We start from the raw sequence: 288,358 nt of genomic DNA, 5'->3' as shown, positions 1-288,358 counted from the left end.
GTTATTATATAGATATAGTATATATATAATATATATATTATATATAGCCAACAATTCCAGCCATCTTCTCATGTTTTATCTCTATTCTACCTTATTTCATACTTCAAAAATGCATAATGAAACAAATGTGCAAGGTATTACTACTACTACTAATATGAACCCTTATGGATTTACCACTCTGCTCATGAAAGAGAATGTTACCAGTTCTGTTGGAGTCCTCTTCGCACCCCACCTTCATGCCATTCTCCTGATCTTCCTTCTCCCAAAGTAAGCACAAGTCTAAAGTCTGTGTATATGATTCCATCACTCAGAACAGAAAAATAGATTTCCACACATGCCTTAGCAACCTGCAGTTCCATTTTGCCTGTTTCTGGACTCTCCATAATTGTTATCACATTGCATATATTCTGCAATGTGAGCTTTTTCACTTGACATTTTTTTTGAAAGATGCATTCCTGTTGACACATGCAGCTAAAGTTCATTCCTCTTCATTATGGTAAGGTATTGTGTAAGTATGGCAGAAATGGTCCATTCTTCTCTTGGTAAATTGTTTCTTATTGTTTTGTGACTACAAAGAAGATGCTATCATGAACATTTTTGTATATGTCTCATGTTGTACACACATTAGAGTTGATCTGAGGCTAAGTGTGTATGTGGTGTGTTTACACATCTCTGGGATTGCTAGGTAACAGAACATTTTATGTGTGTGTTCAACTTTACTAGATAATGCCAAATTATTTTCAAAATGTTTGGAATAATTTATATTCCCATCAACAGTATATAAGGATATAATTTGTGTGTATATATCTCACAGTTGCCTCACCAACATGTTCTAAAATGCTTTATCAATTTGGGGGCTGGAAAATGGTATCTCTTCCAGGCTTAATTTCCACATTCCTAATTATAAATGAGATTGAGGGTGTTTACGTGTTTATCGGGCATTATGCTTTCTCTTCTGTCAAATGCCTTTCCGTGCCTTTTGTTTGTTTTTTCACCTAGCTTTAGTCTTTCTGAAAATTAATTTCTAAGATATGTGTGTTATACATATGTTTGCTATCAAGTGCATATATGTGTTTTATACATACAATATGTATATTATAAAACATATTTTTTTCTGGATAAATTTGTTTGTTGGTTATATGTTCTGCATGTTTCTTTTCCCAGACTGTAGCTTTCTTTCACATTCATTTTGCCCCTTTTGATAAATAGAATTTTTTAATTTTAATGGCGCTGAGTTTGACAATACTTTCCTTCATGACTTGCACTTTTTATTCTTGTTTAGAAAATTCTTTCCTGCATTGAGATCAGATTGATATTCTCCTGTGTTTTCTGCTATAAGTTTTGAAGCTTTCCTTTGCATACTTAACTGGTTGCTGTGTGTGGTGTGAGGTAGGGATCCAGTTATTTTCCTTACACCAACTGCTGAATGGTCTACACTTTCTCCAACAATATGCAATGCCAGCTCTGTTGTAAAGTTTCCACTCATGCTTGGGGCATCTTCTGGGGTCAATTGTTTTCCATGGGTTTCATTTCTCAAAATCCCTCTCTTCTATAGCTTCCTTCCAACTGTGCCTCAATCAATGTAGGGAAGTCATGCCTTTATCTTTGCCTTGTCTAAGGATTCTTGGAGATATTTGCTTACTCTGTACCTGCATCACAGCATTGGTGCAAAGAAATCAAATAGGCGTACAGTCGGGATGGAGGAGTAAAAGACATGTGCTCTTCTTCTCCTGTGAGAACACCAAAATCAATAGAATGGGAAAGACTGGAGATCTCCTCAAGAAAATCAGAGATACCAAGGGAACGTTTCATGCAAAGATGGGCTCAATACATGACAGAAATGGTAAGGACCTAACAGAAGCAGAAGAGATTAAAAAGAGGTGGCAAGAATACACAGAAAAATTGTACAAAAAAGGTCTTAATGACCTGGATAACCACGATGGTGTGGTCACTCACCTAGAGCCAGACATCCTGGAGTGTAAAGTCAAGTGGGCCTTAGGAAGCATTACCATGAACAAAGTTAGTGGAGGTGATGGAATTCTGGTTGAGCTATTTCAAATCCTAAAAGATGATGCTGTGAAAGTGCTGCACCCAATATGCCAGCAAATTTGGAAAATTCAGCAGTGGCCACAGGACTGGAAAAGGTCAGTTTTTATTCCAATCTTAAACAAGGGCAATGCCAAAGAATGTTCAAACTACTGTGCAATTGTGCTCATTTCACATGCTAGCAAGGTAATGCTCAAAACCCTTCAAGCTGGGCTTCAACAGTACATGAACCAAGAACTTCCAGATGTACAAGCTGGATTTAGAAAAGGCAGAGGAGCCAGAGATCAAATTGCCAACATTCATTGGATCATAGAAAAAGAGAATTCCAGAAAAACATCTACTTCTGCTTCATTGACTATATGAATCACAATAAATTGTGGAAAATTCTTAAAGAGAATTTTCCAGACCACCTTATCTGCCTCCTGAGAAACCTGTATGCAGGTCAAGAAGCAATAGTTAGAACTGGACATGGAACAACAGACTGGTTCCAAATTGGGAAAGGAGTACATAAACACTTGTATATTGTCACCTGTCTTACTTAACTTACATGCAGAGTACATCATGCAGAATGCCAGGCTGGATGAATCACAAGCTGGAATCAAGAGTTCTGGGAGAAATATCAACAACCTCAGATATGCAGATGATACCACTTTAATGGCAGAAAGTGAAGAGGAACTAAAGAGCCTTTCAATGAAGGTAAAAGAGGAAAGTGAAAACGCTGGCTAAAATGCAACATTAAAAAACTAAGATCATGACATTCAGTCCTATCTCTTCATGGCAAATAGATGTGGAAAAAGTGGGAACAGTGAGAGACTTTATTTTCTTGGTCTCCAAAATCACAGAAGACAGTGATTGCAGCCATGAAATTAAAAGAGGCTTGCTCCTTGGCAGAAAAGCTATGACAAACCTAGACAGTGTATTAAAAAGCAAAGATATCACTTTGCCAACAAAGATCCGTCTAGTCAACCTATGGTTTTTCCAGTAGTCATGTATGGATGTGAGAGCTGTACCATAAAGAGGGCTGAGCACCAAAGAATTAATTGATGCTTTTGAACTGTGGTGCTGAAAGACTCTTGAGAGTCCCTTGGATGGCAAGGAGATCAAACCAGTCAATCCCAAAGGAAATCAACTCTGAATACTCAAAGGAAAGTGATGCTGAAGCTGAAGTTTCATACTTTGGCTACCTGATGGGGAGAACCAACTCATTGGAAAAGACCCTGAGGCTGGGAGAAATTGAAGGCAGGTGGACAGGGGACAGCAAAGGATGAGATGGTTGAATGGCATGACCGACTCAGTGCACATGAGTCTGAGCAAACTCCAGGAGATGGTCAACAACAGGGAAGCCTAGTGTGCTGCAGTTCAAACGAGTTGGTGACTGAACAACAATAATCAAATAGGATATTACACATAATGTGCTTAGTCAGATACCTGCCACAGAGTTAGCCCTTCAGTTCAGTTCAGTCCAACTTTTTGCAACCCCATAAATCACAGCACACCAGTAAACTGTAATTATCATCATGAGAAACGCTGGACTGGAAGAAACACAAACTGGAATCAAGATTGCCGGGAGAAATATCAATAACCTCAGATATGCAGATGACACCACCCTTATGGCAGAAAGTGAAGAGGAATTCAAAAGCCTCTTGATGAAAGTGAAAGTGGAGAGTGAAAAAGTTGGCTTAAAGCTCAACATTCAGAAAACTCAGATCATGGCATCCGGTCCCACCACTTCATGGCAAATAGATGGGGAAACAGTGAAAACAGTGTCAGACTTTATTTTTCTGGGCTCCAAAATCACTACAGATGGTGACTGCAGCCGTGAAATTAAAAGACGCTTACTCCTTGGTAGGAAAGTTATGACCAACCTAGATACCATATTCAAAAGCAGAGACATTACTTTGCCAACAAAGGTTCATCTAGTCAAGGCTATGGCTTTTCCTGTGGTCATATATGGATGTGAGAGTTGGACTGTGAAGAAGGCTGAGTGCGGAAGAATTGATGCTTTTGAACTGTGGTGTTGGAGAAGACTCTTGAGAGTCCCTTGGACTGCAAGGAGATCCAACCAGTCCATTCTAAAGGAGATCAGCCCTGGGATTTCTTTGGAAGGAATGATGCTAAAGCTGAAACTCCAGTACTTTGGCCACCTCATGCGAAGAGTTGACTCATTGGAAAAGACTCTGATGCTGGGACGGATTGGGGGCAGGAGGAGAAGGGGATGACAGAGAATGAGATGGCTGGATGGCATCACTGACTCGATGGACGTGAGTCTGAGTGAACTCCGGGAGTTGGTGATGGACAGGGAGGCCTGGCGTGCTGCAGTTGATGGGGTTGCAAAGAGTTGGACACGACTGAGCAACTGATCTGATCTGATCATCATCATGGTATCTTGTAATCCTTAATTTATTTCTTTAGCATCACTGTAGCTAGATTGTCAAAAATAAATTATTTTAACATCTTCTAAGAGGGGCCAGACCATGTAGCATAAACTGCCTGCCTTATGCCACCCAAACAAACTAATGGAAAAGAGAAATTAAGTTATGAAAATCTATGTGCATATATCATCAAGACCCTGATGCTGAGAAAGATTGAAGATGCGAAGAGAAGGGAATGACATAGGATTAGATGGGGTTGGATGGCATCACCAACTCAGTGGGCATGATTCTGAGCAAGCTCCAGGAGATGGTGAATGGCAGGGAAGCCTGGTGTGCTGCAGTCCAAAGAGTTGCAAAGAGTCAGACACGACTGGGTGACTGAACAACAACAACATCATGACCACAGTGCCAGGCACAAAATGTTCATTCAATACAAGTTTATTGTAACTGGAAGATAGATTCTCAACGTAGTAACGCGTGGACTTTGGAGCCAAATGAAACCCGAACTTGAATCTGGTCGCTTCGATTTACTAGGTATGGTACCTTGAGTGAGTTACTTCATATCTCTGCACCTCAATTTCTTCATAGGTTTGCTGTAAGAGTTAAATGCACTCCAAATGCTTAGCACAGTTCCTGACACATGGTAAGCAACTAATGATCATTTTGGTTGTGTTGACTGTTGCCATGTCCCACGTTTAACTCTCCTTGGAGCAGCTGCCTGCTGTGTAACCTGCTGTTGGTGCCTCTGCATTTCAGGGAGTCACCCAAGCACCACGGAGGTTGCCCCACTTATTTGGCCATGGGACTGACCTTGTCTTCTTTCAGAATGTCTCCTGACAATATGAATTATTTATTTCTCCTGGAATTCTTAACTTGTGATAATTATTTACCAAATGAAGGGGAAAAAAATGATTTCCAGTTAGCATGACAGAAAATTTTTAATCGCAGAAAGGGGGAACGTTGATAAATTTAATAATGTGATATTTCTAGTGAAGAAGAAGGCTGAAGCAAGAGAAACCTGACCATATCCTAGCATGTGTGCTTGGGGATATTAACCAACTTCTCTGACCATCTGCTTCTTCATGGGTAAAATGCAAAGTTTGCTAGACTGTGAGGACGATTTGGATGTATGTAAGTCACCTGGAACGGCTTCTTATGCATAGTAGGTCCTCAATCCATGGCAAATAAACATGTTTGCTGATTTAAAGAGACTCAGACCCTAAGTTGGATAGCAAAACAACCACAGAAGGAACGTCTCCTTCTGCATCGTGGCTTCTGGAGCGTGGATCACAAACTAGCAGTTTCATTTGGATCGTGCAGGGTATTGAAGCACTTTGAATCTGTGGTCGATATTTCTAAAATTGGCAGACGTATTGACACTGTTGGGTGACTTCCACCCTCTTCAAGGTAAGCTTTCACAAGATGTATCAGAAGAGGCAGTAGATATTGTCTTCTAGAAGTTAAACATCATTGTAATAATTCTCTAATTTATGATGAAAAACACTAACAGCTTCAGGAATCAGGACTCAAGTCTCTTATCAGCACTTTCTCGTCTAGGAGAAAATGCACATGGATGGCCGGATTGTAAACAGAGAATCTCCTGGTGAAGAAGAAATCAGAACAAGCGGGATGTTGAGCAATCCCAGTGGCCAATGACATCAGTCTAGATGAACTCAACCACCCATGCCCTCCACTCGGCAAGAGGCCACAGAGACATCTGCGTCTGCACCTCCCTCGAGCAGACAGCCCTGGACAATGCCATCAACTTTCATGCTCCTTGACTCTTTTTCTTTATTTAGGCTCCGTGAAGATACAGTTCAGTACAAGCCCTCTTATCTAACCAAACTGAGAAATGCTGTTGGGAAGATGCGTTTTAAAAGTTCATTGAAAAAAAATGAGAAAATCAAAAAAGAATGCACTTAGCATTTATTCTAAAACATTTAAAAGTACCTTTCTTTGTGTGCCAATGTTTTGATATAGGACAAATACCTTTTCTTTAAAACTGACCTTCTTTCCTTTGTGTAAAACCTACTCGTAAGGCATCATCTATAATTTCTAGTCTAAGTTTCCTTAAAGTAGAGAAACAACATAAAGACAGCTACAAAGTAATTTGAGATTTTTTACAATTTTCATCACAGTTTTCCCTTTATGTGTTATTCAATAGCAACTTTATATTTTTTAACTGGAGGATAGTTGTTTTACAATATCGTGTTGGTTTCTGCCATACTTCAACATGTCCATCAACAGACGAATGGATACAGCAACTGTGATACATATACACAATGGAATATTACTTGGCTATAAAAAAGAACGCATTTGAATCAGTCCTAATGAGGTGGATGAATCTAGAGCCTGTTATGCACAGTGAAGTAAGTCGGAAAGAGAAAGACAAATATTGTACATTAACACATATACATAGAATCTAGAAGGATGGTACTATTATACACAGTGAAGTAAGTCAGAAAGAGAAAGACAAATATTGTACATTAACACATGTACATGGAGTCTAGACGGATGGTACTATTATACACAGTGAAGTAAGTCAGAAAGAGAAAGACAAATATTGTACATTAACACATGTACATGGAGTCTAGACGGATGGTACTATTATACACAGTGAAGTAAGCCAGAAAGAGAAAGACAAATATTGTACATTAACACATGTACATGGAGTCTAGACGGATGGTACTATTATACACAGTGAAGTAAGTCAGAAAGAGAAAGACAAATATTGTACATTAACACATGTACATGGAGTCTAGACGACAGTACTATATACAACAGTGAAGTTCGAGTCAGAAAGAGAAAGACAAATATTGTACATTACACACTGTACATGGAGTCTAGACGGATTGGTACTATTAACACAGTGAGTAAGTCAGAAGAGAAAGACAAATATTGTACATTAACACATGTACATGGAGTCTAGACGATGGTACTATTATACACAGTGAAGTACTATTCATATACACAGGTAGAGGACATAGTACTTACATTATCAGCCACCAGTGAAGTAAGTCAGAAAGAGAAAGACAAATATTGTACATTAACACATGTACATGGAGTCTAGACGATGGTACTTATACACAGTGAAGTAAGTCAGAAAGAGAAGACAAATATGTACATTAACACATGTACATGGAGTCTAGACGGATGGTACTATTATACACAGTGAAGTAAGTCAGAAAGAGAAAGACAATATTGTACATTAACACATGTACATGGAGTCTAGACGGATGGTACTATTATACACAGTGAAGTAAGTCAGAAAGAGAAAGACAAATATTGTACATTAACACATGTACATGGAGTCTAGACGGATGGTACTATTATACACAGTGAAGTAAGTCAGAAAGAGAAAGACAAATATTGTACATTAACACATGTACATGGAGTCTAGACGGATGGTACTATTATACACAGTGAAGTAAGTCAGAAAGAGAAAGACAAATATTGTACATTAACACATGTACATGGAGTCTAGACGGACGGTACTATTATACACAGTGAAGTAAGTCAGAAAGAGAAAGACAAATATTGTACATTAACACATGTACATGGAGTCTAGACGGATGGTACTATTATACACAGTGAAGTAAGTCAGAAAGAGAAAGACAAATATTGTACATTAACACATGTACATGGAGTCTAGACGGATGGTACTATTATACACAGTGAAGTAAGTCAGAAAGAGAAAGACAAATATTGTACATTAACACATGTACATGGAGTCTAGACGGATGGTACTATTATACACAGTGAAGTAAGTCAGAAAGAGAAAGACAAATATTGTACATTAACACATGTACATGGAGTCTAGACGGATGGTACTATTACACACAGTGAAGTAAGTCAGAAAGAGAAAGACAAATATTGTACATTAACACATGTACATGGAGTCTAGACGGATGGTACTATTACACACAGTGAAGTAAGTCAGAAAGAGAAAGACAAATATTGTACATTAACACATGTACATGGAGTCTAGACGGATGGTACTATTACACACAGTGAAGTAAGTCAGAAAGAGAAAGACAAATATTGTACATTAACACATGTACATGGAGTCTAGACGGATGGTACTATTACACACAGTGAAGTAAGTCAGAAAGAGAAAGACAAATATTGTACATTAACACATGTACATGGAGTCTAGACGGATGGTACTATTACACACAGTGAAGTAAGTCAGAAAGAGAAAGACAAATATTGTACATTAACACATGTACATGGAATCTAGGCGGATGGCACTGATGAACCCACCTGCAGGGCAACAGGGGAGACACAACATTATTTTAATAAAAACCTGCTATGTTCTTCCGTAGCACCCAAATGAATCTTCATAAAAACAATAACCCATTATTTTTTGTACTCATTATTTCATGGGTTAACACATATTTTAATGGAACTGCATAATTACAAGGTAGCACAACTGGCACAAACAGGTTTGGAAACAAGCTCAACTGATTGACTCTAGGAAAGCCTACAGTATAACCAGTGGGCATATACGAGACCAGACCACCAGCCAGAAGTACCCTTTGAGATCAGTATGTCTCACAGAGAAAACAATACATATTAAGTGGGGGTCAGTTAAAAAAAAAACATATTTTATAAACATTTTTTTCATGTTATGTCTTGTCTACCTGGTTGGAGTTAAGCTCTTCTAAATATGGTCATAATCCTCTCTTGCCTGCCTTGATAACACCCATCTTCTCTTGGCATTCAATGAATGATTGTAAGTCAGGGAGATGTGGTATATGTACAATGGAATAGTATTTAGCCATCAAAAAGAAGGAAATATTGCCATTTGCAGCAACATGGATGAACCTAGAGATTATATCAAAGGAAGTAAGTCAGACAGAGGAGAAATGTTATACAACATCTCTTACATGTGGAATCTATAAAAGTGATAAAAATGAACTTATCTGTGAAACAGAAACAGACCCACAGGCATAGAAAACAAGCTTCTGGTCATCAAAGGGGAGAGTGGGGAGGAGGGGTAAATAAAGGGCTTGGGATTAACAGGTAACACTTCTTACATATACATACGGGCTTTCAGGTGGCACAGTGGTAAAGAACCCGCCTGCCAACGCAGGAGTTACAAAAGAGGCTGGCTCGATCCCTGAGTTAGGAAAATCCCCTGGAGAAGGAAATGGCAACCCACTCCAGTATTCTTGCCTGAAAAATTCCGGAGACAGAGGAGCCATACACAGAGACAGTCCTTAGGGTGGTAAAGAATCAGACATGACAGAGCACATACACACACACACACACACACGTGTGTGTGTGTGTGTGTGTGTGTGTGTGTATATCCGAATCACTTTGGTGTTGGAGAAGACTCTTGAGAGTCCCTTGGACTGCAAGAAGATCCAACCAGTCCATCCTAAAGGAGATCAGTCCTGGGTGTTCATTGGAAGGACTGATGTTGAAGCTGAAACTCCAATACTTTGGCCACCTGATGTGAAGAGCTGACTCATTTGAAAAGACCCTGGTGCTCGGAAAGATTGAAGGTGGGAGGAAAAGGGGACGACAGAGGATGAGATGGTTGGATGGCATCACCAACTCAACGGACATGGGTTTGGGTGAACTCCGGGAGTTGGTGATGGACAGGGAGGCCTGGCGTGCTGCAGTTCATGGGCTCGCAAAGAGTCAGACACGACTGAGTGACTGAACTGAACTCAATCACTTTGGTGTCCACCAGAAATTAATACAACATTATAAATCAACTATACTTAAAAAAAGTCAGGGAGAGTTCCTTCTAGTTTATCACAAACTCACTTTGTAGCTCCAAGTTTGGAATTTGTTTTGCTATAGTCACTCTGTGCTGCTTCCAGGATCTGTTATAAGGATCAAATGAAACCGTACCTGTGAAAACACTTGGTAAGCCCAAAAGCCCTAATCTACTGGCTAAGTCATTAATTCTGTTTGTATTCATCACACCATCCTACTAGATCGTGGGTTCCTTGAGGATAGGAATAAAACCACAACTGCACTGCATACAAAGCCAGCACAATGTGAAGCTCACAGTGAGAACCACTGTGGGGACTGATTATGTTTGTACACGTGCAGATCTTCCTTGCTGTTTTTATCTGCCAGGTTCAAGCACAGACTGGACACAACATCCAACTGATTCTGCCTGTCCCCTAAGTCCTGGGACACTGGTGGCAATTGAGAACAGAACAAATATTGCTGCATCTTCCTGGAGGAACCCACTGGTGGCACCTCCTGGAAGTGACCTGGGATGACAACGGAGATTGACAAGGGAGTTTCCCTCACAGGTGGTTTTGTCTGGAAGGAGTGGCAGTTTCACATAAAACCACAGCCCAGTTTGGGGGCCATTTTTTCTTTCCTCTCTTCCTATTCTATAAGAATTCTCTTTTTTAAATCATTAAACACTTTTTTTTCAGGAAAAATTCCTGTTTTTTGAGGAAGGATACAACCTGCCATGACTAACTTTTTCCCTGGTCGCTGGTAATACCTGGTGACCAGCACTGGTGAAACAGCACTGGTGATGCTGTTTTCTCTTCTCTTCCTTTCCTTCTTTCTTGATTGCTCGCTTGCAAAGGGGGAGGGTGAAGATAGAGAGGTATAAAGATATGTTGGTTATAGATTAAAAAGTATCTGAGTTCTTGACAATTTCAAACATACATACAAAATAGAGAAAACAGTATAATGCAACTGTACAAATCCATAAGCAACTTTAACAATTAATGACTTATAGCTGGTCTTGTTTCATTTATCACCTATGTGTTCACTCACTTATGTCAGACTCTTTGCGACCCCATGGACTGTAGCCCTCCAGGCCCCTCTGCCTGTGGAATTCTTCAGGCAAGAATACTGGAGTGGGTTGCCGTGCCCTCCTCCAGGGCATCTTCCCGACCCAGGTATCAAATGCACATCTCCTGCGTCTCCTGCATTACAGGTGGATTCTTTACCAGTGAGCCACCGGAGAAGCCCATTTTGCCAGCTGCTACCCCGCATAGTATTTTGAAATAAATCCTAGATATCAATTCATTTCATCTGTAAATATTTCAGCACGTATCTGGATATATACTTCTTTTTTTAACAAAAAGCCCAAACCTGAATAATTTCATCATGCTTCAAACAATAAAAATTTCTTAATATCATAAAATATCCAGTGTTCAAATTTCCAGTTGTCCCATAAATGTCATAAATAATATAATTATCTCTTTTTCCTCCTCTCCTTCGTTTTTTTTTTTTTTTGCTAGCAACTAAAATACACAGAGTGCTTCCTAGACTCTTGATACTATTCTAAGCATGTTACATGTTTATTTTCTACAATGATCTTAGGCAAAATTGCTTAGCTTCAACAAGTGCATGTATTCTCATTTACAAATGATGTTAATACCTCATATACAAGGAGACGATGAAATCTGAGAGATAATGGAGCTTAATTTATCTCTTTTTCTTTTTTCCAGTTTGTTTGCAAACTGTATTCAAAGAAGGCCCCGGCAAATGACTGGTGTCTTTTTTTTTGGTGGGGGGAGAGTTGAGCAGGTTTTAGCTGTGACATGAGAACTCTCAGTTGTGGCATGTGGGATCCAGTGGGCTCCAGTTCCCTGACCAGGGATAGAACCTGGGACCCCTGCATTGGGAGCGTGGAGTCTTGGCCACTGGACCACCAGGGAAGTCCTGATTGGTGTCTGTTAAATCTTTTGAATTTGAGAATCCAGCTCCATGTAGTACGTGCCCTTTCTCTGTCTCTCTTTCCCTCTCTTTCTTTCTCTCTCTCTCTCCTTGTTGAAATCATTCATTGAAGAAACCAGGTTGCTTGTCCTGTAGAGTTTTCTACCATATTAATCTGCGTGCGCTGCCATAACAAAGTATTCCAGACTGGGTGGCTTAAACAACAGAGATTTATTTTTCCAGTCCTGGGGACCAGAAGTTTCAGATCATGTTGCCAGCAGGGTTGGCTTCTGGTGAGAACTCTTCCAGACTTGTGGACAGCTACCTTATCGTGGGTCATCATATGGCCTTTCCTCTGTGTGTACACGCCAGAAGCAAGGGAGAGCACTGGTGTCTTTTCCTCTTATAAGGATACCAGTCCTAATGGAGTAGGGCTCCACTCTTATGATGTCATTTAGCCTGAATCACCTCCTTATGGTCCTGCCTTCAAATGCAGCCACATTGGGGTTTAGGGCTTCAATATGATAACAGAGGGAGAAGGGAAGGAGAGGACTCAGTTCAATCCATTTCACACACGGTCTGGATTTTGTTCATTGCATCCCCATGATGTCATTTAACCTATTCTTCTGTCTTCTGCATGTTTGGTAGCTTTGTAACTAGGTCTAGATGCTTGATCAGATAAAGATTTAGTTTTTGATAAAAGATAATTTCATAATAGAACTTTGTATCTCCATCTATATTACTTTATATACACGAATTTCACATTTACTGAAAGTCTTATAGTTTAATTATCCAAACACAGAACTCAATTCCTCAAAGTAGCCAAAATACAGAGTATATTTTCTTGTATAACCCTGTCACATTTTTCAACGGTAAAATCACAAAATACGATACTGAGAGCTCGTGTTTAATGAGCGTCATGCACCAGACCTGTTTGTTCTTCAGAACAAGCCTGTCATGCAGGACTGTTGTTTCCTAATTTTGTCAATGGATAAAATAAGATGGTAGGAAATCTTATTAAACTGACTTTTAAAAACATCTCCTCAAATATTTCGTCAAGTGTTAAGTGAAGTCAATTCTCTTTGGGAAGAGCTTCGATGGGAATTGGGTGGGGCATTAAATCAGGAGACAATCTCCGTAGGAGAGAGAGAGCAGGTCGTCAATAAATATTCACCCAACCTAGTGACATGAAGTCTCACCACAGCAGTTTGGTTCCTGGTGAGACTGAAATACAAAATACGTGCGGAGAGATACTTTCCCCACACCCTTTTATATGTTTGAGTTCCTACTACCTGCCTATGTCTCCTTTTACTTTTAAGTATTTTCACCGATTTTTAGCAAAAATCCTTATTTGATTGGACTTATTAAACTGACTTTTAAAAATATCTCCTCAAATATTTCGTCAAATGCTAAGTGAAGCCCTTCGTGGTTATAAGTTTAGTTTTTAGACAGTGATTACTGTATATGGGATTCTAAAATCCACTTTGTGGATTAACTCCATTAATTCTCACAACATCCCTCACAGGTGGGTACTATTATTCTCCCCATTTTGTAGATGAGAAAAATGAGGTCAGAGAAGGGGATGAACTTGCCCAAGGTCAGCCAGCCAGTGAGTGCTGGCATCTAGATTTGGCTTCAAGCCGACTGACTCCAGAGTCTGCTCTCACAACCTCAGGGGCCTCACGCGCCGTTCGCACCCAGGGGCCTGACGTGCGGAGCCCACAGCCCACTGCTCCTCAGGAGGCCCTGCGGCCACGAGGCCGCATCTGGCTCCCACGGCCCCCTCAGTCTGTAACTTCTCATGCTCGTCACCCAGCATGGTTCCCGGCCGGCTCCACACCAGAGCCACGCACATTCACACATCCAGACGGCTGGCCTCTCAGACATACCAGGACCCTGCCATTCGCCAGTCTTCCGTGTTCCTCACAGCAGGGAAGCCTCTTTGGAAAAAGTCCTTTGGGTCGGAAAACTCAGAGCCAAGGACATGAATGACGCGGGATCGGAGAATGCAGCCCGGCTGGTGGACTGGAGGGCGGGGAGGGCGGGGAGGGCGGGGGCGGGAGAACCAGCTAGTGATCCGCGCCGGTCCTTCGGTGTCCGGCCCCCTCTCCTGCACACGCTCCCCGCCTTCCTCTGCCCGGCTCTGCGCTCAGGAGGCTGATCCCAGGGCACCGCATCAGCCTGCTCCCTGGCCAGCTGGCTTCGTAGCAGACCCAGCCATGAGAGGCGCTGACGCGAGAACGAAGGGCGGGAGGAGAGCGGGAACAGCGGCTCTTCCTCTCTGTCTTCTTCCCTGCTCCTTCACACCACAGTCCCTCCAGGCCTGCCGCTCATCAGGCTCTGCTCAGCCTCCCTTCCCCTGCCCCCTCGGAGCCTGGAAGGGTGGGGACAGCTCTGGGTGCCTTAAGCCCTCACCTGTTTCCTTGACCCCATTCATCCCTCGACAAGCAATTCCTTCATCAAAGTCTTTTCGTTGTACCTCTGGGTGAACCTGGTTTCGTGCTGGAACTCTGATTCGCGTACCAAAGTGATGCATGTGTCCTGGCTATAATAAACAGTGCTGCGATGAACATTGGGGTACACGTGTCTCTTTCCCTTCTGGTTTCCTCGGTGTGTATGCCCAGCAGTGGGATTGCTGGATCATAAGGCAGTTCTATTTCCAGTTTTTTAAGGAATCTACACACTGTTCTCCATAGTGGCTGTACTAGTTTGCATTCCCACCAACAGTGTAAGAGAGTTCCCTTTTCTCCACACCCTCTCCAGCATTTATTGCTTGTAGACTTTTGGATCGCAGCCATTCTGACTGGCGTGAAATGGTACCTCATAGTGGTTTTGATTTGCATTTCTCTGCCAGGACATGGAAGCAACCTAGATGTCCATCAGCAGATGAATGGATAAGAAAGCTGTGGTACATATACACAATGGAGTATTATTCAGCCATTAAAAAGAATATATTTGAATCAGTTCTAATGAGGTGGACGAAACTGGAGCCTATTATACAGAGTGAAGTAAGCCAGAAAGAAAAACACCAATACAGTATACTAACGCATATATATGGAATTTAGAAAGATGGTAACAATAACCCTGTGTACGAGACAGCAAAAGAGACACTGATGTATAGAACAGTCTTATGGACTCTGTGGGAGAGGGAGAGGGTGGGAAGATTTGGGAGAATGGCATTGAAACATGTATAATATCATGTATGAAACGAGTCGCCAGTCCAGGTTCAATGCATGATACTGGATGCTTGGGGCTGGTGCACTGGGACGACCCAGAGGGATGGTATGGGGAGGCAGGAGGGAGGAGGGTTCAGGATGGGGAACACATGTATACCTGTGGCGGATTCATTTCAATATTTGGCAAAACTAATACAATATTGTAAAGTTTAAAAATAAAATTTAAAAAAAAAAAAAAAAAGTGATGCATGTGGGCTGAGCAAAGGCGGAGTCAAAAGACCTATGGACAGGCCGACTGGGGTGGGTTGGCTTGGCCACTGGCCCTGAATCGAAGTGTCAGCCTCAGATGCCCTCCAGACGTGGTGCTGCCTGGGCCCCACAGATGACTTTAAGAGGCTTTATTTACCATCTACCCATTTTGGTAGCCTGGCAAATCCCTCCTCCTGTTTGAGAGTGATGTTTCCAAGCCTCTAAAGGTCTTCCCTGTGGCTGCCCAGGTTGCCGTTTATTCTAGGACAGGGGTGGAGAACACCCCCAAAATGTGTTTTGCTTCTGTTATGGCCCCAAACATTGCAATAGGTCCTTTCTAGTGTAGCAGTTAGATGCCCCAATGGCTCAGCTCTGACCCTGGTTCTTCCTCTTGCTAGCCATGTAGCCTTGAATACATAGGTAATACCTCGAGGCCTCAGCCATTCTCATCTATAAAATGGGGGTAATAATGGAGTTAGAGCAAGAACTAAGTGACCTACTACATATAAGGCTTAGACCAGTGCCTGACAGCAGCGAATACTCAAAACACATTAGTATCTCTACCCTTATGCAGCCACAGGACCCTAACAGCTTGCTTCACCTTTCTGTGCTTCCACTCATTTCTCCATAAACTGGGAAAACAATAGTGACCTCCTGGGTCAGTGATCTCCTTTGTGGAGATAAGGAAGAAAACGTCAATGAAAGCATTCTAGAAACTGTCGCACATCATACGAACGCAAGATCTTTTAAAAAATACATAACAAAAATTATCACAACTTAAAAACTAGCAGAAGGCCCTAAGTAATGTTTCAAAAAGTTTTGTACCAATATTCACAATGATAACAGAGGAGGAAATTTAATAATAAGGCCCATGAGAAAGTCTTAGATAAACAACAAACCATTTTTTCAAAAAAGATCAAGAGAAGTTCTGAGAAATGGATTCTGTTTCCTTCTGAGGCTAGCAACTTGAAAGTTGCTGCTGAAAAGTAATTTCTACCATATTATCTAATCCAAATTAACTGATCATTAAACCAGCCATGAGCAGTGTCTAAAGGACACCGGATCAGATGCACTGAAATGAGTAAGTCATCTCCGAGAACTGTCAGGGCCCCCTCCTCCAAGCATCCAGAGAAGGCCACTCCCCTCTTCAGGGCAGCACACCTCCCTGCCCACGCCTGCCCACACCCAGGAGGGCGGACAGCCATAGTCCAGAGTCCATGGCCATGACTCTGTTTGGAAGACTAGACTCAAACTAGAATGCTTTTGTTTTCCTGCCATTCATTCCTTACCTTCCCTTCATAATAATAAAGGCATGGACTTTGTGGTGAGGGTGTTAATCTCGTGAAACTCAAAGGATGGGCTGTGGGCCAGCAGGACCAGCATTACCTGGAGCTGGTTAGAAATGCAGAACCTTGGGTCCACCCCAGACACACTGAAGCAGAATCTGTATTTTAGCACAATCCCAGGTGATTCATATGCTCATTAAAATTTGAGAAGCACTGTTTTCATCTTTCTGAGCCTCACATTGGGTTGGCCAAAAAGTTCGTCTGGGTTTTCCCAAGAACGTCTTATGGAAAATCCAAATGAACTTTTTGGCCAATCCATGCCTATCCCACAAGGTTATTGTGAGGATTAAAAGTGAAAGTCGTGTCCAACTCTTTGCGACCCCATGGACTGTAGCCTACCAGGCTCCTCTGTCCATGGGATTTTCCAGGCAAGAGTACTGGGGTGGATTGCCATTTCCTTCTCCAGGGGATCTTCCCAACCCAGGGATCGAACCCAGGTCTCCCGCATTGTAGACAGACGCTTTCCCGTCTGAGCCAATGTACTCAAAGTGCCTGAAAGTGGTAGGTGCTAACTATGTTATCATCTTCCTTCACCCAGCGCCTGGCCCTGCTGTGCCTCTGTGCCCACTCCCTCTCCTTGGCCCAGGCTCTGAACACTGACCTTAACTTGCTTCCTTAGACACTGGCACCTGGCTGGTGCCCCAAACTGACCTCAGCTCTTTCCTTGGAGTCCCTGGTAGGCTCACTGGGGGCTATCGCTATACTTCTCAGCACTCCCCACTGACCCAGACTCTCCGCAAGTCCCACCTCTCTTGGCCCGTCCTTGCTTGTGGACACCAAATACCCTACAGCAGCGTTTATTTTTAGTCACAATGGCCTTGGAACTGCTCCTTGGTATTTGCCTTCACGGTGCTGGGCCCAGCATAAGCACTTAACTAAATCTGCCTTAGGAGAGTGAAGGAAGAACAGGGCTTTGCTGAACTGAACTGAACTGAAGCCACAGTATCAGGGTTTATATCTTTGGGCGGATTTGGTCTCTTTGCTTTTCCTTTTTCTCACTTTTCTTAATCATCCAAAAGTGTGATGCACAAGGCTGAGACTGCATGTCGGCCCAGGAAGAAAGGGCCAATGAGAATGCCCAAACTATTAGGATTCTAGACTCTGAGCCTCTTTGCATGGGAGCCCCTGTGGCTTCTCAGGGTCCAGCCCTGGTCACTGTGATTCCATACTGATGCTTGAGGCCAAAATACCAGACGGCGATAAAGTGCTCTGGTCCTGGCCTGGTCTTCTCTACTTGGGTCTTCGTAGGCTGATGGTGTCCAACCGTCTCCACCAGGCAGTGCTTCCTGCCTGCTGCAAGTCCTGTGGATGAAAACATCTGCCTGTGGCCTTCTCTGGGTACCCTCTTTGGACAATTGCTGTTGGATGAGCTGTCCCACCCAGACAGTTTTGAGATGCATCACCCCCACATTCTCACCCCAAGCAGCCAATGACTGATGGATGCAGGGGCACAAACCCTGGTCCCCTAGTTTCAAGGCAGAACAACTCTGTAGTGCAACTTACATTTTAGAGTGCCCATGGATCAGGCCAAGGCTGGAAGTCACCTGAGATCACGGCCTGCTCCCCTTACTCCCTCACAGGCTTCTTTCCAGGGAACCCCTCAATAACCTGTACGCATCTAAAACTGTCTCAGGTTCTGCTTCCAGGAAGTTTGGCCTAAGACAATGTTCTTGGGAAGCCCAATATATAAAACAAATAAAAGAACTGTTTCATTTATATCTGGGTGGAGGGCAAGTAATGGTTACTGGCTGGTTCTCCTGAATTTATGGTGACCAGCGATGAAACTCTCCAGAGAACAGTCTAGAAATCATACAACAAATTGAAAGTGAAAGTCGCTCAGTCATGTACGACTCTTTGTGACCCCATGGACTATACCATCCATGGAATTCTCCAGGCCAGAATACTGGAATGGGTAGCCTTTCCCTTCTCCAGGGGATCTTCCCAACCCAGGGATTGAACCCAGGTCTCCTGCATTGCAGGCAGATTCTCTGGTCTGAGCCACCAGGGAAGCCCAAGAAAACTGGAGTGGGTAGCCTATTCCTTCTCCAGGGGATCTTCCCAACCCAGGAACTGAACAGGGGTCTCCTGCATTGCAGGCAGATTCTTTACCAACTGAGCTATCAGGGAAGCCCACAACAAATTGAGGAGAGAACATAAGATTACTGGTCCAGATACACTCCTCAGGGAAGATTTATGTCATATTTTAGATTCCACATATAAGTGATATCATATGGTATTTGTCTTTGTCTGACTCATCTCATTCAGTATGATAATCTCTAGGCCCATACACGTTCTTGCAAATGGCATTACTTCATTTTTTTATGGCTGAGTAATATATATATATATACACACACACACACCACATCTTATTTATTCATTCATCTGTCAGTGAACATTTAGGTTGTTTCCATGTCATGGCTGTAGCAAATCATGCCCCTGTTGGCAGACTGGACTGCATGAAACCTTTTAAATTATAGTTTTCTCAAAATATATGCCCAGAAATGAGACTAGTGGATCATATGGCAACTCCATTTTTAGTTTTTTGAGGAACCTTCAAACTGTTTTCCATAATGGCTGCACCAATTTACATTCCCATCAACAGTGTAGGAAGGTTCCATTTTCTCTATAGTCTCACCAGCATTTGTTATTTGTAAACTTGTTAATGATGGCCATACTGACCAGTGTGAGGTAGGAGCTCATTGTAGTTTTGATTTGCATTTCTCTCATAATTAGCAATGTTGAACATCTTTTCATGTGCCTTTTGGCCATCTGTATGCCTTCTTTGGAGAAGGCAATGGCACCCCACTCCAGTACTCTTGCCTGGAAAATCCCACGGACAGAGGAGCCTGGTGGGCTGCAGTCCATGGGGTTGCTAAGAGTCGGACATGACTGAGCGACTTCACTTTCACTTTTCACTTTCATGCATTGGAGAAGGAAATGGCAACCTACTCCAGTGTTCTTGCCTGGAGAATCCCAGGGACAGGGGAGCCTGGTGGGCTGCTGTCTATGGGGTCCTACAGAGTCGGACACGACTGAAGTGACTTAGCAGCAGTAGCATGCCTTCTTTGGAGAAATATATATTTAGGTATTCTGCCCATTTTTTGATTGGCTTGTTTGTTTTTTTGTCGTGTTTGAATACTTTGTAAATTCAGCTCTTGTCAGTTGCATCATTTGCAAATATCTTCTCCCATTCTGTAAGCTGTCCTTTTTCTTTGTTATGGTTTCCTTTGCTGTAGAAAAGCTTGTAAGTGTGATTAGGTCCCATTTGTTTATTTTTGCTTTTATTTCTATTGCCTTGGGAGACTGGCCTAAGAAAACATTGTTGTTGCTATTCAGTTGCTAAGTCATGTCTGACTCTGCAACTCCATGGACTGCAGCACACCAGGCTTCTCTGCCCTTCACTATTTCCCTGAGCTTGTTCAAACTCATGCCCACTGACTCAGTGATGCCATCCAACCATCGCATCCTCTGTCATCCCCTTTTCCTCTTGTCCTCAGTCTTTCCCAGCATCAGGGTCTTTTCCAGTGAATCAGCTCTTCTCATCAGGTGGCCAAAGTATTGGAGCTTCAGCTTCAGCATCAGTCCTTCCAATGAATGTTCAGGGTTGATTTCCTTTAGGATCAACTGGTTTGATCTCCTTGCAGTCAAGGAACTCTCAAGAGTCTTCTCCAACACAACAGTTTGAAAGCATAAATTCTTTGGCACTCAGACTTCATTATGATCCAACTCTCACATCCATACGTGACTACTGGAAAAACCATAGCTTTGACTATACTGGCCTTTGTTGGCAAACTGATGTCTCAGCTTTTTAATATGCTGTCCAGGTTTGTCATAGCTTTTCTTCCAAAGAGCAAGTATCTTTTAATTTTGTGGCTACAGTCACCATCCCCATTGATTTTGGAGCCCAAGAATATGAAATCTGACAGTTTCCACTTTCCCACATCTATTTGCTGTGAAGTGATAGGACCAGAGGCCATGATCTTTTTTTGAATGTTGAGTTTTAAGCCAGCTTTTTTCACTCTCCTCTTTCACCTTCATCAAGAGGCTCCTTATTTCTTCTTCATTTTCTGCCATTAAAGTGGTGTCATCTGTATATCTGAGGTTGTTGATATTTCTCCTGGCAATCTGATCACAGCTTGTGAGTCATCCAACCCAGCATTTTGTATGATGTACTCTGCATATAAGTTAAGTAAGCAGGGTGACAATATATAGCCTTGATGTACTCCCTTCCCAATTTTGAACCAGTCTGTTGTTCCATGTCTGGCTCTAACTGTGGCTTCTTGTCCTGCATACAAGTTTCTCACAGACAGGTAATGTGGTCTGGTATTCCCATCTCTTTAAGAACAGTCTACAGTTTGTTGTGAACTCCTGGGTGGCGAATCAGCTCCAGGCTGGCCAGCAGCAGCAGTGAAGCCAGGGTGCCCTCCACTCCCAGGGGCCTCCAGTATTGGCTCCAGCCTTCCTCGGACCCCGTTCCCAGCCACTCAGACAGGGCTTTTGCCTCAACCCCCAGCCACAGGTCAACCAACATCTGATGGCCAGTGAAGGTTTACATGTTTAAAGAGGATCAGCAGTGGGACAACCAGGGCACCAGGCATGTCATCCAGCTACAATGAATGGCTGAAAGGCATGTCTCTGCTAGTTAGGGCCTGACAAAACATGTCCCACTGGACAAAGAATGGCAGATCACTTCAGTATTCTTGCTTTGAAAGTCCCATGAGCAGCATGGAAGGCAAAAAATATTACACTGAAAGATGAACCCCCCTAGATAGGTAGGTGTCCAGTATACAACTGGGGAAGAGTGGAGAAATAGCTACAGGAAGAAGGAAGAGGATGAGCCATAGTGGCAACGATGCCCAGTTTTGGTTGTATCTAGTGTTGAAAGTAAAGTTCAAGGTTATAAAGAACAATATTGCATAGGAACCTGGAATGCTAGGTCCACGAATCGAGGTAAATTGGGTGCAGTCAAACAGGAGATGGCAAGAGTGAACATCGACATTTTAGGAATCAGTGAACTAAAATGGACAGGAATGGGCAAATTTAAGTCAAATGACCGTTATATCTACTATTGTGGGCAAGAATCCCTTAGAAGGAATAGAGGAGCCTTCACAGTCAACAAAAGAAAACACTGGTATGATCTGTATCAGAGAATGTTCTGCCTATGTTCTCTTCTAGGAGCTTTATGTTGTCATGTCTTATATTTAAGTCTTTAAGCCATTTTGAGTTTCTTTTTGAGTATGGTGTGAGGGTATGTTCTAACTTCACTGGTTCACATGTTGCTGTCCAACTTTCCCAACACCACTTGCTGAAGAGATTGTCTTTTCTCCATTGTATATTCTTGCCTCCTTTGTTGAAGATTAATTGTTCATAGTTGTGTGGGTTTATTTCTGGGCTCGCTGTTTTGTTCCATTGATCTATATGTCTGTGTTTGTGCCAAGACCATACTGTTTTGATTACTGTAGCTTTGAGTATTGTCTAAAGTCTGATAGGGTTATGCCTTCTGCTTTGTTCTTTTTCCAAAAGATTGCTTTGGCAGTTCTGGTCTTTTTAAATTGTTTTATAATATATAAACTTTAGGATTATTTATCCTAATTCTATGAAAAATGTCATGGGCAATTTGATAGGGATCACATTAAATCTGTTGACGGCTTTGGGTAGTATGGTCATTTTAATGATATTAATTAATCCAATCCAAGAGCATGGGATATCTTTCCATTTCTTTGAATCAGCTTCAGTTTGCTTTAGTAATGTTTTTTAGTTCTCAGCATGTAAGTCTTTCACCTCCTTGGTGAGGTTTACTCCTAAATATTTTATTTATTTATTGCTGCAATTTTAAAAGGGATTGTTTGTTTACATTCTCTTTCTGATATTTCATTGTTAGTGTAAATAAATGCAAGTCATTTCTGTGTGTTAATCTTATATCCTGCTACCTTGATGAATTTGCTTACCAGTTCTAGTATTTTTTGTGTGGCATCTTTAAAGTTTTATATTTACAGCATAACACCATCTGCATTAATGAGAATTTTACCTCTTTTCTTCCAATTTGGATACCTTTTATTTCCTTTTCTTGTGTGATTGCTGCAGCTAGGTCTTCCAATACTATGTTGAATAGAAGTGGTGAGAGTGAGTATCCTTAGTTTGTTCCAGATTTTAGCATGAAGGCTTTCAGCTTTTCACTATTGAATATTATATTGGCTGTGGGTTTGTCCCATATTATGCTGAGATATGGCCCCTCTATACTCACTTTGGTAAGAGATTTTTATCATGAAAGGATGCTTAATTTTACCAGACGCTTTCTCTGCATCTATTGAGATGGTCTTGTGGTTTTTGTCTTTTGTTAATGTGGTGTATCATATTGATTAATTTACATATGCTGAACCATCCTTATGACCCTGGAATGAATTCTACTTGATTATGGTGTGTGATCTTTTTTATATGTTGTTGGATTCAGTTTGCTAATACTTTGTTGAGAACTTTCAGATCTATATTCATCAAAGACATGGGCCTGTAATTTCCTTTTTGGTAGTGTTTTTGTCTGGGTTTGGTATCAGAGTGATGGTGGCTACATAATGTGACTTAAAAAAAACACATAAGATACAAATTTTAGGGAATTTGACTGGCATTGATAAAAATTCAATCAGTTCAATCACTCAGTTGTGTCTGACTCTTTCCAACCCCATGGACAGCAGCATGCCCGCTTCCCTGTCCCTCACTATCTCCTGGAGCTTGCTCAAATTCATGTCTATTGAGTTGGTGATGCCATCCAACCACCTCATCCTCTGTTGTCCCCTTCTCCTCCTGCCTTCAATCTTTCCCAGCATCAGGGTCTTTTCCAATGAGTTGGCTCTTCTCATCAGGTGGCCAAAGTATTGGAGCTTCAGCATCAGTACTTCCAATGAATAATCAGCATTTATTTCCTCTAGGATGGATTGGTTTGATCTCCTTGGGGGACTGTCAAGAGTCTCCTCCAACCACACAGTTTGAAAGCATAAATTCTTCAGTGCTCAGCCTTCTTTATAGTCCAGTTATCACGTCCATACATGACTAAGAGAAAAGCCACAGCTTTCTCTATACAGACCTTTGTTGGCAAAGTAATGTCTCTGCTTTTTAATACACAAACCTTTCTAAAGCTTTGTAATAGCTTTTTGTTTGTCTAGGTTTGCCTTAGCTTTTCTTCCAAGGAGCAAGTGTCTTTTAATTTCATGGCTGCAGTCACCATCTGCTGTGATTTTGGAGCCCCCCCCCCCCCCCGCCGCCAAATAAAGCCTCTTACTATTTCCATTGTTTCCCCATCTATTTGCCATGAAGTGATGGGACTGAATGCCATGATCTTAGTTTTCTGAATGTTGAGTTTTAAACCAACTTTTTTATTCTCCTCTTTCACTTTCATCAAGAGGCTCTTTATTTCTTTTTCACTTTCTGCCATAAGGGTGGTGTCATCTGTGTACCTGAGGTTATTGGTATTTCTCCTAGCAATCTTGATTCCAGCTTGTGTTGCATCTAGCCCAACATTTTGCATGATGTACTCACATAAGTTAAATAAGCCGGGTGACAATACGCAGCATTGACGTACTCCTTTCCCAATTTTGAACCAGTCTGTTGTTCCATGTCTGATTCTAACTGTTGCTTGTTAACCTGAATATAGGTTTCTCAGGAGGCAGGTAAGGTGGTCTGGTATTCCCATCTCTTTAAGAATGTTCCACCATTTGTTGTGATCCACACAGTCCAAGGCTTTAGTATAGTCAATGAAGCAGAAGTAGATGTTTTTCTAAATCCAATAAAAGTTTGCTAAAATTTTATTGGATTTAGAGCTCACATTTTATGTAAAGCTTGGAGACTTTGATGCTTAATAGCTCCAATTTATTATTTCTCTAAGGTAGTAAAGTGTCATTAAACTTTATTTCACCAATGGAAACAGTTAACAGAAAACATAAGGATGTGAAGCAAAAATATGCTGTTCATCCAGCGTTATCAGAAGAAAAATCCATAAGTATTCATCAGAGAAACAAAAAGAATTTGAGAGCTGAAGAGCTTTCCAGAAATTAGCTCATCAGAGTTGGCCAATATTTAGCACAGATGCTTCCACTTCCCCAATCCATACCCATGGCAGACATCGTCAATCAATCACTACATTATTCTTTTGTGTCTGAATAGAGCTTTAGAGTTCTTCTCAATTCTCAGAAACAACTCTTGGTTTAGATAGTAGATTCTTCAGTTACAGGTAATGGAAACCAACTTGAGCCACCCTGGAGCCAAAAAGAGAGGAATTTCATACAAACATACAAAGATATCTCCCCAAACTCAACTGCAAGAATGCAGCTGGGCCTGAGCAACCAGGAACTTGAAAGTCCTTGATGTCTGGGTTTTTGCATGCTTCCCTCACTATTTTATGTCTGCAGTCAGGCTTTCTCTGCATTTCTAGCTGCTTGAGATCATGTGGTCACTCAGACTCAACGTAGTCATGTTTAGAGGCTATATCTGAATCTTAGCACCAAATTCCCATGAGAGAGGGTCCAAGGGACTGTACTTGGATCAGGTGACCACTGCTGGCCCGGTCAGCCATAGTCTAAAAGAAGTGACGGCTTTCAAAGCATCTATGCCGTGCCCAGTCCAGTGGACCAGGGAGCAGTTCTCAGAGCCAAGATGGCTCACAACCTGAGCAGATAGCCTGGGACATTTTCCATCATCATTATCCATCAACACGCAGGGGCACAAGATGTGAAACATATTTTACCTTCAGGATCTAAAGCAGGGCAGACCAATAGAATTTTCAGTGATGATGGAAATGTTCTACATCTGCACTCTCCAATATCAGGGCCACCCAACTCGTGTAATAGGATAGAAAATTAAAAAGAGGAGTCCCAGCTTTTATTTCCAGTTGTGCTATTAACTAGCTATGTGGTCTGGGAGCTCGGTTTTCATACCTTTAAACTAGAAAGTCCCTTGGACTGCAAGGAGATCAAACCAGTCCATCCTAAAGGAAATCAGTTCTGAATATTCATTGGAAGGACTGATGCTGAAGCTGAAACTCCAATACTTTGGCCACCTGATGCAAAAAACTGACTCATTTGAAAAGACCCTGATGCTGGGAAAGATTGAAGGCAGGAGGAGAAGGGGCGACAGAGGATGAGATGGTTGGATGGCATCACCGACTTAATGGACATGAGTTTGAGCAAGCTCTGGGAGATAGTGAGGGACAGGGAGCCTGGCGTGCTGCAGTCCATTGCAAAGAGTTAGACACGACTGAGCTACTGAACTGAACTGAAACTGGAAAGGCCTAGATTTGCACTGTCTAGTATGGTGCACTTTTAATGTGTCTGGGGTACTCAATTTTTTTTAACGTTTTATTTATTTGGTTGCACTGGGTCTTAGTTGTAACCTGTGGAATCTTTAGTTGTGGCATGTGGGATCTTCCAGTTCCAGCATGCAAACTCTTAATCGTGGCATACGAACTCTTGGTTGTGGCATGTGGGATCCAGTTTCTTGACTAGGGATCGAACCTGGGCCCCCTGCACTGGGAGCAGAGTCTTCACCACTGGACCACCAGGGAAGTCCCAAGGGGAACTGAATTTTAAATCTTATTTATTTTTAATTAACTTAAATTTAAATAATTGTATGTAGCACTATACTAGAGAGTGTAAATCTAGGCCTTTCCAGTTTAAAGATATGAAAACCGGGCTCCCAGACCACATAGCTAATTAGTAACACAACTGGAAATAAAAGCTGGGACTCTTCTTTTTAATTTTCTATCCTATTAGTTGGAATTGGGAAACCTAGATTAGTGGTCTTACCAGATAATTCAAATTTGTCATTTTAAATGTCTAGACCTAACCATTCTTTAATGTAAGGCTTCCTGAAATGTATTAAGCACTTTCCTGCCTTGGGAGAAAAAAAAAAGCCATGTGGCCATAATTGTAGACTTTTCTAATGACACAAAGCTGTAATTGTGAAGCGCGTGTGTCACTCTGGGTAATATAATGGGGCCCTGAGAACAGGGCCCAGTGAGGCTGCCAGGGCTGGCGTCTTCCCCACACGGCACATCTCTGCCACCGGAGTGAGTGGCAGCTTCTTCCCTCCTTGTCACATCCTGATGTGACAGCTTCTGACAGCATCCCACCTCCCTTCACCAACTCGGCAATGAACCAAGTGTAGGCACTTAATCCATCAGTGGGTTTAATTTCACCCACAATTCTCAACCATGAGGCCTGGGGGAACTTCACAACTGAGTCAGGTACACAGAGTTTTGTACAAAATTTTCCACAGACACACATTTTGTTTTTTTTCCCTTAAGAGTCTATGACAATGCAAGTCTCATAAAAGCTGATTGTGGGATAAATGGTATGATGTTTTATTTTACTTTAATTGTGCATCAGTAACATCAGTTGTCATGGCTAAGGTCCCAAGGCAGAATAAGACCTTGCACAAAATAGTTTGAGAAATGAGCCTGAAATTGGGTATGGATTATTTTAGATCCCTTTCCTGAGCTGTTTCTCCATTGTGTATGCTTAAGTCATGGGATAGGAACAGCTTTATGAGTCTTTTGAAGATGTTCAAAAAACCAAAGTAAATGTTAAGAACGCTAAAAGAAATAACAGTACATTCATCTCAGTATTCTGTACTTATACAAAGGCCAGATTTGCAGTCATTGTATCTATTCAAAACATACCTGAGTGTTTGGAAGCCAGAAAGGGCTCAAAACAAGGAGAATAATTGTCATAAGGCCTGTGCACTAGAGTCCCTGGCCGGCACCCAGGGGAAACGAGCCACTCTGATGGCCTTCAGCCTGGGTTCCATGCTCCATTCCTGGGCCCCAGCATGAGACCAGGTGAAAAGGGCGATTGTAGGGAAATCTGGGTTCTGCTTCCCAGACCCCCAAAAGCCAGTGAATGATTATGCACTCTGTTGATCTCCTCTCGGGAGAAGATAATCCCTTTGAGAAAAAGTCCCCTTACACAATTAAAAGTTCACGTTTCTTGGCATCAAATGAGGGTAGCTTTCAGTTGTCTGGAAAAATCAGTTGTCTGGTGTTCATAAAGGCGCCAAAATTGTTCATAAAGGCACCACCAGCAGATAGGCATTCTGGATTTTTCCTTGGCCTTCTGGAACCGCTTGAGGTTTTGCTCATGAGAAGCACTCCTTTTGCCTATGCACTGCTTTAGAAAATAACTTCACCAACATGTTCATCGTTCCATTATTATTTATAGGCAAGTTCTGATTATCCACCAGGCAGGTTCCTGGCATGGTTTTCAGCTCTCTGTTTGTCGTTCTCACCTCCCACTGACACACGCTTGCTGCAGCTTGTAGCAACTTAGAATTTCCCCTGAGTCACGGCTCAGCCGTCCCCTACTCTGAAGAGGGCTACAAACCAAAACAACCCTGATCTACCTTTCCCCAGCCTTCCCCAGGAGAGTGAGGAGGGCCCCAGAGAGACCTGGGGTAGGGGCGAGCTGTGATTAGGGACTGTAGCTGCCAGGCAGCAGGCAGAGCCCCAAGCACACACGTGCCGGCGGCCAGGAGGCTGGAGAGTAGGGCACTAACTTGGGCATTGTTTTGTTGTTTCAAGTATTCCCTATTCCTGAGACATGGGACATGCCCTCCCTGCCTCAGATTCTAAAGATGTACAAATTGCTAAGTCCCATCATAAGTCCTTCCTTCCTGTCTGCACTATCAGCCCCCAGGGAATGCAGCACTGCAAGCGTTTCACAGTAAAGGACCTCTCGAGGATATCTGACTGCAAGTGCAAAGGATAAAATACTGGAAGCTGAGCTAAACTTAGAAAGGTTTTGGCTGAGGGGTGTCTTCTGGGTCCCCCAGCCTCCACGCCCTCGTGGACCCATGGTTCTCACTGGCCGGGTTCCGATGCCTTGGTCTTGGCTCTGGAGATTTCTGATTTCGGCTGGTCTGAGGTTCGAATGTGAGCACTGGGATTTCCAAACATCGCCAAATGAGGCTCATGTGCAGCCTAGATGGAGAGTCGCTGGCTTAGAGCCTCCTCGCTTGGCTGACTGTGTTTGCGAGTGAGGCTTTTCAATGGCACAGCTGTGGCTCTGCTGATTTAGAATAAACGTTTGGCTAGGAAGGGGAGGAGTACACACACAGAGAGGACAATTCAGGAGCCACAGCGCATCTGTAGGTCAACACCTCATTCACTCATTCCCTCAACAAACATTTGCGGAAGGCTGCTGCGTGTGTACGCGCTCAGTCTTGTCAACTCTCTGTGACCCCGTAGATGGTAGCCCACCATGCTGCCCAGGCCGTGGAATTTTCCGGACCAGGCAAGAATGCTGGAGCAGGCTGCTACTAGGATGCAAAAATTCACGATGACTTCACTGACCTCAAGGCCAAGCCAGCTCTCTGGAAGAAGCATTTGGACACATTCTGCAGGCCCCCCAGGGCCCCCCATAGGAGCCGAGCTTTCTCTTCCTTGTTTGTGCCCAGTTAGTGACTCATAAGGCACCTATACTTGCACACGGTTTGACAGAACATACATTATCCTGCTGCCTAGAGTCTCTGGTTGCTATACAGAGTGCAGTTGCTTGAATTATGACAGTTATCTCTGCTAATAAAGTTCAGTTTTTTCACTGCAGAGTTATAAATACATATGCAGCTTGCACACCCAAGGAGGCCCGTGGGAGGAAACGCTGAGGCCCTTCTAGAACAGAAACCACTCCCTAGCACCTGCACATACATAATTTTCCTGATTCCTCTACCAAAAAGGTTCGTTTTCTGGGCTTACTGATGGCAAGGATTTACTGTAAAGAGCCCTGGTAAGAAAATCAGCAGTCAGCATCCTTGACACGTGCATTTTTTCCCCTGGGGCCTTCAAAGGGACTCACAGCCATCCACGTTCCTTTTCTCAGGGGAAAACTGATCCCACAGTCTCTGAGGAAACTGGGATGGCATCAACTGGGATGTTAGAAAAACAGTCAAATGTTGATCAGGAAGAGGCGCACAGGAAGGGGCACGGCCAATCTTGTAAATTTGAGCTGTACAAATAAGTTCATTAAATCAAGGATGTGCTCAGGGTGCTGGCAAGGCATTTAAAGCAGCAGCAGACAAATAAATCTGGCCGGTGATCTGGAGAAGAAAAGCTAGTGGAGAAATTTTCTAAGAGGAGCTTTAACTTTTTACTGAATGCAGTAATACTATAAATTATCAATCAGCTGGCTATAATTTTACCATTTAGCACAGGATTTGAGCAGCTTGCAAGAGAGTGTACCGTGTGGGTAATAACAGGTAAGGTGGTGAATGTTACAGAGCACATTTCTTTAAAATATATAGCTAGCTATTTGGGTAATAAATATGCTTATTTGCAAAGAAAATTACGATTATGGTGTGAACAGCATGTAGCAGGCACGGCTGGTTGTCTCACCAACAGCTTTTTCCTCCCGGTTTCCTTTTCAGTTGAGCACTGGTTCGGGAGGGGGGATGGGTGTTAGCCTCCCCCATGTGACACAGTGGAGAGTGACTTTTCCCTACTCCGGATCAAAGGGAAATCCTGCCTTCCTAAGCCAATCTCAAGGACCGTTCCCTCATGCTGGGGCTGGTGCAGGGACGGGTGTGCTGGATGGTCTGAGTTCCCTTCTAAGTCTTGGAAGCAAGCTTCCCTGGAGTCACTGTCTCTGTCTGTTCCAGAGGATTGCTCACAAGAGGAATTCGGGGCAAAAGGATGGTGTTATTCCTCTAGGGCTGGCTGGAGCTATGCATGTGAGCAGGTGAGAGATTGTCAGCAGCTTCCTGGTACAGACTTGAGGAATCACACACTCAGGTGGTGTTTCAGGCTAAGACTGGTCAGGCTCAAACTGCCTGGTCATCAAGGATAGTTCCTGAACTCTGCTTCCCAGCTCTCCCAGCAGTCATGTGTACCCCTAACTCTGTATTAAGTCTTTTATATCCAGAATGCATAGAATGGCATTAGTTGTCCACCTGAACCCTGACTGATACAGCAGCCACGTGGTCCAGTTTTGGCCAATAGGCTGGACAGCTTCTCCTTACTCCTGAGAAGGAGACACTGGAAGAGACATCCTCTCTCTGCCTCTGTGATGATGTGGCATTTGGATGTGATGCCTGGGACAGCTGTCCTGACTTGCCGCCAGCCTGAAACAGAGCCAACATGCAAGTAGAAGGCAGAAATGCCCAGCAAGAGGAGCTGGAGCCCTGAGAACTCGCAGCCACTGGCCTTGTAATTAACTGGTGCAGACTCATTCCTTAGGAAGCAAATGTAAAGATGGCTTGACGTGGACCGCCATATTTTCTGGGGATGAGACATTATACAGTGATTCACACTTGCTCTCCATCTTTTCCTTTTCATATTCCCACCCTTTTGGCAAGGAATATCCAGATCACCTGTGTCTCAGATGCATCACACACCTTTGAAATAGCTGTGTGAGTTATAGGTTTGCACTGGCAGATGTGTCTACAATATCACTGCATCTTTATCTTTTTTTCTAACCCCAATTAGACTTTAAAATATACTTACACTGCCAAAGCATTAGCACAGTTCTATGATTTTGAATTTCTTCTTGTTTTATCAACATACAGGCAGTCCTCACATTGCATGGTAGTTCAGGAGCATAAAAATGACCATGCAAGCTGAAACAGAGCAAAGTAATCTTAATAATAATAGGACAAATGACAATTGTTTCATTACAATTTTTGCCAAAATATTAAAACATTTTTACTTTTATTTGTAAATGTACAGGGATAGTTTAAAAACAGCAACACTGTAAATCAATGAAATTAGAACACACCCTCACACCATTCACAAAAATAAACTCAAGATGGCTTAAAGACTTGAATATAAGACATGACAACATAAAACTTCTAGAAGAGAACATAGGCAAAACATTCTCTGACATAAATCATACCAATGTTTTCCTAGGTCAGTCTCCCAAGGCAATAGGGAAAAAAAAAGCAAAAATAAATAAATGTGACCTTATTAAACTTAAAAGCTTTTGCATAGCAAAGGGAACCATAAACAAATAAAAGACAACTTATGGACTGGGAAAAAATATTGCAAATGATGCAACTGACAAGGGCTGAGCTTATAAAATGTACAAACAGCTTATACAACCAACTACAAAACAACAAACACCACCATCAAAAAATGGGCAGAATACCTAAATAGACATTTCTCCAAAGAAGACAGATGGCCAGTAGGCACATGAAAAGATTGTCAACATTGCTAATTGCTAATTATTAGAGAAATGCAAATCAAAGCTACTATGAGGTAGCACCTCACCCCAGTCAAGACATTAAAATGTCCACAAATAACAAGTGCTGAAGAGGGTGTGGATAAAAGGAAACCCTCTTATACTTTTGATGGGAATGGTGCAGCCATTATGCAAGACAGTATGGAGGGTCCTTAGAAAAACTAAAAATAGAGTTGCCATATGATCCAGCAATCCCCCATGGAGGGCAGTGGGGGAAGGGAGTGTGGACTGGGAGTGGGCGTATATCCAAACAAAACTACAATTCAAAAATACACATGCTAAAATAATAAAAAAATTTAAGAATAGGATAAAATAAAAACTTTAAATTTAATTTTGAAAATTTAAAAATAAATAAGAAAAGACACATCACGTCTATGTTCACAGCAGCACTATTTACAACAGCCAAGACATTTCCTAAATGTCCATTTAGGTACAACACCTAAATGTTCATCAACAAATGAGTGGACGCAATAGAATATTACTCAGTCATAAAGAAGAATGAGATAATGCCATTTGCAGTAACATGGATGGACCTGGAGATGATCATACCAAGTGAAGTAAGTCAGAAAGAGAAAGACAAACACCGTATGATATCACTTATATGGAGAATCTAAAATACAAAGCAAATGAATATATCTTACGAAACAGATATGACTCACAGACATAGAGGGGAAGAGGTGTGGGGGAGGGATGGATTGGGAGATTGGGATTACCAGATGCAACCCTATTGAGCTGGCCAAAACGTTCATTTTATGTAACATCTTATGGGAAAACTCGAATGAACATTTAGGCCAACCCAATATTTTATATAGAATGGACAAATAACAAGGTCCTACTGTATAATGAGAGGAACTATTGAATATACTGTAATAAACCATGATGGAAAAGAACATAAGAAAGAGTATATATAAAACTGAATCTATACAATGGATTAAAGACAATCTCTTTAACAAGTGGTGCTGGGAAATCTGGTCAACCACTTGTAAAAGAATGAAACTAGACCACTTTCTAACACCATACACAAAAATAAACTCAAAATGGATTAAAGATCTAAACATAAGACCAGAAACTATAAAACTCCTAGAGGAGAACATAGGCAAAACACTCTCTGACATACATCACAGCAGGATCCTCTATGACCCACCTCCCAGAATATTGGAAATAAAAGCAAAAATAAACAAATGGGACCTAATTAACCTTAAAAGCTTCTGCACATCAAAGGAAACTATTAGCAAGGTGAAAAGACAGCCTTCAGAATGGGAGAAAATAATAGCAAATGAAGCAACTGACAAACAACTAATCTCAAAAATATACAAGCAACTCCTACAGCTCAACTCCAGAAAAATAAATGACCCAATCAAAAAATGGGCCAAAGAACTAAACAGACATTTCTCCAAAGAAGACATACAGATGGCTAACAAACACATGAAAAGATGCTCAACATCACTCATTATCAGAGAAATGCAAATCAAAACCACTATGAGGTACCATTTCACACCAGTCAGAATGGCTGCGATCCAAAAGTCTACATGCAATAAATGCTGGAGAGGGTGTGGAGAAAAGGGAACCCTCTTACACTGTTGGTGGGAATGCAAACTAGTACAGCCACTATGGAGAACAGTGTGGAGATTCCTTAAAAAACTGGAAATAGAACTGCCTTATGATCCAGCAATCCCACTGCTGGGCATACACACCGAGGAAACCAGAAGGGAAAGAGACACGTGTACCCCAATGTTCATCGCAGCACTGTTTATAATAGCCAGGACATGGAAGCAACCTAGATGTCCATCAGCAGATGAATGGATAAGAAAGCTTTGGTACATATACACAATGGAGTATTACTCAGCCATTAAAAAGAATACATTTGAATCAGTTCTAATGAGGTGGATGAAACTGGAGCCTATTATACAGAGTGAAGTAAGCCAGAAGGAAAAACATCAATACAGTATACTAACACATATATATGGAATTTAGAAAGATAGTAACAATAACCCTGTGTACGAGACAGCAAAAGAGACACTGATGTATAGAACAGTCTTATGGACTCTGTAGGAGAGGGAGAGGGTGGGAAGATTTGGGAGAATGACATTGAAACATGTAAAATATCATGTAAGAAACAAGTTGCCAGTCCAGGTTCGATGCACGATACTGGATGCTTGGGGCTGGTGCACTGGGACGACCCAGAGGGATGGTATGGGGAGGGAGGAGGGAGGAGGGTTCAGGATGGGGAACACATGTATACCTGCGGCGGATTAATTTTGATATTTGGCAAAACTAATTATGTAAAGTTTAAAAATAAAATAAAATTAAAAAAAAAACTGAATCACTTTTCTGTACAGCAGAAATTAACACAACATTGTAAATCAATTATACTTCAATACAATAATTTTTTTAAATGGCAAAACTAACATTTATTTAAAAGATTGTTATTCAAAACAGAAATACTGATAAAATGTTTTATCTCTTTGTAAAAACTGTATTAAATAGTTTGAATAGTGCCCCCCTTCAGGGAATCTTTTCTATGCTTTAGCAAATGTCACACCCTTTCTAACTTTAGATCAGCTTTCAATATGTTATCCTTTGCACTTTCAGTTGAATATCCTTGAGAGTTCCTTTAATGTGAAATTTTTACAGTGTACTTCTTCTGGGACACCACCTTTTGGCCACACCCTTTATTTATACTTATAAATTTGCCTTCTAGCTGTGGACACTTTCTTTCTTTCTTTTTATTGGGTGCACCACATGGAATGTGGGATTTTAGTTCCCCATCCAGGGATAGAATCCATGCCCCCTGCAATGGAAGTTCCAAGTCTTAACCACTAGACTGCCAGAGAAGTCCAGCGTACACTTTCCTGAATAGCAGCAATGTCAACATTCTGAATATAGAAATATGTTAGGTATATTTCAGATATATTAGATACTACATTAGATAATATCAGAATAATCCTAATACAGTAACAACTGTTACTATCTTTGCTGTAAATTTCATTCCAAAACTCCCTGGCGGGTTCTAGACCAGACACAGTAGGACTTCCCTGGTGGTCAGTGGTTAAGACTGAGCTTCCAACACAGGGGGCGTGGGTTTGATCCCTGGTCGGGGAACTAGGATCCCAAATGCTGCGGTCCAAAAAGTAAAAGCAGTGACTTCATGGAGCCCAGCATTGAAGAGGACTGTGAGGCTACTGTTTAGGGTTGACAGAAAAGAGTGCTTCAATTGATGGGCAAGGTCTGTCAAACTGCAGGGAAAAGAGAGTACCCATGCTCTGCACAGGCCATTCCTGGGCTAGAGCCGGCTTTTAGTTGCCAGCACATCAAAAGATATGTGATCTCTCAAGGGTGGACTTGTGCCAACCAACCAAATTTATAAGACATTGATTTATTGACTTTAACTAGAAATATAAGTGTGCCCCAGTTATGAAGTGGGACTCTGTGTGGCATAAAGAAGAGATTCAGTCTTTGGAGTCAGCTTGACCTAACTTTGTACCATGGCTGCATCTCTCACCAGCTGCATGGCTCCTCAGACCACTCAGTTGATAAGGACATTGACACTGTGTTTGAGACTGGAAGGAAAAACATGTCCTGATTAATGACCCATGTCTGAAGCAGTCAAGGGGAGGAGTAGGGGTGGCTATTTTGCTATATATTGAGGTATGTCCTAGTTTTTACAAAGTGATGCATTCTCTTCCAATGGGAAGTCTATTTTCTAGAATTTAAAAACTGCTTTTGAGTATGGATATAAAAGATGTTTGCTGCAGGATTTTATGTCTGGTATCATCAAGCTATCTTCATGATACCAGTACAAATGACACGTGAATAAGAAATGATCACTTGTGGCTCACCCACTCTCCTGCCCAGAGCTGGAGAAAAAAAGTCAGATTTTGTATCCTGCCCATCCTCCATTTCATATATACCTTACATACCACCTGTGCTAAGAGGAATATTATACAAGCCACAAAGGGGAGCTACACAGACTATTTAACATTTTCTAGTAGTCATGTGAAAAAAGTAAAATGTTTCTACATGTTTTCACAAAAATTTTATCATACAATTTTATTACTCATTATCCTTTGTCCTACATACTCTCCCTCTCCGAGAATAATCTTCTTATCTGGCATTTGGCCTCAGGACTGCTATCTCAGAGGAGGAGACTGGCAGTCTGGTCCTCTCACGTCTCTGACCTCCCTGGTGTGCAGGTGCTCCTGGGTGGCTGACAGCGGCTGCCCAGCCTGGAACTTGGGGCTCTCTCTGTGGAACACTGGGGACTCCACAAGCCCTCCTTGGGCAGGCTCTCAGCCATGCTAAATTATTTTTCTATCTTGGATTCACTCAAAATTTCCCCTATAATCATGTATTTTTAAAAACTTGGACAAAAGGACAGGTTTCTTTCTTAACTTCTTCAAGCTGCCTTTATGGAAGTGAATCTATGGTTCTCAGATTCAGCAGGTCTGGGATGGGGCTCAAAGTTTGCATGACTCAAAGTTCCCAAGGGATGGCAATGCTCCTGGTCCAGGGACCACACTTTGAGGATGACTCATACATACTGGGTTAACCAAAAAGTTCATTTGGATCCTGAACAGATCTTTTGGCCAACGTTATTTGTTTAATTGGAGGAAGGAGATGAGGACAATTTGGTATTTGAAAGTAAAAGAATTTTGTAAAGTGGAAAGCTTCAGGTTACATTTGCCTCCAAAAGAAGCTAATTCCAATTCTTCTCCAGTGAAGCGAAGTGAAAGTCGCTCAGTCGTGTCCATCTTTTCGACCCCATGGACTATACAGTCCATGGAATTCTTCAGGACAGAATACTGGAGTGGGTAGCCTTTCCCTTCTCCAGGGGATCTTCCCAACCCAGGGATGGAACCCAGGTTTCCTTCATTGCAGGCGGATTCTTTACCAGTTGAGCCACAAGGGAAGCCCATTCTCCAGAACCATGCCCCAGACACTGCCTCTTCTGAAACTTCTACCCCACCCCTACTAGAGCACCCAGGCTCTCCCTCTGTGCTTGCACAGGCCTCCGCCACAGCCCTCTTCTGTCCCACGGTGCAGTAAGCATCCGGCACACATGCTGACAGCCTTCTGGGTGGCAGCACCCTGTCCCCAACACCAGAACCTCTCACACAGTCCCTCGACCAAGGAGTGCTGAATGACTGAGTGAACGAAAGACACGTGTTTGGAAGAGAAGAAGGGGACTATTTACATGTTATTTAAACCTTCTCCTAAGTGTAAGGAATAACATGACACAGGAAATTCTTTTTTAATTAAATTAAAATTGTTTACTGTAGCTGATTTAAAATGTCATGCTGGTTTCAGGTGTACCGCAGTTATTCATACATGTGAATATGTGCATACATTTTTTTCAGATTCTTTTCCCTTATACGCTATTACAAAACATTGTCTCATTTTCCCATTGTCTCATAAACTTTGGGTTTAATTATTCAAATCGGAATACAAATAGGTTCATAAATTATAATTGGTTCATATGTTCTTAAGTCCCTCTTTTTAATCACCAGGTTCCCATTCTATCACCCTTTAAAAAAAATCTTTAATTATTGAAGAAACTGGGTCGGCTGTTTCATAATGCTTCCCACAGTCTGGAGTTTGCAGATTATATTCCTGTGGTATCATTTACCCTATCTCCTCTCTCCCCTTATAGGCAGTAATTTCTTTTGAAAATGTTATATTTTATCCTTCCATTAAAAAAATAATTAAACAGCACAACATACCACACACACGTTTCTGCACAGTGTTTCAGAGGTGGTCAGTGTCCTTTTTTACAGTTGCCTAGATGGAGAAGCCTGGTAGGCTGCAGTCCATGGGGTCACTAGGAGTTGGACACGACTGAGTGACTTCCCTTTCACTTTTCACTTTCATGCATCGGAGAAGGAAATGGCAACCCACTCCAGTGTTCTTGCCTGGAGAATCCCAGGGACGGGGGAGCCTGGTGGGCTGCCGTCTATGGGGTCGCACAGAATCGGACACGACTGAAGTGACTTAGCAGCAGTAGCAGCAGCGGTACTCCATCGCATGGATGCTACATAGCTTATGCATCCAGTCCCCTACTGATAGATATTTGAGGTGTTTGAAGTTTGATGCTATTGTAAATAGTGCTGAAATTAATAGCCAATATATCTCTCTGTATTTTTGCCAGGATACCTTTGGAACTGATTCCTAGAATGGACACAGCTGAGACAAGAGATAATTGCATCTGTAGTTTTGCTAGAAATTGAAGGCACTCTGCTTTTAAATACAGTGTGTTTCTAGAAGTTGTGCCATAAAATGGATCCTGGAACAGATTCTAGTTTAGCTATCTGTTGCTAAATAACAAATAACTCCCCAAAGCAGTGGCCTAAAACAGCCCCATTTATTATCTCTCATGATTGTGCGATTTGAGCGGGGTTCCTTTGTCTGCTGCATTTGGCTGGCTGGCACACCTTGTCTGGGCTGGAGAATCCAAGACGGCTTGATTCACGTTTCACACCTCAGCTGCAGAGGCTGGGATGGCTGGACGCTGGCTGAGCTTCTCTCTCTCCCTGTGGTTTCACATCATTTAGAATTACAAGCTTCTTAAACCTGGTGGTCTAGATCCCAAGGCATTAGAACTGAAAGTTGCAAGGGCTCTTAAGTCCCAGGCCCAAAGTCATAGGACGTTATTTTAACTTCTATTGAGCGTGTCTCAAGGCCACCAGATTCAAGGGGATGGGGAACAAACTCTGTCTGTTGTTGGGATGGGCAACATATGCACAGACATGAAAAAAAGCTGTTTTTTTAATGAACTGATTTGGCTGTGTGGACCTTAGTTGTAGCACACAGGAACTTCCTTGTGTCATGCAGGACCTTTCATTGTGGCGCACAGACTCTCTAGTTGTGGCTCGTAGGCTTCGTTGCTCCATAGCACGTGGGATCTTAGTTCCCTGACCAGGGATTGAACCTGCTTCCTTTGCATTGCAAAGCAGTTTCTTAACCACTGGACTACGAGGGAAGTCCCAGCCATCTTTGCAGACAATTTACCACAGGTCGTAACAGGGTTATATGCCCTATACAGATCACAGACACATGCCCTGTTCTGACCTACTTCAGCATCAGCTGACTCTGTGGAAAGGGTCCATTTAGGGTGCTGAAAAGTGAAATACCGTTTTATATTGCAGTTCAGTGTGTATAGTGGTAAAATCCCAGCGGGCCCCAAGTGGAGAAGACATCTGTCAGGCAAAAGGGAGAAAGCCCTCCTTTGAGGCAGGGCACTTGATCTAGGCCTAGACCCTAACCCTATCAACAGCTATGGTATTCATTCATTCTACCAGTGCTTAGTGAAGAACACAGTTCCAGGCTCCAGGAGCACAGTGCTGGGGTCCAGCGGTTAGGACTCTGTGCACCCAATGCAGGGGCTTTTGTCCTTCGACTCCTCTCTTTCTAACACCCCACATGCCATCAGTCAGCTTGCCCTGTTGTCCTGCCTTCAGAACAGGTCTCAAATTCAACTTCTCCATATTCCTCCCCCGCACCAGGCCTCCATAACCTCTCAGCTTTTAACAGAGCTCCCGCTTCCCCTCACGCGTCCCTGGGTCTATTCCCTACACAACTGCCAGAGTAAACTTCTAAAATGAAAAGTAAAGTCACAGAATGTCCCTCCTCAAAACCCTCCAATGGCTTACCACAGTAAAGAAATAAGAAGTCAAACGTTCACCCTCTGATCTGACTTACAAGGCCCGGATTGTTCTAAGCCCCTGGCTCAGGCTTCAGCCTCACCTTCTGCTACGCTCTCCTGTCCTTGAGGCATCCCAGCCCCAGCAGCCTTCTTTATATGTCTTGAACATGCTGCCTCCTTGGAACATTGCTCTTTCCACTCCATCTCTGCGTGACTGAAAATTCATTTTTGAGGTCTCACTTTCCAGACAACCAACCCCAGCTAAAGGAGCCCATGGTTAAAATTTACAAACTAGGGCAAGAGGCTTTTATTCATCATTGTACCCTTTGGCTTTAGTTATCAGAACCTAGTAAGGCATAAACATATGCTTACAGGCTTCACAGTATTGATCATTCCCTGAAAAATACCTTATCCATTTTCCTATTATGTCCCTCTCCCCCATTCAGTATACACTGGCAAAGGGAGAAAGGCCAGGGCTCTTAGCTATTTTGCTCTCTACACTACTTCTCGCCCTTACAATGGAGCCTAGCATACAACTGGATCTCAATGAACATCTGTTAACTGTATGAGTGAATGTGCTGGCATGCATTAAAAAATACAGGAGTCACATTGAAGTTACAAAGGAAGAATCTGTTCCAGAAGAAAAGCTGTTCTATCCCCCTCACCTCAATTATATCCTTCTAAACCTTGACCTCCAATCCCACCTCAACGTTATCCTGATGTCAAGGGTTATGGTACCCGTTCATTATGTTTTCCATCAGGGAAATGCATGTCAGCCTAATCACCCTAAAGTGACATACAGTTCCTACAGGGCGACATACCTCTTTGCTTCCTATAAAAACGTATCCTTTCAGGGTTGTGTGAAATGTAGATGTTCTGGTGATGGGTTCTAATGGTATTTTCTTTGGTCTTTGAGATAAGCAATCATGACCTAGCCAGAACCAAATAGACATAATGGAAAGAAAAACACAGCTCTGCGTAAGTGGAGGCAAACAAGTGTGGATGAGGGTACCTTCTCTGCACCGTGTGTGTGTGTGTGTGTGTGTGTGTGTGTGTGTGTGTGTGTGTGTGGCGCGCGCGCGCACTTAATCAGTCAGTCATATCTGACTCTTTGTAACCCCATGGACTGTAGCCCACCAGGCTTCCCTGTCCATTGGATTTTCCAGGCAAGAATACCGGAGTGGGTTGCCATTGCGTCCTCCAAGGGATCTTCCCAACCCAGGAACTGAATCTAAATCTTCTGTGTCTCCTGCACTGCAGGTGGATTCTTTACTCGCTGAACCATCCAGGAAGCCCCCTCTACGCTCCAAATGGACTAACAAACAATGAACCTGATTTAGCCTGCTGCCGGGCAAATTCTTCATGCTTCTATTTCCTCTTCCTGTAACATCTAAACAATTATGCTTATTCCTCTAACTTCCTTTGGATAGATGTATTACTTTATATCACAGAATGTTAGACCCTGAGGTCGCCTGGGAATAATTTAATCCATATCCAAATGTAGAAACCAAGGCCAGGTGAGATCAAGTGATTGGCCCCAGCTCACAGCTAATTGGGCTTCCCTGGTGGCTCAGACGATAAAGAATCTGCCTGCAATGCAGGAGACCTGGGTTCAATCTTTGGATCAGGAAGATCCCCTGGAGAAGGGAATGGCTACCCACTCCAGTATTCTTGTCTGGAGAATTGTACGGACAGAGGAGCCTGCCGGGCTACAGTTCATGAGGTCACAAAGTCGAACATGACTGAGTGACAAACACTTTCGCTTTCACAGCTCATTATTGGCAGGGCTGGAACTAGAGCTCCAATCTCCAGAACCTCGAGTCACTGTTCTTTCTGACTCTACATATTGCAATGCTTGCCCTGTTGTTTAGCTTCTTACAGGTATATGCATTATCTTTGTGTTAGTTCATACAGTTCTTGAGAACAGTGATAATAATTAGTCTCTCCCACAATGTTAGTCGTATATAAAGAAATACTTATTAAATGAATGAGTAGTCTGCCACCAGTCCAGAGCAGCTGCCACCCTCCCTGTCGTAATCCTTAGTAACTTCCCGGTTACCCCTCCCCCATCATTCCCTGAACAGTTTAGCACCTGCCTGTCTTTCTCTCCACCTGATTCCAGCTTTGTTTGGTGACTCCAACAAGCTCATAAATGACCCATCCGACACTCTGGCCACTCAGTTTCCTGAACACCTCTCCTCCAGTGATCTTTTCCTCCACCCTCAGCTACCCATCCCATGTTTGCATAGCTCTAAATGTCGACTTTAAGCACTTCACTACTTGACCGCCACCTCCTGTCTCCTAGTTCACATACTGCAATACCTGCACTCCGACCACCGTCCACCCACATCAGCAGCTCTGGTCCTTTAGCCCCATTCATTTTTCACTGTCCTTCCTCTCCCCACTCTCTTCTTCATCCAGCCTCCACTCCCTGGGCCACCAATGTCTTCTCCTGTCTGGGTGCAACTACTTTTTGTCTGTCGAGCTTGCCCAGAAAAACTACAATCCTGGTTAAAGCCAGTCCTCTGCCTACTTTGGCCTTGCACCCAAGAAGTGGGACAAACCTGGTTAAAACTGTCATAACTGTGACTTTATTTAAACTTGTGATCATCAACTGCAGGAGGGCCCTGGGCATGGCCCAGTACCTCTGCTTCCTTTGTCTACCCTCTCAGTCTTCCAGATGCCCTATGCCCAGTGCTCCCTCTTATTTGAAACTCTCATCTATTGAGACACTGCGAAGAAAACAAAAAACTAAAAAGAGAGGTAATAGCATCTTGTCCACTTATCTCATCTTCTCTACTCTCCCAACCTCCACACTGTGAGATGGATGACGTATCTGTGCTCTTAATTATGGATACATTTTCTGTTTAGCCGATTCTCCATGTGTCTCACATTGCTTTTGTTTCAGGCCATCTTATTAAGGATGTTTTGTAGAGTGGACAGCTTTGGGGATAGGAACAGTATCTTCCTTTGGAACCAACATCAGGGAAGCTTACTGAGCACTGTAATGAAGGTAACGTCTCTCTCTGGAGCAAAGGACAGGCATGTTTGTGCATGCATGCTCAGTCACTTCAGTCATGACCTACTCTTTCAGACCTTATGGACTGTAGCCTGTCAGGGTCCTCTGTCCATGGGATCCTCCAGGAAGAAATACTGGAGTGAGTTGCCATGGCCTCCTCCAGGGGATCTTCTTGATCCAGGGATAGAACCTGGGTCTCCTGCATTGCAGGCAGATTCTTTACTGCTGACCCATCAAGAAAGCTCACAGGCATGTTTATTGTCCCAAATAAAAGATTCAGGTTCACTGAGTTCATATGCCTCACTTGCAGTGCATGTGCATGCAATTTTTGTCCTATATTCTATTAATATAGTATATTACATTAATTGATTTTCAGATGTTAAACTAACTGCATTCCTGAAATAAGTCCAACAGACTCATGGTGTGTGTGTGTGTGTAAAGTATATTTCAATGTTAATGTTGAACTCTTTTTGATATTATCAAAATAATTTGATATTTTCAGATGTTAAATTGTTTGGTAATTTGATATTTCCAGATGTTAAACTAATCTTGATTCCTGAAATAAACCCAACTTGGCCACAGTGTATATATCCCCTTCATGGACCACTGCCTTGTTGTGGTGAAGGGGCTTATGAATGAAGCTATGAGCCATGCTCTGCAGGGCCACCCAAGACGGATGGGTCATAGCAGAGAGTTCTGACAAAACGTGATCCACTGGAGGAGGGAATGGCAAACCACCCCAGTGTACTCGTATGAGAACACAGTGAACTGTATGAGAGGTCAAAAAGACAAGACACTGAAAGACGAGGTCTGAAGGTGTCCAGTATGCTACTCGGGAAGAGCAGAGGAGAGTTCATGTAAGAATAAACACTGACATCATAGGAATCAGCACACGAAAATGGACGGGGACGGGTGAATTTAATAAAGAGGACCATTACATCTACTACTGCAGGCAAAAATCCCTTAGAAGAAACAGAGTAGCCCTCGTGACCAACAGTCTGAAATACAGGACTTGGGTACAACCTCAAAAAGTACAGAATGATCTTGGTTCATTTCCAAGGCAAGCCATTCAACATTACAGTAATCCAAGTCTAGGACACTGCCACCGATGCCGAAGAAACTGAACTCGATCAATTCTAGGAAGACCTAGAAGACCTCCTAGAACTAACACCAAAAAGAGATGTTCTACTCATCATCTGGGATTGGAATGCAAAAGTAGGAAATCAAGATATCTCTGGAGTAACAGGCAAGTCTGGCCTTGGATAACAAAATGAAGCAGGGCAAAGGATAACTGAATTCTGCCAAGAGAATGCACTAGTCATAGCAAATACTATTTTTCAACAACACAAGAGACAATTTTACACATGGACATCACCAAATGGTCAATACCAAAGTCAAATCGATTACATTCTTTGTAGCTGAAAATGGAGAATTTGTATACACTCAGCAAAAACAAGACCTGGAGTTGACTGTGGCCCAGATCATCAGCTTCTTATAGCAAAATGCAGGCTTAAACTAGCCAGGTATGACTTCAATCAAATCCTGTATGAATTCACAGTAGAGGTAATGAATAGATTCAAGGGACTAGATCTAGATAACAGTGTGCCTGAAGAACTATGGACAGATGCCTGTAATACTGTACAGGAGGTGGTGAACAAAACCATACCAAAGAAAAAGAAAAGCAAGAAGGCAAAGTGGTTATCTGAGGAGGTTTTACGAATAGTGGAAGAACAAAGAGAAGCGAAAAGCAAGGGAGAGAGGGAATCCAATTAAACGCAGAGTTTCAAAGAACAGCTAGAAGAAACAAGAAGGCCTTCTTCAATGAACAGTGTTTAATATTAGAAGAAAATAACAAAGGGGGAAAGACCGGAGATCTCTTCAGGAAAATTGGAAACGTCAAGGGAGCATTCTACCCAAAGATGGGCACAATAAAGGATAAATACGGTAGAGACCTAGTATATGCTGAAGAGATCAAGAAGAGATGGAAAGAATACAAGGAAGAACTGGATAAAAAAGATTGTAATGAACTGGATTACTCCAATGGTGTGTTTAGTCACCCAGAGCCAAATATTCTGGAGTGCGAAGTCACGTGGGCCTTAGAAAGCACTGTTGTTAATAAAGCTAGTGGATGTGATGAAATTCCAGCAGGACTATTCAAATCCCTAAAGGATGATGCCATCAAGGTTTTGCATTCATTATGTCAGCAAATCTGGAAGACCCAGCAGTGGCCACAGGACTGGAAAAGGTCAATCCTCATCCCAATTCCCAAGAAGGGTAGTACCAAAGAATGTGCTAACCATCAGACAGTTGCACTCATCTCCCATGCTAGTAAGGTCATGCTTAAAATCTTGCATGCTAGGCTTCAGCATTATGCAAATCAAGAACTTGTCCAAGTTGGGTTCAGAAAAGTAAGAGGAACTAGACAGCAAATTGCCAGCATTCGCTAGATGATAGAGAAAGTTAAGGGAATCTCAGAAAGACATCTACTTCTGTTTCATTGACTACGCTAAAGCCTTTGAGTGAGATCATGACAAACTGTGGAAAGCTCTTAGAGAGATGGGAATACCAGACCATCTTACCTATCTCCTGAGAAACCTGTATATGGGTCTAGAAGCAACAGTTAGAACCCTGTATGGAACAACTGATCGGTTCGAGATCAAGAAAGGGGTATGGCAGGGCTGTCTGCTGTCACCCTATTTGTTTAATCTAAATGCTGAGCACATCATGAGGAATGCCAGACAGGATGAGTTACAAGCTGGAATCAAGATAGGTAGGAGAAACATCAATAACCTCAGATATGTAGATGATACCACTCTAATGGCAAAAAGCAAAAAGGATCTGAAGAGGCTATTGATGAGGGTTGAGGAGGAGAGTGAAAGAGCCAGCTTAAGACTAAATATTAAAAAACGAAGATCATGGCATCCAGCCCCATTACTACATGGCAAATAGAAGGGGAAAAGGTGGAAGCAGTGACAGATTTACTCTCCTTGGGCTCCAAAATCACTGCGAACGGTGACTGCAGCCATGACACCAGAAGATGATTGCTTCTTGGCAGGAAAGCAATGACAAACCTAGACAGTGTGTTGAAAAGCAGAGACATTACTCTGCTGACAAAGGTCTGTATAGTCAAGGCAATGGTCTTCCCAGTGGTCATGTATGGTTGTGAGAGCTGGACAGTAAAGAAGGTAGAACGCCAAAGAATTGATGCCTTCGAACTGTAGTGCTGGAGAAGATTCCTAAAAGTCCCTTGGACAGCAAGAAGATCAAACCAGTCAATCTTAAGGGAGATCAACCCTGAATATTCACTGGAAGGACTGATGCTGAAGCAGAAGCTCAGTATTTTGGTCATCTGATGCAAACAGATGACTCATTGGAAAAGTCCCTGATGCTGGGAAATACCTGCTTCTGTTACGTGCATAGTGTTTCTATCCTTTATTGTGTCCATCTTTGCATGAAATATTTCCTTGTATCTCTAATTTTCTTGAAGAGATCTCTAGTCTTTCCCATTATATTGTTTTTCTTTATTTCTTTGCACTGATCACTGAGGAAGGCTTTCTTATCTCTCTTTGAAGATATTCTTTGGAACTCTGCATTCAAGTAGGTATATCTTTCCTTTCCTCCTTTGCCTTTTGCTTCTCTTTTTTTCTCAGCTATTTGTAAGGCCTCCTCAGACAACCACTTTGCTTTTTTGCATTTATTTTTCTTGGGAATGGTCTTGATCACTGCCTCTTGTATAATATCGTGAACTGCTGTCCGTAGTTCATCAGGCACTCTGTCTGTCAGATCTAATCCCTTGAATCTGTTTGTCTCTTCCACTGAATAATTATAAGGGATTTGATTAGGTCATACCTGAAAGGCCTTGTGGTTTTCCCTACTTTGTTAAACTTAAGTCTGAATTTGGCAATAAGAAGTTCATGATCTGAGCCACAGTCATCTCTTGGTTTTGTTTTTGCTGACTGTATAGAGCTTCTCCATCTTTGGCTGCAAAGAATATAATCAATCTGATTTTGGTATTGACCATCCGGTGATGTCCATGTGTAGAGTCATCTCTTGTGTTGTTGGAAGAGGGTGTTTGCTATGACCAGTGTGTTCTCTTGGCAAAACTCTGTTGGCTTGTGCCCTGTTTCATTTTGTACTCCAAGGCCAAATTTGCCTGTTGCTCCTGGTATTTCTTAACTTCCTACTTTTGCATTCCAGTCCCCTACAATGAAAAGGATATCTTTTTTGAGTGTTAGTTCTAGAAGGTCTTGTAGGTCTTCATAGAACTGTTGAACTTCAGCTTCTTCAGCACTACTGGTTGGGGTGTAGACTTGGATTGCTGTAATATTGAATGGTTTGCCTTGGAAACAAACAGATCATTCTGTCATTTTTGAGATTGCACCCAAGTACTACATTTCGGACTCTTTTGTTGACTATGAGGGCTACTCTGTTTCTTCTAAGGAATTCTTGCCCACGCTAGTAGATATAATGGTCATCTGAATTAAATTCACCCATTCCTGTCCATTTTTGTTCACTGATTCCTAAAACATCAATGTTCACTCTTGCCATCTCCTGTTTGACCACATTCAATTTGCCTTGATTCATGGACCTAACATTCTGGGTTCATATGCAGTATTGTTCTTTACAGGATCAGACTTTACTTCCATCACCAGTCACATCCACAACTGGGCAATGTTTCTGCTTTGGCTTAGCCTCTTCATTCCTTCTGGAGCTTTCTCCGCTCTTCTGTGGTAGCATATTGGGCATCTACTGGCCTAAGGAGTTTATCTTTCAGTGTCGTATCTTTTTGCCTTTTCATATTGTTTGTGGGGTTCTCAACACAAGAATACTGAAGTGGTTTGCCATTCCCTTCTCCAGTGGGCCACATTTTGTCAGAACTCTCCACCATGACCCGTCCGTCTTGGGCGGTTCATGGTCCACAGGGTTGCTAAGAGTTGGACACAACTGGGTGAATGAACAACATATATATATACACCGTGCTTAGTTGCTCAGTCATGTCTGACTGTTTGGGACCCTTTGGACTGTAGCCCACCAGGCTTCCCTGTCCATGGGATTTTCTAGGCAAGAATACTGGAGTGGGTTGCCATTTCCTCCTCCAGGCGATCTTCCTGACTCAGGGATCGAACCTGCATCTCCTGTGTCTCCTGAATTTCAGGTGGATTCTTTACCCACTGAGCCATCAGGGAAACTATATATAAAATTATATATTATATATACTTTTTATGTATTATACATACATATATATTTTATTTTTTTTATTTTATTTTTTTTTTTATGCTGTATTTTCTGTTTTCTCTAGATTTTTTTTTTCTCTGTCTCTGGTTTTCAACAGTTTATTATGTGCCTAAAGTATCATTTAGGGATTCCCAGGTGGCTCAGGGGTAATGAATCTGCATGCTAATACAGGAGACATGGGAGATATGAGTTCTACCCCTGGGTTGGGAAGATTCCCTGGAGAAGGAAATGGCAACCCACTCCAGTAGTTTTCTTGCTGGGAGAATCCCATGGACAGAGGAGCCTGGGAGACTACAGTCCATAGGGTTCGCAAAGAATTAGACATGACTGAGTGACTGAACATGCATGCTAAATGTCATTTGCTTTATATTTATCCTCTTCCCGGTTTAAAAATATGCAATTTGATGGCTTTTGTCAGATTTGGGGAAATTCTGAGACAAAACTGCTTCAAATATTGCTCGATCCCATTGTTTCTCTTTTTCTGACATTCCAATTACATGTGTGTTAAATTTTGTTCTTCATGTCTCATATATGAATTTTGTTCTTTTCTGTATTTTTTGTTCTCCTCCACCCTCATATCTTCAATGAGGTGCTTCAATCTGGGTGGGTTTTTTTTTTTTTTTCCTCTTACTGAACCTATCTTCTGGAGTTCACTAATTCTATGTTTTGCAATGTCTAATCTGCTATTAAACTCATACATTGAAGTCTTAAGTATTTTTTTTTTTCAATTTTAGGCTTTCCATTTTTTATTCTTTTTTTTTTAATTTTTCAGCACTTTATTATTTTTTTTTATTTGATAAATTTAACGCCTTTTATTGCCATACCTCATTTTACTGTGCTTTGCTTTAGTGAGCTTTATAGATACATGTTTGTTTGTTTGTTTGTTTTTTCCTTGTTAATTTTCTGTTTAGTTGATCTATCCATAAGTGTGAGTGGGGTATTAAAGTCTCCCACTATTATTGTGTTATTGTTAATTTCTCCTTTCATACTTGTTAGGATTTGTCTTACATACTGCGGTGCTCCCATGTTGGGTGGATATATATTTATAATTGTTATATCTTCTTCTTGGATTGATCCTTTGATCATTATGTAGTGACCTTCTTTGTCTCTTTTCACAGCCTTTGTTTTAAAGTCTAGTTTATCTGATACGAGTATTGTGACTCCTGCTTTCTTTTGGTCCCAATTTGCATGGAAAATCTTTTTCCAGCCCTTCACTTTCAGTCTGTATGTGTCCCCTGTTTTGAGGTGGGTCTCTTGTAGACAACATATGTAGGGGTCTTGTTTTTGTATCCATTCAGCCAGTCTTTGTCTTTTGGTTGGGGCATTCAACCCATTTACGTTTAAGGTAATTACTAATAAGTATGATCCCGTTGCCATTTACTTTATTGTTTTGGGTTCGAGTTTATACACCATTTTTGTGTTTCCTGTCTAGAGAATATCCTTTAGTATTTGTTGGAGAGCTGGTTTGGTGGTGCAGAATTCTCTCAGCTTTTGCTTGTCTAAAAAGCTTTTGATTTCTCCTTCATACTTGAATGAGATCCTTGCTGGGTACAATAATCTGGGCTGTAGGTTATTTTCTTTCATCATTTTAAGTATGTCTTGCCATTCCCTCCTGGCTTGAAGAGTTTCTGTTGAAAGATCAGCTGTTATCCTTATGGGAATTCCCTTGTGTGTTATTTGTTGTTTTTCCCTTGCTGCTTTTAATATTTGTTCTTTGTGTTTGATCTTTGTTAATTTGATTAATATGTGTCTTGGGGTGTTTCTCCTTGGGTTTATCCTGTTTGGGACTCTCTGGGTTTCTTGGACTTGGGTGATTATTTCCTTCCCCATTTTAGGGAAATTTTCAACTATTATCTCCTCAAGTATTTTCTCATGGTCTTTCTTTTTGTCTTCTTCTTCTGGAACCCCTATGATTCGAATGTTGTAGCATTTAATATTATCCTGGAGGTCTCTGAGATTGTCCTCATTTCTTTTAATTCGTTTTTCTTTTATCCTCTCTGATTCATTTATTTCTACCATTCTATCTTCTAATTCACTAATCCTATCTTCTGCCTCTGTTATTCTACTATTTTTTGGCTCCAGAGTGTTTTTAATTTCATTTATTGCATTATTCATTATATATTGACTCTTTTTTATTTCTTCTAGGTCCTTGTTAAACCTTTCTTGCATCTTCTCAATCCTTGTCTCCAGGCTATTTATCTGTGATTCCATTTTAATTTCAAGATTTTGGATCAATTTCACTATCATTATTTGGAATTCTTTATCAGGTAGATTCCCTATCTCTTCCTCTTTTGTTTGGTTTGGTGGGCATTTATCCTGTTCCTTTATCTGCTGGGTATTCCTCTGTCTCTTCATCTTGTTTAAATTGCTGAGTTTGGGAGTCCTTTCTGTATTCTGGCAGTTTGTGGAGTTCTCTTTATTGTGGCGTTTCCTCGCTGTGTGTGGGTATGTAGAGGTGGCTTGTCAAGGTTTTCCCTAACCAGGAAACCTTGACAAGCCACCTCTACATACATATATATTTTAATGTTGAACTTGATATTTTGCTAAGAATTTTTAAATATTTGTCCATGAAGAACTGTTCTGTAGCTTTTTTTTTTTTTTTCTTCTTGTGAGGTCTTTGGCTATGGTATTGGGGGTAACACTGGCCTCATAAATTGGAAAGTGTTCTCTTTTTTGTCTTCTGAAAGAGTTTATTAAAGGCTAGTACTATTCCTTCTTTAAACATTTGATAGAATTCATCTGTAAAGCCATCTGGGGGAGATTCTGTTTGTGAGATTTTAAATCACTAATTCAATATATTATTTTTGTTCAGTTGCTTAGTCTTGTCTGATTCTGTGACCCCAAGGACTGCAGCATGCCAGTCCTCTTTATCCTTCACTATCTCTTAAAACTCGCTTAAACCCAAATCCCCTGAGTTGGTGATGCCATCCAAGCATCTCATCCTCTGTTGCCCGCTTCTCTTCCTGCCTCAATCTTTCCTAGCACAGGGTCTTTTCCAGTGAGTCGGCTCTTCCCATCAGGTGGGCAAAGTATTGGAGCTTCAGCATCAGCCCTTCCAAAGAATAGTCAGGTCTGATTTCCTTTAGGACTGACTGGTTTGATCTCCTTGCCATCCAAGGGACTTCAAAAGTCTTCTCCAGCACCACATTCAAAAGCAATTAAAATTCTTTACTTGTAGGTTTAATCAAATATTCTATTTCTTCTTGAGTTGGTTTTGTGTACTTCTAGAAATTTGTTCACTTAATCCAAGTTTTTTAATTTGTTGGCATCGAGTTGTCAATAATATTCCCTTGTTTAATTGCTCAGTCATGTCTGACTCTTCTGTGACCCCCATGGACTATAGCTCTCCAGACTCCTCTGTCCATGGGATTTCCCAGGCAAGAATACAAGAATGAGTTGCCATTTTCTTCTCCAGATATTCCCTTAGAATACTTTTAATTTCTGTAGGGTTGGTAGCAATACCCTTTGTTTATTTCTGATGTTGATAATTAGTGCCTTTTCTCTTGTTTCTTTAGTCAGTCTAGTTAAGTATTTGCCAATTTTGTTGATCTTTTCTAAGAACCAAATTAAAAATTTTTGTCTATTGTTTTTCTTTTATAACACTTATCATTTCACTCCTTCTTGCTTTGGGTTTCTTTTGTTCATTGTTTTCTAGTTTTTTTAGGGGGAAGCTTAGATTTTTGATTTTAGACCTTTTTTCTTTTCTGATATAAGAAACTAAAGCTATATACTTCACTCTAAGGACTGTTATAGATCCATCCCATAACTTTTGATATGTTGTGTTTTTGTTTTCATTCAGTCCAACTTATTCAATTTCCCTTACAATTTCTTCTTTAATTCATTGGTTATCTAGCAGGGTGTTGCTTCCAAATTTGTGGTATTTTTCCAGATTTATTTGTTATGGATCTCTAATTTCATTGTGATCAAAGGCTGTACTTTGTATAAATTCAATATTCTTTACTTTATTGGAACTTATTTTGGACTCCAGTATATGGTCTATCCTAGAAAGTGTTCCACATGCACTTGAAAAAAAAATGTGTATGTTGCAATTATTGAGTGGAGTGTTCTATAAATACTAGTTAATGCAAGTTGATTGATAGTGTTGTCTTCTAAAGGTGTACTATCAATTATTTAAAGTAAGTTGCTGAAATTTCTGTTATTGATTGTCTATTTCTTCTTTCATTTCTGCTGGGTTTTGTTTCATACATTTTGGGAGTTGGTTCTTAGATGTATATATAATTGTTACATTCTCTAGATATTTCAATCTTTTATCAAAATGTCTTCAGTTAGACCATATTGTTTATCCATTCTATAAATAACAGCTTACATAGCTAAACTCAACCTCCCACTCCAACCATCCTCCAAAACCCTCCTCCTAGCAACCATAAGTCTGTTTTCCATGTCTATGAGTCTGTTTTTGTTTTGTAAATAGGTTCATGTGTGTTATATATTAGTTTCCACATATAAGTGATATCACATGGTATTTGTCTCTTTCTGACTTATTTCACTTGGTATGATAATCTCTAGGTCTATCCATGTTACTGCAGATGGTATTACTTATTCTTTTTTATAGCTGAGTAGTACTCCATTGTGTATATGTACCACATCTTCTTTATCCATTCATCTGTCGATGGACATTTAGATTGCTTCCATGTCTTGGCTATTGTGAATAGTGCTTCTATGAACATAGGGGTGCATGTATCTTTTTGAATTACTTTTTTGTCTGGATAAACACCCAGGAGTGGGATTGCTGATCATACCATAATTCTATCTTCAGTGTTCTAAGGAACCTCCTTACTGCTTTTTGTAGTGGTTGTACCCACTTACATTCTCTTGTGTCTCTTTTTTACACATTGTATCTTTTCCATCCTTTACTTTATATCTACTTATATCTTTGAATTTCAGTGTGTCTCTTGCTGACCTGTGACACAGAGTCAGATCTTACTATTTTATTCAGCCTGATAAAATCTGCCTTTTCAGTAGCGTGTTCAGTCCAATCACATTTAATGTGCTTATTGATACAGTCACACTTTCTTTTGCCATTTTCTACATCTCATGCCTTTTTTATTCCAATAAAGTAATGAAATCATGAAGCGCCAATACATCTGTAAACTACTCAAACAATTCTCACCAAATAAAATATGCACAATACAGAAAAACAGAAGAAAGGATTCATATTTCTTTCACTCAAAACTTTATTTAATGTTGCAGTGTATTTTCTTGTATGGTCTTCCCTGGTGGCTCAGTGGTAAAGAAACCCCCTGACAATGCAGGAGATGCAGGCTTGATCCCTGGGTCAGGAAGATCCCCTGGAGAAGAAATGGCAACACACTCTAGTATTCTTGCCTGGGAAATCCAATGGACAGAGAGCCTGGTGAGCTACAGTTCATGGGGTCACAAAAAGTCAGATATGACTAAGTGACTAAGCAACAAATATTTTCTTTGAGAGTTAAAACAAATTTTTTGGGGGGGTTCAGATATTTGCTTGCTTGGTTTTTAAGAATTTATATCAAACTCTGTATACAACTGTATATTTTTACCTCAGGCAGTCTATTATATGCATTTTCCATGTATTTCAACCACAGTGGAGCAATTACCAGCAGACAGATAATTAAAGCAGTTAAGCAGAGACCCCCTCAGAAGAGCTTTTGACTCAGTGAAATGGTTCCAAGGGCCCTGTTGTTGAAATAATTGCTCTTGTCAAAGAACTGGACAGGTCCAGGGTTGGTTTGGAAGACAAGATGACTGAGCAGCATTTGGTCATCACCAGTCTTGGTTATACTTGGTTCTCAGTTTCTTTGTGAAACATAACAAACAAAAGGCATTTTTTCCTGTACGTTGGTAAAGTCTACATGTAAAATGGCTGTATTTAGTGTCTTGGAGAAGTAGCATGAACTATTTTTTTCCTGTAGATTATGGTATCTCACATGGTATGAAGCTTATTGATTTAATGATAGTTTAATGTTTTGTCTGCTTGTCTATTAGTTTTTAAATGGTACATCTGCCAATTTCTCTATAGAGTCCCATTAACTTTTGCTTTATGTGGTTAAGTGCACACAAGTTTATGAATATATCATGGGGGATAGTTCCTTTTATGATTCTTACAAATCATCTCTTTATCTCAATTAATCCTTCTTGCTTAAATTATATCTGGTATTAATGTTATTAGAGGAACAATTTTTTGGTTAGTATTTTCTTGGTATATAGTTTTCTTTAATTGCCTTTCCTCAAACTTCTTCTATGTTCTAACCATTATCTTGCAAACAGCATATAGTTGGGTTTCTTTATGACCTGGGTTTGATCCCTGGATCGGGAAGATCCTCTGGAGAAGGGAATGGCAATCCTCTTCAGTATTCCTGTCTGGAAAATACCATGGACCGAGAAGCCTGGTGAGTTATAGTCCATGGGCTCGCAAAGAGTTGGACACAACTGAGCAACTTTTTCTTTTTGATGTTGTTACTTTTTAAAAGACAGGCCTAAACCATATATATTTTTTGTGATTAATAATATCACCAACTCAATGGACATGAGTTTGGGTGAACTCCGGGAGTTGGTGATGGACAGGGAGGACTGGCATGCTGCAATTCATGGGGTTGCAAAGAGTCAGACACGACTGAGCGACTGAACTGAACTGAATATACTTGGACTTCTTTCTACAATCTAATTGGAGTTTCCTATTTATCATAACTTTAGTTTGCTTTTTTTTTCTTTTTTGTCTGCTAACCTGGACTTTTCTCTAGGTCATTTTATTTTTCTCTGTCTATAGGTTTAGAAGGTATACATTCTATTTCTCTTATTTTGGTGAATCTCCTTCTAGGTTTAGTAAGTATATCACTAGTGGATCCTGTCATATTCAAGGCTGCCATAACCTTTTAAAAAACCTTTTATATTTGGGATGATTCCCTGGTTATAGATACCTATTCCCTAGTATAAAATTGAGAACTCAAATTCCCTGCCTCCCTTGCAGCTAGGATGCAGGCCAATACCACTGGCCCTGCTAACCAGAAGCACAAGTGGAAATGTGAGGATGTAAGGATATAAGGTCTGCATGTGGCTCCCACTGTCCTTGTGTAGGAAGAGGCCAACATCCAGTTTGTGGAGGTGGCCGTGACTGCAAGACTAAGTTTCTGACACATAACTGGCATTGATGCTGATGGCAGGAGCAGATAAAGAGAGGTTGAGCTCCTAGCATTTGGTGCTTGTTGGGAACAGCAGCACTGTCTTTATCACACCAGCTCTATCACATGGTTTAGAGCACTTTTTCTAGAAGCTCAGCCCAAGCTTGTTTTTTTTCAGCTCTCCCAGTGAGTGAAACAAAAAAATTTTACTAATGTAGTAGCTTGTCAAAGTCTAAAATTTAAAACTACCTCACTCCTTCTGAATTAAAAAAAAGTCATGTTTAACTCAGAAGTCCTTTCTGCCATCATCTATCACATTTTGGCTTCCCTAGTGGTTCAGTTGGGAAAGAATCTGCTTGCAACACAGGAGACCCAGGTTCGATCCCTGGGTTAGGAAGATCTCCTGGAGAAGGGAATGGCAACCCACTCTAGTATTCTTGCTTGGAGAATTCCATGGACAAAGGAGCTAGGCTGGTTATAGTACATGGGATCACAAAGAGTCAGACAGTCACACAGTGCGACTTTTTTCATCTCATTTTGAAGGGCTAATAACTTAATTTCACAGGGTTTTAACATTCCCAAATACTAGTCTTTTTTAAAAATACTGCTGATTTAGATTAACCAAGATATTCACTGATTTGTTTGTTTATTCTTCCTTCTCCCACTCACTTACTTATTCCTTTTGGGTTCAGCTTTTTTCATGTTGGAGTGTATTCTTTTGTATTTTTTTCAATGACCATCTGTAAGTCCTAAATTTTAAAAATGTGTTTATTCTGTTCTTCCTCTTGAGAAAAATGGTTTAGCTAGGAATAGAGTTCTAGCTTCTCAGTTATGGACTCCAATACACTGAAGATGTTTTGAATGTCTTCTGTAGCCAATTGTTGCCAATAAATTTACTAATAGGATGGCTGTAATTCCCTTTAAATAAATTCACTTTTCTCAGTGGTATCTTTGAACATTTCTTACTTGGTAAGAAAGACCAAGTCTTTGGTATTCTCTAATTTCACTATTATGTATGGGTCTCAATTTTAAAAAAATTATGCCACTTGAGCCTAAGCATCTCCCTTTGATCTGATAACTCATTTCTCATCAAGTCTGACAAATTCTCACATATTATTGCTATGGAGACTGCTTCTCCTTCATACTTTATTTCCTCATCTCCAGAAACTCTTTCATATGTATATGAGGTCTTCCAATTCTATGCTCTAGGTCCCTGAACATACCTTTGCTGCTTTGGCAGTTTCTTTTATGCATTTTCCATATATTTCAGGTTCATCATAAAAATCATTTTATAATATAAGAATTATCTGCTCAAAAGTTATCAGTAGTTGTCTATCTCCTACATCATAAACTAGGAAGCTTTTGGCTTTCCAGGTCCTTGTATATTCAGGTCCTACTAAGGGCACACCTATCTTTGGACCCCAGTTTCCTAACCCTAAAAGGTTACTGAAAAATTTAAAGGACATAACCCATGTAAAGTGCTGGTAAATACCCACCACACTGTAGCACAACAAGTAAACTTGGGTGTGGTTGCTTAGCTCACAGTCATTACCCAGGTGATCACATCTACATGATATCTTTCCTTCCATCATTTTAGACATGAATTCTGGATGTGGTCCACTGGAGAAGAGAATGGCAAACCACTTCAGTATTTTTGCCTTGAGAATCCCATAAACAATATGAAAACTCAAAAAGATATGACATGGAAAGATAAAATCCTTAGGCCGGTAGGTGCCCAATGTGCTACTGCAGAAGAGCGGAGAAAGCTCCAGAAGGAATGAAGAGGCTAAGCCAAAGCAGAAACAACACCCAGTTGTGGAGGTGACTGGTAATGGAAGTAAAGTCCAATGCTGTACAGAACAATACTGCATATGAACCCAGAATGTTAGGTCCATGAATCAAGGCAAATTGGAAGTGGCCAAATAGGTGACCAAGAGTGAACATTGACATATTAGGAATCAGTGAACAAAAATGGACAGGAATGGGTGAATTTAATTCAGATGACCATTATATCTACTACTGTGGGAAAGAAACCATTAGAAGAAATGGAGTAGCCCTCACAGTCAACAAAAGAGTCTGAAATGCAGTACTTGGGTGCAATCTAAAAAATGACAGAATGATCTGTTTGTTTCTAAGGGGCAAACCATTCCATATTACAGCAATCCAAGTCTACGCCCCGACCAGTAATGCTGAAGAAGCTGAAGTTCAACAGTTCTATGAAGACCTACAAGACCTTCTAGAACTAACACTCAAAAAAGATATCCTTTTCATCGTAGGGGACTGGAATGCAAAAGTAGGAAGTCAAGAGATACCTGGAGTAACAGGCAAGTTTGGCCTTGGAGTACAAAATGAAGCAGAGCACAGGCTAACAAGAGTTTTGCCAAAAGAACGCACTGGTCATAGCAAACACCCTCTTCAAAGAACAAAAGAGACAACTCTACACATGGACATCACCGGATGGTCAATACCGAAATCAGATTGATTATATTCTTTGCAGCCAAAGATGGAGAAGCTCTATACAATCAACAAAAACAAGACTAGGAGCTGACTATGGCACAGATCATGAACTCCTTATTGCCAAATTCAGACTTAAATTTAAGAAAGTAGGGAAAACCACAAGGCCTTTCAGGTATGACCTATCAAATCCCTTATGATTATTCAGTGGAAGAGACAAATAGATTCAAGGGATTAGATCTGATAGAGTACCTGAAGAACTATGGGCAGAGGTTTGTAGCATTGTAAAAGAGGCAGTGATCAAGAGCATCACCAAGAAAAAGAAATGCAAAAAGGCAAAATGGCTGTCCAAGGAGGCCTCACAAATAGCTGAGAAAAGAAAAGAAGCTAAAGGCAAAGGAGAAAAGGTTAAGATATACCCATCTGAATGCAGAGTTCCAAAGAATAGCAAGGAGAGATAAGAAAGACTTCCTCAGTATAAGAAAGAGGAATAAAAAAAAAAAAAAGAAAGAAAGAGGAAGAGAGGAAAGTATAGAGGAAAACAATAGAATAGGAAAGACTAGAGATCTCTTCAAGAAAATTAGAGGTACAAGGAAATATTTCATGCAAAGATGGGCACAATAAAGGACAGAAATGGTATGGACCTAACAGAAGCAGAAGATACTAAGAAAAGGTGGCAAGAATACACAAAAGAACTATACAAACAAGATCTTAATGAGCCAGATAACCATGATGGTGTGATCACTCACCTAGAGCCAGACATCCTGGAATGTGAAGTCAAGGGGGCCTTAGGAAGCATCACTATGAACAAAGCTAGTAGAGGTGATGGAATTCCAGTTGAGCTATTTCAAATCCTAAAAGATGATGTTGTGAAAGTGCTGCACTCAATATGCCAGCAAATTTGGAAAACTCAGCAGTGGCCACAGGACTGGAAAAGGTCAGTTTTCATTCCAATCCCAAAGAAAGGCAATGCCAAAGAATGCTCAAACTATGGCACAATTGCACTCATCTCACATGCTAGCAAAGTAATGCTCAAAATTCTCCAAGCCAGGCTTCAACAGTACGTGAACTGTGAGCTTCCAGATGTTCAAGCTGGATTTCGAAAAAGCAGAGGAACCAGAGATCAAATTGCCAACATCCACTGGATCATCGATAAAGCAAGAGAGTTCCAGAAAGACAACTACCTCTACTTTATTGACTACGCCAAAGCCTTTCACTGTGTGGATCACAACAAACTGTGGGAAATCCTTAAAGAGATGGGAATACCAGACTATCTTACATGCCTCCTGCAAAATCTGTATGCAGGTCAAGAAGCAACAGTTAGACTTGGACATGAACAATGGACTGGTTCCACATTGGGAAAGGGGTCCATCAAGGCTGTACATTGTTACATTGCTTATTTAACTTATATGCAGGGTACATCATGCGAAATGCCAGGCTGGATGAAACACAAACTGGAATCAAGATTTCCTGGAGAAATATCAATAACCTCACATATGCAGATGATACCACAGAAAGCGAAGAGGAACTAAAGAGCCTCTAAATGAAAGTGAAAGAGGAGAGTGAAAAAGCTGGCTTAAAACTCAACATTCAAAAACCTAAAATCATGGCATCTGGTCCCATCACTTCATGGCAAATAGATGGGGAAACACTGGAAACAGTGACAGAGTTGATTTTCTTGGGCTCCAAACCATGACTGCAGCCATGAAATTAGGAGACACTTGCTTCTTGGAAGAAAAGCTATGACAAATCTAGACAGCATATTCAAGAACACAGAAGTTACTTTGCCAACAAAGGTCCATACAGTCAAAGCTATAGTTTTTCTAGTAGTCATGTATGGATATGAAAGTTGGACCATAAACAAGGCTGAGCACCAAAGAAATGATGCTTTGAACTGTGGTGTTGGAAAAAACTCTTGAGAGTCCCTTGGACTGCAAGGAGATCCAACCAGTTAATCCTAAAGGAAATCAGTCCTGAATATTCATTGGAAGGATTGATGCTGAAGCTGAAGCTCCAATACTTTGGCCACCTGACAGGAAGAACCAATTCACTGGAAAAGATCCTTACGCTGGGAAAGATTGAAGGCAAGAGGAGAAGGGGATGATAGAGGATGAGATGGTTGGGTGGCATTACTGACTCAATGAACATGAATTTGAGCAAACTCTGGGAGACAGTGAAGGACAGGGAAGCCTGGTGTGCTGCAGTCCATGGGGTTGCAAAGAGTTGGTCACAACTCAGCAACTGAACAACAACTGTACCAAAGCTATCATTAATTCTCAGATCCTGCTTGTTGTAGTAACTGGTTGAAGCATGGGCACAGGAGTCTTGCCTAACTTATTAGTTATTTCTTGATACTTTTAAAATTTGAGGTTTCCTTTATGACTGCAGAGTACTTAAGATGTGAGTTCAGAGCCTGGGTGCAGTAAAGAAGGATGAAAGTGACAGAAAAGGATGGGGTGACAAGAGTTGGAGAGAGGTTACTGATACCATTCTAGCTCTTGGCCTCATCAGCTTTGATTACAGAAGACTTTTCAATACTATAGATTTAATATTCAAATATTTTATATATATATAAGCTGGAATAACCTTATAATAAAGATATAAAAATTACTGTCAGAATTTGAATATAACCCTTATTTAATCCTATTGCTAAATTACATAGATTTCTTATTCCTATTTTTCAGAATGACTGTTATCCTCTGTCCTGATAATGGAAATGTAGTTGCTACAATAATAACATTAAATTTGAACGGTTCTGCAGAGTTCCTACAGCCTTTCATATCATTATCTTATTTGGTTGTATGAGAGGTGTAGGCCAGATAATGTTATGCTTAGTTTTTACAAATGGTGAAATTAAGACACAAATTAAATTGTGGTTAGGGTGGAGGAGGGTTTGATCTGACTTGGATATTAACCATTATCTATCAGGAGAGTTTGGAGCATTCTATTTGCAAGGTTGTTGGGGATGGTAACTTATAAAATACTTTCATTAACTATAATTAATTAGAAAACTTCAGAAGAGCCCTCAAAAGTTTCACTAGCTCAAGCCTAAAATCTGTTAAAATGCATCTTTGGCCCATGATTTTTGTTCACATTCTCAAAGGCATTTGTTTTCCCAAAAGTGAATCTTTGCCTTGTTCCTAATCAAGTTCCTGTTGTGCTTTTCAATTCTAGAACTTAAACTTAGAAGAGAGATCATTGGGAGTGGGTTGCCGGGATAGGGTGATGTATTAATGTAATGGCATCACCGACTAGATGGACATGAGTTTGAGTGAACTCCGGGAGTTGGTGATGGACAGGGAGGCCTGGCGTGCTGCGATTCATGGGGTCGCAAAGAGTCAGACACGACTGAGTGACTGAACTGAACTGAACTGAGACAAACAGAGGGCTTAAAAGGCTTGTGTATGAATAAGAATAAATTCTTACATTCTTGGACTAAGAACTCTGTAGTGAACACAACACATGGGTAACTGTTTATAAAGGCAACTTGTGATCAAAAATACTCCGGTAATATTACCACAGCATCTCTGTTTTGGAGAACTCAAGTGTTTCCACAATGTTAACTCCTTCACCTTCTCTGAACTGAAAGGAGAGACTGGGTGGCAAACAGTATCCCTATTTAATGTGCAGGAGTTGATGAAGGGGCGAGAGGTACTGAGGATGCAAAGCAAGAGCTGTTTGGTTTCATCACGAGTGTTACCTCGCAGTGGCGCAAATCCCTCCATTTTAAGTAGGAAATATGATGCGAAATGTCATTATATAAGAAACTGTATAGAATCGAAGCTTTGGTATGTCAAAGAATAGTGGAAGGATCAGGCTATCAATCAGCGGTGCTTTTCGTTTTGCACTCTGATACTTTCCTTTTATTATGGGGCTAAAAGAAGCTTTTTGTAATAAGCATAGGACTACAAGACACTGACATTCTTGGCATAGGTTCCCTTTTCTCCTGCTTGCCATTAGACCAAAATCGATCCTCTAAATAAGTCTGTCCCAGGAGACACAATTGATGCAGGGAACAGAGAACTTTCTAAAACCAAGCCTGACGTCACACATTTGTGTTCTAACCATCTGTACCTTTCATTAACCGAGGGCTGGAGTCGCCCGGGCGGACAGACACAGGCGCACAGCAGTCTTCTCCCACACAAGCCTGGAATGGCAACAGAGCGCGGCTGCCGAAGAAAGAAAAGCCGTTTCAGAGCTGTGGGGTGGCGTGGGGGCGTGTGTAGCAGGGTGAGGGAGTCATTCCTCTCCTCCTCCATCCAAGGATGCATCCAGCACATCTTTTTTTTTTTAATTGATTTCTCTCGAGTGGGAGGCAAAACCCCTCAGATGAGAAAGAAGAAAGAGGGCGGAAAAAAAAAAAAAAAAATGCAAGCCAGGCAGGAGGCTTTGCGGGGAGAGAACCATCATCGCTTTGCTTCGGATTGGAACTATGGGGTAGAGAGAAAGACTCGGGCGTCCACAGCCCGTTTGGCTGCAGAGATACTGCCGTTCCGCCCGGAAGGCCGGCGTCGTCTTCCCCTCCCCCGCCCACGGGTGCTGCGCCCCCCGGAGGAGGGCAGCCATCCCCGGACGCCCCCCTTTTCTAACCTCCTCAGGTGCGGAGGGCCGAGGGTCGGAGAGAAGAGAGCTCCTTCTCCTTCGACGTGTCAGACTCGGCCAGTTGGCTCGGCCCCTTCCCTCCGGCCTCTGCCCTCCTGCGCGGCCCCCCGAGGGGGGACAGCCGCCTCCCGGGGACCACGTCTCGGCCCGCTCCCTCGGGTTTTGTGCACCCTGAAGGAAGTCCAGACCTGAGAGTCGGCTTGGCCCCCATGCCCTCGCCGCTCCCGGGAAGGTGGCAGCACCCGAGGGCCCCTCCACCCCTCACGCCCTTTCCAGCCCCCCACCCGGTCCCCGCAGCCTCCTCAGGCTTTGTGAGGGGGCGGGCGTCTGCCCGGCTCCCCTCACGCGCGAGCCCCGGGGCAGTCACTGAGGGAGTCGGGACCCGCACCCCAGGCCGGGCTCCGCCCCCCGCGCCCCGGGCACGCGCCCCGGGCACCTGGCCGCCCCTCCCCCGGCTCCGCGCGGCTCTCTCTCACACCCGCCCCCCGCCCGGCGCTCGCGGCTCCGCGCCCACCCTCGCCGCTTCCTGCCCGGCCCCGCCCCGTCCGGGAGGCGGGGCCCCGGGCGAGCGCGGCGGCGTGGCCAATGGGCGCCCGGCTTACTCTGGCCTCTCCCCCGCGCGGCCGCCAATCGCGGCGGGCGGTGGTGGTAATATTGTGGAGTGGAGTTTGGATGCCGCGGCGGCCGCGGACTGGAGCGGCGGGGCCGCGGGGGCCGCTCGGCTGTGTTGGGAAAAGGGGGCGTGAGGCGGCGGCGGCTGAGGAGGCGGCGGACGGGGGAGAGGAAGAAAGGAAGCAACAGGGAGGGGAGTCCTCGCGGAGGAGGCGGGACCCTCCGGTTCCTCACCTTTCGGCGGCGGCGGCGGCGGCGGGGCGGCTGGAGGCGGGGAGGCGGCGCCGCCCCCCTGCCCGCGGACTCCTCAGCGCACGGCCGCCGACCTGCCGGCTCTGGGCGCTGGAGAGGCTCCTGAGGCGGCAGCGCCGGCCGGGCGGCGGCGACCGCCATGGCGTTCCTCAAACTCCGCGACCAGGTAGGCGAGGGGCGGCGGGCTCCGGGCGTGTGAGGGAAAGGCTGCGGGGCGGGGGCGCCGGCGGGGCGGGCCGCGGGGCGCCCGCTGGGCTGGGCGGCGCGAGGCCGGCGGGGCGCCCCGGGGGTCGCGGGGGCCCGCTTGTCAGAGCCGCCCGGCCCGGGGGAGCCCACGTGCCGCCGCCTCCGGCCGCTGCCGCCGCCAAGGGGCGGGTCCGCGCTCGCGCCGGGCGCCCGCGTCCGGGTCCGCGCCTTCGCTTCTCCAGGTGAGTGAGGCCTGGGCCTAACAGGTGGCTTCCCGCCGCCCGGGCCGGGCGCCGCCCGCGGCCGGGACCGCGGGTCACGACCTTGTTCGCCTGTTGGCGTCGCCGGGTAAGTTGGAGGCCGCCTCTCCGGGTCAAAGAAGGTTGATTTTTTTTCTTTTTTTTTTTTTTTTCCCGCTCAAGGACTAAGTTATTCACCGTGCAAGTTCTCAGACTCGTTTTCTTCTGACGTTTTGTGCACCATTTTGGTTACTTTTCTTGACTCAGGAAGAGCGGGTTCACGAACACCTGAAGTGCGGTTAAGAGTCGTGACACTCTTTGATGGAGGAGATACTTTTGTGTCTAGGGACGAAATCGCCACGATATCAGAATGATTTGTCTACCTTAAAACGTTGAATGATGGGTAGTAAGACTCTAGGCAATGCAAACATTTGAAATCTCCTCTGAAGGAAAAGGGAAATGAATGTGTGAAATACACCGAATCGCAGTAGGCTTATTCGTGCTGAGAATTTGTTTTTTTTGCCATTTGTTTTTCTGAACAGAAGGTATTGAGCAGATTTAAAGGGAAGGTAGTTGGATGCATTGGGAAACTGTTTCAGAAGTGAAATCCCCTTTTGAAAAACGGTGGGGAAAAACTTAAGATGTATTTTTCAGTATTGTCTCTTAGCAAATATCGTACCTTAAAATTTGAATCTTTAAGTAGTGTCATGTCATTCGTGACTTTTCTGTGGAGGCCGATGGTTGAACTTGTGTATGTATCATTTGATATCAGGAAGGTTTTAGTTGGTGTTAAGGTCATCAGGACTTGATACTTTGAAAAACTCTAGCGTTTAATCAAGTTTATACATTGTATTTCAAATCGTTAGTTGGTATTAAGGTCATCAGGACTTGATACTTTGAAAAACTCTAGCATTTAACCAAGTTTATACATTGTATTTCAAATCGTTGAACCGCATTGTCCAATATGATAGCCAGTAGCCACATGTGGCAACTTAAATTTAGATTAACTTTAATTTTAAGTAAAATAAATCCAGTTCTTCATTCCTGCTAACCACATTTCAAGTGTCCCATACTCTGTGCGGCTCTTGACTGTGGTATTGCACAGCACGAATGTGGAGCATCTATATCAAAAAGTTCTATGGGGCAGCACTATTAAAGAATAACAGGTAGAGCATAAACCAATTCCTGCTAATTACTGTACAGTTAATTCATGTTATGCTTTTAATGGTGTGAAACTCTGATCTGGATACTCCACTAATCTTTACTGATCCAATGGCGCCTTGTTTCCATAACTTATAGTTGAGGTAACAGTTTTTGTTTTAGTCCTATACTTTTGAAGAAAGTTATTTGGATCATTGTGTGCATTAGAAATTTGGTGAACTTTTAGTAAAGACAGCATCTCATTTTACAGAAACAGGGTTGTATTTTCACATAAAACCCAGTTGCACCTTTGTATTTGTGTATTTAGGAATTGCAGTTATGAAGCAACTGTGATGCTACTCCAGTTTTAGATAATGTCCATGGTAAGGATGATAAAGATTTTTCATTTGAATAGACACTGATGCTGGGAAAGATTGAAGGCGGGAGGAGAAGGGGACGACAGAGGATGAGATGGTTGGATGGCATCACCGACTCAATGGACATGAGTTTGAGTAAGCTCCGGGAGTTGGGGATGGACGAGGAGGCCTGGCGTGCTGCAGTCCATGGGGTTCAAAGAGTCGGACACGACTGAGTGACTGAACTGAACTAAGGATGATATGTAAAATGTCACCTGTAAACTTGAAGATATTTGGGCAAGTTAATGAAGTGGCATGGCTCAGATGGGGGAAAGAGCATTAGGGTTTACCTCTAAACTACTAGTAGTTGGCTCATTTGGTCTGTCTTTTGGAAGACTGCTAAAAGTGAGTTTGTTTTTGCCTGGTTTAAAGGGAATAGCCACTTTTAGAAGTCATCTTGTATGTTGATATTTTATTAGCTATTGAAAGTAATGGTAAAAATGAAATGGAATGCAAATGTATTTTAAAAAAATAATTTTATTTATTTTTGGCTGTGCTGGGTGTCTGATTGTCTCACAGGCTTTAAGTGAGCGGGTGCGTGTTTAATCCTGTCCAATTCTTTGCAACCCCCATGACTGTAGCCCACCAGGTTCCTCTGTCCATGGAATTTTTCAGGCAGGAATACCTGAGTGAGTTGCCATTTCCTTCTCTGGAGGATCTTTCCCACCCAGGAGTCGAACCTCATCTCTTGAGTCCCCCACAATGGCTTGCAAATTCTTGACCACTGAGCCCTGATAGAGAGTGCACAGGCTTTTCATTGCAGTGGTTTCTCTTGCTGTGGAGCACAGACTCTAGGGCCCGCAGGCTTCAGTAACTGCAGCTCCCAAACTCTAGAGTGCAGGCTCAATAATTGTGGCCCACGGGCCTAATTGATCCTAGGCATTTTGGATCTTCCCGGATCAGAGATTGAACCCCTGTCTCCTGCTTTGGCAGGTGAATTCTTTACAACTGAGCCCCCAGGGAAGCCTGCAAATACCATTTTAACCCTTTCCATCTATGAACAGGCCATTCAGCTATATGAATTATTTTACTTGGAGGAAAGGAGGAGATCCATTTAAGTACATAGAATTGTAAAGCTGGAAGGTGCTTGGCAGCATTTTACTCAGTCCTCATTTTCACTTGAGCTTTTCTCTGTTATTTCCGTATTTATTTTGCTTTTTTCCATTGTTAATACAGTCTGTTACATAGGTAACAGAAACTAAACATAGGTAGGGGTTGTTTTTCTTTGTGCACATAAATGTCAGGGGGGTTATAGTTGGTTTAAACATAGAATCAGTGAGTAAACACAGTAGTTTGCTTTCCTATCCAATCAGTGAATGAGACAGCTCTCCCTCATTTGTGCCAGCCCCAATATGGGGGTAAGAAGTTATTACTGTACTATTTTTTATTAGTAGGTGAAAATAACTGTAAATGAAATAAAAGGAATGTCTGCTGTTTGTAGGAGTGGAAACATGAATTTTTCCCTCAATTTTTTTCCCATTTTGATGTGTTTATACAGCATGAATCTGTAACAGTTACAGGGTTTTATTCAACAGGTGTCACTGTCAAGGTTTTTTCTCCTTGCATGGTTGCATTTAAATTTTATTTATTTTCCAACTTTTCAGTTCAGTTCAGTTGCTCAGTCGTGTCCACCTCTTTGCAACCCGATGAACCGCAGCACTCGAAGCCTCCCTATCCATCACCAGCTGACGGAATCAAACCAAACCCACGTCCATTGAGTCGGTGATGCCATCCAGCCATCTCATCCTCTGTCATCCCCTTCTCCTCCTGCCTTCAATCCCTCCCAGCATCAGGGTCTTTTGAAATGAACTGGCTCTTTGCATCAGGTGGCCGAAGTATCGAAGCTTCAGCATCAGTCCTTCCAATGAACACCTAGGACTGATCTCCTTTAGGATGGACTGGTTGGATCTCCTTGCAGTCCAAGGGACTCTCAAGAGTCTTCTCCAACACCACAGTTCAAAAGCATCACTTCTTCAGTGCTCAGCTTTCTTTATAGTCCAACTCTCACATCCAAACATGACCACTGGAAAAACCATAGCTTTGACTGGATGGACCTTTGTTGCAAAGTAATGTCTCTGCTTTTGAATATGCTGTCTAGACTGGTCATAGCTTTTCTTCCAAGGAGCAAGCATCTTTTAGTTTCATGGCTGCAGTCATCACTGCAGTGATTTGGGAGCCCAAGAAAATAAAGTCTCTCATTGTTTCCCCATCTATTTGCCATGAAGTGATGGGACTGGATGCCATCATCTTTGTTTTCTGAATATTGAGTTTTAAGCCAGGTTTTTCACTCTCCTTTCACTTTCATCAAGAGGGTCTTTAGTTCCTCTTCGCTTTCTGCCATAAGGGTGGTGTCTTCTCCATATCTGAGGTTATTGGTATTTCTCCCAGCAATCTCAATTGCAGCTTGTGCTTCATCCAGCCCAGCATATCTCATGATGTACTCTGCATATAAGTTAAATAAGCAGAGTGACAATATACAGCCTTGACAGGCTCGTTTTCCACATTGGAACCATTCCGTTGTTCCATGTCCAATTCTAACTGTTGCTTCCTGACCTGCATACAGGTCTCAAGAGGCAGGTCAAGTGGTGTGGTATTCCCATCTCTTTAAGACTTTTCCACAGTTTGTTGTGATTCACACAGTCAAAGGCTTTGGCATAGTCAATAAAGCAGAAATAGAAGTTTTTCTGGAACTCTCTTGCTTTTTCGATGATCCAGAGGATGTTGGCAATTTGATCTCTGGTTCCTCTGCCTTTTCTAAAACCAGCTTGAACATGTGGAAGTTCACAGTTCATGTATTGTTCACGGTTCACGTATTGCTGAAGTCTGGCTTGGAGAATTTTGAGCATTACTTTACTAGTGTGTGAGATGAGTGCAATTGTGCGGTAGTTTGAGCATTCTTTGGCATTGCCTTTCTTTGGGATTGGAATGAAAACTGACCTTCTCCAGTCCTGTGGCCACTGCTGAGTTTTCCAAATTTGCTGACTTATTGAGTGCAGCACTTTCACAGCATCATCTTTTAGAATTTGAAATAGCTCAACTGGAATTGCATCACTTCCACTAGCTTTGTTCGTAATGATGCTTCCTAAGGCCCACTTGACTTCACATTCCAGGAGGTCTGGCTCTAGGTGAGTGTGAGTGGTCACACCATCGTGATTATCTGAGTTGTGAAAATCTTTTTTGTACATTTTCCAGCTTTATTGAGATATTATTCATACATAACATATGTGAGTTTGAACTGTACAACACTGCTCTGATACATGAATGTGTTGTGAAATGGGTTACGACTGTAAGTTAGTCAACACTTCCATGTTGTTGTTCAGTTACTAAGTTGTGTCTCACTCTTTGCAACCCCATGGACTGCAGTATGACAGGCTCCTTTGTCCTTCGCTATCTTCCGGAGCTTGCTCAGATTTACATCCACTAAGTCAGTGATGCTGTCTAACCATCTCATCCTCTGCCACCCAGTTCTCCTTTTGCCTTCAATCTTTCCCAGCATCAGGGTCTTTTCCAGTGAGTTAGCTCTTTGCATCTGCTGGCCAGAGTACCGAAGCTTTAGCTTTATCATTAATCCTTTCAGTGAATATTCAGGGTTGATTACCTTTAGGACTGAGTGGTTGGATCTCCTTGCAGTCCAAGGGACTCTCAAGAGTCTTTCAGCACCAGAATTAGAAAGCATTAATTCTTCAACACTCAGCTTTATAGTCCAACTCTCACATCCATACATGACTACTGGAAAAACCATACCTTTGACTATCTGGACCTTTGTTTGCAAAGTGATGTCTCTGCCTTTTAATACGCTAAGTTTGTCATAGCTTTCCTCCCAAGGAGCAAGCATCTTTTAATTTCATGGCTACAGTCACATCTGTCCCTTCATGTAATTATCATTTCGTTTGTAAATTATATTTAAGATCTATGTCTTGTAACAACTTTCAGTATTTAAGATCTGTCTTATAGCAACTTTCAATTATGTATATACAATAGAGCATTGTAAATTATACTTACTGCGCTGTTCACTAGACCTCCAGAACTTTCTCATCTTATAGCTGGACATTTGTACCCTTAGACCAATTACAGGGTTATATTTTATCAGCAGTGGTTCATAGTATACATTAATAAGAAAGGTAGATGGTCTTTGTTTGGATAAGGGATAAAAACTCACAAACAGGGAGCTGAATGGCAGCTGATACTTGGCTTCAGTATCTAGGAGACAATTGGGAATGATGGAGATTCATGGCAGATAACAGGTATGTTAGCTGCTAATCAGCTCCAGTCCATTGTTGCTGGGCAGGTGTGCCTAGTATTTTGAGAACTCCAGTTTTTTTGTAGGAAGCCAGAAATACAGATTCTTATGAAAAATTTCTATTTATAAATGTTGGCAAGTTGGTAGTTATCATTGAGGAAATCTTAAAGCTGTGGTTTTAAAAGGGGGTTAGTAGGGAATGCAGAATTCCAAAGAATAGCAAGGAGACATAAGAATGCCTTCTCTGTGATCAGTGCAAAGAAATAGAGGAAAACAATAGAATGGGAAAGACTAGAGATCTCTTCAAGAAAATTAGAGATACCAAGGGAACATTTCATACAAAGATGAGCACAATAAAGGACAGAAAAGGTATGGACCTGAAAGAAGCAGACGATATTAAGAAAAGGTGGCAAGAATATGCAGAAGAACTAAAAAAAGAAGGACAAAAAAGATCTTGTCCCAGATAACCACAATGGTATGATCACTCACCTAGAGCCAGACATCCTGGAATTCGAAGTCAAGTGGGCCTTAGGAAGCATCACTACTAACAAAGTTAGTGGAAGTGATGGAATTCCAACTGAGCTATTTCAAGTCCTAAAAGATGATGCTGTGAAAGTGCTGCACTCAATAAGTCAGCAAAGTTGGAAAACTCAGCAGTGGCTACAGGACTGGGGTCAGTTTTCATTCCAGTCCCAAAGAAGGGCGATGCCAAAGAATGCTCAAATTACCGTACAATTGCACTCATCTCACATGCTAGTAAAGTAATGCTCAAAATTTTCCAAGCCAGGCTTCAACAGTACGTGAACCGTGAACTTCCAGATGTTCAAGCTGGTTTTAGAAAAGGCAGAGGAACCAGAGATCAACATCCATTGGATCATCGAAAAAGCAAGAGAGTTCCAGAAAAACTTCTATTTTTGCTTTATTGACTATGCCAAAGCCTTTGACTGTGTGAATCACAACAAACTGTGGAAAAGTCTTAAAGAGATGGGAATACCACACCACTTGACCTGCCTCTTGAGACCTGTATGCAGGTCAGGAAGCAACAGTTAGAACTGGACATGGAACAACGGAATGGTTCCAATGTGGAAAACGAGCCTGTCAAGGCTGTATATTGTCACTCTGCTTATTTAACTTATATGCAGAGTACATCATGAGATATGCTGGGCTGGATGAAGCACAAGCTGCAATTGAGATTGCTGGGAGAAATATCAATAACCTCAGATATGGAGAAGACACCACCCTTATGGCAGAAAGCGAAGAGGAACTAAAGACCCTCTTGATGAAAGTGAAAGGAGAGTGAAAAAATTGGCTTAAAACTCAATATTCAGAAAACAAAGATGATGGCATCCAGTCCCATCACTTCATGGCAAATAGATGGGGAAACAATGAGAGACTTTATTTTCTTGGGCTCCCAAATCGCTGCAGTGATGACTGCAGCCATGAAACTAAAAGATGCTTGCTCCTTGGAAGAAAAGCTATGACCAGTCTAGACAGCATATTCAAAAGCAGAGACATTACTTTGCAACAAAGGTCCATCCAGTCAAAGCTATGGTTTTTCCAGTGGTCATGTTTGGATGTGAGAGTTGGACTATAAAGAAAGCTGAGCACTGAAGAAGTGATGCTTTTGAACTGTGGTGTTGGAGAAGACTCTTGAGAGTCCCTTGGACTGCAAGGAGATCCAACCAGTCCATCCTAAAGGAGATCAGTCCTAGGTGTTCATTGGAAGGACTGATGCTGAAGCTTCGATACTTCGGCCACCTGATGCAAAGAGCCAGTTCATTTCAAAAGACCCTGATGCTGGGAGGGATTGAAGGCAGGAGGAGAAGGGGATGACAGAGGATGAGATGGCTGGATGGCATCACCGACTGATGGACGTGCGTTTCAGCAAGCTCCGGGAGTTGGTGAAGCACAAGAAAGCCTGGTGTGCTGCAGTCCATGGGGTTGCAAAGAGTCGGACACAACTGAGTGATGAAGTGAACTGAGAGGACCAGTTTATAACCTCTAGTGTAGATCAGCTTGAAGAAGCAAACTATTACACAATAAGATTCCTATTAAGAAACAATTTTCTTTCAGATAAAATAGCCAAAGTGGTTATAAACACTAAAAAATTGAGATATAATTTGCATACCATGAAATTCACCCTTTCAAAGTGTTCAGTAGTTTTATTATATTCACAGAATTGTACAGCCATTACCTAATTCTAGAACATTTCATCACTCCAAAAATCCATTAGCAGTCACGCTTTGTTTTCCCTTCCTCCTAACCCCTAGCAGTCACTAATCTACTTTCTGTTTCTATAAATCTGTCTGTATTTCATATAAATGGAATCATACAGCATGTGTCCTTTTATGTCTGACTTCTGTCACTTTACATAATATTTTTATGGTTCATCCATGTAGTAGCATGAATCAGTTGGTCATAAACTTTTATATCATGTTTAAGAATTTAAAGTATATACTTTTATGCTGTTTTACTGCCTCTGTGCATATTTATAATCTGGATGTTTTTTGTTTCCATTTTCTGAGTTTGTTTCATATTGAGTTAAATTTTGTTTGCAGTAATACTAAAGGATAATAGCTTTCACTTTGGGATTTGTGTGTGTGTAGGAGCCATCTTTGTCAGCCTCCTTGGTTAATGTTCATTAGATAAGAATTCTTGATATATTATTTAAGTCATATGCAGAGTTCATCATGGGAAATGCCGGGCTGGAAGATGCACAAGCTGGAATCAAGACTGCCAGGAAACATATCAATAACTTCAGATAAGCAGAAGACACCACACTTATGGCAGAAAGTGAAGAACTAAAGAGCCTCTTGATGAAGGTGAAAGAGAAGAGTGAAAAAGTTGGGTTAAAGCTCAACATTCAGAAAACTAAGATCATGGCATCCAGCCCTGTCACTTCATGGCAAATAGATGAGGAAACAGTGGAAACAGTGGCTGACTTTATTTTTGCGGCTCCAAAATCAGTGCAGATGGTGATTGCAGCCATGAAATTAAAAGACGCTTAGTCGTTGGAAGGAAAGTTATGACCAACCTAGATAGCATATTCAAAAGCAGAGACATTACTTTGCCAACAAAGGTCCATCTAGTCAAGGCTATGGTTTTCCCAGTAGTCAGGTATGGATGACTGAGCTGAGCGCCGAAGAATTGATGCTTTTGAACTGTGGTGTTGGAGAACACTCTTGAGAGTCTTGGACTGCAAGGAGATCCAACCAGTCCATTCTAAAGGAGATCGGTTCTGGGTGTTCATTGGAAGGACTGATGTTGAAGCTGAAACTCTAGTACTTTGGCCACCTGATGCGAAGAGCTGACTCATTTGAAAAGACCCTGATGCTGGGAAAGATTGAAGGCAGGAGGAGAAGGGGACGACAGAGGATGAGATGATTGGATGGCATCACCGACTCAATGGACATGAGTTTGGGTAAACTCCGCGAATTGGTGATGGACAGGGAGGCCTGGTGTGCTGTGGTTCATGGGGTCGCAAAGAGTCAGACACGACTGAAATGAACTTGATATATTGAAAGGTTGTTTTTTTGTTTTTTTTTTTTTTTTGAGCAGAGTTGACATATCAATGAGTACATGTTGGATGGATTTAAATCACTATTTTGGATAGTTAGTAACTTCTTACTTGTTAAGTATTTCACTTACCTTATCAAGGGTAGAACATTATTTGACTTTACAGTAGGAAAAAAAAAAAGATTCTGAAAAATCTTCTAATTGGGGACGCAGGATGTGTGATATGCTCAAAAGACACTTATGCTCAGATGTTCAAGTATTCCATATCAAGTGTTTCCTTACTTTGTGTTGGATATTGTGGGGGACACAAAGGTGCAGTAGCTACTGTCTCTGCACTGAAGAGTCTTATTGGCTTGAAATTGAGTGAAAGCATTAGTCACTCATTTGTGTCCAACCCTTTGTGACCGCATGGACTATACATGGAATTCTTCAGGCAAGAATACTGGAGTGGTTGCCATTTCCTTTTCCAGGGGATCGTCCTGACCCAGGGATTGAACCCGCGTCTCCTTCATTGCAGGCTTTTTTTTTTTTTTACCGTCTGAGCCACCAGGTGAAGACACACATAAATAAATGCACAGTGTTTGAGATGCTTCATGTGAAAAGCTTTATAGAAGTTGAAGAAAAACTTGGGGCATATTCTTTGAAAATGTAACTAACATATAGTTTAAAAATAAGTGTTTTAAGTCGTATGTTTCTTAATTTTTTTTTAATACCTTGTATGATACAGTGTAGAACATGCAATGCTTTGTAAGAGTTGCAGATAACATGATTCCAAATTCAGAAAGGATCAGATGATCTGATTTTAGGAAGAGGGAAACCCTCATGGCTAGGGAGGTGTTTGAGGTTCACAGAAAGACTTTGTCGAAAGCAGACATTGGTGCAGGAAAGCAACAAGGGGAATCCCTGAAGGCAAGCCAGAAATAGAGGATGGTGTGTGGCTCAGCCAGTAAAGAATCTGCCTGCAGTATGAGAGACCTGGGTTCGATCCCTGGATCGGGAATCCCCTGGAGAAGGGCATGGCAACTCACTCCAGTATTCTTATCTGGAGAATCTCATGGACAGAGGAGTCTGGTAAGCTACAGTCCATGGGTTTGCAAAGAGTCAGACATGACCAAGCACACACACACACACACAGTGAGGAGGTAGACCTGATTGGTGGTTGTAGTTGGAAAGGACTGGAGATAGATTGGTTGAATTAACAGTGACTACGGTATGAAGTACTTAAGAGTACAAGGTTAAGAAGTTTGGACTGATTGGCAGGTGATGGAAGTCTGATGTAGGCTCTGTGAAGGGCTTCAGAGGGAATGTGTATATGTATACTTTTTTCAAGACAGTTCATAGTTTCATTAGATCCTTTGAGAGGTACATGAAACCATAAAGTTAATAACTGCTAAATTACAGGTTTTAGAAGAGTAGATTATAAAAGACAAATAGGGACACCCAAGATTCGTTAGGTGGCTACTGCTGTAATTCAGAACATATGTAAAACCTTTTCATTTAGTGTAAACTGAATGTATTAATTACTAAGCTGAAGTTCGAATAGAAATGAGTACATCTTTAAAGGATCCTTGTATATGTAATAATGACTTATTTATTTATAGAATTGTGTCCTATAGTCATAAAGCATTTGGTAATTTTTTGTGTGCATAGTCCCACTGTGCTGTGCTTTAGTTGCTCAGCCGTGTCCGACTCTTTGCAACCCGAGAGAGCCCACCAGGTTCCTCAGTCCATGGGGATTCTCCAGGCAAGAAGACTGGAGTGGGTTGCCATGCCCTCCTCCAGGGGAATCTCCCAACCCAGGGATTGAACCCAAGTCTCACGCATTGCACTGTCAGAGCCACCAGGGAAGCCCAGTAGTCCCACCAGGGTCAATTATACATGAATGCAAGTGAACACTGTGGTAGTGGGCGGGGGGAGGCAGGGGGTGGGGGGGAGCAGATAATCCAAGGAGTTAGGTTTGGGGTGTATTAGGTTTCTCAGCATTTTATTTCCTTTTTGTTTTTCTAGCCTAATGTAAAATTCAGTGAATGCACTCTCCCTGGGCTAGAATAAGATGCACCTGAAAATGTTCTATGCCCGAAGGGTTAAGCCTTTTTGTTTTGGATAATGTCTCCTATGGACAAGTCATATCAAACTAATCATTGAGTAATACTTCTAATTTAAAGTAAAAGCTAATGAAATCTTCAGTTACTTAAACCAATCTTTTTTAAGTGTCACAGTATATGGTACACAGTGATTACAGTTCTCAAGTACTTTAGGTTTGATTCCCACTCATATCCATAACCCCAGTTCTTAGTTATACTATTAATTGATTCATTCATCCAATTTCTTTGTGTGATGCTGATTTTAAGAAAAATTGCCAGGATTCTTTGTATATGCTGATTGGTATACAAAGCAAAGTCTAGATGGAGTTACTGCTCCCGCAACTAAAGTTCACTTTTACCTAGTAAATTTAAGTTCAAATTCTTAATTGGTGATGGTTTCATAATTTGTTTGTTATAAAGTTAAAGGTATGTCTTTTCTACTGTTAAGGATTTAAGGCCACGGGTAATATTAAAACATGCAGCACAGGACAGTTAAAATATTTTGAAAGGGAAATCAGGAAGCAGTTGTTTCTAACACAAAGGCTTGTTCTAAAAGCCTAGAATGAAAGTTACTACTGTTGAGCACGATATTTTTTATATCCTGTTACCTAAAAAGTACTCAAGTCTTCATAAACTTTGTCATATAAATTAATCTGGAGAGGCAGCCTTTTCTCTTGCTTCAATTTCTGGATTAACAGTTTGATAGCTTTTTCTTTTTTAAAAAAATATGTGTTTATTGTGGTAGCATTGGTTTATCACATTTTGTAAGTTTCATATGTATAACATTGTATTTCTACCTCTGTATATACTACAGTATGTTTACCACTTCTGTCTTCTATCCCCACCCCTTCCCCTCTGCTAACCACTACTTTGTTCTCTATGTTTGTTTCTGTTTGGTTTATTCATTTATTTTGGTTTTTATTTGTTTTTTATATTCCATCCATGAGTGAAGGCGTACAGTATTTGTCTTTCTCTGTCTGACTGACTTTGCATAATACCCTCCAGGTTCACCCATGTTTTCACAAGGGCAGAATTTCACTTTTTTTTTAATGGATAAGTCAGTCAGTCAGTTCAGTCACTCAGTCGTGGCTGACTCTTTGTGACCTCATGGACTGCAGCATACCAGGCTTCTGTCACCAACATCCGAAGCTTGCTCAAACTCATGTCCCCTGTCCTCTGTGATCCCCTTCTCCTCCTGCCTTCAGTCTTTCCCAGCATCAGGGTTTTTTCCATTGAGTCAGTTCTTCTCATCAGGTGGCCAAAGTATTGGAGTTTCAGCTTCAGCATCAGTCCTTCATGAATATTCAAGATTGATTTCCTTTAGGATGGACTGGTTGGATCTCCTTGCAGTCCAAGGGACTCTCAAGAGTCTTCTCCAACACGACAGTTACAAAGCATCAATTCTTCGGTGCTCAGCTTTCTTTATGGTTCAACTCTCACATCCATACATTACTACTGGAAAAAACATAGTTTTGATTAGACAGACCTTTGTTAGCAAAGTAGTGTTTCTGCTTTTTAATATGCTGTCTATGTTGGTCATAGCTTTTCTTCCAAGGAGTAAGCGTCTTTTAATTTCATGGCTGCAATCACCATTTGCGGTGATTTTGGAGACCCCCAAAAATAAAGTCTGTCACTGTTTCCATTGTTTCCCCATCTATTTCCCATGAAGTGATGGGACTGGATGCCATGATCTTAGTTTTCTGAATATTGAGTTTCAAGTCAACTTTTTCACTCTCCTCTTTCACTTTCATCAAGAGGCTCTTTAGTGCCTCTTTGCTTTTTGTCATAAGGGTGGTGTCATTTGCATATCTGAGGTTATTGATATTTCTCCCGGCAATCTTGATTCCAACTTGTGCTTCATCCAGCCCAGCATTTTGCATGAGATACTCTGCATATAAGTTAAATAATAATGTATAAGTAGTATCCATTGTATACCTCATCTTTATCCTTTCACCTATTGATGGACATTTACATTGCTTCCATATCTTGGCTATTGTGAATAATGCTGTTATGAACATAGGTGTGCATGTATCTTTTCTAATTAGTGTTTTGTATTGTTTGGATAAATACCCAGAAAGGGGATAGCTGGATTATATGGTAGTTCTGTTTTTAATTTTTTGAGGAATTTCCATATTGTTTTCCATGCTGGCTGCACCAATGTACATTACCACCAACAGTGTATGAGGGTTCCCTTTCTCCATGTTATTGCCAACACTTGTTTTTTCTTGGTTTCTTGACAATAGCCATTCTTACAGGTGTGAGGTGATACCTTATTTTAAAATTTTTTCTAAAATTTAAAAATCACTGGTAGTTAGTGATGTTGAACATCTTTCATGTGCTTGTTTGGCCATCTGCATGTTTTTTGGAAAAATGTCTATTCAGTTTCTCTGCCCATTTTTTAATGAGGTGGTTTTTTGTTGTTGAGTTACAGCTTTTCCTTTTTGAAACACCTTTACTGATAAAATTCACAGACCAATTTAAATTATACACTTAAATGGTTTTTTGTATATTCACAGAGTTGTGTGTCTCCACAATTTTAGAACATTATATCTTGCCTAAAAGATACCTCTAACCCCTAAACCTGTTATTCCTCCAAGCTCCTGTCATCCCCAACCCTCGACAACTACTAATCTACTTTTTGCCTCTAAAATTTGCCTTAGCATGTTTTCTGAGCTCATTCATATTGTGAAAGTGAAGTTGCTCAGCCACGTCTGATTCTTTGTGACCCCATGGACTGTAGCCCACCAGGCTCCTCCGTCCATGGGATTTTCCAGGCAAGAGTACTGGAGTGGGGTGCCATTTCCTTCTCCAGGGGATCTTCCTGACCCAGGGTATCCTGCATTGCAGGCAGAAGCTTTACTGTCTGAGCCACCAGGGAAGGCATTCATGTTGTAGCTTGTATCAATATTTTTATTGCTGAGTAATAAAATAATGATTTCATTGTATTGTATGCCACATTTTATTCACTCAACAGTTGATGGACATTTGAGTTATTTTCACTTTTTGGCTAAGTATGAATAATGCTACTGTGAACATTTGTGTGAACATTAGTTTTTATTTCTCTTGGATGTGTACTTAGGAGTGTAACTAGCTAGGTCATATTGTTACTCTGTATTTAGCCTTTTAAGAAACTTCCAGTCCATTTTCCAGAGTAGCTGTGTCACTTTGTATTCCCACCAGCAGTGTATGAGGGTTCTGGTTTCCCCACATCCTCAGAAACACTTACTGTCTGTCATCCTGTGTGTGTGAAATGGCATCATTTTTGGTTTTGATTTGCATTTCCCTGATGGTTAATGATGCTGAGCATCTTTTCATCAGATCTTTTGTCCCTTTTTTAATTGGGCTATTTGTCTTTTTACTATTGAGTTGTAAGTGTTCTTTATACATTTTAGATACAAGTCCGTTAACAGAAATATGATTTGCAAAAAGTTTCTCCTATTCTGTAGGTCATCTTTCTATCCCTTGGTAATATTCTTTGAGGCATAAAAGCTTTTAATTATGAAGTCCAATTTATCATTGACTCCTAGGGTTTTGACTCAAGGGCCTGGGCGAATAGGGCATGAAGAAGAGGAGCTGGTTTGAGGGTAGATGAATTCAGTTCCGGATGTACTGCTTTCCTAGTGGGACATTTAATGTAGAAGTGTCGTTAAATAGGTAGTTAAATGTGAGGCTGGGCTCAGAGAAAAGCGTTTTCTGTGGTAGTGAAGTGAATGAGAAGAGTCCCTGGCCGAGAAGAGTGTGAGGGGGGGTATGGAAGGCGTGGAGGCAGGGAAGCCGGAGAAGCGTCCCCAGAGCAGGGCAGAGGGCCACGGGAAGGCCGCTCCAGGAGGGGAGAGAGAAGGTCCTGGTGGCTCCTCAGGCCCAGAGACTCAGTTCTCTCCTTGTCTTTTAGTGCTTTTTATCCACACATTATTTAAAACTTTTCCATGGAAGATTCTGTTTGCCTCAAGTTCTTCTTCCTAAGTCAGCCATTCCTAACGCGGAAACAAACTAGAATCGCTCAGCTGTCTGAAGTACAGGCTTTGGGGATCCCGTTAGATCTGAGTGAGGATCTACAGGTGCGGTGCCCCCGCCCCTGTACTTTAAAACCTCTTAGGTGAAGACTGGCTTGCTTTTTACCAGTATTGTTTCTTTTCCTCTTGGATCCCAGCTAACTTATAATGACCAGCCCCTCTTGCACTTGAGGATGGCCATATGATTGAGAACTGGCTGTAGAAAACTAAGCTACTAAAAAATATGTAATTGAGTGTTTCTTAAACTCTGGCAAACACAAACCTCCTTTGAACAGCCCTCTGTTTTCTTCAGTGCTGGCTGGGTGTTGGCTGCCAGAGCAGCTTTGGAAAGGAGGGGTCCAAGAGAGCTGGATATTTGTCATCTGGGTCATCTCCAGCTTTTTCACGCCTCCAGCTGATCATTAACGTGTCTTTTGGGGTTTCATACATGCTAAGTCCTAAGTCGCTTCAGTCACATCTGACTCTTTGCAACCCTGTGGACTGTAGCCCACCAGGCTTCTCTGTCCATGGGATTCTCCAGGCAAGAATACTGGAGTGGGCTGCCATTTCCTCTCCCAGGGGCTCTTTCCCCTCCCACGGATCGAACCCATGTCTCTTACGTCTCCTGCATCGGCAGGTGGGTTCTTTACCTATTAGAGGGAAGCTAATAGAACTATTTCCCAACTTAGAAACTAGTTAAGAGTTCTAATTGAAATACTGTATAGGTTTACTATGGAAATGCTCTGGAAGATTGTGTATATGGGTAATCCACTTATTGAACAGTGCCACCTGGTAAACCCTAAAGACATGAAATAAAAATTAACTATTATGTTAGGCCATCTGGATCAGATGGTAAAGAATCCATCTGCAATGTGGGAGACCTGGGTTCAATCCTTGGGTTGGGAAGATCCCCTGGAGGAGGGCATGGCAACCCTCTCCAGTACTCTTGCCTGGAGAATCCCCATGGATAGAGGCGCCTGGTGGGCTGCAGTCCATGGGGTTCCAGAGAGTTGGACGCAACTGAACGACTAAGCACATGTGTTATGCCACAGTTTGGGGATTTATTTATTAAAACACACGCTGTAACTTTAATTGATATAACTCCTTAGATTATTATCCAAATTATAATTTAGAAGCAGTTGCTCTTGGTTTGTATTATTTGTATTTTTAAATTCATGTGTTTGGTAGGCTGGGCTTGCCTGGTGGCTCAGTGGTAAAGAATCTGCCTGCCAGTGCAGGAGATGTGGGTTCTGTCCTTGAGTCAGGAAGATTACCTGGAGAAGGAAATGGCAGCCCATTCCAGTATTCTTGCCTGGGAAATTCCATGGACAGAGGAGCCTGGCAGGCTGCAGTCCGTGGGGTCGCAAAAGAATCAGATATGACTTAGTGACTAAAATAACAAACAGCAACAATAATTTGATAGGTTAGTCTTCAGTTGTTGACTTCCAGACCATATATATATATATATATGTGTGTGCTGTTTTCCTTGTAACTATTTTTGTGGAAGTCATTATAATTAACATCCTGGTTATATTATTAGATAACAAACATTTGTATGCCTACTACCTGCTGGTCCTTGAAAATGAAGATATATCTATGTATAAAACAGGGGCTCTGCTTTCTAGTATGGGAAAATCAGGAATTAGATAAGAACAGTTATGCTACTTGTGCTTTGAGAGCATCAAAGAGGCAAATGGCTAATTGAACCCATTCTTGGAGTTAGGGGTCCTTAAAGTGTATTTTAATGAGATTTTATTAACCCATGTTCCTCTTGTAGTATGTTTTCTCTCATTCTTGGTGGACAAGAGCCATACATAGCCTGAGTAAAATATCCTTTTCAGTTCAGTCACTCAGTCGTGTCCGACTCTTTGCGACCCCATGAACCGCAGCATGCCAGGCCTCCCTGTCCGTCACCAACTCCCAGAGTCCACCCAAACCCATGTCCATTGAGTTGGTGATGCCATCCAACCATCTCATCCTTTGTTGTCCCCTTCTCCTCCTGTGCTCAATCTTCCCAGCATCAGGGTTTTTTCAAATGAGTCAGCTCTTTGCATCAGGTGGCCAAAGTATTTGGGTTTCAGCCTCAACATCAGTCCTTCCAATGAACACTCAGGACTGATCTCCTTTAGGATGGACTGGTTGGATCTCCTTGCAGTCCAAGGGACTCTCAAGAGTCTTCTCCAACACCACAGTTCAAAAGTATCAATTCTTGGGTGCTCGGCTTTCTTTATAGTCCAACTCTCAATCCATACATGACCACTGGAAAAACCATAGCCTTGACTAGACGGACCCTTGTTGGCCAAGTAATGTCTCTGCTTTTCAATATGCTGTCTAGGTTGGTCATAACTTTCCTTCCAAAGAGTAAGCATCTTTTAATTTCATGGCTGCAATCACCATCTGCAGTGATTTTGGAGCCCAGATAAAGTCAGCCACTGTTTCCACTATTTGCCATGAAGTGATGGGACCAGATGCCGTGATCTTCGTTTTCTGAATGTTGAGCTTTAAGCCAACTTTTTCACTCTCCTCTTTTACTTTCATTGAGAAGCTCTTTAGTTCTTCTTCACTTTCTGCCATAAGGGTGGTGTCATCTGCATATCTGAAATTATTGATATTTCTCCTGGCAATCTTGATTCCAGCTTGTGCTTCCTCCAGCCCAGCGTTTCTCATGATGTATTCTGCATAGAAGTTAAATAAGCAGGATGACAATATACAGCCTTGACGTGCCCCTTTTCCTATTTGGAACCAGTCTATTGTTCCATGTCCAGTTCTAACTGTTGCTTCCTGACCTGCATACATGTTTCTCAAAGAGGCAGGTCAGGTGGTCTTTTATCTTTTTAATATCCTTTAATATTAGAGGAGCAAAAACTACAAGTATATTTTTGGCGATTTGGTGTTATATGGGGCTATTTCATTTGAATATGTTTTTCGTTGCCACCAAAAAAGGATCAAATATTTAATTTAGGAGAACTGCAAATCTTAGTGTTGATGCAGATTAAATCATGAAACTTTTCCTGCAGTTAACGAAAAGTTTTTGTTGTTGTTGTTTGTTTTTTAAGAAATAGCTTTTGATTGCATTTCCTTTTCTTTTCCATTTGAGGAAACTCTCGGATTAAAAAGGATGAAAGTCAGAAAGGACCTACTTAGCTATCTTTAGTATTATGTTTTTATTAGTGTAAATTAATTAGGGTAAAATCAGATAATTCAAACAGCTTTTAAAGATTTTACATATGTGTTTGGTATGTATGTATGTAGATGGTAAACAAGAGCTTCTCTATTGGATAGTTCTCTGAGTGGGGGGCAGTTTCCCCTACTTTTGGAAGCTTGTGTGCTAGGCAGTGTGTAGTTCTAGAGTGTCAGACTGGGTCATGCCAGGAGTGAGAACTTTGAACAGCGAGGGAAGGGACAGTCACGTTCTGGAGAAATGGAGTTAGCTGGACTTCAGAGTTAGCAACAGCTGGCTTTTGAGGGACATAAGAGCAAACTGCTGCATGAAGGGTGGGCAGTGGAGTTGAAGCCAGCAGAACAAATTGGAATTGCAAGTGTAGAATTACTCGTGTAGAGCCAGTAAGTAGCCTAATCCAAGGTATGGGCAGGTAAGTTAAAAACCAGCATGTCTGTTGGTTAAATGATTCGAACAGAGATGCCTGGAATCCAGAGACCTCAGTCGAGGAGACTGGGGGACTGCAGCCTGCAGACATTCTCAGCTGATACTGTAGTGGGTCAGAGAGGGAACCTAATAGAAGTATTTCCCAACTCAGAAACTGGTTAAGAGTTCTAAATGAAACACTATATAGATGTACTATAGAAATGCTCTGGAAATTTGTGTATAGGGTTAAAGCACTTATTTAACAGTGAGTGACCTTGGTAATTTAAAGAAACTTATTTTAAATAGTCCCTTAATGAAACAAATTATCTTTCACTTTATCTTTTATCATAAAGCTGGATTTCTGTATATCATCCTCACTTAAATTTAGATGTACTGACTGGATCGCTTAACTGTTAGAGATGATCAGTAATATCTGGATTCTTTTGTATGTCCTGGTGCATTACTGGTTTAGAACCTCCTGTGTTTTGGCTTTTGAATTATTGCTTTTGAGATGCTGCTTAATTAACTTCGGTCTATTTTCTTTGCTTACTAGCAGTGTTCCACCGACTGAGAGTCCAGGTTCTATTTATAAAGTCAGAAGAACTCCCTACCCTTCACCTAGTTTCCTCAGCACCTAGAAGCCACACTTTTGAGCTTGGGATTCCTTTTCTCTGACCTTAATGTCTTTCATCATGGGTTATCCTCTTTCTTCACCCACACCTGTGCTTTGCTGTGTTAGAACCGACTTCACCTTGTTGGCTAGGTTCACTTTGGCCACAAACAGACCTCTTGAGAAACTTGACCTGCTGACTCGAGCAGTACTGGCTAGGGTAGTGTTTTCTGAATCACGGGACAGCTTTTCCTATGGCCTCTTTAGGGGTCTCCCAGCTCTTCCGTTGCACCCTTTTGTATTAGTCATACCTACTCAGCTTTCATTTCTGTTTTTCCACCTCAGTCTCCTTTTTTGAGTCCATTGGCACCTCTGGGGCCTCAGCTCTTAACTTATATCTCAGTCTCATCCCTTTCATCTTGGTCTGCTACCTCCTGCAATCTGTCTGTCAGGCTGTGCCCCCTTCTCAGCAGGCCTTGTCTCTCAGTGGGCACTGTATGTGCAGTTCCTCCCCTGGGTGCCATTATGTCAGTCTTAAGTTCTCACCTGCCACTTTTTCTATTCCTGTCTGTAGCCCCAATTTTACCCTCTCAGGTTATAGCATCATTCTTTTCCGTGGCTTTCTCAGGCAAGAGGAGTAAATGACTTAAATGTTAAGTAAATAATAATAGATGTCATTCATGGATATGGAAAACAAGTATGATAGTCTTAATTGAGGAGAAGGCAATGGCAACCCACTCCAGTACTCTTGCCTGGCAAATCCCATGGTTGGAGGAGCCTGGTAGGCTCCATGGGATCGCTAGGAGTTGGACATGATTGAAGCGACTTAGCTGCAGCAGCAGCAGTCTTAATTGAATGTCTGGAATGCTGGAACATATACTTTTAATTCTAGCTCATTAATTTATCTGCTTTGTGACTTTGGGCAAGTTATTTCACTTAAGTTTGTGTTTCCTCACCTAGAAATGGAAAGTAGTTGCGTCTTGCTCCCAGAATTGTTGAATTAAATGAGAGTGTGTAAAACCCCTGGCACATAGTTGGCACTTGATAAATGGCAACTGCTACTGTATTAAAAGACTTGGGTTTGGAACTTAGCTCTGCCACTTTCTGACTGTATGATCTTGGGCCAACAAACTAAATCTGAGCTGAAGTTTGTTTTTAATATCTTTTTGAGATATGATTCAGAAAATCTACCTATTAAATAATTTATAATTCAGTGTGTTTTGTTTGTTTTTTAGTAAATTCACAGGGTTTTGCACCTATCAGCCACAGTCTAATTTTGGAACATTTTTATCACCTCGGAAAGAAACTTTGTGCCAATGAGCAGTTACTTCTGTTTCTCCTAACCTCCTCTCCTTTCTCTTAGCCTTTGCCTTGTGTGTGCGTGCTCAGTCATGTCTGAGTCTTTGTGACCCCCGTGGACTTATTAGCCCTCCAGGCTCCTCTGTCCATGGAATTTTTCAGGCAAGAATACTGTAGTGGATTGCTATTTCCTTCTCTAGGGGATCTTTCTGACCCAGGGATCAAACTCCCATCTCTTGAGTCTCCTACATTGACAGGTAGTACTTTAGCCCTGAGCCATGTGGGAAGCCCTCTCAGCCTCAGGCAACCACTATAATTTGCAAGTATGTGGCTTCCTTGGTGACTCAGTGGTAAAGAATCTGCTTGCCAATACAGGAGATGTGGGTTCAACCCCTGGACTGGATCAGGAAGATCCCCTGGAGAAGGAAATGGCAACCCATTCCAGTATCCTTGCCTGGGAAATCCCATGGACAGAGGAGCCTGGCAGGCTACAGTCTATGGGGGTCGCAAAAGAGTTGGACATGACCTGGTGACTAAACAAAAACAAGGTATATCTTGGAGATATTGCAGGTTTGACTCCAGACCACTGCAGGAAAGCTAGTACTTCAATAAAACAAGTCACACAATTGGTTGGTTTCCCAGTGCGTGTATAAGTTATGTTTATACTGTGCTATAGAGTATTAAGTGTGCAACACCATTATGCCTGAAAAAACAATGTACATATCTTAATTTAAAAATACTTTATTGCTAAAAAATGTGAACCATCATTTTACAGTGCAGGGTTGCTGCAAACCTTCAATTTGTGTGGATGTGTGTTTTAATTTCTCTTGGGAATATTCATATAAGTCAGGTTGCTGAATTGCATGATTGTTGTTTGGTTGCTAAGTGGTGTCTGCCTTTTTACAAGCCCATGGACTGCAGTACACCAGTCTCCCCTGTCCTTGATTATCTCCCTGAGTTTGCTCAGATTCATGTCTGCTGAGTCGGTGATGCCATCCAACCGTCTCATCCTCTGCCTCCCTCTTCTCCTTTTGCCTTCAGTCTTTCCCAGCATCAGGATCTTTTCCAATGAGTCGACTCCAAAATATTGGAGCTTCAGCTTTATTATCAGTCCTTCCAATCAATTCAGGGTTGATTTCCTTTAGGATTGGCTGGTTTTATTTCCTTGCTATCCAAGGGACTCTCAAGAGTCTACTCCAGCATCACAATTTGAAAGCGTCAATTCTTCAGCGCTCAGCCTTCTTTATAGTCCAGTTCTCACATCCATACATGACTACTAGAAAATCCATAGCTATGACTATCAGAGCTTTGTCGGCAAAGTGACATCTCTGCTTTTATGATAATGTTATGTTTAATGTTTTAAGAACAGCCAGACACATATAATCCCTTTTGTGTGTTGCTGGGTTTGGCTTGCTTATGTTTTGTTTCTCTCTCTCTTGTGATATCTTTTTCTTTGGTGTAAGGGTGATGCTGGCCTCATAGAATGAACTGTGAAGTGTTCTGTGCTCTCTTCTAGAAGAGTTTGTGAAGGATTAAACGTTTGGTAGAATTCACCAGTGAAGTTGTATGGGCCAGACCTTCTCTTTGTGGAAGTCTTTTAAGTTACTAATTCTGTTTCTTCATTTAGGTCTGATTAGACTTTCTGTTTCCTCTTGAGTCAGTTCTGTTGGTTTGTGTCTTTCAGGGAATTTTTTTCATTTTATCTGTAATGTCTAATTTGTTGGCTTAACATTGTAAAAACATTCCCTCATAATCCTTTTAATTTCTCTTAAGTCAGTGATATACACCTTTCATTCCTGGTGTGGTAATTCGTCTTTATTGTTTTTTTCTTGGTCAGTTTAGCTAAAGATTTGTTAAATTATTTTTCTTTTCAGAGAACGAACTTTTGATTTTATTAATTTTTTTTTCTATTTTTTTCTCTTTTCCATGATACTGATTTTCCCTCTTACATTTGTAATTTCTTTTCTTCTGCTTGCTCTGGGTTTAGTTGGTTTCCATCTTAAGCAATCGGGAAAAAGCATACTTTTTTCCTTTTCTCATATTGGTGTGTACAGCTGTAAAGTTCCCTTTAAATTCTTCTGTGTTTACTATCCTATATGTTTTGATTTTGTTTCCAGTTCAAAATGCATTCTAACTAAATTCCCTCATGATTTTGTGTTTGACCCAAATGTTGTTTAGAAGTGTCTTGTTTAGTATCCAAACATTTGTGGATTTCTCCAATTTTTGTTTATTTTCTAATTTAATTGCATTGTGATTGGGGAATATTATTTGTATTCTTTGTCTTATTTCAGTTCTTTTAAATTTGAAACTTGTTTTATTGTCTGATCTTCCCTGGTGGCTTAGATAGTAAAGAATCTGCCTGCAATGCAGGAGACCTGGGTTCCATCCCTGGGACTGAAAGATCCCCTGGGGAAGAAAATGGCAACTCACTCTAGTATTCTTGCCTGGGAAGTTCCCATGGACAGAGAAGCCTGGCGGGCTACAGTCCATGGGGTTGCAGAGTCAGACACAACTGAGTAACTAACACTTTTACTTTATTGTCTGTCGTACAGTCTGTCCTGGAGATTATTCCACGAATGCTTCAGAAGAATGTGAATTCTGTTGCTGGGTGGAGTCTTGAATATGTGTCACCTAGATCACATTAGTTAGCAGTATTGTTCGGGTTATTCTTACTGATTTCCTGTTTACTTGTTCTATATGTAAGAGGGTAGGGTATTGAAGCTGTTGCTGTTACTAATTGCCTGTTTTCCCCTTCATTTCTCTCATTTTCTTGCCTCCCCTATTTTGGGCCTGCTTCTTAGGTGCATATGCTTATATTCATTAATATCTTCTATTGAATTGGTACTTTTAATATTATAAAATGTCTTTTTATCTCAACTTTTTTTTATGTAGTCATATTTTGTCAGATATTAATAGAGCTGCTTCAGTTCTCTGATAGTTATTGTTTGCATGGTACATCTTTTCCCATCCTTCCAACCTGTTTGTAAGTTTCTCTTGTAGATGGCATATAGGTGGGTATTGCTTTTTTAAATCTAGTCTAGCCATCTGCCTTTTTAATGGAGTGTTTTATAATTCTTTCCTATTTAATGCTATTTTTGAAATGGTTGAATTTCATCTCTCATTTACTTTTCATTTTCTATATATGTCATGTCATTTTTTTCCCTCTGTTTTTCTTTTATTACCTTTTGTATTTTCTTTTTACCATTTAAAATGTTTGATTTTTAAGAACTATATTTTTCTTAGTGTTTAGGGATTACAGTGTGCATCTGAGTTTATCACAGCCTACTTCAGATTTAATACTAATAATACTCCATTATAGCTCCATTTCCTCCTGTGTTCTTTGTGCTGTCATTATCATGGTATGTAGGGGCCAATTCCTGGATTATCTCGTGTTCTAAACTGTGGGATTTGAAACTGGGGAGCAGCCATTGGAAGATTTTATAGAGTTCTTGCATCACATTAGAGTTTTGAGGAAAGAACAAGCTTGTTCTGAATGCTTGTTTTAGAGATGGCAGGGACAAACCTCAGGCTCTTAAGAGGAAGATGAATCTGCCTTTTTCTCTGCAGTTCCTTCTTTGTTTCTTTGAGCAATTAAAAGCTATTAAATGTAGCTCCTTCCTTGCAGGCATGGAATACTTAGAAATTCGTGAGTTACACACTTGTGGAATAGGATCCTTGGGAGCTGTCTGTGAAGTTTGTGAAACATCCATTTGAGAATCACTCTTAAAAGATGAACAGGTTGCTGCTGTTTGTGTGTATGGAATGGAGTGTGTATTGAAACATTAGATAAACATTTTCTGGCATCTGACCTTTTTTTCTGATTCCTAAATGCTGAGTGTATTTAAGTGGTACCTTTAAGTAGTTTTGATATGACAGAGAAGTGTTTAATCTTTTTCTTATTTGATACTCACAACTTTTAGTTATTTATTTTTGATGTGTAGTTGATTTACAATGTGTTACTTTCTGGTATATAGCAAAGTGATACATATTTGCGCATGTATGTATACACACACACATATATATTCTTTTTCATATTTTTTCCATTATAGTTTATTATAGGATACTGAGTGTAGTTGCCTGTGCTATGCAGTAGGACCTTATTGTTTATTTTATGTACAATAATGTGTATATGTTAATCCCAAACTCCTAATATATCCTTCCGCCATCTTCTTTCTCCTTTGGTAGCGATAGATTTGTTTTCTTTTTAGAAAAATTTATTTTATTGAAGTAGACTTGATTTACAATGTTATGTTAATTTCTGCTTTATAGCAAATTGATTAAGTTATGCCTAAATATACTTCCTTTTTCATATTCTTTTCCATTGTGTTTTATTACAGGATATTGTTCCCTGTTGTTTATCCATTATATGTGTGTGTGTGTGTATATATATATACATATATATATATATATATATATATATATATATAAAATAGCTGGCATCCATAAGTTTGTTTTCTGTGTCTCTGAATCTGTTTCTGTTTCAGTGTTGGTGCTTAGTCACTAAGTTGTGTCTGACTCTTTGCGACCCCATGGACTGTATCCCCCCAGACTCCTCTGTCCATGGGATTTCCCAGGCAAGAGTACTGGAGTGGGTTGCCATTTCTTTCTCCAGGGGATCTTCCCAACTCAGGCATTGAACCCGTATTTCCTGCTTGGCAAGCAGATTCTTTACTACCAAGCCTCTTGGGAAGCCCTTCTGTTTCATACGTAAGTTCATTTGTGTCATATTTTAGATTCTACATGTACACGTAAGTAATATCATATGGTGCTTGTTTTTCTGACTTACTTTGCTGAGTATGGTAATATCTGGATCCATCCAGGTTGCTATAGATGGCACTATTTCATTCATTTTTGTGGCTGAGCACATTTCACATCTTGATCTGTCTGTCTGCTGATTAGCATTTGCGCTGCCTCTGTGTCGCGGCTGTTGTCAGTAGTGCTGCTGTGAGCCTAGGGGTGCGTGTGTCTCTTGAATTGTAGTTTTCTCCAGACACACGCCCAGGAGAGGGATTGCTGGGTCATACGGCAGCACCAGTTGTACTAGTTTTTTAAGGACCTCCCATAGTGCTCTCCATAGAGGCTGTACAAATTTACGTTTCCATCAACAGTGTAGGAGGGCTCCCTTTTCTCCACACTCCTGTTTTTTAACCATAGAAAGGATATGCAAGAGTTTTTTTTATTGTTTTTTTGTTTTGGCAGGTGGGGAGGGGTGTGTGTGATTTGTTTTGTTTTGCTTCTTAGGAAAAATTGAAGAGCAGAAAACTTACTTATTTCAGGTTTTTGGTACCAGTTTTTCACAGAAGTATAAAATGAAAGAGAAAAAAGTCCTCTTCCTCAGTCTTGCCAGATTTGTTGTGAACAATCCTTGACTGTCAGCTTGTCAGCGGATGTTTTTTCCTTTGAATAACTTCTGCAGGAGACAGCCTTGTTCCTGGACTATTCTCTCTCATAGCCTACAGTTGCCTTCAGAAGTGCAGGAACGCCCCCAACCCCCAATTTATAAAATCGTTAAACTTTACCATTTTCAAGGGTTTAATGTAGTGTTTTCATTGAACTCATGGAAGTTAGAATTGAAACTGTGAGAGAATGTAACTGTTAGTCTTGAGCTTATAATTTCCCAGAGAGTAAAGGCCACAGTTTTTCTCAGTACCAAACTCTTAACAAATTCATTCAGTACTTTGATACTATCTACTGAATATTATTGGTGAGAATGCAGAAAATGGTCCTATTAAACTTTTATGTCTCTATAGTTCTATCTGAAATAATACTCTTTATCTGACTATATTTATGGTCTATCTCTTTCTACTGCAATGTGAATTCTAAGAGGGCCAGCATCTTGTCTGTTACTACTGCTGTATCCCCATCACCTGCAATAATATTTTGCATAGAATGGACATTCAGATATTTGCTAGATGAGTAAAGGTGTATCTGAGACAGGACCCGTGTGTGTGTGTGTGTATGTGTATGTTTTTTTTTTTTTTAGAAAAGGTTATTTTGATATGCACTCCCAAGGTTGAGAAACACTGACCTGTCTTTTCCTTATACAGTAATGTGCTTATGGTACAGAAGATACACACGCACATGTGTGTGGAATCAGAATGGACAGTTGCTTTCCACCATCAAATAATTAAATTTAGGAGTGGTGAGAAGAAAGAGCTACAATAGAATTTATTGCCCCCATCCTCTTTTTTAAACAACAATAACAACAAAAGGTGAGGTCAGGCTTCCTAGATGACTTTTCTCCAAAATAGTGATTCTCAGTGGTGGGGGATAGGAATTCTCCAATGACATTTTTGTTTGTTTGTTGCCACTTTATTTTTTTAACTGAAAGATAATTGCTTTACAGAGTTTTGTGGTTTTCTGTGAAACATCAACAAGAATCAGCCACAGGTACACCTGTGTCCCCTCCCTTTTGAACCTCCCTCCCATCCCACCCTTCTAGCTGGTCACAGAGCCCCTATTTGAGTTCCCTGAGTCATAGAGCAAATTCCAGTTGGCTGTCTATTTACATACAGTAATGGAAGCTTCCCTGTTACTCTCTCCAGACATCTCACCCTCTCCTCCCCTCCCACTGTGTCCATAGGTTTGTTCTCTATGTCTGCTTCTCCACTGCTGCCCAGAAAATAAATCCATCAGTGCCATCTTTCTAGAGTCCATATATGTATGTGTCAGTAAAGGATATTTATCTTTCTCTTTCTGACTTACTTCATTCTGTATAATAGGTTCTAGGTTCATCCACCTCATTAGAACTGACTCAAACACATTCCTTTTTATGGTTGAGTAATATTCCATTATATATATGTGCCACAGCTTCTTTATCCATTCACCTGTCGATGCACATCTAGGTTGCTTCCATGTTCTAGCTGTTGTAAATAGTGCTGCAATAAACATTGAGGTATGTGTGTCTTTTTTCAATTCTGGTTTCCTCAGGGTATATGCTTAAGTAGTGGGATTACTGAGTCATATGGTGGTTTTATTCCTAGTGTTTTAAGGAATCTCCATACCATCTTCCATAGTGGCTATATCAATTTACATTCCCACCAGCAGTGCAAGAGGGTTCCCTTTTCTACATACCTCCAGCATTTATTGTTCATTTGATGATGGCCGTTCTGACTGGTGTGAGGTGGTATCTCGACATTTTTGATTGTCATAACTGAGGAAGGGGAAGGATGCTACTGGCATCTGTTGGATAGAGTCCAGGAGTGAAGCTGAAACATTCTACAATGAACAGGACATCTACCCTCAGCAAAGAATCAACCTGGTCTACAGTGTCATTATTGCAGAGGTTGAGAAACCCTGCTTTAAACAAGTCACTTGGAGAAAGCATTAGTAGTTACTATGAGTTTGGCAATTATGAATCCATGGACCCTGTCTGTGTGTGTGTGTGGCCCTGGACAAAACTGAATGTCTCGTGTAGAGAAACTTGCATGTATGTACAGGCAAACCTTGTTTTATTATCCTTGTCTTTGCTTCACATTTATTCTGTTTTTTACAACTTGAAGATTTGTGGCAAACCTGTGTCAGATAAGTCTATTGGTGCCATTTTTCCAACATCATTTGTTCATTTGGTGTCTCTGAGTCATGTTTTGGTAATTCTTGAAATATTTCAAGCTTTTTCATTATTTGTGATGGTGATCTGTCATCAGTGGTCTTTGATGTCTATTATTGTTGTTGTTTTTGGGCACCGTGAACTATGCCCCATATCAGGTGGCAGACTTAATCCTAATCCATAAACGTGTGTTCCGACAGCTCTCTCTCTCTCCTTGGGCCCCCTTATTCCCTGAGGCACAGCACTGTGGAAATTAGGCCAGTTCATAAATAGCCCTACTCATGGTCTCTAAGTACCTGTTGAAATGAAGAGTTACACATTAAGTCAGAAGTTAGAAATGAAGCCTAGTGAGGAAGGCATGTTAACAGCCCAGACAGGCCAAAAACTAAACCCTTTGAACCAAATAATTAGCCAAGTTATGAACGAATGCAAAGGAGAAGTTCTTAGAGGAAATTAAAAGTACTGCTCCAGTGAACACATGAAAGATAAAGAAGGTGAAACAGCCTTATTGCTGATACGGAGAAAAAAGTTGTTTTAATTGTGGTGTAGCTGATAATATTTTGTAAGTTTCAGGTGTACAGGCTCTGGGGCACATGGGCTTCAGTAGTGATTCATAGTTTTTCAGGGTTATACTCCAAGCACAGCTCATAGTTGTTATAAAGTATTGGTTATAGTCTCTGTGTTGTCCAATATATCCTTTTAGCCTATTTATTTTATTTTTAGTTGTTTGTTCGTCTTGATACAGAGAATGTTTTAGTTATCTGGATAGATCCAACCAGCCACCACATTCCCGTAAACCAAAGCCTAATCAAGAGCAAGACCCTAATTCTCTTCAATTCAGTTAAGGCTGAGAGAGGTGAGGAAGCTGCAGAAGAAAAGTTTGAAGCTCGCAGAGTTCATGAGGTTTAAGGCAAGAAGCCGTCTCTAAAACCTAAAACTGCAAGATGAAGCCGTGAGTGCTCATATAGAAGCTGCAACAAATTATCCAGAAGATTTAGCTAAGATAATGAAAGTGGGTACACTAAACAGTAGATTTTTGGTGTAGATGAGCAGCATTCTATTGGAAGAAGATGCCATCTAGGACTTTGGTAACTGGAAATGAAAAGTCAGTGCCTGGCTTCAGAGCTTCAAAGGACAGGCTGACTGTTCCTCGAGGCCAGTGCAGCTGGTAACTAAGTTGAAACCAGTGCTCTGATCCTGAAAATTCTGGGACCTTAAGAATTACACTACATCTATGCTTCCTGTCCTCCATAAATGGAGCAGCAAAGGCTGGATTTTAAAACATGGCTTACTGAATATTTTAAGCCTGCTGTTGAGACCTTCTACTCAGAAGAAAAGATTCCTTTCAAGATGACTGCTCAGTAGCAGTGCACCTGGTCGTCCAAGAGCTGAGGGCAGTGTACACACAGATTCACGTATGGTTGTTTCCATACTTGTTAACACAACATCCATTCTATAGTTCAAGGAGTAATTTTAACTTCAAGTTGCGTATTTATTTATTTTTTTTCTGTGCTGGGTCTTCATTGCTCTGCGGGCTTTTCTCTGGTTGCAGTGAGCGGGCATGGCTATCTGTCTGTGGTGCGGGCTCCTTGTTGCGGTGGCCGCCTTTGTGGGGCTCGGGCTCTCGGCACATGGGCGTCAGCAGTTGTGGCTCCCCAGCTCTAGTGCACAGGGTCAGCAGTCGTGGGGCACAGGCTTAGTTGCTCCATGGCGTGTAGGATCTTCCCCGGATCAGGGATCGAACCTGTATCTCCTGCATTGGCAGGTGGATTCTTTATCACCGAGCTGCCAGGGAAACCCTCAAGTTTTATTTTTTAAGAAATACATTTTGTTAAGCTATAGCTGGCATAGATAAGGATTCCTCTGATGCCTCTGGGCAAAGTAAATTGAAAATCTTCTGGAAAGGATTCACTATTCTAGATGACATTAAGAACATTCATGATTCATGGAAAGAGGTCAAAATATTAACATAAATAGGAGTTTGGAAGAAGTTAATTCCAGCCCTCATGGAGACTTTGAGGGGGTTCAAGACTTCAGTGGAGGAAGCAACTGCAGATATGGTGGAAACAGCAAGAGAACTAGAATTAGAAGTGGAGTCTGAAGATGTGACAGAATTGCTGCGATCTCATGGTAAAACTTTAACAGATAAGGAGCTACTTTTTATAGGTGAGCAGAGAAAGTGTGTTTTTGAGATGAAATCTACTGGTGAAGAAGCCATGAAGCTTAAAATTTTGAAATTACATAAACAGTTTTTCATTTTGAATAATTAGATATCATTATTAATAACCCCCCCAATAAATAAAACTCTTTAGAGTCTTCAGTAATTTAAGGTGTGAAGGGGTCTTTTGACCAAAATTTTTTTGAACAGATGATGTCCTGATATTGGTCCCTCAGATACTGTTAAACCTATATTTCTGTCTCTAGTTGGGTTAGGCTTACATAAACAAGAAAATTTAAATTCCTTGGGCTTTGATGTAAAGTTTTGGCTTTTTATCTTGATTTGAGTATGTTTTTAATGTATAAAACATATAGCAAAATTTTTGAAGATTAAATTTTTACTTTCATAGAACTACAAAAGCATTATTTGTAGATTAGGTAAGTGGAGAATTATATCTAGAAGAATGACAAAAAGAATCACAGGAAATGGTAAATTATTTTGTAAAATTTACAACGGACAAATGATTGTGGAAAAAATGTTATGAGAATCTTAGAGAAAAATTATGAATAGGTTTAGCAAACACCTTCATTGTAAGAGACTGCATACCCATAAAAAAAGAAGTATAGTAGAACATTTAAATTATTGATTAGAGCTTTATCTAATCATAAAGAAATGATAGGCTTCCTAGTTCCTTAAACACTGAAAATAAACTCTGTAGGTTTATGAATGAATTGTTACTGCATTACTATGTTTAAGACAGCATTTAGGAGAACCATAGTGAAAGTGATTTAGAGGTAAAGAGACTTTCCGCAGATATTTTCTTATCTGTATAAAATTCATTAGCATTACCCTGATTTAGAGTTCTGGTCTTGATCAAGCCTTTGTAAAAGTTACTTGGTGTGTGACCTAAACACAGTATCTGTGGGTCAATAAATAAGTGTTGTGTGCTGTGCAAAGCTGTGAAGAGCCAGAAGAAATCAGGGAGGAAAACCTGTCAAGAGTTGAGTTAAAAACTTAAAGGCATTGAGCTTTCCCCCTAGATATTATATCTTGGGTAGGTGGATTTTGTAAATGTAGTTTTTATGTGTACCATTTTAATCCCTAGGACGCTTGTAACCTTTTGAAGTAACCCACAGTCATTTCATAGTGGGGGTTAGGAACTAGATTATTAAAAAAGACCACAATTTGTTTTTTCTCAAGTTCAAATACAAATAATATTTAGTATTGATACTTGTATCGTTGGATGTTTTTCACTAGTTTAATGTGAGGAACTTCTGTCTTTAAAAACTTGCCTTGAAAAGATTTTTTTTCCTGATCACCAACTTTTTTTTGAAATACTTAAGTAGATACAGTTATCTTTTAAAATTTCATGTTCATTTTTTTCTCGTTATATTCTGTTTTCCTCTTTTTTTTTTTTTCATTGTACAACGTGACTTGTGGGATCTTAGTTCCCTGATCATGGATGAAACCTATGTACTCCACAGTGGAAATGCAGAGTTCTAACCACTGGACTGCCAAGAAAGTCCCTATTTTCCTTTTTATTTAGATCAAATGATTTGAACATATCCCTCTGCTATCTGAACAATCACAGGAGATATTTAGGGGTATTGGTCATCAATGTTTCTTGTGGGTGTGATAGGATTCATCAGAATATTATTTTACCTCTGATGTTAAAAAAAATTCTCATTCTAAAATTAAACAAAAATACAAATTACTCTAAACTATTCGTTTATATAAAAGCAAAAAATTATTTTTCTATTTATTTTTCATGGTTGTGAAATGAACATACATAACATTTATCACTTTAATCATCTTAAGATGTGCAATTAAGTGACTTTAAACTCTGTATCCATTAAACATTAACTTCCTGTACCCTTCACCCTCCAACCTCTGACGAATACCATTCTGCTTTGTTTAAGTGTATCATACAATATTTACCCTTTTGTGATTGACTTATTTCACTTAGCATAGTGTCTTCAAGGCTCATCCATGTTGAAGCATATATCAAAATATCTTTTTTAAAGTTGACTAACATTCCATTGTATGTATCTGCCACATTAAAAAAAATTTGTTAATCCATCATGGACAGTTGGATTGCTTTCTAAGTGTCCTTTAGGCTCTTGTGAGTAATGATGCTACAAACGTCGGTGTGTACATACCTGTTTGAGTCACTACATTCAATTCTTCTGGATGTATCACCAGAAGTGAAATTGTTGGATCATGTGGTAATTCTGTGTTTAATTTTTTGAGGAATTGGCATATTGTAATTGTGTTGTACCACTGGCTGTACTATTTTACATTCTCACCAGCAGTGCTTAAGAGTTTTAATTTCTGTGCACCGCACCTACATTTGTTATCTTCTGTTTTCTTTATAATAGCCATTGTGATGTTTGTTAAGTGGTATTTTGTGGTTTTGATTTGTATTTTCCCAGTGATTAATGATATTGAGTATCTTTTCATGTGTGTATTGCCATTTGTGTATCTTTGGAGAAATAGTCATCTTTTAATTGGGTTGTTTTCATTTGTTACTGTTTTGTACTCCTTTATATATTCTGGATATTAATCCTTCCTCAGATACATGATTTGGAAGTACTTTCTCCCATTCTGTAGGTTGCCTTGTCATTGCATCCTTTCGGTGGCTCAGATAGTAAAGCCTCTGCCTGCAATGCGGGAGACCCAGGTTCGATCCCTGGGTTGGGAAGGTATCCTGGAAAAGGAAATGGCAACCCACTGCAGTACTCTTGTCTGAAAAATTCCATGGACAGAGGAGCCTGGTGGGCTATACGGTCCATGGGGTCATAAAGAGTCGGACATGGCTGAGTGACTTTACACTCGAGTGAAAGCACTTTCATACACAAAGCTTTTAATTTGATAAAGTTCACTTTGTCTTTTTTTGTTGTTGTTGTCGTTGCTGGTGATTTGGGCATATCCAAGAAATCCTTGCCCAATTCAGCGCCATGAAGCTTTCCCCATTTTCTTCTGAGAGTTTTATAAATTTCAGCTCTTGCATTTAGGTCTTTAATCCATTTTGAGCTGATTTTTGTATATGGTATATGATAAGGGTCCAACGTCATTTTTTGTACAGGGATATCCAGTTTTTCCAACACCATTTGTTGAAAAGACTGTCCTTTCTCCCATTGAATGATCTTGGCACCCTTGTTGAAGTCTGTGAACCATATGTGTGCAAGGCTTTATTTCTGGGCTTTGTTCTTTTGCACTGGTCTACATGTCTGTCTTTATGCCAGTTCCACACAGTTTTGGTTTCTGTAGCTTTGTAGTTTGAAATTAAGAAATGTGAAATCTCCCAGGTTTTTTTTCCCCAAAGATTGTTTTGGTTATTCAGAATTCCTGAAGATTCCATATGAATTTTAGGGTGAAATTTTAATCTGTAAAAAACTATTGGAATTTTGATAGGGGTTATATTGAATCTATAGATTACCCTATGTAGTATGAATGTTTTAGTATTATTAAGTCTTCCACATCTTTCCATTTGTCTTTTTTAATTTCTTTCAGCAGTGTTTTATAGTTTTTTGCCTCCTTGGTTGAGTTTATTCCCAGGTATTTCATTCTTTATGCTCCTGTAAATGGAATTGTCTTCTTAATTTTCTTTTCTGTTTCTTGTTAGTATATTAAAAAAAAAAAACACCTAATTTTTGTGTGTTGATTTTGTATCCTGCAACTTTGAATTCATTCATTAGTTCTAATATTCTTTTTTGTTTGTGGACTTTTTAGGGTTTTCTACATAGAAGATTATGTTGTCTGTGGACAAGGATATTTTTACTTCTTCTTTTCCAGTTTGGATGTCTTTTCTTTTTCTTGTCTATGAGTCTTGTCTATTTTAATTTCTTGTCTATTTTTCTTGTCTATTTTAATATTAATAGATGGAGAAATGGTATTAGATGATTTAGAAATGTGTTTTTCTGAAGCTTCACTGTGGAAAGCTTATCTTAAAAGTTTTTCATGGTATTGGGGAATTTAAGTGATAAAGACAGTCTGCATTGCACAGAAAATTTAACTCGCAGTTTCTAGATTTACAATAGGTGGGTTTTTGGTGTGTTTTTTTTTTTTTTTTTGCCCTTTCTGAGAAAGTCTAATCACAGATACAGTTTTCTTTTAGCTCTTAACATTGTGCATGCTGTTTGTTTTTTCTGCTTGCTTTTGAAGAAAATTGTTAACATTCAATTATGCTTTTGAGTTTTTGGGGTTTTGCTGCAGATATTTGTATAAGAGATGCCTGTAACTGACATTATAGATACATAAACTGTAAAAGTTGTAATGACGGTGAAAGTGTTAGTCACTTAGTTGTGTCTGACTTGTTGTGACCCCATGGACTGTAGCCCACCAGGCTCCTCTGTCCATGGAATTCTCTAGGCAAGAATAATGGAGTGGGTTGCCATGCCCTTTTCCAGGAAATCTTCCCGACCCAGGGATCAAACCTGGGTCTCCATATTGCAGGCAGATTCTTTACCATCTGAGCCACCAGGGAAGTTTTTACAGGGAAGTAAAAACAGGTAGTACTCTGGAAATAGACTTTGATCATATAGGTCAGATCTAATGATGAGAGAACTGGGGCCTTGTGCAAGATTATATAGTTATTATCAGAGCCAAGACTAAATGATAGTCTTGGCTGATGATAATTATTATCAGCCAAAAATCTTTGCTGATTTTTCTCTCATTCTTTTCTGTCTAACTGCACTGTCAATTACTGCAACAGCCTATTAACCTGATTAAAATCCCATGGACATATCATGGCAGGCTGCAGTCCATGGGGTTGCAGAGTCAGACATGACAGAGCATGGATTCACACATCTCACCTGGACTTTAGACCTACTCTTCAGTCTATTCTTGCTACTGGGTCCAAAGCATAGTACTTCTAAAATATAATTATGATTAGTCATATCAGTGTGTCAATTTTTTCAATTATTAACCATTCAGTTCAATTCGGTCCCTCAATTGTGTCTGCCTCTTTGTGACCCCATGGACTGCAGCACACCAGGCCTCCGTATCCATCACCAACTCCCAGAGTTTACCCAAACGCATGTCCATTGAGTCAGTGATGCCATCTAATCATCTCATCCTCTGTCATCCCCTTCTCCTCCTGCCTTCAATCTTTCCCAGCATCAGGGTCTTTTCAGATGAGTCAGTTCTTTGCATCAGGTGGCCAAAGTATTGGAGTTTCAGCTCCAACATCAGTCCTTCCAATGAATATTCAGGACTGATTTCCTTTAGGATGGACTGGTTGGATCTCCTTGCTGTTCAAGGGACTCTCAAGAGTTTTCTCTGACACCACAGTTCAAAAGCATCAGTTCTTCAGCTTCCAACACTCACATCCATACATGACTACTGGAAAAACCATAGCCGTCTTGACTAGATAGACCTTTGTTGGCAAAGTAATGTCTCTGCTTTTTAATATGCTGTCTAGATTGGTCATAACTTTCTTCCAAGGAGCAAGCGTCTTTTAATTTCATGACTGCAGTCAAAATCTGCAGTGATTTTGGAGCCCCCATAAATAAAGTCTCTCACTCTTTCCTCATGTATTTGCCATAAAGTGATGGGACTGGATGCCACGATCTTAGTTTTCTGAATGTTGAGTTTTCAGTCAGCTTTTTCACTCTTTTCTTTCACTTTCATCAAGAGGCTCTTCAATTCCTCTGCTTTTTGCCGTAAGGGTGCTATCATCTGCATATCTGAGGTTATTGGTATTTCTCCCAGCAATCTTAATTCCAGCTTGTGTTTCATCCAGCCCGGATTTCTCATGATATACTCTGCATATAAGTTAAATAAGCAGGGTGACAGTATACAGCCTTGACAGACTCCTTTCCTGATTTGGACCCAGTCTGTTTTTTCATGTCTGGTTCTGTTTCTTGACCTGCATACAGATTTCTCAGGAGGCAGGTCAGGTGGTCTGGCATTCCCATCTCTTGAAGAATTTTCCAGTTTGTTGTAATCCACACAGTTAAAGGCTTTGACGTAGTCAATAAAGCAGAAGTGGATGTTTTTCTAGAACTCTTTTGCTTTTTCGATGATCCAACGGATGTTGGCAATTTAATATCTGGTTCCTCTGCCTTTTCTAAATCCAACTTGAACATCTGGAAGTTCTTGGTTCACATACTGTTGAAACCTGGCTTGAAGAATTTTGAGCATTACTTTGCTAGCATGCAATTGTGCGGTAGTTTGAGCATTCTTTGGCATTGCCTTTCTTTGTGATTGGAATGAAAACTGACCTTTTTCAGTCCTGTGGCCACTGCTGAGTTTTCCAATATGCTGGCATATTTGGTACAGCACTTTCACAGCATCATCTTTTAGGATTTGAAATAGCTCAACTGGAATTCCATCACCTCCACTAGCTTTGTTCATAGTGATGCTTTCTAAGGCCCACTTGTCTTTACATTCCAGGATGTCTGGCTGTAGGTGAGTGATCACACCATCGTGATTATCTGGGTCATGAAGATCTGTTTTGTGCAGTTCTTCTATGTATTCTTGCCACCTCTTCTTAATATCTTCTGCTTCTGTTAGGTCCCTACCATTTCTGTCCTTTTTCGAGCCCATCTTTCCATGAAATGTTCCCTTGGTATCTCTAATTTTCTTGAAGAGATCTCTAGACTTTCCCATCCTATTGTTTTCCTCTATTTCTTTGCACTGATCCCTGAGGAAGGCTTTCTTATCTCTCCTTGCTATTCTTTGGAACTCTGTATTCAGATGGATATTTCTTTCCTTTTCTCCTTTGCCTTTCGCTTCAGGGTAACATTAGCATTAAATATAGCTAAGCCCCTTGTGTTGTCTGATTTAATTCTTCAAATAGTTCTTTGCTATTAATTATCTCTGTCTTACAGGTGAGGAAATTGAGACCAGGACTGTCTGCTTTCAAAGTTCATGTTCCTAGGCACTATATTACACTACCGAAGTGAGGCATTCAAGACTCCTTGTGTTGTTGCTCTTACCCACTTCTGTTGTATTCAAGTTGACATTTTTAACTATAAATTCCTTGAAGACAGATATGGCTGAGATCAAGCTGTTGCCTAATACATGGAATACGGAATGAAGCAGGGCAAAGACTAATAGAGTTTTGCCAAGAAAACGCACTGGTCATAGCAAACACCCTCTTCCAACAACACAAGAGAAGACTCTACACATGGATATCACCAGATGGTCAACAACGAAATCAGATTGATTATATTCTTTGCAGCCAAAGATGGAGAAGCTCTATACAGTCAGCAAAAACAAGACCAGGAGCTGACTGTGGCTCAGATCATGAACTCCTTATTGCCAAATTCAGACTGAAATTCAAGAAAATAGGGAAAACCACTAGACCATTCAGGTATGACCTAAATCAAATCCCTTATGATTATACAGTGGAAGTGAGAAATAGATTTAAGGGCCTAGATCTGATAGATAGAGTGCCTGATGAACTGTGGACTGAGGTTCGTGACATTGTACAGGAGATAGGGATCAAGACCATCTCCATGGAAATGAAATGCAAAAAAGCAAAATGGCTGTCTAGGGAGGCCTTACAAATAGCTGTGAAAAGAAGAGAAGTTAAAAGCAAAGGAGAAAAGGAAAGATGTTAGCATCTGAATGCAGAGTTCCAAAGAATAGCAAGAAGAGATGAGAAAGCCTTCCTCAGCAATCACTGCAAAGAAATAGAGGAAAACAACAGAATGGGAAAGACTAGAGATCTCTTTAAGAAAATTAGAGATACCAAGGGAATATTTCATGCAAAGATGAGCTCGAAAAAGGACAGAAATGGTAGGGACCTAACAGAAGATATTAAGAAGAGGTGGCAAGAATACACAGAAGAACTGTACAAAAAAGATCTTCACGACCCAGATAATCACGATGCTGTGATCACTGACCTAGAGCCAGACATCTTGGAATGTGAAGTCAAGTGGGCCTTAGAAAGCATCACTATGAACAAAGCTAGTGGAGGTGATGGAATTCCAGTTGAGCGCTTTCAAATCCTAAAAGATGATGCTGTGAAAGTGCTGCACTCAATATGCCAGCAAATTTGGAAAACTCAGCAGTGGCCACAGGACTGGAAAAGGTCAGTTTTCATTCCAATCCCAAAGAAAGGCAATGCCAAAGAATGCTCAAACTACTGCACAATTGCACTCATCTCACACGCTAGTAAAGTAATGCTTAATATTCTCCAAGCCAGGCTTCAGCAATATGTGAACCATGAACTTCCTGATGTTCAAGCTGGTTTTAGAAAAGGCAGAGGAACCAGAGATCAAATTGCCAACATCCACTGCATCATGGAAAAAGCAAGAGAGTTCCACAAAAACATCTATTTCTGCTTTCTTGACTATGCCAAAGCCTTTAACTGTGTGGATCACAGTAAACTGTGGAAAATTCTGAAAGAGATGGGAATATCAGACCACCTGACCTGCCTCTTGAGAAATCTGTATGCAGGTCAGGAAGCAACAGTTAGAACTGGACATGGAACAACAGACTGGTTCCAAATAGGAAAAGGGGTACGTCAAGGCTGTATATTGTCACCCTGTTTATTTAACTTATCTGCAGAGTACATCATGAGAAGCGCTGGACTGGAAGAAACACAAGCTGGAATCAAGATTGCCGGGAGAAATATCAATAACCTCAGATATGCAGATGACACCACCTTTATGGCAGAAAGTGAAGAGGAACTAAAAAGCCTCTCGATGAAAGTGAAAGAGGAGAGTGAAAAAATTGGCTTAAAGCTCAGTATTCAGAAAACAAAGATCATGGCATCCGGTCCCATCACTTGATGGGAAATAGATGGGGGAACAGTGGAAACAGTGTCAGACTTTCTTTTTTTGGGCTCCAAAATCACTGCAGATGGTGATTGCAGCCATGAAATTAAAATACCCTTACTCCTTGAAAGGAAAGTTGTGACCAACCTAGATAGCATATTGAAAAGCAGAGACATTACTTTGCCAACAAAGGTCCATCTAGCCAAGGCTATGGTTTTTCCAGTGGTCATGTATGGATGTGAGAGTTGGACTGTGAAGAAGGCTGAGCGCCGAAGAATTGATGCTTTTGAACTGTGGTGTTGGAGAAGACTCTTGAGAGTCCCTTGGACTTCAAGGAGATCCAACCAGTCCATTCTGAAAGAGATCAGCCCTGGGATTTCTTTGGAAGGAATGATGCTAAAGCTGAAAGTCCAGTACTTGGCCACCTCATGCGAAGAGTTGACTCAAAGGAAAAGACTCGGATGGTGGGAGGGATTGGGGGCAGGAGGAGAAGGGGACGACAGAGGATGAGATGGCTGGATGGCATCACTGACTCAATGGACGTGAGTCTGAGTGAACTCCGGGAGATGGTGATGGACAGGGAGGCCTGGCGTGCTGCGATTCATGGGGTCACAAAGCGTTGGACACAACGGAGCAGCTAAACTAAACTGAACTGAATACATTTTAAGTAATGAGCTTATGAATGGTACAGGATAGTGAGACTAGCCGAATGTGGGAAGACACGAATATTACACCTCAAAGAAAAGATTCCTCTGACTGGCCATGCTCAGAAAAGGTCAGTCTTTGGGTTAAAGCAAAGTAGTGAGAGGTTAATGAATGAGGGAAATGAAGTCCAGAGAGATGATTAAAGATAGCAACTACTTGTTCTTGACTTAAATTAATTGTATCTTTGGATTGTAGGAACTTGAAAATGAATTTTCTAAATAACTTTTTATGTTTTCAGGTGTGGTGGGGTTCAGGAGAGAGGCACCTGATGATTTCAGACGGAAAAAGGTTGCCTGCTTATTAGAAAGGGAAAGAAGCAAGATTACAGAGTTTGATGTGGCCCTCAGGTGAGATTCTAGAGTAGATTATTTAAAAGAATTGCTTGTTTCCAGGGGAGGTGAAGTACTTAACATTAAGAATTAGCCTTAATTCATTAAGAACAAACTAAAACAGTCTAACTTCTCTTTTTGTGGGGGCAGCCTCCTGTCTTCAGTGAGTTGCCTGAGGTGTACAGATCACTCATCACATTTGCAGCTGGCACAGATACAGGAGGGGTGGTCTGACAGCTGGTACGGGTTAGGTTTTGCTGTAGCAATAATTTTCAAATCTCAGTGACTGACAAGGAGAAGAGATTTATTTATTGCTTATATTGCATGTCTGTTCTCAGGTCACCAGGGTTCTCTGCTTTGTGTTGTCCTCACAGAGGAACCTCTGGAGTTTCTGCCTTCTGGAATATTGATTTTACTTGTGGTACAAGAGACAGAACATGATGGATGGCACATCAGCCTTCAGAGGCTCCATCCATCATTTCAGCTCACAGTTAACTGCTCAAGCAGGTTCTGTGACCACACCTAGCTGGGGCATTTGTGGGATAGGAAAGTATATTCCTTCCATAATCTGGAAGGAGGAGACCCAGAAATGTTACTGCACATCAGTGTTGACTCTGAGATAGTGAGGACTTTGGATGACAGGTTAAAGGACCCAAGAGGATTGAGCTTGATAGACTGATGTGATCCGCTGAATCTGACAAAGGGAAAATGAACAGAGAGGAGTGGAAGATCTTGTCCTTTGTTCCCAAAACTAATCCTTTTTGATAAAGGCTGAGGAGTGCAGCTTGCTAGCTCCATCAGCACATGCGATGCAAAGAAGTGTCTGGTTGGTGCACGGAGATGACACAGGGGCCTCGATCCTGGCTTACTCCAGGCCTGAAATTACCACGTTTCTGGCTATAGGTGCATTCTCAGATGGGAGGTATACTTGAAATCGTGTGATGTGGATGACTGAGGCAAATAGGAATGTGTAGCTGGGAAACTAACTTGGGCAGGTGGGTGGGAGGCATCATGGCTGCCTCAGATATTTGGAGGCCTGCCATCCGGAAGCAGGAGTGGACTTTCACCATATGTCACACTAGTGGCTGGTGGATGAAAGCTACAGGAAGTGACTTAAGCTCAGTGAAAGTAAGCTGCCAGTTTAGAGGTGGAATTGTATACTTCTAGCTGGAAATATCAAGCATTGGGTTGATTCCCGTGAAATTCTATGACTTGGAATGACAGAAGAAGGCCTGTACATGTTAACTTTCAGAAACAATCAAGTATTTAAACATTTATGTGATTATTTCTAACTTCACTGGTGGAAAAAAGTAAGATGTAATGAATTAGTGGTTTAATAAAACATTTCTGTCTTTATGCCTATTAGGTAGTAGAATTCTGCTAGTAACTTTATGATTTTTCTTTTCTAAATCTTACTTTAATCTCATTTTATACATGAGGAGATTAATTCAGAGATGATGTATGGCTTGCCCAAGGTTTATTCTGATTAACTGAAATAAGCAGATTTTGACCAAGGTCTCTTCTATTCCAGAAACTGCTTTTTCTGCTTTCTCACTATAGTAGTAACCTGTATCACCTGCCTTCCGTGTTTTGTCTCCTGGGGACAGCACCCTCTTATTTTGGGGTTCTGTCTGTCCATCTCGGTCCCTTACCACATGGTTCTGTTGGGACTTCCCAGAGTCTTCACTGCTTGGTCTATTGCCTGCCTCGCTTTACGAGGGCCAGTCAGAATTCCCGGGATGTTTTAAGGTGAAACCAGGAAGGAGACATCCCTCTGTGGATATGGGTGTGGTCGGATGCAGTATGTAAGAGCTGTCTGTGTTTGCCACTCCTTGAAGGAAGCGGTCTGCTTCGATAGGAGTGACCCTGATTGTAAGTGCCTGGTTCCAGTGGCTCCTGGCACTCAGCTGCACTCCCACCATTGCTGCGATTCAGCTATTCTACCCTTCTCCTATGTGAGACTGCCACCCCCATCCTGCTCCAGTATTTCCCTTAATGCCCTTTCTTTTGGCAGAAGCTTGAAGTGATGGGCTTTGAATGGTACTAGTCATTTTTGAGAGAGGAGATATGGGCTGGGCAAACCCCCTGACAGGGAAGACATGAATCCCTAAAGAAGACAGTCGCCACACTGGCTGGGAAAGGCACAGTTTTTGTGTGTATGTGTACTGAGAAAAGATGGGACATCAGCTCTGGTGACTTTTCAGAATGCATTCTTGAAAAACCATTGGATCCATCTTACTGAATTGGCCTGTGGTGTGTTCCAGTATCTTAGGACAGAGGCAGAGCAGTGTTTGGAGCTCTGGCCCCTTCTTCCTACTCGCTTTCTGTCTCCTTGTTAGTTACTGTCTGAGGCACCCTCATGTGATAAAGACTTTTTCCCCCTCCTCTCCTATATGAGGGCTTCCCTGTGGCTCAGCTGGTGAAGAATCTGCCTGCAGTGCGGGAGATCTGGGTTTGATCCCTGGGTTGGGAAGATCCCCTGGAGAAGGGCAAGGCTGCCCACTCCAGTATTCTGGCCTAGAGAATTCCATGGATTGTATAGTCCGTGGGGTCGGAAAGAGTCGGACACGACTGAGTGACTTTCACTTCACCTTGTCTCCTGTATGGGTCTGTAAAGATGAGAGACAGGACAGCTGCTCCGGGGGTAGATGGAGGAGATGGGGAGGAAAACGGGCGCGTGGCTTACGTTCATTGAGTCACTGCAGGGCATGGAGTACTTTTTATGAGTTTAAGGTAAGCAGCATTATTCTTATTAAAGTTAGGGAGGTTCAGACTCAGAGAAGTTAAGTGACTTTATTCAAGGTAACAGGTCGGACTCTAAGCATCATTTCACGTAACTGCTAGAGAGTGTGCAATAGTTCATGTGTGTCAGTCAGAGATCAGAGTTAGTTGCATCTGACCTCATCTAATAAAAGAGGCAGGACAAAGGTTCAGAGAAGAAACAAAAGAAGAAAGTGGTTCAATAAAGGACTAAAAGGAGAAGAAACACAAAAACGATGATAGGTCAGTAGTGATAGCCGAATGAACTGTATCGTGGTCCCAGGGCCCAGAAGTGCGTCGGTCACACTGAATAGAGGAGTGGTGCGTCAGACAGCCCAAGGTATAGCACTTCTATCTTTGTCTTTAAAAACAAGTCTCAAAAGACAAGGGTGTTTTGGTCTACTTCTGAGTTAAAATAAATTATTTTTCCTTTTTGCAAGAGAAATAAGAATACACGTGTGGCGTGCCCGAAGGGTGATATGACCTTGGCGTTATAAGCTGAGAAACAGCTGTGTGTAAGGGAAAGAGTGCGCGTCCCGTCCCTTCTCTCTTAAGCAGTTCATGCTGATAAGCAGACAGCCATGAAAGAAACTAGCGTTCAGTTCTAAAAGTTGCATTACCTCAGTATTTAAACAAGAAAAACAACACAGTGGTTTCTGGGGCTTAACATGTATTTCTGGGGAGTTGTCTGATAACAGTACTTTTCATAAGGGTCCTAGGGTCCTGCTGCAGTGCTTTGTGATAGGAGTGGTGACCTGGGGGACCTCTGGGCCTGCGTTCTTCTTCACTAGAGCTGGGCCATTTGGATCACCGTGTCATTCTTGTGCATGTGTGAATGTGCATACACACTTTGATTAGGTTATCTGAAATAGTAGTGTTGATCAAAGCGTGCTGTTAGTTTCAAACTGTACTTATGAATCAAGACATCAGTAGGGACTGACTCATTATCTAGGTGTTCTTATGTGTCTTTTTGGAATTTTCAGTGTCTTTGCCAATAATTCTGTTGGAATCTGATGTTAATGACTCTTGAGGCCTATGTCTATAGAATTATTTGCAGGTGATGATTACAGATGATGAATTTTAGATTTTCTTTAGAAGCTGCCATCTTTTATGTGATACACAAATAGTGAAAGTGACAAGCTTTGGTGCAGATTGACAAGGATGTGTCTTTGACATTGTGCTAGTAATACAGATGTGATGATAATACTGTGAATCAGATTTAATAATAGTAGTGTAGAATTTATGGCTCCTCAAGCTTTGATTTTTACTAAGTGGTTCTGTGGAAAGGCAGCCGAAATTCACTGTCTAGAAGCTGATACAACTGAACTTGAATTTTATGACAGCCCCCAAATCAAGCTGACATTGGAGGACCTTTGGTTTTTTGAATTATCATATATGTACAAACGTCTCACCAATAAAGCAGATCCTAAAAGGGAATAGCTGACAGGCTTCCAAGGCTCGCATGAGTGTGTGGAGAGCTCTGTAGCCCTGACCAGAGAGTGGAAGCAGCAGGTCTCTCCCTGCCCGCTTGGTGTGTCTTTATGCTGCTCTGCCTCCTGCTGGGGTCAGTGCAGCCTCGCCCCAGTCTGCCCTCCCCAGGCTTGCCCATTGCAGTTTGTTTTCTGTGCTGAAGCAAAGCAGAATGATCTATCTTCAAAAATACTTTTAAATCAGATTGAGATTTTCAGACACACAGGATAAAATAAAATTCAGTAGAAACCTACTCACCTGTTACCAGGAATAAACAGATATTAATACTTGCCGTATTTGTGTTGTCTCTTAAAAAGGAATAAAATAGTTATATAGACAACTAGAGCCCCATTCCCATCCTTTCCAGCCTTGAAAGTTGACTTGCACCATTCAGGTTTTTGCACTTACACTGTGTTTATATCCCCATAAATAGTACTGTAAACAATATGTACTATCATTTTTGTGTTTTCTAAACTTGGAAATGATATGTCTTTTGCAACATTGTTTTTAAATTTTATTCATCATGAGACATTTGTTATAATTGTTCTGTATCTTATACAGATAAATGCAGTTTATTCCCCTAACACCCTGTGCTTAGGTAGTTTCTAGTGTTGAGCGATTACAGATGGTGCTGCAGTCGATATCCTGGCGTCTCTCTGTGTACATGCACACGTTTCCTGAGGTTGACATGTGGAAGTAGTCTTTCTGGGTCATAACATATATACACATTCACTTTTACAGTGTGATTTTACTTTTCTCCAAAGTGGTTGTGCCAGCTGTATTGCCTCTACTCTCAAACTTGTTGGTAATTGTTTTCATTTGATTTCAGCCTTTACAATCTGATAGGTACGAAGTAGTGTCTTGTTTTAATTTGTATTTCCCAGATTATACTGAGATAGAATATACTTTTGTGTGTTTGGACCAATTGGAGCTCTCTGGGTGAGTTGTCTGTTTGTTTTTTCCTCCTTACAGTGCAGTTTTGAGACTGTGTGTGTGTGTGTGCGCGCGCGCGTGCCTACATGCTATGTTTTTTGTTGTTGGTTTTGTTGTATACATCTCAGTATGTTACAAGTCTTTTCACTTTATTTATGAACATTTTAAATTGTAGTGTAATCAGATTTCCCAGTCTTTTGGGGTTTTTTCCTTCCTTGTGTGAGAAGCAGTCAAGCTCTTAAAAATATCCTGTTTGTTCTAAAAATTTGCAGTTTCTTTACCTACTTAGTTTTTTGACCCATCTGGAATTTTATTTTTGTATATGCTGAGAAGTTCACATTTTTCTTCAAAATGAACTCTTCCTTACCCTTTGATTTTTTTTTTTCTGTGTACATTATAAATTTCAAATTGCCATGGAAACTCAAATTTAATGATTATTCTTTTGAATTTATGGGTTTAATTTAGAAAATTGACATTGTACAATATTGAGTCTGGAAAAAAACAGATGATTGTTGTGCAGTGGCCCTTTCAGATCTCATGCTTGTTGCCTGCCCATGCATTTACTCACAGTTGCCATCAGACAACAATGGCTCCTCCTTCTCTTCTTAAAATCCTGTAATCTCCCTCACTGGCAGAGAAATGCTATCTTTGAATCATTTGAGGGAAAGGGATTCTGGGAAATGTAGTTCCAGACTTCCCGCCTGTGAGGCAGAGGAAACTATAGAAGTGGGTATCAGTGATGCAGATTTTACAGTAGACAAGCCACGTCAATGCATATCTGTTCTTATTTTCCTCCTCCTTTTAATGCGTAAGGTGGCTTACTAGATTGTTGTGTACGTTTTTTTCCCAGCTGATATAGTTTGGAAGTTTTTTCCAGTGGGATGTACATTTATAATTTTGCTAGGTATTGGCAGTTGCCCTCCACAGAGGATATATTAATTTATATTTCTACCTGTAGTATGTTGCTTTCTATTTTTGCACCCTGCCCTCTTTATTATAAATGACTTTTTACCTTTATTTGGTCATCTTGTTTAAAGTCCGAGTCATTCTGGCAGAAGTGATGCCTGACACGTGCATGCACACACACTCAATTCTCCTGCTTCTCAAGATTGGATTAGTCGCGCTCTTGGTATGACTGTATAATGTATTTCATTAATTTAGTACTTAAGCATTTTTTTTTCTGCCCCTTTTTAGGCCTGGGCTTTCTTGGTTTTCAGTATGTATCTTTCTGTCATAAGTACATTGTGTGTGTGCTTGTCTCCTTTACTAAACTGTTTAACTCCTTCAGAACAATATTATGCTCTTTGTTACCAATGCTTAGCACATAGTAACAGCTCAGTGTTGCAATGATTGAGTGATGCATAATTGTAAACAGAGGGGATATGCAGCTTTATAACCTTTTTATTTAAATGAATACATTGCACTACATGCTATATATGTCATGGCAGCTCTGTTTATTTCATGAAAAATGTTTTGTCAAGAACACATTAATTATGGGACTTTTATATTTAATTTGGATTGACACTCAGCTTCATCTCATTTTAGTGTCACACTTCACCTAGTTGCTACGTAATCTTCCTGATTATGACTTTTAATGGTTGCATCATATAGCATCAAGTTGATTTATCATTCTGCCCTTTAGATATTTAAGTAATCTGAGTTATTCTTCAAAGGATATATTGCATTTCCAGTATTGAATAAAATATTGTTCTAAATAATTCTTACCATTGGTATGCATCTGATTCATCTGTGAAGCTTTTAAAATTTATCAGGAAGTTGTATGGTTCATCATTTTAAAGGAATAGAAAGAATATAATGTAACTGGACATGGAACAACAGACCGGTTCCAAATAGGAAAAGGAGTACATCAAGGCTGTATATTGTCACTCTGCTTATTTCACTTATCTGCAGAGTACATCATGAGAAACGCTGGGCTGAAAGAAGCACAAGCTGGAATCAAGATTGCCGGGAGAAATATCAGTAACCTCAGAAATGCAGATGACAACACCCTTATGGCAGAAAGTGAAGAGGAACTCAAAAGCCTCTTGATGAAAGTGAAAGAGGAGAGTGAAAAAGCTGGCTTAAAGCTCAACATTCAGAAAACGAAGATCATGGCATCTGGTCCCATCACTTCATGGGAAATAGATGGAAAAACAGTGTCAGACTTTATTTTTGGGGGCTCCAAAATCACTGCAGATGGTGATTGCAGCCATGAAATTAAAAGATGCTTACTCCTTGGAAGGAAAGTTATAACGAACCTAGACAGCATATTCAAAAGCAGAGACATTACTTTGCCAACAAAGGTCCATCTAGTCAAGGCTATGGTTTTTCCTGTGGTCATGTATGGATGTGAGAGTTGGACTGTGAAGAAAGCTGAGTGCCGAAGAATTGATGCTTTTGAACTGTGGTGTTGGAGAAGACTCTTGAGAGTCCCTTGGACTGCAAGGAGATCCAACCAGTCCATTCTAAAGGAGATCAGTCCTGGGTGTTCTTTGGAAGGAATGATGCTAAAGTTGAAACTCCAGTACTTTGGCCACCTCATGCGAAGAGTTGACTCATTGGAAAAGACTCTGATGCTGGGAGGGATTGGGGGCAGGAGGAGAAGGGGACGACAGAGGATGAGATGGCTGGATGGTATCATTGACTTGATGGACGTGAGTCTGAGTGAACTCTGGGAGTTGGTGATGGACAGGGAGGCCTGGCGTGCTGCAGTTCATGGGGTCGCAAAGAGTAGGACACGACTGAGCGACTGAACTGAACTGAATGTAAAAATATTTTCTTGTTCAAATCTACTCATCCCTAAGTTGTCTAGTTCCTCTTACTATAGCCAACCAATTTTGTTGTTTATTCCTAGAGATTTTATTGTATAAACACATACCTGTTACTACTGCCTTTTATATGGTAGATAGTGTATCATACACTATGGTGCCTCTTACCTCCTCTCTCTGCCTCCAGGATCTTGAGTTCATTACTTATCAATACTTAAAGAGTTCTATTATTATTATTAATACTCATGGCTGCTTAGTATTTTCTTGTTGCATGCATGCATGCTAAGTCGCTTCAGTAGTGTCCGACATTTGGGACTCTATGAACTGTAGCCTGCCAAGCTCCTCTGTCTATGGGATTCTCCAGTCCAGAATATTGGAGTGAGTAACGATTGCCTTCTCCCAGGGATCTTCCCAACCCAGCTATCAAACTCAGGTCTCCAGCATTGCAGGTGGATTCTTTACTGTCTGGGCCACCAAGGAAACCCAATTTTCTTCTTATGTAACCCCAGTTCCCTATTGATATCTAGGTTGTTCTTTTGCTAATGCAAACAAGGCTGCAATGAATACCCTCCTGCCACAGTGCAGTTCTGAAGATGTCACTGGTTAAGAGTTTGGTCTCGGCAAGATTGCCCTCGGGCTTCCCAGGTGATGCAGTGGTAGAGAATCCACCTGCCACTGCAGGATCCAAGGAGATGTGAGTACAGTCCCTGGGTTGTGAAGATCCCCTAGAGAAGGAAATGGCAACCAACTCCAGTATTTTTGTCTGGGAAATCCCATGGACAGAACAGCCTGGTGGGCTATAGTCCATAGGGCTGCAAAGAGCCAGACATGACCTACAAGACCTTCTGGAGCTAACACCAAAAAAGATGTCCTTTTTATCATAGGGGTATTTGTGCTAAGTCACTTCAGTTGTGTCCAACTCTGGAGTGGGTTGCCTTGCCTTCCAGGAGATCTTCCCAACCAACTCTGGAGTGGGTTGCCTTGCCTTCCAGGAGATCTTCCCAACCCAGGGATAGAACCCTCGTTTCTTACATCTCCTGCATTGGCAATCAGGTTTACCATTAATGCCACCTGGGAAGCACTGTCATAGGGGACTGGAATGCAAAAGTAGGAAGTCAAGACAGACCTAGAGTAACAGGCAAGTTTGGCCTTGGAGTAAAAAATGAAGCAAAGCAAAGGCTAACAGAGTTCTGTCAAGAGAACACACTGGTCATAGCAAACACCCTCTTCTGACAACACAAGAGATGACTCTACACATGGACATCACCAGATGGTCAATAGCAAAATCAGATTGATTGTATTCTTTGCAGCCAAAGATGGAAAAGCTCTATACCGTCAGCAGAAACAAGACCTGGAGCTGACTGTGGCTCAGATCATGAGCTCCTTATTGCAAAATTCAGAATTAAATTGAAGAAAGTAAGGAAAAACCACTAGGCCATTCAGGTGTGACCTAAATCAAATCCCTTATGATTGATTATACAGTGGAAGTGGCATATAGGTTCAAGGGATTAGATTTGGTAGACACAGAACCTGAAGAACTATGGATGGAGGCTTATAACATTGTACAGGAAGCAGTGACCAAAATCATCCACAAGAAAAAGAAATGCAAGAAGGCAGTGTGGTTGTCTGAGGAGGACTTACAAATGGCTGAGGAAAGAAGAGAGGCGAAAGGCAAGGAAGAGAGGGAAAAATTATACCCAACTGAATGCAGAGTTCCAGAGAATAGCAAGGAGAGATAAGACCTTCTTCAATGAACAATGCAAAAAAAAAAAAGAAGAAAACAAAATGGGAAAGAGTAGAAATGTTTTCAAGAAAATTGGAGATACCAAGGGAACATTTCATGCAAAGATATGCGCACTAAAGGTTAAAAACAGTAAAGATGTAGTAGAAGCAGATGATATTAAGAAGAGGTGGCAAGAATACACAGAAGAACTATACAAGAAAGATCTTAATGACCTGAGATAACCACGACGCATGGTCACTCACCTAGAGCCAGACATTTTGGAGTGTGAAGTCAAGTGGGCCTTAGGAAGCATCACTACAAACAAAGCTAGTGGAAGTTATGGAATTCCAGCTGAGCTATTTCCAATCCTAAAAGATGGTGCTGTTAAAGTGCTGAACTTAATATGCCAGCAAATTTGGAAAACTCAGCAGTGGCCGCAGGACTGGAATAGGTCAGTTTCCATTCCAGTCTCAAAGAAAGGCAATGCCAAAGAATGTTCAGCACAATTGTACTCATCTCTTTGGCTGTTGGATCACAGCAAACTGTGGAAAATCCTTAAAGAGACAGGAGTACCAGACCAGCTTACATGTCCCCTGGGAAACTTATATGCAGGTTGAGAAGCAACAGTTTCCAGCAGACATGGAACAGCTGACTGGTTCACAATTGGGAAAGGAGTATGACAAGACTGTATATTGTCACTTTGCTTATTTAATGTCTGTGCAGAGCACATCATGTGAAATGTCAGACTGGATGAATCACAAGATGGAATCAAGATGGCTGGGAGCTATATCAACAAGCTCAGTTGCTCAGATGGTAACAAATTTGCCTGCAATGCAGGAGACCCAGGTTCAATCCCAACTCACTCCAGTATTCTTACCTGGGAAATCCCATGGACAGAGGAGCCTGGCGGGCTAGAGTCCATGGGTTGAAAAGAGTCAAACATGATTGAAGCGGCTGACACTTTCACTTTTCAGATATGCAGATAGTACCATCCTAATGACAGAAAGTGAAGAGGGAACTGAAGAGCCTCTTGACGAGGGTGAAAGAGGAGAGTGAAAAGGCTGGCTTAAACTCAACATTCAAAAAACTAAGATCATGGCATCTAGTCCCATCACTTCCTGGCAAAATAGAATGGGAAAAAGTGGAAACAGTAACAGACTTAATTTTCTTGAGCTCCAAAATCACTGGGGATAGTGACTGTAGCCATGAAATTCAAAGATGCTTGCTCCTTGGAAGGAAAGCTATGACAAACCTAGACAACTTATTAAAAAGCAGAGACATCGCTTTGCCAACAAAAGCTGTGGTTTTTCCAGTAATCATGTACGGATATGAGAGTTGGACCGTTAAGTGGGCTGAGTGCCAAAAAATTGATGCTTTTGAATAGTGGTTCTGGAGAAGACTCTTTGAGAGTCCTTTGGACTGCAAAGGGGATCAAACCAGTGAATCCTAAAAGAAATCAACCTTGAATATTCATTGGTAGGACTAATGATGAAGCTGAAGCCACTTGATGGGAAGATCCAACTCATTGGAAAAGAGCCTGATCCTGAAAAAGATTGAAGGTAAAAGGAGAAGCGTGAAGCAGAAGATGAGGTGGTTAGATAGCGACACTGATTCAATGACATGAATTTGAGCAAACTCTGGGAGATAGTGGAAGCTAGAGGAGTCTGGCGTGCTGAGGCCCACGAGGCTGCACAGAGTTGGACAAGACTTAGCGACTGAACAAAAACAGCAGGGGCAGATTGGTAGGTAGGGACAGAGAAGTGATGCAGGCAGCTTGCCCACCCCATTGGTTGCGCCATGCACAGGCTTCACGCATGGGGCCCTGCTTTTTTTCTCTGAACACCTCCAAAGTGGCAGTTGGATTTTTTGGTCTTTTTGTTCATAATTTGCCCCAACTGTGCATGCATACAGTTATTTTAGTCCCTTATAGTTTTCTTTGTATTCTGTTGCCTGAGGAGATGTTTGTCCAAGTATAAGCATTGCAGCAAAGGTCCCAGGTCCCAGCCTGTCTCAGACAGATCACCCTTCTAGCATATTGATAGCTCAGCATCAAGATTACTCAGTTTATAGGTACGATGGGTTGAATCATTGGCCACATGATTGAATTCAGTCTCTAGCCTCATCCTCTCCCTGGAGTTCAGGAAGTCAAACTAATATCGTGTGACTCACAACCTCAATGCTTTTATCACACAGTGGTTCCTTCAGCCTGATCAACCCCAATCAGGAACAATCTAGGGACCTGCCTAGAATCACTTCATTAGCATAAACTAATGCATGGTCCTTGGAGCTTCCCATGAATAACAAAGACACTTGGGAAATTCTAAGAGTACCCATGCTCTCAGGTGCCCAGGACAAAGAAAGACCAAATTCTTTTTTATTTTCAGTGTAACACCTACGTATATCTCTTTGCTCATGTGCAAATATGTCGACTGTGGAGTAAATTCTTCTTTCTCCCCCTTTTTCCTACCTTCATGTGATATAATAATCAAAATCAGGTAAAGCTATATTTGAGAAGTCTCTCCCATTTTGTGTCTCCTGTGTTAAACTTGTACAGCTCATTTTAAATGAATAACCATGTTTCCTTCTTGTGTATCTTTAGTGTTTCTGTATGCAGAGAAAAGCAAATACAGATACATCTTTTTCTCGTCGAGTTAAAAACTGACAATGCAGAAACTGTGAGTCAGGTTTCTTCAGACTGGGAGACACCTTCCCAGAGAGTTCTGAAAAACTGTTCCAAGGAGGTGAGGGGAGAGGTCAGCGTATTCGTGACTTTGGCCAAGTGGGTATGTGCAGCCAGGCACGCATCTTGGTAGGAGGCGCGGCTGGTCGTGAGGAGCGGGTATCTTAGTTAATGGATTTAGTGCTTTTCTGTGTATGAGAAGATGCAAGAGCTTGGGGTTCAGAGAGTTTTCTCCTAAAAAGACCTAACCATCTGAAGGCCTGTTCTGCCAGTTTTTCCCAGAGCACAGTGTCTGTCTCCCCCAACCTGCTGATCTCTGCCCTGAGCTCCTTTCGGACGGTGATAAAGGTCAACGACTGCAGTGACTTGGTCCTTATAAACAGTCTTCAGCTGGCACTCTCTTTCTTACACACCAGGTATCACACTTTATAGACCCAGTGTAACTTGTTCTTTTCGCTTAAAAACGTCCTAGAAATGTATTTCCATATCAGTTTAGAATGTGTTCAAAGTTTTGCTAGCTATTAATAAATCACTTTCCCACAAAGATTATATTAATACTTCATTCACTATAGGACCTCAATAGTTTTAGGCTTCTTGATCTTTGCCAGTTTGAAAGATAAACAATGATACATCCATATAATTTAATTTGATTTTCTTTTATGAGGTCGAACATCTCTTTGTATGTTTGAGACATTTATGTTTCCTTTCCTATGAATTGTTCCTATTCTTTGCCTATTTTAATAGTGGTTTCCGCCCACCCCCCTGCCAATGTTTGTCATTTATTTCACCCCTTGGTTACATTTTTAAATGCAGAAATGTAATAATTTTAACTGTTTAAATTTGTGAATTATGTCTTCTAAATTTTTGTGTCTTCTCCTATTAGGAGATTATTTTTTAAAACTGTTTTGTGGCTTCTAGTATTTTTATAGTTTTTTCTATTTTTTACTAAGGTTTAATTTATAGTAAAATTTACCCTTTCTAGTATACAATTTTGTGAGTTTATACAAATGCATAGTCAGGTAATGACCACTGCAATCAAGATATAGAACAAGTCCATCACCCCTAAAAATTCCTGTTTGCCTCTTTGTGTTCGTCCCTTCCCCAGGTCCCCAGTTGCTAGCAACTTTGTTTTTTATTTGCTAAGTCATGTCCGACTCTCTTGCGACCCATGGACTGTAGCCTACCAGGCTCCTCTGTCCATGGGATTTCCCAGGCCAGAGTACTTGACTACCAGAAGAGTTTCCCAGGCAAGAAGGAAGTTGTCATTTCCTTCCTTCTCCAGGGAATCTTCCTGACCCAGGGTTCGAATGCATATCTCCTACGTTGACAGGCATATTCTTTACCACTGAGCCAACTGGGAAGCCTTTCTGTCCTTAAGGTTTTAGCTTTTGCAGAAGGTCATAAGAATATAGCCTTTCACTTAGCATAATGCATTTGGTATTATCAGTTTTATACACACACAGAAAAGTCATTTTTGTAGATGTGTAATAGGATTCCATGTTTTTATTTTGCAGTTTTCTAATTATTAATGTCTATATATCTTTGGTGAAGTGTCAAAATGTTTACATTTAAAAAATTGAGTTATAGAAGTTCTTCATTTATTTTGGATATAATTTATCATATATCTAATTTGCAAGTCTGTGGCCTGTGTTTGCATTCTTTTAGTGGTATCTTTCAAAGAGCAGAGATTCTTTGTTTTGATGAATTTTAATCATTTTTATATATGGGCTGTATTTTTTATATCATCTCTAAGAAATCTTTGCTTTCATCATCATCACAAAGATTTCCTCCTCTGTTTCTTTTTTAACTTTATAATTTCAGACCATACATTTAGTTCTATGATGCACTGTAAGTTAATTATAGTGCTCTTGCCTGGAAAATCCCATGGACGGAGGAACCTGGTGGGCCGCAGTCCATGGGGTCGCTAAGAGTCGAACACGACTGAGTGACTTCACTTTTCACTTTCATGCATTGGAGAAGGAAATGGCAACCCACTCCAGTGTTCTTGCCTGGAGAATCCCAGGGATGGGGGAACCTGGTGGGCTGCCATCTATGGGGTCTCACAGAGTCAGACACGACTGAAGTGACTTAGCAGCAGTAGCAGCAGCAGTATTAGATAGAGGTCTAAGGTTTTGCTGTTGTAGTTTTGGCAAATGAATTATCTGGTTATTCAAGACCATTTGTTGGAAAGACTTTTTTTTTTTTTCCTATTGAACTGCATTTAACCTTTGTCAAAAATCAGTTGACCATGTATGTATGGATATATTTCTGGACTTTTCCATTCCATCCCATTAGATCTATATGACTGCAGTTTCATTCTTAAAAATAGTTTTGTCTCTTCTAGATCCATTGTCTTTACATATAAATTTTTCAGTCTGCTTATTCATTTCTACAAATACTACTGGGACTTTGGTTGGGATTGGATTGAATTATAGATTACATAAGGAAAAACTGACACCTCAATGAGTCTTCCAGTACACAGATGTGGTATCTTCACTTACTTGGTTTCCTCTATCCCTTGTGGCTCAGCTGGTAAAGAATCCGCCTGCAATGCGGGAGACCTGGGTTGGGAAGACCCCCTGGAGAAGGGCAAGGCTACCCATTCCAGTATTCTGTCCTGGAGAATCCCATGAACTGTATAGTCCATGGGGTCCAAAGAGTCAGACATGACTAGGCGACTTTCACTTTCATCAGTATTTTATAGTTTTAGCATACAGATTTTGTACATATCTTGTTAAATTATACCTTAGTACTTTAAGTTTGAGGTACTGTTATAAATGGTACTGCTTAAAGTTTATTTTAAATTTCTAGTTCATTGGTAGTATGCAGATATATAATTGTATTCTATGACTTTACTACACTTAATCCTGAGTTCTAGAAACTTTTTTAATATGTTCATGGATTTTCTACGTAGACAGTCAAGTTTGTCTGCTAATACAGACAGTTTTATTCCTTTCTTTCCGAACTGTTTGCCCTTTATTTCTTCTTACAGTCCTGTCATAGTGGCTAGGAGTTCTTTTTGATAAGTTGAATAGGAGTGGTGAGGGCAGGCACCCCTGAACTTGCTTCCCCTCTCAGAGATAAATCAGTCATTAGCTCCCCAGTACTTTTATATTTCTATAAATATGTATAGCTCAGTATAGTGATCACTTAGCAATGGAGTCCTATGTTATTTTTCAGTTGGTTTCCACTTTTCCTGATACCTTTTATTGACTAGTGTATCTCATGATTCCTAATGCATTATATGTATGTACGTCTCTCTCTCTCACTCATTCACACATGCACACACACTCACAGAGAAGTTTGAGCTATCAAAATACTTACTGCACTGCTGTGTAGTTTACTTTTTACTTATCTCTTGCCCTTACTAGAAGATGAGCATTTTGAGGGGCTTAAGAAATGGTGCCTCCCCTCAAGGAACTTACGTTGTGAATAATTGGTTAGCCCATATGAAATTGCCAATATTCATTTTTAACCTGTAAAATCTTGTATCTGCTTGGGACAAAAACAGGAAAAAAAAAAAAAAAGGAATTTCTCTTCTGCTGACAAGATTCAGTTATCAGTATGAGAAATAAATGTCCATACACAGCAAATTGCTCCTGGCTGTTGTATGCAGAGCCAAAGAGCTGGGTAGACTCATGTGAGTGGGTACGGCCCCGCCCTAGAGGAGCTGCTGTGCTGTGAGGGTGGGGGAATGAAACTGTGGCTCCTGGGTCCTTATGAGGTCTCTTTGTGAGTCCACTCATGATTCCATCATGATGCTTCTGTGTCTTGGATCATAAGACACTTCGGCAGTGATTTCTCCAAATCAGTTACTGCAAAGTGTGATATACTCTGCTGTGTGAGAATTTTATGTGAAAAGATGCTCTCCATACATTTTTCAGTTTGTTATAACTTAATTATTTCAGTCACTTAGCATCTTGTGAGTTGAGTCCATAGAGTAGTGAATTAAGAGTGTTGCACATTTTCCGTTTGGACAGAACTTGCTATTTTGGAAGAAGTTAAGGCAATTGTAATACAAAAAATAAAACTATGTTGCATTTCCTTGCTCTAATTTTTTTGTGTGCTGTTAAAATAAACGTAGAGGGAGACAATATTTTCTTACTTTATGTATATTTGTGGGTTTCCCAGGTAGCTCTAGGGGTAAAGAGCTTGCCAATGCAGGAGACAGACGTTAGAGATGGGGGTTCAATCCCTGGGTTGGGAAGATCCCCTGGAAGAAGTAATGGCAACCCACTCCAGTATTCTTTCCTAGAGGATCCCATGGACACAGGAGCCTGACGTGCTATGGTCCATAGGGTCGCAAAGAGTTGGACACGACTGAGGTGACTTAACACAGAACACACGTGTATTTGTATACAGTTTAGACTCTCAAGATGACCTTTTGCTACCTCCTTTCACAAGTCTTGGAAAAGAAATATATGAGAGATTTTGTGTAAATTTCATGAAGTCTTGTACATGAAACAGTTTCTCCTTGTACTTAGTACATGTGAAGTTGTTAACAAATGATTATTTGTATGAGTATGATGATAGGAAGCTAGCTGGATTTAGTTAGAGTAAAAAAATGTAATTTTTACATGAGATATATAAATATTAGTACAAATGAAAGTTATTGCAATTACTTGTTACTTGATAAGCATCAAAAGATTCCCATAGTTTGTGAGGCAATTAAAGTGTATTTGTAAATGCTATAGTAACAGAAGGCTATTAATATTAATCACACATTCACTTATAATACTGATTTGAGCTTGACTGTCAACACAAAAGGATTAAAACATAACTATTAAAACCTGTAAAGCACCATCTTTCATTTGAAATTCTTGTTTAAAATTTGAGATTCAGGGAAGACTACCTTTGAATTGGTAATAATACAATAGATAGCAGCACTCAGGAAACGTACTTTCTTTTGTGTTTGCTGCCACCAAATGGCAAGTTAATAATATTACTGTCTGTTTTATTATAATATGGTGGTTTGGTTGCTAAGTCGTGTCCTACTCTTTGCAACCCCATGGACTGCAGCATGCCAGCCTTCCCTGTCCTTCACTGTCTCCCAGAGTTTGCTCAAATTCCTGTCCACTGAGTTGGTAATACTATCTAAACATCTCATTCTCTGCCACCCTCTTCTCCTTTTGCCTTCAGTCTTTCCCAGCATTAGGGTCTGTTCCAGCGAGTCATCTGTTTGCATCAGGTGACCAAATACTGGAGCTTCAGCTTCAGCACCAGTACTTCTAATGAACTTACAGGGTTGATTTCCTTTAGGATTGATTGGTTTGATCTCCTTGCAGTCCAGGGGACTCAAGAGTCTTCTCCAGCACCGTAGTAAAAGTACTGCTCCTTGAATATTTTTTGACAGTTAATTTGTTCATAAAGATTTTTGGCAAGAGGAGACATAACAAATTTTAATATCTTTAGAACTGTAGCTAAAACGTTTTTCTGCCAGGTGGATGGTTTCTGTCTCCTTTTAACATAACATACTGGAAAGACATATTAGAACATTAGCAGTAATCACTATGACAACAATGATAAACACGGATGATTCAGACTAATAATAAATATGGTTGACAGAATACTTATATACAGAGAATTTAATTCCAACATTTGATCTTTCTAAGTCATTGCATCTGAGAATTAAGGGTCCAGAATATTTTAGGCCTAATTTTATTTATTTGAAAACAAACTATTTCACTGTAAATAACTGTTGAGATATGAGCCTGGAAAAATTATTATATATGAGTAAAAGAAGAGTAACCCAAATGTTCAGTCTTAGGAAGTTACTTAAATACAATGAGGTATTACTTTTGAATGTAATATTATATAGTTATTCAAGGTGTTGTAAACGAATATTCAAGAACATGGGTAATGTTCACATTGTTAAGTGGAAGAAGATGGAGACAGGTAAGTTCCTAGACTACATTATCACAGATTTTTTAGTACATATATAGAAAATAATTATCAGTGTTTATCCTTGTTAATATTATTTCTTAAGTTTACGTATATATAAAATGAACATATTTTTAATATTCAGACAATATGTAGATTGACTATTTTATACCTTATAGACAGTTTCTTAGATTAAGATATCCCCATGAAATTATTTGAGAAATGTTAAATACATTGGATAGGTGTTAATTTTTTTAATTAATGAGACTATCCTGTTGCTAGGATCCTAAGAATCTAACCCCACATTTTGAGTCTCTTCAGAGAATCCAGCTCATATGTAAAGAACACCTTTAAAAAACTCTGTCTCATTATACTAATTAATAATTTTCTTTCACTCTTTTATTAAAAATAATTTTCTTTCTTGATAGAAGGGTAAAACTAAGTTCTGAACTACTAAGATTTTTGAATATTATCTAAAAGTTCAAAGTAGTAGTTACTTTATAATGTAGCCCTTCATTTCTAGAGTCAGCATATCTTTGCTTTTGATATTTGTTTTCTGCTACAGGCTTGATGTTGGAATTGAAACAATACCACTACTGCTTCCACCAGAGGAAATAGTGTGGGAATTTCTATTATGGTAGGTGCTTCTCCCCTAGTCTCTCTGCAGTAATAGAGGCAGCTCTTGTAATTTGTTAGTTTGTTGCTGTTTATGCCTCCAGATGTTCAAGCTGGTTTTAGAAAAGGCAGAGGAACCAGAGATCAAATTGCCAACATCCGCTGGATCATTGAAAAAGCAAGAGAGTTCCACAAAAACATCTATTTCTGCTTTCTTGACTATGCCAAAGCCTTTGACTGTGTGGATCACAATAACTGTGGAAAATTCTGAAAGAGATGGGAATACCAGACCACCTGACCTGCCTCTTGAGAAACCTATATACAGGTCAGGAAGCAACAGTTAGAACTGGACATGGAACAACAGACTGGTTCCAAATAGGAAAAGGGGTACGTCAAGGCTGTATATTGTCACTCTGCTTATTTCACTTATCTGCAGAGTACATCATGAGAAATGCTGGGCTGGAAGAAGCACAAGCTGGAATCAAGATTGCCAGGAGAAATATCAATAACCTCAGATATGCAGATGACACCACCCTTATGGCAGAAAGTGAAGAGGAACTCAAAAGCCTCTTGATGAAAGTGAAGAGGGGAGTGAAAAAGTTGGCTTAAAGCTCAACATTCAGAAAACTAAGATCATATCATGTGGTCCCATCACTTCCTGGGAAATAGATGGGGGAACAGTGGAAACAGTGTCAGACTTTCTTTTTTTGGGCTCCAAAATCACTGCAGATGGTGATTGCAGCCATGAAATTAAAAGACTCTTACTGCTTGGAAGGAAAGTTATGACCAACCTAGATAGCATATTGAAAAGCAGAGACATTACTTTGCCAACAAAGGTCCGTGTAGTCAAGGCTATGGTTTTTCCAGTGGTCATGTATGGATGTGAGAGTTGGACTGTGAAGAAAGCTGAGCGCTGAAGAATTGATGCTTTTGAACTGTGGTATTGGAGAAGACTCTTGAGAGTCCCTTGGACTGCAAGGAGATCCAACCAGTCCATTCTGAAGGAGATCAGTCCTGGGATTTCTTTGGAGGGAATGATGCTGAAGCTGAAACTCCAGTACTTTGGCCACCTCATGTGAAGAGTTGACTCATTGGAAAAGACCTTGATGCTGGGAGGGATTTGGGGCAAGAGGAGAAGGGGACGACAGAGGATGAGATGGCTGGATGGCATCACTGAGTCGATGGACGTGAGTCTGAGTGAACTCCAGGAGTTGGTGATGGACAGGGAGGCCTGGCGTGCTGCGATTCATGGGGTCACAAAGAGTTGGACACAACTGAGCGACTGAACTGAACTGAGATGCCTCCTAACTTAAATTTTTCTTTTATATATGAGTGTATGTGCATAAATACTTAGTGTCATCCTGTGTTGTAGGCATTTTGTTTATAAGTGTGGTGGTCCCTGTATTTGTGGAAAACTTTAGTATAGCAAATAGATTTTCAATGCAGGGGGCTTAAGAATCTAATAAGCTCTTGCTGTTGGAGTTTGGGGAAGAGAATATTAAATACGGTGACGCTGCAGTTAGTTTTATTTTATCCTGAAACACTTAATGCTGTTTTGGAAGGGTTCTTCCTTCTTTTGTCTGAGTGGTGTGTCTCCCTGCTCCTAGCTCTTTTTCCTTTGTGTTCTGTGTTTGTGATGCACACTGTAGATACGTCAGCCACTCAGCCATCCCTGGGGAGCCTCACATGCGAGAAATGCCCTTGTTAGTGAAAAGAGTTTAAAAGTCTGCAGGTGTCAGACTGAAGGCACTAGTGCACACAGTATAAGCTGGCTTGATATCATTGCTTTGGGACACTTCTTATCTGAAATTCAAGCATATTTCTGAAAGACTGTGGAAAGGAAGAAACTGAAGGCCAGTCACTAGCTTCTTTGCCTTACCAAGCTGCAGCCTGCTGTACTTTTTGATAGTTTATGATCCAAATGGTAATACCATTTGATATGAAGTAGGCTTAATGCAACATTGTTTCAAAAACAAATCACCCTTAATAGCTTTTGGGTTTTTGTTGTTGTTCTTGTTATAATTCTTTGTTAAACTTTACTTTTTAGATGAGGGTGATCCAGAGGCCTTAATGGAAGCTGAAAAATTGTATTCATCTGTACTCTGGTAGATGGGGAGCAGATTGTTGGCAAGCATTATTATGTTGTATTTGCCAACTTGAAATAATTTTGATGACATTAATTATCCATATTCCTTTTAGGAATTCTGAATTCTGAAGGAATTAACCAATTGTGAATCTTTACCTGGCTTTTTAGGATTATCTACCAGCTTATCACTTAAAAAACAAAAGTGAAACATAGGATGCCTCTCATTTGTTCCGGGAGTGGCCCTTGCTGAGTAAAATTTCACTAGAAATTCATCCCTCACACACCTTATTTCCGTTTGTAACTTTTTTTAACCTCTGGCTCAATTAAGGCTCTGAGAAGTCTTGAAATACTCCTTCTTAATTTAGTCAAGCTTTTGGGTAACAGGTGGGCAAGTCAGAAAAAGGAAAAATGTCAAACTTAAGATAGTAAGAATAAGATTTGATTAGGAAAATGGTAATAAATAGCAGACACCATCAACATCATTTAGCCCAATTGTGTTTTTGTCTCCTGGTAATGTGTATTAGCGACACTGTAGAATCACAAAAATGTGATCCCTGTATAAGTTGCAATTTTCATCTTCTACCACTGGATGGTGCTTTTGCATTGGTTTCTGCAAATTTTCTGACTTTACATGAGAAACCATTTTTAAACTCTTCATAAAGAGCAGTGGAATTAAGATAGTGGTATGGCTGCTCGTGGCTTCCCAGGCGGTGCAGATGGGAAAGAATCTGCCTGCCAGTGCAGGAGCCACGGTTCTGTCCCTGAGTTGGGAAGATCCCTTGGCGAAGGGAATGGCAACCCGCTCCCAGTATTCTTGCCTGAGAAATCCCGTGGGCAGAGGAGCCTGGCGGGCTACAGTCCATGGGGTCGCAGAGTTGGACGCAACTGAGCACAGCGCATGGCTGCTCACGTAGACAGGGAAGTTAAAGCCAGTGAAACAAAGCCATCATTGTGATCCAATATGTGGTTTAATCTTTTTAAAAAACAGATATAAGTGTATGAATGGGTTAAGAGCTCTACTGACTATGTTTTTTAATATAATCTTGAGTCTACCGTCTTAGATGTTGATTTTCTAGGTGGTACCTTAATTTAAATGCCATCTAAATAAAACACAGTTCTTGATTTGTAATGTTAAAAAAATTCAGATAGCTCAGACTTTGAAAATTGTCCTTGATCATTTTGTCTTTTCTCCTATCCAGTAGCCATCCAAACATCTTTTACTGAGCCTTTTATTTTACAGATATTATATTCAGATTCTCTTTTTGAGAATCAAAGGTTATCAAAGGACTTTTTTATAATTATTTTACTTGAATAAATTGAATACTTGGGATCTGTAGAGTTTGTTTGGGATTGTAGTAAGGTTGTGGAAGTCTCACTTGAAATAATAGTCCCATGTTAAAAGCATTCCTGTGTTTTAAAAAGCAAAGTAAGTACAGACAATAGAACATCAGTGTCTCCAAACACTTTTCCTTGATGCTGTCTTTCTCCAGTCTAGTTTGTCATTACTATTTCCTTTACCGTTCTTTGAAAGATTTTTTTATATAAAATTAAAGTTACAAGTATTTAAACCTTCTTATAGTCTCCTTTTCACTAGTGATTTGATGCTTTTGAGGTTGGATTTAGACGCAAGCTTCAAGCCTTAACGGCCTTGGTCTGTGCTCAGTGGTCAGCTTTTGCAGGTTCTCTGGAGGTGCAAGTAAGTGGCTCTGCCTTCATGATCCTGCTGCTTAACAGAGCAGCTTCTAACCATGTTCAGGTATTGGTCTTAACTCTTACTAACGTGAATTTTTGTCATTTAACCCCTCTAGGACTTATTTTTCTTTAAAATAGTCACTGAGTTTAGCAAATCATGACTAAGGAATAATGTTACTCAGAAAAAATTAAATATACGAATATTTGAAGGAAAGAGCAAATTATCGATAATACTACCACTCAACAATGAAAACAGTGACAGACTTTATTTTCTTGGATTCCAAAATCACTGCAGATGGTGACTGCAGCCATGAATTTAAAAGATGCTTGCTCCTTGGAAGAAAAGCTATGAACAACCTAGACAGCATATTAAAAAGCAGAGACATTACTTTGCTGACAAAGGTCCATCTAGTCAAAGCAATGGTTTTTCCTGTAGTCATGTATGGATGTGAGAGTTGGACCATAAAGAAAGCTGAGCGCGGAAGAATTGATGCAAGAATTGATGCTTTCAGACTGTGGTGTTGGAGAAGACTGTTGAGAGTCCTTTAGACTGCAAGGAGATCCAACCAGTCCATCCTAAAGGAAATCAGTCCTGAATATTCATTGGAAGGACTGATGCTGAAGTGAAACTCCAACACTTTGGCCACCTGATGGGAAGAACTAACTCACTGGAATAGACCCTGATGCAGGGAAAGATTGAAGGCAGGAAGAGAAGGGGACGACCAAAGATGAGATGATTGGATGGCATCACTGACTTGATGCACTTGAGTTTGAGCAAGCTCTGGGAGTTGGTAATGGACAGGGAAGCCTGGTGTGCTGCAGTCCATGGGGTCACAAAGAGTCGGACATGACTGAGTGACTGAACTGAACTGATTGTTCTTTTTAAAAAAATTAAAGATTTTTTTAAAAAACCAAATCAGAAGTTCTTCTGATCTTCATTAACATAATTAGACTCATATTGTGTGTTGTAATATGTTGCACATTTTTATGAGTATTGTCTCATGCTTTAAAGAATTCAGTTTCTAAGACATTTCTCCAGAGAAGACATATAGATGACTAATAAACATATGAAAAGATGTTCAACATCGCTCATTATTAGAAAAATGCAAATCAAAGCTACAATGAGATATCACCTCACACCAATCAGAATGGCCATCAAAAAAAAAAAAAAATCTGTGAACAATAAATGCCATATAGGGTGTGGAGAAAAGGGAACCTTTTTGCACTGTTGGTGGGAATGTAAATTGATAGAGCCACTATGGAGATCCCTTAAAAAACTAGAAATAAAACCATCATATGACCCAGCAGTTCCACTACTAGGCATATTCCCTGAAGAAGCCAAAACTGAAAAAGACACATGTACCCCAGTTTCATTGCAGCACTGTTCACAATAGCTAAGACCCAGGCAGCCAAGATGTCCATCAACAGATGCATGGATAAAGGAGTTGTGGTACACATATACAGGGGAATACTACTCAGCCATGAAAAGGAACACATTTGAATCAGTTCTAATTAGGTGGATGAGCTGATAGCCTATACAAAGTGAAGGAAGGGGAGGGTGGGATGTATGGAGAGAGTAACATCGAAACAAACATTATCATATGTAAAATAGATAGACAGTGGAATTTGCTCTGTAACTCAGGGAACTCAAACGGGGCTCTGTAACAACCTAGAGAGGTGGGATAGGGCAGGAGGTGGGAGAGAGGTTCAAGAGGCGGGGGCATAGGCATATGGCTGATTCATATTGATGTTTGGCAGAAACCAACTCAATACTGTAAAGCAATTATTCTTCAATTAAAAATAAATAAATTTAATTACGGAAGAAAAATTCACTTTGTAAATATTCAGTTTCACTGTATGATATAGTCTAAATTTTAAATCACTTTTATTTAACACTTAGGTGGTTGTTAATGTTTTGTTATCAATGATCCTTCAGCAAATTCCTGACATGTAATTTTTTATAGGCTTCACATTACTTCCTTATGTCTGTGCTGTGTCCCGTGCTAAGTTGCTTCAGCTGTGTCCAACTCTGCGCTGCCCCATGGACTGTAGCCCCTCAGGCTCCTCTGTCCATGAGATTCTCCAGGCAAGAATACTGGAGTAGGTTGCCATGCCTCCAGGAGATCTTCCCAATGTCTACATTCTTGCAAATAGAAATGCTAGTTTAAAGACTTTGAAAGATTTAGCAATGCTATTTGACAGCAGTTGGCAAAATTTATTTCCCCAGAAATGTCCTAATTTATTCCTCTTTCCACTCCTTGTGGCCCGTGGCTTAGACTCTTGCAGTGGCCTGCTATTGTTTTCTTTGTCTTTAGTATCACTTCATTTTTAAATCGTCCTTCATGCTATATCCACAGTGAGGCTTCTGACATGCAAATCTGATTATGTCATTTTTTGAACTTAAATTTTTTTAGTAGTCTTCCCCACCTTTCTGCAGTTAAAATGTATATATGTCAATGTGGCATATAAGGCCCTTTTCTGGTTTGGCCCCTGCCTAATTTTTAGCTTTATTTTATGCAACCTTATTGTATATTTTGTGGCTAATTAGGTAGAAAGGGAGCATTCTAGGCAGAGGGAACATGGTATATGGTGGCGCAGCCACATGAAATGATGTGCTATATTGAAATTGTAACAAGTTACAATAGTGGTGGGTATCTTCAGTGTTGTGTTTTGTAAACTTTATTTCACTAAATAAAAGCAGGCAAATAACATTGTAATTTAGAGAAGTGACTAGTGGTATAGAAAATTGTTAATCAGGACTGTTGGTTACAAATGGCAAAAGTCCCAACTGAAAGTGGCTTAAATGCAAAAGAAAACTGATTAGCCAGACATTAGGCATGGTCAGACAGAGCTGGTTCCAGGACTTGGCAACAGTGTGGAGTTCCCTCCTCCCTTACCCTTTCAAAGCTCTGTCCTCTTCTCTCCTGTTAGGCAGCTTAGCGTACATTTCATTACAATCCCAAAAGAAAAAGGGTGTTTTCCCTCATATCCTTGGCAGGAAACTAAAATCTTTAGGAAATTCCTGTCTGGCTTTGATTGTATGTTCATCCTTGAATTAAACTAAAGAATAGGTGGTACTCTGACCAGTCCTGGGTCTTTTGTTTATCTTTGGACCAGATGCACTCCCTAAAGCAAGAGACTCTTGTGAAAGAACCTGTCTGCTATGAGGATGGATAGAACTGGAGATGGAGAGCCAAGCGCTGAGAGACCAGTTAGGAGGTGGGTTTTGAGAGGACTGAAGTGGGTCTGAGCTACGTCCCTTTGGGTGAAGAGTTCAGGAAGACTTTGTGTAGAATGCTCGGAACTTGGCAACTAACTGAGAGTGGGAGATCAGGTAAGGGAAGTCTTCTAGGTAATCCTTTCTGTGCTCTGGATCACTGTGTGTACGGCAGTGTCAGTGCCGCTAACCCACCTGGGGAATCTCAGAAAAGAGCCCTTTGAGGGAGTGGGCTAGAGATGATAAGTTGAATTTTGGCACGCTAAGTATGAAATAATACAGAATGGTGACTGCAGCCATGAAATTAGAAGACGCTTGCTTACTCCTTGGAAGGAAAGTTAGATAGCAACCTAGATAGCATATTGAAAAGCAGAGACATTACTTTGCCAACAAAGGTCCATCTAGTCAAGGCTATGGTTTTTCCTGTGGTCATGTATGGATGTGAGAGTTGGACTGTGAAGAATGCTGAGCGCCGAAGAATTGATGCTTTTGAACTGTGGTGTTGGAGAAGACTCTTGAGAGTCCCTTGGACTGCAAGGAGATCTAACCAGTCCATCCTAAAGGAGATCAGCCCTGGGATTTCTTTGGAAGGACTGATGCTAAAGCTGAAACTCCAATCCTTTGACCACGTCATGCGAAGAGTTGACTCATTGGAAAAGATTCTGATGCTGGGAGGGATTGGGGGCAGGAGGAGAAGGGGACGACAGAGGATGAGATGGCTGGATGGTATCACCAACTTGATGGACGTGAGTTTGAGTGAACTCCAGGAGATGGTGATGGACAGGGAGGCCTGGCGTGCTGCGATTCATGGGGTCGCAAAGAGTTGAACACAACTGAGCAACTGAACTGAACTGAATGAAGGTAAAAGGGCCCATCAAGCATTTGGAAGTTGTACTTGGAGATTAGGACTAGAAATAAAGTCTTAGAAGTATCACATAACTGATGACTCATAGAAATAGATGAGATTGTCCAAGAAGAGATTGAAGACCAAGAGGAAGCAAAGTGAGCTGAAAGGAAAGCCAGTATTTAAGTTTAGAGGGTGGAAGGAAAGCCAAATGAAAGGTACTTAAAAGGCTTAAGAAATAGATGAAAATCTTATAAAAGTAGCCAGAAGAGAGTTTAATAAATATTATTGGTGTCCAGTATTGTATAGTAAGTTGAGAAAAATGAAGATTTAACAGCTGATTATCATTGGTGACCTTGGAGCAGTATCACTTGAGTAGTGGTTGAGAATGGAGTCTGCTGAAGTAGGGAAGAACAAGCGAAAGGTCGTAGCTTGTTAAGGAGCCAAAGTTTCCTGTAGGCTAAGAAAAAGGAATAGAGACTGCAGTGAGGAATAAACCAAAGTGATATAAGAAAGGATTTGGAGTTGATAAAGGAAAATCTGTTAAGGAGATGGAAATATTTTCAAAAAATGTACTCTTTCCTCCTTTGTGCCTACAGTTTCTTCCTGTCAGATTGCAAAGTCATTGAGATTCAGTACCTGGTGTGTAAGAGGTATTTAGTGAATTACTACTAAGGGAATAAAAGATGAGAGGGGAAAAAATGGAAAATAGGTATTTTAAGGGTAAACCAGAAGGACGTTGAAGGAATCTAACTTTGTTGTCCTCTTCTCTGAGTAGAATGCCAAGAGAGAAAGCTTCCCCAGCTTCCTTACCCTGTGTCTCTGCTGTGAGGAACTAATGTGAGAGCAGATGTGAAGTGCTGGTGCGAGTGGAAGGGAGGAATTCTTGTCATTTCTGGCATCTCAGTTCTACAAGGGACTTTAGTCAGATGACACTCAGTTCTCACCAACAGAGAAATCCCATTTGCTTGTTAGTTGCTGATTTAACTTCTCTTAGGTGTGTGATGTGTGGGAAGAGCCAGGCCTTGGAGACAGATGGGCCTGGGTAAGAATCCAGTGTTCTCCACTTCTTAGCTGTATGATTTCCAGTTTTAACTTGTCTAGCTCAGTACTCTTGCCTGGAAAATCCCATGGACGGAGGAGCCTGGTGGGCTGCAGTCCATGGGGTCGCTAAGAGTTGGACATGACTGAGCGACTTCACTTTCACTTTTCACTTCCATGCATTGGAGAAGGAAATGGCAGCCCACCCCAGTGTTCTTGCCTGGAGAATCCCATGGACGGGGGAGCCTGGTGGGCTGCCGTCTCTGGGGTCGCACAGAGTCTGACACGACTGAAGCAACTTAGCAGCAGCAGCAGCAACAGCTCAGAATTCATCTGTGAAAGGGAGTGTTTTTGCAGGCATGTTGTTACAAATTAAGTACAGATTAAGTGCCTAGAACCATCATAAGGAGGTATTCGGGTGACCTGGGATAGGATTCTGATCCCTGCCCCATGCGAGCATCCAGCCTCTTCCATTTTCAGATAAAATGCTAGATTAAAAGAAAACAGTACAGTCTTATATTGAACCAGATTCTATCTTCCTGCTTGTTTATTCATCGATGCTAGTTCTTATTTCAAGACCTGTGCAGTTTGGTATCTCTTGGCAGTGACAGCCCTTCACACAGTTTAAAGCTGTCATATTCTCCGTGACTCCTTTTCAGATGGAACCCCTCAGCTTCACTGACCCTTAGGACATGGTTCTTAGATCTACGATCTTCCTGGCTGCCCTTTTTGAATGTTTTCTGGTCTTATTACTCTTGGTGCAGTTTGACCTGTGTCTAATAGTTAGACTTTCTTTTCCTAGAGGAGAAAACTAAGTTTAACAGGAAACATTTTTGATATAAAACCTTCATTTTAATTGGTCATAAGTAAAGTATAATTTTACAGCTCTGTATTCTAAAGTATACTGTTCTCTTTTCTCAATAGCATTCATAAAATGATCACCTTTAATCTTTCTCAAGATAAATTATTTATAACTGATATTTTCCCCCTTAAAAATACATCTACAGAATTCTCAAAGTATCTCATAAAGGCAAGAAAACTAAACTATTGAAATAAAATGCCAAAATTTAATTTCTTGTATCGTAAATAGCATGCTATTAGTTGCCTACTCACCGACTGTTGCCCACTTCCTTCCCTACAGGCCCCCAGTTTTGTGTGTTTGCCCACCTGTACCCCACATGACTTGGAGAAACCCCTAATTGTGTTAGCTAATCATGGCAGTCGTGTTCTGCCTACTAGTGAGCCAGGCCTGGTCCCATATCAGGGAATATCTTTGTATCTAAAAAAGGAGACAGAGAAGAAAACTCCCCATCCTGCTGGACAACAATGTATTATTATTTTGTGGCTGTGAAGGGAATTATTCTAAGGTCCATGCTGAGTCTGGCATAAAAGCTGGGAGGAGCCGAGGTGTCCTGTGTGATAACATTGAGGAACCAAGTGTGTCACCCTGGAGCCCCCTTCTTTGACTTCCCTTTGTTTGTGGTGATAAGACTCTATAGTTTAGTTTGGCGTAAGATGCTGTTTTAGTTTAGAATAGCCCTAATATTAAAGAATAAGCATATTTAATAGTCTCTTGTGCAGAAAACTAGATACTTTGTGGAATGCACATTAAGATGTAATAGGCTGCATAATTTTAAGATAACATTGCAACTGTATGGGGGTCACAGTTTCATAAATATTCTTGCATTAATGACTGTTCTAATTGTGAACAAGATAGACAAAAAGCTTCTAGAAATATAATAACTGACAGTACATTTAACTACTAGTTATTCAAGAATGAGCTAGCTAGTCATCAATTCTGACAGGAACCCCTTCTTCTCACTTAAGAAGTTAAAAATTGACTACATCTAAAGGAATTGACACTTAATTCTGAAGTAATACTAAGTTATAAGCATGACTTTTTACAGGTTTATCAAGAGCACGAAAATCTATTTATGAAGAAAAAAAAAAACTCCATGACTGAAACACATTAGAAACGCCCTTTCCTTCTTTCAACAATTGAAGCTGCTTTATACAATTTTAGATAGCACTCTTTACTAAAGGAAACGAAGGAATATGAAAAATGTCGAAAACGATCTGAGTCATCACTTGGATTTTAAAATAGTTACTCTTAGTGTTTTTGTCTCCACCCTTTTATGGTTTAGAAAGATGTGAGTCATCTTTAGCATTTCCCAATGATAGCTACTTTGAAATGGAAGTGGCGTATGCAGCCCCAATTTGTGTGTGAAATGACTAGTGTATACTTCAGCTACTGATTCTCCTGCACTAGTGGGAAATCCCTGAATGGCTCACGTAATTATTGCTTATAAAGGCAAACATTGGGTAACCGTAGCAACTTCTTTTTAAACTGGGATTTTTCTTCCTTCAGACTGTAAAGTGCAGTCACTTAACACTGCATTCACCCCAGTGTCACCACATCACAGAAACCAAAATGAATTGCAAATAACTTTTCCTCAGTCTTTTCTTGAAAAGGCGGAAATTCAGACTAATGTAAAAATTTTATACTCTACTTCTTTGAAATATTGGGCCTCAGTTGTCTTTAGGCCCAGTATTTCTGATCCATCTTCTTGACAGAGGATGAGATGATATCACTGACTCAATGGACATGAGTTTGAGCAAACTCTGGGAGATGGTGAAGGACAGGGAAGCCAGGTTTGCTATAGTCCATGGGGTCACAAAGAGTCGGACATGACTAAGCAATGAGTTGTCTTTGAAACAGTTGCTGAAAGATTATTAATTATGCAAATGATGTTAATTATATTTTAGAGGATGTGTTTATCATGAATCTGGTAAACATAAATGGTATGCTAGACATATGCTGCTGCTGCTGAGTCACTTCATTCGTGTCCGACTCTCTGCGACCCCATAGACGGCAGCCCACCAGGCTCCCCCGTCCCTGGGATTCTCCAGGCAAGAACACTGGAGTGAGTTGCCATTTCCTTCTCCAATGCATGAAAGTGAAAAGTGAAAGTGAAGTCACTCAGTCGTGTCCAACCCTCAGCGACCCCATGGACTGCAGCCTTCCAGGCTCCTCTATCTATGGGAGTTTCCAGGCAAGAGTACTGGAGTGGGGTGCCATTGCCTTCTCCAGACATATGCTAGTTAACATAAATTCCAGCCAAATCTTGTACAAATAAGAGATGAAATAGGATATTTTTCCAAGTAATATAATGTAAAAAATTTTAATTCAGTCTGGCTTTCAGTCCAGTCTGAATGATAAGACTTCTGCTTAATTTTAAACTACTGGTTGAGGTAATCAAAATTATGAAAGAAATAATCCAAAATTATTATTTTTTAAAAATGCTACTTAAATACAGTCATATTTCTACTTTCTCCCTTCAGTTAAGTTCAGTTGCTCAGTCATGTCCGACTGTTTGCAACCCCATGGACTGCAGCACACCAGGCTTCCCTGTCCATCACCAACTCCTGGAGTTTACTCAAACTCATGTCCATTGAGTAGGGGATGCCATCCAACCATCTCATCCTCTGTCATCCCCTTGTCCTCCTGCCTTCAATCTTTTCCAGCATCAGGGTCTTTTCCAGTGAGTCAGTTCTTCCCATCAGGTGGGCAAAGTATTGGAGTTTCAGCTTTAGCATCAGTCCTTCTAATAAATATTCAGGACTCATATCCTTTAGGATTGACTGGTTTGATCTCCTTGCAGTCCATGGGACTCTCAAGAGTCTTCTCCAACATCACAGTTCAATAGCATCAGTTCTTTGACACTCAGCATTTTTATGGTCCAACTCTCACATCCATAAGTGACTACTGGAAAAACCATAGCCTTGACTAGACGGACCTTTGTTGTCAAAGTAATGTCTCTGCCTTTGAATATGCTGTCTAGGTTAGTCATAACTTTCCTTCCAAGGGGTAAGCATCTTTTAATTTCATGGCTGCAGTCACCATCTGCAGTGATTTTGGAGCCCCCAAAAATAGTCTGTCACTGTTTCCTTTACTTCCCCATCTATTTGCCATGAAGTGATGGGACTGGATGCCATGATCTTAGTTTTCTGAATGTTGAGTTTTAAACCAACTTTTTCACTCTTCTCTTTCACTTTCATCAAGAAGCTCTTTAGTTCTTCTTTGCTTTGTGCCATAACAGTGGTGTCATCTGCGTATCTGAAGTTATTGATATTTCTCCCGGCAATCTTGATTCCAGCGTGTGCTTCATCCATTTCGCATGATGTACTCTGCATATAAGTTAAAATAAACAGGGTGACAATATACAGCCTTGACTGACTCCTTTCCCGATTTGGAACCAGTCTGTTGTTCCATGTTCAGTTCTAACTGTTGCTTCTTGACCTGCATACGGATTTCTCAGGAGGCAGGTCAGGTGGTCTGGTATCTCTCAAAGAATTTCCCAGTGTTGTGGTGATCCACTCAAAAGCTTTGGCATAGTCAATAAAGCAGAAGTAGATGTTTTTCTGAAATTCTCTTGCTTTTTGGATGATCCAACAGATGCTAGCAATTTGGTCTCTGGTTCCTCTGCTTTTCTAAATCCAGTTTGAACATCTGGAAGTTCATGGTTCACGTACTGTTGAAGCCTGGCTTGGAGAATTTTGAGCATTAGTTTGCTAGTGTGTGACATGAGTGCAATTGTGCGGTAATTTGAGCATTCTTTGGAATTGGAATGAAAACTGACCTTTTCCAGTCCTGTGGCCACTGTTGAGTTTTCCAAATTTGCTGGTATATCAAATGCAGCACTTCCACAGCATCATCTTTTAGGATTTGAAATAGCTCAACTGGAATTCCATCACCTCCACTAGCTTTGTTCGTAATGATGCTTCCTAAGGCCCACTTGATTTTGCATTCCAGGATGTCCAGCTCTAGATGAGTGATCATGCCATTGTGATTATCTTGGTCGTGAAGATCTTTGTTGTATAGTTCTTCTGTGTATTCTTGCCACCTCTTCTTAATATCTTCTGCTTCTGTTAGGTCCATACCATTTCTTTCCTTTGTTGTGCCCATCTTTGCATGAAATACTCCCTTGGTAGCTCTAATTTTCTTGATGAGATCTCTAGTCTTTCCCATTCTATTATTTTCCTCTATTTCTTTGCATTGAACACTGAAGAAGCCTTTCTTATTTCTCCTTGCTCTTCTTTGGACCCTGCATTCAGATGGATGTATCTTTCCTTTTCTCCTTTGCCTTTTGCTTCTCTTCTTTTCTCAGCTATTTGTAAGGCCTCCTCAGACAACTATTTTGCCTTTTTTTTCCGTGGGGATGGTCTTGATCCCTGCCTCCTGTACAATGTCACAAAGCTCCGTACATAGTTCTTCAGGCACTCTGTTTATCAGATCTAATCCCTTGAATCTATTTGGCACTTCCACTGAATAATCATAAGGGATTTGATTTAGGTAATACCTGAATGGTCTAGTGTTTTACCCTACTTTTTTCAATTTAAGTCTAAATTTGGCAATAAGAAGTTCATGATAAGCCACAGTGAGCTCTTGGTCATGTTTTTGCTGACTCTGTAGAGCTTCTCCATTTTCAGCTGCAAAGAATGTAATCATCTGGTTTCGGTATTGACCATCTGGTGATATCCATGTGTAGAGTCGTCTCTTGTGTTTACTATGACGAGTGCGTTCTCTTGGCAATATTCTGTTAGCCTTTTATCTGCTTCATTTTGTACTCCAAGGCCAAACTTGCCTGTTATTCCAGGTATCTCTTGACTTTCTACTTTTGCATTCCAGTCCCCTATGATGAAAAGGACTTTTTTTTGAGTGTTAGTTCTAGAAGATCTTGTAGGTCTTCATAGAACTGCTCAGCTTCTTCAGCATTAGTGATTGGGGCATAGACTTGGATTACTGTGATGTTGAATGGTTTGCCTTGGAAACGAACAGAGACCATTCTGCTATTTTTGAAATTGAATCCAAGTACTGCATTTCGAACTCCTTTGTTGCATATGAGGGCTGCTGTATTTCTTCTAAGGGATTCTTGCCCACAGTAGTAGATGTAATGGTCATCTGAATGAAATTTGCCCATTCTGATCCATGTTAGTTCACTGATTCCTAAAATGTCAGTGTTCACTCTGGCCATCTCCTGTTTGACCAATTCCAATTTACCTAACGTTCCATGGGCCTAACTTTCATGGACCTAACATTCCTGGTTCCTATGCAATATTTGTCTTTCGAACTTTAGTTCCATCACCAGTCACATCCACAGTTGGGTGTTGTTTTCACTTTGGTTCAACCTCCTCATTCTTTCTGAGCACTTTCTCCGCTCTCTGCAGTAGCATATTGGGCACCTACCAACCTGGGGAGTTCATGTTTCAGTGTCATATCCTTTTGTGTTTTCATACTCTTCGTGGGATTCTCAAGGCAAAAATATTGAAGTGATTTGCCATTCTCTTCTCCAGTGGACAACGTTTTGCCAGAACAAAGGTACCCAAAGAAATACTGTGCTGACCGATGACTAGCCAGTTTTTGTTAAGTTATCTTATGAACTCTATGTGGAATACTAATATATGTGAAGAGGCCTCTGAATAAAGAAAACGGCACCTATAAAGTTCATGTAGTTTGTTTCATAAGAAAGTATGTTATTGTCTTCAAGCCAAGATTTGTACCATGATAAAATTAGATGTTTTTATGTTTTGAGATAAGAGACAAAGAAAAAAGAAAGAACTGGTGAGCTATTCAAATTAAGACAGAAATATTTAGGAAATATCAGCTAAGGCAGTTATCTCCTGAGGTGTTTATTTTACTGTAGAACAGTGCATATTAGCATCAGTGACTCTGAGCTGCCATAAAAATCTAAACTATGATCTTTGTCTTTAGACAGTCATGTAGATAGCTATTGAAGTTGGTTCTTATAGATTGAAGTCAGTGTTGTACAACCTGATTGTCACCAGCCAAATGGCTGGTCAGTGTAACTGAGGAACTAAATTCTTAATTGTGTTTAATTGTCTTAGTTATTGGAAAACTTTTAAGTATGCTTGGAACAACTTGAGCACATATATTGTAAACTTACGCGATCTGAATAGAGAGTAGTTATTTCCAATGACAATTTGCTGTTTTCATTGAGGTAGGCTTTAACTCTAAACTCTATAGGAAATTTTAAAGACAGTTTTAATAGTAAGGTATCTGATAACTATATTGACTACAAGTTAATGCAGTGTTTTGGATATTCGATAACACAGAGTATTATAATTAATTTTACGTGCCTCACCATTTTAGGATGTGTTTGCTTGAAAATTTTAATTTACGTATGTGGCTCACTTTATATTTCTAGTAGATGGCACTTACCTACATGTTGGGTAGCTGACTGCTGTTCTTGCATTATAAATAGTTTTAGCCTGAAATAGTTTTAGTGTTTCAACATGTTTTTCTCTGAAATATGATGAAGAATGAGTTTTGATATTAAATGTTCTAGCTAGAAGACTGTTGGTTTCTTTGAGAAGGCACCTTTCTGGTAAATTAAAGGAGGAAAAATTATCAACACTGAAATTTATTTAGGTTGGTAAAAAAGTAATTGCCATTTCAGACTGTGAATTTAAATGATCATCAGTTCAGTTCAGTTCAGTCGCTCAGTCGTGTCCGACTCTTTGCGACCCCATGAATCACAGCACACCAGGCCTCCCTGTCCATCACCAACTCCCGGAGTTCACTCAGACTCACGTCCAACGAGTCAGTGATGCCATCCAGCCATCTCATCCTCTGTCGTCCCCTTCTCCTCCTGCCCCCAGTCCCTCCCAGCATCAGGGTCTTTTCCAGTGAGTCAAGTCTTCGCATGAGGTGGCCAAAGTACTGGAGTTTCAGCTTTAGCATCATTCCTTCCAAAGAAATCCCAGGGCTGATCTCCTTCAGAATGGACTGGTTGCATCTCCTTGCAGTCCAAGGGACTCTCAACAGTCTTCTCCAACACCACAGTACAAAAGCATCAATTCTTCAGCGCTCAGCCTTCTTCACAGTCCAACTCTCACATCCATACATGACCACAGGAAAAACCATAGCCTTGACTAGACGAACCTTTGTTAGCAAAGTAATGTTTCTGCTTTTGAATATGCTGTCTAGGTTGGTCATAACTTTCCTTCCAAGGAGTAAGTGTCTTTTAATTCCATGGCTGCAGTCACCATCTGCAGTGATTTTGGAGCCCAAAAAAAGAAAGTCTGACACCGTTTCCACTGTTTCCCCATCTATTTGCCATGAAGTGATGGGACTGGATGCCATGATCTTAGTTTTCTGAATGTTGAACTTTAAGCCAACTTTTTCACTCTCCACTTTCACTTTCATCAAGAGGCTTTTTAGTTCCTCTTCTCTTTCTGCCATAAGGGTGGTCATATCTGCATATCTGAGGTTATTGATATTTCTCCCGGCAATCTTGATTCCAGCTTGTGTTTCTTCCAGTCCAGCGTTTCTCATGATGTACTCTGCATAGAAGTTAAATAAGCAGGGTGACAATATACAGCCTTGACGTACTCCTTTTCCTATTTGGAACCAGTCTGTTGTTCCATGTCCAGTTCTAACTGTTGCTTCCTGACCTGCATACAAATTTCTCAAGAGGCAGATCAGGTGGTCTGGTATTCCCATCTCTTTCAGAATTTTCCACAGTTATTGTGATCCACACAGTCAAAGGCTTTGGCATAGTCAATAAAGCAGAAATAGATGTTTTTCTGGAACATACCTAGGCTCAAATTCATCTTTATTAATCAAAATAAGAAGCACTACAATCAACACATTTTTGTCAATGATTTTTTTTTCCTTTAGCATAAAAATCGGTGCCTCATGATTCAGCGAACTCTTGGAAAGAATTATATGTTTCCTGCTGGCTGTGGAAGCATTTTTCCTGCAAAAAGTTGTTGAGATGCCGGAAGAAGTGGTAGTTAGTTGGTGAGAAGTCAGGTGAATATGGCAGACGAGGCAAACTTCGTAGCCCAATTCATTCAACTTCTGAAGTATTGGTATGCGACATGCATCCATCTGGCCATTGTTGTGAAGAATTGAGCTGTTTCTGTTGACCAGTGCGGGCTGCAGCTGTTGCAGTTTTTGATGCATCTCATTAATTTGCTGAGCATGCTTTTCAGATGTCATGGTTTTGCTGGGATTCAGAAAGCTGTAGTGGATCAGACGGGCAGCAGACCACCAAACAGTGACTGTGACCTCTTTTTGGGGCAAATTTGTCTTTGTACTGAGCTGGTCATGACCGGTTGTCATATAAAATGTACTTCTGGTCGCATATCACAATCTGATCAAGAAATGGTTCACTGTTATGTAGAATAAGAGGAGATGATATTTCAAAACGATTTTTCTGCCCGAGGCACGAATCCCATGAGGAGCCTGGTGGGCTAGTGTCCTTTGGATTTCAGTGAGTCGGACACAACTGAAGTGACTTAGCACACAGCACGTGAGGCATTCACTTTGAGCTTTTTCACCTTTCCAGTTTGCTTCAAATGTCGAACAACCGTAGAATGATCAGCGTTGAGGCTCTTCAGCAGCTTCTCCTGTAGTTACAAGAGGATCAGCTTTGATAATCCTCTCTGTTGGTTGTTGTCAGCTTCTGATGGCCTGCCCCTGCACTCCTCATCTTCAAGGCTCTCGTCTCCTTTGCAAAGCTTCTTGAACCACTGCCGCACCATACATCTGTTAGCAGTTCCTGGCAGATGAATTGTTGTGAGTTGTCTGCTGCTTTACAACCCATTTTGAACTCCAGTAAGAAAATTGCTCAAATTTACTTTTTGTGTAACATTATTTCCCTAGTCTAAAATAAATATAAAATAAATAGCAAGTAATAAGTCATGAGCAAAAAAACATAAAGTGAGAAATGTGCATTAAAATGACATATAACATAACCACATTTATTTATTTAAGAATGTATTCTGGTATCAAATGGCAAAGTTCAGCAGTGCAAAGCCAGTCACTTTTGCGCCAACCTAATACATAGCTTTATGAAGGACAGCAGTTTTTTTAAGAAAGTGGGCAGTTAGAATGTATCTTTATATACCAATTACAGTTCATAAGTTTATATACTGTACTCCTTACCAGTGACTGCATTAGTGACAGGTATAGTCTATACCTCTTACTTAAGTCTTCTATATATATTGCTTTTTACTATCTTGCGTTCTTACCTTGTACATGTTAATTTTTTTCATGTATGATGTAGTACCTCATTTAGGCCGCAGGAGGTCTTTTTTCCTCCAACTTTATTTATGTATAATTGACAAGTAAAGACTGTGTTTGTTTAAGGTTTATGACATGACAATAAAATATACATTATGAAATGGTTACTACAGTCAAGCTGAACATGTTAACTAGCAAGTCTCATTTCATATAGTTATCTGTTTTTTTGCTTTTGTGATAACACAAGATCTACTCTCAGCAAATTCAAAGCTTTCATACAGTAGTTAATTATCATCACCGTGCTGTATGTTCAGTTCAGTTTAGTCGCTCAGTCGTGTCCGACTCTTTGCAACCCCATGAATCGCAGCACGCCAGGCCTCCCTGTCCATCACCAACTCCCGGAGTTCACTCAAACTCACATCCATCAAGTCGGTGATGCCATCCAGCCATCTCATCCTCTGCCGTCCCCTTCTCCTCCTGTCCCTAATCCCTCCCAGCATCAGAGTCTTTTCCAATGAGTCAACTCTTCACATGAGGTGGCCAAAGTACTGGAGTTTCAGCTTTAGCATCATTCTTTCCAAAGAAATCCCAGGGCTGATCTCCTTCAGAATGGACTGGTTGGATCTCCTTGCAGTCCAAGGGACTCTCAAGAGTCTTCTCCAACACCACAGTTCAAAAGCATCAATTCTTCAGTGCTCAGCTTTCTTCACAGTCCAACTCTCACATCCATACATGACTACAGGAAAAACCATAGCCTTGATTAGACGGACCTTTGTTAGCAAAGTAATGTCTCTGCTTTTGAATATGCTACCTAGGTTGGTCATAACTTTCCTTCCAAGGAGTAAGCTGTATGTTAGATCCCCAGAATTTATTCACCTTATAACTGAAGGTTTGTACCTTTAGATTACCAACATCATTTCCTCCATTCTACCCTCCGCTTCTATGAGTTCAGCTTTTTAAGATTTCACGTATAAATGGAATCACAGTATTTTTCTGTGTCTGGCTTATTTCACTCATCGTAATATCCTTCCGATTCATCCATGTTGTTGGAAATGGCACAGTTTCCTTCATTTTTACAGCTGAATACTATTCCATTGCATGCACATATACTGTATTTTATTGATCCATTCATCTGTCAGTAGACACTTAGACTGTTTCCATTTCTTGGCTTTGTGAATAACGGTGCAATGAGCACAGGAGTATGATACACTCTGCATTGTATCTGCATTGGTAGAGATAACTCTTTGAGATACTGGCTTAATTTCCCTTGAATGTGTACGTAGAAGTGAGATCATGGGATCTTGTGGTAGTTTTATATTTAATTTTTTCAGGAACCTCCCTCTGGTTTTCATACTAGCTGTTCCAGTCTACATTCCCACCAACAGTGTACAAAGGGTTTCCTTTTCCCCGTGTTCTCACCAACACTTGTCTCATCTTTATGGTACTAGCTGTCCTAACAGGTGTGAAATGAAATCTCATTTTGGTTTTGCTTTGAATAACCCTAGTTATTAATGATGTTGAACATCTTATGTTGTGTACATGAGAACATCATGTACCCATTGGTCATTTATATGTTTTCTTTAGAAAAATATGTACTTTAAAAAAAGAAGGAGAAAAATACCTACATGGGTCTTTTGTCCATTTTAAAAATCAGGTTATTTGGTTTTTGTTTTTTTGTGGGGTTTTGTTTGTTTGTTTGTTTTGCTGTTGAGTTGCATGAGTTCCTTGTATATCTTGCATGTTAACCCCTTAACAGATACATGGACTGCAAATATTTCCTCCCATTACATAGGTTGTCTTTTCAATTTGTTGGTGGTCTCCTTTGCTGTCTCGAAGCGTCTTAGTTTGGTGCAGTCCCACTTGTTTATATTTGCTTTTGTTGTCTGTGTTTTGGGTATCGTATCCAAAAAATCACTAGGTTGTTTGAGGTCTTTGAAGGTGATGATGATATATGACATTTTGTGATCCTTTGGTGTGGTATAGAGAGTGGGGTGGAAATATTAATATTTAGGTATTTGTTGAATTATTTGGTATTGTTATTTCAGTGAATGCTTTAGGAATAAAGTATTCTTGCCAAAAGGTTTTTAGATTATTTCAATGTACTGGACTTTGAGAAGGATTGAACCAAATCTTAGCATTCTTTAGGAATGTTTTTATACCCACCTAGAATTAGGCTGAGTGACTTCACTTTCACTTTTCACTCTCATGCTTTGGAGAAGGAAATGGCAACCCACTCCAGTGTTCTTGCCTGGAGAATCCCAGGGACAGAAGAGCCTGGTAGGCTACCATCTCTGGGGTCGCACAGAGTCGGACACGACTGAAGCGACTTAGCAGCAGCAGCAGCAGAATTAGGCTGCTTTGGGATTGCTAACACTTCATTTTCAAATCATGAAAGTGTATACTAAGAGACTTTGGATTAATATTTGAAACCAACTGAGAGCTTGAAGGAACTATAGATAAGATAAAACAAATCATAGTCCCCATTTTATAAATTCAGAAACTGAAGAAGACCTAAACTGCTTGACCTCTAGCAAGCTCTAGTCTCCCAAGTCAGAAACCACCTGATTCCTCCCTCCTGCATCCAGTTTGTTAGCATGGCCAGTAAGTCCCACTTCTAAAATGTATCTATCTGTCTCTCCATTTACATGCCCAGCACCCTAGATCAGATCACTCATCTTCTGGATCACTGCAGGGGTCTCCTAACTGGGTTTTGGCTTCCTTTCTTCTACTCCAGTCCTCTCTACACTGAAGCCACTTAATCTTTTTAAAGCAAACTATGATGATCTTTTTAAAGCAAACCTTGCTGTAAAAGTTTTAATAACTTTTCAGTCACTTAATCAAAACCACAAACTTTAGTTGTAAAGTTTGATAAAGAGTCCACCTGCTAAGTTTGATAAAGACCCCACATGCCTCTGAGCCACTCGGCCTGTGTGCCACAGCTGTTAAGCCTGCGCCCTGGAACCTGGGAGCCACACCTGCTGAGCCTTTGTGCCTCAGCTCCTGAAGCCCGAGCTCCCTGGAGCCCATACTCTGCAACAGGAGGAGGCACTGCAGTGAGAAGCCCACACACCACTAGAGAGTAGCCCCCCTCACTGCAACTGGAGAAAAGCCTGAGCAAATAAATAAAATTATTTTTTAAAAAACAAAGACTTTATAACTTGGTTTACCAAGCCCTGGGTAAGCTGAGTTTGCTGTTTCTCCAGCTGCATCTGCCCTTGTCCCTCATGATTGCTCCTCCAACCACATGGGCCTTCCTTTAGATCCTTCCCTTCCAGAATTGCTTTCCTTCTACAGTTGGTCACAGTTTCTAGTTTTGTAATATTTATTTGTGGGTAAGCTTCATTAGAACACAGATTGACTTTTTATTCATAATTTTGTTTTCTTGACCTGGAAGAAAGCCCAGCACATAGTAGATGAGGAATAAATACAGATGGAGAGTCTCTGACTGACTGGATGTTATTGAGCCCCCATTTACAATATATAAATTGTATATACAATTGTATATTCAGTATATAAATTGTAAAATAGTACCCACGGATGGTGGTGGAGGATTCAGCAAGAATATGTGTAATAAGCATTTGTTTCATTTTCCCTCTGTTGATTCTTCTTTGCTTATACAGCGTAATATAGTGGGTTGTTCTTCAAGCTGTTTTCTGGTCACTTATTGTTTCTGTTAAATTTTTTGCGGCTTGTGTTTATAAGTTATTGTGTGTAAGTGATTGTTTCTGTTAAATTTGTTATGGCTAATGTTTATAGTGCATTTCATTTATTGAAAATATAAGTGGCTATAACGTGTACTGGAGTATGAATGGTAGAAGAGCAGGGCTGGACAGGTATAATTGGTGATTAAAGAAAGAATAAGAATCTCATTTGGAGTTAGGTTCAGCTCCATGTGAAAAGAGACTGAGAATCACAGTGACTTAAAACAAGGCAGAACTATTTTTCTCTAACATAAAAGTCAGGAAGTGAGCGGACTTCCCTGGTGGCTCAGACAGTAAAGAATCTGTCTGCAGTGCAGAGCACCCAGGTTTGATCCCGGACCAGGAAGATTCCCTGGAGAAGAATTAGATATCCACTCCAGTATTCTTGCCTGGAGAATTCCATGGAAAGAGGAGCCTGGTGGACTACAGTCCATGGGGTTGCTAAGAGTGGGATATGACTGAGCGACTAACACTTCCACTTTTCAGAAAGTAGGCAGTCCAGGACTTTTATGGCAGTTCTGTCCCACGGAGTCCTCAGGAACCCAGATCCCATTCAGCTTGCTTTTCCACTACGCTAGACTCTGGTCCTTATTTGGTTTAAGATGGTGGCCAATCTTTCATGTTCCAGGAAGCAGGATGGATATGTCATTTGTTCTTCTAGAAAGTTTTCTGGAAGCCACATGACACCTCTACTTAAAATACTTGTTAGAAGTTTGTCTTGTGGCTCCTCACTAAAGGGAAACTGGGAGGTATTGTCTTTGTCGTGTGAGTATACTTAACTGAAAACTTGTATGTTCTAGTTGAATGGAAAATGGCAAAAACGGGTGCAAAATGTGTTCTTTGCAAAGAATGCATTGGAAAAGACCCTGATTCTGGGAAGGATTGAAGGTAGGAGAAGGGAACAAAAGAAGATAAAATGGTTGGATGGCATCACCGACTTGATGGATATGAGCTTGAGCAAGCTCCAGGAGTTGGTGATAGACAGGGAAGTCTGGTGGGCTACAGTCCATGGGGTTGCAAAGAGTTGGACACGACTGAGCAACGGAACTGAATTTGTTAGCACTGTGAAGTATATAGTAATATTAAAGATGAAAGAGTTAATCGTTCATTATTTATCACTATACAGTACTGGTAGGTTGAAACCACTTGAGGTCTTCAGATAACATTGGCTATTTTAGAAGTATGATTGGGTAAACATTTAGAAAATTGGTTCAGTTCAGTTCAGTCGCTCAGTCATGTCCAACTCTTTGCGACCCCATGAACCGCAACATGCTGGGCATCCCTGTCCATCACCCAACTCACGGAGTTCACCCAAACTCATGTCCATCAAGTCGATGATGCCATCCAGCCATCTCATCCTCTGTTGTCCCCTTCTCCTCCTGCGCCCAATCCCTCCCAGCATCAGGATCTTTTCAAATGAGTCAGCTCTTTGCATCAGATGGCCAAAATATTGGAGTTTCAGCTTCAACATCAGTCCTTCCAGTGGACACCCAGGACTGATCTCCTTTAGGGTGGACTGGTTGGATCTCCTTGCAGTCCAAGGGACTCTCAAGAGTCTTGTCCAACACCACAGTTCAAAAGCATCAATTCTTCGGTGCTCAGCTTTCTTCACAGTCCAACTCTCACATCCACACATGACCACTGGAAAAACCATAGCCTTGACTAGACGGACCTTTGTTGACAAAGTAATGTCTCTGCTTTTTAATATGCTGTCTAGGTTGGTCATAACTTTCCTTCCAAGGAGCAAGCGTCTTTTTATTTCATAGTTTCCCCACTGTTTCCCCATCTATTTGCCATGAAGTGATGGGACTGGATGCCATGATCTTAGTTTTCTGAATGTTGAGCTTTAAGCCAGCTTTTCACTCTCCTCTTTCACTTTCATCAAGAAGCTTTTTAGTTCTTCACTTTCTGCCATAAGGGTGGTCATATCTGCATATCTGAGGTTATTGATATTTCTCCCGGCAATCTTGATTCCAGCTTGTGCTTCATCCAGCCCAGTGTTTCTCATGATGTACTCTGCATAGAAGTTAAATAAGCAGGGTGACAATATACAGCCTTGACGTACTCCTTTCCCTATTTGAAACTAGTCTGTTGTTCCATGTCCAGTTCTAACTGTTGCTTCCTGACCTGCATATAGGTTTCTCAAGAGGCAGGTCCCATCTCTTTCAGAATTTTCTGCAGGTTATTGTGATCCACACAGTCAAAGGCTTTGGCATAGTCAAGAAAGCAGAAATAGATGTTTTTGTGGAACTCTCTTGCTTTTTCGATGATCCAGTGGATGTTGGCAATTTGATCTCTGGTTCCTCTGCCTTTTCTAAAACCAGCTTGAACATCTGGAAGTTCCCGGTTCATGTTTTGCTGAAGCCTGACTTGGAGAATTTTGAGCATTACTTTACTAGTGTGTGAGATGAGTGCAATTGTGCAGTAGTTTGAGCATTCTTTGGCATTTTGTTTCTTTGGGATTGGAATGAAAACTGACCTTTTCCTAGCTGAGAAATACATTACAGATGGAGAATTAAATCTGATCTCTTTCAAGGATTTTGAATTCATCATTTAAAAAATATATAGTGCCAGTTTTGCAGTGGCTCTGCTAATCACATGGAAATCTGACCAGTAGCCTAGAGAGCAACTGTTTCTTTATTCTTTGCACCTCACCCCCGCCCCCGACCCTGCTTCCTCGTACCCTGCTTGCTTTTAAATCTGTTCACAGACTTTTTCCAAAGTATATGGACTGGGGAGGCATATAACTCAAGAGGATTGTTCAGGATCCTTGAACTGTGAAAACTGTTTCTGAAACATAATTTGAACCCACCATTTTTTACCACAAGCTTTTATTTTTTAATACTCAGACTAATTTGGTGCGGAGTAATCATTTGGCATACCCTCGATAAAATATTTTATTCTGTAATAATCAATCTGGAGTTTATAAATTTTTAAGAGATAAGATGAGCTTTGGGTTGACTGTTCAGAAAGGAAAAATCATTTGTATCAAGAAAAGAAATTCTGTTGTAACAATATGGGGAACCTAAAAATAATCTTCCAGGATGTTAAACTTTTTATCAGTAAAATGAGAATTTTGAGCCAGCTTTTCCATGAATTAACTCTGTGTGAAAAGTAGGGAGTAAGCTTTTGAGAGGATACATTTTAATCTAAAGAATGGAAGGATTATGAAGTTGTCATTGAAATTGTTGGCCTATTAAAAAGTTAATCTGATATGGCCTAAAAATTAAATGCCTCACGAAAAAAAAACAAAAACAAAAACATTTTCTTGCATTGTTCAACTGAAAACGGCAAAAACCCCATTGTTGAATTAAATCTGCAGTTATTGTCCATTTTTCCTCCTAGCCATTTTCTCCATTCCTGATTTCTTCAGTGGCTTCCCTTGATGGCTCAGCGATAGACTCCTCATGCCAGTACAGCAGACCTGGGCGCCATCCCTGGGTCAGGAAGATGCCCAGGAAGAGGAAAGAATAACTCTCTCCAGTGTTCTTGTCCAGGATGGACAGAGGAGCCTAGTTGGGCTACAGTCCACAGGGTCGCTAAATGTCGGGACAGGACTTAGCAACTAAGCCACAGCAGTGTTTTCAGTACTCACTTACCCATGTCCTTTAAGATGTGAATGCCTTGAAATGAGGGGGCCTCTCATATTCAGTAGGAAATGTAAAACAGTGCTGTATGGCACTGTTAACATACAATGTTTCAGTAGTTTTTTTTATAAGTTAATGTATTATGGGCCAATACTTTTTATTCTTGCTCTTTCCCTAGGCTGTGAAATACAGTGAATGTGGAGGAATACAAACACCTCTTGCCTAAGTTTATTGCTCTCTTCCCCAGTAACACTTGGTAAGCACTAGTCTGGTTACAGGAGTGTAAAGTTTCTAGCAGGCTCTCTAGAGGCCTGAAAAGGGTGGGGACTTAGTAACAGGATGGAATCTCCAGACCCCCAAACGGAATCACTTCCCCAGTAGGGGCAGGTTGTCAGTATCCAGGGTTTCACAAGGAATATCTTTTAACTATCCTAAGTATCTGTAATAATACTATTATCTTTATTTTAAACTTTACTCTTAATAACACCACAAAGTAGATTCTGTCAGCTCTTTAGTAGATACTGAAATGATTCACGGAAATGTTAAGTAACTTGCTCAAGGTCACACAGTTACGTTTCCTAGTAGGAAGCCGGATTAGATTAGTTTGGTTACAGAGCCTGTCTTCTCAATCAGTGTTCTGTTACAGTGTGTTTCCAAGGTGAACATCTCTGGAGATTATTATTCTCAGAAGTCTAAGTCTTAGACTCAAGGACTAAAGCAGCTTGCTCAAAGACACAGCTTTGTCTTGGGATCTGAACTCCAGGCAGGCTGACTGCCGAGCCGGTAGTTTGAACCGTCATCAGTATCATTGTTCTATATGCTGTCAGCTTACACATTTAAGTTGCTCTCCCCCTAGAGGCACGGGATTCATTGTGCTGCACTTTAATACCCCCATGTTTACTGGTTGAAATACATGAATCCTGCCCCCACTGTCTTTTATATTTTTTCCACTCTATTCCTGAGTCTTGTGACATAATAGAATTTATTTCAGTGAAATTATTTACAGATGGAGATATTGGAGGAAACAATATGTATGTAGCATAGCCCCTACCTTCAAGGAGCTTGCTTTCTGTTTGGGAAAAACCAAAGTATAGAATTTGACCTAGAGCAAGAGAACAGGATGTACCTGCTTAGGTCTAAGCAGGTGAACTTATATACTGGAGACTTTAGAACAAGCTAAAATTGTCCGTATAAAAAGAGATTTTGTTTGGGGGGCAAGGCCCCCTGACAGTGACAGTATATTGTTACTATAGTGGTTTCATGCACGTCAGAATACTTGCATGTCTTTATTTTGACTTAAAACCATTTATATTTTTAAAAATAACTGAATTTTTAGCACACGTTAGTATTTTAGTACAGTTATGTTAGGGTTATAGGTTTTTTCTTAAATTGATAATGGGTTTTGTTGTTGAATTCTGGCTTTCTTGTTTATATTATGCTGGATTTTTTTCTTTTCTTTTTTTTTTTTTTAGTGTTCTGATAAATCAACTGACTTAAGTGTGTGAGGTAACATTAGCCCTGAAGTACCTATTTAAAAATAACTTGTTTGGGAATATTATTGCAATAAATAGTATGTTACTTTGTTACCTAAACTTTTCACAATCATTTAGATGATTTGTCTTCTAAGATCACTTTTACAGTCTGGTATTATAGATTACAGAACTCTTTGACGAGAGTGTATGCGTACAGTCAGTGGAAGCAGAGTAGATTAGAAAGAGCATGTGTTTACAATTAGGTACAGCTTTACTAATTTGCCAACTATGGATATAGTAATTTCTAAGTCTGTTTTTTCTCTTTACATATGGGAATGTAGCAGGGCCACTGTGAATATTAAATGAGAATGTAACATCTAGCACATCACAAATGTTCAGGAATATCATGTTTATTAATAAAAATGCTGGTTGACAGATGAAAACAAAGATTGAGGCAGAATCATAGTATTTTCTTGTCATTTTTCTGTGGGAAAATAATCCCGTCCTTAGTAAACCAAGAAATGGGGAGGAAACAGAGAAAGCCAACTATAAATTGGTTGTTTTTAACACTTATTTGTAGCTCCAGGATAATTACTTTTATAGGGAGGGAGAAGATTCTTTGCTTTGTGTTAACCCTTTACCACTACCAAGGACTTGAAACAATAGATTTATGTAGCTACTCAACAGATTTTAAGGCTTTGTTCCACATCCAGATCGGAAGACAGTATTATTTCTTTTGTGAAATTCAAGTGATTAGTAGAATTTTACAATTAGAATTTCTCCAATATGGGATTTTCATTTTTCTCTTTCAAAACATGATTTGGTTGACTAAATTTAACAACTCAGAAATTGTTAGTAAATCTTAAATTTCTTTTGTTTAAACTTCTTTACATTCTTGAAAATAACATACATGTAAAAATGGTCTTGAGGAAATAGGAAGAAAACCGTGGGTTTATGGTATTTATGTTCTCATAAAATGCTCCTCCATGTCTAGTTCTCTTTTATGGGTTCACTGCAGACATTCTCACTGCAGCTGTCACTATAGGGTTAAACATTTGCTGTATTGTAACATACGAAAGCAGTTAAACTGTTTGGAATTGTTTACTTGCTAAAACCAGTGTTAGTCAGCAGAGGCAGTACACCAGATTTCCTTGTGGCTTTTAGTGGAAAATGGTAAAAGCGCACTCATTTTTTGGTTATAGAATTTTTTAGTTTGATCTGGATTAGTCACAGAACTGGCATGAACCTTCTAATTGTGAAGGCTGTCCAAACGCACTGTTTTTTTCTCCTGCTGGAGGAAGTCACATCCGGAGCAGTAGCTCAGCTCTCTGGTAAGTGAAACATGTGAGCATTACTAGGCATTTCACCCTGCGGTTCTGCAGTCCTTGCTCTTCAGACTGTTGCTCAGTTGGAATGCTTCTATGGGGCCGATCCTGAGGTTCTCTATTTGTTAAGGACCTGCTACTCATTTGGAGGTGTCAGTGGCGGTTTGCAAGATCATATGAGGAACAGGAAAGCATCTGAAATCGACTGAAAAAGAAAACTGTAGCGGTTTTCACAGTGGAAGGAAACTATATTGGCACAGAGGCAGATGATTGAATAAAGTAGTTGGCTCAGAGAAGATGCACAGTCTGCTGTTTTTTCCTCTGAATGAAGACTCTTTGATGGAAGCTGCATTCATGTGGAGATCAAAGAAAACACTGGAATGATAAACTACTGGAGTTTTCTCCCTCTCTTTTTTAAAAATGAAAAGCCTGAAGCTGTAATTTGAGCTCAAATGCCTTCTAATTCCTTCGCAGCCTGCCTGTTCCATTAGGATTCTCCGCTAACACCGTTTCTGCTTGGTGCCTGTGCCCTTTTGCTGGAGCAGCCACAGACCACTGCCTGATGGAGGAAGAATGAACACTATGCTTTTCCTGTGCTGTCGATGGGAATAAAGCTAACTGTTTCTTCTCTTATATGGAATATCTGGATTAATCAAGCTGTATTCTAGTACCAAGAGTCTTATTGTCTCTTGTGGTCTGACTCATTGCATGTAAATGTACTGCAGCTTTGCTATTAATGCAGAGTGTTGTTTTTTTTTCTTTTTCAAACACAGAAAGAATTGTCAACCTCTGAGCAACATTTTGAGAGCTCTAGCTGTATTTTTTTTTTTTTTTTCTGGATAGTATCTATATTAAACCAGCGAAGCTGAAGAAGTGGAGACAAATTAGAAGTGGAAACCGAATAGTGAGATTTTATATTTTATTTTCAATGATAAGCAAGCCAGCTGCTGGTAACTATGACCTTGCAGGCAGGAGTGGGTATAGCTGTGATCGTCTGTCTCAGCACTTGCTCCTCGTCTTATTCTGTTGTGTGTGGTGCTATCACCCAGACAGTGATCTTTTTATGCAAGTGAATTTCTGTAAAACAGAGTAGTAATATGACTATCTTGGTAGCGGAAAAATAGTTTTAAATGAGCTTGTTCTGGATTCAGTTTTAGTTCTTGACATGTTGATGTGAAATTTCTTTTAAGTTTTACAGTAACCCGACAAAATAATAGAATTTGGGTTTGTTTGTTTTTTTTTTTAGGAAGTTATGTAGTTATAATTTTAAGCTTTAGTTTTTCTGATAGTACTTATTAACTTTAAAAACACCAGCTGTGCTTTTTAAAGGATGATTCTAAGCGCTGTACAGAAGAGGAGGAAAAGCTACTTGTGCTCTTCCAACTGTGACTTTTATCACATAGCTTAGAATTCAGCTTTTTAAAAGAACGAATGAGTCGAGTGTGTATTGTTGTTTTGGAGGAGGTAGAAGATGAGTCTCCTGAATTCATTTGTAAATTGCCACAGGAAAATAAATCCCTGCATTCTGCACCTTCGGGAAATGTATTGGTAAGATACGAGAGTTTATATGTTTACTATCTTTTATTGAACTAGCAGGGTAAATTTTATTTTTTAAGCATAAATGCAAGTTAATTTCCACTAGTTACATAAAAAACCCAAGTGAAAGCAATATAGGTGTGTGAGTGTGATGTAATATTACTTGTGTATAAATACACACATTTCCTATTTTCACTTTTTCAGATGTTTAGATAACATTTCAGACTTTATCTCTTAATCTGTTAAAATGAGTTTAAAAAATAATTTGAGGATAGTAGGCTACAGCACCCATGTTTCAGTTTTTACTTGTGGTTTTAGAAACTGATGTGGCAAGTATGAGGAACTGTGTGTTTTAGGAAAGTTGGCTGTTGCCAGCAGCACCGAGGCACAGCCTTCTCTGTAGTGAATTTTATATATGTACATGCAGGGCTGTTACAGAAAAAGAATCAGGCTTCATCTTTAATTTTATTTTTAAAGCTTTGTCAATTAATTTTTTGTTTGAGAGTATAATGTGATACCTTATCAGAGAGGCTATATCATTGATTAAGAACTTGTTATATTTAGACATGCATGTGTCTGCCTCTTCATGTTACTCAGATTTACAGTAATTTTTGGTCTTTGAATAGCAGTGATTTTCATCAGCTGTCAGGTTTTCTTTGGATTTTTATCTTTACACATGGAATGCTAACTCATGCAAATTATTCGGGTGCCCGAAACAGAGCTGCTCGAGGAGGCTTCCTCTGTGGGCTCCTTGTCAAATGCCTGTTTGACGAGCTGTGTCCTGCAAGTATGTGTTGAGATGTCTCACTTGTATTTATTTGGAAGATACTTTCTTTTTACCGTCTGTATAAAAAAAGGTTTCCACTCATATAAAATCTAATTATGGTTTTTATACTACCTAATTTTGGTCATATGGAATTGATTTTTTTTTAATTAGGCCTACTCTTTTTTCCAAAGAGGAATCTTGTACTTTCATATGATTTGACTTCATGAAACTTAGTTTATGTCAAAAGCCAAGTGATTTTTGTTGTGATAGGGAAGAAAAATTTTAGTTTAAAAGTTATGTGGAAATAGCTTAAGAATCATCCATGTGGTGTGATTAATGTTTTTATTACTCTCTTGTATTTTAGCCCTCACTGGTGCAAGCTATATTTAATGGAGATCCTGATGAAGTTCGAGCACTAATATTTAAGAAAGAAGATGTTAACTTTCAGGTAAAACAGTTTCACTGATACCAGCCTTGAAAAGCGTACTTTGCTAGAGTTGATGATTTTTGTTAAAAGACCTAACACAATTCTGTAAGTTTGTCTAAGCAAAGGTAGAAAGGTCTTGAGGCAAAAAGGAAAGGACTGGATATGTATATTCAGGGTAATTACTAAAACCTAGGACAACTAGGAGTCAGTGAAGGATTTTTGTTCCCCCAACCTTTTACTTTGAAATTTTTCACAGAAAAGTTGAAGAACTTTTTGAATACCCATATAACCTCCATCATTGATAACATTTGCCGTATTTGCTTTCTCTCCAATATTTACACAAGTTATTTTTATACTACACATATATTTATTCTTTTTCTGAATCCCATTTGAAAGTAAGTTATAGACGTCATGACACTTCACTGTTAAATATTCAGATGATGATTCTTTTTTGTGAACTTAAAATAAGAGACATGTCTTAAATTTATAATATATCTAACTTGGTTCTGAGGTCAAATTTGCTTTCTGTAAGCAATCATGGTAAACATTATACACAAAGATGCATCTGTTTGGGTATCACAGTAAATAAAAACATTGTTTGAAAGTTCTTCAGACTTTCAAAGATACAGTGGAATAACATTCAGGACTGACAGGAGGGACAGTTTTGGAAAGAGTGGGTATGTAGATAATTCTGTGTATGTTTCTCCAGTGGCAAAACTTTTTAATTTACTAAGCTGAGGTGGGTGAAAATATATAATTAACTGTAATAAAATCAAAATTTTTACTGTATATATTTTTACTGGAAGTTAATGTTTTCAGTATCTTTTTCATACGTGATTCACTTCTCTAAAAGATGGAGAGTAGGGAGAAGTCATGATTCATAAGGTCCCTATAGCAACAGCAAAACAGATGACCTGGAATTGATTGGCCAGTTCTAAGAAAGCCGTGTTCTGCCAGCTCATCTCCAGCTCTCATCTTTCCCCTGTTCTTTTGGATAGTGCTATCATGACCACTTGATGTTAAGTAGATATAAGAAGTATCTTATTTTTTAAGGTTGAATTAACTGAGTAAATTTGAATCATTAGTTAAAATGATTCATCCTTACATTCTAAAATGTAACCAAAATGCTGTCATTACATTTTTCCCTTAAGCATTGTGTTTAAGTTTATATTTACTGGAAACATTTACCTCATTCAGGATTTATTTTAAATGAAGTGCTGGTTACTTTATATAATTGGGGTGTCCTGGAGCGTATACTCAAGACAAAATAATTGTAGGGTATACGCTTAGGAGAAGGAGGAAAAGGCATTCTGTTCTATTTAACATACTGTTTTTTGTTTGTTTTAAACAGAACTAACAAATCTCATCTTATTGAGGAGGTTTGGTGTATAATCCTACTAACCATGGTTAATATGTCTATCATTATAAAGCCTCAATATAGCCAACTGCTTTTCTGCTATAATAATCAAATTATCTTAAATTTTAAAAGTTTTATGCTCAAAAGATTGTTTTTGAGAATCAGTTTATTCCACTGTGATAGCCTTAGAAACTGTTCTGGGTCTGTAGTGTGTGACCTCTTAACTTTTATGACTTTTCATCTTTGCTTTTCTCCTTATAGATTCCTTTCTTTGCTTACTTGTAAAATATTGTTTCTTAACATCTGCTAGCTTGATCGCTTGTCTGAAACATAGACCCACGCTTAGAACTAAAAGCTTGGTTAGTGTTTCAAATCAGTAGACCCTTCTTGAGGGTGATTTTGTCTTTAATGATTCATGGAGTTTTGACAGTTTTTTAATGGTTCCTTTCCTTTTGTGACTCTTGATAGTTGACAGTATTGTCATCATCATATTTGTTAAGTCTTTGGCCATTCTTCTAATTTAGGGTGGCAATTTTTTCCCCTTATTTTTATCCTCCATGATAAGGAATTGCATAGGATTTTAAGAGGCGAGTGTGTATGTTTGTAATAAAACTTACACTGTTCTATAATATAAAACCTACTCATTCTAGATAGGTAATAAAATATTTTTAAGCTTTATGTCAGTGCAACAGTGGTGTTTTCTAAAATAATTTATTCAAATGAGTATTTGAGAATGACATCTTTTTGAAACGTATATTTTTTAAAGTTATTTTTGTTCTTAGAGTGGGTATAAGAGTTCAGATTTGTCTCTATACTGTTAAATAAGCATTGTTATTAATTTAGGTTAGCTTCTTGAGTCATATCCTGAAGTATTGAATACTATGGACCACTAAATAGCATCTTTCTTAGTAACGTATCTGATTTTTTAAAAACTGATATAAAATATTATGCATTCATATACTTTGGTCTGAGAAGGAAGTATTTTATTATAGAAGCTACCTGAGATGATTTCACTAGAAAATATGGGAGTTTTCTTTTTGGAGACTTTGGCCCACAAGTGGTTGACTATCTGAGTAAATCCAGGAATTTGTTGCTTATACAGGAGTTTAGTCCAGAACAGGGTGTTTGGGGGTTGGTTAAGACAGTAATATCATGGCCCTGGATGAGCTTCTCTCTGAGACTCTTGGCTTTCTCCTCCTGGTAAAGAGATAACTGCTGCATCCTGCACTTAAGACAAACAACCAGAAAAACTGGAAAGGAAACTCTGTAAATTTCCTTTTTTTCTTCTTTAATCAAGCAAAAGCTCTTTTTCAGAATTGCTACAAAACTCCCTGAGACTCCTTGGTTACAAGCCCACTGTAAACCAGTCCACCAGCAGAGGTAGAATGGGATTAGCTTTTTGCTTAGATAAGTCATTGTTCATCACCAGGTTCATCCTGTGGCATGAGAATAGCAGCTTATCCTCAGTGATTATATTGAACTCTATCTGGAGAAAATCAGCATTTTCAGGAAGGAATAAAAGGAAATTGTTGTTTGGATAGGTAACCTAGTAGAAGATTTTTGATTGCCTAAAAACAGTTGAAATAGCAAACTTTTAGAAAAATAGGTCACTCAGATGTGGAAGAAGCACTGTATGCCAAATAGGTGAAAAAGTTAAAAAAAAAATTCAAAGGAAGCTTGATATTCATAATTTAAAGAATTTAAGAAGGCTTTCTTATCTCTGCTTGCTGTTCTTTGGAACTCTGCATTCAGATGGGTGTATCTTTCCTTTCCTCTGTTGCTTTTTGCGTCTCTTCTCAAGTTGAACATTCTGCAGTGAACAATGCAAAGAAAGAGGGAAACAATAGAATGGGAAAGACTAGAGAACTCTCCAAGAAAATTTGAGATACCAAGGGAACACTTCATGCAAAGATGGGTACACTAAAGGACAGAAGCAGTATGGACCTAACAGAGGCAGAAAAGATTAAGAAGAGGTAGGAAGAATACACAGAAGAACTGTACAAAACAGATCTTAATGACCCGGATAACCAACATGGTGTGATCACTCGCCTAGAGCCAACCAAACATCTTGGAATGCGAAGTCTAGTGGGCCTTAGGAAGCTCATCTACGAACAAAGCTAGTGGAGATGGTGGAATTCCAGCTGAGCCATTTCCAGTCCTAAAAGATGATGCTGTGAAAGTGCTGCACTCAATATGCCAGCAAATTTGGAAAACTTCGCAGTGGCCACAGAACTGGAAAAGGTCAGTTTTCATTCCAATCCCAAAGAAAGGCAATGCCAAAGACTGTTCAAACTACCACACAATTGCACTCATCTCACATGCTAGCAAGGTAATGCTCAAAATCCTTTAAGCTAGGTTTCAACAGTATGTGAACAAAAAACTTCCAGATGTACCAGCTGGATTTAGAAAAGGCAGGGGAACCAGAGATCAAATTGCCAACATCCGCTGGATCATAGAAAAAGCAAGAGGATTCCAGAAAAAACCTGTTTCATTGACTATGCTAAAGCCTTTGACTCTGTGGATCACAACAAACTGGAAAATTTTCTTAAAAGATGGAAATACCAGACCATCATACCTGCCTCCTATGAAATCTGTATGCAGATCAAGAAATAACAGTTAGAATTGGTCATGGAACAGTGAACTGGTTCAAAATTCGGAAAGGAGTACATGAAGGCTATATATCGTCACCCTGCTTGTTATGTGCCAAGTGCGGGGCTGGATGAAACGCAGGCTGGAATCAGGATCACCAGGAAAAATACCAGTAACCTCAGATATGCAGGTGACACTACCCTAATGGCAGAAAGTGAAGAGAAAGTAAAGAGCCTCTTGATGAAAGTGAAAGAGGAGAGTGAAAAGCTGGCTGAAAACTCGAAAAAACGAAGATCATTGCATCTGGTCCCATCCCTTTCATGGCAAATAGATGGGGAAACAGTGGAAACAGTGTCAGACTTTATTTTTGGGGGCTCCAAAATCACTGCAGATGGTGACTGCAGCCATGAAATTAAAAGACGCTTGCTCCTTGGAAGAAAAGCTATGGCAAACCTAGCAGCATATTAAAAAGCAGAGTCATCACTTTGCTGACAAAGGTCGGTTTGGTTCTTCCATTAGTGATGTACATATGTGAGAGTTGGACCATAAAGAAGGCTGAGCACTGAAGAATTGATGCTTTTGAACTGTCGTGCTGGAGAAGACTCTTGACAGTCCCTTGGACAGCAAGGAGATCCAACCAGTCCATCCTAAAGGAAATCAACCCTGAATATTCACTGGAAGGACTGATGCTGAAGCTGAAGCTTCAGCACTCTGAATAGGCCAGCTGATGCAAAGAGCTGATGCATTGGAAAAGACCTTAATGCTGGAAAGATTGAGGGCAGAAGGAGAAAGGGGTGACAGAGGATGAGATGGTTGGGTGGCATATTGACTCAATGGCTGTAAGTTTGAGCAAACTGGGAGACAATGAAGGACAGGGAAGCCTGGTGTGCTGCAATCCATGGGGTCGCAAAGAGTTGAATATGACTGAACAACTGAACAGCAACAATGTAAAGAACAGTTTACAAGATATTTGAACAGGAATATAATTTGAAAGGTTTAAGTGCTTCTTAGACATTATTGTGAAAGTGAAAGTTTCTCAGTTGTGTCTGACTCTTTGTGCCCTCATAGACTATATAGTCCATGGAATTCTCCAGGCCAGAATATTGGAGTGGGTAGCCTTTCCTCTTCTCCAGGGGATCATCCCAACCCAGGAATCAAACCCAGGTCTCCCTCATTGCAGGCAGACTTTACGAGCTGAGCCACAAATCCATTTTACTCTTTAGGACTTGCTTTTGTTGTAAAATGTGTAGGTTTACATTAATGGCCCTCATGGTTTTTTTCACACCCTAAACTTGCAAGGCACTAAAAATGTCAGACGAATGATCTCCTGCTTTTGTCCAGAAGTTTTCATTTGTGTTTTCAGTTTTATATGGCAATAATAATAATACCTTTCCCTAGTATTATCAAAATTTAATGCCATATTATGGAGCCCAAATAATTTGAAATATTAATTACACGTTTCAGAGAAAAGGTATGACTTTATTAGAAAATTTTCCACAAGCAGGAATTGTTTGTTTCTATCCAGAGTGATATAAATTGGTGTTAATTATTGAGTTTGTATTTCAGAGGCAGCAGTGTGCCTAAACCTTTTTATGGTTACTTGCTGTAACTCACACAACAATCTTGTAAAGTTGGTAGGTTGACATTTCCATCCCAGCAATAGGTGACAAAAATAAAACTCAGAAAGTGTTTAGCAGAACAGAATTTGAACCTATGTAGATTTGACAGAACCTGGGGAAGTTAAAAAGTAAATTCGAGATGTTTGTTTCTTTTGCCAAATAGTGCCATAAAACAGTAATGGTTTAAAAAAAAATGGATTTCTTTCCCCCTAAAAGTTAACATCCACATTCTGTATGCAAATATAATCCTAAATTTCATAATCAAATACTGGTAAATTTTAGCATTGCAAATAAGTGAATAAACAAGCCTCCCTTAGTGCCATAGTTTTGGGCTGGATAAAAATGTCATTCAAAGTAGTATCAAACCAGGGGTAATTATAATCCAGCCAACAGTGCTTTCAGTGTTTAAATCAGAGGAAGTCTTAGATTATGAATTCTGTGACTGTGACCCTTTTTAAACTCAGAAGAGTTGATTTAAGAACTAGTCAGTAGATCTTGCCTGTGTCATATAAGCTTGATAATTTTGAAAATGCTACCTTGTATATTTTGCATATTGGTTTCTAAATTTAGATGTACTTTTTTATTGAAAATTTTTTAGAATTGATTTTGCCAAAGTAGTCTTAAAAATACTGACGTCTGTTAAGCTTTCAAAAATACTTTCTGGGATCATGGAAATGAGGTTGCTTTACTCTCTCAGATGAAGTTGTTTGGCAAATACATACATGTGCATATATGTGTGTGTGTACATCACACGAGCAGATCATTTGTTTTCAGTATTATTGTAATAAGATTGTTGGCAGTTCACACAAAGTAGTAAACCATAAGTTTACACAAGTTGCCTGAACTCCACCCACCCTCATTCTTCAGTGTTCTCTAGCCTTTTCTAGAAATTACTAAGAAAAACCCTAATCTTTAACAAATCTTTCTGGTGACCACACGTTGCCTCTGCTGGCTGTCAGCACACCAAGCTGTTCATGTTCTGGAAGAGGTCTTTAACAGCCTCTTCTCTCAGTTGCTTGAGGTTACTATGGGTACTCTCTGTCCCCAGAACGTATGTGTGTGCCTAATCTTTTGCAGCTCTTCACAGTAATTGGTATTGGAGCCCACAAACCCCCAGCCCACCTCACGTGCACCCACACAGTTCCCAGCTGGCCTCCACTGAGCATGTGGTAAAGCAGGGAAGGATTGGAGAGAGAAGAGCCATCTTGGCTCCCACCCTTGAGAGGGTCACCTGTAGTTTCTCCATCCGGAAATACTGCACCTCTCCTCTGTTCTTGCTAGTGCTTCTAGGTTTCAGCCTCCGACTTTCAAAGTTTCTTTACCAGCATTCAGCTTTCCTCCAGGATCCATAAATGAGCCTGTGTTCCATGTCGTTGTCTGTGAATGTCTTATTATGATAGTCCGGAAACAAAGTTTTGTCCAATGAAACCAGCAGTTTTTGCAGCTAGAAACTGATAGTGACTTATCTCTGATGGTGACTTATCTCTGTATTCCACTAACTACTTTTTATTTAACATATGTTTTTCCCCATTTTTCCTTTTTTTTTTTATCCCCAGTGTATTTGGAGAATTAGTCCATACTAGCCCACTCCAGTACTCTTGCCTGGAAAATCCCATGGATGGAGGAGCCTGGTAGGCTGCAGTCCATGGGGTCGCTAAGAGTCGGACACGACTGACTGACTTCACTTTCACTCTTCACTTTCATGCGTTGGAGCAGGAAATGGCAACCCACTCCAGTGTTCTTGCCTGGAGAATCCCAGGGACGGGGGAGCCTGGTGGGCTGCCGTCTATGGGGTCACACAGAGTCGGACACGACTGAAGCGACGCAGCAGCAGCAGCAGCAGCCTAGAGAGAGCTTCCTTATTCCTTATATTCACATAGTTCTGCCCTTATGTGTTTATAAGAATTTATTTAATCAGTCCCCCTCTTAGAGGACATTTGAGTTATTTTTAGTCTTGCTGATTGGTAGTAAATGAGATAAATTCACCAAGTAAAGAAAAATTCTAATGAGCAAGCAGAATTTTTATTTAATAATTTTTTGTAAGTGAAAGGTTTATTTAGGGAGATACATAATCCATAGATGGGGCTTCCCTGGTGACTTAGTGGTAAAGAATCTGCCTGCAGTGCGGGAGACATGGGTTCAGTCCCTGGGTCAGGAAGATCATCTGGAGGAGGAAATGACAACGCATTCCAGTATTCTTGCCTAGAAAGTCCCATGGGCAAAGAAGCCTTGTAGGCTACAGTCCATGGGGCTGCAAAGTCAGACACGACTGAGCACATATGCACACACACTTCATAGACAGAGTGTAGGCTGACTCAGAAGGTGAGCGCATGCTAGCAAAACTTTTATAATATTGGAATTTATTATGAGTTATTATAAATATATTATCAGCTTCCCAGATAGACTAAATGTTCTGTAAGTTCTTTATTTGAAGCAATTTTAATGGACATGTTTATGTAAATTGGCGGTAGATAAATAATGATAATTATATAACAAAAATGTCATAGATTGTGTCCTGAATTTTAGACTGAGCTGAACTTGCTAATTGCTCTGATAAGTCTCAATTAGTGCCTCAGTCTATTTTTAAATTTTATTGAGATATAGTTGACATGCAGTAAGTTACATATATTTGAAGTGTACAATTTTATAAGTTTTGATATGGGTGTACGCCTGTGAAACCATCACCACAGTCAAGATAGTTAACATTCCTATTATTCTCAAAAGATTGTATTTGCCCCCGACCTCTGATCTACTTTGTGTCACTATCGCTTAACTTGAATGCTTTATATGGTAGGTCCTTCTTTTGTCTAGCTCCTTTAACTCAGCATAACTCTTCTGAAATTCATCCATCTTGAGGCGTATGCTAATAGTTCATTACTTTCTGTTGCTGAATAGTATTAATTTGTATTGATATACACAGTTTGTTTATCCACTCACCTGTTGATAGAGTTTGAGGGATTTTTTTTTTTATTTATTACAAATAAAGCGGCTTTGAAGGTATGTCTACAAGTCTTTGTATGAACATATGCTTTCCTTTCTCTTGGGTAAATATCTAGTGGCAGAATGTTTGGACCCTATGGTAGGCGTATGTTTCACTTTTTAAGAAACTGCCAGCTGTTTCCAAACTGGATCAACCATTATACATTCCCACCAGCAGGACCTGAGAATTCCAGTTTTTTCCACATCCTACCAATGTTTGGTATGATTAGTGTTTTCTAATCTTAAACATTCTAATAGATGAGTATCTCACTGTAGCTTTGATTTACATTTCTGACATAACTCATGATGTTGAGCATCTTTTCATTGCTCCTAGGGAGTCTTTATATCCTTTTGGAATGTCTTTTCAGATGTTTTTGGTAATATTTTGTCTTACTAGATGGTTTCTTACTCTTGAGAGCTCTTTATATGTTCTGAACACAAATCCTCAATCTGTGGCTTTATTTTCACTCTTATGAGTGTTTTTGGAGAGCAGAGGTTTAAAAATTTAATGATATCCAGTTTATCAATTTATTCTTTTATGGATTTTCGTTTTGGTGATATGTCAAAAAAAAAATCTGTATCTCAGTGTCACATAGATTTTCTCCTGTCTTCTAAAAGTTTTGTTGTTGTTGTTGTTCATTCACTGAGTCATGTCCGACTCTGTGAACTGTAGCACGCCAGGCTCCTCTGTCCTTCACTGTCTCCTGGTGTTTGCTTAAATTCATGTCCATTGAGTAGGTGATGCTAGCTGACCATCTCGTCCTCAGTCTCCCCGTTCTCCTTTTGCCTTCAGTCATTCCTAGTGTCAAAGGCTTTTCCAGTGAGTCAGCCCTTCTCATCAGGTGACCAGAGTATTAGATCCCCAGCTTCAACATCAGTCCTTCCAATGAATATTAAGGGTTGATTTCCTTCAAGATTGCCTAGTTTGATCTCCTTGCAGTCCAAGGAACTCTTAAGAGTCTTCTCCAGCACCACAGTTTGAAAGCATCAATTCTTCAGCGCTCAGCCTTCTTTATGGGCCAGCTCGCAAACATCTGTACATGACTACTGGAAAAACCATAGCTTGACTGTATGAACCTTTGTTGGCAAAGGAATGTGTCTGCTTTTTAATATGCTGTCTAGTTTTGTCATAGCTTTACTTCCAAGGAGCAAGCATTTTTTAATTTCATGGCTGCAGTCACCATCTGCAGTGATTTTGGAGCCCAAGAAAATAAAATCTGTCATTGTTTCCATTTTTTTACCTTCTTTTTGCCATGAAGTGATGGGACCCGATGCCATGATCTTCGTTTATTGAGTGTTGAGTTTTAAGCCAGCTTTTTCATCTCCTCTTTCACTCTCATCAAGAGGCTCTTTAGTTCCGCTTCGCTTTCTGCCATGAGAGTAATATCATGTGCATATCTGAGGTTATTGATATTTTTCCCAGCAATCTTGATTCCAGTTTGTGCTTCATCCAGCCCAGCATTTTGTGTGATGTACTCCGTTTATAAGTTAAATAAGCAGAGTGACAATATAAAGTTTTGTTGTACTCCTTTCCCAGTTTTGAACCAGTCAGTTGTTCCATGTCTGCTTGTAACTGTTGCTTCTTGACCTGCGTACATGTTCTCAGGAGACAGGTAAGGTGGCCTGATATTCTCATCTCTTTAAGTGTTTTCCACAGTTTGTTGTGATCCACACAAAGACTTTAGTGTAGTCAGTGAAGCAGAAGTAGATAAATTTTACATTTAGATCTATAGTCTGAGTTAATAATTGCTTGTGATACAGGGTATACATCAAAGTTCATTTTTTTAATATATGGATATATCCAGTTGTTAACATACTTGTTGAAAATGGGAGTTCCCCAGCAGCCTGGTGGTTTTGGATTCTGAACTTGTACTGACATGGCCTAGGTTCACTCAGTCCCTCATCAGGAACCACACAGCATGGTTCCCTCCCACTTCCCCCCAAAATCTTGAAAACTCTGTGCTTTTTCACTGAATTGCCTTTCATCTTATCAAAGTCAGCCGTGCCTGTGTGTGTGATCTGCTATGGACACTGTCATGTCCTGTCGATGTTTGTCTGGCTCCACACCAGTACCACACTGCTACGATAGCAGAGTTTTATAGTAAGTCTTGAAATTACCAGCTTTTTTCTCCTTCAAGATTATTTTGGCTATTCTAGGTCCATTGCATTTCTATGTGAATTTTAGAATCAGCTTGTCAGTTTCTTGAGGGAGAAAGAAATCGGGCTTGTGTTAATCTATAGATCAGCTTGGCAAAAATTAAAATTTTAGAAGTATTGAGTCTCCTTACCTTTGAGCAACTTATATATTTCTCTATTTAGGTCATTTTTAATTTCCCTCAGCAAATTTTTTAATTCCATTTTTACTTTTTTTTTTTTTTCAGATTTGTCCATATCTTACACATTTTGTTCCTACTATAAATGTTGTTTAATTTCAAAATAGAATAATTTTTCCCCACTCCTGAGGTAATTTTTCTTGAGTACATTGCCCAAGGCTCTGGGAGTGGTAAGTTTCTCGAGCCTGGCTGGTAGGAACAGTACACAGTTCCCTGTGTGAGGACTGAGTCCTGTCTCTTCTGATGCGTGTGTTCCCGTTGGCAGTGATATGCGCTGCTGTGTTAAGTCACTTCTTCGTGTCCAACTCTGAACCCATGCTATAGCCTGCCAGGCTCCACTGTCCATGGGGTTCTCCAAGCAAGAATACTGGAGTGGGTTGCCATTTCCTTATCACCTCCAAATTGTGTTTTTTGTTGGGATGCATGAGTGTGTGTGAAAAATCTTTCATATTATAATGATTCGTGGCCCCACGGGCCAAAGAACATAAATTAGGTACACAGTCATTAAAATTTCCTCAAGGCAATTAGGAAAGAATAGTCTAAAAAGTCTCTTGGGTTCAAGTGATAAAGAAAAAAAGATTGAAAAGCACTGCTTTAATCATTTTGGGTGGTTCTTTTCACAAGTCTCCACTCGTTACAAGTCCCTTGCACATGTGCTGCTCAGGTCTTAGCACAAAGGATATTGTGCAGGTCTCTAGGATTCTCTTTTTGCATCATCTCTCCACTCTGATACTCTTCCCTGAGAACTCTTATCCTGGTTTTCTCCCCAGACTGCCAGCTCTGTCTCTTCAGCTCAGGGAAATATGCCTATTAAAAATATACTTAGCTCTGTAAAAGCCATTGAGAAGCATTTTACTGATTGAAACAGCTGACATTCCAGTGAGTGTTTTCACACTTGCACCTTACATGTTTTATGGAATGGCAATTTTCTATGATAGTCCAGCAGTCTTTTTGAAAAAGAATTTTTCTACATTAGTTTTCAAAACAATTGTGTTGTATCTGATAATTAAAATTGCCCATTCATAGATGGCATCACCTTTGCCTCCTCTTACTCTTATTGATATGGAATTTTGGTGTTTTTCTTTCTTTCTTTTTTTTTTTTTTTAAATGAAAAGCAAGTAAGCCTTAGCCTAGGAATATCTGATTGCTGCTAAATGTGTACACCAGAGAGTAAATTCAATGTTTAGGATGGTCTGTGGACTTGTCGTTTTAATATTACTACTGATAGAGTAATATCTAGATTACAACATGAATTAAAACTAGATTCAAAACTTCTTAAATAGAATTTGCTCCAGGGCAAGAATCAAGCCCTCGATTGTGTAAGATGGATAGCACTGGAAAGGGATTTTGGAGGTATAGTAGTTATGTCATTCAGCTGAGACCCCTGGAGTTTGATGTGATCACTTGCATTTAGCAGAGATAGCTTACAAGCCTCATTTTCTTAATGTCCAGTTCCGTTTTCTGTCCGTGTTGTCCCCACTGGCTTCTCACCCCTGTTTCTGCCCAGTGACTTATGATTAGAACAAATGTCTTAGCTTTTCTCTTGTAGCTATAAGTGTGTAAGCCCTTGGTAAATATTTGGTAGTCTGACTTGATAGAATTTGGCATGCTAGTTCACTCCCTTAACAATATTGTGCTGTCAGTTGTGCCGGGTCCCGGGGAGACCGTCATGCATGCTCTTCCCGTGTCGCTGACACTCTGTCCCGGCTCTGGGGGTCAGCTGTGCCCACATTGCTCCCAGCTTTCTCTATCTCGCCTTCCACTTGTGTTCATTCTACCAGTTGCAGCTCACGGCAGTCAGGGCGCTTCCAGTGGCCCACAAAGCCCTCCTTTCCTGGTGTACATATCCTGTAGAACCCCCTATACTGTAAATATGATAGGGTGGCACTTGTGTGAGTCTATGACATCTGGCACAGTTGACTTTCCAAAGGTGAGATTAGCTGGGTGGGCCTGACCTAATGACGTGAACTGTTTAAATCTGGGTCTAGAGTCAGAAACAAAGGGAGTAAGGAATGTGATATGAGACAGATTCTGTGTTGTTGGTTTTGAAGATGGAGGGGCCACAGGTCAACGATTGTCTGTGGGAGCAGAAGGAAGGAACTTTCTGGTTGGTAGTCAGGAAGGAAGATTGGAACTTCAGTCTCACAACCACAGGAACCAGATTTTGCCTGAATGAGCCTTGGAAGTGAATTCTTCCTTAGTCAGCTGTCCTTTTGTGAGCACAGCCCATTGACACCTTGGTTCCAGCTTTGCGAGCTACCCTCAGCAGAGAACCCAGCCAACACCATACCTGGACTTCTACCCTACAGAACTCTAACCAGTAGATGATTACTGCTTCAAGCTGCTGTACTTACGGTCATTTCTTATGCTGCTATACAAAATGAATATAAGGTTTAAGTGTCTCTTTTTATGGAGCACCTTTCCAGGCCCCCCGGGTGGTATTATGTCACCCCAATCAGATGGCTGTATTGCTTTGAACATCTTTGTAACATCTTAATTTAGTTGTGTCATGTTCAGTAACTCTCTGGAGATAGACACCTTGTTTGAATTCTCTGTATTTACACCCAGCATAGTCATCCCTAATCGGTAGACTATTGGTTCTAGGAACTCCCCACTGTTACCCTATCTCATCTGCCAGATAGCCAAAATCTGTGCATGCTCAACAAGACCCTTGTATGAAATAGTAGTATATGCCATTTGTATAACCCATATACATCCTCCCATTCTCCCATATACTTTAAATCATCTCTAGATGACTTACAATATCTAATACAGCATAAATACTATGTATATAGTTGTAAATACAATGTAAATGCTATGTATAGCCGCTGGCCTGAGACAAATTCAAGTTTTGATTTAGGGAACTTTCTGAAATTTTTTTTCTCAAGTATTTATGATCCAGGTATACAAAGGACTGACTATAAGTTCAATTCTGTTCAGTTGCTCAGTCGTGTCTGACTCTTTGTGACCCCATGGACTGCAGCATGCCAGGCTTCGCTGTCCATCACCAACTCCTGGAGCTTGCTCAAACTCATGCCTATCGAGTCAGTGATGCCATCCAACCATCTCATCCTCTGTCATCCCCTTCTCCTCCCGCCTTCAATCTTTCCCAGCATCAGGGTCTTTTCAGATGAATCAGTTTTTGCATCAGGTGGCCAGAGTATTGGAGCCTCAGCTTCAGCATCAGTCCTTCCCAATGAATATTAAGGACTGATTTCCTTTAGGATGCCCTGGTTTGAAATCCTTGCAGTCCAAGGAACTCTCAAGAGTCTTCTCCTAACACCACAGTTCAAAAGCATCGGTTCTTCGATGCTCAGCTTTCTTTATGGTCCAACTCTCACATTCATACATGACTACTGGAAAAACCATAGCTTTGACTAGATGGACCTTTGTCATCAAAGTGATGTCTGCTTTTTAATATGCCATCTAGGTTGGTCTTAGCTTTTCTTGCAAGGAGTAAGCGTCTTTTAATTTCATGGCTGCAGTCACCATCTGCAGTGATTTTGGAGCCCAAGAAAATAAAATCTGTCACTGTTTCCATTTTTTCACCTTCTGTTTGCCATGAAGTAATGGGACCGGATGGATGCCATGATCTTCGTTTTTTGAGTGTTGAGTTTTAAGCCAGCTTTTTCGCTCTCCTCTTTCACTCTCATCAAGAGACTCTTTAGTTCCTCTTCGCTTTCTGCCGTAAGGGTGGTGTCATCTGCATATTTGAGGTTATTGATATTTCTCCCAGCAGTTTTGATTCCAACTTGTGCTTCATCCAGCCCAGCATTTTGCGTGATGTATTCTGCGTATAAGTTAAATAATCAAGGTGACAATATATAGCCTTGATATACTCCTTTCCCAATTTGGAAGCAGTCTATTGTTCCATATCCGGTTCTAAATGTTGCTTCTTTACCTGCATACAGATTTCTCAGGAGGCAGGTAAGGTGATCTGGTATTCCCATCTCTTATTAAAGAATTTTCCACACTTTGTTGTAGTGTCAGACTTTATTTTGGGGGGCTCCCAAATCACTGCAGGTGGTGACTGCAGCCATGAAATTAGAAGACGCTTACTCCTTGGAAGGAAAGTTATGACCAGCCTAGATAGCATATTCAAAAGCAGAGACATTACTTTGCCAACAAAGGTCCGTCTAGTCAAGGCTGTGGTTTTTCCAGTAGTCACGTATGGATGTGAGAGTTGGACTGTGAAGAAGGCTGAGCGCCGAAGAATTGATGCTTTTGAACTGTGGTGTTGGAGAAGACTCTTGAGAGTCCCTTGGACTGCAAGGAGATGCAACCAGTCCATTCTGAAGGAGATCAGCCCTGGGATTTCTTTGGAAGGAATGATGCTAAAGCTGAAAGTCCAGTACTTTGGCCACCTCATGCGAAGAGTTGACTCATTGGAAAAGACACTGATGGTGGGAGGGATTGGGGGCAGGAGGAGAAGGGGACGACAGAGGATGAGATGGCTGGATGGTATCACTGACTCGATGGACGTGAGTCTGAGTGAACCCCAGGAGTTGGTGATGGACAGGGAGGTCTGGCGTGCTGCGATTCATGGGGTCGCAAAGAGTCGAATGCGACTGAACTGAACTGAATGCAGTCAAAGGCTTTGGCGTAGTGAATAAAGCAGAAGTAGATGTTTTTCTGGAACTCTCTTGCTTTTTCTGTTATCTGATGGCTGTTGGCAATTTGATCTCTGTTTCCTCTGCCTTTTCTAAATCCAGCTTGAACATCTGGAAGTTCTTGGTCACGTGCTTTTGAAGCCTTGCTTGGAGAATTTTGAGCATTACTTTGCTAGTGTGTGAGAGGCATGCAGTTATGTGGTAGTTTGAACATTCTTTGGCATTTCCTTTCTTTGGGATTGGAATGAAAACTGACCTCTTCAGTCCTGTGTAGCCATCTGTAAAGTGTTAGAAATGAATGAATAATAAGACATAATCTTCGACTTCAGCAGGTTTATAACCTTGAGTTTGGCTGTGTTGTTGTAGGTGTTTTCCTTTGTGTCAGGCATATGTTGGGTTTGGTTTTAGGACAGGAGCAATCTTCTGTCAGTTGTTTAATCTCTTACGTCGCGTTCGACTCTTTGTGACTCCATAAACTCCAGGCCACTAGGCTTCTCTGTCCATGGGATTTCCTGGGCAAGAATGCTGGAGTGGGTTGCCGTTTCCTTCTCCAAGGATTGAACCCTCATCTCCTGCGCTGGCAGGCAGGTGCTTCACCACTGAGCCACCAGGGAAGCCCCTACTGCTGTCAGTTGCCCAAGTCCTTTGAGCTAAACTGGCTTCCTTTCTTGTATTCCCATCAGTACTTGCTTAGACAGTTCAAATCACTTTAACATAGGAAGGGTGAATTCTTTAAAAAAAAAGGGGGGGGGGCCAAAACCAAAAAATACGTGCACTTGAAGTGCAGGCAAGCAAAGGCTCTTATAAAGAGTAATCTTACCGTATGCCCCGTTCTGCTGGAGGTCTGTCAGGAATACTGACTGTAAAGGGGACGGCGGGAGGTGGGCTTGCTCTGCCTTGTTCTCTGCCAAAGGCTCCCTCAATGCGGAGGGATGGATGTTGGTTCTTAAGGAAGGCATTTAATTAAGTTTTTAACATTGCATTTCCCTGCCAACCCTCAAAAGCCAAACTTTACTGTTGAATGACAAGTCTAACTCATAATCAGTAAATAAAAGTAAAGTTTGCAGGATTGCTGAGCAAAGCTGACAAGCAGCACAGGAAACAATAGAAAGGTCACAGGTGAAGAGGGGATTCAGGGACGTTACTCTGTATTAAGAACTGCCTAATAAAGCCAAGAACTGTGCAATAAAACCATTTCTTGATAATATGGGCTTCAGTTTTCATTCAGGTCATGCTGCCAGAACAGCACACAAAAACAAGTCTAGCTACCTAATACATTGGTAAACTGAAGAACCTGTACTAGCCAGAGTCGGATTTGGGGAAGGAAACTTCTGATGTTCCATCCCATCCCAAATCATGTATTCACAAATAAAATATTTTAGATGATAATTTTAGAATATCTACTGTGAAAGTGAATGATTTGAGTCAATTAAACAAATACACGTTTTCATTAAATTACAATGATGAAACCTTGAGAGATTTTTTCATATCTTAGTATAATTACTTTTGGAGGAAAACATGTAAATTACATAAATATTTTATTAATGTATCATTTTTTTCCCTCAGTAGTTTTTCTAGAGACTCAGTGATTTGAATATTTCTTACCTAAGTGATAATGCAGCATGTTCCTTTGTACAAGCTCAAAAAATAATTATCTATTCATTTTAAAATATATTTGTCTTTGTATATAAGAAAACAGTTAGAAAATTCTATTTGTCAAGCTTTTATCATTAGTTTGGAAGATAGATATGTACAGTGAGGATTTGGGGATTTTGTTTACATAGAAACTGTATTACATTAATTCTTTTATTTGAGTTTTTTCAGATTGCCTTGAGCAAATTTCTGGTAATAAAATTTCTATTTTTATTCTTAATTCCCTTGTAGATCCAAATGATAGTTGGGGGAAAGGCATGGGTGTAAGGGTGAGTAGCTTTCTTTTCCAATACTCAGGTGACTTTCATTTTCGTTTCAAACATTAGTTCAGGAGAGTGAAACTTGACAAACCAACAAAAGAAGCTACTTTTCTGAAGCTGAAATATCATTTCAGAGTCTGTGTCTTCTGCCAATTTTTTGATGTATGTTTCCTCTTAGTTCAAATGTGTTTTAATTGATATTTTGAAAGAATGTTGAAGCACTCATATCTAAATTTTTCTCCTTTTAATCTCTTTAAAATTATGAAATATAGATCACTTAAAATGTGTAAACAAGTAGAGAATATAATGAATTATTTAAATGTAACCTCTACCCAGATCAAGAAACAGAACATGCTGGCACCTCACAAGGGCCCTTGGTGCCCCCTTAGTGACTAGAGCTGTCTCCTCCCACACCACAGTGTGACCAGTAGCCTGACTTTATTATAGTCTCTTTCTTAGTGTTCTTTTATAATTTTGCCACCTAATTATTCTTTCCTAAGCAATATAATTTAATTTTGCATGTTTAATTAAATGAGTCATACCACATGTATTCTTCTGGATCTGGATTCTTTTGCAGAAACTATCTCATTTAAAAAATTTGCCTGTGTTATGTGTTGCTAAAGATTGTTCATAATATTCCACTGAATGCTTGCACCACAGTTTATCCGTGTTCTTCTGTTGGTGGATAGTTGGGTTGTTTCCAGTTTTTGCCTTTTGTAAACAATGCAGCTGTTCATAAGCTTGTCCATAACCATGCATTTCTATAAGGTATATATGTAGGCATAGAATTCCTGATATTTAAGGCTATGCATATATTCAACTCAATAGAGAATGTCATATTCTTAAACAGTCTGCACTCCCATTAGCACTGTATGATAATTCTTGTTGGTCCACATCGTGGAACCATGTTCTTGGATTTTGTCATACTTCCTTATTTAGCCATTCTGTGGTATGTGGTAGTATCTTATTATTTATAAAGTTGGAGAGGTGTTTGTTTGTTTTGTTTTTTTTTTCTTGTAATAGTGTCAGGTACCTTTTTATATGTTCATTGGACATCTGTATAGTCTCTTGGGGCTTCCCAGGTGGCTCAGTGGTAAAGAACCCACCTGCCTATGCAGGGGATGCAGACTCAATCCCTGGCTCAGGAAGATGCCCTGGAGAAGGAAATGGCATGCCACTGCAGTATTCCTGCCTGGGAAATCCCATGGACAGAGGAGCCTGGTGGGCTACAGTCCATGGGGTCGCAAAGAGACAGAGACACGGCTGAGCGCACACACACAGATGAAGTACCTGTTAAACACTTGCCTGTTCTTTTTACTTCTCTCTCTCCGTACTAATTTGTGGCAGCCCTTAATATGTTCTGGATGTGAACCCTTTGTGAACCGTGTGTTTTACAGATACCATCTCCCATTCCGGTTTGCCTTTTCATTCTTTATTGTGTCATTGAACATATCTTAATTTTAATGTAGTCAAGTTTTTCAGCATTTTCCTTTATTGTTAATGATTTTGAGTTTTTGTTACCTCAAGAAGTCTTTCCTTAACCTAAGTCACAAAGGTAATGTATTTGTTTCTGATAGCTTTATCATTATACTCTTTAAATTTAGCTTTATGATACACTTGTAGTTAAATTAGGCATGTAACATAAGTTAGTGGATTTTTTTCTTTTTCTTTTCCAAATGGATACTACATTATCCCAACACAATTTAATTAGCCCCATTTTGTTGGACTCTTTTCTTATTTTTGAATTTTGAAAGTACTTTGTATATTGCAAATGCAAGTTCTCTGTCAGATGTGTGATTTACAGATGTTTTCTGCCAGTGTATGTCTTGTCTTTATCCTCTTAACTGATATCTTCCTTTAAACAAAAGTTTTTCATTTGATCAAATTTAAAATATCAGTGTCATGGACTGTGCTTTTGGTTTCATATCCAAGAACTCTTTGCCTAACCTACATGTTTTCTCATGTCTTTTTTTTCTAGACGTTTTAAAATGTTGGATATGGCAGTTAGGTCTACGATGTTTTTGAGTTAATATATGTGTTAGGTATTAAGTATAGATTAATGTTAATGTTTTTGGCACGCAGATATCCAGAACCATTTGTTTAAAAGATTATACATCCATTCAATTGATTTTGTACTTTTGCCAAAAATCAGTTGATTATATTTGTGTGAGTTGATTTCTGAGCTCTTTATTCTGCTTATGGCTCTCCCTTTTGATACCATACTGCCTTGATTATTGCAGCTTTGTAGTAATCCTTGAAATCACGCACTGTGAGACTCCCAGCTATGTTCTGTTCTATCAAAATTGCTTTGACTATTTTAACGTCTTTGCCTTTCCTCATAAATTTGAGGTGGTTATATCTACTATAAGTCCTTCTGGGATTTTGATTAGGCTTGCATTGGATCTATAGATCAATAGATCAAATTAATATGTCAGCAATAATGAGTCTTCCAATCTGTGAACATGGTTTCTCTCTCTATTTAGGTTGTCTTTATTTCTTTCATGTTTTGTGGTTTTCAGCATACAAATCTTGCAAAATTTTTGTCAGATTCATATCTAAGCATTTCTATTTTCTTTTTCTTTCATTCTTTCATGTTGTAAATGTACAGTTTTTAAAAAATATTTTTTTACTTGTAGATGTTAATTGCTAGTATTCAGAAATACATTTGTTTTTTGTATGTTAATGTTGCATTCAGCAATTTTTCTAAACTCATTCTAGGATTTTTTTTAATAGATTCCTTGGGATTTTCTCTACAGATAATACTCCGTCTGTGAATAGAGACAGTTTTATTTCTTCTTTCCTAATCTATATGCCTTTATTTCTTTTTCTTTACTTTGCCAACTAGAACTTCTAGTATGAGAATGAACAGAAGTGACGAAAGTAGACAAACTTGCCTTGTTCCTGATCTTAGGATATTAGCTTTAATTTTCGTAAATATTCTTCATCAAGTTATAGAAGTTCCTTTTTATTCCTAGTGTGCTGAGGGTTTTTTAAAATCATGAAGAAATACTTTGTTAAAAATGTGATAATCATGATTTTTTTTTCTTATTTAGTCTAAATTTGTTGAATTATGTTGGTTCTGTTTGAATAAGACTTGTGATCCCAAAATAAACCCCACTTGTGTGTGACGTAGTATTCCTCTAACACGCTGCAGGATTCAGTCTGCTATATATATTTAGTTGAGGGTACTTGTGTCTGTGTTGATAAGTGGTATTAATCTGTGGTTTTCTTGTAGTATCTTTGCCTGTTTTGAGTATCAGGATATAACATACTGGCTTCATAAATTGGAAAGCCTTCCTTCCTCTTCTGCTTACTAGATGATGTTCAAATTTGTATCATTTCTTCCTTACATGTTTAGTAGAATTTGCCATTGAAACTGTCTGGGTTTCAAGTTTTCTTTCTTAGAATGTGTTTTTACCTATGAATTCAACTTTTTAAAATAAATGTAGGACTATTTGAGTTACTGTTTTTTGTCTGTTTGTTTTCCTTTGAGTAATTTGTATGTGTCTTTGGAAGTGGTTGTTTCATCCAGATTGTGGGATTAAAAAAAAAAAGTTTATTTATATTATTGGCTGTACTAGGTACTGTTGCTGTGTGGGCTTTTCTCTACTTGGGGAGCGCCCCCTTGCAGCCCGTGGGCTTCTCGTTGCTGTGGCTTCTCTCCTTGTGGAGCACGGGCTCTGGGCGCGTGGCTTCAGCGTTGTGGCTCTCAGGCTCTAGAGGTCAGCAGCTGTGGCACACAAGTTTCCTTGCTCTGTGACATGTAGGATCGTCCCCACTCAGGGATCGAACCCGTGTCTCCTGCATTGGTAGGTGGATTCTTTACCACTGAGCCACCAAGGACGCTCCCAAATTGTGGGATTTTTGAGCATAAAATTTTTCATAGTACTCCTTTAATCTTTTTGATGTTTTGCTGCTAAGTCACTTCAGTCATGTCTGACTCTGTGTGACCCCATAGACGGCAGCCTATCAGGCTCCATCGTCCCTGGGATTCTCCAGGCAAGAACACTGGAGTGGTTGCCATTTCCTTCTCCAGTGCATGAAAGTAAAAAGTGAAAGTGAAGTTGCTCAGTCGTATCCGACTCTTCACTGGACTGCAGCCCACCAGGCTCCTCCATCCATGGGATTTTCCAGGCAAAAGTACTGGAGTGGGGTGCCATTGCCTTCTCCAAGGTATTGATAATCCCCTCTTTGACTCCTGATGCAAGCTTGTGTCTTCTTTTGTAATTTTTGTTAGAGGATTATCAGTTTTAATGATTTTTTTCAAAGAAGCAGCTTTAGGATTCATTAATTTTCTCTCTTTTTCTGTTTGCACCTTCATTAATTTCTATTCTTTATCATTTCTATTCTTCAGCTTGCTTTGTGGTTCTTCTATTCTTTTTCTAGTTTAACTGTAACAGGTTATTACAAAACCTGTGCTATATAGTAGGTCCTTAATTAGTTACCTGTTTTATGTATAGTAATGTGTATCTGTTCATCCCAAACTCCTAATTTGTCCCTCCCTCCCTTTACCCTTTTGGTAACCATAAGGTTGTGAGAACGTCTTTTGTGCTGCTGCTGCTGCTGCTGCTAAGTCGCATCAGTCGTGTCTGACTCTGCAGCCCCAGAGAAAGCAGCCCACCAGGCTCCCCCGTCCCTGGGATGCTCCAGGCAAGAACGCTGGAGTGGGTTGCCATTTCCTTCTCCAATGCATGAAAGTGAAAAGTGAAAGTGAAGTCGCTCAGTCGTGTCTGACTCCTAGCGACCCCATGGACTGCAGCCTACCAGGCTCTTCCATCCATGGGATTTTCTAGGCAAGAGTACTGGAGTGGGTTGCCATTGCCTTCTCTTTTGTGCTAGAAACATTTAATATTTAAATTGTCCTCTGAATACTGCTTTAATTTTGATATATTTTCATTTTCATTCAGTTCAAAATACTTTCTAATGTCCTTTGAGATTTCCTCTTTAGATGGGATATTTAGAATTAGTTTTCCCCTTTTATTCAATATGCTTTACTATTAAAGAATATACTTTGATTTTCAAATACTTGGGGTTTTTCCAAGTGTCTTTCTCTTACTGATTTCTGGTTTAGTTCTGTCATGGCCAGAGTACATCCTTTGTATGATTTCATTTTATTTTATTGTGTTAAGTTATGATTTTTGGCCCAGAATATGGTCTGCATTGCTGAATGTGTTAAGTGCAGTTAAAAATAATGTATATTCTTTTGTTCTTAGGTGGAATGTTCTGTAGCATTCTGTAAACACTGGCTTAATTGATTAATAGCGTTGTTTAGGTCATCTGTATCTCTGCTAATTTTTCTATTTACTTGTTCTTTTTGGTGCTTGTTCTTTTTGATACTGGGAGAGACGTGCTAAAGTTTTTTATAATTGTGGATTATCTGTCTTTCCCTTCCTGATGAAATCACTTTTTGCTTCCATGTACTTTGAAGCTGTTATTAGGTATAAATACATTAATGTTGTCAATGGTTTTTTGTTTTTGTTGTGTTTTTTCATGAATTGACCCTGTTGTGTTCAGATTATTACATTTAATGTATTTATTGATATGGCTGGATTCTGTTAATTTTGTCCGTCCCTTTTAATTTTTGCTCCTCTATTCCCTCTTTTCTTCTTTTGGATTATTTGGATATACTATTTTTGCATACCTAATGGCATTTTGACCATTAGGTCAAAATTTTATTATTTTCTTAGTAGTTCTAGGGATTGTAACATAAATATATATCTTTTCAGTCAATTTTACCACCTCAAATTTTAAAAAATCCAAAGTCCTTACTCTCCACTCTGTGTTAGATTTGCCATGTAATACATGTAGTACACTGAATTCCTTCCCAAATAACGTTAAAATTTTTTGCTTTCAATAAATCCTGCTTCTTTCATATTTGAAGATCTGTTTCCCTCTGGTAACATTCCCTTCAGCCTGAAAAAAACTTCCTTTAGCATTTCTTACAGACCAAGTCAGCTGGGAATTAATTTCCTTTAGTTCTCTTTTATCTGAGAATGTTTTTATTTTGCCTTCATTTCTAAAGGATCCTTTCATGTCATACAGAATTCTTGTTTGACAGGTTTTTATTTTTTTATTTTTTTTCAGTCTTCTGAACTCCCTGGTTTCTGATAAGAAATCCACAGTATTTGAGTATTTCTTTTATATGTAACTTGTCTGTAAAAGCAGCCTGAGAAAAACTATTTTTCTTTATCATTGGGTTTAACAGTTTGATACTGGTATGTCTCAGCATGGTTTTCTTTCCATTTATCCTATTTGTTGTTCATTAAATGTATTGAATGTATAAATTTATATCTTTGCCAAAAATTGCAAAATTTCCAACTGTTATTTCTTCAGAATTTTTTTCTTTTCTTAGTTTCTTTCTCCTCTCCATCTAGGACTCCAGTGACACAAATGTTAATTTTTTAATATTTTCCCAAATTGATATTGTATTACAACAGATATTTATGCTGAAAATGTTACTGAATACAAGGATAATTTCTTTAAAGGTATCGACAACTCTTGTTATGTAACTGGGGAAAGTCTTCCTTTTGGTTCAGCTGCTGAATGAAAAAAAAATATTAGTTATATAAATCACTTAAAGAATAACATAAAATCACTTAAAAAGTAAAATGCTGCTGCATAGACTTGACTTTAATACATTTTCATAAACCCTTTTAATAAAGTCGATCATTTTGTTTCCCACACCCAAAAGAGGTTTCTGTGTGTAGTATATTTACAGAGCCACATTGATTCCTCAGTTCAGTTCAGTTTAGTCGCTCACTCGTGTCCGACTCTTTGCGACCCCATGCATCGCAGCACGCCAGGCCTCCCTGTCCATCACCAACTCCCAGAGTTCACTCAGACTCACATCCATCGAGTCAGTGATGCCATCCAGCCATCTCACCCTCTGTCGTCCCCTTCTCCTCCTGCCCCCAATCCCTCCCACCATCAGAGTCTTTTCCAATGAGTCAACTCTTCGCATGAGGTGGCCAAAGTACTGGAGTTTCAGCTTTAGCATCATTCCTTCCAAAGAAATCCCCAGGCTGATATCCCAGGGCTGATCTCCTTCAGAATGGACTGGTTGCATCTCCTTGCAGTCCAAGGGACTCTCAAGAGTCTTCTCCAACACCACAGTTCAGAAGCATCAATTCTTTGGCGCTCAGCTTTCCTCACAGTCCAACTCTCACATCCATACATGACCACAGGAAAAACCATGGACCTTTGTTGGCAAAGTAATGTCTCTGCTTTTGAATATGCTCTCTAGGTTGGTCATAACTTTCCTTCCAAGGAGTAAGCGTCTTTTAATTTCATGGCTGCAGTCATCATCTGCAGTGATTTTAGAGCCCCAGAAAATAAAGTCTGACACTGTTTCCACTGTTTCCCCATCTATTTCCCAGGAAGTGATGGGACCAGATGCCGTCATCTTCGTTTTCTGAATGTTGAGTTTTAAGCCAACTTTTTCACTCTCCACTTTCACTTTCATCAAGAGGCTTTTTAGTTCCTCTTCACTTTCTGCCATAAGGGTGGTGTCATCTGCATATCTGAAGTTATTGATATTTCTCCCGGCAATCTTGATTCCAGCTTGTGCTTCTTCCAGCCCAGCGTTTCTCATGATGTACCCTGCATGTAAGTTAAATAAGCAGGGTGACAATATACAGCCTTGATGTACTCCTTTCCCTATTTGGAACCAGTCTGTTGTTCCATGTCCAGTTCTAACTGTTGCTTCCTGACCAGCATACAAATTTCTCAAGAGGCAGGTCAGGTGGTCTGGTATTCCCATCTCTTGAAGAATTTTCCACAGTGTATTGTGATCCACACAGTTAAAGGCTTTGGCATAGTCAATAAAGCAGAAATAGATGTTTTTCTGGAACTCTCTTGCTTTGTCGATGATCCAGCAGATGTTGGCAATTTGGTCTCTGGTTCCTCTGCCTTTTCTAAAACCAGCTTGAACAACTGGAAATTCATGGTTCACATATTGCTGAAGCCTGGCTTGGAGAATTGATTCCTACCCACCACAAAAAGCCATGTTTGTATTTACTCACCATGTTAGAGTTCAAGCATAGGATTTTCGAGATAAGATCAAATCTTTCTAGTGTATCTAATGATTTTAACTGGTATATTTCAAATCAGGATGAAGACCCACCCCCCTAATAGTAGCTGTGACATCTGATTCTTACTTGATTTTTTTAGCCCTATTCTAAATTAATGTTTAAGGTTATGTATAATACATGTAATTTGCTGGTGGAGCATATTTAGATTATCTATTAATTGAGAATGTATGTTTGATTAAATAGTTAAATATCATGACCTTAGGACATATGCATATATTTGTGACTAGATTTCTTTTTCTCAAGCTGCTGATAATATAAAATGTTATCTTGTGCTGAAGATTAATATTTATAGTTGAGTGAGGACATGTTTGAGTTAGCCTTATTTAAAATATTTGTTTATAAATGGAGACTTCAAAATAAGTTTCACCAAGAAATATGATGAATTGGTGTGTGTATCTTCCTGTTTGAAAGTGAAAGTGAAAGTCGCTCAGTCGTGTCCGACTCTTTCCCACGCCATGAACTATACAGTCCATGAACTTCTCCAGGCCAGGGTGCTGGAGTGGGTAGCTGTTCCCTTCTCCAGGGGATCTTCCCAACTGAGGGGTTGAATCCAGGTCTCCCACATTGCAGTAGGATTTTTTACCAGCTTAGCCACCAGGAAAGCCCCTTCCTTGTTTACTAACCATAAAAAACTGTTAATAATTTTAATAAATGTTTTAATAAGCATTAATTTAATAAATTTTAATAAATGTTAATGTAACTTTCAGTTACATGTATTTTCTAGTAGGCAATGTGATATTTTGTGTTTAAATTATCTAATGATTGAGTCTCCTGTTTTATGTGATTCGTTTCTAAGAACTGAAAATGTCTCTTATTCCTGGAGTTTGTACTGTGAGTTTCACTTTATAATTGTAATTACCACAGATAGAGGGCTATAAAAAAGAACATTAAGGTTGTCATGCTATATGGAAATTTTTTCTAAAGTGGGACCATATTTCTACAGTTATAGGATAGTTTATGAGTCCTTTGTTACTGCTTTAAAAAATTATGTATTTATTTGTTTTTGACTCACTGGGTTTTCGTTGCCGTTTGGGCTTTTCTCTCCTTGGGTGAGCAGGGGCTACTCTTGGTTGTGGTGCATGGGCTTCTCATTGCGGTGGCTTCTCTGGATGCAGAGCACAGGCTCTAAGCCTTCATGCTTCAGTACTTGTGGCCCACAGGCTTAAGTTGCTCCACGTCGTGTGGAGTCTTCCTGGACCAGGGGTCAAGCCCATGTACCAGATTCTTACCTACCGTACCACCAGGGAAGTCCACTGCTTTGATTTTTAAAATATATTATTTTCTAAAATCCAAATATGTGCAGATATTTACAGCTACACACATGGATATAAAGAATGCTAGCTACCACACTGGTGCTGTTACCTTATTAAACTGTAAGAAGGTAAAGAGATCCAGAATGTACTCGCAAGAGGAACCTTGGCTTCTAAGTCAGACAAACCAGGTTCTAGCCTGTGTGCCCTTCCAAGGTTCAGCCTCTCTGAACCCTGTTTTTCTCATTTGTAAAATAAAGCAATTGAACTAGGTGACCTTTGAGGCTATTTTTCTGTGCAGTGGTGGCAGCTCTGTGAACTGTTCTACTTGCTCTGTGGATTATAATATACCACTTAAGCCTGGGTTATTTCACAGTGATTTTAGGGGTGACAGCAGGATGCTCCGCCAGATTCTAGCTCATAACACAGCTAGTGATTCCTTTTTCTTTCATTCCATTTGTCTTTTCAGTGGGTTGTAACAAAATTGCTTTGACTTTCTTCTCTAATGGGTGTCTTGCTTCTTCTGATATTTTCCTCATACCGCATTGCCTAGCAAACTCAAAGTAGCAGAGACTTTGGCCTCTTACTTAGTGTTCATTAATTTTCCCCTCCTTCTGGTCAGAGGTCTGACTTTGTGTGGGTGACAGTGACAATAAGGAACAGGACTGAGGAATCAGGGTTATTTTGTTTCTAACAGAACTGAGAGTACCTATGAGAGTAGATAGATCAGCTGAAAATGTGTACAGTAATCTCTAGTCCAACCATTAAAATTTTTTTAAAGTGCAACTGGTAGGCTAAGAATGTAGAGAAAATGGATTTTTATTAAATTCATGCTCAAGTAAAACCGCAAAAGGCAGGAAAAGAGTTGAAGATAAAAATAGAAATAAAGAATGAGGGAAACAAATAGGAAAGTGTAATGAAATAAAGAATGAGGGAAACAAATAGGAAAGTGTAATGAATATAGTAAATATTAATCCAAGTGTATCAGGAGTCGTGCTCTAAATGAGCCAATTGAAAGTTGCTTTCAAACTGTGGTACTGGAGAAGACTCTTGAGAGTTCCTTGGACAGCAAGGAGATCAAACCATTCAATCCTAAAGGAAATCAACCCTGAATATTCATTGAAAGGACTGATGCTGTAGAAGAAGCTCCAATACTTTGGCCACCTGATGTGAAGATCCAACTCATTCAAAAAGACCCTGATGCCAGGAAGGATCAAAGGCAGGAGGAGAAGGGGGCTACAGAGGTTGAGATGGTTAGATGCCCTCAGCAATTCATCAGACATGAGTTTGAGCAAGCTCTGGGAGATAGTGAAGGACAGGGAAGCCTGGTATGCTGCAGTCCATGGGGTTGCAAAGAGTTTGACATGACTAAGTATTGAAGAATAGCAATATGTTGTGTATAGGAAACTCACTTTAAACAGAAAGACACATACAAATAAAAGTAAATGGATGAAGAAAAAAAATACCATGCTAACACTGATCAAAAGAAAGCAGACGTATGGGAATGTAAGTTGGTACAGCCACTGTGGAAACATTATGCCAGTACCTCAAAAAACTAAAAACAGTTACCCCATATGATCCAGCAATCCCATTTCTGGGCATATACCCAGACAAAACTACAACTCATAGAGATATATGCACTCCTGTGTTCATAGCACTATTCATAGTAACCAAGACATGGACACAACCTTGTTGTTCATCAACAGATAATGAATAAAGAAAATGTGGCTCAGCCATAAAAAAAGAATGAAATAATGCCGTTTACAGCAACATGGTTGAATCTAGATATGATCATACTAAGTGAAGTAAGTCAGACAAATACCATATGATACCACTTATATATGGAATCTAAAACCTGACATAAATGAACATATCCACGAAACATAAACAGACTCACAGGCATAGAGAAACAGACTTATGGTTGTCAAGGAGGAGAGTGGATGGAAGAGGGATAGACTGGAAGTTTGGGCTTAACAGATGCAAACTATTATATATAGAATGGATAAACAACAAAGTCCTACTGTACAGCACAGGGAACTGTACTCAGTGTCCTGAGATAAACATAACGGAAAAGAGCACTAAAAAGAATGTGTGTGTGTGTATACATATGTAATATACATATATTATAGCTCAGACGGTAAAGAATCTGCCTACAACGCAGGAAACCTGGGTTCTATTCCTAAATTGGGACGATCCCCTGGAAAGGGAAATGGCAACCCACTCCAGTATTCTTGCCTGAAGAATCCCAAGGACAGAGGAGCCTGGCAGGCTATAGTCCATGGAATCACAAAGAGTTGGACACAACTGAGTGACTAACACTTCACTTCATTCATATGAACTGAAATTACTTTGATGTGCAGCAGACATTAACAGAACGTTATAAATCACTATATTTCAATTTTAAAAAAAGGACAAAGCAGGAGTAGCTGTATAAATTTCAGACACAATATACTTCAAAGCAGGGGTCGTTATCAGGGATAAAGAAGGGCCTTATATAGGGATAAAAGGGTCCATTCTTTGGGAAGACATAACAACCCTTATATGTATGCATCTAAGAAAAGAGATCAAACTATGTGAGAGAAAAACTGATTGAACTGCAGGGGAAAATAGATGAGTCAGGTGTTAGAGATGGAGACTCCAGCACTCCTCTGTCAGAAATAGATCAAATAGCAAAAAATGAGTGAGGACGTAATCAATAGCACTGGCAAACAGCTGGATATAGTTGACATCTGTAGACTGCTTCATCCAGCAGCTTCAGAGTATACATTCTTCTAAGTTCACATGAAATATTTACCATGATAGAGCACATTCTAGGCCATAAAACACACTTTCTTTAACAAATTCAAAAGAATAGAAATTATATAATGTCTGCTCTCAGAACAAAATGGAATTAAACTAGAAGTCACTAATGGAAAGTTAACTGGAAAATCCCAAATACATGCAGATTAAAGCAACAAACTTCTAAATAACAATGGGCCGTGGAAGAACTCTCAAGTGAAATATAAAAGGTTTTGTATTGAGAATGAAAGCACAACTTATTAAAACTTGGAGGATGCAATGAAAGCATTGATTTTTCTGGAAACTTGCACCATTGAATGTACATATTAGAAGAGAAGATTAGTAATCTAAGCTTTTAGGCAACTAGGAAAGGAAGAGCAAGTTAAATCCAAAAAAAGCAGAAGAAATAGAGCAAAAGTCAACTAAATTGATTTTTCTCTATTGATTTTCTGTTTTCAGTGAAAAGAAAAGCTAGTTCTTTAAAAAGATTGACAAAACAGATAAGCCTCCACCAGGTAAGAAAAAAGAGGAGGTACGGATTACTAATATCAGAAGTGAAAGAACGGCGGCCACTGTGGGGCCTGTGGACCTGAAAAGGATTATAAAGGAATGGAGCAAACAACTCCGTGCCCGGAAATTGGACAACCTAGATGAAATAGACAAATCCTTTAAAAAATTCTTTTGCTGAGACTCTCACAAGAAACAGACAGTACAAATAGGTTATATCTATTAAAAAATTGAGTCAACAATTAATAACCTTCTAAAACAGCACCAGGCCCAGACAGATTCACTGATGAATTCTACTAAACACTTAAGAAATTATACCAGTTCTCTACAGTCTCTGTCAAAGGCAAGAAGCAGAGGGAATATTTTCTAACTCATTTTTTGAGGCCAGCATTACCCTAGTATGAAAATGAGACAAAAACAATATAAGAAAAGAAAACTACAGACCAGTATCTCTCATGAACATAAGATGTGAAAGTTTCTCAACAAAGTGTTAATGAATCAAATACAACACTATGTAAGAAGAATTCTACAACATGGTCAATTGGGATTTATGCTAGCTATGCAAGTCTGGTTCAACCTTTGAAAGTTAATTCATGTAAACTCTCATATCAACAGGCTAAAAAAGAAAATCACAAAATCATACCTGTAGTGTAGAAAAAGTGTTTGACAAAATCCAACACCTGCATGATAAAGTCTCTCCTTAAGCTTAGGAATAATGGGGGAACTACCTCAACTTGATAAAGAATGTCGACAAAAAAATCTACAGCTAATGGTGAGAAACTCAAACCTTTCCCAGTAAGATTGGCCCCTTTCAACTTCTTTTCAACATCATCCTGAAAGTTCTAGCTAATGTGGAAATAACAAGGGAAAGGAAATAAATGGTATACAAATTGAGAAGGAAGACGTAAAACTTGGATGCATCCAAGTCGGCTGGATGAAGCACAGACTGAAATCAAAACTGCTGGAGAAATATCAATAACCTCAGCTATGCAGATGACACTAACCTTTTGGCAGAAAGTGAAGGGAACTAAAGAGCCTCTTGATGAGGGTGAGAGGAGAGTGAGAAGGCTGGCTTAAAACTCAACGTTCAGAAATCGAGATCAAGGCATCTAGTCCCATCACTTCATGGCAAATAGACGGGGAAATAATGGAAACAGTGACAGACTTTATTTTCTTGGGCTCCAAAATCACTTCTAACAGTGACGGCAGTCATGAAATTAAAAGACGCTTGCTCCTTGGGAAAAAAGCGGCGACAAACTTAGTGTGTTAGAAAGCAGAGACGCTACTTTGCCAACAAAGTTCCACATAGTCAAAGCTATGGTTTTTCCAGTAGTCATGTATGGATGTGAGAGTTGGACCATAAAGAAGGTTGAAGGCTGAAGAATTGATGCTTTTAAACTGTGCTGTTGGAGAGAACTCTTCAGAGTCCCTTAGACAACAAGGAGATCAAACCAGTCAATCCTAAAGGAAATCAGTCCTGAACATTGATTGGAAGGACTGGTGCTGAAACTGAAACTCCAATACTTTGGCCACCTGATGTGAAGAGCCAAGTCATTGTACAAGACCTTGATGCTGGGCAAGATTGAAGGCAGGAGGAGAAGGGGTGATAGAGGACAAGATGGTTAAATGGCATCACCAACCCAATGGACATGAGTTTGAGCAAACTCTGGGAGGTGGTAAAGCACAGGGAGTCCTGGTGTGCTGCAGTCCACGGAATCACAGAGTCGGACATGACTGAGTGACTGAACAACAATGACAACAAAGATGTCCTTCAATCGGTAAGTGGATAAATAATAGATTATTCAGCACTAAAAACAAATGAGCTCTCAAGCCATGAAAAGACATGAAGAAACCTTAAATGCATATACTATAGTTAATGGAAGAAACCAGTCTGAAAGGCTACATACTGTATGATTCCAACTGTATGACTTTCTGGAAAAGTTAAAACTGTGGAGACAGTATAAACATGAGGGGTTGCTAGGGGGTGGGAATGAATAGGCAGGGCACATGGGATTTCTAGGGCAGTGAAAATGCTCTGATACCATAATGATAGATACATAAGTACCATTAAACATTTGTCCAAACCCATAGAATTTATAGCATCAAGAGTGAACCCTAAGGTTCTGACTTTGAGTGATGTCATATATTGATGTGTTTAAAACCTAAAACTGCTTTTGGAAATTTCACTGACTGACTAATCACAGTGGACACACAGGGAGTAGAGGACTTCTGCTACTGGATGGTTGCTGGGTGTTGTCTGAGGTGGACCAGCTTGAGATGAGCCTTTACACTGTGGTTGGAACATGTAGTTGTGGTTGGCAGCAAAGTGGACAGGTAGGATTTCTGAGAGAGACCTCATTGATGTCATTGAGCTACTGAGTCAACCGGTGTTGTCCCTGCCCTTCTGAGAGGAGATCTTTTTGTTTTAAAACCATTTTTAATTGGTGTTTTTCTGTACTTGAAAAATAAGAGGATACAAATAAAGAACTGTAAACATTTTCTGTCCTGAAAGATGGTGCTATTTTCAGAATCTCATTAATAACATGTTAAACCAAGAAAATAACTTTCACCCTCTTCTTTGCCTTCTTTTCCCCCTTCCCCAACTTCCCTAGAATATTTTTATAACTGTGACCTTTACAAGGATGATTGAAAGTTAGGTAAAATCTCCTTGTCTCTATTATCCAGAATGACTGTTACTGTCAAAAGCTAAACATTTCAAGTTCCTTTCAGCTTTGAGTTATGCTACTCATTGACTTTAATTTTTATCTGTCTTATGAGATTTGCCTGTGAGTTTGATAAATTCAAGCCAGTAGATATTTATTGAGCATCCATTTTACTGCTCTGAAGTTTTTAAAGTTTGGCTTGCATTTATTTTACTGAGATTAGGGTTTGTAAAGCATCTGTTGCTGTGTTTAAGGTACATTATTTGAAATGAATTGTTTTTGGTTTTGTGTTTTAGTTTAAGCAGCACAACTAGGTAATTATGTTATTTTTAATATAGCTGACTTACTGTGTATTCATTGTTAAACTGTTGGGTATATATTTTCTTGTTAAGTGTTTTCGGAAGTGTGGGAGTATAGACGTTCATACCTAGGTATTATCCCTGGTACTTAAATGCAGTTGATCCTTGAACAGCATGGGAATAAAGGACACCCACCTCTACCCAGAGATCAAAGCCAACTTCCGCTGGATCATTGAAAAAGCAAGAGAGTTCCAGAGAAACATCTATTTCTGCTATATTGATTATGCCAAAGCCTTTGACTGTGTGGATCACAATCAACTGTGGAAAATTCTGAAAGAGATGGGAATACCAGACCACCTGACCTGCCTCTTGAGAAATCTGTATGCAGGTCAGGAAGCAACAGTTAGAACTGGACATGGAACAACAGACTGGTTCCAAACAGGGAAAAAGAGTCCATCAAGGCTTTATATTGTCACCCTGCTTATTTAACTTCTATGCAGAGTACATCATGAGAAACACTGGACTGGAAGAAGCACAAGCTGGAATCAAGATTGCTGGGAGAAATATCAATAACCTCAGATATGCAGATGACACCACCCTTATGGCAGAAAGTGAAGAGGAACTAAAAAGCCTCTTGATGAAAGTGAAAGTGGAGAGTGAAAAAGTTGGCATAAAGCTCAACATTCAGAAAACTAAGATCATGGCATCCGGTCCCATTACTTCATGGCAAATAGATGGGGAAATAGTGGAAACAGTGTCAGACTTTATTTTTCTGGGCTCCCAAATCACTGCAGATGGTGACTGCAGCCATGAAATTAAAAGACGCTTACTCCTTGGAAGGAAGGTTATGACCAACCTAGATAGCATATTCAAAAGCAGAGACATTACTTTGCCAACAAAGGTCCGACTAGTCAAGACTATGGTTTTTCCAGTGGTCATGTACGGATGTGAGAGTTGGACTGTGAAGAAGGCTGAGTGCTGAAGAATTGATGCTTTTGAACTGTGGTGTTGGAGAAGACTCTTGAGAGTCCCTTGGACTGCAAGGAGATCCAACCAGTCCATTCTGAGGAGATCAGCCCTGGGATTTCTTTGGAAGGAATGATGCTGAAGCTGAAACTCCAGTACTTTGGCCACCTCATGGGAAGAGTTGACTCATTGGAAAAGACTGATGCTGGGAGGGATTGGGAGCAGGAGGAGAAGGGGACAACAGAGGATGAGATGGCTGGATGGCATCACTGACTCGATGGACGTGAGTCTGAGTGAACTCTGGGAGTTGGTGATGGACGAGGAGGCCTGGTGTGCTGTGATTCATGGGGTCACAAAGAGTCGGACACGACTGAGTGACTGAACTGAACTGAACCTCTACCCTGCAACCAGCAGGTGCAGCTGAAAATTCATGTATGATTTTTGACTCACCTAAAATTATTACTAATAGGTTACTGTTGACTAGATGCCTTACCAATAACATAAACAGTTGATTAACAGATAAGGTATGTTATTTGTATTTTATGGGCTTCCCAAGTGGCTCAGTGGTAAAGAATCCACCTATTAATGCAAGAGACTCAAGAGATGTGGGTTTGATCCCTGGGTCAGGAAGATCCCCTGGAGAAGGAAATGGCAACCCATTCTACTATTCTTGCCTGGAAAATCCCATGGACAGAGGAGCCGGGTGGGCTACTCAGAGTAGGGGGTGCGAAGAGTCAGACATGACTGACCATGCATGCACTATATTCTTAAACTAGAAAAAAGGAATGTTATTAAGAAAATTTTAGGAAGAGGAAATACATTTACAGTACTTAACTGCATTTATCAGTACTGTAAGTCTGCATCATCTGTTTATAAGATGAATCATCTCTCTCACCACCCCCATCAATATTGTCTTATAATGAAACAAATCACTAGATGTTATATGTATTGCTACAAAATAGAAAATATGAAAAAGAAACTCGTGTTTATTTACAACAATTCATGCAGTGATATTGAAGCAGCAACAATATGATTGCTCTGTGGTAGCCTGGTGTAATCAATTGTTTCTCAGAAGCCTAGCCTGTACAAAAACAACTTATTTGTGTTATTGATAGGCTGGTAACACAGTCTCTCCAATTACAAGATGGGGGAGCAGGAGAAGGAGGGAATACCATATAGTAATATAAGCCTTTGAAAGCAAAGTTAAAGCATGGGTGGTTCAGTGGTAGAAAAACTAACATAAATATATTAAATATCACTCACCTTATGCCTAAGTAAGGATAGACTAGTATCTACATGTATTTTATGCCTTCATGATACCTAGCTTTTTCTTAGTTTTTTCAGTATATGTAGACTACATAGTTCACTTGTAAGTCTTCCAAATTGTCATAGATCTCCAGCATTTTTCCTAATATATTTATTGGAAAAACCTGGCTTATATATGGACCCACACAGTTCAAACCCATGCTGTCCAAGGGTCAAATGTATATGCAATCCTGGATTTCTGGCTAGCACACTTTTCTAAAGAAATGGAAGGAGAAATGGCCTGCCCAGTTATTCCTTTAGCCATTCCTTTTCCTTTCTGTGTGAATATAGAAAGAGAATATTAGAGGGACATTGTTTATAGGCCAATGATAGTTCTGCTCTGTGTGTAGAAGGAATAAGCGAGATTTCACTGTCCCCAAGTGTGGGGCAGGTCAGCCTCCAGCCCAGGGAGCTAAGCCGTGTACTTGTAGCTGTTTTGCTTTTTTCACAATTCGCAGGAGAATCCACAGCTTACCAAACTTTGATAAATACTTTTAATTGGTCTGTTGTTAACAGTGTTTTGGTGAAGAGCCTAGGTTTAAAAGCAGGCATATTCTTAAGAATAATGCAGGCTAAACCGTACAATCATTTTGCAAAGTAAAGCAGATATGTGAAATGCCTTATGCAGTGCCTGCCACAAAATAAAGATCTGTGGGTTGCACTCCTTTTCTGAAAAGCTTGTTGTCCCACATGGTTACTGCACTCTGTTGGTATACAGGTAAGCAACCTGCCAAAGTGGAGTCTATCAGAATACTATTCTGAGGTTTAAAATTAAAGACTTCTCTTGGGTCTGCTGAATTTTTCAAAGGAAACCCCAGGATCTCTATTGGTGTTATTTCCTAATGTGAGGGAAAGTGTTGTTGGTAAAGGCAAAGGAAAGAAGCTGATGCTGAAAAAACAGAAAAAGACAAGAGTCCTGAATGTTTCATGCTCCCCTGTGGCCTTGCCATGTGCCTTCCTTACCAAAACTGTAGTTGTTTGGTGCTCAGCTCCATGAGGTATTCTGGCATCCTTCTGATAGATTCGTTTTACCTAAACAGATTCAATTTAGATTTCTTTCCCTTGCACCCAGTAATGCCATCTAAGGTATGTGTTCAGTAAACAGTAGCTGTTAGGAATAGTGAGAGAAACATAGACCATCTACTAGTCGAAAATACTTTTTACTTAAAGTTCCATCGTTCTGCTAAATGCAGATGATTTTTCATGTTGTAATCTGAAACTTAAAGGTTCCACAGAGGTTCTCAAAGTATTCCTTGGAAGAGAATCATAACAAACATTATAGAACTAGTTGTTAACTCATTTTTATAGTTGTGTGTTCCCAGAGATCTGGGTAGTTGTCTGTCAGAGGCTCTTCTAGAATGCACTGTGTTCTAGGACCCCAAAAGTCGATATACATGTCTCTTACAAGCTGCATTACATTAGTGTATCATTGATTCATGGTGAATTTTCTTCATTAACATTTTAATTTGTGTAAACCTCTCTAGTGCCTGTGGGGTATGTAACTTTCAGCCAGGTGCTGTGGGTATAAAATTAGATAGTTTGCTTCCTCCAGATACTTATTACCTAATTATGAAACCATGACATAAACCAGAGTTGAGCAATAACAAGAATGCCACCTGAATAGTACAAATGATAATGTCGTAATAGAAGCACGGGGTAGAACGATCCCAGTGAATTGACATGGTCCTGAAGACTGTGGCGGAGATGAAATTTGAACTGGGCCATAAAGAGTAGGAAGGATTTGGGCAGGCAAAATGCATTCTTGGTAAAGGAAACAAAGGTGAAAGATGAAAATGTGCCACTATTCTTTCTATTAGTAGAGATTAACTGGTTTCAATAGGCAGCATATTAAAAAGCAGAGACATTACTTTGCTGACAAAGGTCCGTATAGTCAAAGCTGTGGTTTTTCCAGTAGTCACATATGGATGTGAGAGTTGGACCATGAAGAAGGCTGAGTGCTAAAGAATTGATGCTTCTGAACTGTGGTGCTAGAGAAAACTGTTGAGAGTCCCTTGGACTGCAAAGACATCAAACCAGTCCATCCTGAAGGAAATCAACCCTGAATATTCATTGGAAGGACTGATGCTGAACCTGAAGCTCCAATACTTTGGCCACCTGATGCGAAGAGCTGACTCATTGGACAAGACCCTGACCCTGGGAAAGATTGAAGGCAGGAGGAGAAGGGGACGACAGATGAGATGGTTGGATGGCATCACCGACTCAATGGACGTGAGTTTGAGCAAGCTCCGGGAGATGGTGAAGGATGTAAACCTGGCATGCTGTAGTCCATGGAGTCGCAAAGAGTTGGAGATGACTGAGCGACTGAACAGCAACTGGTTTCAGCGATAGGTTAGTGCTTTCAAACATCAGGTTAAGGAGGGAGAGTGGAGATGATTGGTGCCACTAAAGGTGATTGAGCTAATGATTTAGTGAATGTGAAATTGCCTTCCAACTTTGATCTGCTGGCACATAAAAATAAAAATTAAAAACGCAACCTGAGGATTCTTCCAGATGGTTCTTAAGTGTACAGAGTGTCACTTCCATACTGAAAAAAACTAGGGTTCTCTTATTTGAAGCATCTTAGACATCCACCAGCGCCCTATAAAACTATATCCCCAAGGCAGAGGTTAACCACTTCTCCGAGTGCAGGGTCTTGAGGACAACCAGCTATCATAACTTACTTTATGAAGAGGTGAAGACAAAGAGTAGATTTGACTCCTTTCTGGGTAACTCCAGCTGAGTTAATGTGGACCAGAAGCTGATACCCAGATTTTTTAACAAAGTTTCAGTCTGATAGTAGTAGAAATAAAAGTAAAAATGATAAGTGGCAGCCAAGAAAGTAACCATTAGAAGAAAGTAAATGGAAAACAGAGAAAAGAAAACTACTTAGAAAATTATAAGAAGTTTGATAAGAAAAAATGAAGTCAGGCCACAGGTTTTGAGGGAGAGTGGTTAGTTTTAAACAAACAATGGTTCAGTGTACAATGGAGCCTTATAGAGTGTGTATAGTAAATTGAGATTCTCAGGTGGTGCTGGTGGTAAAGAACCTGCCTATCAATGCAGGAGACATAAGAGATACAGGTTCGATCCCTGGGTTGGGAAGATCCCCTGAGAAAGGCATGGCAAACCCGCTCTAGTATTCTTGCCTGGGAAATGCTGTGGACAGAGGAGCCTGGTGGGCTAGGGTCCATTGGGTCGAATAAGTTAACAGCATGCACCCTGGAGCCCAACTGCCGGTGCTTCTGTCCTGATTCTGCCAATTCCAGATGAGTAAATTCCTTAAACTTTTTTTCTGTGACTTGATTTCCTATTCGGTATTCATTTTCTTAACCTGCTGAGGTAAAATGCTTAGAGCGGTCCCAGCATATAAAGCAAGCTGTGTGATGCTAGTGCTACTGTCCTTCCTGGTTTCAGCTAATATACACGAAAGCTTCAGCACCTGGAGCAGGGCAGAATTACGGATTTGAGTCACTGCTGCGGAGGATGTAATTGAATCCGTATCAATAGGTGAATTCTTAGACTCTCTATTTCTCCTTATACAGATGTGCTGTCTCTCAGTTTATCATTTCTGTCTTTCACTTAACTATTTTTATATAGTCCCTGGGGTCGCCAAGAGTTGGATACGACTGACTACTCACATAAACATTTCCTCCTATTCCAGCCAGGTCCCCAGATCTGCTTTAAGTTAAAACTTCCACAGAAAATGTTGAGAACGTAGAGGTGCAGTTTGAGTTCCCAGGTTTAACGTAAGGCACTTCCTAGTGGATCTCACCCTTTTCCTGGCCTGTGCTGAGATGCACCATGGATTCCCTTCTTTCTCACAAGTTGTTAACCTTGCTTGCCTGTGTTTTGGTGAGCATTTCAAAGTTCACCATTTCAAAGTTCACCATAAAACAGCATAAAAACTAAAGTATAATTCAGGATGTTTCTGAACACTTTTTAAAAACCTTATTTTGGAGAAATTATTTATGGACACTCCAGAATTTTAAAAAATGGTACAGAGAGGGTTTTGTGTTTCCATCTTTCAGATTCCTCCTATGATGACCTGTTACTTACAGTGCATTATCAGAAGCAGGAAGTTTAGGGTTTTTTTTTTTTGGTTGCACTACAGCATGTGGGAGCTCAGTGCCCCAACCAAGGATCGAACCCGTGCCCCCTGCATTGGAAGCATGGAGTCTTAACCACTGGACTGCCAGGGAAACCCCCAAAGCAGGAAGTTGATACTGGCACAGTACAGCTCAATTAGACAACACATCTTTCTTGGGTTTCAGCAGTTTTTGCATGCACCCATTTGGGGGGAGGAGGAACGGAGTAGTACTAATGTCTTCGTATATAATTCTGGGACATTTTGCCATATGTGTAGATTTGTATAACCACCCACAGGTTCAAGATGGAGAACTGTTGTACCACCACAAAGTAACGTCCTCATTGTCCAGTCACTGGTACGCACTGCACCGGCACAGCATTTGCCTATGGGGCTCGCCTGGTGGCTGAGACGCTAAAGACTCTGCCTGCAATGTGGGAGACCCGGGTTTGATCCCTGGGTAGGGAAGATCCCCTGGAGAAGGGAGTGGCAACTCACTCCACTACTCTTGCTTGGGAAATCCCATGGACGGAGGAGCCTGGTGGGCTACAGTCCATGGGGCTGCAGAGAGTCACACAGCTGAGCAACTAACACTATCAGCTTTAAGTGGTTAGCAGTCACTAGTCTCCATTAATGTGTGTCCTTTTTTCATCTTCGGGATAATCACTTGTAAGAGCTAAAGCTATTTTTTGTTTTGCTTTTATTGAGGGAGGGTAAATAATTTTTGTAGTCCTGATCATATGCACAAAATATCTTTTCAGAGCACCACGTGAGAACTACAAGAAAAATGTGTTTACTTCAGTGGATATAATCAAAAAGCTTTGTGATCAAATGAGTTAAATTTTTTATTTGCGTCTGTTTTGTGTATTTAATAATTCTAGTTAAGTTTGTTTGAAATACAACATGGAGGTATGGTTTCTTTAAAAACTGATTATGTAAGAAACATTTTTTTTTAATGGGCACTTGGACTTGTAAAAATGCCTGGTATGGGAAGTTATTGAAATGCTTTTCAGCTGATTGAAATGTTATTTTTAATTTTTTATTTTACTATTTGAAACATGTACATGGTAGTAACTCCAGGCAGTACCAAAGGCCACAGATGGTGAGAAGTAACTCTCTCACCCTCAAACTCTCGTGTGTCAGTGATCTTCACCTAGAGGCAGTCACTGTATCTTAAATATACAGGATATCCTTGAGTATCCTTGAAGGATGTTTTATGCATATTCAAGTCTAGGAGTGTGTAGAACCTTTAACACAATTGTTGCTAGGCTGCATTTTTCATTTAACACTTCGCTTTAGAGATGTTCCATTAATAAGGAGCACTGGGGTCTGCTTGTTATTTTAAATTGAAAGCATAGTGTAATATTATGGTTTATAATAGGAAATATATATATTTAGTCTTAGTCTCTATTTCTAGCACAGAAAAAACTTTGACATTTCCTAGGAGGAAAACCGTGGTGCCTTATGTTAATGAGACGACTTTTGGAAAGGGGTCCTTGCCTGTGGAGCCAACCACGTGATCGGAACTTTTAGTCTCACCCTCTGATCTCTGAGGAGAGAAGGGCTGGAAATTGAGTTCAGTTGCCAGCAGTCATTGGGAACTCATAAACCCACAAGGTGAGGGGTTCAGAGAGTTTCCAGGCTGGTGAACCAGAAATGCTTAAACGTGCCACTGGGCCAGGCCTCAGACTCTGAGGACGGAATCTCCTTTGTTTAGGATCTTGTCCTGTGTTTCTCTTCATCTGACTGTTGTAATTCATATCCTCCAGCATCTTGTGTAATAACCTGGTAATCTAGTTAGCAAACTGCTTTTCTAAGTCTTGTCAGCAGCTCTAGCAGTTAGTCACAGCCAAGGAGGTCAGGGGAACCTGGGTTTGTAGCCAGTCAGCGGTCTGATAACAACCTGAATTTGCTGTTGACCTCTGTGGTGGGGCGGGGAACCCCTCTTGTAGCACTGAGTCCTTAGCCTGTGGCATCTGATGCTGTCCCCTGGCGGGTAGTGTCAGAATCGTGTTAAGTTGTAGGAGAGCTAGCTAGCCTTGGGACGTTGTGTGGATGTGTGGGGAAAACCCACACACTTTGGAATTGGACATAGTGTTTCATTCCATGGATATACAGCTCCAAGACTCTAATCTAAAAATGTGCACAACTGGTAGTTGATAAGCTAATCAAAGTCTGACAGAAGGAAGCATTTTAAATGATCTTTAATCATTTTACTGTAATAATGTGTAATATTCCAGCTGGTTTTTAAAAATCAGGGTAAGGCTTTTGGTTGACAATGTGGAGTCCACTAACAGGAGTTCAGTGTTACTTTCCTTGCATAGCCCATTGCCCAGGGTGTTAGCTCTAATTCCCATTTGGGGTTTCTTAAAGTGATGTAAGAATTTAGATACCCAAGACAAGCTCTGCGTATATTAACTGCCTTAGTGCATCAGTTGTCTTGGCTGCACCCAGTTCAACAGTACTTTTTTTGGTAGCTTGTATTGAGTCTTAATATAGTATTTAACCTAGTGATCATACAGACAATTTGCTTTTTCTTCACTCCTGTTTCTCGGTTTAAATAATATGTAAACAAATCGCACGTGTGATTGCAGGCGCAGTTGGCGCAAGCAGGTGTGTTAGCACACCTCTCTCCCCTTGGTGCACACACCCAGTGATAGGGGTGCACGCGCAGGGCCGGCTGCCGTGGTCTGATACTCAGAACACATGCTGTGCCAAAGTCACCCTTAGTTTTACTCAGGAAACAGAATGTTGATTAACCTGAGTCAGTTAAATCAAGGTTGGTTAAGAACTGCTTGCGTTTCATAATTTTTTAATAACCGTTTGCTTGTTGATGGGCATTTAAATTGTTTCAGCATTTTGCTTCCAACTATGGTCAGTAAATATACTTAAAGTTTTTCTCACACATAGCAGTATCTTTATCTAAAAAAAAAAAATCCTTGAAGTGAAATTCAGCGTGTGTAAGAGGATTTTTTCATTCTAATAAATTTTGTTAAAAGGAACTTAAGTGTTTTATTGTATCATTTTCAGTATTTAACTGCAGCTAAATTTGATAGGTAAAATTTTTTCTTTTAAAATTAATCAATTTGTTCCTTAGTTTTTCCTCTCTACAGATCAAAGGGAAAAAACGTTCATAGTCATAAAATACATTAATAGGATTCAAGGCATTGAGTCATAGAATTCCATACATCTCTCACACATAAATGTGAGTGTGTATGTGTTCTGTGAGTGCTGTGTATGTGGTTTATACTGTGGAGGAGATGTTTTCCTCAGTTTGAGTGGGTTTAAAGAAGGAAAGAAGGTGAAGTCGCTCAGTCGTGTCCGACTCTTTGTGACCCCATGGACTATAGCCTACCAGGCTTCTCCATCCATGGGATTTTCCAGGCAAGAGTACTGGAGTACGTTGCCATTTCCTTCTCCGGGGGATCTTCCTGACCCAGGGATACCATAGGGTAGAGAAGGAAATGGCAGATCACTCCAGTATTCTTGCCTGGAGAATCCCCATGGACAGAGGAGCCTGGAAGATTACAGTCCACGGTGTTTCAAGAGTTGGACACGACTTAGCGACTAAACCATTGACCACCAAATACCATAGGGAAGTTTGATGTGTTAGTGATTAACACTGAAAAGCCTTCAGCCAAGGATCCTTTTATTGAAGTGATTAAGTTTAGGACTCAGCTTTGAATAAAGCCTTATATTTTAGTGCTTCTGTGTTAGCTTTTTCAATGACTATTTGTCCGATAATTGCTATGCAAACCATTTGTTTAATGGGGTATGTATTGGAAGAAAAAATACGATCTTGTGGAAATTAACTGGGCTTTAGAGAGACAAGAACTCTTAGCTTATAAAACAACAGTAACAACTACTATATCAACCTCTTTTTTTTTTATCACCTGTTACTATTTTAAGGACACAAATATATTAACATTATATGAAGAAATGTATATGGGGCCAGTTATAATTATGTATTATACATATTTTCTAATAATTTTATATAAATACATCTAAACCTTTTTAGAATTGCCTGTGAATATTTTTAACCCCTGTTTTGATTAGCAGTTTTTTCCCCTAATTTATTCCCATTTGGTATAACAATCTTTTCTTAGTATAATTGGAGTATTGCCAAACTGGAAGATTATTGTGATGTGAAATTTTTCATTTTTTTAGTCTTGAAAGTTACAATATCATAATACGAGACCCCTCCAAAAATACCCATTTTATGATTGTTATTTACTTACTTACTCATGTGTGGCCGCACTGGGTCTTTGTTGCTGCCGCGTGGGTTTTCTCTAGTTGCAGTGCATGGCGGCTGCACTCTTAACTGCGGTGCTGGGGCTTCTGCGTTGCTGTGACTTCTCTTATTGTGGAGCACGGGCTCAGGAGTTGTGGCACACAGGCTTAGGTGTCCCTTGGCATGTGGGATCTTCCCGGACCAGGGGTCAAACCCATGTCCCCTGCACTGGCAGGCGGACTGCCAACCACTGGACTGCCAGGGATGTCCATGATACCTATTTAAGAATTTTATTTCTCTTAATAGTCTAGAAGTCAGTGGTTCAGCTGTTTGTTGTTGGGGCAGCTTTGCTCTACAAGATCATTCAGTACGTTTTGCTTAAGTCTTGTAGGATATTAGCCTACCTCTGCATGGTCAAAGCTGGCACAGTTTGACACGTGCTATTCAGTGTGAGGGAGGTGGGAAATGTTAGTCTTGGCTCTGGAGTAGTTTCTTTTAGGCTGAAGTTGTCAAAGTTGTGCCGTTCCTTTCTCCCACACATGATCTGTCCACACTAAGTAACAATGCTTCAAGGCATGCTAGGAGTCTGTTCTCTTGCTGGGTGGGTCAATAACCAGGTAAAACTTTATTCCTCTGGGCAAAGAGGGAAACGGGTAATGAAAAAAAACTAACAGTCTGGCTCAAAAAACCAGTATCTAAACATTTGGTTGTAAATTTCAAAATAAATATTTGTAAATGAATAGCTTTCTCAGATGCAGTGACTTCAGCAACACTGTTGAAACTTTAGATGAGGTATACTTTGAACTGAACCTGTAAATGTGACGTTACTCTAAGATCCTGCTTCTCAAACTGGAGGACCTTATTGTTGAGGCAAGACGTGTACACAGCCTTGCGCTTAGATATAGCTTCCGTTTCTAGAGGAAGGTTGGAAGACTATGTATAGGATAGGAATATATTTTAGAGCCAAAACCAAAATTGGCAGGAACTTTAAGAAAAACCTTAAGATTATTTTAAGAGATAATTTCAGATCCCCAGAGATATTTTCTACTTTTGCCACTGTAGTTCTATGGAAACATTTGAAATGTTCCCTGGTGAGGAACATTTTGATAAGCAACCTTTTTGGTTTGTTAGGGTTTGTTTTATAAACTGTGTGAAATTGTGGAAATATATTTGGGGTAGGTGGGCAAGTAGTGTGAAGTAAAGGAAATTTTCCTGTATATTTTAGCAATGTAAATCTTTATTCAAAGAAAGTCTAAGAAGCTATTGCTTTGTCATCTTAGATTTATCTTTTATTCTTTACTGTATTTTATACTATTCTTTTAAAGCCAAAATATATTTTTTAGGCTTTTCTTCTCCTAGCAAAGAAATACTCTGTTAATGGGACTTGCATACTAGAGTTGTGGAAGTAGTAAGCTAGTTTATAGTGGGTTTTCTTCATTTAAAGTATATTAAAATTAACTTTATATTAAAATTTATGTTCCACCTTTCCTTCTTATCACAGGACAATGAAAAGAGAACTCCACTGCATGCTGCTGCCTATCTTGGAGATGCAGAAATCATTGAATTGCTTATTTTATCTGGTATGGTCAGCTCTGTGTAAGAGCACATCATGTATATTTTTGTCATGAATATTTATTAAACCTCACTATTTCCTCATATTTGTTAGACAACCTGAAACTTGTTTATCCTAGAAGTAATGATCTCATAACATGTCCCAGGTAGTCTTCTGGTACTGAGTACATTGGAAAACAAGTCACCTCCTTTGTGGAGCATATAACTGAAGAAAAACAGGCTACAGATACAAGTAAACTTTACAGCATGTAAAATGAGATAAATGCTATGGGAAAATGAAAAAATAGATCAGAATGAGGTCAGCCCTCTGTATTCATGGGTTCTGTATTCATGGATTGAACCAACCATAGGTGAAAAATAGATTGAAAATATTCCAGAGTGTTCAAGGGGGGAAATTTGAATTTACCATTCAGTGGCAGCTATTTACATAGCATTGTATTCTATTTACTGCTATTTATATAGTGTATTAGGTATTATAAGTAATCTAGAGAGAATTTAAAGTATTCAGAAGCACATGTATAGGTTATATGCAGATACTATAACATTTTACATAAGAACTGAGCATCTGTGAATTTTGATATCCACAGGGAGTCTTCCAACCAGTTTCCGTGCGAATGATGAGGGACAGCTATGATAGAGTGGGATAAGCATTATATAGGGTTGGGTGTTACACAAAGTAGTCATACAAGGCCTCATTGACCACAGAGTTACTAGAAGCTGATTACAGTTCTTCAAGGAGGAGGTGATGGTAGCTTGGAGCTAGTCTAGCATTGGAGGGGTAAGAAATTATATGATAGTAGGTATATTTTGAAAATGATGGCAGCAAGATTTATGTCTTTAAATATCATATATCTAATTCTTTTTGAGGGCCTGTAAAATTTATTTTAGGAAATTGTACTTTATTTTTAACTTCTAAACTGTTCAAAACCTTATATATGAAGAAATGGTATAACAGTCTCCTATAGAATAGCTCCTATGGCAGTCAGACTTCTTGCAAACCTAAAATAGGTGATCAAAGAGAGCTTAGAAATATTTTTGTAGTACCCAGATTATTTTACAATAATCTGATACTTATTGAGAAAGGATGCTTATGTTCAAATTCAGCTTGTGTTGTCAGATTGCACAGAGATATGCATAAGGCAGTTGGAGAGATAGTATCATTCCTTTGATATTTGGGAGAAGGAGCACTGAAGAGACATTCTGAGTGAAAATCCTACTAAATAGTAGCCTGAACAGAATTTTTGCCATAATAAATTAATAAATTTTTTTTACTGTGGTTTTTATAACAAGTTGCATGAGTGTATAGAGTTATATTAGGTTGGTGCAAACGTAATTGTGCTTTCAGACCATGAATTTTAAATAATTATAACTAGGCTCAAACACATCTTTATTAATCAAAATATGAACCATTATAATCAGCACATTTTTGCCAATGAGAAATAAGTTTGTGTATTCCTATAGCATAAAAATCTGTGCTTCAGGATTTGACAAACTCTTGGAAAGCATTTTCTGCCTCCAGCTGGTCGTGGAAGCATTTTCCTTGCAAAAAGTTATTGAGATGCTTCAGGAAATGGTAGTCGGTTGGCAAGAGGTGTCAGGTGAATATGGCAGATGCAGCAGGACTTTTTAGCCCAGTTCAACTTGTGAAATGTTGGTTGTGCAACAGGCGGTCAGGCGTTGTTGTGGAAAAGAATTGGGCCCTTTCCATTGAACGGTATCTACTGCAGGCGTTTCAGTCTTCAGTGCATCTCATTGATTTGTTGAGCATACTTTGCAGATGTAACGGTTTTGTCATGATTCAGAAAGCTGTAGTGGATGGGTAACAGACAACCAAACAGTGACCATGACCTTTTTTGGTGCAAATTTGGCTTTGGGGAGTGCTTTGGAGCTTCTTGGTCCAACTATGAACACTGGTTTTCATTGTTTAAAATCCACTTTTTGTCACACAAAATAATCTGATCGAGAGGTGGCTCATTGTTGTTGCAAAGAGTAAAAGAAGACGACACTTCAAAATGACAATTTTTTTTGTTTTTGGTCAGCTCATGAGGTACCCATTTATTGAGCTTTTTCACCTTTCCAGTTTGCTTCACGTGTCGAGTAACCATAGAACTGTCAACACTGAGTTCTTTGGTAACGCCTTGTGTAGTTGTAAGAGGATCAGGGCTGTAGTGATCAAAACAGCATAGTATTGACATAAAAGGAGGCACACTGATCAGCGGAACAAAAAGAGCCCAAAAATAAACTTGTGCGAATCATGGTCAATTAGTTTATGACAAAGAAGCAAGGATATATAGTGAGGAAAGGACCATCTCTTCAGTAAATGGTTTTGGGAAAACTGGACAACTGTCTTACATTATACACAAAAATCAACTTAAAATGGGTTCAAGACTTGAGCATAAGAATCATACTCGTAGAAGAATACATAGACGGTAAGACTGATCCTTGGCCTTAGTCTTGGTGATGACATTTTAGATTTGACACCAATAACAAAAGAAACAAAAGCAGATATTACAAGTGAGACTACATCAAACTTCAAAGTTTCTGCATAGCAAAGGAAACCAACAAGACGAAAAGGCATCCTGCAGAATAAGTGAAAGTAATTTGCTAATCACAGCTCACTCCAGTATTCTTGTCAGGAAAATCCCGTGGACAGTCAGTCCATGGGTCGCAAAGAGTTGGACACCACTGGGCAACTGCAGAGATGGGCTCAATAAAGCCCATTCATGCAAAGATGAGCTCAATAAAGGACATAAATGATATGGACCTAACAGAAGCAGAAGATATTAAGAAGAGGTGGCAAGAATACACTGACAACTGTACAAAAAAGATCTTCATGACCTAGATAATCACGAAGGTGTGATCACTCCCACTCACCTAGAGTTGGACATCCTGGAATGTGAAGTCAGGTGGGCCTTAGGAAGCATCACTACGAACAAAGCTAGTGGAGGCAATGGAATTCCAGCTGAGCTATTTCAAATTCTAAAAGATGATGCTGTGAAAGTGCTGCACTCAATATGTCAGCAAATTTGAAAAACTCAGCAGTGGTCACAGGACTGGAAAAGGTCAGTTTTCATTCCAATCCCAAAGAAAGGTCTTATGTTTTAATGGAGGACATAATTGCAAGTTAATGTATATAGTTTGTCATGCGATGATAATTGCTATGGATAAGGTAAAGGAATAGTATGTTGGGTGGGGATCAGTTGCTATTTGTGTTGGATTATGAGGAAAGAATTCAGGGACATACGAGGAGATAACTGAAGCAAATAAGGAAGAGAGCCTTGCGTGTGGTGCAGTAACTTGGTGGAAATGAAGAGATAAGAACTAATACCACAGAGTGTAGCATATGTGAAGGCAAGTGAAAGAAGCAGCAGGGAATAAAGCAGAGGTGGGCGCATTCCAGTTAAGGGCTTGCTTTGGCCCTTAAAGTGATCTGGAAAACCAGTGGAGGGACAGCCTGACCTGGGTTTTTACAGATTCGTTCTAGCTGTGGCTTCAGATTCTTGACTGTGTTTTAAGGCATATCTATTTTGCTTTTGGTTGTTTCTAGGCTTTCATCTTTAACTGCTTTTTTCCTTTTCTCGATCCTGGTCTGCCAGCTCTCATCTCCTTGCATTGTCTTATGTCTTTCTTAGAGCTCTTTGAGGTCTTTGCTCAGAATTTAATTTCTCTGAAGTTGTGTATAACACATGCGTGCTCAGCCGCTTCTGTGCTGTCTGGCTCTCTGCAGCCCTATGGGCTGTAGCCCGCCAGGCTCCTCTGTCCATGGGATTCTCCAGGCATTAATACTGGAGTGGGTTGCCATGCTCTCCTCCAGGGGATCTTCCCAACCCAGGGATTGAACACGTGTCTCTAGTGTCTCCTGCACTGGGAGGCAGGTTCTTTACCACTGGCACCACCTGGGAAGCCCCTGTGTGTAATAGGTAGTTCACACATTCTTCCTCTCCTTTCCTGGGATTACTTTCAAATATATTTACCTATTAACTACCTTGCTCAGTTTTCTCTGCCTTTGTGTATTTTTGCTCTAGTCCCGTGCTAAATCCTTTAAGATTGTTGGTTGGTGGGGTGTGGCTTGACCAGGGATTGAACCTGAGCCCTTGACAGTGAAAGCACAGAGCCCTAACCACTGGACCTCCGTTATATATCACTGAGGAATATGTTTTCCCAGAGCATCTATCAGTAAAGAATAGAGTAAGGAGGGGCAAAAAGTGAGCATCACTTGTGTTTGTTTCTTTACCTAGCTCTCAAACTGAATATGTTTTCTGTCAGTCCTGGTAGCTTAGCTTCGCTTATTCTTGATGTACTACAGATAGTTGGGGCAGCAACTTGGATCATAGATTCTTAACTTAGGTTGTGATCAATGGTGATTGATTCTTATCCTCCATTTCCAGCAGCTCTATCAAAAATAATGAAGGTGCTTGTTTGGTCTCTCATGCAGCGTCCTTAGCTTGTTCTTCTGTAGCATGAAGGGAGATTCTCCTGAGGATGACCTCTCGATCATCGAAAGGATGTTAGATAGGGATTCTGGGACGCAGACAGTGGAGAGAATGGGTCAGAAGGACATGTGCATCAGTATGACTTAGATGACTTCGTAGCTTTCCCAAGAATTGAAGAAGCTTCACCTGACACCCTTCATTTGGCACAGATTTCACTGTATTTGGTAGAAATTCTTCATACTGTTGTCTGTGATTGTAACTATTTGCTTCTTCTATTGAAGGTGGTGTTTCCTCCCCTTCTCTTTTATATTTTGGCCAGTTAGGTTTGTTTTGCTTTTTCTGAGTAAAACTACTTACTCCCTTTAACCTGCAGTCCAGAATAAATTCACTAGAAATCAAATATTTATACATGATGCATCTTCAAGATTTGTGGATGAGGGGTATAACTTCGACATGTTATATGTAATCAAACAAGTGTATTCATCTGTAGAATCTATATTAACACTAGAGCTTAGTAGAATTAATTTTACGATTATTATTGAATGGGATGAAGTAATAGGAAGCAGTGAGTGTACTCTCAAGTACTATATTAAATTTACCTTTTTCATGTATGATCGCATTATACCGCTCTTATCTCTAAAGGTATTATTATCAGTAAAGGAAACTAAAGCTTTTAGGAACAGTTAGAACCAGACATGGAACAAAAGACTGGTTCCAAATTGGGAAAGGAGTATGTCAAGGCTGTATATTGTCACCCTGCTTATTTAACTTCTATGCAGAGTACATCATGAGAAACGCTGGGCTGGATGAGCACAAGCTGGAATCAAGATTCCTGGGAGAAATATCAATAACCTCAGATATGCAGATATGACCACCCTTATGGCAGAAAGTGAAGAACTAAAAAGCTTCTTGATGAAAGTGAAAGAGGAGAGTGAAAAAGTTGGCTTAAAACTCAACATTCAAAAAATTAAGATCATGGCATTTAGTCCCATCACTTCATGGCAAATAGATGGGGAGACAGTGGAAACAGTGACAGACTTGAGTATTTCCTTGGGCTCCAAAATCACTGCAAATGGTGACTGCAGCCATGAAATTGAAAGATGCTTGCTCCTTGGAAGAAAAGCTATGACCAACCTAGACAGCATATTAAAAGGCCAAGACATTACTTTGCCAACAAGGTCTGTCTAGTCAAAGCTATGGTTTCTTCAGTAGTCATGTATGGATATGAGAGTTGGACCATGAATAGAGCTGAGTGTCGAAGAATTGATGCTTTTGAACTGTGGTTTTGGAGAAGACTCTTGAGAGTCCCTTGGACTGCAAGGAGATCAAACCAGTCCATCCTAAAGGAAATCAGTCCTGAATATTCATTGGAAGGATTGATGCTGAAGCTGAAACTCCAATACTTTGACCACCTGATGCAAAGAACTGACTCATTTGAAAAGACCCTGATGCTGGGAAGGATTGAAAGCAGCAGGAGAAGGGGACAACAGAGGATGAGATGGTTGGATGGCATCACCGACTCGATGAACATGAATGTGAGCGAGCTCCAGGAGTTGGTGATGGACAGGGAAGCCTGGCGTGCTGCAGTCCATGGGGTCGCAAAGAATTGGACATGACTGAGCGACTGAACTGAACTGCACTGAAAGCATTTAGAGATGCAATAACTGGCTGAAAATAATATTGCTAATAATAGCTAGAGCCAGCTTTCAGACCCAGGCTGTGTGACTACAGGGTTTATATTCTTAACTCTGCTACAATCTGAACCACTTTTCCTCTCCTCTACACTCTACCCACCCCCATCTACTTAGCATGTAGTAGAATTTGTGTAGGCAGTGACTTGAAGAACTTCTGTTTTAAGAACTTAATTTTTTGATATCCTTCTATAGATAATTTTATTGGGAGCTATTCATTTAATGCTCGTATTTTTGAAACCATCCCCAAGAAAAAGAAATGCAAAATGGTTGTCTGAAGAGGCCTTCCAAATAGCTGAGAAAAGAAGAGAAGTGAAAGGCCATTTAAAGGAAAAATATACCCATTTGAATGTAGAGTTCCAGAGAATAGCAAGGAGAGATAAGAAAGCCTTCCTAAGAAAACAATGTGAAGAAATAGAGGAAAACAGTAGAATGAGAAAAACTAGAGATCTCTTCAAGAAAGCTAGAGATACCTAGGGAACATCTCATGCAAAGATGGGCACAAGTAAGCCCAGAAATGGTAGGGACCTAACAGAAGCTGAGGATATTAAGAAGAGGTGGCAAGAATACACAGAGGAACCATACAAAAATGATCTTCATGACTCAGATAGCCACCATGGTGTGATCACTCAACTAGAGCCAGTCATCCTAGAATGTGGGCCTTAGGAAGCATCCTGTGAACAGAGCTAGTGGAGGTGATGGAATTCCAGCTGAGCTCTTTCAGTTCCTGAAAGATGACCCTGTGAAAGTGCTGCACTCAATATGCCAGCAAATTTGGAAAACTCAGCAGTGGCCACAGGACTGGAAAAGGTCACTTTTCATTCCAGTCTCAAAGAAAGGCAATGCCAAAGAATTTTTAAACTACCGCACAATTGCACTCATTTCACATGCTAGCAAAGTAATGCTCAAAATCCTCCAAGCTAGATTTCAACAGTATGTGAACTGAGAACTCCCAGATGTTCAAGCTGTATTTAGAAAAGGCAGAAGAAACCAGAGATCAAATTGCCAACATCTGTTGGATCATCAAAAAAGCAAGAGAATTCCAGAAAAACACCTACTTCTGCTTTATTAACTATGCTAAAGCCTTGTGGATCACAACAAACTGTGAAAAATTCTTGAAAGATGGGAATAACAGAGCACTTTACCTGCCTCCTGAGAAACATGTATGCAGGTAAAGAAGCAACAGTTAGAACCGGATATGGAACAAAGGACTGGTTCAAAATTGGAAAAGGAGTCCATCAGTGCTGTATACTTTCACCCTGTTTATTTAACTTCTATGCAGAGTACATTGTGCGAAATGCCATGCTGGATGAAGCTAAAGCTGGAATCAAGAATGCGGGGAGAAATATCAGTAACCTCAGATGTGCAGATGACACCACCCTAATGGTAGAAAGCAAAGAGGAGCTAAAGAGCCTCTTGATGAAGGTGAAAGAGGAGAATGAAAAAGCTGGCTTAAAACTCAACTTTCAACAAAGGAAGATCATGGCATCTGGTCCCATCACTTCACGGCAAATAGATGGGGAAACAATGGAAACAGTGACATTTTATTTTCTTGAAAGTTATTCAGTTACGTCTGACCCCTTGGACTATGCAGTCCATGGAATTCTCCAGGCCAGGATACTGGAGTGGATAGCTATTCCCTTCTCCAGGGGATCTTTCTAACTCAGGGATTGAAGCCAGGACTCCTGCGTTGCAGGCAGAGTCTTTACCAGCTGAGCCACAAGAGAAGCCCAAGAATATTGGAGTGGGTAGCCTCTCCTTTCTCCATCGGGCTTCTTGACCCAGGAATCAGGGTCTTCTGCTTTGTAGGCAAATTCTTTACCAACTGAGCTGTCAGGGCAGCCCCTTAGTGTCAGTAACGCCCTCCTAAATGGTGTAGTGCACCATTGGGGCGGTGGGGTGGGGATGGTCCAGCGTCACGGGGAAAGTGGGAGTGCACTCGCCTTTTGCTCATTCTACTCCCAACCTCAAAACAGAGTCTGAAGCTTTGACCCTGGCTTTGGTAGTCAGCCAAAGGAAAGCATTATTTCCAGTTTGGGAAGAGTGCTAAACTACTTGGCTCCTGGCCCAGCTCACTGGGTATGGACTGTCTCCTCTGTGGCTTAGGAGCAAAGAAGAAAGCTATGCTCTGCAAGCAGGAGTTTTAGAAAATTATTAGTGAGACTGTGATTATTACAGACACATAGGAAAAGAGAAATAATTTTAATAGTATCAACTCTCAAGTTCTTTGCCTAGATCAGAAGTTGATAACCTTATGTGAGGGGTCATCCAGGCAGTGGCAGCTACTCATCTTGACTCCTGTAAGGTGGTAAAACTACAAAATAGGTGGCTGGCAACCTGTGGGCTGAACTTGAAGAACCCTGACATTGATTATAGTGATACTGCCTTATTAATGTAGGGTAGGGTATTTAATAAGCATGAAATAATTTATTCTGAATATTTCAAAATAAAATAGAATATCATCACTGGAAATGGATCGTAGAGATCATTTGCCATAGCCCTTATTTTACCCATTGTAGTATTCTTACCTGGAAAATTCTATGGACAGAGGAACCTGGCGGGCTATAGTCCATATGATCGCAAGGAGTCAGACAAGACTGAGCAATTAATACTTTCACTTATTTTACCGGTAACAGGTTCAGAAATCAAAGAATTGGCAGATCTTGGTGAGCGAACAGATCAGGGAGAAAGCAGATGAATTAGTCTTCTTGCAGAGAAGACCTGAGAGACCTAGAGTCAATTGGGACACTGGTGATTTGAATGCCTGAGTTCACAGAACTCACTTTGCAGAAACAGGTGCTCCCTATGTTATTTTAACCTGGGGTCCAGCCTGGGGCCTAGCCAGTCCATCCTAAGGGAGATCAGTCCAGGGTGTTCAATTGGTAGGACTGATGTTGAAGCTAAAACTCCAATACTTTGGCCACCTGATGCCAAGAGCTGACTCATTTGAAAAGACCCTGATCCTGGGAAAGATTGAGGGCAGGAGGAGAAGGGGACGACAGAGGATGAGATGGTTGGATGGCATCACCGACTCGATGGACATGGGTTTGGGTGAACTCTGGGAGTTGGTAATGCACAGGGAGGCTTGGCGTGCTGTGGTTCATGGGGTCGCAAAGAGTCGGACACGACTGAGTGACTGAACTGAACTGACTAGCCTCCCTAGAGAGAGACAGAGACGTGTGCGTGTGTGATGTGGTTATGTACACACATACACACACACACACACACACAGGGAGATTACATTTCATAAAATGAAGCTCCAGGGGTAATGAGGCGCAGCCCCAGGTCACAGCCTGCTGATTACAGGGCCATTATTAGATCACAGGTCTTCCCCCTGGGCCCCTCCGTCCACAACCCGCCTGTCTCCTCGACCTGTGCAGATCTCTCGGGCTGCACTGCTGGCAAGAGCCCATAATAGACTGATGTAGGTGAACCACATATTTTATTTTTTAAAATTAATTTGTTTTATCTCCAAATGAGGTAGATATTTATCTAATTCTGAAAGGACTCTTACCTTAAGTATCTTTAAAAAGCTGTTGTTTCTGAGTGTATTTTATATGTATGAATTAGTAAAAGGAAAGATTGGTGAAAGGAAGATTATGTGGGTTTTTCCGTCTAATATAACTGTGCTACCAAGTCTAATCACATCTCTAAAAAGGTAAATCCAAATTCAGATATTTTATGTGGCATAGGTTCTGGCCGCTTATTTTTCTTAAAGGAAAGCTCAGCTGATCTAGGGAAGAGGGGATTCTAGTAAGGACTACGTTTGATTTATGCAGTTGAGCATAGCCTTGGGTTTAGGGAGGTATGTTCCTGGTGCTCAGGAGGCTTTCTGTGGGTGTCGGTTTGCAGTGGTTGTAGGCGATGCCTCCTCAGAGTGCTGTCTGGTCTTGTTTCCGAGCCGTGCCTCTCCTACCACACAGCCTCCCAGTAGCCTGATTTCAGCAGTTGAGACAGTGCTGCTGTGTTCTGTTCTGTTCTATTTTAGTGATTGGGAAATAGTAAAGAAAGGAATCTTTTCTTAGTGACTTACGGTCATCCTTTTACATCACAGATACTATGTACTCTGCCAGGTAGAGAGCCTGTGACGGAGCCCCCAGAGCTGTTACCTTTGGTTTCATTTCTCTGTAGGAAGACTGTTCTGTATTATAAGTGGATAGGATTTCCTTCTCTTTCCCTCCCTTCTCCCTCCCCCTCCTCGCCTCCTCCCCTCCCTGCTTCACGCCTCTTCCCTTCCTTCTCCTGCTCCCTCTCCCTCCTCTCTCCGTCTCTTTTGCCTGTCTTCATCTTCTCTGTGGCTAGTCTTCAGCTGTTGGATTAGTTGCTTTACTTTGGAAATGTCTTTTCCATTACTGGAATAACTTTGTAATTTGTTATATGAATATGTAATTTTGGCGCTCTGTGTGTGGATGGACGTCTGGTTGCCTTCAGAGAGCTCACAGGAGATGACTTCTGGTAGCCTGGACGTCTGATGTGCCCTGCCATGTTTATTACTCTAAAGCCACTTTTCATTGTGCATCCAACTGCTGCTCTTATAATGCTCATTGCCATGTTTGTCTGTTAATATATAAAGCACGTGCTAATTAACCCATGTGGGCAGGGGAATTTGTTGTATTATGCCCTTAGAGGTAGCCCAATCATTTCTCACATACTTGACCTTTAATTTCCAAGGGATTAAAATATCTAATTAGTGTTATTAAAATAAATATGATTTAATGGAATATAAGTGTCTTCTGAGAAAGGATATGATCAGATGTCTAAAATTACATTGTGTTGATCTTCCTGAAGTATCTTTAGAATCTTCAAAAAGAGCAAGCCAAATCCATCAGGTTGTCTACTAGTTGCTGATGGCAGCATGATGTGTCCTCATTAAGCCACTAGTGGATTATTTGTTACAACCACTCATGTTTTTGATAAAATTAACTTTGACTTTGTTATTAAAAGAGACAGATGATTTAATTAATTACTGTAACTTAAAATGGAAGAATGAAGCCAGCAGGACTTTTTACTTTGGACTGCCAAGTGCACCATAAAAATTAGATTTTCTTCGTTCACTCGTCTTATCTGATAACCCATTTCCAAAAGAAAGACTATTTTTACCTTCGTCCTACTTTGCAACTTTTTTCTTTGTACTTGAAGCCAAATTCTTGAAGTGTTTTTTATTTCCTCATCAGTAAATTTCACTTTCTAAATATATAGTATTTCTGTTTCATTTCCAAATTAAAATGGACACACCTTTAAAGGCACACATTTCAGCGCAGCTGCTTTTGCACCCTCGTTTCCCTCACATCATCCAGTCCTCAGCGTCCCCACTGCCGATACAGATAGGCAGCCACCATTTTTGATGGCTTAGCTTTCCTCCAGGGTTTCCTTTTGTAAACATAGATGTTTAACTCTTCCTTTTTCAGGTAAAAGCAAAGAACATTATTTATACAGTTCTTATTGCTGTTTCCACTTTTCTTTTCTCAGATCTTTATCAGCACACAGAGGTCGTCCTCATTGTGACAGCTACTCTCTGTTTCCTTGTCAGTTAATACCTAGGGTCAGACTCATGACCCTTTCCATTTGTGGAGACTCAAAAACATCTTCAGCCCTCTAGAAAGTCTCTGCCTCTGTCTTTCCAGGGTATTTGTGTCTTCTGAGTGTCTGTGTCACTACCCTTCAGGCATAAAATGCCAGGACCTGCCCTTCTCCTGTGCACATAAATACAAAATCATAGAAAGAGGCGCGGGGACTATAGAGAACCAAGCGGTGAGTGGGGAGAAGGAAGCCGCCCCTCCACGGGCTACGCCTTCAGGTGCTTGTGTTCTTACCCAGAACAAACACTGGCTCAGTTGTGCTCAGGAAAGTCTGTTTTCACCATTTTGGCCTCCAAAGAACTTGGCTGGTAGTTGTTCTGATGTTTATTACATGGATATACACACTGTGTCTGGCTGTTTTATTTTTGCTGACTCCCCTTCTTTCTCCCACAGCCTTAAGCAGTCTTGAAAGCTCTCCTGCTGGTTCAGGATTCTTTTAAGTGTCCTGCTGGTTGGCCCTGCCCACACAGAGTTCAGCTTCAGCTGCTGCATTTGTGGATGACTTCCTACAGCTGCCTTTCATTCATTTTCTTTCGCAGGCAGGCTTGTAAAAATCTACCTCTACTATTTGTGCCCTGTGTGTACTAGATAGAGTGGTTATATGTCAGTTTATTTATTTTTTGCTGCACTGCACAGCATGTGAGATCTTAGTTCCCCGGGCAGACATGGAACTGTGCCCTCTGCGGTGGAAACACAGAGTGCTAACCACTGGGCCGCCAGGGAACTCCCCTCATTAATCTCTGTAACAGGGTATTAGGAGATCTGTCTTATAGCTGAAAATGTAGGTTCAGAGGGATCACAAAACTCGTTAGGGCTGTAATTTAGAGTCACTACACTTGATTATTACCTAGAAGCTCACACTCAACTAGTTAGGGACCTATAGCTAGAGGTTATTCAGGCTGTAACTTGGAGTCACTGCACTTGATTGTTACCTGGAATCTCACACTCAAAACATAGAATGTAAACATTAGGACCTTAGGATGTCTGAATTCTATCCTCGGTTCTGCTGCAGTTGATGGCATTGAGCCGCTTCCTTGTACCAGTGTTTGATCATCTGGGAAGTCTGGGGGCTGGACTAGGTACCTAAAGCCTCTTTTCACGAGCTAGTTATGATTCTAGATGTAAATCTAGGCTTGCTTGTCATGCTGGGCCTGTCACTAGGTCCTCTGCACTCCTGAGAGCCAAGGCTGTTTCTGCTTAGAGTGATCCCGTGGTGTGCCACTTCTGTTTTGTAGGGATTTAAGCACCAAGTCAGCAGATTTTACGTAGGTGATAAATCCTGCCCCCCCACATTATGTAACACACTTGTCTTACTAAATGGTATTTCCATTCTATTAAAGAAAATTTGTGTCTGTTGACTTAATTTTTAAGCAAAATACATAGTTGATTTGTTTTAATGATTACTTCTTCAGAACTTCAGGTATAACCTGGAAAGACATGTGGGTTGGTTCATTTATTTCTTATTTTTTTCCCCCTAAGTTTAAAGCCATTGTATCCATTTATAAAATAACTATAGTATTAGAGCATTTTAAATAATCACTGGAGAACTATTTTGATATTATTGCATTATAACATGATACATTCATTAGTAAAGAAATGTAATGAATGGTCTTATATTTATATTAGTAAATAATATAATGAATATTTTATGTTTATATTTTATATATTTATAAAATTATATAAATTAATATATGTTTGTAAATATTTTATCTTGATATAATTGTATAAACTATATATAATTATATATTTATAAATTTATATTAGTAAAGAAGACTTTGTCATGATATGCATTTTATGTCTGAATATTCTTATTTATTTAAGTATCAGGTTTTTAACACACATTCTACAGTGGGGTCTGATTTTCACTTTGGATATGCTCTGTATAAAGGTGGCTTTTCTAGCCTACATATAAAATGATATTTCTTTGATTTTTAATAAAAAGAGCTAATACCTTACTGGATATCAATTAAAAAAATAGTTTTGTTTTGTAATTTAAGGATAATTTATTAGCAGAAAGTAAAAAAAATGAAGTACTACATTTTCAATTGTTGTTTATCCAATTTGGACTGTATATAGTTATTTATTTTAAATTATTTTATGCAAAATATTTCACTTAATTTTTTTCTTCTTGTTGCAGGAGCTAGAGTTAATGCCAAAGACAGCAAATGGTTGACACCTTTACACAGGGCAGTTGCATCTTGTAGTGAGGTATGAGATTTCTCTTGGTAAATACATTGTATGTGAAATCATTACGCAGGCCTGCCTGTGAGCCCATGTGCAGATCCTGTATTTTCAAAAACGGAACAAGCCACTGAAACTACCTAGACTGATCACTTCACTTTGCAGTTTGCACAAACCAAGCTAATTGTCCCATGTTCCTTCTGTGACTAAGACCTCTTGGAGAGTCTGAAGTGGCAGAGAATGCAAAGCTCTCTTTTTGTACTTCCTACAGGACAGCAGTTATCTTTCTGTCTTAGACATCCCTCATCAAGGCTCTTCTCTGCTGACTGGCTCACAGTAGCCTGATAGACTTGTTTCAGAGGTGCTACTGGTTGTGATCAGGAAATAATCTCTGCAGTGTGTAATGATTAAATGAAATATTGTTTAGGTAAACTGTAAAATTCATTTTGGAAACATTACTAGTTCTCCTGTGTTGCCAGTTCTAAATATAATTTTAAAATATGTTAAGTGTCTTATGAAGAAGAACAGTTCCTTCTTATTTATAATCCTGTGCTTTGTTTGATCTTCAAGATAACTGACATTTTGTGAGAATTCATTTTTATATTTGTCATTATCTTCTAACCCTCATAAAATCCTTGAAGAATAAAAATATTCTGAAGAAACTGTGTAGTTAACAATTTGCTAGAAACCAGTCAGCTATTGGGTAGCAAAGATGATAACGAATATCTGGACCCTCTTTTTTTCTGTCATTTTATTGCCTTTCTGAAATGGATTGTGTGTGTGTGTTACAAATGCATTGTGCCCAGAGCACACCTTTTACCCATCTTAATGTATTTGATTCTTGTTGAAAACATTTTTTAAAATAATTTAAAGTATAAAAGGGTGTGATGGTGTAAAGTAGTATTTTCTTCAGTTACTGAGATTGTGAGAGATGGAGAGGGTTGCTCCTGCTCCTTCTCCCCATCATGGGACCAGGTCCTTCTTAAGTCTGCTCATTCTCCGTACTAATCGCAAACTACATCTTGAACACAAAGCAAGAGCTGGGCAGGTGAAGAGGAGCGGAGGACAAAGTGACTGGAAAGGACTGTGAATGCTGTGCTGTGACAGAGGCGGTCTGTTGGCCATAAGCCTTCGGGTTGGGAGATGGAGGGGGAGGGAACAGGGGTCTTGGTGGCTACAACTTATGAACTGTGGGGCCTGGGCTGGGGGAGACTGGCTTCCGGTATCACCTGCCACGTTCTAGCTGGGTGATCTTAGGCAAATCTGGGAATTCTGGAAACTAAGACATATTAACCAAAATACTTTGAACTCTGAAATTCATGGTAATATTATTGAGATTGTGGCTAGCCCTCTTGTAAAGAAGTTTCTTTAGATAATGCAATTAAGGAAGATAAGCGTTACCATCATTGCAACTTTTTGGTAAGTTAATCATATTTGCCTGTTTTTTTGGCATGACTCTTAGGAATGTGACTTAAATTTAGTGGAGTTTTACCAGATTAAATTATCAGGAAGAGCACTTCGTATATTTGTAGAGATACCAGGCCAAAAATTCTTAAAATAATTAACGTTAGAGGCAGATTGCAGGTTCCACCCAGAGACCTAACTGCTAATTTTTTAAAATTATGTATGTAGCTTGAACTTAAAGGGCAAGCTGTGGGTTAGAAAGCTAATCCTAATAAGTTTAAGCTTTTCAACCTAAAATTAAGTTTAGTCTTTCACAGAAGTTAACTCTTCATGGACGGTGGATGTCTTAAGGGTTAATTTCCTCCCTGAACTTGGGTTGAGAAAGACTGCTTCCAGTGAAGTACCCCCCATTCCAGCTCTCCGTCCGTGACACACCTGCTCGTGTTGCCTGGCTGCCTCCTTTTGGTTTGTGACTGTCGTTCCTCAAGTGTCACATACAGTTCAGCTCTCTGTAAATGCATTCTGTATTCTGAATAGATCAATTTCTGAATGCTAGGGGTGTGTGTGTATTTATTTATTTATTAAAAGCCACATCACACTGGATCCTCCAAAGGATATGCATTTATTGTTTTTTAACATAACCCCAAGAATTATCATTTTAGTTCTGTCAAGATAACTGAGTTTAAAATAGATCACCATGTGAAGTATTAGTGGTTCACCCAAACATTGCATTTATTTGCAAATGGGTTAGCCCTTCTTTTTGCTGTGCCTGACCCCAAGCTATGAATAAATACTCTTCAGGTATTATTTAAACTTTTGTTATCACCCCATCCCCATATTTCATAATCATATGTAAATCAACGTCCTAGGGTATAACTTGTGTGTTTGAAGTCAAGGCCACCTGCAACATTTCTTACACATATGTACACATATGTACCTCTGGTGGTAGTTTAGTTGCTAAGTCATGTCTGACTCTTGTGACCCCATGGACTGTAGCCTGCCAGGCTCCTCTGTCCATGGGATTCTCCAGGCAAGAATACTGGAGCGGGTTGCCATTTCCTTCTCCAGAAGATCTTCTCAACCCAGGAATCGAACCCAGGTCTCCTGCATTGCAGGCAGATTCTTTACCAACCGAGCTATGAGGGAAACCCATATTATGTACCCTCTAATAATGGGGAAATTAAGATCAAGGTTATTCTGGTAATTTTGCCATTAGTAAAACCATGTATATCCTACATAGTTATCCCTACACGTTTTTTCCTGAATGCTTATAATGTGTTGATAATCTAGAATTTTACAAGGGTTTGACATCAGGCTCATTGGTTTGCAATTTCCAGAAATTTACCCTTGTTTAATTTTTGTTTTTGATGTCTCCTGTCCTTTGTTCTTTGAAAGTGTTACTCATTGGTGTCCCACTCTTTGCGACCCCATGGACTATGTAGCCCACCAGGCTCCTCCATCCATGGAATTTTCCAGGCAAGAGTACTGGAGTGGGTTGCCCTTCCCTTCTCCAGGGGATCTTCCAAACCCAAGGATCGAACCCTCAGGTCTCCTGCATTACAGGTAGATTATTTACCGTCTGAGCCACCAGGGAAGCCAGTTTTCTCCAAATTTTCGAAGGTCACTGCTGCTGTGATATGACACTGGCCTATATTATTCTGAGTTGTAATGTAGATATGTCAATATTAGCTCACCTGCCATAACAGAATATCACAAATTGGGTGGCTTAAGCAACAGAAATGCATCGTCTCAGTCTGGAGGCTAAACATTCAGAGGAAGGTTCAACGGGGTCAGTTTCAATAAGGCCTCTCCTCCTGGCCTGTGATGCCTGCCTTCTTGCTGTGTCCTCATGTTTGGTGAGGCAGGGGGAGAGGGGAGGTTCTCTTCCTGGCCTTAAAAGGCCATCAGTCTGTCAGATTAGGGCTCTCCCATATTGTCTCCTCTCCCTTTCCCTCCTAAATGCACTTTAGTGGGGGAGGCAGGACTTCATCGTGTGAACGTTGGGGTACACAGTTAAGTCCCCAGCAGTGGACTCAGGATTCAGACTAATCTGTCCTGATTCTAGAGTCTTAGCCATTGTGGTGGGTGCCATCTTACCCACCGTCAGCCACAAACTGGGTTCATTCTTGCTTTTCTGTGAAACAAAAGTATAGCTTTGGTTTCTCTCTTCTTGGTGATGGAACATAAATATTCCACACACTTTTCAGAAACTCACAGGTGTGCGTTGTGCATTCTAGTTGGACATAATTGAGGCACACCTGTCATCCATAGTATGCTGCATTTGCCCCATTTTCCTAATTATAAACTCTTCATGTTGCTTCTGATTATCTCCCATGAACGTGCTACAGAGATCCTGACAGTGCTTGTACCCCATTCTCCATGATTCTGAGTACATATTGCTCTGTGTGTATATTTTCCCTGTGTTCTCTTTTTTAAATTGAAATGCAATTTACAGTAAAGTGCACAGACTCTTAAGTGTGTAGTCTTGAGTTTTGGCAGATGTGTATACCTCTGCAGCCTTCTTCCCAGTCTAGATTTAGACGATTCCATCACTCCAGCCAGTGCCTTCATGTCCCTTTTCAGTCAGGCCTGCCTGTCCCGAGGCAAGCGCTGTTCTGATTTCTCTCACTAATTTTGTGTAATTTTGGCTGTTGTGTCATTTTGTAAGAATGGAATCATACAATGTGTGCTCTTGCACCTTGACTGCTTTTGCAGTTTGTCCTTTTTATTGTGTACATTGGTGGTGCATTCCTTACTATTTCGAAGTCGTGTTTCCCTGTATGTATATGCAACAGTTGTATCTATTTTCCTATAGGTGGACATTTACATTTCTTTTTTGACTCTTATGAGTAAATAAAAGATTGCTATGACATTTTCAGATGGATCTTCTAAATTTTCTCATGGGTAAAATAGTTGGAATGGAGTTGTGAGGTCACAGGGCAGGCCTCTGTATGTCCTTGATTAACTACTTAACAGATTGATAGATTGATGGGCATCTCTCCAGCCTTTTGCCGTTTCCCAGATTTCATACAATCCCTATTACTTTTTATTTCAAAGGCTATACGTGAGTCATGAATAATAGTATTTTGTTTGGTGTTTCTTGCTATGTTGCATAGTTATTTTAATTTTTTGAACACTGTGTACATTAGCTTTTTTTTGCTTGATAGCAGTCTTGAAAGGAGTGGTGGGCGGGTGCTAGTTCCCCCTTTACTGATAAGAAGACCAGAGGCTCAGTTTTACTAGACTTGAATAGTTACGCCTTGTAAATGACAGAACTGAGATAATTTGCTTCTGGTCTTTTCCATTTTGTGTATAGTTTGTCACTCATCTGCCAAAAATAGGATTGTCCCTGCAAGCAGAAGCTTTTTGCCATGTTTAGTTCTGATTATACTGCTTAATATTGATGGCTTACTGGATTCCTTTTGATTTTGCCATGAGTCCAGTTTATGGATGTGTTGTGACATTTTCCTTGTGTTCTGGGAGACCAATCACTGAATAGTAAACTGTTAGTTTGCCTTGTTAACACCAACTTTCCCACAAGGTAGAATCACAGCAAAGGCTTCTTTCTTCCCTCCCCGCTCGCGTGCTCTCTGTCTCTCTCTAATGAACGAGGTCCTAGTAATTTTTCATTTTGTAAAATACAGCATGTGTAGTACCTTGGGAAATAGTATGTTTTAAATTTTTTTGTATTTAACAGCAAAGTGATAAATCTAATTTTTAAAGCTTTGAAATTATAAATTAATTGTATCTCACCATCTAGAAAAGCAAGAGTAGTGATGAATGCTTTTGAAGAATATTCGTCAGTATTTCTTCTCATACATTTTGATGGAGATTGATGGCTATGCCTCAGTTGGAGGATGAACAAAGGGAATATTTTATCTTGCTGTATCTTGCATGGCTCTGAGTACTGCCTTTAGTTCAAGGTCTTTTGTTTTCTGGCTTGTTTATAGCAGGTTCTACCAAACTTTTTATTTCCTCAAGAAATTGGTTTTCCATCTTGCATGTACAATTTCTAAAGCTGTTAAGTCATTTGTCTTATGTAACGTATCTTCGTGTGTTTCAGGAAGCAGTTCAGGTGCTGTTGAAGCATTCCGCAGATGTTAACGCTCGAGACAAAAACTGGCAAACCCCTTTGCACACAGCGGCCGCTAACAAAGCCGTTAAGTGCGCGGAGGCCTTGGTGCCTCTTCTGAGCAATGTGAACGTGTCTGACCGGGCAGGGAGGACTGCGCTGCACCATGCAGCTCTCAGCGGCCATGGGGAGGTAGGCGCTGCCCTTCCCTCAGTGACGCTCTGCGCCCCCACCCCCGTTACTAATGAACTCACCTGTCCTGCTCCTTTTTATTTATGTTTGCCTTCTTCAAACCCTCAGACTTCTTTTCATCATAATTCATGATGTAACTTTCTCACATTTAGAAATTTATCAGATACAGCCCCAACCAACACTACTAACTGTAAAACAATGTGAAAAGTTTATTCTGTCATTGAAGGAAAAAATATCTAGAAAGTCAGAGCAGTTTCATTGTTCTTCCAGAAAGATGGTAGCAGAGGAAGGTAAGAGTGTAGAAAACATTTTCTTAGTTTATTTTGAACATTTAGTCAAGATTTCATTGATGACAGGCCATCAAAAGAAAACAGTTAAAAAAAAATAGTAGTTATCTTATACAACGAGCATTGGCTAATAATGTTAGGTGTGTTATAGCAAAGAGTGGGGCTTATGTATGTACATGGAAGACATAGGAAAGAATGAGACTCAGTTAGAAGAACCTTTGAGGCCAGCTTGTCCAGTTCATTTTTTTTGCAGACACAGAAACTCAAACGGGTAAATATAAATGGTCCTACTGTATGGCAGAGGGAACTACATTTAATATCCTATAATAACCTATAATGCAGAAGAATTTGAAAAATATATATGTGTGTATGTAAGTGAATCACTTTGCTGTCTACCTGAAGCATTGTAAATCAACTATACTTTGATTTAAAAAAGAAGAAATAAAGTGACGTTCCCAGGATTCGGGGGCTGAGCGCTCCCTGCTGCAGTGTTACTTTCACTCTTCTTCCCGGTTTTTGCAGCATAAAGAGTTCTTGCCTCCACTGCAGTTCCCGTCACTAGATGAGTCCCTTTTTGACATCTGCAGTGCCCTTTCCACAGGGAAACGACTGTAAATGTGTTTAGACATAATGGAAATAACTACTCTTGGTACGTTTTGAGCTAAGTAGACTGCAGTGGCCTTCAGGTCTAATCATATTATGGACACTTCATTTGTGTTTGAATTAAATTTAAGACATTTCTGCAATCAGAAAGTACTTTGAATTTTAATAATACTTTGAGCTATAAAAAAAGGAATAAAACATGTTGTTAAATACTCTCCCTTTATACTTCCCAGATTGGTGCTTAGTTGTTCATAAAACACCAGGACACAAAGTGGCATCTTTAAAAGATATTGATGCATGACTTCAGTAACAACCACAATAAAACCTTTTGTTGTATTTTGTCCTGTTGTTTATTAAATTATGTTAAAGCATTCAGTATACAATCTAGTGTTTCTGCAAGTGCAGAAATTCAGTGCCAGAGAGATTTGAGATGAGTCTTGATGATGGATATTCAGAAACACTTCTCAATTTTGATGAAACTATGTTTGTTTTTATTCCAGATGGTCAAATTACTCTTGTCTAGAGGTGCCAATATTAACGCTTTTGACAAGAAAGATAGACGTGCTATCCACTGGGCAGCATATATGGGTACGTCTTTTTTTTATTTATTTTTTGATATTAAGTGTTAAGTAAAAGTTGGACGTTGTCGTTCTTGCATTTGTATAGAATGTCTTTTAGGATAGTGAGAAGTTATGTCTCAGTTTGCTGCCCAAATGAAACCAGCTTTGCAGTAGGGGAGGCTAGCAAGGATAGGAGTACCTTGGGTCCAGTTCTCTTGCTGCTGCTGCTGCATCACATCAGTCATGTCCGACTCTGTGCAACCCCATAGACGGCAGCCCACCAGGCTCCCCCGTCCCTGGGATTCTCCAGGCAAGAACACTGGAATGGGTTGCCATTTCCTTCTCCAATGTATGAAAGTGAAAGTGAAGTCACTCAGTCGTGTCCGACTCTTAGCGACCCCATGGATGGCAGCCCACCAGGCTCCTCCGTCCATGGGATTTTCCAGGCAAAAAGAGTACTGGAGTGGGTTGCCAGTGTCTTCTCCCCATTTCCCTTGGAAGCTGTTTAAAATTAATTCTGTTTACCTTTAAAGGGAGAGACATCCTAGACAGAAGCCTGGGGTACAGTTTAGACTGGTGTTTACTAAAAGCTCATTCTTATCCTGAACACATCTTTGTTTGTATGGGGATATTAAGGTAGAAGTTGTGAAGATATATTAGAAAGCCTGTTACCGGACTTCCCTGGAGGTGCAGTGCGTAAGAACCTGCCTGCCTGCCTGCCAGTGCAGGGGCCGTAGCTTCCAGCGCCAGTCCAGGAAGAGCCCACATGCTGCAGGGCAACCAAGGCCGTGCAGCACAGCTCCCGAGCCCGTGCGCTGTAACTCCTGGAGCCCGTACTCAACAGCAGGAGAAGCTGCCACAATGGGAAGCCTGTGCACCGCAGCTCAAGAGTCGCCCCTGCTCACCACAGCTAGAAAAGAGCCTGAGCAAGCAATGAAGACCTAGTGCAGCCAAAAATAAACAAATAATTTTTTTTGAAAACCTTTTGGGCCAAGCACTGGATTAAATAGGCATATCATGTTTGATTTCTACCACAGTAATTTCACAGAAAGAAACTGAGGTGTAGATACCAACTTTTCTGCTTTTAACATTCTTGAGGGGATTCCCTGGTGGTCCAGTGGTTAGGACTGTGTTTTCACTGCCAAGAGCATATTTTCAGTCCCAGGTTGGGGAGCTAAGATCCCACGAACTGTGCCGCACAATGAGAAAGGGGCTGGAATTCTTGAAAAGTCTTAGGATCTCCAAAATCTGCTGTCTGAAACAGAGTCCGTGGGGAAATGGTCCTGGGGCAGACCACTTATGACCTGTGTCGCTCTGTGAGCAGAGCACTGCCAAAGCATTAATGGGTTCTTGAGGTGACTTGGACAGCCAGGGAGGAGAAGCGCCAACCTTCCTCAGGATGCTTACAAAAGAACGGAAAGATGCTGGCTTGTGGGTGCTGAAACCATGCAGGTTGAAGTGAATCTTAACCTGCCCCTAACTTTGCAAGTCCTGCAGGGCTCGGCTGTGCCTCAGGAAGGAAGCCGTGGATGGAGGCATCTTCAAGTAGAGAGGAACTCCTCTCTTTGCAGCCATGGAGCTCAGGACGTTTTCTCTTCCTCCCAGAAGTCCATTCTGCTTCTACTATGCTGATTCTTCTTGCTTAGGAAAGGTTACACGGACTGATGGAGCTGTTGTGTCATGCTGGTCTCTTCCCTCTCATACTGGAGTACCTCTCATGCTGACCACAAAGGGCAGTCTAGCCCCTCTTCACACAGGCATGGCCTATTCCCATTACTGCCTGCATTCGCTTTTGTCTTTTCCTAGCTCTCTCTTAAAACTAGAAGATTGATGGAAGATTATTGATTTAAAATTACTGTATAAAATTCTAAAATAGAAAAATGTAAGAAACCAAATGAACTCAAAGCAATTTGTCAATAACGCCAAGTTCAGGAAGATCCTTTGCCTATCATGAAAGTAACTCTGGAGCGGTTGGTGTTTCTCTCACACCAGAGGCTTGTGCCTCTAGTTACGTCATGGGCAGTTTTCTTCTGTTAATGGAAGGTAAGACATCCAGAAGCAAGTCTCCTGTGGTGTCCTCCTGCTGTCTCCTCACAGCCTGTAGATTTTCTGTATTGAAGTCTTGGGAATTTTTCTGAATATGCTAGAGTAGCTTATTCTTAAAGACAGTTTAGGAACAACGAGTCTGATTTTAAACTATGTAACTTATAGTAAAAGTTTCACACATTAAGCAGAGAGCATTAGGCTTTTTATCTTCAAAGAGTTAGGCTTGGCTAAACAGCAGTTTTCATAAAATTAAAGGCCACAGAATTTTGTGGGTTGCCTCTAATTGGGTGTGTGTGTATCTCAGGGTCCTTGGATGGCTTTGTTTTCCTTGATCTGCTAAATGTCATTTTTTAGGCTGATTGTGATTGTAGAAAATACTCTGTATTTTTTGTGCCTCACAGTCCATTTAATTTTTGAGCATAAACATTCAGAGGTTAATATTTTTTTTCCTTGTCTCTTCCTTCTTTAAGCTTGGAGAAAGAAGAGTATTTACACCCAATTTCAAAAACTTCAGTTGTTTTAGGTGTTCAGAATTAAAAGGAGCTAAATATACGGAAGTAGGGAGCTGTTTATTACCTGGTCTATTAGACAGGCCTGAAGTCCAGATCACTGTCACCTCTAGAGACTCTGTCAGGATTAGCCCAGGAAACACTGGACTCACATGTGTTCTTGTAATTTATTCCTCCCAGGCTTCCTTCTTTGCCTGCTGTCTCCTGGCTGAGACTACTTTTCTCTTTAGGCTCTACCTCTTCCCCTTGAGCTACGACTAAATTCTCAACTCCATCCTCACCTCAAATGAACTGATTATTTTCCCCTCCCTCCCCTGTATTTGTTCCTACTGTGAACCTTCATTAAGATCCCATTTACTCACTCATCTTTTCCGTTGCACAGTGCTTTTAACAAAATCCAGTCACCTTACTGTGATGACTCTGAGATAGAGGGCACTAAGTAAAGGTTAATTACCTTAATGAGCAATTCATTACATTATTTCTTTTAAAAGCAGTTCATAATTTGAGTTGATATGAAATGGTGTTTGGTTTTGGTTTTTTTTTTTTTTTTTCCTGCTCCTTTTCTTTCCATAAAAATGTGCAGACCTGCTGTACAGCACAGGGGACTGTACTCAGCACTCTGCAGTGACCTGTATGGGGAAAGGATCTGAAAAATAAAAAGGAGTGGATATATGTATATGTGTAACTAATTCACTTTGCTGTGTAGTAGAAACTAACACATTTTAAACCAACTATACTCCTGTAAAAATTGAAAAAAAAAAAAACAAACATAGCTCGTTTTATTTATACATTCATGAACAAAAGAAAAATACAGAGAATTTTCCAAATTCCTGAAGGATAATGATTATACTTACCAAGCTTACATTGCTTGGATATAATTGTTTTTAAAGAACGTTGTTACTGATTACAGAATTAAGTATGCCATGCTATCTACTGAATGCTATCTTCTGAAAATACACTCAGATAAATTGAATGAAACCTAGTCCCCTTGGGTACCATCATTTTATATATTGATAAGGAGAAAACATACATATTCTGGCTAGGGTCTGCCTAGCTAGAACAATATATTTATTTCACTCTAGAACTCTCTTGCCTTTTTTCTTTCAAATAAGTCACACCAAACTGACTATGGAAAGACCTCTTCTTCATGTTTTCAGTGGTCCATTAAAGGAATTTATGCATATTTCAGAAATGTACTTAAATAAATATTTGTCAATTTTAAGATAGTAAATTTGCTTACTTGTGGCCCCTTTTAAAAATAGGTTTTTTATCAACATCAGGAAAAGTTCACACTTCCTGGAATCTACACAGTTAATATGACCTGCGTCATTTACTTAGAGTGATATATTTTGAACAGTTTTTCCAGTATGTTTGTGTTATGGGCCTTCTAGTCTTAAAAATCAGAAGAATTTGTTTCTTTTTGGCCTATTAGTGAATAATATGCATTTGCCTGGTTTAAATAAGCTCCATTTATGTGTGACCCTCCCAGGTATTATAGGTCCTGATTTTTAATACATTACCACAAACCCAAGTAGTTGTTTTTTCTAGAGCCATAGGTCAGAGAAGTAACATGTCTGTCTTGAGAGAGCTTTTGTACCAGCTACTGCTCTTATATGATAGTCACATTTACTTTGACATCTAATGATTTAATAGATTTTCTTTTGATTTTTCCTTTCCTAAAAATATAGTAGATATTTTTCATATAAAGATGGGAGAAAATGTCTGAAAGTATCCACTTAAATTGATAATTTATATATATAAACAACCAAATATACTTGATTCTTTATACATCTTATAGTATCCTTTTTTCAGGAGAGTGGGGTCCTATGTTTGAAAATCTCATATTTATAGTTTTTAACTTTATATACTCCTTTCCTATGAAGGCATATTAAAAATGACATCATGAACAACTTGTTTATTGCAACAAATGTTTATTGGGTGTCTTTTGTTTGAAGTATACCATGAAGGAGACCATAAGAGCCTATGACATTTTCCTTTAAAGATCCATATTTGGGAACCTAATACATAAAAGTAATTAAAATGTTAGTTAAATAATGATTCAAGTATAAGAAACATCACAAGGTATTATATGCTTATTAGATAGTATTTGCAGGTAGAAGGTGCTTTGGGCCATGTAATTCTGGGGAACTGGAAGCCTTCTAGGGCAGATAGGAACTGACATGGCCTTCTTCATGGATTAATAGCAATGATTAGAAAGAAACATCCAGGCAGAACATCCTGTGCAGTGAAGAAACTGGCTTCATGAACAAAGACACAGTGGTGGCAGAGCTTTGGGGAGGAGGAGGAAGCACTGTAACCTCATCTGGTGAGATGTGAGGGGACAGGAAAGGAGGCCAGTGGCTCTCTCACCTTTCAGATGCAGGTCCCCCTTCCTGGCCTCCTTGCATGGTTGGGGGCAGCCTGAGACTAGTTCTGACTAACAGAAGCAGCATGGCCTCTGGACCAGAGCATTTGATTAGTGGTGTGAAGCTTAGTCCCCTTTCTTGGCACAGTGACCAGCTGCCTTCAGGATTGTGTCAGCTCCATGTGTCTGGATCCTTGAGGGACTGAGTAGAGCCCTCTTGACAAGCTATCATAATGCTAATGAGAAAACACTGATTGTTTAGACCACTGAGATTTGGGAGTCAGCATGGGTGAGCAACAAACTAAGGTTGTTAAGGACAGCTGGTGGAAATAGAGAGAAGTTTTTAGGTTAATGTTCCAAAGACGACATTTTTAAGAAATATGGCCAATTCACTCCCAGATTTCTGAATAGAAGAAGATTCCGCTAAAGCTTGCAAACATAAACTAATGTCTTATATTAGAAATAAGCTAATTTAGTAACTTGAGAGTGTATTAAAAACAACCTCGGAAACATGATCTAGGGGAAAGGAGGATTGCAGGGTCATCATTGGATAAGATAATTAAATGTATTATTTTCAGCTGTTTGTTGCGCCTGTCAACATTTATCAAAATTATCCTGAATTCTTACTTTTTCCTTGTGTCCACTCTCTGGTTATAGCATGATTAATTGGTGACTGTCGAGCATTGTCTAGTTAATTTGTACTTTTACCTGTCTTTAAAGACATTCAAGATCATATTATATTTCATATTTTCCATACGCTCTCTGCTTGTTTTTTTTTCTTCATAAACACATTTTCAGGTCACATTGAAGTAGTGAAATTACTTGTGGCACACGGAGCTGAGGTGACATGCAAGGACAAGAAGTCTTACACGCCTCTCCACGCAGCAGCCTCCAGTGGGATGATCAGCGTAGTCAAGTACCTTCTCGATCTTGGAGTTGATGTAGGTGTACAGACTAAGCAGGATGAAGAATGGAGCGTTTTGTGTGTTTGTGATTTCATTGTCTGTGATTTCATTGTCAGTGGAGGTTTTTTCAAATTTAAAAGATGTTTTCTTACAGTAACGTTTTTGTCTTTTAATAGTGTTATGTTTATACTCCTTTGCATAATATACAGTCTGCTGATTCTGACCAAGACATGAAGTTAGTCAAATGTGTTAAGAGGTAGAATATTTTCCAAAGATGAATGGTTGATTGACAGAGGTTTTCCTTTTCCATCACATTCTAGCCCCCTGTAGCTTCATTTCAACTGTGGAAACCAGCAGATCAGACATACTTGAATTATTTTCCTAAGTGGCTTGGTTATTGTTAGTAGTATTTGCCCAGTTTGTCTAATATTTCCTTTAAATGACTGTAGCTGTTCATAATACAGTGTACTGACCAGAAGTAGGCAGGGAAACTAGAGGCTTCTGGCCTCTAGTTAGCTGCAAGTATTCCTTACTATATGAGTCTGTTTGGTTAGGGAAGGGTTGCCTGCTTCATCTGAATATCTTTGATAATAGAACCGGGACAGCTAAGAATACCTGGCGCTCCCATAGTCCATCCTCTACACACATGTATGTTACCCGCCACCCTGCCCTGGTGGCTCAGCTGGTAAAGAACCTGCCTGCAGTGCAGGAGACCTGGGTTCAGTCCCTGTGTTGGGAAGATCCCCTGGAGAAGGGAATGGTTAGCCACTCCAGTATTCTGGCCTGAAGAATTCCGTGGACTGTATAGTCCATGGGGTTGCAAAGAGTTGGACGTGACTGAGCAACTTTCACTTAGTAGCTCTACTCTTATTTTAGGTACAGGTCTGACAAGCTTGTCTGGTTCTTTAAAACAGACTATTTGTTATTGTTTAGTTGCTAAATCGTGTCCGACTCTTTCACGACCCCATAGAGTGTAGACCACCAGGGTCCTCTGTCTATGGGATTTCCCAGGAATACTGAAGTGGGTTGCCATTTCCTTCTCCAGGAAGTGAGGGTCCCAATCCAGGGATTGAACCCGTGTCTCCTGCATTGGCAGGCAGATTCTTTACCACTAAGCCGTTGATTTAAAACAACCAGGAGAGAGGGAGGTAGTTTAGATCAGCTGCAAAGACAGAAAGATAGTTGGTGACCTGGTTGAACTCTTTATTAATTTAAGGACTATATGAAGCACTTAATTTTTGAAAGATAGGGATCAGAAAGCCAAACACAGTTAGGTAGAGTGCAAACAGATGAAAGGTTTTTTTTTCAATTCAGCACTTCCTATAGCTCAGTTTTAGCACCGAGATTATAATGCCCAAGAGACCCTTGATCTAGATAAATGAGACAGCCTACTTCTGGTCACTGTTTCAAGTCCATTCGGGGACAATTTTTAAAGCATATTTTATTGGCAGCAAAATAAACTCTGGTGAGAGTGTTCTTCAAAAAAAGTGGTCAGACTTTGAGGCACTTGGTGACCCATGGCCTCTGATTGCATGACTCAGCTTCTAAGAGCTGCCGTAACAAACAGCCATGAAGTGGGTGACTAAAGGCAGCACACGTGATCTCTCAGAGTTCTGGGAGCTCCAAGGGAGAATCTGTTTTAGGTTGCCAGCTTTGGGTGTTGAAATCTAGATGATTTGACTAAAGTTATGTGTGGCTTTTTCAGTTCCTCTTATTTCTGTTACTGGAGATCTGAGAAAGGAAAATGTTAAAGTTGTGACAGATTGGGCCCAACCACAAGGATAGAGGGCACAGAACTCCCTTGAGCTTTGATAATTCACTAGAAGGACTCCAGAAACTCACTGAGCACTATTATACTCACAGTTATGCCTTATTACACAGAAAAAATACAAACTAAGGTCAGCCAAAGGAAGAGACACACAAGTATTCATTCTAAATGCAAAGCTCCCGTTGGCCTCTCCCTGCAGAGTTGGGACTCTAATCTCCCAGCGTCAGAGTGTGACATACGCATGCAGTATTGCCAACCAGAGAAGCCACCCGAGCTTTGTTATCAGAGTTTTGTTGAGATTCCACTAGATGGGCATGATTGATCAGAATTGCTCATGTGATTGATTTCAGTCCACTGAGACCAAGTGATCCAAAGCCCTTCCCCCAAATCCCATGGCTGTTTATGTGGCCCTGCCCCTGAAGACTATCCGCTCTGCTAACCCTCCTCTCAGCTGCAGGGTACCCAGCTCCCACCCTAGACAAGCACATGTCTATCAGGTGTGCCGTGGGTTACCTCCCAAAGGACAGGGACAAAGGTAAAATTCTTCATTACAGGAAAGCTGTGTAAACTTGAAAATGTTAATCCAATATATTTTTTAAGGAATAGAAAGATAAACTTGAGTTATATGAATTATTTCTCAGTACTGATCACATTGTTTAGAGCATACTCATTTTGGTAACATATCAGTGTATCAGTATGTAGGCTGGAATATATCTAGAGCCTAAGTTTGTTGCAAAAATGAGTTAAATAAATAGGAAAGGATGTCACTCATTTCTTAAAAATCTTGCAGTCTACTAAAAACCAACTTTCATCTTTGGTCACTGTAAATGAACCAGGAGAAAATATGTGTGTTTTTCAGTATATGTCAATTTTCAGTTTGTGTCCATTTTTCATGATTCTTAGAGTTAATGCTTTAATTGTCTCTACCTAGAATGCTTTTTAAAATATTTGTTTTCATTTTCCTAAAATATCTCATGTAATCATTCAGTTTTGTCTTGAAATAGACATTTGTCTATATGAATTATATTCCCTGATGGTACAAAATCCATTTGACACCAAAATGCTGCAGTTATGTTCGTTTTTTTAAAATAAGTTTAAAATTATAAGCCTTATCTGTATTATTTATCCCTGTTTCTCACTTTAATAATTTGATTTCAACCACAACGTTGTTAAGGTAGCTTACAACACTAATAATTAGGAAGACTGCATTAACATTGACGTTTTTGTCTTCCAATAGATGAATGAGCCAAACGCCTATGGAAATACACCTCTTCACGTAGCCTGCTACAATGGACAGGATGTTGTCGTGAATGAACTGATAGACTCTGGTGCTAATGTAAATCAGAAGAATGAGAAAGGGTTTACTCCTTTGCACTTTGCTGCTGCATCTACACACGGAGCATTGTGTTTAGAGCTTCTAGTAGGCAATGGGGCCGACGTCAATATGAAGGTAGGAAGTCAGATCAAAATCCCTACCTAGTGTTTCGGGTTGTGCTATGTTAATACTGTTGGTAGCACATACCATTCAGCAGTAAAAAGGAATGAGTTACTGGTACATACACAGATAAGTCTTAAAAGTACTATGCTGAGTAAAAGTGTTACATAAGAATTTGTTCACTGTTCCCACTTATATAAAGTTTTAGAACAGACAAATAGTAATGGGGTGCCAGACTATCTATAGTTGGGGGTAGAAAACAGGACAGTTATTGTCTCTGGGAGCAGGGATTGATAAAAAGGCATGGGGGAACTTTCTGGTATGGTGGTAATGTCCTGTATTTTGAGAGCTTTGGGTTATATGAATAAGAATTAGTCAAAACTCATCAAGTGGTACATTTAAGATTTCAAAGGCCTCATTGCATGTAAATGTTCCCTTAGAAGGTTACAAACCAAGCTAATATTCAACCTTAATTAATGATACACATACCAAAGTATTTTAGAGGCAATAAGTAGATTATCTGTAGCTAATTTTGAAAAATATCATTTAGGGACTTCCCTGGCAGTCCAGTGGTTAACATTCTGAGCTTCCACTACTGGGCAGGCATGGGTTTCATCCCTTGTTCTGCATACCACACAGCTTGGTCAAAAAAAAAAAAAAAAAATCACTTAATAGAATGGGTGGGTGGAGAGAGAGACTGATGTATGATAATGTTCATATAGTAAAATGTTAGCAGTAGACTCTAGGTGGTACACATATGGGTGTTCACAGTAATATTCTTTCAACTTTCCTGTTTTGAAATTTTTCACAATATTAGAAAAATTAAAAGATGAATATCAGTGGTTTACATACAAGGAATAGTTGATTTTTGGTCAGTTGCTTTCAAGAGTGAGCATTTAAGTTTTAGAAATACATAAAAGTTCTGGAGCTAAAATAAATGTACTTTTACTACATAAGTCTTTGGAAATGCACATGTAACCACAATTTTGAACACAACTACTTTATAATGTGTACTTGTCATTTATATTTTCCAAGTTGCTTTCACTGATTGTATCTATTAATTTATTAATTCATTCTTTGGGCACTTGCCAAACCGTGGCTTGTGGAATGAAAAAAAGAAACCATTAAAAAAAAAACAGAACCATTTAGGATTTGTAAAAATATTTAAGCTTCGAATGTTTTCAGAGCTTAATTACATAACATTTCAGCTCCTTTTGTAGGTGTGATAAGCTGGTGTCTTTCAGAGGATAGGGAAGGGAGTCGGTTTTCTCATCTCTAACTTGAAAACATCCTTTAACAATGCCACTGACCCACTCTGACAGCTGTAGCAGCAGCAAGCCCATCTATATTTAGGTCATTGCTCTAAATTGCCCTCTGCCAGCTAAAGGACAGAATTTATACATATCAAACCACGGAAGGAAAGGGCATAATATTAAAAAAAAAAAAAAAAAAAAAAGCCCTCTCTGGTACAAGTGTTTCTTTTAAGAAAATACATTTAAAGCTTTCGGTTCTCAGTCAGATCACCTACTGAAGTTTTATTGTTAATAATTTAAATAACGTCTAAAAATTTCCTAATAATAAATTTGAACTTATTTTGAATTTATTTGAATTTATTCAATTTGAATTTATTTTGATTTGAAGAATTCCTGCTGTTTGGATAATCAGTGCTCAGAAAAAAAAAATTCTTAACAGGAGTGGAGAGGTTTGTTACTTGTTTCCTCAAAAGCCTAGTAATATTTTTTAGTAAAGAGTGTTTCAAAATAAAAAAAATTGAAATTATCTTAACATTTTTCAAATGAAAAGATCTCATCAGATATTTTTAGTCTAGATAGATCTGTTTATGATAAAGTGGCTATAGTTAAAATTATCTTTGTTAAATATTAAGTGTCTTGGAGTAAGAGAGACTTACCTGTATCATTAACTGTTATGCATTTTTTAGTGTATCGATGGCTCAGTAAAAATTAAGCTGTTTATTTTATACAGTGCTGTTTAGACAGACAGTTACTATAGTTTGAAAATAATTTAATTACTTGGTTCATGTGTCATTGCCTACGTAGCTGACCAGTACCTGTAGTTATTTTTAAGTCTGTGTTTTCTTGTGGAATGTAGAGATGAGAATCATTTCTACAAGAGGGTTACTTGCTCATATCAGTGGTCCTATTTGACATTACTTCCTTAATGATTTAGAAAATTCAGTGGTGGATTTTACACATGACAAGGGAATATTTTAGCAAAGTCGTTAAGATGTGGTGGTGAAGTAGATTTGAAGACAACAGGCCATGACATTGATTTAAAACTGGATTCCATAAAAGTTGCTTTGATCTTGACTAAGGATGTGTGACTTCCTGCTGATGTGCAGCTGTCCAGTTACCCTAGCGCCAAGCTCATTGAAACACACTCTCCAGGTTGTTGACGATTTCTGGGTACCGTCCAACCCTGACATTATGTAAAAACTGTTGATAGTAGTGAGTTTTCAAGTAATGTGTTTTCATTGAAGAATATATCTTCATTCCTGACACCAACGTTACCTATATTTGACAAATGGTTATTTGAATAAGGCGCTATGGCTCTAAAATTTGCCTTATAAGAAAGAAAATCATACTTGCTGACCCTCAAGTCCTCCTTATCAAGTCATCTTTCTCCTTCATCTTTTCCTCCCATTTCATTCTCTATTTTGATGTTTCTGACCTGATCAAATTGTGGATGACTTACATTTGGAATGTAAATTTAGGTTCATAAATATTCAGTTTGTAAGTTTTTAAATTGATTGTCCTACAAAATACTATTTAGATGTAAAGTGAATGTTCTTTTAAAAAGAGCAATATAGGTCTGGTTTTTCATAACCTTGCTTATCATGAACCCCGCTACATTGACGATGTCACTTGCTGCCTTTTTTTCCTCCATTCTTCAAGTGTTTATTCTGTAATCAGTTACTATAGAGGATAGAAACTCTGGATAGTATGTATGTTGAAAGCAAAAAAAAAAAAAAATACAATTTCATGCAATATATCCAGTTGTCAAGCCAGATAGCTATTATACCTTTTCCCACCCCCATCCTATATGTAAATTTTGGTCAGAGTACCCCAAATACTTCTTTCCTTTGTGATAATCACATGTATGTTTTGATTAACAAAATAATTTAGGAAAGAAAGGACTTTACCTAACTCACAGTAAAAGATATCACTAATTCATATTTGGAATTCCTCTGAAATTTCAGAATTCCTACATTGAATACACATGCACAACCAGTCTAGTTTATTATCTTAAGTAATTTGAGAAAAAGCTAACAATGTTGATTACAAATAATTATAAACTAAGTAATGTATAAAGTTTTTAAAGTGAATTATAGTGGCTGAAGTTAATTCTGACATTCACTTTTCCTTGGTCAGGGAGGGATTCAGCATTTCTTTTAGGACAAAAGAATTATAGCAATGTGAAATTTTTGAACCTTGCAGCAAATCCTGGCTGTACCACTTCCAATGACGTGACCTTGGTCAAATCATTAGTATCCTTGTTCTTCAGTTCCCCCATCTGTGAAATAGGAGTGATATTAAGATTATAACACACCTACCACTCGGGACCTTCTATAAACTGTAGGCACTATATATTTGTGCTTTATGGTATACATACTAAAACATTAGTTCATAATTTCAGAAAACTGTTTTACACTGCCATAGGCACCTATTAAACCTAATGCTTGAGTAATAGTTATACAAAATAAGGTTGCAAGAGGATATTCAAAATAAAATGAACAATTATGTGTTATGAATATAACCAGAATTTTAAATCTTTTTTGTGTCTATTTCAGAGCAAAGATGGAAAAACTCCACTGCACATGACTGCCCTCCATGGTAGATTCTCCAGATCACAAACCATTATCCAGAGTGGTAAAAAGTATTTCTGTTTGTTTTTTTTCTAAAGTAAAACCATTCATCCACATAATGAATGGTATTGAGGAATTGTTATAGCAGTATACATAATTTTGACATTTGATATCATATCTCATGAAAATCAGATAATGAAGAATTTTAAATGCCACTTACATGTATCTTTTATAGTTGTTTTTCATTTATTTCTGTATTGTTTCGCTTAGATTATTTATATAATATCACTAGCAGTTAGTACTGGCTTTAAAAAAACATGCTAAATAGAAAAATAACTCTGCCTTTCCACTGCAGTTTATTATATATTGACAAAACTCAGTTGCATTTCTCTTTCCCTTTTTGAATATTTTGAACTGTTTTTAGCATTTTCATTTCTTTTCTTTTCGTTTGTATTTGAATTAGTACTAGGCAAGCTAAACTTTTAAATAAAAAGGACTTTTGGGTACATTACTTTAAGGCAGTGTTTCACAAGCCATGTTCCAAGGGACTATTTATAAGTAGAATTGATACTTAAGACAATAGCTGTTCTCATTTGGCAAGGAAAGGGTAGGAGTAAACTCATGATCAAATAATTGATGAGGCGTTGCAGACTGTCTTCTGATTTTTAAATCTATTAAAATCTTATGCTCAGTTCACGAAATTGCTCTAAGTATAAAATCTGTAATCCCAGTGCCTGACCCAGTAACTTTGCTGTGGATGAAATCTATGGATTTTATTCCTCCTTTGTTGCAGGAGCTGTAATCGACTGTGAAGATAAGAATGGCAACACTCCTTTGCACATAGCAGCGAGGTATGGCCACGAGCTGCTCATCAACACCCTCATCACGAGCGGGGCCGACACCGCCAAGTAAGCGCCTGCCAGGCAGGGGAGCGCGGGTTTGTCCTGAACGTGGGACTGTTGCTTGAGCTTTTTCCTCTTGGTGTTGATGATGTAATAGAATGTTTAATACGACTTCACTGGGTCTTTTTATGTTTTTTATCCCAGTTCTTTCTAGATTATGACTAATATGTTAAAGTTTCCATGTAAAATTTTGTTTGAAAGATGGATTCTCTTGCATGCTCTGCAGAAATACACACCCTACTTAAATTGATGCTTATCATTCCTATGTGTAGTTTTACATTTTTATTATACTTTTATATGTTCATAAATGTTTTAAATATTCTTTTAAGCTTTCTAAAAATGGTATGCTACTGTATGCTTCATGAAACTTTTTTTACATGCGGTTGTTGATTTAGCCATGTAAATATAAATTAGGGCTTTTTTTCCTTTCTTAATCTCTGTAAGTAACTCTAGTTCATTCGTTTTATAAAATTTAATTCTTGTGTAAAGATTTCACAGTTTATTCATTCTCCTCATTTACAAACACAACTTACTTCTGATTTTTTACTGCTAGGAAAAATTACTGCAGTGAACAGTCTTAAGCAAAACATTTTGCCTTGTGGTAATGATTCTTGATGGCAAAGCAGGTGGGATGATTTTTGCTCCTGAGACAAATGTCTATAGAGTCATTTTTGGTTGTCCTAATTAGGGCAGAGTGCCACTGCCACCCAGTGTAGCTCGAGCCCAGGGACATTGGTGATGTCCTGCCCTCTCCCCAGCACACACGCACACTGTCCTGCCCTCTCCCCACCACACACGCACACTGTCCTGCCCTCTGCCTACCACACATGCACACCGTCCTGCCCTCTGCCCACCACACACGCACACCGTCCTGCCCTCTGCCCACCACACACGCACACCGTCCTGCCCTCTGCCCACCACACACGCACACCGTCCTGCCCTCTGCCCAGCTCACACGCACACCGTCCTGCCCTCTGCCCACCACACACGCACACCGTCCTGCCCTCTGCCCACCACACACGCACACCGTCCTGCCCTCTGCCCACCACACACGCACACCGTCCTGCCCTCTGCCCACCACACACGCACACCGTCCTGCCCTCTGCCCACCACACACGCACACTGTCCTGCCCTCTCCCCACCACACACGCACAGACCCACACAAGGTCCACAGTGACAGTAAGTAGTCTGAGCTCGAAAAACCCTACTCCAAGAGGAAAGTTGCTGGAGAAGTTAAGTAGTTTCTTTTTACTTTATTTAAGTGACTATATTTTTCTCGCATTGTGATGAAGATACTGTCCTCTTTGCTTTAGACGTGGCATACATGGAATGTTCCCCCTCCATTTGGCAGCCTTAAGTGGTTTTTCAGATTGCTGTAGGAAACTTCTTTCTTCTGGTGAGTGGAACCTTCACAGACAAATTATCCTCTTTTATGGTTCCCCCAAACTCCCTTCCATCCTGCTTTTGCAAAATTATATACAAATACATCCAATCATGGATCATTTATTAACCCCTCTTAGAAGATATTGGGCCCTATAAGATTTGATTTTCTCTTCAACTCTGGGAAAGGTTTTATTTTTCTAGTGATTTCTTCCTCTCTCTTAGTTGGGGAATGGCATGTGGAATATTTCTGAAGTAGTCCTTTTATGTCTGGAAGCAAAATATCTTCATTTGCATGGTTCCTTTTTAAGAACCAGTGACCAGTTTACAGTATCTTCTAGGTCTGAAATGTATACCATATTTAATTACTGTTTTAAAATACCACAGTCATAGTTTGATACAAAACAGGATCAGTAGCTTTCTGTTAATATAAATATTACTATAAAGATATTTATTAAAATGTGTAGAAGTACTAAATATATAAGATTTTACTTTAAATGGTATTCTATTAGCATGTTACAAAAGTTGAACAGATTTTATATGTTATTAATACTTATGATTGCTGAAAGAATTATGGGAAAGTTTCTGGGTAAAAAGCATATTGTGAGACAGACCCTTCTGAGTTTTTCTTAATGGTACCTTTTTTTCCCCCTTGGCTTTGCCCGGTCTTCGTTGCTGCGAGGGCTCCTTCCTAGTTGGGGAGGGTAGGGGCTGCCCCATAGCTGTGGTGACAAGCTTCGCGTTGCTCTGGCCTCTCTTGGTGCAGAGCACTGGCTCTAGGCGTGCCGGCTCCAGTCGCGGCTCCAGTCGCGGCTCCCAGGCTCCGCAGGGCAGGCTCCTGTAGCTGTAGTGTGTGGGCTCAGTTGCCCTGCAGCGTGTGGGATCCTCCTGGGTCAGGGGTTGATCCTGCATCTTCTGCATCTGCAGGTACATTCTTTACCACTGAGCCACCAGGGAAGCCCTTGGTGATATCTTTTAAGTGATGTAACTGTGTTTTGAGTGTTTTAAGTGTATGCATACCACAAGTAATCACATACCCATTTATCTATGGAAGAGAATTATAAAAGTCCCTTCTCAGTGTTAGTAGTAATCCACAGGTAGCAAAGGAAAAAGTTTACTAAGAAATCATTCATGGGGCTTCCCTGGCAGTGCACTGCTTACTCCGTGCTTCTCAAGGCAGGGGATGCAGTTCCTATGCCGGTCTGGGAACTGAGATCCCACATGCCGTGCAGCGTGGCACACCACCCCCCCAACAATGTTTATGTATCTTACAGTTTAGTATATTCACAGAGATACGTGACCATGACTACAGTGGGTTTTAGAAAATTTTTGCTACTGCCCACACCCAGAGAAACTTCATTTGGCATCAGTTCCCCATTTCCTCCCTCCCCCAGCCCTTAGTAATCAATAATCTACTTTCCATCTCTAAATTTACCTGTTCTAGGTAGGTTGTAGAGGTGGAATCACCTAACGTGGTTTTGTGACTGGTTTTTCACTTAGAAATGTTCTGAGGGGTCATCCAGTGTTATAAGTATGTATCAGTACTTTATTTCTTTTTATTGCTGAATAATATTCCATTGTATCCTATGACTTTTAAACAAGTACTCTAGCATTTGTTTTGAAAAAACCCCAGTGTTTTAGTGGTAATTAAAAAAAATACATTATTAATCTGTTTTCAATTAATTTGTACCTATTTGTAAGTCATAGTTTTGTGTATGATGGGGTGTGATTTTTTACATTGTTAATGTAATGCTTTAACATAAAGTAACATGCATATAGTATTACATAAGACGTATTCATTCTTGTAGGATTTGATATAGATACCCCAGATGATTTTGGCAGGACCTGTCTACATGCAGCTGCAGCTGGAGGGTATGTTAACAAAATTTTTACTTTTTGTAAGAAAAAGGTAGCTGATCATGGCAGGTTTTGTTGTTGTTGTTTCGTCATAGTATTTTATTCACTCTGCCCTCATTTGAAAACATACTTTTATGCTTATTTAAACCTACCGATTTCATCATAAAGTTATTGACAGTTGCATCTTCTCATTGTATTTTTCCTGGGTAGTAATTTGGAGTGCCTAAACCTTCTGCTGAATACTGGTGCAGACTTCAACAAAAAAGACAAGTTTGGAAGGTGAGTTGTGGTACAGTTCCTCTATAGCTCCTGCTTAATGTTATTTGCTTAATGACTTTCTCAAATTATAATTTGGCATCTGTGTTAGTCTCTCAGTCATGTCCAACTCTTTGCAGCCCCATGGACTGTAGGCCACCAGGCTCCTCTGTCCATGGGATTTCCCAGACAAGAATCCTGGTGAGGGTTGCCATTCCCTTTTCCAGGAATCTTCCTGACCCGAGGCTCGAACCCATGTCTTCTGCATTGCAGGCGGATTTTTTACTGTCTGAGCCATGAGGGAAGTCCTTAATGGCTTCCTTAATGACTTTCTTAATCTTTTTATTTGGCTTCTATGAGTTAACTAAAAACTTTCACATCTTTTACATTGTGATCATGATGTGTTGAAAGATTCCAATAAGGAAATAACTTCTGAATATTCATTCTTACCCACAGCCTTCTTCCAACTGGGCCCCTGCCATAGCCCCATCCTACCAGCCACAGCTTTCCTTTATAAGCACTACGTACCTTTTATGATGTCATTCCTCTGCTTCCTTTATAGCTATGAAAATGTAACCCATGTGCAGTACCTGTGCTCCCTAAACAGCAACTTACAAGAGCAGTGGTAGTTCTCCATTCCCTCAAGTCATTCTTTCTTAGAGACTCTATGGCCTAGCTTTGCTTCCAGAGCACTAGGAGGGAGGAAGCAGGTCACAGTGTGAACGCAGAGGCCCTGTGTTCCCTCAGCCGACCCACACTCTCACTGTTCAGCCCAGACCTCACTGTTGCTTGCATCTGTGACTGCAGTGATTAAAGCCACCAGGGTCTGCTAAGTTACTTAGAGTGGGAATTGACCCAATGTCTGTTGGAACCATATAGGAAAGGGTGGAAGGCAGTTTGAAAAACACGTGAGCGTGTTATAGTGTGTACAGAAGTCTAATGTACGCAGGCAACTTATGCAGTGTTATAAACCAGTGTTACCTCAGTAAAAAAAGAAAAAGAAAGGTGGCAATATGAGCGAAATTGTATGTCAAGAGTTTGAGAATTATGTCAGAGTATACGATAAGAGAGAGGGTATGTGTTGGAAGGAAATGTGTGAATATGTATCAGTGCCTGGGAATGGTATAGTGCAGAGGTCAATAGAATCACATGTGGTAGAGAATCAGAAGTGTGTGAAAGAAAAGTGAAAACAACTGTCGGACCCGCTGTTCCTTTGAGGAACAGACTGTTCTCATATGCCTGCTGACTGAAGGAGCCAGTGACCCAAGAAATCAAAAATCACTTTGTCTTTGGAGTGCAATATTTTTATAGCTAATTTATTTTTGTAAGTGTGCTTTTTTTTTTTTCCCCCCTTTTAACAATTATTTATTTTATGTATTTGGCTGCACTGGATCTTCATTGCTACATAGGCTCCCCTCTAGTTGTGGTGAGCGGGGGCTCCTCTCTAGCTGCAGTGAGTGGGCTTCATGTTGCAGTGGCTTGTTGCGGAGCACAGGCTCGAGGGCATGCAGGTGTAAGCCGACTTTAATCCAGCTCACGTTAGTTAGTTTGTAGTACATAAAGCACTGTATGCTACAGGCAGGGCTTCTAACTTTACAGGCTTGAAAATAATTCAGGAATAATTGCATCTTCAAAAATACTATTACTATATTATACTAGTATCCAATAAAGTAAAATAATGCTTCACTGTCATTTTCCCAGGTATATATTTTAGAAAACAATATGCCATGAAGACTCTGGACTAAATTCACCTTCACTTTTCTGTTTTCTTTCTTCTTCCTCTTTTTGTAAATGAAAAGTCATGAATCATTATAGTTTTGTAATCTAAATACAGAAACTCCTAAATTTAATAGCATTGTTTTTCATTTCAGTAACTGGAAAGAAATAAGCTACAAATATTCAGTCTCTAGTAATTAACACAGTACCCTAGCTCTTCAAAATGATGAAAAATCTTCAAAAGTATACATTTTTGCTTGAGAAATCTGATATTACTGTGAAGCTCTCCCATATAGTTGATATTACAGCATTCTTTTTCATACTTCTGTATTTTTCTTACCATTTATTCCTCAACCGAGACATAACAGAAGGTGCTACCTCTGTACTGTGAAACATTTGTATTAGTATAGGGGAAGCTTTGTTAAAATGAAAACTCTTCTTAGATTGCTGATGGTATTAGGGAGGAAGAAGAATACAAGTTTTCAAGTTTTGGAGCAGAATATGAAGGGTATCCATAATTCACTCAAAAACCTGTAATTGTTACTGTCTAAGCTATGAAATGCTTTTAACTGTGTTTCTATCTTATTTTACATTCTTTTACTTTTAACTGTGTTTCTGTCTTATTTTGTTTTCTTAGAGGCTTTCGGGCATCTTGGTTTCTCCTCCTAGCTTTCTGTCTGGCCCTTTGAAAGACTTAGTATATGGCAGAAATCAGCCTCCAACTTACTATAAATACAGTATTTATAACTGGGTGGATCAGCTGTGCTCTTACTTCCTGGGGTGTGTCCCTGACTTTTTTTTTTTTTTTTTTAATTAATTTGGGCAAAAAGATCTCCACTGCATTACGCTGCTGCCAACTGCAACTACCAGTGCCTGTTTGCTCTTGTGGGCTCAGGAGCAAGCGTGAATGACCTTGATGAGCGAGGATGCACGCCCCTGCACTACGCAGCGACGTCAGACACGGACGGCAAGTGAGTGTCTCGTGGTGAGAGTGCAGGGTCGTCGTCTCTGTGGACCAGCACCTGCAGACAGGTGGCGGCTTTCATAGCAAATTTGTATTTCCTTTTTGTACTCTTTATTATTTCTTTCCCTGAGTGTTCAGTGTGGAAAATAAGTTGTTTTTATAGTTATTCTTAATCATAGTTATTACTACCTGCTTCTACTCAGCAACCTGCCTTATGAACTAATGAGGTGGTAGAAGAAGTATAAAGGTCCCTTTTTGTCCTCCCTTCCAAAAGCACATCTTAGTATCTCCCACTTCCAAGCTTTTTCCACGTGACTTCTCAGAGGCAGCAGTGCTGAGTGTATCACAGGGAAAAGGAGAGGCAAGAGGTAGACAGACAGTGCCGTCAAGAGGATAGGGCGGAGATTGGAATACCAGTATCCTTCAGATAGAGCATCATATTCCCAAGGGATCCCTGTAAATGTGTGTTTAAATGGGGAGTAATTGAACTGGCAGAATTGGACATAGTTGGTACTAAATATTAACTTAAGTAAATTATGTAGACAGCGAGTGAGTAAATGTTGCCCAAGGATGACTTAATAAAAACAAATGAGAGATTTATAAATTCTTTCATAATTAATTTTCACCTGAAGTTGGTCAGATGTCTGTACCTTAATGTATATTGCCTTCTTGGAAGAAAATGAGCTCATTAGAGACAGAGAAGATATCTTCAGGATCTGTGGTATTCCCCATGAGTCTGAGTCAGTGAAGGGTAGAAAATAAAAACAAAGGTTTTGAGGGAAAGATTTTATAAAATATACTTCAAGGAAGTTGCATTTAATAGAGATCTATTTCCTTATAAAAAGCATAATTTAATGATATTACTCACAAATATTAATTTATTATAAAATCTGTGACTGTAATTGCAAATCCCTTTTGTTATGTTGGATTTGTGGTTAAAATTCTAATCTTGAAAGCTCTAGTAAATACGCTGTCAGCACTCTGTGTCTGCTAGTTCTGCATCTGCAGATTTGGGGAGCTGACTATATTCATTGTAGGGTTATGTTCGCTTTTTTATAAGGGACTTGAGGGTTCATGGTCTTTGATATCCACAGGCACTCTTGGAACCAATCCCCCTTGGATACTGAAGAATTACTATACTTTCTTTTTGGAGAAATATATAATATATACAGTTCCGTATATATCAAAATAGTTAAATATAGATAGTTTTTGAGAGAAGCTGTAAATTATTTGAATTATGTTTTTGGGCAGTAGAGCTTTAAAGAAAATCTGTGATAAACACTTTGTAAGTCAGAAAGTATTTGGGTAAACTTAGGTGAGTTGATTATTCTCTATTTTATAAATTTTATAATTTCAAGATTTGGTTTATAGGTTTTCCTAAAATAGATGATAGCTAAAATGACTAGATCACATCGGTAGTCCTTTACCACTGTTCCCATAACTGCTTATTGGATATTGCCCAGTGATGTGCATAAATTCCACTGAGGTCACATAGACACAGAGATTACCCCGTGCTTCTCCTGCCCTTAGACAGTTAAACCTGAATTCCTACACAAAAACATAAAAATGACAATGCTGAACCTATACTGTTTGAGATTTGTGGTTTTATTTTAAGCCAGTCTACTTTTTCTTTAGAACTGTACTTAGCACTGAAGTGAATTAAATTGTTAGTTTTATTAACTAATATAAGCTGTTTTGAGCAGTAGGCTAGAGATATTTATTACTTAGACACTTAATTCTCAGTATCAATACAAGCAGCCTGATGTACTAGAAAGAACATGAGCTTTATTCCAAAAGACCCAGTTTAAGTGTTGAGGTCTTCATAATATCCTCTTTGAGCCTGAGCAAGTAATTGTTAGGCAAAAACTTACTTATCTATAAAATGAGAATGAAACCTGAAAAAGTGAAAGTCTTAGTCACTCACTCATGTCCAACTCTTTGGGATTCCACGGACTATAGACCTCCAGGCTCTTCTGTCCATGGGATTCTCCAGGCAAGAATACTGGAGTGGGTTGCCATTCCCTTCTCCAGGGGATCTTCCCAACCCAGGGATCAAATGCAGGTCTCTTGGATTGCAGGCGGATTCTTTACCGTCTGAGCCACCAGAGAAGCTAGATTCTTTAACACGCATGACCTCAGTTTTCCCCACAATTCTAAGAAGTAGGCTTCATTCTCAGAGTTGTGGGGAAAACTGAGGTCATGCGTGTTAAAGAATCTAGCGCTGGTTTTGGAGCCTCTCTTATTTTTAAAGTATCAGAATCCCTGAGGTCTTCTCTAACACCATCATTTATTAACTCTGATTTGTTCCCTGGGAACTTCTGGAAGCTCTACGCCACAGTAACCACAGAGTACCAGAGGCGTTCTCTCAGCAAGTTTTGGAGGCTTACATAGTAGAATTAAAGCGTTGGTTTATTTTTTTGGATTCCAAGGCTATAAATCCCTGGAATAGGTTAGGTAATAGTAAGAGAATCTGAAATAATTCATTCTGCTGCCAAAGCCAGAGTGAAATATTTTCTAAAAGGATAAATAAATTCCCATGGCTTCAAATACTGTTATTAGTAATTTGTGTCTGTTGGTTTCCTTCTTGAACAGTTGTTTGATAATGTCCTGTTACCCTCCCCAGGGAACATTGTATACACTGTGGGATTTTTGACACACTGCCATTGGTTCTCTGTTTTCAAAGTGACAAATACTAACTTATTATAATTGTGTGTGTGTGTGAAGTCGCTTAGTCGTGTCCGACTCTTTGTGACCCCGTGGACTGTAGCCTACCAGGCTTCTCCATCCATGAGATTCTCCAGGCAAGAATACTGGAGTGAATTACCATTTCCTTCTCCAGGGGATCTTCCCAACCCAGGGATCGAACCCGGGTCTCCCGCATTTGAGGCAGATTATTAATGTACAGTTAATAGCACAATTCTACTCTCTGTGTGTCCCTCTGTCCAATTTCCATCAATGTTGGAAAAATACATGACATCATTTCTACTCACCCTGCTAGTTGTCCCCATCATCCTGATGCCTGCAATCACTATAAGCAGTCATGACTCAGCAAACAAAAGTATTAAATGTATTCAGTACTTATAAACAAAACTCTCTTTGCCATTTGAACAGAAATAGGGCTGCCTATGAGCACAAGGGTGAGGACCTGGGGCTGGGGGTGCTTATTCTGATTACGTATAAAGAAGACGACCTCCTCATGCCTTTTCTTCTGTGATAACTACCAGTAACACAGGTATTTCCATAAATTTATGTAGATCATTTCATGTCCTTCATAGTGTCATCGAGAGAAGGCAATGGCACCCCACTCCAGTACTCTTGCCTGGAAAATCCCGTGGACGGAGGAGCCTAGTAGGTTACAATCCATGGGGTTGCTAAGAGTTGGACACAACTGAGCGACTTCATTTTCACTTTTCACTTTCATGCATTGGAGAAGGAAGTGGCAACCCACTCCAGTATTCTTGCCTGGAGAATCCCAGGGACAGAGGAGCCTGGTGGGCTGCCGTCTGTGGGGTCGCACAGAGTCAGACACGACTGAAGTGACTTAGCAGCCGCAGCAGCATACTGTCATCAGAATTACAGACCTACTATATATCTGTCAATAGCCTTTTCTGTGTTCGTGTGGTTATAGATACATGTGTTTATGAATGCATAGATATATTTCACTAAGATACACTTTTTTTTTTTCTAATTTTATTTTATTTTTAAACTTTACATAATTGTATTAGTTTTGCCAAATATCAAAATGAATCCACCACAGGTATACATGTGTTCCCCATCCCGAACCCTCCTCCCTCCTCCCTCCCCATACCATCCCTCTGGGTTGTCCCAGTGCACCAGCCCCAAGCATCCAGCATCGTGCATCGAACCTGGACTGGCAACTCGTTTCCTACATGATATTTTACATATTTCATTGCCATTCTCCCAAATCTTCCCACCCTCTCCCTCTCCCACAGAGTCCATAAGACTGTTCTATACATCAGTGTCTCTTTTGCTGTCTCGTACACCGGGTTATTGTTACCATCTTTCTAAATTCCATATATATGCGTTAGTATACTGTATTTATGCTTTTCCTTCTGGCTTACTTCACTGTGTGTAATAGGCTCCAGTTTCATCCACCTCATTAGAACTGATTCAAATGTATTCTTTTTAATGGCTGAGTAATACTCCATTGTGTATATGTACCACAGCTTTCTTATCCATTCATCTGCTGATGGACATCTAGGTTGCTTCCATGTCTTGGCTATTATAAACAGTGCTGCGATGAACATTGGGGTACACGTGTCTCTTTCCCTTCTGGTTTCCTCAGTGTGTATGCCCAGCAGTGGGGTTGCTGGATCATAAGGCAGTTCTATTTCCAGTTTTTTAAGGAATCTCCACACTGTTCTCCATAGTGGCTGTACTAGTTTGCATTCCCACCAACAGTGTAAGAGGGTTCCCTTTTCTCCACACCCTCTCCAGCATTTATTATTTGTAGACTTTTGGATCGCAGCCATTCTGACTGGCTTGAAATGGTACCTCATAGTGGTTTTGATTTGCATTTCTCTGATAATGAGTGATGTTGAGCATCTTTTCATGTGTTTGTTGGCCATCTGTGTGTCTTCTTTGGAGAAATGTCTATTTAGTTCTTTGGCCCATTTTTTGATTGGGTCGTTTATTTTTCTGGAGTTGAGCTGTAGGAGTTGCTTGTATATTTTTGAGATTAGTTGTTTGTCGGTTGCTTCATTTGCTATTATTTTCTCCCATTCTGAAGGCTGTCTTTTCACCTTGCTAATAGTTTCCTTTGATGTGCAGAAGCTTTTAAGGTTAATTAGGTCCCATTTGTTTATTTTTGCTTTTATTTCCAATATTCTGGGAGGTGGGGCATAGAGGATCCTGCTGTGATGTATGTCGGAGAGTGTTTTGCCTATGTTCTCCTCTAGGAGTTTTATAGTTTCTGGTCTTACACACAGAAATCCCTTGCATTCCTATACACTAATAATGAGAAAACAGAAAGAGAAATTAAGGAAACAATTCCATTCACCATTGCAACGGAAAGAATAAAATACTTAGGAATATATCTACCTAAAGAAACTAAAGACCTATATATAGAAAACTATAAAACACTGGTGAAAGAAATCAAAGAGGACACTAATAGATGGAGAAATATACCATGTTCATGGATTGGAAGAATCAATATAGTGAAAATGAGTATACTACCCAAAGCAATTTATAGATTCAACTCAATCCCTATCAAGCTACCAACAGTATTCTTCACAGAGCTAGAACAAATAATTTCACAATTTGTATGGAAATACAAAAAACCTTGAATAGCCAAAGCGATTTTGAGAAAGAAGAATGGAACTGGAGGAATCAACCTACCTGACTTCAGGCTCTACTACAAAGCCACAGTTATCAAGACAGTATGGTACTGACACAAAGACAGAAATATTGATCAATGGAATAAAATAGAAAGCCCAGAGATAAATCCACGCACATATGGACACCTTATCTTTGACAAAGGAGGCAAGAATATACAATGGATTAAAGACAATCTCTTTAACAAGTGGTGCTGGGAAATCTGGTCAACCACTTGTAAAAGAATGAAACTGGACCACTTTCTAACACCATACGCAAAAATAAACTCAAAATGGATTAAAGATCTAAACGTAAGATACACTTTTAATGGAGATAGATTTTCACAAAAACGAAATCATATTTTGACTTCTAATAGCATTGTGTATTTTTGCCTGTTTTTAACCTTATATAAGTGGAATCATACATTCTTCTTGGAACTTTTATAATCATTAGGTTTATTTCTAAGTATTTCATATTTTTACTGTCAAAATAAATCTTGTCTTTAAATTTCCTTTTGCTATGAAATAGAGAAATACATTTGACTATTGTATACAACTTTGCATTCAGCAGCCTTTTTAACTGTTTTGGTTATGCATGTAAGACAGCATTAGGTTTGATACCTGTACTGTCATTGCTGTGAGACCTTGGGTGGGTTACTTAAACTCTGTGCATTTCGTCTGTGAAGTGGGAGTAATAGTCTGACCTAACACATGGCCATGAGTTTCACTTCAGTCACTCAGTCATGTCCAATTCTGTGACCCCATGGACTGCAGCACACCAGGCCTCCCTGCCCATCACCAACTCCCAGAGTTTACTCAAACTCATGTCCATTGAGTCAGTGATGCCATCCAACCATCTCATCTTCTGTCATCCCCTTCTCCTCCTGCCTTCAATCTTTCCCAGCATCAGGGTCTTTTCAAATGAGTCTGTTCTTTGCATCAGGTGGCCAGCATCAGCAATAGTCCTTCCAGTGAATATTAAGGACTGATCTCCTTTAGGATGGACTGGTTGGATCTCCTTGCAGTCCAAGGGACTCTCAAGAGTCTTCTCCAACACCACAGTTCAAAAGCATCAATTCTTCAGTGCTCAGCTTTCCTTATAGTCCAACTCTCACATCCATACCTGACTACTGGAAAAACCATAGCTTTGACTAGATGGACCTTTGTTGGCAAAGTAATGTCTCTGCTTTTTAATATGCTGTCTAGGTTGGTCATAACTTTTCTTCCAAGAAGCAAGCATCTTTAATTTCATGGCTGCAGTCACCATCTGCAGTGATTTTGGAGCCCAAGAAAATAAAGTCTGTCACTGTTTCCACTGTTTCCCCATCTATTTGCCATGAAGTGATGGGACCAGATGCCATGATCTTAGTTTTCTGAATGTTGAGTTTTAAGCCAACATTTTTAATCTTCTCTTTCACTTTCATCGAGAGGCTCTTTAGTTCTTCTTTACTTTCTGCCATAAGGATGGTGTCATCTGCATATCTGAGGTTATTGATATTTCTCCCATAAATCTTGATTCCAGTTTGTGCTTCATCCAGCCCAGTGTTTCTCATGATGTACTCTGCATACAAGTTAAATAAGCAGGATGACAATATAAAGGCTTGACGGACTCTTTTTCCCTGTTTGGAACCAGTCTGTTGTTCCATGTCCAGTTCTAACTGTTGCTTCCTGACCTGCATACAGATTTCTCAAGAGGCAGATCAGGTGGTCTGGTATTCCCATCTCTTTCAGAATTTTCCACAGTTTATTGTGATCCACACAGTCAAAGGCTTTGGCGTACTCAGTGAAGCAGAAGTAGATGTTTTTCTGAAACTCCCTTGCTTTTTTGATGATCCAGAGGATGTTGGCAATTTGATCTCTGGTTCCTTTGCCTTTTCTAAATCCAACTTGACCATCTGGAAGTTCACGGTTCACATACTGTTGAAGCCTTGCTTGGAGAATTTTGAGCATTACTTTGCTAGCATGTGAGATGAGTGCAATTGTGTGTTAGTTTGAGCATTCTTTGGCATTGCCTTTCTTTGGGATTGGAATGAAAAGTGACCTTTTCCAGTCCTGTGACCGCTGCTGAGTTTTCCAAATTTGCTGGCATATTGAGTGCAGCACTTTCACAGCATCATCTTTTAGGATTTGAATTAGCTCAACTGGAATTCCATCACCTCTATGAGTGATGTTTGTAGTGATGCTTCCTAAGGCCCGCTTGACTTTGCTTTCCAAGATGTCTGGCTCTAGGTGAATGATCATACCATCATGATTGTCTGGGTCGTGAAGATCTTATTTGTACAGTTCTTCTGTGTATTCTTGCCACCTCTTCTTAATATCTTCTGTTTCTGTTAGGTCCATACCATTTCTGTCCTTTATCAAGCCCATCTTTGCATGAAATGTTCCCTTGGTATCTCTCATTTTCTTGAAGAGAGCTCTAGTCTTTCCCATTCTATTGTTTTCCTCTATTTCTTTGCATTGATCACTGAGGAAGGCTTTCTTATCTCTCCTTGCTATTCTTTGGAACTGTGCATTCAGATGCTTTATCTTACCTTTCCTCCTTTGCTTTTCACTTTCCTTCCTTTCACAGCTATTTGTAAGGCCTCCTCAGACAACCATTTTGCCTTCTTACATTTCTTTTCCATAAGGATGGTCTTGATCCCTGCCTCCTGTACAAAGTCACGAATCTCTGTCCATAGTTCTTCAGGCACTCTGTTTATCTGGTCTGATCCCTTGAATCTGTTTGTCACTCTACTGTATAATCATAAGGGATTTGATTTAGGTCATACCTGAATGGTCTAGTGGTTTTCCCTACTTTCTTCAATTTAAGTCTGAATTTGGCAATTAGAAGTTCATGATCTGAGCCACAGTCATCTCTTGGTCTTGTTTTTGCTGAGTGTATAGAGCTTCTCCATCTTTGGCTGCAAAGAATATAATCATTCTGATTTTAGTATTGACCATCTGGTGATGTCCATGTGTAATGTCTTCTCTTGTGTTGTTGAAAGAGGGTGTTTTCTATGACCAGTGCATTCTCTTGGCTAAACTCTATTAGCCTTTGCCCTGCTTCATTCCATACTCCAAGGCCAAATTTGCCTATTTCTCCAGGTGTCTCTTGACTTCCTACTTTTTCATTCCAGTCCCCTATGATGAAAAGGACTTCTTTTTGGGTGTTAGTTTTAAAAGGTCTTGTAGGTCTTCATAGAACCGTTGCACTTCAGCTTCTTCAGCATTACTGGTCGGGGCATAGACTTAAATTATTGTGATATTGAATGGTTTGCCTTGGAAACAAACAGAGATCATTCTGTCATTTTTGAGATTGCACCCAAGTACTGCCTTTTGGACTCTATTGACTATGATGACTACTCCATTTCTTCTAAGGGATTCTTGCCCACAGTAGTAGATATAATGGTCATCTGAGTTAAATTCGCCCATTCCAGTCCATTTTAGTTTACTGATTCCTAGAATGTCGACGTTCACTCTTGCCATCTCCTGTTTAACCACTTCCATTTACCTTGATTCATGGACCTAACTTTCCAGGTTCCTATGCAATATTGCTCTTTACAGCATCAGACTTTACTTCCATCATGAGTCATATCCACAACTGGGCATTGTTTTTCCTTTGGCTTCATCCCTTCATTCTTTCAGGAGTTGTTTCTCCACTGATCTCCTATAGCATATTAAGGTAGAGTGTCATATGAGATAGAGTATCAAAATTGCTTAAACAATACCTGATACATTACAATCTTCCTATAACGATGAGCCATAGTTTTTAAACTATGGTTAATGCCTGTCTTATGTAAGCACTGACTATTGTGTGTGCCCTGTGGTCAGGGAGAGTCAGAGGCGTCTGCTGACAGTGCCCCATTCCCTGCCCCTGGGTACGTGCTCCTCTCCCAGGGCTCTGACCAGCCATGGAGCACATGGGTTGCATTCAGTCCAGAAAAAGTGGTAGGAGTTATGGTGGTGGAGGAAGAGTAGGAGAAATTTAAATGGTTTGAGCATCTCCCCGGTTTAAATTACATGCTAATTGGAATGAAGATATTTAATTTGTCTAACAGATGAAGAAAACAAAGTATTTAACAGTGAGTGTGGTTTATTAGGTATTTAGCCACAAATATTCCTCCAGGTTTTGCATAGATAGTTAATTTTAGGGGAAGGAGGAGATATTTAGCCATAAATATTCCTCCAGATTTTGTATATATATAGTTAATTTTAGGGGAAGGAGGGTTTCATAGAAAATTTTCCTGTCTTAATTTTCTGAGTTTTATAAAATGACCATGTGTTAACTTACAGTGAGAAAGTGAGGATCGACTCTTTGCCTTCTCAATTGCAAGTCAAAAGTGAGGTCTAGATTTTCAAGATTAAGCGGTTTTGTGGCTCAGTATTTTATAAACACCCATGTTAAAGTGTCACTAACTCATTAACCCCTGTGCTGAAACATTTGTAGCAAGAACACCTGAAGAAAAGACATGAGGTCTAGTCCTTGCTTCTAACCAAAAGATTGGGAGCAAGTGATTTACTTTTCCTGAATGTCGGTAATTTTTTCATTTGTTAAAGATAATGCTTACAAAGTAGTTATGAAAATTCATACTGCTTTAGCAAAATTTGAAAGGCATGGCAATAGAAGTAATTTTATAGTTGTAAATCAACTTTTAGTCTTTGTTTTGCTGTAGGAGACAAATCATCTAATAATGTGAAGGTAAACTATTAAACACTGTGATTGATAGGAACTTCTGGATGTATTATGGTTGAATTATTTCAAACCATTTAATGCTGTATACTTGCAACTAGTCACGGTTAGTAGTGCTTTGAGACTTGCCCTCCTACTTCAGAAAGTAAGCATGAACTAACCTACTTGTTTTTCTTTCCTTAAATAAATCTTTTTTTCCCTGTACTCATGTATCAGCAAGTTATCTTAAAATAGGTTGTTCCACTGATAGAATCTGTCTTGTATTCAAGTCTTTGTAAGGAGAACTATTGCTGTTTTATCATTCACATCTAGAGAACTTGATTAAAGATAGAAAGATATGCCCTTGAGTGAAATGTCTGTGTTTTTAAAGCAGACTTAATAAAAAACATGAATGGTGTTTAGATTATTTAGTTGAATTTGTACCTCCATCTATAAGATGAATAAACAAAAGCCATTTCACCATAAAGGTGAAGAAACTATTTGTCCAAGGTGGATGGTATCAAACTAACTCTAGAGATAAATCTTTTAGTTTCTAATTCAGTACTCTTTTTTTTGGCTGTAGTAACGATAACATTTATCAAACTTACAACAAATTGTGAGTCTTAAAGTCCTTTTAAAACTGCTCTCTTCATAGTGTAATAGCGGGAATGAAGCCTGTTTCCCGTGAGAAGACCTCCCTTGTTACCTGTGTAGCAGGTGTGCGTTGTTCCCACACTTCCCAGGTCTCTAAAGCAAGGTCTTTGAATTCTGATCTTGGTTTTGGGAGATATTCCTACATCCTTTCTTGAGCTTCCTAATGAGATATCATACTTACTCTGTGGTCCAGATAGATTGGACGCTCCCGCCACTGGGAATCTAATCCTGTCAAACACTGAGTAGGCTGACTGGTGCCGTACACGGACAAGCTGTGAATAAAGAAGACTCTCTTACGAACATTTAATTTGTGGCTTTATGATACTTACAGTTGGTGTCATTTAAATGATAAATTTATGTAGTGTAGGTATATTTATGATTTTTACATTATTCAAGTGTAAGAAAAATTGCCAGTTTTGACTTTGTCTTTGTTTTTATCACTGGTTAAAATGCAGGATTTAGAATTTTGAATATGTCTTACTCTAATAGGTGCCTGGAATACTTATTAAGAAATGATGCAAATCCAGGGATCCGGGACAAGCAAGGATACAATGCCGTTCATTATTCAGCTGCATATGGTCACCGTCTGTGTCTTCAGCTGGTAAGAATCCTGAGTTCTTGTGGAAGGACAAGTGTGAGTTTATGTTCTAATAATGTAATGACAATGAGAATAAATGAATCAAGAAATAAATGCCTTGTAATATCTTTAGAATCCCTTTCCATCTTAAATTCACACTTGCCTCATTAAGCTTTCTTTCATTCCCTTTTCCCTTTCACAGAGAAAGGGGACAGAAAGAAATTAGATCTCTGGAGAGGTCTCCTTGTGTCCTTCCCTTAGAAACCCCCATGCCCACCTAACATTCACTGCCCCTGCCTCGTGAAACGTTTTCCAGAAGGCATTAAACTGTAACTTTGTCATATGTGAGAAATACATGTCCCTATGAGAAGATCCCCCCTGCATATTTAGGAGTTCTGAAAGGCCCAGTCTACTAGCAGTCTGTCCTGAGAAGGGAGACTCATCTGCTGCAGAGGAACTTTTTATTTCAAATGTGGTCTCATTCCTGAATGTATACACCGTTCACCCAACTCAGCCAAACCAAAAGGCAAGTTACATGATTCTCAGGTGTGTGGTACATGCCTCACGTTACAGGTTTCTTCAGTTAAGTTTACTTATAAATCAACATTGCTTTCCTTAAAGGGGGAGTAAAATTCAAGAAGCGTGGGTATAAAAAAGAAAAAGGAGGTTGTCATACTTAATATAGCATTTAGAACCCTGCTGCAGAAATACTATTTCCTTAGGTTAGTATGGTATTTCCTGACTAAAATCTGAGACCCATGTATATAGATTTTTGGTCTAGTCTTTTAAGTTGTTTACTTAAAAAAAGACTATAAATTTTTGGAGGCAAAGCACAAGTTCAGAAGGGAATTTAACAAAGCCATAGGTAAATAAAGACATATAGTTTGCATTTATCTCTTTACTATATATGACTGCTTCTTCAACTCAATATTTTTATTTTAAATTTTATTTCAGATTGCAAGTGAAACTCCTTTAGATGTTGTAAGTATTAATCAGTTTTCCCACTACTATTCAGAGTATTTAAGTATTTGCTCTCACTCGAACTGGAGCCCGTCTGACACATTCCTGGGAACAAAGATGGTGACAGAAATCATGTAAGGGAGGGGGAGGGAGGTGGTTCTCACTTGGTGGCAGTTAAACAGCATTTCTTTCAAAGTCGGAGTTTGTAGCCATTCCCTCAAAACTCTTAGTTTGGGGTCCAGGTTTTCAGGATAATCCACTCTGTAAGGTTTCTGAGCTTAGTTTTCATAATATAATGTTTTGGGATTTTTAAATTCATGTCAAGTATCCACTTATACTCTAAAAATGGATTTGAACTTGGGGGAGGGGGACCAGGAATAACTGCTATGGTATGTCTAAAAGTGCCATTTCTGACATTTAAAATTCTTTTCTTTCTCAGTTAATGGAAACATCGGGAACAGACATGCTGAATGATTCAGACAATAGAGCAACAATAAGCCCTTTACACTTGGCTGTAAGTACTGCCTTCACAGCCAACTTGATGGCTGGTTTACTGAAAATATCTCATACCTGTTTGTGTTGACTCAAACTAGGACGGAGAACTTTGGGTCCTAATAATGATGATCATAGAATTAAGGCTGTAAGAACTTGCCTAATACAGAGAATTCTTTAATGTGCTTTTGTTTGTTTGTCTTTTAAAAAAAAGGAGAGGGGGATGAGTTTAATTTCCCCCAGACCTGCTCTAAGGAGAGAATATGCCTGAGATGTGAACTTTAAAATGACCCGCCCTAGTGGAATGGCTTCTGCATTCTTAAGCAGATAATACAAGAACAGTAATTTCTGTGGCATTTCTACAATGTTTTGCTTACTTTGTGATTTTTGGGGTGGTAAGTGTGTGTTCACTGGTCCTTCGGTTGCTTGTGCTATAGGATTTAATTTCATGATTTTCTAGTGTCACTAATGTCCATCACTAAGAGGAGGTTAGGAGAGAGTGTGACAGTTAAGTCATATATAGGAATGAATTACCTTATGGATTTCAGGCAGGGCTCAATCTCATTCCTCTGTGCTGAAAGAAGAATTATCTTTGAAACACAGCATGTTGTGGGAGGTGGGGGACTTTAAGAGTCAGGAGAATTGGGCCCTGTCACTGTTAGTGAGACCTCTGGTTTCAAGTGCAGTAAACTGTTTTAAGGGTCTGTACTTAATGTGTGTCACTAAAAGTTCAGTGACCCATTTGTTTCCTCTCACAAATACTATCATTTTTTGTCTTAATATTCTTCTGGCCTATTTTCTGACACTGACACACATGTACATTGAATTTTCTGCCCTATCTTTCTGCCCCTTTCTCCCCAGCAGTACTTCCTACCATGGTCTAAATAACTAAGAAGACATGCTGAAGCTCCTTGCTTCCTTGCCCTTTGGATCTTTGGAAATACTATATACTCTTCCAGGCCTGCATAGTAAATAAGTCATCTGGAACTGCAAAGCCAGCATGGAGAAAATAGCCGTTTTACTATGGGTGGCAAGAAATGATGTCTGAGCAGATGACTAGGCAGTTCTTCCTGCATTGTTCTCATCACTCTTAAAATAATAGCACCTCATCTCTTAAACACTTACTAAGTGCCAGACTAAGCACTTTGTCAAGTTTTTGAATACATTATCTCAAAAAGATTAGTTCCTTTAACTAGTTATTTTATTCCGTGGCTATTGTGAATAGTGCTGTTATGAACAGGGGTGTGCCAAATATTATTTTTAAGCTGAAATTGAAACAATTTTGTGATTTTTATAATCAGGTTCAGTGAAATGTGGTTATGCCACCACTTTGGCATTTTGTATCTGTCCCTAGATGGTTTTCAGAAATTACCTAAGTGATTTTTTTCCTTCCAAACTCGCAATCCGGGACAACTTGCTGCAGTGAAAACACACCGGCCTGAGGGCTGAGGAAACTGGCCTTGGTCCTCCCTTCACACATGCTAGACACCCAAGCCCCTGTCCTAACCCAGTCAGAGACATCATGAGGATAGGAGCCCTGTGCACACACCACCCTGGCCTCTAGCTGTCCTTCTTTTAGTGGTGTGATTTTATTGACCTGGTAGCAAAGAGGAACTAAAAAGCCTCTTGATGAAACTGAAAGAGGAGAGTGAAAAAGTTGGCTGAAAGCTCAACATTCAGAAAATGAAGATCATGGCATCTGGTCCCATCACTTCATGGGAAAGACATGGGGAAACGGTGGAAACAGTGTCAGACTTTATTTTTGGGGGCTCCAAAATCACTGCAGATGGTGACTGCAGCCATGAAATTAAAAGACGCTTACTCCTTGGAAGAAAAGTTATGACCAACCTAGATAGCATATTGAAAAGCAGAGACATTACTTTGTCAACAAAGGTCTGTCTAGTCAAGGCTGTGGTTTTTCCAGTGGTCATGTATGGATGCGAGAGTTGGACTGTGAAGAAAGCTGAGCGCCGAAGAATTGATGCTTTTGAACTGTGGTGTTGGAGAAGACTCTTGAGAGTCCCTTGGACTGCAAGGAGATCCAACCAGTCCATCCTAAAGGAGATCAGCCCTGGGATTTCTTTGGAAGGAATGATGCTAAAGCTGAAACTCCAGTACTTTGGCCACCTCATGCGAAGAGTTGACTCATTGGAAAAGACTCTGATGCTGGGAGGGATTGGGGGCAGGAGGAGAAGGGGACGACAGAGGATGAGATGGCTGGATGGCATCACTAACTCGGTGGACGTGAGTCTGAGTGAACTCCAGGAGATGGTGATAGACAGGGAGGCCTGGCGTGCGCGATTCATGGGGTCACAAAGAGTCAGACATGACTGAGCAACTGAACTGAACTGAACTGAACTGAACTGAAGAACAAGCCTAGAGGTGATCCTCAGACAGTAGAGCTCAGTGATCTCCAGTCATTTCACCTTGAAGGAGTCAGAAACATCAAGGGATCAGTAAGGCCCAGAGCAGCTTTATCTCCTGCTGGTCCTCTGTGACATTTCCCACAAGAAGTAGCTTAACAGCCCTTTGATACAGTGTGGGGCCCTCTTTCTAGCTAAATACCTCTTTTTAGAAGCAAGTGATAGTTAGCACAAACATGGTAGGATTTTATATTTTTCAATTCTAAATGAAAAGTTCACATGGGATTATTTACAGCTTTGCCAGTATGTGCTAAGCTGCAGGTCTGAACAGTATTAGAAAATGGCTCGTTCCTCATCTAAAAGGGGTGACATGAGTGAACAGAGAAGACATTCCTTCCCCACCAGAACCATCTTTGTTGCCTTCATGTCTGCTCAGTGTCCAGTCCAATAAGCGTGATAGATGTTCAGTTGACATGTTGGTTTTGAAGTGAATTCTCTGGAGAGCCCCTTTTTCAGATTGTGTAAAGAGGGAGTTTCAGACAAATCTTAAAATCTTCTTGCTCTGCTGTACTGTAGGACAGTGCCTAGCACCTAGCAGTTATTCCAGCAGGGCTCAGTTTAAATATTTTTGAAAAGAAAAATTTTTGTTTGAAATATGGCACATTGTAGGATAGGGTAGTCATTTTACTTTGAGAAATCACAGGGCACAAGTACTAGCTGAGCTTCAGTTGCTACTCTCTCTTGTGATTGAGGCGTAGTAACATTCTTTCATCTGGTCCCATCACTTCATGGGAAATAGATAGGGAAACAGTGGAAACAGTGACAGACTTTATTTTTGGGGGCTCCAAAATCACTGCAGATGGTGACTGCAGCCATGAAATTAAAAGACGCTTACTCCTTGGAAGGAAAGTTATGACCAACCTAGATAGCATATTGAAAAGCAGAGACATTACTTTGCCAACAAAGGTCCGTCTAGTCAAAGCTATGGTTTTTCCAGTGGTCATGTATGGATGCGAGAGTTGGACTGTGAAGAAAGCTGAGTGCCGAAGAATTGATGCTTTTGAACTGGGGTGTTGGAGAAGACTCTTGAGAGTCCCTTGGACTGCAAGGAGATCCAACCAGTCCATCCTAAAGGAGATTAGCCCTGGGATTTCTTTGGAAGGAATGATGCTAAAGCTGAAACTCCAGTACTTTGGCCACCTCATGCGAAGAGCTGACTCATTGGAAAAGACTCTGATGCTGGGAGGGATTCGGGGCAGGAGGAGAAAGGGATGACAGAGGATGAGATGGCTGGATGGCATCACTGACTCGATGGACGTGAGTCTGAGTGAACTCCGGGAGTTGGTGATGGACAGGGAGGCCTGGCGTGCTGCGATTCATGGGGTTGCAAAGAGTCGGACACAACTGAGTGACTGAACTGAACTGAACATTCTGTCAGGGTGAAGTGGGACACTAAACTATGATAAAGAACCTGGGCTTTGGAATCAGAGACTTAATGTGAAATCTTCTTTAGAACCCATGTCACACATCACAGAGTGGCTGCCATAAACCAGACATTGTATACTCGTGAAAAGATCACCTGTCATTTGAACTTTCATTATTTGTGGAAGGCTCATCCCTAACACTGCAGCCTACTACTTGATTATTAGAAAAATTTTAGTTAACTTTCTTAATTATCAATACAGAAGTTTTGGATCATCTTAAATACAATTACATGAAGACAAGTTTACTTACTCCTTTATGTTCTAGGGTTTCTAAGAATTTAGTTAATCTAAATATATGTATTATTTTAATTTATGTTTTTCTTTGTTCCTAGGCCTATCATGGTCACCATCAAGCCCTGGAAGTGTTAGTCCAGTCTCTGTTAGATCTTGACGTGAGAAACAGTAGTGGAAGAACCCCCTTGGACCTTGCAGCATTTAAGGGCCATGTAGAATGTGTGGATGTTCTCATTAATCAGGGAGCCTCAATCTTAGTCAAAGATTATATTTTGAAGAGAACACCTATACATGCAGCAGGTATGTTAAAGACTGAATGATTTTATTTACCACTTTCCATCTAATACTCTCTTCTTTTTCACTTTCTTGTATATTATACTCCTGGTAATTGTTTTAAACATTTTGATTGTAAAAATTCTAATGATTCTACTCTCAGGGAAAAGACAACAGCAAGATTATATCACTTTTTAAAAAATACTATCTACCTTAGAAATTGGATTTATATAATAGTCTGACTTTTGAAGTACTTTATCAGCAACACCAAAAAGCACAATACATTTTTACTTCATTTTGATGGAAATTATCTTGGATTGGTATGTGCTTTCATTTAACAACTGATAAATATTTTACTTACTGTACCAGGGTACTGCATTAAACATTTAATCAGACAGGAGTTACAAAGTGTCTGCCATGTGAGAACTACTTCACGGAGTGTTTTGTGATGTTGTGGATTTGTGAAAATGGAAAGCCACATAACCCTGCCACTGTGATGACTCGGTACTCTCTGTGTATCACTACAGATAAAGAGTTACCGCTCTCTACAGGAATTACTACAAGTGTTGATTTTAAATAACGAATTCAAGACCGTTATAGGTGAAGGAGTCCTAGTCAGGTATTTTTCTCATCCCCATACACTATGCGCTCGTCAGTACCTAGCTGCTGTGTACTGAGTGTCAGTGTCAGTGAATCAGTTTAAAAAAAGATGGGACTAAACCGAATTTCCTTGAAGCATCACAAGGAGCACATCTAAAATCAGGAAAAAAGGAGAACTTTCACTATCAGGGATAACAATATTTCCCAGATGCCCTTCAGACTTCTGAACGTCTCAGCGGGCAGAGCTTGAAACCAGCCATTGGCAAAGGAGAATGTGACTGACCTGTCTGATTGTGGTGTCACCCCGTGTCTGGAGGCAGGCTGCCCTTCCAAAGTACATTTCCACCACCGGAGCACGAAATCACATGAGCATTTTCTTTCTTGTTAAACTCAGTGAATAGTCTAAAATTATATCAAGAAAATGTGGTTTAAGATGGACATTTTCTACTTTATCATTATATATGTATATATAATTGCTGAAAGTTGTAAATATCCCTTACAGCAACAAATGGTCATTCGGAATGCTTACGGCTACTAATAGGAAATGCCGAACCACAGAATGCAGTAGATATTCAAGATGGAAATGGACAGTAAGTTTTCATCATTTTTTTAATTAGTTTTAGGATCTAAGACAGATTTTCCGTCTTCATACTTTTGCCCCTATTTTGGTAAGTCTGGCATAGTGTGTAACTGAGCAACGTCCAACACAGCTTTTTAAGTATACTTTAAAGCTGAGTCAGAGAAAGACCTGTTTAGAAAGCAGGCCAGCTCAGTGTGCTCTCAGGGGCGAGGTCTCAGTGGTGACGGGGCTGCTCCTGTCGTTGCCCAGGACTCCTCTGATGCTGTCTGTGCTCAACGGGCACACAGACTGTGTGTACTCACTGCTCAACAAAGGCGCGAACGTCGATGCCAAAGACAGGTGGGGAAGGACGGCGCTGCACAGAGGGGTAAGCAGAGCGTTCTTTCCTGAAGTTTTTATGACCTCATTTTACCTAAAACTGAACTAGGCTATGTTTATATTTTTCTTCATTAAGTTTTTACCAAATAATCTTTACTGTTTCTTTCACTGTCTCAGTTTTTGAACTCTGATTTTAAGCAACCACAAAGCATAACTTAATCCAGAGAAACAATATTGAAACAAAATTTTAAAACCCTAAAATCTTGAATAGTCTTATACATTTTTTTCTTCTCTTTCTTACACATTTTTATCTTTTTTTTTTTATAGAAAACTGATTTATATTGGAATTTTCTTTTCTTTTTTTTTTTTAAACTTTACATAATTGTATTAGTTTTGCCAAATATCAAAATGAATCCACCACAGGTATACATGTGCTCCGCATCCTGAACCCTCCTCCCTCCTCCCTCCCCATACCATCCCTCTAGGTCGTCCCAGTGCACTAGCCCCAAGCATCCAGTATCGAACCTGGACTGGCAACTCGTTTCTTACATGATATTTTACATGTTTCAATGTCATTCTCCCAAATCTTCCCACCCTCTCCCTCTCCCACAGAGTCCATAAGACTGTTCTATACATCAGTGTCTCTTTTGCTGTCTCGTACACCGGGTTATTGTTACCATCTTTCTAAATTCCATATATATGCGTTAGTATACTGTATTTATGTTTTTCCTTCTGGCTTACTTCACTCTGTATAATAGGCTGCAGTTTCATCCACCTCATTAGAACTGATTCAAATGCATTCTTTTTAATGGCTGAGTAATACTCCATTGTGTATATGTACCATAGCTTTCTTATCCATTCATCTGCTGATGGACATCTAGGTTGCTTCCATGTCCTGGCTACCTTTGAAATATTTTCATTGAATTAAAAGGCCCTTTTTCCTAGTTTTCATATTACTCTTATTTTGAAAAAATCACCACTGTAACTAAATTCTCAAGCCACTTTCAAAAAAAAGTACTCAAAATATGATAAATGCCTTGACTGGTGAGAAGACATGGGGAATACAGACTTTAAAATTCCTAATTAGCTACCATTGGCATGTAGTACCCAACATAGTGTATTCAATGGCATGCAAAAATTTTCTTTTCAGGCAGTCACAGGCCATGAAGAGTGTGTGGATGCATTACTTCAACATGGTGCTAACTGCTTATTTCGAGATAGCAGGGGCCGGACACCAATACACTTGTCAGCTGCCTGTGGACACATTGGTGTTCTTGGAGCCCTTCTGCAGTCAGCAGCATCTATGGATGCAAACCCAGCCATGGTGGACAATCACGGATACACAGCACTTCACTGGGCCTGCTACAATGGTTAAGTACACAGACAGACCCGCATCCCCTGCCCACTGTGTTGTATACCACAGAGAGACAGCTAACTGTTACACATTCTGACTTCCATGAGAATGTATCAAATTCTAGACTGGAATCTGCGTATGTTTTCTGAGCACTCTGCAAGTTAAGATCCTTATATCAACGGTAACGTGTATGTTCAACATTTTAAGAGAATGAAGTCCTAGTAGAATAGATCGTAGAAGCAGAAACTAGAAACTTTCACAGTGAAGTGAACTTGGCTTCATGGTTATGACAGACTGACTTTTAGCCTGCAGGAGAATAATTGTCGCCATTAGTCCTTTTACAGGTAATCTCACCAAAGGTCAGTGAGAGAAATATAAAGCTATTTTTAAAGGACAGGTGTTAAAAAGAGGATTGGCTTTTGAAATGTCACTAAAATAATTTAAGTAACAGCACGTTGAGAGATTTGCTCATCTTAGATAACAGTTGACTATGTTACGTATAGTGTAAAACATCAGTTCTGTCAAAGTGTGTGCTTAGGGTATTATCAAGGATATGAAGGATTTTTTATTTGTTGTTTTGAATCTCAATGTAGCATTCAGGTTATTGTTAGTCATAAGAACATATCTACAAAACTAGCTGACAATTCTAACAACTTTCCCTCAAAATGTACAGAAAATAGAAAGTACCTGTTTATGTAATATCCACTTGCTTAAAAAAAATAAATATGGTGGCTGTTCTAAACTTCAGCTAATTGCCTTGCCACAGAGGAGGCATCTATCTTTTTGTAATAAACTGTTTCACATTATTCTTTTACTGGGAACCATTTTGAGAAATAATTGTTGAGTTGCAGTAAAAGAGGAGAAATACGAATCTTGCAAAGTTATATTAATAATTTAATCAAACATTTTCATGAGCATTTTCTAGATACACTATTTTAATTTTCATATTAATCCTTGTATCAGAATTGAGAGCTCTGTTCTTTTCTTCTGAGAAAGATTGCTTTCTTCTTGAGGATTGGCCACATTTGGTCATTTTGCAACTCTGAGTACTGACTGTTGTTGTTGTTGTTTAGTCACTCAGTCATATGTGACTCTGCAGCCCCGTGGACTGCAGCACGCCAGGCCTCCCTGTCCATCACCATCTCCTGGAGCTGGCTCAAAGTCGTGTCCATTGAGTCAGTGATGCCATCCAGGCATCTGATCCTCTGTCTTCCCCTTCTCCCACCTTCAATCTTTCCCAGCGTCAGGGTCTTTTCTAATGAGTCAGCTTTTCGCATCAGGTGGCCAAAGTATTTGAGCTTCAACTTCAGCATCAGTCCTTCCAGTGAATATTCAGGGTTGATTTCCTTAAGGATTAACTGGTTTGATCTCTGCAGTGCAAGGAACTCTGAAGAGTCTCTCCAGCACCACAGTTCAAAAGTATCAGTTCTTTGATGCTCAGCCTTCTTTATGGTCCAACTCTCACATCCATACCTGACTATTGGAAAAACTATAGCTCTGACTAGACAGACCTTTGTTGGCAAAGTAATGTATCTGCTTTTTAATATACTGTCTAGGTTTGTCATAGCTTTTCTTCCAAGAAGCAAGCATCTTTTACTCTCATGGCTGCAGTCACCATCTGCAGTGAGTTTGGAGCCCCCCAAATGATGTCTGTCACTGTTTGCATTGTTTCCCCATCTATTTGCCATGACGTGATGGTACCAGATACCATGATCTTCCTTTTTTGAACGTTGAGTTTTAAGCCAGTTTTTTCACTCTCCTCTTTCACCTTCATCAAGAGGCTCTTTAGTTCCTCTTTGCTTTCTGCGATAAGGGTGGTGTCATCTTCATATCTGAAGTTATTGATATTTCTCCTGGAAATCTTGATTCCAGCTTAAGCTTCATCCCGGCAATTCATGTGATGTACTCTGCACAGAAGTTAAATAAGCGGGGTGACTGTATACAGCCTTGACAGACTCTTTTCCCAATTTTGAGCCAGGCCTTTGTTCCATGTGTGGTTCTAACTGTTGCTTCTTGACCTGCACACAGGTTTCTCAAGAGGCAGGTCAGGTGGTCTGGTATTCCTGTCTCTTTAAGAATTTTCCACAGTTTGTTGCAATACACACAGTCAAAGGCTTTAAGCGTAGTCAGTGAAGCAGAAGTAGGTGTTTTTCTGGAACTCTCTTGCTTTTTCTGTGATCCAGCAGATGTTGGCAATATGATCTCTGGTTCCTCTGCCCTTTCTAAATCCATCTTGAACATCTGGAATTTCTTGGTTAAAGTACTGTTGAAGCCTAGCTTAGAGAATTTTGAGCATCATTTTGCTAGCATGTGAGATGAGTACAGTTGTGCGGTAGTTTCAGCATTCTTTGGCATTGCCTTTCTTTGGGATTAGAATGAAAACTGACCTTTTCCAGTCCTATGGCCACTGCTGAGTTTTTCCAAATTTGCTGGCATATTGAGTGCAGCACTTTCACAGCATCATCTTTTAGGATTTGAAATAGCTCAGCTGGAAATCCATCACCTCCACTAGCTTTGTTCATAGTGATGCTTCCTAAGGCCCACTTGACTTCACATTCCAGAATGTCTAGCTCTAGGTGAGTGATCACACCATCATGTACCATGGAAAACTTGAATAGTTAAATATATTCCTAATTCAAAAGCTTAGTCAGTTTCATTTTTTTTCACTATACCAGATCTTTAGCCAGAGCAGATTTGAAACAATAAAAACCTTTGGATTTCAGCTCTTCCTTTGCTTTACAGTATAATTTGACATCTTACAAGTATAGGGAAAATCAAATAGGAGTAAGACATCTAGACATGGGAAATTTATTTAAGAAATCAGTGAGATAAAACTATTTTGAAGCAGACTTTTATTGTGTGTTTTTTTTTTTTTTTTTTTTTTTGATCAGTGAGAATTAGCTCTTGGAAACATCATACAGTAAGGTATTTTTTCCTCGGGTAGAGCATTTACTTGTAAAAATATTGCTGTAACTGTCCTTTGGAGAGTTGGTATTTATTATTATAACATTCCTACCAAGCCCTTCTGGAGAACATGGTTTTCTTTAAGTGAGTTCCCTACTCTATCACTGCTGAATTTAGCCTCTCTGAGCACATTGTGTACAAGACAAAATTTTGCCCAAACTACATGCCGGGTTGCCATTTAAAGATCATAACAGATGTGTCTAATTTCCAGGCTCTGGTAGAATTGGTAATGATTCTGAATTGAGCTGGAAGGAATTAGATGTGTGTTGCCTCCATGTACAGAGAATGTAAAGGCAGTGTAAAATTAATACCATATTTACAGACAATAGGCTATTTTATAATTTTGGCATTCTGAGAGTAGAATATGTAAATAGTTTTACTTTGACTAGTAATTGTACAGCTGAAAAGAAAATTGGAAGCACTCCAACAGAACAGAAAACACTCTCTTAAAATGGATTGATGGCAACACTTTAGAAGAGAACTGGTTATACATACTCAGCTTTAACATTCAGATTTTGGTTTGTGGAGTCATTTAGCCACAGAACTAAGAATATTTACATGATCTCATGTGTTCCTTTCAAAAATGTATCAAATTTTTTTGATGCTTATAAGCATCTTCAAAATATCCCTCTAAAACATAAGGAGACCAGTTTTCTCCTTCTTTTATAACCCAGGACACAAAGTGAAGGTTTTCAGCTTAACATGATCCAGCGATGACTGCTGGCCCCAGGACTCCCTTTTAGCTGTCCACAGTCTGCTCAGGCGGTGACTCCCACATCTTTCCGTTTCAGGACCTGTGGCTTATAGCTATTAATATTTACTGTATGGTAAATTAGGACTGAGAAATTTAAAGATGTTTATTTTAAAATAATAATAAATCTATTACATGTTAATATAAATAGCATTTTTATGAGAAAATAACTATTAAAAAAAAATACAGTAGCAAATTTCTTTGATGGCTTGTTTTAAGAAAAGAATAGTTTGCAGTCCCACCCTGGAGCTCCCAGACCACACCTTGAGAACTGCTATCCCAGGAAAATAGGAAACCCTCAAATCAATACTGGACCATTGACCTTCACTACTTCTTGGCCATGAGTTAACATTTGGAGAGGGAGAGCTAAAGCAGGGTTTCTCAGCACTGTTGACATTTGGGGCCAGACAGTGTTTAATCCTTTGTTGTGACTGTCCTGTGCTTGCAAGAGGTTTAGCAGCAGCCCTGCCTTTTACCCACTAGATGCCACAGCACTTTGCTGCCCCATCTCCAATGTCATAAGCAGAAATGTCTCTAGATGTGGCCAGATGTCCTCTGAGGGCTAAATTGCTCCAGGTGAGAACCACTAGATGAAAGAACTCACAGGTGACGGAGCATAACCACAGGTTTCCTAGAATATACTTTCTTCTCCTGGTAGAAACGATTATAGTGTAACAATTAAGTTGAACTGTTGTTTGAGAATGCTAGGGTAAAAGAAATAAAGCATCACTTTGTTAACCAAATATTAAGCCATGGAAATAAATTAAGAGGCTCTTTAAGAATCTACTTTACTCCTAATGTGGATCCCAAATGACTAACAAGGTAGAAACAGGATGTAACTTTCCATCATTAACGCAGCAACGAGGGCGCTTTTACTAAAACCCTGCCTTTGACAATTGGGCTTAAGACAATCTGGGGTTTGGGTTTTCCCATTTTTAAAGTTGCTATTAAAAACTGTGCGCCTGGGGGCTTCCCTGGTGGCTCAGTGGTAAAGAATATTGCCTGCCAGTGCTGGAGACATGGGTTCAGTCCCTGATGGAGAATATTGCTGAGCCTGTGCTCTAGAGCCTGGAGCCGCCTAAAACCCATGCTCTGCAACAAGAGAAGCCTTAACACCAAGACTGCAGAGTAGCCCCTGGTCTCTGCAACTAGAGAAAAGCCTGCACAGCAGTGAAGACAGAGCACAGCCAAAAATAAATAAAATTGTTGAAAAAAAGAAAAAGTGTGGACCTGATACTTACTAGTAATCAGTTATTGCCCTTTAGCTCAGCAATATCATTTCCAGAAAATTGTTCTTGGAAATACAAAAGAAATAAATACTTTTCTCTTTAAGATCTGAAATATTTCATTTATAACATTGATGATTATATCACAAAGAAAAACTAGCAGTCACCTTGAAATCCATAATTATAGAGATTAAATCATTTATGATATGTTCTGATACTGTGACATTCTCCCAAACATTCAGCAATAGGATGTCTACATACACTACTATGAAAAGACATATAGTTTTTTAAGTAAAAAACAAGTTGCAGAATGTCCCAGTTGCATAAAAATGAAAAAGTATGTGTTATGTACATGCAGTTGTATATGCCTAAAAATGTTCTGGAACTGTAAGGCAGTAGATCCAGAGAGTAGAACTGGGTGTGGGGACAGGGACGTGTACTTTTTTTTCCCTCTAAACACTTCTGTAAAATAATACCATTGGCTCATTCCTATAACCAGAAAATATTTCAATTCTGAAGTTAATTGTGCTCCATAAATAGTTGTTCCCTGGTTGCTTACTAGTAAAGAACCTGCCTGCCAATGCAGGAGCACAGGTTCAATCCCTGGATCGGTGAGATCCCCTGAGAAGGAAAGGGCAGCCCACGCCAGTATTGTTGTTGCTTGGAAAATCCCAGGACAGAGAAGCCTGGTGGGCTACAATCCATGGGCTCTCAGAGAGTCAGACGTGACTTAGCTACTAAAACAACAATGTTACGTAAATATATATTATTTTGAAAGTTACACTGCTGCTGTTGCTAAGTCGCTTCAGTCATGTCCAACTCTGTGCAACCCCATAGACGGCAGCCCACCAGGCTCCCCTGTCCCTGGGATTCTCCAGTCAAGAACACTGGAGTGGGTTGCCATTTCCTTCTCCAATGCAGGAAAGTGAAAAGTGAAAGTGAAGTTGCTCAGTCGTGTCCAACCCTCAGCAACCCCATGGACTGCAGCCTTCCAGGCTCCTCCATCCGTGGGATTCTCCAGGCAAGAGTTCTGGAGTGGGGTGCCATTGCCTTCTCCTAAAGTTACACTATTTATATGTAAATAGGTCATTTCAAGAAATAATGCCCAAATAACTCTTAATTGGTCACCATGGAAAAAGTGAGACTAATTTTTGTCCCCCACAAAGTATTTGTCATGTCAATAATAAACTGCTGAAGTTGTACTTTGGATTTCAAAGTGTCTAAAACTGTGATGTTTAATGGGTTCAGTGAACTGAACTGACTACTTGTAATCCATGTAAAGCCTTTTTTTAATCTGTTGGGATATGTGGATATGTATGGACACCTCAGTATTTTCTTGGTATTTTAATATCTGATTCCCATTTACTTATCTAGGTCATGAGACATGTGTAGAACTCCTTTTAGAACAAGACGTTTTCCAGAAAACAGAAGGAAATGCTTTCAGTCCGTTGCATTGTGCTGTGTAAGTAAAGGCAGAATGAATCGGATTTGATTTGAATATTTAAGAAATAAAGCATAGCTTTGAGAGTGATCACCTTGTTACCTTCACAGAATAAATGACAACGAAGGTGCTGCTGAGATGTTAATTGATACATTAGGCTCCAGCATTGTGAACGCCACAGATTCAAAAGGAAGGTAGGAATTCAACCATGTAGAAAATTTCATCAGTTATTAGATTAATATGGGAGAATTTAAAGAAACCCCATTATTACCTAAAGGTTGGTTTTATATTTACAAGTATAAATTGTTGCAAAATCTTAATTATATTCTCATTATAAAAGGCTTTTCTCCCTTGACCAGGAAAACTGGCTAAAGATTTCCCTTTGTTAAAAACATACGTTCTTGTTGGGCTTCCCAGGTGGCGTGCATGATAAAGCACCTGCCTGCCAGCGCAGGAGATGGAAGAGACTCCTGTCAGAGTCAGGAAGAGCCCCTGGAGTAGGAAATGGCAACCCACTCCAGTATTCTTGCCTGGAGACTCCCATAGATAGAGGAGCCTGGTGGGCCACAGTCCATAGAGTTGCCAAGAGTCGAACACAACTGAAGCAACTTAGCACGTGCTTGTTACCCAAAGGCTCTTTGTTGTTATTGTTTGTTTTTTTTGTTTGGCTGTGTTGAGTCTTAATTGTGACAGCATTTTTTGTTGTGACTCAAGGCCTCTAGTTGTGGTACACAGCCTCTGAGTGTGTGGACTCAGTAATTGTGGCACACAGGCTCAGTGGGATCTTAGTTCCTCCACCAGGGATCGAACTCTCATCCCCTGCATTGCAAGGCAGATTCTTTTTTTTTTTTTAACGTGTTCGGTTGTGTCCAGTCTCAGCACACAGGCGCTGTGGCATGTGGGATCTTAGTTCATGAACCAGGAATTGAACCTGTGTTGCCTGCATTGCAAGGTGGATTCTTAACCACTGGACCACCAGGGAGTCCCCCTAAAGACTGTTTTTAATAAAGTTAACATTTCTAATTATGAAGAGTCTAACAGTTGTAATAGATGACAGTATTTGGGGCCGGATTTGTTTCTTTCAAAGGTTCCTTTAATGATGTAATTTTTTTTGGCAGTTTCATAATTTACCCATTAGTTTACCTAGATAATAGTTATCAAAAATACAAATTTTTGTGGCAGGAATTAGTAAGCCTATTTGTATCCAGGCAATGGTTTTATAGCCTGGTATGTAAATCCTTGAAAGTTGCTTGTCATAAATTAAGAATATACACGCACAGATTTAGCCCAGTCTTTGCATTTCTCTGTGGGCAGAACTCCTCTGCACGCAGCCGCCTTCACAGACCATGTGGAGTGTCTGCAGCTTCTGCTCAGCCATAATGCTCACGTGAACTCTGTGGACTCCTCTGGGAAAACACCTCTCATGATGGCTGCAGAAAACGGACAGACAAACACAGTTGGTAAAGAAACCGCTTGAGGCTTTTGTTGTTCTAAGTGTGAATGTTGCTTATGTACAATATAGCTTCCACTCTGGTTCACTGAATTTTCCATTAGTTATCTCACCATTCCTCAGACTTAAACCCTTTTACCTGCCTACACTCATGTTTTCTTTTAGGCCCACAGTATTTTCACTTGCCCTCGTGTTAGCAGGCAGTGTTAGGATGGTCAAGAAGCCTGACTGTGGAGTCAGACTTCATGTGAGTCCTGGATCTGCCAGCTGGGTGGCCTCATGCCTCAGTGTTTCCATCCGTAGAGTGACAAAAGGAACAGTACCTCCTCACGGGGTTGTTCTGAGAGGTGAATGCGTTACTGTAAATCTAGGGCACTTAGAACAGGCTGAAGTACAGTAAGCGCTCACAGAATGAGTGTCAGTTGCTGTTCTTGTCTGTTCCTTGTACAACACACACACACACAAGGATATAATGTAGACCTTTATTTTGCAGTGTGTTTTTGCACTTACGTTTTTGCCAGAGGGATATTTTTCCTTTCTGTCTTCATTTCTCTACAGTGAGTTATTAGTAATCTGAGGTGTATGTTCATATACAAAAGAGTTGATACAATTTTTCCTCCCAGAGATGCTGGTTAGCAGTGCTAGTGCAGATCTGACTTTACAAGATAACAGTAAAAACACCGCCCTCCATTTGGCTTGCAGTAAGGTAGGTACACATCTTAATATTTTTTGATTGTTAATATCGACAGTGGCATTTAAGGTTTTTCCACTTAACTAAAATGAACAGAGCTAGGGACCAAACCTGTCTAATAATCACTGGCATCAGATTTCTTGGAAAAAATATTTACTTATGTGTGAAGCACTTTGGTACATGAAATTTCCAGTAAGCCAAGCAAGTTTTGGACCACAGGCTTAAATGTAATTATTATCTGTCTCTAATGTCTCTAACCTTAAATATTCTTGTCCTCTTCTGTAACCCCATTACACCAATTCATGTTTGGATGTATATTTAAGACATTAGCCAAGAAAATGCATAGCATATGAATGGTGGTATATACATATATATATATAAAATACGGATGACGACTGGGGTGTATTGAGTGTATAAAGTTATCCTTGATGGTGCCGAAGTTTTTAAGAGTTATTTGTCATAATTTTAGGGTCATGAAACTAGTGCCTTGTTAATACTGGAAAAGATAACAGATAGAAACCTCATCAATGCAACCAATGCAGCTTTGCAAACGTGAGTACTTCCAGTGTCTAGTGTAAACCTTGGAACCTCTAATTATAAAAATGATTAATGGAATTCTTTTCTAATATGACTGGAATCTGTCACAGAAGCAATTAAAAAATTAAAAAACAGTTCTTATAATTGACAAAACTCATTTCTAAAATCATCATAATTAAAAGACATTATTTAAGTTTTTGAACTGAAACCCTTATTCTTGAAAATAATAGGTTGTTGGTCAATCCAGGTTTATGGTGAAAAGTAATACTATTCTGTGTGTTTTACAGTAACCAACTGGAATAATACACTTAACAACAAATGAGGCACAAAGTTTTACACATGTCTGTAGCTAGAGAGATTTCAGAAATAATCAGGCTCTTAATGTGAGCCGCCAGTCCTGGGTGACCGCCTAAATCCTGACCCAGCGTCTCCCGTTGTTCCTCACCATTTTCATTTGCTGTTCTGCTTTGAGACTTAGTAAAGAGAAGAATCTTACAATAATGTTCCCATTCAGGTCTCAGTCAGATCCCTGAAGGGTCCAGAATGAGTCACGGAACCTGTAAACTATCTTCAAAACCTGTTGGCACTTGCGCTGTTGCAGTTTACAGTTTTTATTGTTTAATACATGTGTTTGCCAACTGCATTTCTTAAAACAACTTAAGATTGCAGTTTAGTTAGTAAATCTTTCTAAACGTTGGTCTTGAAGGAAAGTGGCACGAGAGTCTGGTAGAAGTGGGAGCTGCTGATGGCCGGTGCTGGGTGCAGCGCTGACAGGCGCTCTGGGTCCTGGCTCTCCCGGGCCTCGCTCCTCTCGTCACTGCCGTTGGGTCCAGGGGCCTCCGGTTTGCGTCTGTGGGTCTCCATAGCCTAGCGTAAATGGCCTTCAGCAACCAGGGTAGAGAGTGAGCACACACGGATGTGTACACGTATTTTTTTCTCTCCAGACCTCTGCATGTTGCTGCCCGAAACGGGCTGACAATGGTGGTTCAGGAACTCCTGGGGAAAGGGGCAAGCGTGCTTGCGGTCGATGAGAACGGTGAGTAGCGTCTGCTTCCTCTTTCCCTAACCTGTTAGACGGCGTTGGCCTTTCAGTGATCCATACTTGAAGGAAAGGAGACTTGGGGATTTTTTATTGGTCAGAGAGGAGAGCTGGAGCTAATACTGACTGGGGCTTACCTTGTGCAAAGGGAACAAGGGAAGGAGAAACAGGGAAAGTCCATCTAACAGGTGAACTCCTGAGTTTCATGTATCTGTTAAATCAGAGTTGTGTTTGCCTGCTCAGTCACTCAGTCAAGTCCAGCTCTTTGCGACCCCATGGACTATAGCCCGCCAGCCTCCTCTGTCCATGGGATTTTCCAGGGGTTGCCATTTCCTCCTCCAGGGGATCTTCCCGACCCAGGGATCGAACCTGGGTCTCCTGCACTGGCAGGCAGATTCTCTTTACCAGCTGCGCCAGCTGGGAAGCCCAAATCAGAGTTAGGGTTTATTAACTTTGGTTTAGTGATACCACCTCTGTTATTTTAGTATTCAAAGAATTTGTTCTTTCAGCAAACATTTATCAAGGCCCTTACTTGAATGCCAGGTTTTATCAGAATCTATCTTCCCATCCATGTGCTGGGTGCTGTCCTCTGCCTGCCTGAGGCAGTCACTGTAGCATCTCTTTGCTTTGTGTCCTATAATAATGGTTTTTATAGGATCTCTTTGCAAAAAACATCATTTCTCTCATCGTAACACACCTTTCATTACTCCCTCTGCTCCTGCTGTGGCCATATTTCCCTGTCCCCCTTTGCAGCACAGTTACTCAGGAGCCATTTCTCCCTCTGTCTCCAGTTCTTCTCCTCTTTCTTTCTCCCTTGAATCCCCTCTGGTCAGACCTCACCCCCGCCACACTGCAGCACTGTGCTCAGCAAGACCACCAGTGCCCTCCACAGTGTTAGGGTCAGCTCTGCTTTGACTTTACATCCAGAATTCGACACAACCGATCATTCCTTCCTTAGGAATAGGCTTCTAATGTGGAATTTAAATGTATGTGAAATACCAGATGTTAAGGTTGCAGTCTGCCATAGCTAGTGTCTGATACTCCCCCAAGTAGTCTCCACACTTTGCATTTGCCGCACACTGTTCCCTGGACCAGCAGATGCAGATCTCTTACGGCAGGATAAGGGTGGGTCAGAGAGAATGCACATGATGCTTATTACAGTGTCCTTCTTAGGGGTGTTCTTCATTCACAAATATCTGGTTCCTTGAATTAGTAACTGGATGAGGGTTTATAACTTCTTATTTTGTTGTTAAATAACTATATTTACTGGAACTGAGTATTTTTTATTTTACTGATTTTTTTTTTTTTTTTGAAGTGTGACATACAATGTTCTGTTAGTTTCAGGTATACCCATTTTTTTGCATTTTCTTTATGTGGCTTTCTGGACTCCACACTTTCTTGGCTTTCCTCCTACAGTACTATCTTCAGTTTCTTTTGCTAAGTTTCTCTCTCTTCTCCTCAACCTGTTACTATTGGAGGGCTCTCAAGTTCAGTACTTCATTCTTTTTGCCTTCTCTACACATCTACTTCTGTTTCATTGGACACTAAAGCCTTTGTGTGGTTCACAACAGACTGGAAAATTCTTAAAGAGGTGGGAGTATTAGACCACCTTACCTGCCTCCTGAGAAATCTGTATGCAGGTCAAGAAGCAACAGTTAGAACCAGACATGAAACAACAGACTGGTTCAAAACTGGGAAAGGAGTACATCAAGGCTGTGTATTGTCACCCTGCATATTTAACTTCTGTGCAGAGTACATCATGCGAAATGCTGGGCTGGATGAATCACAAGCTGGAATCAAGATTGCCAGGAGAAATATCAACAACTTCATATACACAGATGATACCACTCTATTGGCAGAAAGCGAAGAACTAAAGAGCCTCTTGATAAGGGCAAAAGAGGGGAGTGAAAAAGCTGGCTTAAAACTCAACATTGGAAAAACTTACGATCATGGCATCTAGTCCCATCACTTCATGGCAAATAGATGGGGGGAAAGTGGGAACAGTGACAGGCTTTATTTTCTTGGGCTCCAAAATCACTGCAGACTACAGCCATGAAGTTAAAAGACACTTTGCTCCTTGAAAGGAAAGCTGTGACAAACCTGGAGAACATATTAGAAAGCAGAGCCATCACTTTGCCAACAAAGGTCTATATAGTTAAAGCTATGGTTTTTTCCAGTTATCATGTCCAGATGTGAGAGTCAGACCATGAAGAAGGCTGAGCACCCAAGAATTGATACTTGCAAACTGTGGTGCTGAAAACGATTCTTGAGAGTCCCTTGGACAGCAGGGAGATCAAACCAGTCCATCCTAAAGAGAATCAACCCTGAATACTCATTGGAAGGACTGATGCTGAAGCTGAAGCTCCAGTACTTTGCCTTCCTGATGCAAAGAGCCGACTCACTGGAAAAGACCCTGATTGGGAAAGATTGAAGGCCAAAGGAGAAGGGGTGACAGAAGATGAGATGGCAGGATGGCATCACTGAATGGACACGAGTTTGAGCAAACTCAGGGAGATAGTGAAGGAGTAGGGAGCCTGGCATGCTGCAGTTCATGGGGTTGCAAAGAGTTGGCCACAGCTTAGTGACTGAACAACACTCCCTACATTCACTCTCTGGGTGACCTCATCCAGTTCTGGGGTTCTGAACACTGCATCTGTGCTGAGAATGTGTAAGTTGTGTCTCCAGCTGCCTGACTGACAGCGCACCCTGTGACTGTCTGGTGCACAGGCCCAGACCTGGACTGCTGGCCTGTCCCCGCTGCAAGCCTGCTCTCGGCACAGCCTGGGCCCAGCTGATGACCGTTCCCATCCTTGCAATTGCTCCTTGACCCCCTCATACCCAGGGCACAATGCACCAACATGTACTATTGATCCACCTCCAAGGTATATCCAAGTATGTCCACTTTTCCTCGTCTACTACACCCTTGGCCAGGATCCTTTTAAAATACGTGGGAAGGGTCTTCCCTGGTGGCTCAGTGATAAAGAACCTGCCTGCCAGTGCAGGAGACACGGGTTCGATCCCTGGTTTGAGAAGATCTGACATGCCATGGAGCAACTAAGTCCATGTGCCCACAACTACTGAGCCTGTGCTCTAGAGCCTGGGAGCCACAGCTGCTGAGCCCACAGGCGGCAACTCCTGAAGCCTGAGTGCCGTAGGGCTGTGCTCCACAGTAAAGAGCAGCCACTGCCGTGAGAAGCCCAGCACTGAAGCCAGAGAAGCGTGTGGGGAGATGCTGCTCATCCGAATCTCAGTTTACTGATAGTCTTAGATGATCTCTCGGGGCCTTAGATGATCTCTCGGGGCCGACTGGGTCAGCTCTTTCTGTTACCACTCCCGCTTGTCTCCTCGTCTTACCCCCTTGTCCAGTTCTGCCACGGCGGCTCCTCACACCATGTACATGATGGTGGATGTGCGTCATCATCTTTCTTCCGGCTTCCAACACTCTGCCCCCAGTGGTCTTTGACTAAACCCTTCACCTGTTTCCAGTCTTAGCTCCAGTGTCATCTATTCAGTGAATCCCATCCCGACTACCCTTCTTATACTACAGCCTGCTGATCACCCCCATCGCATTCTCAGTTCTTATTGCACTGCTCTATTCCTTCCTTTTCCTTCTTTCCACAGAGCGTATCTTCTAACATATGAGGGCAGGAGTCTGTGTGCACAAATCTGTTTTGAGTGGTTAGAAGAGCCCCTGGCCACATCGAGCTCAGCGGGTGTGTGTAGGTGATGGTGTGCTGAGCAGTGTGCTGAGTCCTGCAGACACACCGTAGGGTCCAGGACAGCCAACTGCCTTGAACAACAGCGAGAAGAAGCAGGCTGTCAGAAGGCCCTTGAAGCAGTTCAGTTAGAATAAACCTAGAATGCCGTGAGAGATGTCGGGGAAGGTATCCCCCGCAAAGTGCCTTCTGAGCCAGAATCCAAAGGACAAGTGAAAATATGGGAGAAAACTTTCTGAGAGAGTGGTATATTTAATAGAGATACAATGCAGGGCAGCCTGAGTACTAAGTTACACCAAACCAGAGTCTCTTGGGAGAAGGCAATGGCACCCCACTCCAGTACTCTTGCCTGGAAAATCCCATGGATGGAGGAGCCTGGTAGGCTGCAATCCATGGGGTCGCTAAGAGTCGGACACGACTGAGCGACTTCACTTTCACTTTTCACTTTCATGCATTGGAGAAGGAAATGGCAACCCACTCCAGTGTTCTTGCCTGGAGAATCCCAGGGACGGGGGAGCCTGGTGGGCTGCCATCTATGGGGTCGCACAGAGTCGGACACAACTGAAGCGACTTAGCAGCAGCAGCAGAGTCTCTTAGGTCAAGTGGCAAAGGATCTTTGTGTCAGACTAGGTGACAAGTTCACAGTCAGGGTGGGAGGAGGGAGTGGGCAGAGTACGGCAGAGATGTTGCAGATGAAAGAACGTTGATGTTTCTTCCCTCCCCAGGCTCCAATGAATCCCATCAAAAGGGCATTCATCAGAGCCTGGGGAGGGAAGACGTGGCCTGCAGTCTGGCATGGAGTGATGTGGGCAGGGGAGGGGAGGCCATTGTTTAAGATGAGAATGTAGGAGGAAGAGCTGGGTTCACTTAGGAACGTGAGAAAAGTTCACTGGCAACTCCAGGTGAGTAATTGGATATAGACGTATGGACCTGGAGCCCAAAGTCAGCAACATCTAGGTTGGACATAGAAATTTGGGAATCATTCGTTTAATACAGTCATGAAATCCGTAGAAGTGAGTGGTACCACGTACTAAGATAAATTCAGTCTCACCTGATTTAAAAGAAACTTTCACTGTCAGCAAATTATATTTCTGGAAATAAGAAGCAATATAGATTAAAATGAAGAGCCTAAATTGCTAACCTATAGCAGATATTTGGTCACATTATGAGGCTGTACATCAAATAGCCAAAAGATGATCTTTGTTGGTCATTTTCAAGGTTTTATATCGCTTTTCCATATGGAAAGCATAATAAACAGATGACAGTGAAGGTCGCCTGTGACCTGATGTCTTCTTGCATACTTTGCAATATGAGATAGTAATCAGGGTCCAAAGTTGGCAAGTCATAGTAAGTACCCATCTTATTTTGTAATTAATTCTAACCTTCAGATTAATGATCCAGTTATAAATTGCTCCAGTAACAAGAGACGTTGATGATTTAATTAGACTCTGTATTTTCACTGTCCTCTTTCCTGACCCAGACAAGTGTTTCCAGTTTGTTGCACAGATACTTTGTTGTGGTGGTATTGTTCAGTCGCTAAGACTCTTTTTTTTTTTTTTTAAACTTTACAATATTGTATTGGTTCTGCCATATATCAAAATGAGTCCGCCACAAGTATACATGTGTTCTCCATCCTGAACCCTTCTCCCTCCTCCCTCCCTGTACCATCCCTCTGGGTCGTCCCAGTGCACCAGCCCCAAGCATCCAGTATCATGCATCAAACCTGGACTGGCGACTCGTTTCATATATGATATTATACATGTTTCAATGCCATTCTCCCAAATCATCCCACCCTCTCCCTCTCCCACAGAGTCCAAAAGACTGTTCTATATACATCAGTGTCTTTTTTGCTGTCTCGTATACAGGGGTATTGTTACCATCTTTCTAAATTCCATATATATGCGTTAATATACTATATTGGTGTTTTTCTTTCTGGCTTACTTCACTCTGTTGTAAGTGAAACTCTGGCTCCAGTTTCATCCACCTCATTAGAACTGATTCAAATGTATTCTTTTTAATGGCTGAGTAACACTCCACTGTGTATATGTACCATAGCTTTCTTATCCATTCATCTGTTGATGGACATCTAGGTTGCCTCCATGTCCTGGCTATTATAAACAGCTATGACTCTTTGTGACCTCATGGACTGCAGCACAGTAGATTTCCCTGTCCATCACTGTCTCCCAGAGTTTGCTCAAATTCATGTCCATCCTCTGCCACCCCCTTCTACTTTTGCCTTCAGTCTTGCTCAGCATCAGGGTCTTTTCTAGCAAGTCAGCTCTTCACATCAGGTGGCCAAAGTACTGGGGCTTCAACTTTAGCATCAGTCCGTCCAATGAGCATTCAGGGTTGGTTTCCTTTAGGATTGACTGGTTTGATGTCCTTGCTGTCCAAGGGGCTCTCAAGAGTCTTCTCCAGCACCACAGTTTGAAAGCATCAATTCTTCAGCACTCAACCTTCTTTATGGTTCATCTCTCTTTATGGTACATGACTATTGGAAGAACCATAGCTTTGACTAGATGGACCCTGTGATGTCTCTGCTTTTCAGTACAGTCTAGGTTTGTCATGGCTTTCCTCCCAGGGCGCAAGCGTCTTTGACTTTCATGGCTGCAGTCACCATTCTCGGTGATTTTAGAGCCAAGAAAATAGTCTGTCACTGTTCTACTTTCCTCCCATCTGTTTGTCGTGATGGGACTGGATGCCATGATCTTAGTTTTCTGAATGTTGAGTTTTAAGCCAGGTTTTTCACTCTCCTCTCACTCTCATCAGGAGGCTCTTTAGTTCCTCTTCACTTTCTGCCATTTGGTTGGTGTCATCTGCGTATCTCAGGTTGTTGATATTTCCCTGGCAGTCTTGATTCCAGCTTGTGATTCATCCAGCCCAGCATTTAAAGTCAGTCTTGTACTGAAGAAGGGAACATATACAAAGGAAACATTTGTTTGATTTAGGAGCTTTAAACCTAAAGCTTTAAACGTAACAGACTACAGAGGAAACCGAGGTCCCAGATGGATGATTCCTCCACTATCTCATAACTTATCTGCATCCATCCAAGTTTTCTCAGGGTTGGATTTATGTTTTTCTCAGTGGACTATGACCCCAAAAGAAGTTAAATGGTGGCCATGTGTTTTCATTGAACATGCATATTTTGAGCACCAGCTCATAGCCTCACTCACAAATCTGTGCACATTTAGGTTTCTCAGCATGTAAGTCCTTCCCTACAGAACTACAAATTAACGGTGAAACTCCCCCACCATTCTGAATGAAGTTTTACCAGACTTTTCCCCCCTTATTCTAGCCTGATAGCATCTGGGAACTTGGATGGATGCAGGAGGATGAATCATTCTAATTAAGCCAGCTTATTATATAAGCCAAGTAATTTAATATATGTCTGAGGTTGAAGACCAGGGTAGGTTTACTGCCTTTCTTTAGTGAAATGAGTCTCAGGATGAGTGATTTTTAAACTTGTTTTTAATTCCAGGCTATACCCCAGCTTTGGCCTGTGCTCCCAACAAGGACGTTGCAGACTGCCTCGCACTCATTCTGGCCACCATGATGCCTATCTCGTCAAGTAGCCCTTTATCATCCCTGACGTTCAATGCCATTAACCGTTACACCAACACCTCGAAAACTGTCAGCTTCGAAGCCTTGCCCATCATGAGAAATGAACCCAGCTCCTACTGTAGCTTCAACAACATCGGCGGGGAGCAGGAGTACCTATACACTGATGTGGACGAGCTCAATGACTCCGATTCAGAGACCTACTGACCGGCTGAGCCAGAGACCCGGGGAGGCTTCACACTGTGCTTTTTCAGGAAAAAGGCACTTTCTTACTCACATACAAATGCAACCTAAGAGAGATGGCAGAGTGCGCACACAGAAGAAATATGATCACATTAGGAAGAAGAGTTGTAAAGGCACGTTTTACGGAAGGAACTTCCAGTGTCTTGAAACAGACTTGAGCAGAGGGGAACACTTGATGGCACAGAGCCTTGTGAAGCTGTAGGCTTCAGGTTTGCAGTGCCAGGAGTTATTTGGGACACTGCACCCTAATCTGCTCACACGAGCAACACTATCGTGAAAGAAGAGATAAGGACACTAGATTTCAATTTTATCAATAAAACTACAACTAAATTTAAGGGCAATAAAAGTTTGGTACAATAGGCATGATGTGCACAGCAAATTGCCAAAGGACCAAATAACTCGGGTTTTAGTAGAGCACCACTTTGCGGAAACTGGAGCGGGTGAAACTAGACATTATCCAAACCAAACTTCAATATTTCGGAAAATGAAGCTGAGATTTGGTTTTCAATGTTGATTTTTTTTTTTTTTTAAAGAAAACATCTGAAAGCCTTCTAATATGTATTAAACCATGAGAGAAAGCAGATGTATTTTTACATTTTTTTTCTTTTACATAAAAATTTTAAAATTCCAACTTTTATAATATTAGAATTGAAAACCAGCTGACTGGGTGCAGTCAGGGTGAAAATATTTGTGATGTAGACACGTGATAGATTGGGGTCAGACTGTTGATTGCCGGGTTTTGAATGGTTTAGGTTTAAAACTGAACTATTTTTGTTTGAAAATGTAAAGAATTTCCTCAAAGAAGGAAATTTGATAAGATCAGGAAGTGGATGATTTTCACCCTGTTGCAGCCGAGTGGTCCTGGGGAGTGGCGTTTTCAGCCTCACTACTTGGATGGTACACTTTCGTCACCTTTATGTCACCCCCGTGCCTCCACAGTGGGTTAGGGTATTTTTGTTGTCATTGTTTAGTGAAGAATCAAAAAGAAAAACTCCCTTGCTACTCATAAGTTAACATCATCAGGTCTCTTGGAAGGCATTTCTGTACTGGGCAAGGTTTAAAATACTAAAGCCTTTAGGTCTTATTCACATTTAAAGTAGCGTGTTTATAACATGCTACTGTTTAGGGAAAGAAGCGACTGCCAACCAGATTGGAAGACTGCCTTTCAAATAACAAAAAGAGGCGGGGAAGGCTGATGTTGGGCTTTTAAACGACAATTTATAAGGGTCTGCTTTTACTGTAACTGTCACCTTCCCAGTGAAAATGATTTCAATTACGTAGGGGGTCTTCCAGGTTGGGGTAGAGTTCCATAAATTTTGACAAAGTGATTCCCAATTTCATTTTATTCTTTTTGTATCGTGAAACTGGAAACTTTATGACATTGTAAATTATCAGCTGGTTTTTCTGAATATAAAGTGTGAAAACACAGAACAGTATTTTGATCTATTTGATAATTTTGTGGGTTTTTGAAGAATTAATGAGCATGTAAATAGAAATAGTGACTGCTTGAATACTGTATTTACTTGCACTCTTTCAGTACATCAAGATTCCTGTATATTTTAGAGTATAATAAAACACAGATGTGAGTTGTATTTAATGCATAATGTATTTGTATCTGTGCATATTACTTAAAAATCTATAAAGTTTCTAGGGCATTGACTACTAGATTTTAAGCATTTTTTCTAAAATATTTACAGAAATTATAAATGTAATTGTCCATCTTTTCTTTATAGTATAAAGAAGTCATAATGAACCCTTCCTAATTATTAGTGGCAGGAAGGTGTTATATGCATTTTAAAGACAGCAGACTACATTTTCTTTTGTACCTTTTGAAAAAAAGGAAAAAAACTCAAGAGGATTCTAAAAGTATACATATGTGTACTTTCTCTTTCCTTTTAGGAATTCTCTTCTGAATTCCCTGAGGGAATTTCCTAGAGTCTCAGAATTGAAAGAGACCTGAGGTTCATCCAGTCTAGCCTCTTAACAAATGCAGGAGCCCCTTCGACCAGGGTGATCCTCCCACCCTGACACTTGCAGTGACTCTACCTCACCGGGCAGTCCACTCAGTTGCTGAGCAGCTCCAGCTGTTAGAAAGGTCTTCCTTAGGTGGAGCTGAGCCTCCCTCCTTCCCGGGAACTTAGGTCCTTGGGCCCCGGGTCCGTCCTCCAAGAGAACACGGAGAACCTCGGCAGGACGACACATGCCCTCTTCTCTTTTGCAGGCTGCTGGACTCATCTGCTGAAGCCATTTCCAGAAGGACTCATTAGACACGCTGTTAGATTTACTGCCTCTGATGAAACTCAAGGTGTAGCTATAAAGTAACAAGCTGTTCTTAATTTATCCTCACACGCACCAGAATTCAGAGCTTGCGTCATTTTACGTACATGATGCCCTGACTAGGAATACTTGTGAAGTGTGTCTTCCGATCACTGGCCCACTAGGGAAGCTGTTCCGTTGCTTTACGGTCTCATTTTGTGATGGGCTGTCCCCTGGCTTGATCAGCCACTTCCTTTGGTTAGCACCAGCGAGGGCAAATCCCAAAGCATCGTTGTGAGCCACGCTGCAGCAGCACTGGCATTGGAGGAACCCGCGGGCTGCTTGAATGAAGGGGCACAGCGCCCGCGCGCTCCTTTATAGCTAAACCTTGTGCGTCAAAGGCGTCCAGGCCCTATTCTGTAATGGTTTTATACTCGCACAGAATAGAAAAGCCTGCTTGCTTTTTTAACTTCTGCATGGAAGATGACATCTGAAGTATCTGATGTGTATTATAATACCAGCTTCTGCTCTGGAACTGCTTTTAGGGCAGTGGTGATAATAGCAAATAACCTCCTTTAACAAGACAAACAGTACCGTTTAGTTCAGGAGCTAAGTATAGCTGTTGATTTGGGGTTTAATTTGGCTTATATCGGACCTTTTAAATAAAGTTTTTTAATGCAATAAATCAAGTGTCTTTCACGTGCAACCTTCTTTTTCCCTCAAAATATCTGACTAGTGTTGAACTGTAACTGGTTTTTACCTTTCTTTACTAACTTATTGAATTTTCAATAAAGCTGTTTTAGAATTTAGATGAACCTTTCTAAACAAGCATTTTAAATACAGTTATTCAACAAATACTTATTGCTTGCCTGTTACATGCTTGGCAATGGGCAGAAAATGAGCCTCAAAATTGGGGTCTGGTCCTCTTGGAGCTTATAGTTTCATCATGGGAAGGTATGTGCCTAAAAGTGGAAAGTGAAAGTGTAATTGATAAACTGCTAACTGACGCAAGTCAAGACTACAACACGATCCCTGTGGGAAGGGTGAGAACAGACTTCTTGGAAGGGTAGGTACCTAAAAGTGGAAAGTGAAAGTGTAATTGATGAACTGCTAACTGAAGCAAGTGAAGACTACAAGATCCCTCTGGGAAGGGTGGTCAGAACAGACTTCTTGGAAGAGGTGGTATTTAGGCAGAACATTGAGGAACAAATCTGATTTGAGCAGGTGGAGAAGCGGCAAATGATAGCCCGAGTGAGAACAGAATCAGCAGTTCTTAAAATGCTTGGTGGAGGGGAGGTGGATGGAACGGATATCAGCACTTAGCATGTAAACCTACAGAAGTATTTATTATGCACAGAGATTAGATGGAAGTGAGAGCAAGTAGATATAAATAAGCGATGGGAGGAGCAGGCCAGGAAGACTTGAATAACTTTGCCAAATCGTCTTAATGCTGATAATAGTAACAAAGTGCATACACAGTGTTTGTCATGCGCCAGGCAAGGTTGCAAGTACTTGAAATCCGTCTCTTAATCCACACAACTGTCCTATGAGGTAGCTCCTATTCATAGCACCATTTAACACAGGAGGAATGAGGCAGAAAGGTGAGCTGAATTCTGCCAGAGCTTGTTTGGCCCATAATTCATTAGGGTCTAGGTTCACATCCAGGCAGTTCCCACCCTTGGTGTTCGGTCACCTGATGACCTCTGATAACACTTTCAAGTCCTTGTTGAAATTGGCCATTTTGGAACTGGACCATATGCTTGGCCACTAAATGAGGTAGGTTCCTTTCAGCTTTGTTATCCCAGGTCACGAGTTTGAGAAGAAACACAAGTACCGCAACACCTGCCGTGTGCCAAGCAAGAACTGTGCTAGGCTCTGGGCATAGTGCAGGGAAGGCGGCGTGCTACCAGTGTGTGTCCTCCTGGTGGAGCCTCGGTGGAGCCTCAGAGAAGGACAGCTGCTCGTGTTTCTGTTGCTACTGCTGCTTCAAGTCTTGTCAAGCTGACATCCTCACTTGTGCCTCTGCAGGTAGCTGGCGGGCTTGGCTTGGTGGTGCTCAAGCGGGAGCCTGGCTGGACTAGGCCGCGTTGTGAACTGGGCTCCATCCGCCCCGGTCTGTGTTCCTGTGACCTGAGCACAAAAAGGCAAGCCTGCCCTCCGCGCGCACAGGTCACGCCTCTGCCCTCCGCGCGCACGGGTCACGCCTCTGCCCTCCGCGCGCACGGGTCACGCCTCTGCCCTCCGCGCGCACGGGTCACGCCTCTGCCCTCCGCGCGCACGGGTCACGCCTCTGCCCTCCGCGCGCACGGGTCACGCCTCTGCCCTCCGCGCGCACGGGTCACGCCTCTGCCCTCCGCGCGCACGGGTCTCGCCTCTGCGTCACAGTGGTTGATCGGCCACTGCCGAGTCCAGCCTCAGGGAGATGAGGCGCTTGGCGCTGCTTGTCAGAGAAGAAGAATTTGAGTTCAGTTCACAATGAACTTAGCCCTGAAGCGGTGGGCCACACCATCTTGCCATTGTTTTAGGTTTATCCGTGGACATGCCTCGCAGTCTTTGCTCTCTGCCTGCTCCTTCCTTTCTTGTGGTTCCCCTTCTGGTGTAGGAGGTTCAGATATTAAAAAGGGGGCTGCAGAAATGAATTTGGAGTTGGAAAGTTCTTCCCTGGTAGTGTTGAGCTGACAGGGTAGGTGTTGGGTATCAATGCCGTGCCACGCCCCTCCCATGTCTGATTGTGGCCATTCGCTCCAGCTCTCCAGTAGCTAGCTCGCGTCCTCAACTTATCTCCAGCACTCTGTAAGTCCCCATTTCTCTGCCTTCCTCGGTCTGTGTTATTTCTCATTTCCCAGAGAGTGTTGTACCCCTCTTCCCTTTGATTCTTACCTGCCTTCTTTCTTGATTAGGTTTGAAATATAGGCTGAGGTGTGGCATTTCCTTAATCTGAAAAGCCATGATTTTGATTTGATCTTAAAAAACTTCTTCCTCTGTGCCCTCTCAACCTAAAGAAAAATTGCATTTTCGATTTTAAGGCCTTCAGCAAACATTTTTTGAGTCCATACTGTGCAGCACGCACTGTCTTAAAGCCCGGAGCTATGCCAGGGATAAACTTCCTGCTGTCAAGAAGCATACATTTTAGTCGGGGAAGCAAGAGGGATGTCAGCGGTGATTGTTCCAGAGAGAAAGATTTGTGATAGTTGGTAGTTGGGGAAAATCCTTGATTTAAAAGACCCCCATTTATGCACTCAAGAATCGTACAATTTTTGATGTGAGATGCCATAAGATTTTGCTGAAAAAGTGGAAGAATGTTGAAGTAAGAAATTAATAAAAGCAGGAAAAGCATAGACAAAGATGGCAACCTAATCCCCAAAAGCAAACCTGAGGTTTAACTAACCCCAAAGCATGTGAAAGTATTAGTCGCTCAGTCGTGTCTGATTCTTCATGACCCCATGGGCTGTAGCCCACCAGGCTCCTCTGTCCACGGACTTCTCCAGGCAAGAATACTGGAGTGGGTAGCCATTCCCTTCTCCAGGGTATCCTCGTAACCCAGGGATTGAACCGCGGTCTCCTGCATTGCAGGCAGATTCCATGCCATCCGAGCCACCAGGGAAGCCCAGAGCATGTCATAGCTTAACCCAAGCATCAGTTGGCATTTAAAGACAGGGGATCTGGTTTAATCGAAAGTGTTTCTTAGATGCCTGTTGGCTCCACCACCCCTAGTCTGTGACATGTAACTCGCTTAAATCTTTAGCTAGAAATGAACATGGCCCAATGACTGAGGTTAGGTGAGCACTAAGCTCTCAAACAGGCTTTCCGGTAAAGTTCACCACCCCCGCCCGAACATGGAGAGGCGGTTCACTTCTGGTGACAGCGGAGCACTGTGAGTTACATCGCCTCAGACCTAGTGGAAACAGTGCATTTTCACGTTCACGGGAAATTTTGCACTCGACATGGTCTTGAACCCTCATTGTGCCTGCCCAAAGATGGTAGGATCCAGTATACTAGAGAGCACTTCCTTGTGGTTCTGATATTCATGGTATGATATTCATGATATAAATGACAGAATGTGAACGAAGAGAATTCAAGGAAAGGGGGTGTCTGGAGAAGGACTTTGCCTCCTCACATTCTAGGTGCTTGTGAGTGTAGGGGCTTGGGGAGAAATGCCCCGGTTGCCTACGGTTAGGCGAGAAGGAGTCAGGTGGGAGTAGGACCTAGGACGTTGCTAATGGTCCAGAAGCGTTTGCCAAGTGATGTCAGTGAAAACAGCGAGGACCACTGAGCCACGATGAGATCCGTGACCTTCGTGGTGGTACAACTTGCTCTGGTTGCATTCCTCATTCCAGCTCTGGGGGAGCCTTGACAACCAAGCCCATGTTGCCGGTGCAGCCAGACAGCCAGGGAAGGAGCACAGCAAAACGAGAGCCCTTTCAAAGCCTCCCTCCCGAGAACTGTCATCATTTTCGCTGCCTAATGGTTCCCTGGAAGATCCCACTTACCGTGTTGTCAGTAGCTGGGCAAACTCAAAGTTGACCCACTGTGAAAGTTATTTTCCCTGAAGAGAGACTTGTTGAAAGCAATTACAGGAAAGAATTTGGGGGGAATTTTTTTAATTGAAATACATTTGATTGACAGTATTGTGTTAGTCTCAGGCATACAGCAAATCGATCAGTTATACATACACACATAAATAGATATGCTTTCTCAGATTCTTTTCTCTTACAGGTTATTATAAAATATTGAGTATAGCTCCCTGTGCTATACAGTAGCTCCTTGTTGGTTATCTATTTTATGTATCAGTTCAGTTCAGTTCAGTTCAGTCGCTCAGTCGTGTCTGACTCTTTGCGACCCCATGAATACCAGCACGCCAGGCCTCCCTGTCCATCACCAACTCCCGGAGTTCACTCAAACCCATGTCCATCGAGTCAGTGATGCCATCCAGCCATCTCATCCTCTGTCGTCCCCTTCTCCTCCTGCCCCCAATCCCTCCCAGCATCAGAGTCTTTTCCAGTGAGTCAACTCTTCACATGAGGTGGCCAAAGTACTGGAGTTTCAGCTTTAGCATCATTCCTTCCAAAGAAATCCCAGGGCTGATCTTCAGAATGGACTGGTTGGATCTCCTTGCAGTCCAAGGGACTCTCAAGAGTCTTCTCCAACACCACAGTTCAAAGGCATCAATTCTACTAGTGATACATGTTCATCTCAAGCTCCTAATTTATCCCTCCCCTCCCCTCTCCCTTTTGGTAACTATAAGCTTATTTTCTACATCTGTCTCTTTCTGTTTGTAAGTTCATTTGTATCTTTTTTTTTTTTAGTTTCCATACGGCAAGTGATATCCTATGATAATTTGTCCTTCTTTGTCTGGCTTACTTCACTTACTGTGATAATCTCTAGGTCCGTCCGTTGATGTTGCTGCAAGTGGCATTATTTCATTATTGTCATGGCCGAGTAAATACTCCATTGTGTGTGTGTCTGCGTATGTACACATACCCCCACGTCTTTATGCATTCATCTGTCAGTGGATACTTTGCTTCCATGTCTTGATTCCGTGTCTTGGTTGCATAGGTTGCTTCCATGTCTTGGCAATTGTAAATAGTGCTGCAATGAACATTGGAGTTCATGTATCTTTTCAAATTAAGGTTTTCTCTGGATATATGCCCAGGAGTGGGCTTGCAGGATCATATGGTAGCTCTATTTTTAGTTTTTTAAGGAACCTCTATATTGTTCTCCATAGTGGCCACATCAATTTACATTCCCACCAACACTGCAGGACGGTTTTTTCCTGCACACCCCCTCCAGCATTTCTTATCTGTAGACTTTTTAATGATGACCATTCTGGCTGACATGAGGTAATAACCCCATTATAGTTTTGATTTGCATTTCCCTAAAAATTAGTCATGCTGAGCATCTTTTCATGTGCCCATTGGTCATCTGTATGTCGTCTTTGGAAAAATGTCTGTTTAGATCTTGTACACATTTTTATTAGGTTGGTTGGTTTTTGACATTGAACTCCATGAGCTGTACACTTTAGAAAGTAAGCCCTTGTTGGTTGCATTGTTTGCAGATATTTTCTCCCCATCCATAGATTGTCTTTTCATTTTGTTTATAGTTTCCTTTGCTGTGTAAAAACTTTTTAACTAGGTCCCATTTGTTTATTTTTGCTTGTATCCCATTGCTGTAGATGACAGATCCAAAAAGATCTTGCTCTGATTTATGTCAGAGTGTCCTGCCTGCTTTCCTCTAGGAGTTTCATAGTATCCGCTCTTACCTTTAGGTCTTTAATTCATTTTGAGCTTATTTTTGTGTATGGAGTTAGAGAATGTTTTAGTTTCATTCTTTCACATGTAGCTCTCCTGTTTTCCCAGCGCCAGGCAAGAGTTTTAATGTTGCCCTTACCTTCGGAGATGGATAAGAGCTGAGGCAAGCAACAGATAACCAAAAGCTTAAAAAGAAAAGCTAGGGGAAGAGATGTCCATAAGAGTTTGGAAAAGAAATCTAGAATGCCACACACACACATGAACCTGTGTGCCTTCTTGTATAAGACCTAGGCTACCCTAAATTCTTACCTGTGCCTAATTTTGAGGCTCTGCACAAACAGGAAGTGAAAGCCAATTTTCAACTGCCAAGCTGCATTTTGAAGATGTGCCCTTATAGACACAGCCCTTTGGCAAAGACCAGGGAATTCTTTTGGTCCCAGATGTTTAAGGAAACCTCTGTCCAATTATTAGCTGACTGCTAAGCTAAATGAGTAGAGACTTCGCTGGCCACAATGGCAAAAACACAGACTTTACAGAACATGTTCAGAAAAGTCACTAAGCAACCGTAACAATCAGCAGTAACAGCAAACTCTTGGGAGGAGGTGAATCCGATTTCCAGAATTGCCATGTTATATTATTTTAAAAGCCCAATTTTCAACAAAAGGTTGAGATATGCCGAGAAACAACGTAATACCCCTACACAGGAAAAACAATCAATAGAAATGATCCTTGAAGAAGCTGAGACATTGGGTTCACTAGACAAAGAAGCTAAATCATTTATTTTAAACATGTTCAAGGAGCTAGAGAAAACCATGTCTAAAGAATTAAAGTTTTTAAAAAAATACCTCACTAAAGAGAGAATAGAGATAATATTTTTAAAAGCAGATGGAAGTTCTGTATTTGGAAATTACAGTAACTTGAATAGAGGGACTCAACGTTAGATCTCAGGAGACAGAAGAACCAGTGAGTGTGAGAGTAGGTCAATTCCTAGTCTTGAGGAGAAAAGGGGGAAAATGAAAAGTGATCATAGCCTCAGAGACCTGTGAGATCCCAATAAACAGCAACATGCACACAAGGGAAGTCCCAGAAAGAGAAGAGAAAGAAAAGGAGGCAGAATATTTGAAGAAATAATGGCTGAAACTTAATTTCAAAAATGCTAATCTACAAACTCAAAAAGCTCAAAGAACCCCAAGAAGAATATAAACTCAAAGAGATCTAGGCTACAGACATTATAATCAAACTGTCTAAAGACAAAACAAGCATCTTGAAAGCAGAAAGAGAGAAGTAATCCATCATGTACAAGAAATCCTAATAACATTAACAGCTAGTTTCTCATCAGAGCTGATGGAGTCAGAAGGCAGGGATGTGGTAGTCAAGGTGCTAAAAGAAAAATACTGTCCATAAAGAGCCTTATATCCAGCACAACTGTCTTTCAGAAATGAAGGACAGATTAAGATGTTTTATTTATTATTACCTATTTGTTATTAAGAAAAATGAAAACATAAAGAGCAACAGTAATGATAACAGCAAACTAAACTTTAAAAACAGTACAAATCTATTTTTTTTTTAATTTTTATTTCTCATTTAAAAGTCAACTATATAAAGCTATAATTATAAATCTCTGTTGATGGGTACATAATGTATGAAAATGTGAATTTGTGACAATAACACAAAGGAACAGGGGGAAAGGAGCTCACAGGAGAAACGATTTTGTATAACACAGGCAGACCTTGTTTTATGGGGATCTGCTTTATTGCACTTCACAGATACTGCATTTTTTACAAATTGAAGGTTTGTGGCAATCCTGAATTGGGTAAGTCTATAGGCAGCATATTTCTAACAACATATACTCACTTTATATCTGTCACATTTTGGTAATTGTTGCCAAAATTTCAAATTTTATTCTTATTATATTTGTTACGGTGATCAGTGATCATTGATGTTACTATTGTAATTATTTGGGGG

General features: G+C 40.3%; 2 protein-coding genes and 1 non-coding gene across 14 annotated transcripts; 1 reads left to right on the top strand and 2 right to left on the bottom strand.

Annotated features, from left to right (window-relative positions):
- Positions 1 to 17,023: 17,023 nt before the first annotated feature.
- On the bottom strand, positions 17,024 to 17,085 carry MIR2285AO-2 (microRNA mir-2285ao-2). Its single transcript, NR_162256.1, has one exon. It is a non-coding gene; the product is annotated as a microRNA mir-2285ao-2 (primary transcript).
- A 36,033-nt stretch (positions 17,086 to 53,118) lies between these two features.
- On the bottom strand, positions 53,119 to 63,120 carry LOC100848527 (forkhead box protein E3). 4 transcript variants are annotated; one of them, XR_003036524.2, is made up of 4 exons: positions 62,630 to 62,670; positions 62,104 to 62,286; positions 61,588 to 61,682; positions 53,119 to 53,287 (listed from the first exon to the last, which is right to left on the bottom strand). XR_003036524.2 is itself a non-coding variant. In XM_059889647.1 (3 exons), exons 1-3 carry the CDS (start codon positions 63,118 to 63,120, stop codon positions 53,275 to 53,277), a joined length of 267 nt encoding a protein of 88 aa, XP_059745630.1. In that variant the 3' UTR covers positions 53,119 to 53,274. The 4 variants fall into 4 exon arrangements, 2 of the variants coding, with proteins under 2 accessions (XP_059745630.1, XP_059745632.1); XR_804620.4 differs by lacking the exon at positions 62,630 to 62,670 and having other exon boundaries at positions 62,104 to 62,623; XM_059889647.1 differs by lacking the exons at positions 62,104 to 62,286; positions 62,630 to 62,670 and adding an exon at positions 62,962 to 63,120.
- On the top strand, positions 62,769 to 280,830 carry ANKRD28 (ankyrin repeat domain 28). 9 transcript variants are annotated; one of them, XM_059884931.1, is made up of 29 exons: positions 62,769 to 63,145; positions 154,269 to 154,352; positions 164,413 to 164,488; positions 199,406 to 199,484; positions 213,317 to 213,387; positions 218,828 to 219,028; positions 220,419 to 220,506; positions 226,197 to 226,339; positions 229,309 to 229,521; positions 233,315 to 233,393; positions 234,123 to 234,237; positions 235,545 to 235,627; positions 237,420 to 237,483; positions 237,679 to 237,747; positions 240,270 to 240,410; positions 251,528 to 251,639; positions 252,570 to 252,596; positions 253,015 to 253,089; positions 257,247 to 257,448; positions 258,524 to 258,611; positions 258,851 to 258,968; positions 260,070 to 260,289; positions 266,589 to 266,676; positions 266,766 to 266,849; positions 267,970 to 268,115; positions 268,729 to 268,811; positions 269,266 to 269,348; positions 270,278 to 270,369; positions 277,567 to 279,481. In XM_059884931.1, exons 2-29 carry the CDS (start codon positions 154,339 to 154,341, stop codon positions 277,851 to 277,853), a joined length of 3,141 nt encoding a protein of 1,046 aa, XP_059740914.1. In that variant the 5' UTR covers positions 62,769 to 63,145; positions 154,269 to 154,338; the 3' UTR covers positions 277,854 to 279,481. The 9 variants fall into 9 exon arrangements, with proteins under 9 accessions (XP_059740914.1, XP_024845603.1, XP_059740920.1 ...); XM_059884937.1 differs by lacking the exon at positions 62,769 to 63,145 and adding an exon at positions 138,920 to 151,608; XM_059884939.1 differs by lacking the exon at positions 62,769 to 63,145 and adding an exon at positions 151,672 to 152,506.
- Positions 280,831 to 288,358: the final 7,528 nt, after the last annotated feature.

The sequence above is a fragment of the Bos taurus genome, chromosome 1 (genome assembly GCF_002263795.3).
Source record: "Bos taurus isolate L1 Dominette 01449 registration number 42190680 breed Hereford chromosome 1, ARS-UCD2.0, whole genome shotgun sequence".
Taxonomy (NCBI): domain Eukaryota; kingdom Metazoa; phylum Chordata; class Mammalia; order Artiodactyla; family Bovidae; genus Bos; species Bos taurus.
Note: the sequence above shows the minus strand (reverse complement) of the source record. Positions and strands in the feature narration are given on the sequence as shown.

Coding starts and splice junctions, on each gene's coding strand:
- LOC100848527 (XM_059889647.1), bottom strand. CDS start 63,120: ATGGCGGTCGCCGCCGCCCGGCCGGCGCTGCCGCCTCAGGAGCCTCTC. Junction 61,683..62,961: donor GCCGCCGCCGCCGCCGAAAG/GTGAGGAACCGG, acceptor TTTCTTCGGCAG/CCGCGCTCTGTTGCCATTCC.
- ANKRD28 (XM_010801755.4), top strand. CDS start 153,034: ATGAGTCGAGTGTGTATTGTTGTTTTGGAGGAGGTAGAAGATGAGTCT. Junction 213,388..218,827: donor CAGTTGCATCTTGTAGTGAG/GTATGAGATTTC, acceptor CGTGTGTTTCAG/GAAGCAGTTCAGGTGCTGTT. Junction 235,628..237,419: donor TAGGAAACTTCTTTCTTCTG/GTGAGTGGAACC, acceptor TCATTCTTGTAG/GATTTGATATAGATACCCCA.